Source organism: Cydia splendana, chromosome 19, assembly GCF_910591565.1.
Source record: "Cydia splendana chromosome 19, ilCydSple1.2, whole genome shotgun sequence".
NCBI classification, from domain to species: Eukaryota; Metazoa; Arthropoda; class Insecta; order Lepidoptera; family Tortricidae; genus Cydia; species Cydia splendana.
This window is the reverse complement of record NC_085978.1, coordinates 2394970-2628613: the sequence shown is the minus strand read 5'-3', so window position 1 is coordinate 2628613 and position 233644 is coordinate 2394970. Positions and strand designations below refer to the sequence as shown.

Here is a 233644-nt window from a genome sequence, read left to right as displayed (position 1 = left end):
TAAAAGTGATCAAGTACATAGATACTCTGTCCTTGACCGAGGGTTATTTGATGGTCGATAATGACGATAATACAATCTGAGTAGAGGATCTGGTTGACGTAACTGGTGACCGAAGAGCTGGCGGCTACCTCGCAGTCTCGCACAACGTATCAGCATTGCGATACAGCGAGGAAATGTCGCCAGCATCCTTGGTACAATGCCTCAAGGGCCTATTTTAGATTTAAGCTAGTTATTTATTGTGTATATACATACCTTGTTTGTAAATAAATGATTTTAATCTGGGAATTATTTATTGTTATGACGTATGTAAATGTGGAAAACGTTCACGACTGGTTATTCCTTTTTCTTTTTTCCCGTTTATAATTGCTTTTCTATTAGATAAGGATTAGCAAGTGTCACCTTGTGTTGACCCCTAGTGCGTGTTCGCATTATACATCTTACTCGTTGCTAGAACGTGTCGGGTCCGGGCCGAGGAAAGATTACTCTGGGGGAAAATTTTAATTGACAAATTTTAGAAATTCTCGTAGCCTAAAATCCAGCTCGCTTTGCTCGCCGAACCTCATTAAACCTGTACCTAACAATCCAATTGAACATGTATTCATTCAAAAAATAAACTCGCTGAATCAGATGAAGAACACGGTATTTGACAGCATACCTACAGATTTAAGGATGACTCACGCTAGACCGGGCCGGAGCTTCCGGCGCCTCGTTTTCTATTTGCACCACGTGATCACCGATCAGCCCTCATAGAAAATGACGTGACGGACGCCTCGTCACAGCGTGGATAGGTATACCTAACCAGTCCCAATAAAAAATATACATATATTAGGCTCTAGTCTGTTCCTGTCCGTGTATGACCCTCTTCCAGCAGGAAGACGTCGTATCGGACGCCCCAAGAATCGCTGATGTGACATGGTGGAGGCGGATCTGCGCGAACTTCGAGTCAACAATTGGCGAGAGGTCTCACCGAGAAAAGTGGCGCTGTCTTTTGTCGGAGGCCAAGTCTCATTTTGGGTCGCTGAGCCAACGGAGTGAGTGTGTATGAGTGTGAGTGTATGGTCTAAGAGGTAGCCACGGCAATAGGTATGCAATTTATAGAGCAACGAAATCTCTCTAGTTAGTATGCCATACTATCATTATTAATTAATCCGGGCGCCTGGCAGCTGTCTAGCGATGGGTGTGAGAGTGGATGGGCAACAAAGTGGTTGTAAAATCAATTGAAGGTGTGCAATTTATAGAGCTCTGTGTTTGGTGTGATATAATATGGCACACTAACTAGAAGGATTTCGTTGCTCTATAAATTGCATACCTATATATTGCCGTGGCTAGCTCTCCGGCTAGTATGACTTACATAAAACATTCAGTATGACAATGGACACAAACCGAGAAGCTCAATCTACTATAAAACCAGCACGACTTGCATACAGTGATCATTCTGACCAGTGATCTTAAGTACTTACTACGGAGTTCGGACAGGATAGACAGACAGTCAAACAAGATGAAATATACCTGTGTTCTCCTGTGTGCTCTTCTGGCGGTCTGCGTTAGCGGGAAACAACTTGATCTTGCTGATATCATAAAAAGTAAGTTAACTCATTTACCACATCTTAATACTAAGATAAATCGTATAACTATATTTTTAATACAGTTGCTCACAAAGTGCTACTTTACGTAGCTGTTTAGCGTGCGGAAAGTTGGTTATGTCGAACTAGTGCTTTTTACTTTTCCAATTTTTTTAAATTTATACTTGTTCCAATTCACGACTACTTATTGATGAGTGTTAATATTAGTTTCCTTTAAACGTCGTAATCAGCATAAAAACCTATTGTTAATGTAAGAATATGAAAAATATACATATTTCATATTTTAATACTTACCTCTTCATCATTATAACACGTTTATTTTTTAATATTGAATATTGAAAATTCCGTTCTTAATAAGGTGTCTGAATGGAACGGAATAGCTGCCAAACGCCCATAGATATAATATACTTAAAGATGACGTCTAAGCGAGCTGTCACTGTTACCACTTTTGTTTAGTGTACGATTAACAATGTTTTACTTATTTTTTCGCAACTGTATTAAAAAACGTCGTTCGATACACGTGCGGAAATGTCATTCTTCACTCGTCCCGAGTCTTCCCACTCGCCTGCGGCTCGTGGCAAGATATCTCGGTACTCGTGAAGTAATGACCTACCTTCCGCACTAGCATCGAAATGTACTATTACGAGCAATTCCTTTATATACGAGCAATTCTTGTAAGGTTTACTCGGCTAATTCCGAATGTCGAAAACTGTCGGATAATTCCGAAATTCAGATGAAAATCACCCTTAATTCCATCATAATAAAAGTCTCTTTTCGGAATTATCCGACAGTTTTCGACATTCGGAATTAGCCGAGTAAACCTTACCTATGTATTTATTTATAAGCGTACCTACTGGTAAGCTAAGTGTAGGTACACACACACACACACACACACGCACACAAACACATCACACACACGCACACAAACACATCACACACACACACACACACACACACACACACACACACACACACACACACACACACACACACACTACGGCTCCCATGAGCCGTGGAAAAATGCCGGGACAACGCGAGGAAGATGATGATGGCGCCAACATAGCTTTTTTACCAGTCTCTAGTTTACTTTTTTATGAGATGACAACCTATGCTGAGGCCATATACACCGTGTTTTTTTTTATTTCCGTTAATTTCAAGGGTGCATTCCTGAGCTTTAATCAAGTAACTTTCTCAAAGACACCGATATTCTAATTAACTCCATTTCGGAGATAATCAATAATTTATTTTTTTCCTACAAGGCCTCTACAAGCGTGTACACTTGCCTTAGGACCGGTTTACATATTGATTAGTGTTTAGAAATGACATTGATATGTCACAGATTTCTATTGTTTGGTTGAGTTAAATGTAATGCCCGTGTTACAATAACGCTATATGCTAGATTTAATTACTTTTTAACCTTAAAATGTTTTTTTAAATATATTTTTAAGAAAATTAACTATGCCATTTAGTTCTCTTAAACGTACTTAACCATACCCCGAAGTTAACGGAATTCAATAAAAACACGGTGTATATATAAAAACCTTTAACAGATGCCAACCCCATTATCAGTGACGATTGTAGAGCAGGGATGTTGCGGATGCAGATTTTTTGATATTTAAAGGCTCACATTCGCTGATGCGGATGTCAAGATTAAGTAGGTACCTACTTAAAAAAAATCAAATACATATAAAATTTTTAGTAATTGTTATTTAAAAAATAACGAATCGTTTAGTATTGACCAAGAATATTGTGCGTTATAAACAGTAACTTGGCCGACTTTTCTGGATCTAGACGATTTCGTTATTTACAGGTACCGTAAAACGGGGTGAGTAGGTTTCGCGGGGAGAGGTGGGTTATGAATGGGGAGAGAAGGTTTGAGAGGGGGGTGAGAAGGGATTTTAAGGCTACTGCTACAAAAATAATGTATTTCAATTTAAAATGGAGCGATATGTAATACGCATAATAAAAAAAATCGATCCAACAATCTTCCAAAATCACCTTTGTATGAAAACCCCTCTCACCCCAAATACGAGGCACTACGGGGTGAGGTGGGTTTTCCTCTTTATCGTCAAAGTTATGAAATGGAACTACCCAAAATAAATAAAAACTAAAATACAAACGTCCGGAACAATTATTATATACACCATTCCAGTTTTCATATGTAAAAATAAAATGTTATCGAGGTTTGAATTTCAGTTTTGACCCTACTAACCCCATTTTACGGTAATGAAGAAATTACCTAACACTTACGCCGCCGCTAAGACGTTTCTGTAGTTCTGTACCGACTTGTTCGACATCCGCTTAAGCTCCGCATCGATTTTATGCGGATGCGGATTTTGAAAATAATGGTCGCGGTCGCGGATGCGAATATTCGCAACATCCCTGTGTAGAGCTCTTTACTCTTTTTCGTGGTCGCAACATGTGCAACTTGTAATCTTATTATTAGTGTTTGTACGTACTAAAATCAGCCATATTTTCAGAGGAATGTCCTGCAGGCGAGAGCTCCGTGTACCACTGCCCGCGCATGGAAGAGCCCGACTGCCACACCCCCTACCCGCACGCCTTCAGAGACCTGGCGATACATCCTTGCTTCGAGGCTGACTGCTTCTGCGAGCTGCCGACGGTCAGGGACCGGGGCACTGGCAAGTGTGTGCATCTTTACCAGTGCCCGAAGAATGAGAGGCAGTAGCTCATTGTTACATTTGATATGTACAAATAAAGAAAGTTAGACCTAGTTTGTATTTTTTAACCGCCATTACCCAAGTTTGACTGTTAGAAAAATTAAGAGTATAGGTAGGTAGAATACAGGCTGGCAAAAAAGAGTAGAAATTAAAAAGTGGCAACACTGTAGTGTCATCCCTTTCAAATCAATTTATATAAGAGAACGGGACGACACTAGTGTTGCCACTTTTTAATTTCTACTCTTTTTTGCCATGCTGTACCTAAGTATAATTAACTATTTTGGCTTAACAATCCAAAGAGAATCTAGGCCTCCGAAACGAACCTACCTACCTACCTAGAGTACCTATAAAGAAAGAAAACAGTAAACATGCTAATTACTCATCTACAATGTTTTAATTGACAAAGGACCATATTTTACGAATCCCACTTCAATTGGAGCTTTTTCAATAATTTAGATACGTTTGAAAAGCAGTCTTATTTGTTAGGAAGATTTGTCATGTAGAAATAAAGCAACCTACCTTATATGCTTGTATTGTTCGCCCTACAACTTAAATTTGATCGCTGATAGAAATATGAAACGGATAAGATATGAAACAGGAAAAAAATTAGAATAAACGCTAATTATTTATCTAGAAATTTTGTTGACACAAAATTAGTTTCATATTTTACGAATCTCGCTTGGAGCTTCTTCAATGATTTAGATAGTACCTAGTCCTTGGTTAGGACATAGTTTTAGATAGAACATTCTAGATCCCCCTCTCTACGTCACGGATCTTACTATGAGTTGCCGACGCTCAGAGACCGGAGCACCGGCCAGTCCGTGCAGCGCCCGAGTCCGAAGGATACGTTACACAACTTCCACAGTAGTTTGTTAGTTCCCAATCCAATGTAAGTAGACTTAGACGATGGGTTCGTCCACACATGTCGACGCGGAATCGGCAAAATCCGATAGGAAAAACCTTTATGCCCGCGCAATAAGAGCAATAACAGAAACACAAATAAAATTTTCAACCATTTATTTCTTAAAATAACAACAATACAAATTAGTTTTTCTATTTACACAATGAGTTTTAATAAGTATTTGAATTAATTTGAAGTGGAGTTCCAATAAATAACTCTTACAAATGTGTCAGCACCTCAAATAATTTCAACTACATCTACATCTGAGACAACAAATAATATATGATCACAATATAGGCATTTATATACATTATACACATTATATACTTTTCTTCACATACTAGTAATTACTCCGTTCAAAGCTAGTTGATTTTTACTGTCACAATAAAAATATATTTGTACAAAAACTAGACATATTTATTTATCGTCTCAATATAATATATCTACAGTAGTTATGAGACTTCCCGCCTCCAAAAACATCTACACATTCACACGTCAGGCGCTCAATTAAAATAATTAAAAAATAAATTCACTGTCAAATGAAAATGCATTTATTTGTCATCGACATACGGCCAGATTCAGCATTTTATCCGCTCTTAACCTTTTGAACGCCACAGACGGCAATTGACGTCAACGCAAAATCGTGATAACGACGCCAAAGACGACATCTGACGTTGATCGTTTTTTGATGAAAATCTACTGAAAAACACCCCACTTTTAGGTTGGCATTATTTATTCACAAAACTAAATTTTACCCCCGTGGCGTCAGTAGCACGGCAAATGGATGCGCCGTTTGGCGTTCAAAAGGTTAAACACTGTTTTTATGTATAAGGTAAAAGTCCTAGCAAAGAGAATTTGAAATAGAGGCGGATTGTCAAAGTAAATTATGTAGCCACAGTAAATTTACTGCCATCTTTCGACAGAAGATTAAAACTGTTAGAACGCCATTTGACTTTGATCCTTATTCCACTGATACGTTCAATATTTAAATTAACGCCATCTACTCGACACTAGGCCAAAGGTATGGTGCAATCTTTTGCACCATTCAGCCTACGCTCGAGTAGATGGCGTTAATTTAAATATTTAACAAATTAACACATATCACTCATATCAGTGAAAGAATAAGGATCAAAGTCAAATGGCGTTCTAACTAGTAAATGTACTGTGGCTACATAATTTACCATGACAGTAACTCTCTCTATACACTCTATTCTCTTTGGTCCTAGTGAACGATACGCTAACGCCCAATAGATGACACCCTGCTTTCACCTTTATTAGTAAGAGCGAGATGCACTGCCATGTAAAATACTGTCCTAAATATGTTAGTCTTGAAACTTATTATTATGGCAACTCGCAACAGCGCCTGAAATTTATTGCACTTGTACAAAACAATTTAAATGTATATAATATATATTTATATGCTTACATTATGTTTGTAACAATTTCGTTCTGAAATGCAACTTTTTTTCTCTGGCAGCTTCGGACATTTGTAATAATTGAGTTCACTGGCAAACGTTACGATATTATTTATTACAAATGAAAATATACAAGTCAATATACCTATAGTCAACTCAATTCTGTTTTGGTTAAAAAATAGAGATTTGCTTAAGGCACTCAATATATAAAATTATTATAAACAGCTTCAGGTATCACAATTATGCTACCATATAACATAACATATTCATTTAATGACTACCTATTATTCGGGCTGATAGTTTCTAAAAATAAATTAAAAATTTTTGTCACAATGTATTTTCTAAAATATATATTATCTTGATTGTATAAGTATACAAGGGTTTGTCAAGAAATATACCTATATCGGATTTAACACTTTTTAAAGATTTTTTTAGAAATTGTACTATAAGTGTAAGTTTCTTTTTCTATGACAAATTGACACATAATGGGATTTAAACTGTTGTGAAACATACTAACATTGAATAATTTTACGGTACACGATACCTGGCCGTCGTGAACGCTGCTCGCACTGTTAGTGCTTGAGAAAGGAGACCTACGCTCTCCGAAACATGTCGCACGAGTGACTTAAAACAAGTGAGTCTAAACCGTAAAATTATTCAATGACACAATATGCTCAGAAAAAGCTCCTAATCTCCGACTCTGCACAGATTTTGCTACGAAAAAGTGTGACAATGTCACCATAAACGTAAGTTCTATGAAAATATGGCGTTTATTATGGTACATTCACACTTCGTCGTTACAGAGTTCAGAGGAAAATATAGACAGAATAATTTACACATACAGTTTTTTTTTATCAATTGAAGTTTCACATCAATTAAATTATTTGAGCATAGATTTATTGTGGCACCAAATAAAGCGTCATTAAAATGAGTATAGCCTCCTAGGGCCCAGCCATACAAATGTAAAATGTAAAATTTGCCACAGAAATTTGAACCTACATGATAGGAAAAAGAGTTGATTTTGCGTTGTTCAAAAACTGAACGAAACAAAGCAAAAGCAACTCTGTTCCAATCGAATATGATTTAAATTTCATTGAACTGAATAAGATGTTAGTTTTAATAATTGTAAATTTAATTTAATCTAATGTTATTTATGAATGTTAATAGTAATTTCAAATTTAAATTGTATTTTAATTATGTGTAAGTTGTTTGTTAATTTTAATATTTTATCTTTAATTTAATTGTAATTTTAATTTTATTTCATTTAAAATATGGACTGTCAACTGTCTGAAATAAATTATTTTTATTTTTTATTTATTTATAAGTACTATAGGTAACCCGTACCTTGGGCCTTAGGAGGATAGAATAGTAAACCACCCTACCACCAAACTCATTCAATCATAATTCGTTTAAATATATATAAATCAAAGACTTATTCATTGTAGAACAGTAAGTCTAAGATAAACAGCGTAAGTAGATGGCGCTTTACGGCGCCATATTTTATGGTAACTTGGCTAACTCTTTTGACAACCAGAGGTACCCCGTACGGATCCGTAAAGCGACATCTATGTCAGCAGTCAATTTCGAAGATTTTTTTAGACTTAACTCTTCTACAATAAATAAGTTTTTGGTATAAAATAAAACCTACGTACTCCTCAATATCAACTACTTATTTGCGAATAGTTCAACCATTGATTCATTTTTTTCTTCAAATCTATAGAAATATAGAAAAAGCATTCGGAAATAGAATTGTATATTAACCGTTTTACAGGCATAGTACGATTTATCGACCACATACGCGCCACTTGTATTTCAACTTTAGCATTCCGATTTAAGATTCAAATTAGATTGCACTTTCGGGAAATTTGACTTGTCTTCAAATGAATCATCAAAGCTGGATTAATTGGAATATATTTGGATTTTTCGGGAAAACCTTGAGATTGGTGCGGCCTGGAAAAGGGTTAAATCCATCACAGCGGGTCATAAAGGCATATAAAAAATGATATACTGGGTGATTTAGACAGCGAAATTAATATTTAGGCTATACATATAAAGTATATAAACAAATTTTACTATAAGGACAGAAAACATTGGCAGAAATGTATAAAACAGGCCATATGGTTTTCCACTTTGGATATGGTCCCATAGTAAAAGTTATCCAGCTATATAATCATCTCGGAAAGTGATGATAAACGAACAATAACAACCTGGGGCCGATTGCATAACAAACTACAACTAATATTACAAGCGGAACTCCTTATTTAATAAGTGAAATTAGAAAAGGAATTCCGCTTGTAATATTAGTTGTAGTTTGTTATGCAATCGGCCCCTGTATGTATAATATAGAATAAAGTAATTATAGAATATTATACATGTATAAAATGCTATTAGAGAGAATCAGAGGGAGTTATGCTCTGATGCAAACTTTAGAACTGAAAATGAGAACGCACATACGCGTTTCTGGCAGTAACTTATTTTAATTTGACCGCTGTGTCGGTGGGCATGAGATGTAAATGCTGTTTTAATATTAAGACAACATGGACATAATTAGGAAAAAGGATCCAACCCACGAAATCTGTTAACCCATTGAACGCCACAACGTGCGCGTCGCGTCATTGTAAACCTATTGGGTTGTAGCCGCACACGCTAATGAAATCTTTGCCCATTGGCGGTCAAGGGGTTAATACAAGTTTAACTTTCTGTCAAAAACATGAGGACAAGTTTTATGGTGCCCCCTTTTTGTTAACTATGTCCAAATATCAATCAATCATATGGTATAGTATTTCACTTATGTTGCTTAGGGTGTTTTCCCTGATTAAAAACATTTCCTCAAATATTAACTGGAAGATACCCTTAATAAGGATAAGTTTACCTTAGTACATAAATACAAAAATATATCCCATTCAAATGATTTGAATAAAAAATTAGTCCTTCTTTCCTTGTACAAAATGCTTGTTCAATGCATTAAAAAAATTATGTCAAAAATATCTAATGGGTTTGTTTCTTAGGATATTTCGGATTTTTTAAATGGATTTACAGTTTTTCTATTTCTTCATACAACATCTTTAGATTCTAAACGTAATGGTCAGGTTGCAAGTAGGATTTCTAATATTTTACATACTAATCGTGGCGGTTTTTCGTACAGAAACTACAGTTTGTTTCAAACTGATTCGCTTAAAAGGTCTTTGGTGGTATTCCATCTGTCCAATTTCCTAGTCCAATGTGTATTTGCGTCTCACATTTTGCTTAGTGACAAAGTGAGACGTAATGCACATTGGACCTAGAAATTGGACAGTTGGAATACCATCCTTAGAAATAAATCTCGGTAATACCTAATTAAAAGTGACTTTAAATTATCAATATGTGACGTCCCACGGCAAAAGGTACCTTATGGCGGCTGGCGCTTACGTCGCATAGCGCCGCAATAATATTGGAGCGACGTTAATAATAGCGTAAGCGCCAACCGCCATAAGGTACCTTTACCCGTGGGACGTCACATATTATTTTGATCAATTTTTTGAGAAAAATTCAAATATGCCTACATTCGCGTCGTGCATCGAAAAAAATGTTAGTTAATTGAGTAACAATGGATTTTTAATCTTATTATAACGCTCACATAGTCCATTTACACATATATTTGAGACCTTTAGGGGCAGCCACAGACAAGACATCCTCCAGACTGAGCATAGTAGCTCTACCCCCTCTGCCACGCATACGGTAGTTTTACTCCATTTTCGAGTCGAAAGTGTCTTTGTGCGACGTCCGTGTCTTTGAACGGACCAATCACGACACGGGACCTCGCTTACCTCGTCCCCCGCACCCCCGTATTTTTGGCAGCATCGGCTTCATGAAATAATTGCTCTAAACTCCGTCTAGAGGATTCCTAGTCTATGGGGGCAGCACAGGAGCCCATTGATACAAAGTATCAATGTCAAGTTTATATATTCAATGTACCGAGTTGAAATTATGATCAGTCATTGAAGCTATAAAAACATCAGACTTCTAAGTTGATGTAAAATAAAAGAAACGGCCGTTATTATGCCTTATGCCACTAGTGCCTACGCCAATTCTCGAGATTAGTTGACAACCATGAGCCGTGGCAAAATGCCGGGATAACGCGAGGAAGATGATGGCAGTTTATGCCGCAAACATAGTAGACTCGCTCTATTAAACTCGCTGCAGAGTTAGCTTAGACTGATTTTAAAAGTGATCAAGTACATAGATACTCTGTCCTTGACCGAGGGTTATTTGATGGTCGATAATGACGATAATACAATCTGAGTAGAGTATCTGGTTGACGTAACTGGTGACCGAAGAGCTGGCGGCTACCTCGCAGTCTCGCACAACGTATCAGCATTGCGATACAGCGAGGAAATGTCGCCAGCATCCTTGGTACAATGCCTCAAGGGCCTATTTTAGATTTAAGCTAGTTATTTATTGTGTATATACATACCTTGTTTGTAAATAAATTATTTTAATCTGGGAATTATTTATTGTTATGACGTATGTAAATGTGGAAAACGTTCACGACTGGTTATTCCTTTTTGCTTTAACTCCCGTTTATAATTGCTTCTCTATTAGATAAGGATTAGCAAGTGTCACCTTGTGTTGACCCCTAGTGCGTGTTCGCATTATACATCTTACTCGTTGCTAGAACGTGTCGGGTCCGGGCCGAGGAAAGATTACTCTGGGGGAAAATTTTAAAATAAAATTTTTCGCCGAACCTCATTAAACCTGTACCTAACAATCCAACTGAACATGTATTCATTCAAAAAATAAACTCGCTGAATCAGATGAAGAACACGGTATTTGACAGCATACCTACAGATTTAAGGATGACTCACGCTAGACCGGGCCGGAGCTTCCGGCGCCTCGTTTTCTATTTGCACCACGTGATCACCGATCAGCCCTCATAGAAAATGACGTGACGGACGCCTCGTCACAGCGTGGATAGGTATACCTAACCAGTCCCAATAAAAAATATACATATATTAGGCTCTAGTCTGTTCCTGTCCGTGTATGACCCTCTTCCAGCAGGAAGACGTCGTATCGGACGCCCCAAGAATCGCTGATGTGACATGTGGTGGAGGCGGATCTGCGCGAACTTCGAGTCAACAATTGGCGAGAGGTCTCACCGAGAAAAGTGGCGCAGTCTTTTTGTCGGAGGCCAAGTCTCATTTTGGGTCGCTGAGCCAACGGAGTGAGTGTGTATGAGTGTGAGTGTATGGTCTAAGAGGTAGCCACGGCAATAGGTATGCAATTTATAGAGCAACGAAATCTCTCTAGTTACTTAGTTAGTATGCCATACTATCATTATTAATTAATCCGGGCGCCTGGCAGCTGTCTAGCGATGGGTGTGAGAGTGGATGGGCAACAAAGTGGTTGTAAAATCAATTGAAGGTGTGCAATTTATAGAGCTCTGTGTTTGGTGTGATATAATATGGCACACTAACTAGAAGGATTTCGTTGCTCTATAAATTGCATACCTATATATTGCCGTGGCTAGCTCTCCGGCTAGTATGACTTACATAAAACATTCAGTATGACAATGGACACAAACCGAGAAGCTCAATCTACTATAAAACCAGCACGACTTGCATACAGTGATCATTCTGACCAGTGATCTTAAGTACTTACTACGGAGTTCGGACAGGATAGATAGACAGTCAAACAAGATGAAATATACCTGTGTTCTCCTGTGTGCTCTTCTGGCGGTCTGCGTTAGCGGGAAACAACTTGATCTTGCTGATATCATAAAAAGTAAGTTAACTCATTTACCACATCTTAATACTAAGATAAATCGTATGACTATATTTACGAGCAATTCCTTTATATACGAGCAATTCTTGTACCTATGTATTTATTTATTTATAAGCGTACCTACTGGTAAGCTAAGTGTAGGTACACACACACACACACACACACACGCACACAAACACATCACACACACACACACGCGCGCGCGCACGCGCACACACACACACACACACACACACACACACACACACACACACACACACACACACACTACGGCTCCCATGAGCCGTGGAAAAATGCCGGGACAACGCGAGGAAGATGATGTGGCGCCAACATAGCTTTTTTACCAGTCTCTAGTTTACTTTACTTTATGCTGAGGCCATATACACCGTGTTTTTTTTTATTTCCGTTAATTTCAAGGGTACATTCCTGAGCTTAAATCAAGTAACTTTCTCAAAGACACCGATATTCTAATTAACTCCATTTCGGAGATAATCAATAATTTATTTTTTTCCTACAAGGCGTGTACACTTGCCTTAGGGCCGGTTTACATATTGATTAGTGTTTAGAAATGACATTGATATGTCGATTTCTATTATTTGGTTGAGTTAAATGTAATGCCCGTGTTACAATAACGCTATATGCTAGATTTAATTACTTTTTAACCTTAAAATGTTTTATTAAATATATTTTTTTTGAAACTCAACTATGCCATTTAGTTCTCTTAAACGTACTTAACCATACCCCGAAGTTAACGGAATTCAATAAAAACACGGTGTATATATAAAAACCTTTAACAGATGCCAACCCCATTATCAGTGACGATTGTGGAGCAGGGATGTTGCGGATTCAGATTTTTTGACATCCGCGGATGCGGATGCGGATATTTAAAGGCTCACATTCGCTGATGCGGATGTCAAGATTAAGTAGGTACCTACTTAAAAAAAATCAAATACATATAAAATTTTTAGTAATTAATTGTTATTTAAAAAATAACGAATCGATTAGTATTGAGCAAGAATATTGTGCGTTATAAACAGTAACTTAATTGGCCGACTTTTCTGGATCTAGACGATTTCGTTATTTATAGGTACCGTAAAACGGGGTGAGTAGGTTTCGCGGGGAGAGGTGGGTTATAAATGGGGAGAGAATGTTTGAGAGGGAGGTGAGAAGGGATTTTAAGGCTACTGCTACAAAAATAATGTATTCCAATTTAAAATGGAGCTATATGTAATACGCATAATAAAAAAAATCGATCCAACAATCTTCCAAAATCACCTTTGTATGAAAACCCCTCTCACCCCAAATACGAGGCACTACGGGGTGAGGTGGGTTTTCCTCTTTATCGTCAAAGTTATGAAATGGAACTACCCAAAATAAATAAAAACTAAAATACAAACGTCCGGAACAATTATTATATACACCATTCCAGTTTTCATATGTAAAAATAAAATGTTATCGAGGTTTGAATTTCAGTTTTGACCCTACTAACCCCATTTTACGGTAATGAAGAAATTACCTAACACTTACGCCGCCGCTAAGACGTTTCTGTAGTTCTGTACCGACTTGTTCGACATCCGCTTAAGCTCCGCATCGATTTTATGCGGATGCGGATTTTGAAAATAATGGTCGCGGTCGCGGATGCGAATATTCGCAACATCCCTGTGTAGAGCTCTTTACTCTTTTTCGTGGTCGCAACATGTGCAACTTGTAATCTTATTATTAGTGTTTGTACGTACTAAAATCAGCCATATTTTCAGAGGAATGTCCTGCAGGCGAGAGCTCCGTGTACCACTGCCCGCGCATGGAAGAGCCCGACTGCCACACCCCCTACCCGCACGCCTTCAGAGACCTGGCGATACATCCTTGCTTCGAGGCTGACTGCTTCTGCGAGCTGCCGACGGTCAGGGACCGCGGCACTGGCAAGTGTGTGCATCTTTACCAGTGCCCGAAGAATGAGAGGCAGTAGCTCATTGTTACATTTGATATGTACAAATAAAGAAAGTTAGACCTAGTTTGTATTTTTTAACCGCCATTACCCAAGTTTGACTGTTAGAAAAATTAAGAGTATAGGTAGGTAGAATACAGGCTGGCAAAAAAGAGTAGAAATTAAAAAGTGGCAACACTGTAGTGTCATCCCTTTCAAATCAATTTATATAAGAGAACGGGACGACACTAGTGTTGCCACTTTTTAATTTCTACTCTTTTTTGCCATGCTGTACCTAAGTATAATTAACTATTTTGGCTTAACAATCCAAAGAGAATCTAGGCCTCCGAAACGAACCTACCTACCTACCTAGAGTACCTATAAAGAAAGAAAACAGTAAACATGCTAATTACTCATCTACAATGTTTTAATTGACAAAGGACCATATTTTACGAATCCCACTTCAATTGGAGCTTTATCAATAATTTAGATACGTTTGAAAAGCAGTCTTATTTGTTAGGAAGATTTGTCATGTAGAAATAAAGCAACCTACCTTATATGCTTGTATTGTTCGCCCTACAACTTAAATTTGATCGCTGATAGAAATATGAAACGGATAAGATATGAAACAGGAAAAAAATTAGAATAAACGCTAATTATTTATCTAGAAATTTTGTTGACACAAAATTAGTTTCATATTTTACGAATCTCGCTTGGAGCTTCTTCAACGATTTAGATAGTACCTAGTCCTTGGTTAGGACATAGTTTTAGATAGAACATTCTAGATCCCCCCCTCTACGTCACGGATCTTACTATGAGTTGCCGACGCTCAGAGACCGGAGCACCGGCCAGTCCGTGCAGCGCCCGAGTCCGAAGGATACGTTACACAACTTCCACAGTAGTTTGTTAGTTCCCAATCCAATGTAAGTAGACTTAGACGATAAGGGTTCGTCCACACATGTCGACGCGGAATCGGCAAAATCCGATAGGAAAAAGCTTTATGCCCGCGCAATAAGAGCGAAAATGTCGTCGTTCGGCTCGGCTCGCGACGGCTGATAACCGGTAACTATTAATACATGTTAAAACTAACACTAGATCAATAACAGAAACACAACTAAAAATTTCAACCATTTATTTCTTAAAATAACAACAATACAAATTAGTTTTTCTATTTACACAATGAGTTTTAATAAGTATTTGAATTAATTTGAAGTGGAGTTCCAATAAATAACTCTTACAAATGTGTCAGCACCTCAAATAATTTCAACTACATCTACATCTGAGACAACAAATAATATATGATCACAATATAGGCATTTATATACATTATACACATTATACACATTATATACTTTTCTTCACATACTAGTAATTACTCCGTTCAAAGCTAGTTGATTTTTACTGTCACAATAAAAATATATTTGTACAAAAACTAGACATATTTATTTATCGTCTCAATATAATATATCTACAGTAGTTATGAGACTTCTCGCCTCCAAAAACATCTACACATTCACACGTCAGGCGCTCAATTAAAATAATTAAAAAATAAATTCACTGTCAAATGAAAATGCATTTATTTGTCATCGACATGAAATAAATATACGGCCAGATTCAGCATTTTATCCGCTCTTAACCTTTTGAACGCCACTGACGGCAATTGACGTCAACGCAAAATCGTGACGACGACGCCAAAGACGGCATTTGACGTTGATCGTTTTTTGATGAAAATCTACTGAAAAACACCCCACTTTTAGGTTGGCATTATTTATTCACAAAACTAAATTTTACCCCCGTGGCGTCAGTAGCACGGCAAATGGATGCGCCGTTTGGCGTTCAAAAGGTTAAACACTGTTTTTATACATAAGGTAAAAGTCCTAGCAAAGAGAATTTGAAATAGAGGCGGATTGTCAAAGTAAATTATGTAGCCACAGTAATTTTACTGCCATCTTTCGACAGAAGATTAAAACTGTTAGAACGCCATTTGACTTTGATCCTTATTCCACTGATACGTTAAATATTTAAATTAACGCCATCTACTCGACACTAGGCCAAAGGTATGGTGCAATCTTTTCGACCGATGCATGGCACCATTCAGCCTACGCTCGAGTAGATGGCGTTAATTTAAATATTTAACAAATTAACACATATCACTCATATCAGTGAAAGAATAAGGATCAAAGTCAAATGGCGTTCTAACTAGTAAATGTACTGTGGCTACATAATTTACCATGACAGTAACTCTCTCTATACACTCTATTCTCTTTGGTCCTAGTGAACGATACGCTAACGCCCAATAGATGACACCCTTCTTTCACCTTTATTAGTAAGAGCGAGATGCACTGCCATGTAAAATACTGTCCTAAATATGTTAGTCTTGAAACTTATTATTATGGCAACTCGCAACAGCGCCTGAAATTTATTGCACTTGTACAAAACAATTTAAATGTATATAATATATATTTATATGCTTACATTATGTTTGTAACAATTTCATTCTGAAATGCAACTTTTTTTCTCTGGCAGCTTCGGACATTTGTAATAATTGAGTTCACTGGCAAACGTTACGATATTATTTATTACAAATGAAAATATACAAGTCAATATACCTATAGTCAACTCAATTCTGTTTTGGTTAAAAAATAGAGATTTGCTTAAGGCACTCAATATATAAAATTATTATAAACAGCTTCAGGTATCACAATTATGCTACCATATAACATAACATATTCATTTAATGACTACCTATTATTCGGGCTGATAGTTTCTAAAAATAAATTTAAATTTTTTGTCACAATGTATTTTCTAAAATATATATTATCTTGATTGTATAAGTATACAAGGGTTTGTCAAGAAATATACCTATATCGGATTTAACACTTTTTAAAGATTTTTTAGAAATTGTACTATAAGTGTAAGTTTCTTTTTCTATGACAAATTGAGACAATATGGGATTTAAACTGTTGTGAAACATACTAACATTGAATAATTTTACGGTACACGATACCTGGCCGTCGTGAACGCTGCTCGCACTGTTAGTGCTTGAGAAAGGAGACCTACGCTCTCCGAAACATGTCGCACGAGTGACTTAAAACAAGTGAGTCTAAACCGTAAAATTATTCAATGACACAATATGCTCAGAAAAAGCTCCTAATCTCCGACTCTGCACAGACTTTGCTACGAAAAAGTGTGACAATGTCACCATAAACGTAAGTTCTATGAAAATATGGCGTTTATTATGGTACATTCACACTTCGTCGTTACAGAGTTCAGAGTAAAATATAGACAGAATAATTTACACATACAGTTTTTTTTTATCAATTGAAGTTTCACATCAATTAAATTATTTGAGCATAGATTTATTGTGGCACCAAATAAAGCGTCATTAAAATGAGTATAGCCTCCTAGGGCCCAGCCATACAAATGTAAAATGTAAAATTTGCCACAGAAATTTGAACCTACATGATAGGAAATAGAGTTGATTTTGCGTTGTTCAAAAACTGAACGAAACAAAGCAAAAGCAACTCTGTTCCAATCGAATATGATTTAAATTTCATTGAACTGAATAAGTACTATAGGTAACCCGTACCTTGGGCCTTAGGAGGATAGAATAGTAAACCACCCTACCACCAAACTCATTCAATCATAATTCGTTTAAATATATATAAAACAAAGACTTATTCATTGTAGAACAGTAAGTCTAAGATAAACAGCGTAAGTAGATGGCGCTTTACGGCGCCATATTTTATGGTAACTTGGCTAACTCTTTTGACAACCAGAGGTACCCCGTACGGATCCGTAAAGCGACATCTATGTCAGCAGTCAATTTCGAAGATTTTTTTAGACTTAACTCTTCTACAATAAATAAGTTTTTGGTATAAAATAAAACCTACGTACTCCTCAATATCAACTACTTATTTGCGAATAGTTCAACCATTGATTCATTTTTTTCTTCAAATCTAATAGAAAAAGCATTCGGAAATAGAATTGTATATTAACCGTTTTCCAGGCATAGTACGATTTATCGACCACATACGCGCCACTTGTATTTCAACTTTAGCATTCCGATTTAAGATTCAAATTAGATTGCACTTTCGGGAAATTTGACTTGTCTTCCAATGAATCATCAAAGCTGGATTAATTGGAATATATTTGGATTTTTCGGGAAAACCTTGAGATTGGTGCGGCCTGGAAAAGGGTTAAATCCATCACAGCGGGTCATAAAGGCATATAAAAAATGATATACTGGGTGATTTAGACAGCGAAATTAATATTTAGGCTATACATATAAAGTATATAAACAAATTTTACTATAAGGACAGAAAACATTGGCAGAAATGTATAAAACAGGCCATATGGTTTTCCACTTTGGATATGGTCCCATAGTAAAAGTTATCCAGCTATATAATCATCTCGGAAAGTGATGATAAACGAACAATAACAACCTGTATGTATAATATAGAATAAAGTAATTATAGAATATTATACATGTATAAAATGCTATAAGAGAGAATCAGAGGGAGTTATGCTCTGATGCAAACTTTAGAACTGAAAATGAGAACGCACATACGCGTTTCTGGCAGTAACTTATTTTAATTTGACCGCTGTGTCGGTGGGCATGAGATGTAAATGCTGTTTTAATATTAAGACAACATGGACATAATTAGGAAAAAGGATCCAACCCACGAAATCTGTTAACCCATTGAACGCCACAACGTGCGCGTCGCGTCATTGTAAACCTATTGGGTTGTAGCCACACACGCTAATGAAATCTTTGCCCATTGGCGGTCAAGGGGTTAATACAAGTTTAACTTTCTGTCAAAAACATGAGGACAAGTTTTATGGTGCCCCCTTTTTGTTAACTATGTCCAAATATCAATCAATCATATGGTATAGTATTTCACTTATGTTGCTTAGGGTGTTTTCCCTGATTAAAAACATTTCCTCAAATATTAACTGGAAGATACCCTTAATAAGGATAAGTTTACCTTAGTACATAAATACAAAAATATATCCCATTCAAATGATTTGAATAAAAAATTAGTCCTTCTTTCCTTGTACAAAATGCTTGTTCAATGCATTAAAAAAATTATGTCAAAAATATCTAATGGGTTTGTTTCTTAGGATATTTCGGATTTTTTAAATGGATTTACAGTTTTTCTATTTATTCATATAACATCTTTAGATTCTAAACGTAATGGTCAGGTTGCAAGTAGGATTTCTAATATTTTACATACTAATCGTGGCGGTTTTTCGTACAGAAACTACAGTTTGTTTCAAACTGATTCGCTTAAAAGGTCTTTGGTGGTATTCCATCTGTCCAATTTCCTAGTCCAATGTGTATTTGCGTCTCACATTTTGCTTAGTGACAAAGTGAGACGTAATGCACATTGGACCTAGAAATTGGACAGTTGGAATACCATCCTTAGAAATAAATCTCGGTAATACCTAATTAAAAGTGACTTTAAATTATCAATATTATTTTGATCCATTTTTTGAGAAAAATTCAAATATGCCTACATTCGCGTCGTGCATCGAAAAAAATGTTAGTTAATTGAGTAACAATGGATTTTTAATCTTATTATAACGCTGACATAGTCCATTTACACATATATTTGAGACCTTTAGGGGCAGCCACAGACAAGACATCCTCCAGACTGAGCATAGTAGCTCTACCCCCTCTGCCACGCATACGGTAGTTTTACTCCATTTTCGAGTCGAAAGTGTCTTTGTGTGACGTCCGTGTCTTTGAACGGACCAATCACGGCACGGGACCTCGCTCACCTCGTCCCCCGCACCCCCGTATTTTTGGCAGCATCGGCTTCATGAAATAATTGCTCTAAACTCCGTCTAGAGGATTCCTAGTCTATGGGGGCAGCACAGGAGCCCATTGATACAAAGTATCAATGTCAAGTTTATGCTTCCGATTTAGGCCACAAGATGGCTCGTAAAACGCCCAAGAGAGTGCTTGAACTGTATAGCCTCCTACGTCCCGATAAAGAGAATTTGAAATAGAGGAATATTGTCAAAGTAAATTACATAGTACATTTACTGCCATCTTTCGACACAAATGATTAACAGCTTTAGAACGCCATTTGACTTTGATCCTTATTTTTCACTGATATGTGTTAAATTTGTTAAATGTCAAAAAGAATCGCCATCTACTCGAGAGACAAAAGGTATCATTTGTGTCGAAAGATGGCAGTAAATTTACTGACTACATAATTTACTTTGACATATTCCTCTAGTCTAAATTCTCTTTGCTCGGAGCGATGCTGAGCCGAACGGAGCCGAGAATGCCCAAAAGGATCAGTTCCGCCCCCCTGTTGAAGTTTAAGTTTCCGATTCATACAAGCTAGACTACTTCAGCAAATCCTTTTGAAACCCTAAATGCGCCATTCTCAACCACAATGGTACATATTGTCGGTTGTCAATAAGGCGCTATTTTGCTTTCAATAAGTCGCCATGGTGGCTCCAATAAGTCGCCATGGTGGCTCCAATAAGTCGCCATGGTAGCTCCAATAAGTCGCCATTGCGGCGCCAATAAGTCGCCATTTTGTTATTTATAATTTGAAATCAACCTTATCGACAACCAACAATGTGGTACATTTAGGTTGAAAACGTCACAAATTATCTCTTAGCTACATACTCACAATTGATCAGACCCTTCAACGCAGTATTAGTATGCGCCAAGCTACATCCAAACCTGTTCGTGCCGTTCAAGATATCATTAGTGGTAGTATTATTACAGGAGAGCTGTAGGCCGGGGGTCTTGGTGGTGGCGAGGGGTTGGGGGGTGTCGTCGAAGAGGTGGAGGGCTTCGATGTCCTCGCGCTTGAAGATGAGGGTGTCGCCGTAGAGCGGGTAGGAGCCCCATACGACGAGGGTCGTGATGATTTTGGGGCCGATGCCGCCAATCGCCTGGGAAAAAGAAAATTACGGTTACAATTTTGCTTAGAGTGGTTTTAATTTTTAAGTGGGTAAGTCATTGGATTTGACATTAACCCCTTACTTACTTAATATTTTAAATTATTATAGGAAATTATCGGCAGATAAATAAAAATAAATTACAGATAAGGGGCTATTCATAAATTACGTCATTTCAAATTAGGGGGGGGGGGTCTGGACATCGGATGACGGTAGCATGAAGTAGGAGGAAATGGGGTCATTTGAAGCATGATTTTTGGATGATTATAGGGGGGGGGGGGTCCAAAATCGTCAAAAATCGATGACGTAATTTATGGACAGCCCCTAACGAAATAATCAAAATAAACCCACGGATTTAGCAACAGAAGTTGCTAAGCGGGCGAAGTGTTCAAAATTACCTTGGCACGCTCTTATTCTTTTAATAATAAAGTCGCGTCAAGATCATTTTGAACACCTCGCCCGCTTAGCAACTTCTGCTGCTGACTGTACTTTATGCTGCGTTAATTTTGATGGGAATATCTATTTACAGCAGTTTATTTTATGGAGGCAAACGAGTAGACGAATTGCCTGATGGAAAGCAATTACCGTCGCTCATGGACACCCACCCGCAACACCAGAGGGGTAGGTGCCGACCTTTAAGATGACAGTACGGTTTTTCTCTTCGTAATTTGTCAATAACTGGCCACTGTTGAATAACAGGCCACCCTAAACTAAATTGAATTCTATTCACCTACAAACAGAATTCATTTTAGTCTAAGGTGGCTAGTTATTGAAGGGTGGCCAGTTATTGAAAACTTATACTAAAATGAATTCTTTGTATAGGTGAATAGAATTCATTTTTGGTTTGGGATGGCTAGTTACTGGCGCATTACCCTACCACTGGCAGGAAGTATTAGAAGCTTACCATCTTAGAAGTGGGTATGTGCGCGACACCGGCGACGATGGCGTTGGGTGGGGTCCCGACGGGCATGTGGAAGGCCATGGAGCAAGCTAGAGTGGCTGGGATCATGAGGTAGCGAGGGTCCATCTTCAATGTGCGTGCCTGTAACGAAAATAAACAATATTTAATGTTTTCTAAATAAATTAAAAAAATATATACATATTAGAGTCGGACCAAGCTAACTCTGCTTGCCATTTGCAGTGACAAATTGTAGCAATGACATCATTAATGTTAAACTTCTATGAAAATGTGACGTTTAAAATGACACTCCCTCACTTTGATCTATGACTCTAGAACTGTGATTAACATTTTTATATGTGTATCGGTCTTTATAATGAGTTTTATTGAGATCACAATCAATGGCGACTTATTAGAGCCACAATGGCGACTTATTGAAGTCTCCATGGCGACTTATTGACAATAAAATGGAGACTTATTGGCGCCGCAATGGCGACTTATTGGAGCCACCATGATTATTTATAGGAGTCCAATGGCAACTTAATGGCGTTACAATTGCGACTATCTGGCGAGGCAATGGCAACTTATTGAAGCTACAATGGCTACTTATTAGCGCTGCAACGGCGACATATTGGCGTCACAATTGCAACTTATTGGCGCTACAATGGCAACGTATTGGAACCACAATGGCGACTTATTAGCACCACAATGGCGAGGCCTTCCCGACTCACCATATTGGCCAGCACCGGTAGGATGAGGTTGGCGATGGCGACGTTGCTGGTGAACTCCGTGATGAACTGCGTGACCAGCACCACGACCAGCAGCACCACGTACGGCGGCAGGCCCTGCAGCCCGCTCAGCGAGCTTCCGATCATGGCCGACAGCCCGGTCGCCTTGCTGCCTTCCGCGAGGGCGAAACCGCCACCTGGGGGGCAAAAAGTAAGTACATATTAAAACCGTTTTGACCCTCTGAGGATTCAATAACCCACTATAGTTGACTATAGGATAATAAAAAATATCAAAACAGGTTAAGTTTCTTCTTGTTGCGGTGTCACCTAATATGTATATGTATAGAAGTATAGATGATCTAAGTAGAGATGACTAGTAGCTAACAATTTAACAGAGGTTTTCACTAAAGGTTGGTATTCCACCTGTCCAATTTCTTTATACAATGTGTACTTTGTCTCACATTTTGCTTAATGAGAGAGTGAAACGCAATGACATTGGACAAATATATTGGACAGATGGAGTACCACCCTAAGACTCTTGCTTGTTCTATTTTTTATATAGGTGTCACAGTCAATTTTGAATCAGTTTTAGCAGTTATTTGAGTTTGATTATGAGAAAGTATGTTACCCAGCAAGAACAGGAGACCCCATGGGATCTTCTCCTTAAGGATGTTCCACGTCACCACGCCGGGGGACGGCTTGGACTTGGCCAGCTCCTCGTCTGAAAATAATAATAATAATATAAAATTTGTTATTAATATTGGACACGGGGTATGGTATATATCATAGATGTTATGGTATATACTCGTATCATAGAAGTGAGGTATACAGTTAGGGTATATTATTCACGGAGTAATAATCCATAATAATGTCGATACCTAATAATTTCGGTACCTTTGCTTAACCCCAGGATAGGGATCCATATACAGCTGCCGAGCAAAAGGTACAGTCCCCCCCTCCCCCCACCCCCGCCTCTGCATAATCGGTATAGTTTTTTATAAAATTAAAATATATATATACCACATATTTGGGCACTTGGGTGACTTGGGGTGTAAATATCTATTTAATATCTGACTGTACACGTGACTTACATGACGCGGAGGAGGAGAAGAACTTGAGGAAGTCCATAGACATGGGCAGGATGAACATGAGGACCACGATGAACATGGACGTCACACCGTCTTTCACTTTCCTGTAACACACACATTAAACTATTATTACTAACGTACCGGCACCGGCGGTAGAACCGGCACAGAGAACCAGTATTTTGAGCTATGAGTTGCTGCCGTTTTGGCATCAAACCATAGAAGCGGAGCGTGAATCTCGCGACATAAACGCGTAAACGCCATGAATTTTGCAGCGCTTACGACGTTTTGGTCGCGTGGTACAGGTGCGTGCGACAATTACATTGTTTGATATATCGTCTCTATAGTAATAAAAACCTATGAACACATATTCTACGTATATTTAACATTTACAATAATTTGTGACCATTTTGTATCTTTGGACCATTGGAATGAAGGAATTCAAATACACAAGTATTTGAATTCCTTCATTCTTTACCCAAAAATGTCAAAATTTACATACTTGGCTTGGTATATTATAACCTGGAAAGCGAGACAGACTCAGGGATAACCTCACCGGGATCCGAACCCCGTTTACTCCTCCTAATTCTGAAAAGCAGTCTAGTGTAGTAGTATTATGTTTAACATAATACCAGGCGTGGCTCACTCCGCGATTTCGTCGCTTTGCTACAGGTAGCTAAAAGTACATCCGTTCCACACCAATTTTGGTGGCTAGCCATAAGCCGCGCGTCGCTGTCGCCACCTAGCGGCCATATCTGTCCTGATCGTAACAGACGCGTTTTGTTAGAGAGTGAGTCTTCTGTGCCTAGTACTAATATTTATTCTGTGATAATACTTACATGGTGGTAAGCAGGTCGGCCCACCCAGGCATGAAGCCGGGCTTCCTGAAGATGTACATAAACACTGCCAGGATGAACAGACCGCCTGAGACCTGAGATCAACATTACTTCATTTCACACACTGTTAAGAGAAATCTAAGGCAAATTTGTAGTTTTTATACTGAAAAGGGATTACGCAAAACTCTGGGTAGGGGGCGCCACTAGCACAAACTTTCAAACCGACATGATTTATCTATGTCATATTTTTATTCGTAACAAATAATCTGTGAAAACTTGTCAAAAAACTGTTTTTAGGCGAAGTGTAGATAGGTATATAAGTTACTCTATGGTTTACGGTTTGTGCTAGTACTGCCTCTGGCGGCAGAGCATTGCAGTATTACTCCCTATTATGATTTTTCTACTTTTTTTGTTTACAAGGGCATGATTAGAACCATAAGTATTGAATTAACATATTAAACTTGAACAGATAAAAATTACATTTTGTATGTTAACGTAGGAGAAAAAAATATGCTCCCTATGTGTCCCTGATTTTTGTATGGGAGTAAACTTTTTTTCTCCTGCGTTACCGTACATAATGTAACTTCTATCTGATCAAGTTTTGATGTGTTCATTCAATACTTATGGATCTAATCATGCCGCTGTGAAAAGTAAAAAAATCAACATGATTTTTGAGAAATCTTTCTTTTTTTTGCTAGGGACTCTAGGGACACGAAATCAAGTGTTCTAAAAGTTGATTCACCCAAAGATAGGCGTATGTACCTTTTCGTGGAAGGTGGCGGGTCCGAGGCTCTTGTATTTCTCGTTGATGACCTTCATGGTGGTTTTGGAGCCCGAGGCCAGCTGCACCTTCTTGGCGGCTTCGCTGTTTGGCCTGGAACATTATCATATGGTGTCAAAAGTTATTTCAAAAACTCTTTTAATGTTTTAAACACTTTACATACTTATCGCCTGTATCTTTAGGCATTTAAAAAAGAGTAAACAAAATCTACCCTCAAATGGCTTCTTAAGCGTGGCAGCGTGGGGGTTGATGGTGGTACTGACCTGAACATGCCCATGAAGGTGACCTGCAGGGAGACCCAGACTAAGAACTGCATCAGTATCATGGGCGGCGTGCTGTACGCCATGAAGTAGAAGAAGTTCACTGCATGGTGGATCTCAGGGAACTCACTGAAAGAGAAACATACAATATAATTCCGTACACGGCGAAATGTCGGGAAAAAATGGAAGAAATTTGAACTTTATGTAATTAGATTTAAAGTTTAAATTTCTTCAATAAAATATCTCGAGTTATCAACTTCTTCCCGCCGTGTACGGAATTATAACATCTGTTTTTACACAAAATAAATCATGTTCGTCTTGGTGTCACATTAAACCGTCACATTCCTCACTCTAATATTATCAGATTATCACTACACCTTAAAAAACAAAGTCCCCCCGCCGCGTGTGTCTGTCTGTATGTTCGCGACAAACTCAAAAACTACTGAACGGATTTTCGTGCGGTTTTCACCCATCGATAGAGTGATTCTTGAGGAAGGTTTAGGTGTATAATTTGGTAAGGTTTTGTGTAACTCGTGCGAAGTCGGGGTGGGTCGCTACTCGCTAGTAATACATATCTGGGAACAATCTTATACAGATACCTATCTCTTATACTTGGTAACAACTAACCTAATGTTACCGTGTTGCTTCACAAAAGTTAACTGCGGTGTGGAGGTGTGGATGCACCTTAAGCATATCTTGTTCCATACGTGAGATTAAAATCGTTGAACAATGTTATCCTGAATCAAAGTAACAGTCGACTATTGTAGGAGCCTACAAGCTACGGTCCTCAAGACCTTACTTTTGGCGTGCGGAGACGTTTTGAGACCCATAAACTACTGTATAAAATCTTACCTATCGAATATCCCTTTGAAGGCAGAGTTGGTAGCTGTGCCGACCAGAGTACCGCAGCCTCCCAGGGTCGAAGCGTAAGCTATGCTCAGGTAATAGCAGATTGTGATGTCACTCGGGATCGGGGCTCTGAAAAGAAATATATCAGATCAGCCCTATGTTATCTCATCATAACATAATATTACATTGTCACTGGTCCTTCATCTGTTTACATAATTGGTTCTTATTTAGCTGGAAGCTAAAAAGTTTCTAATTTGGCTTCAAACTGTTCCAAGATTAGAGCATTTGAGTATGAACTGCGCGGGCACAGCAGCGTAAATGTCAAGAAGTTTCGATTTACACAAGATGATACGAGACAACGCACAAGGGAGCCTGTGCTGTGTGTGTAACTTGTAGGGGCAGTATCTGCCTGCTTCTTGGCGTGAGGTGTCAATGTCATGTTTAAGTTTTCGATTAAGGTCACAAGGTGGCAGACCCTTTAAAGCACATGGTCCCTACACTATCGAAAAAAACCGGCCAAGTGCGAGTCGGACTCGCCCACGAAGGGTTCCGTACCATTACGCAAAAAGCGGCAAAAAAAAACACGTTTGTTGTATAGGAGCCCCATTTAAATATTTATCTTATTTTATTTTTAGTATTTGTTGTTGTTGAAATATATCACGGTTAATGAGTTACAGCCTGGTGACAAACAGCGGACGAACAGCGGAGTCCTAGTAATAGGGTCCCGTTTTTGCCCTTTGGGAACGGAACCTTAAAAAATACAAATAAAAGCTTGTAAAAGACTCACTCTTCATCAGTCTTCTCATCCTTCGCCTTAACCTCCTTTCCGTTCTCCGGTCTCTTCCTATTAACGTACACATCCCCCAGACCCTGGGACTCCAGGACCTCAAGGATGGCCTCCACGATGGGCACCATCATGGTGGTGGCGGCCGCGTTCGACACCCACATCGAGATGAACATGGTCACGAACGTTAGACCGAAGTTTAGTCTGAAATAAAGGTATTAGTGTAAATATTAACGTAATTAATAAAGTTTTCTGTCGAGACCTCAAGATGGCAGCACCTTTAACGCGTACCGTCCCTGTACGACGCTATTTTAACGATGTAACGTAAAGCGTTCTAAGCGGGTTCTCTGTTCATAGTGGCTTTTCGCTACATACGGGTTTTCCCATGTTATCGGCTACGGCACTGAATGTGTTAACGTAAGACGGCGAACAGCACCATCTACTTCAGCTGTTTCTGTGCTTTACGCTTCTATATATTCCTTTGTCTATAAACTCACCTTCTATGAGAGCATCCAACAACTTGCACAGTCCACAACGCAACTCTCCTGGGTAACTTCGAATGCTATACCCCGGCGGCGATCATCAGACCACCCATGAACATCATGTTTGTCTCCTTCATGTACGCTGCACACCGGCAGCGATCATCAGACCACCCATGAACATCATGTTTGTCTCCTTCATGTACGCTGCACACCGGCAGCGATCATCAGACCACCCATGAACATCATGTTTGTCTCCTTCATGTACGCTGCACACCGGCAGCGATCATCAGACCACCCATGAACATCATGTTTGTCTCCTTCATGTACGCTGCACACCGGCAGCGATCATCAGACCACCCATGAACATCATGTTTGTCTCCTTCATGTACGCTGCACACCGGCAGCGATCATCAGACCACCCATGAACATCATGTTTGTCTCCTTCATGTACACTGCACACCGGCAGCGATCATCAGACCACGCATGAACATCATGTTTGTCTCCTTCATGTACGCTGCACACCGGCAGCGATCATCAGACCACCCATGAACATCATGTTTGTCTCCTTCATGTACGCTGCACACCGGCAGCGATCATCAGACCACCCATGAACATCATGTTTGTCTCCTTCATGTACGCTGCACAGGTCTTGTCGGAGTCCAGGATACCCATGGTCGAGAACAAGACTATGGGCAGCATGGATGCCACGGGACTATAGACTTACCTTCTATGGGAGCATCCAACAACTTGCACAGTCCACAACGCAACTCTCCTGGGCAACTTCGAATGCTGTACCCTGGCAGCGATCATCAGACCACCCATGAACATCATGTTTGTCTCCTTCATGTACGCTGCACAGGTCTTGTCAGAGTCCAGAATACCCATGGTCGGGAACAGGACTATGGGCAGCATGGATGTCACGAGGACTATAGACATACCTTCTATGGGAACATCCAACAACTTGCACAGTCCACAACGCAACTCTCCTGGGTAACTTCGAATGCTGTACGCCGGCGGCGATCATCAGACCACCCATGAACATCATGTTTGTCTCCTTCATGTACGCTGCACAGGTCTTGTCGGAGTCCAGGATACCCATGGTTGGGAACAGGACTATGGGCAGCATGGATGTAACTGGGAGGGGGAGGAGTTCCAAGACCCAGTAGGTTGCCATTATGAGGACGACGTACATGCATTTGAAGGCCTGAAATGAGAAATAGGAGTTTACAGGTTTTTTACTTTTTTTTTCATAATTGTTTATAGAAATATTTTACTTTATCAGAATGGTAAAAAAACCGGCCAAGTGCGAGTCGGACTCGCGCACGAAGGGTACCGTACCATTACGCAATAAACGGCAAAAAAATCGTGTTTGTTGTATGGGAACTCCGCTTAACTATTTATTATATTCTGTTTTTAGTATTTGTTGTTATAGCGGCAACAGAAATACCTCATCTGTGAACATTTCAACTGCCTAGCTATCACGGTTCATGAGATACAGCCTGGTGACAGACAGACAACGGAGTCTTAGTATAGGGTCCCGTTTTTACCCTTTAGGTACGGAACCCTAAAAATGAAGGTGATGTTAAACTGCTCGTCGAAATAGATGGCGCTGCAAGGCGTCATACAATTCACGGTAACAAGAATTTGAAAAATCATAACATACGGGATCGTATAGCGCCATCTGCTTGCGGCTATGCACTACTTGACATTCATAAGTGCATTGTACAATGCACCATCAGATCTAACCCTTAAATGCATGATTTAAAAAAAAGTAATAAAAAAAATGACATTTTGGATACCTGCATATTGAGCCAAGGGCCATCAAAATATACGATGTAGATCTACATCATAATGCATTTAAGAGTTAAGGTGCTCAAAAAACCTAAACACGCACTCTAGCACCTTAACAATAGAGGCGTGTTCAGATATTTGTGAGAACCTTGGCCGCTCCGATATGGGGTATTATCTATGAAAAGGGACCTTGATGTCGATGGCGTAGACGCCGCACAGCGTCGCGCGGCATTGTATTTATATCGGAGTATCGTTAATAATGGCGTAAGCGCCACCGATTATAGGTCCCTTTTCATAGATAACGTCACGTATATCTGATGGCGACTGTACTATGGGGCTATTCATAAATTACGTCATTTCAAATTAGGGGGGGGGGGTCTGGACATCGGATGATGGTAGCATAACGTAGGAGAAAACGGGGTCATTCGAAGCATGATTTTTGAATGATTTTAGGGGGCTGGGGTTCGAAAATCGTCAAAAATCGATGTCGTAATTTATGGACAGCCCAGCCCCTATGCCTAAATTGAAAAATAAAGAGTTTCACTTTCACTTTTCACTTACCGGCTCATTATTCCTAATGGGTATCGGCAACAGAAGAATAGGTGTCAGCACGATCAACAGAGACTTCCAATAGATAGACAAGAACAGCTGTATCCTCTGTTTCAACGTCGCGCTGGATCTTGGTCTGGAAAAGAAGTAGGTGGTGCCGCTGGAAAAGAAAACAATATTATAACACCTGCCGCATGCTGTTAACACTGAAAAAGTGCTGGTGAGGTAATTAAATGCTATATAATACCGATAATATAAGATCATTTAAATTACAACTTTAAAAAAAAAAAAAGTTTTTTTATTAGCCTATAGAAGTGTCCCACTGCTGGGCAAAGGCCTCCCCTCTTTCCCGCCATTTGGTCCTATCCGATACACACTCCCGCCACTCTTTACAAAATGTGTCACGGTCGTCCCGCCGTCAAAAAATTGACTGGGAAAAAATTACATTAAAACTATAACTATAACATGTTTAGTGAAACATTAAAACGTATTTTAGACAGCTGTATACCAATAAAAAAAGTTAAAATATCAACCAAACCGCGAAAAAAATGGCTCACGAAAGGCATCAAAATATCGTGTAAAAACAAAAGACTATCCCGGATCCTCGCAACATACACCGAAAATCCTATACTTACAAAACATTATAAACACTACGAATAAACATTAAAAATAGCCAAGTACTTATAAAAAACACCAATTTATAAATGAAATAAAACAATCCGAAAACGTTACGAAATCTATGTGGCGAATTATTAGAGAGCGTACAAACAAAAATGAAATAAGATATAATCGCAATATCGAGTTGTCGATCCATAATAAACTAACGTCAGACCCGAAACAGGTTGCAAATGCGTTCAACAGTTTGTATCGGTGGGGAAGGCTGGTGGGGATACAGGGGGGGCTACCGCGAAAACCGAAATTCGCAAATTGCGGGGATCTTTCTCTTTTACTCCAATGAAGGCTTAATTAGAGTGACAGAGAAAGATGAACGCAAATTGCGAACTTCGATTTTCGCGGTTATAGCCAAGGCACAGCCCCGCCGCGCGGCCGGCCTGTGCTCAACCCGACCTTTAAAGCCTCCTCCACACTCGTGCGCGAATCACGGCGCGAAGCCGCCAACGCGAGTGTGGAGTCGATTTTCGCAGACAGCGAAATCGACTCCACACTCGCATTCGCGGCTTCGCCCGCGATTCACGCGCATAGTCTGGAGGGGCTTTATACCATGTACTTATCTGCGCCCGGTGGAGTTAAAACAAACAAATTACATAATAAAATCTCTAAAAAATAAACATAGCTTCGGAATCGATCAACTATGAACTATGCTTTGATAAAAAAAATGTGCTGACGAGCTTACTATCCCTTACTACATGCTCATTAACCAATCGTTCGCTGAGGGGACATTCCCGGACCTTTTAAAGACCGCCTTAATAAAACCTATGTACAAAAAGAAAGGAGACCGAACTAACCCTAGTAACTATCGACCCATTTCACTACTCCCAACAGTCCAAACATCATCAAAGATATTCGAAACAGCTGCACTGCAATAGCTGGTTTGTTAGTGTACACCGTTGTATGGGGACCTTGCACTTTGTGACTATGCGCTGAAACTTGGCACAGTTGATTCTTAGCTGGTCATGAGCAGATACAGACCGGGAGCCGTCGAGAGCTACCTCTCATTTAGTGGGGGGGAGAGGGGGAAGTTCGACGCTGCCGCGCTTCACTTGGAGCTATTACATTTCTCTAAAACTATACCTATTAGGGCATGCGATATATCATTTTCGGATAAATTAAGGACGAGGAATCTATTTTTAGAACAAAAACAATACACTTTCTAACAAAAAAAGAAGAATAAAGTAGAAAAGACTAAAAAACGTATTTTTAATTTTTTTATAATTACTAATTTTTTTTTAAAGTGTAGCAGGAATCCGAAAACAAGAAATATAATCGTAAAGCTACACTTATTACGTTTATAAAAATATATAGTTTATTAGGTATACAAATCTATTGATAAATGGGAGATAAAAAATAATAAAGCGTGGGTCAGAGTGATCTCATATTAAGGTGGGAAAGTTACTTATAATTTGTTCTACAATCGTTTATTTTTTTTAGTTTTTCATAAACACAAAGTATCGAATATCGATTACAAAACCGGTAGTATAAATTACGTCAAATCTGACGTGCAACACGTACAGAATTCCATTCCTCAAGGGAGTGTCGTCGGGTGTTTGCTATTTTTGATTTATACATATTTATTTGTATAAACGACCTCCCCTCCCAAAAATAATAAATCAAAATTGTGTACTATTTGCTGACAATATCTCTGTGCTAACGTCATGTCTAAATGACCAAAATCTTTACGAAAACCTCAAAAACATATTGACAAATATAACTCACTGGATGAACGATCATAACTTAGAAATAAAATTTTCAAAGACTAAGTTAATGCAATTTAGGCACTACCAAAAAACCCCGTTACGAATAGACTTCTCATACAATAATATAGTGAAATGATCAGAGTGCCAACATAAGTATTAAACGGTGTGCTTAGTTTTTAAATAATAATTAGTGAAAAGTTTTAAGTTAAACTTATGTGTATTTAAAAAAATAACTACCAAAAACTGAAATGTCAAATGTGTTTATTTTTATTGTGTACTAAGATCATGCAGTGCATCTTATACGTATCACTACAACAAAACTTTTTTGGTTGTAATATATGTACAGTACTGTACATACATATTTGTCAAATGTACCTACATTTTATTTTGTTTTTAGTATTCTTTGTTAAGCGGCAACAGAAATACATCATCTGTGAAAATTTCAACAAGCTATCACGGTTCATGAGTTACAGCCTCCTTGTGACAGACAGACAGACAGAAGGACGGACGGACAGCAGAATCTTGGTAATAGGGTCCCGTTTTTACCCTTTGGGTACGGAACCCTAAAAAGACAATGTGTCAATGCCACTTACATGTATTGAAATCGTAAAACTGCATGCATAAAAGAAAACAAATATTATGAGAGCATGCTGCAGTGGATGTTAGATAAAGAGATGATACTCACCATCAGTGGTGCCTTTCATGAGTTCTTGCAAATATATTATTTTTATAGGTCTGTTAGTAATTGGCAGGTTTACAATATTTTACACAACAATAATGCTTTGCCACCCTAGGCTTCAAAATAATTTATTAATTAAATAATTAGCTGGCCCAAAAGAGTAGGAAAAAGTTAAAATATAGGCACTTGTAATGTAAATTATATCCTTACTAAGAATATTTAAAACAAATGTTTCTACTATGTCACTGAATATATAGGTACCTACATAATAATGCCTTAAAAAGTACAAAATTAATGCCACTTTTACTACAGAATACTGATAGCTCAAATAAAGTTAAAAGTTCCCTATAAAAAATATCTCAAATTTAACTTGGATTATAGGTAATTTTTAAGTGAGTTTTACTTACCGAATTTCATCATTGATGCCGTTTTCCACGTGGTTCGTGGTGTCTCCTGCGTTACCGTTGGACATTTTTGCGGCTTTAGTTATCCGATGGTAAATATTAGTTCAGAAAACACGTAGAAATATCTTCGATTACATTCCCACAAACATCTGAAAGTAAAGAAAAAAAAAAGTGATAAATAGTATACGACCAGTTAAGTAGACCAAACCTATAGTGAATTTTAATTACATTTAGACAAATTCTCCAAATTTGTGCGAACAAGCAATAACTTGTCGCGGAAATTCAAATAAAACGTATCTAAGGTAATCACACACTTCATATTCATGCATGGTATAATTTTTATCTGTCAAAAATGACAAAATAAATAAAACACATTAAAAATAAGCTTGCAATGTTGGCAATATGCAAAGCGTTTCGTGTATTGTGAGGGCGCATAATCGTGCAGCAATACTTCTAAAATACATGTAATATAAAATAAATAACATTTTTGTCATGTGCAAAAACGAAACGCTACGATAGTTGCTGTTCATAAAGTTAGCTATGAATTTTATTTTATTAACAAAACGTACATGATTTTGAGTTATATTATGGGCATCCGAGAGATGGGCAATGTACATAAATAAAAACAAAATTTTAATTATAACGTGTAATAAGAATAAATTATTTCTGTATTTAAATTTTACAAATGCGAATTGAAACAGAAAGAGCAATAGCGATCCCCATAAACACTCACGCAGTAGTGCCACAACTTTACACGCAATCGTTAATGTCAAATACTCAAATGTAATTGACAATTGAGGAAAATAGAAAAAAATGAAATGGATAATGAAAACAATATAGTTACTTGTTATTAACGGAGCTTTAAATACAGTAGAGTATAAAAAATAGTGTTTTATTAAGTGTGAATGCTATGGGGAAACAAATGAAGTCCGACGCGGACGGTAAGTCTGTCTTACTTAACATAATTATTTTCATTTTGTTATCACTTTGCATCAATGCCGGTTTATCTACGTGTAGCAATTTTAGCAGATAGACCAACAGCTACAGGTGACCGAGCGGTTATTTTACACAGATTTTCTTCGGTACAAAATTGTCTATTTCTAGGTTATGTTCGTCCGGTACAAGCCCTACGGGCGTACTACGTTCTGCACACATTCTTGAATAACAAATAGAACGCCTGCTGGAACCCGTTCACAGGCGCAACAATAAACACCCATGAACCGGTCGCAGCAGGCATTGGGACTATTGTAGAAAAAGTGAATAGTATACCGGTCTATATTATTATCAAGTTATTATTAGACTTGAAAGGTTAGTGCTAACATAACAAATCTTAATAAATGTCTATCTACAGAGGTCATTCAACTTTTAAATCTATAACCTTAAGGCTTATTCTCTTTGTAATCTTCAAGCTGCCCAAAGTAATCACTTTTAAAGGTCTTAGACCACTAAAGATAACATTTGTGGCTCTTCAATATTACTATAACTCTAGAATTCTACCATGATTGACACTTATAATCTAATTTTACGGTTTCACTCACATGCTTTTAGTCTTTTAAATTCAATTATTGACTCTTCTTAAATGTTTGCCGCTCCTTGTTCTATGTTATTACAGATGCATAATTATGTTCCATCATATTTTCACGGAAATGTACAAACGTGTCTTGCTATTTCAGTCAGTATTGGTACAAAATGTACTGACATTGACTGAAATAGCATTACAAACAATTATGCACTACATCTGTACAATATACTACCATCGGTATATTGATGGGATGGGGTTATTTAAATATCAACTTTATTCTGTTTTTATTAAGGTAGAAAATCTATGTATTAAAATAATCTCTCAATGTCAAACTAGGAGCAATTTACTTGTATTCCGAGTCCTGAAAAGATCATCATCATCAATGTTACATGTGGATCACAATTATTTTATTTGATTCTTGTACCCAATTAACAAGCAAGATATTTGAAATACTTTTAAAACCCTTCTTTTCATTACAAATTCAATAAAAAACATAAAATGTAGTATAATTAACAAAAATAAATGTATTGAAAGCAAAATCTGTTCAGAGGTTTTGATGTTATGATGGAATTCAAACATGCTTTATTACATACAGAAACTGATAAAAATTATAGCCCTTCCCATAGTTGAGCATTCCGAGCAGACTTCTGGTACATATATCATAGCAAACATGATTGTTCAAGCCAGCATAAATGTGTATAATTTTAATGTGTTCTTGTGTTTGTAAATGTTCAACTCATGGCATACATATCTATACATTTTTCAACTTTAACTCAATGTAATAACGTAAACAAAAGAATTCTAGGTAGGTATAAGTTGACCATTCATGATCCGTAAAAGGACTTAAGTTCTTAAAAACGTTTAAACATAGTGTCATTTTAATGTTAAGACAGTATAGCAATCAGGACTGGTTACTTAGCATACAATGGAGTGGATGTGACGCAAAATAACAAGAGTTGTTTAGGGAAATGGGTATCATACTTAAGGCCGAGCCACACCGGCTGCGTGTGCAGCACGCTGCGTGGCGTGCGCTGCGTGACGTGCGCAGCACCCCTGTCACACCGGGTGACGCGCACGTCACGCAACGCACGCCACGCAGTGTGCTGCACACGCCACGCAGGCGCACGCTGCAGCTCAGTCATGCGTGCAGGAAAATAAAATACGCCTGCGACAGTACCTACATCATGTTATTATAACTCCCGTTGCAAATGGAAGCAGCTCAACTAATGCCGCCATTGCAATTAGAGGAAAAAAATGTCTCATATTTGAATCGAGATAATTGAGAGTACATAATATTATTCACCAACGCACAGTAGTTCACAATACAACAACCTTGTTTTCCAATAGTATCGTTAATACCTAACATCGATTTGTTCCCACAGGCCAAATTATTTTTTTATAAGACGTATTTTTTGTAATCTTTGTGCTATGTTGTAAATATACATTCGTATTGACGAACGATTTTAATTAGTTTTTCTTTTATCACTGAATCCATATTAAAAACCAGCACGCGCACCGGCTGAGTTGTAAATAAATACAAGCGAGCTGCGCGTGTACACGCACAGCACCTATGCAGCACCGAGCTGTGCGTGTCCGAACCTGCTCGGTTCGCCCTCTCATAGGGAACGCAGTTAAACACAACGTCATCACTGCACGCAACGAAGCGACGTTGCCGCTCCGCTGCGTGGACGCGTGCACGCAGCACGCAGCCGGTTTGTCTCGTCGGAGCTGCGTTGCGTGCAAGTCACGCGTACGCGCACGTCACGCACACGTCACGCAAGCGGTGTGTCCTCTCGTATGAGTTTTCGTATTATACAACGCATCGGGACGCGTACGTGCACGTGCACGTCTACGCACACGCATCCGGTGTGGCTTGGCCTTTAACCCTTTGAACGCAACGCTTAGGGGACGTCCAGAAATCATGTGATTGTTCAGAGGGGGGGTGGGGGTAAGAAACATATAACGATGGGGGGGGGGGGGTCAGAGATGATATCACGTGTAAGTTTTTTTTTTCAAAGCGGGAAAGACAAAAACAACAATACTCAAAAATTAGATTAGGTCTAATAATCCGCTCTATTTTATATGCGTATTTACCCAATAAAAAACAATCATAAATTAAATCGAAAATCGTACTGTAGTTCCTAAAAACACGGATGTAGTGCATAATTATTTTCCATCGTATTTTCACGGAAAAACGTGTCTTGCTATTTCAGTCAGTTTCAGACTCTCAGTATAAAAGTACTTACTGAGGTTGACTGATGGCAAATACGAACGTTACCGAAAAAAAATACGATGGAAAACAATTATGCATTGCATCTGTATCTTCGCCATCTCTCAGGATTCTGAATTTCGCTCATATTTAAAATAAAACTAATAGCTAGAACAACTTAAAGGAAAACACGGATGTCTAAAAATCTAAATAATATCTGAATTATTTAAATAATTGTAATATAATATATTATATTACATTATAATAGTATGTATAGCAAACAGTTGAAGTTTGCATAATTAACACGGCTTTTAATTTATTTAAATAAGTGTATGTGTGTGCTATGATTTTGCAAATAATTCTGTACTTCTATATCTTTTTAACGCACAGGCTGCCGTCTTTCGGAGAAGACCATTTTAGCGGGGTTGTAGGGAGCGTGCGTGAAATGTAGGGGGCAGCACAGAAGCCCCTGTTTATTGGCGCAAAGTGTAAATGTCAAGTTTATACATCCAATGTAGCCCACAAGATGGCAGAACCTACAATGCACTAAAAAACGTACGTGAACTGTAGGACAGCACTTGCTTTGGTGTGAAGTGTCAATGTAACTGCATATTACGAAAACAACTCTATTAAAAAAATTAAGTTGACCATACATTAAAACAAAAAACCACTATAAAAATAATTTTACGGTTTAGACTCAGTTGTATTAAGTCACTCGCGCGACATGATGCGAGTGAGTTAATCCAAGTGAGTCTAAACCGTAAAATTATTCAATGTTAGTATCTCTCACAACAGTTTAAATTCGATAAATGAGACCATTTTTTCTCATCGCTCGCACAAAGGAATACTACTAGTCTTAGTAATAGGGTCCCGTTTTTAGGGTTCCGTACCCAAAGGGTAAAACGGGACCCTATTACTAAGACTCCGCTGTCCGTCCGTCCGTCCGTCTGTCACCAGACTGTCTCTCGTGATCTGTGATAGCTGAAATTTTCACAGATGATGTATTTCTGTTGCCGCTATAACAACAAATACTAAAAACAGAATAAAATAAAGATTTAAGTGGGGCTCCCATACAACAAACGTGATTTTTGTCCGAAGTTAAGCAACGTCGGGCGGGGTCAGTACTTGGATGGGTGACCGTTTTTATAGATAATGGTACGGAACCCAACCCTTCGTGTGCGAGTCCGACTCGCACTTGGCCGGTTTTTTTACCCTTTGGGTACGGAACCCTAAAAAGTTATGCCGTAAAAACATGGAGGTGATATATTGGCCGGTACTGTAATTCCACTGCCCCCCAAAACTTCAGGCCTTCCTTGGCAACCAGACACTAGAAAAGCATACATCAACCGAAGTCCAAGGTGACTTGAGGAGGAGCGTGTTACGTAACTCTGGGACGTATTTATAGTTATGGAGGAGGCGCGGCTTGACGTCACTGAAACTTTTCAACGATTTACGTCAAACAATTCTGTAAACAACTGTTTTGGGAATGGGAGGTGGGATATGGAGTAGGTAAATCAATTCAATCAATTGTCGCGGGAGTCCGCTGGATGCGGGTGGCGCGAGACCGGTCATTGTGGCACTCTTTGGGGGAGGCCTATGTCCAGCAGTGGACGTCCTCTGGCTGATATGATGATGATGATGATGATGAAATCTATTGTGGGTAGAGTTAGACCAAGCTAAGTTGGCTGCGATTTTGATAACCCAAACTGCGCAAGTGTTATTTGAGACGAAAGTGGAGGACCCGCGCGAAATCGCACTTTCATACAAACGTAGTCCTCATTTTCCTCTCTGGATATTAACATAAATGAAAATGTTTTGACGCAATTCGTTGTATACTATGTAAGGGGACGTTTGATTTTTTTCGGATAAACGTCATAGTTTCATATAAGTTTGACGTTTAAAATAAGTGCAAGGGTTCTTGCACAGTCTGGGCTACCAACGCTGCCAACTTAGTTTGGCTTAAGAGCCAACGGGAGTGGTCATTTCTCCATACAAACGTACTCCTCGTTCACCTCCGTGGTTTTTGAAGCTAGAGCAATGATTTTTTCAACACAGATTAATATTGTCAATATCTGTGTCGGACCGTTTTGCTTTTTTTGATAATTTTGTTTTTTAAGGCGCTAGAGCCTTTCAAATATGGCCAAAATGGCCTAATTAACTATGCCGCAATGAGAGGCGTGGCATTCAAAACTGATATCAATTAGCCAAAAAAGCAAAACGGTCCGACACAGATAATTTCATAATCATTTAGATTTCCAAATTTGGGTACGATTGGTTAAGTTTTGGAGGAGGAAACAGAGGACTACAAAACCTCGATTTTTGAGATTTTTACGCAGGATTTTTCGCCTTGTCCTTATCGCACTACTTTTAGGTGCCGCTTCCGTTAGCGAGACGGGTATATTTACCTAAAATATTTAAAACTCAGCTCCTGTTTCGTTTTAAGACATTGCTAAAATAACAAGAAAGCTTGTACTATGTTACTCTTGTAAAATCCGCTATGGGTCAAGATGTATAGAAAAGAAGACCTTATGTAATAGAGTTTTCAACTCTACTTTTGCATTACATCATCGAAACATATTTAATTTTTATAAAAAAACCGGACAAGTGCGAGTCGGACTCTCCCACCGAGGGTTCCGTACCCAAAGGGTAAAACGGGACCCTATTACTAAGACTCCGCTGTCCGTCCGTCCGTCTGTCACCAGGCTGTATCTCATGAACCGTGATAGTCAGATAGTTGAAATTTTCACAGATGATGTATTTCTGTTGCCGCTATAACAACAAATACTAAACTGTACGGAACCCTCGGTGGGCGAGTCCGACTCGCACTTGCCAGGTTTTTTTAGTATTTGTTGTTATAGTGGCAACAGAAATACATCATCTGTGAATATTTCAACTGTCTAGCTATCACGGTTCATGAGATCCAGCCTGGTGACAGACAGACGGACAGACAGACAGTGGAGTCTTAGTAATAGGGTTCCGTTTTCACCCTTTGGGTACGGAACCCTAAAAAAGTACCTTTTCAGCGTAGATTTCCTTAATCTTTCTATTTTCATTCAAACTTTGTAATAGGCAAGACGTATTATGTAAGATGGCGTAGATGCAATACGGATCCCTAGTTAATTGTGTATACAATGACGCACATGCAGGGTACAAAGTTTTGTTTAGACACCAGGCAAGAGGCTTTATTTAGTATTGTAAGTGGGTAACTTTGCCATATTTACTCAGTTTCTAAGGTTTACTTTAATATATTTATACAGGTTCTTCTCACTACACATAAAATAAAGTCCCCCGCCCAGTGTTGTGAATAATGCTTATTTTTAGGCTTAAAGGCTCGAGCCCTCAAGACTCGTAAGTCTTGAAGACTCGACTATATTTGAGAATTGTATTTATTTATTTTACGCATATGGATGTAAGAAATCGTCTTTGCCGCCTTTCAGGCGTTAAGCCTCGAGAGTCTTAAAGGTTCGAGTCTAGCCTCGAAATGAGCGTTATTCACAACATTACCCCCGACGCGTCTCTCTGTTTGTGTGTATGTATGTTCGCGATAAACTCAAAAACTACTGAACGAATTTTCATGCGCTTTTCAACTATCGATAGTGATTCTTGAGGAAGATTTAAGTGTATAATTTACTAACCCGTGCGAAGCCGGGGCGGGTCGCTAGTAAATTTATAACATGGCAAGACACACATTCACGGAGGAAGATGGCCAATTCATGTTTAGGCCCACAATTTACACATTTTAAACCCCGACAGTATAAGAGGATTGTTATTGTATCACTCCAACAGACGAACGGATTTGATGTGCTATGTTTTTTAATCGAAAATTACCCTACACTCCATGGTTAGAGGCGGCACAGCTTTATCGCGTATCTTTACTTAAAAAATAGTAGTAATGTAGATCTAGCCTTATGAACCAATTTTGCATGTATAACTGGCGAAAATTTATAGTTTATGATGGTTCATTATTTTGTAAGTGGGTAGTTTTTGCACAGTGTAGTTTTTCCTCAGTCACCCGTTGGCCACGAACGCTGTAAAGGGTTCGAAACGTCGGGATGTAGTATGAATTCAATATACGCGATATAATCCGTTTCAATAGTTTTATTTCATGTTTGTTACAATAACGACATGAAAAGTATACTCCATTTACAATGCCTCAGAACGTTCCTTGTTCATTGTCCTATGTCCATTGAATGCAAGAACATTTTTCATTCATTCACCTGGAACGGACTGAAATTATGAAATATTGCAACCATTAAAAAATTTGCTGAATACAAAAAAAATCTTAACCATATCGGTATCAGTGACTCAAGGCCGCAGCTAACATAGTTTTACAAAAAAAATAACTACGGTACTGCGCAAATAACCACATCAGCTGATATAATCGTAAGTCAGAGACTTATTTATCATTTGCAATTGGCAAATTCTCGGACTCAATACATTTCTTACTAGTTCTACGGTGTTCTGAGGGCAAATGTAAGTTTGTAAAGTTTAGTTACTCATTTAGCACGCTTCATTTGTTCGGTATTGTTATAAAACGCCGTGAAAATTCGGTGATTCTAGACCTTTTGTTAAGAACAGAAGAGTTGACGTAAATTTTTCGGTCATAGTTCTACGATTACTATGCCCATGTCTTGTTGTTTATTTTACGGTGTTGTGAATGAATGACTAGGGAACGTAGTTTTTAAAGAGTATATTTACTTTAAAGGGATGTTTACATACGCTAAATGTTGTAATTTATACAACAATAGTATTGCCTTACTAATCCACGCAATAGTAACATGGTAGTCAAAGAGTGATAACTAGGGACGCAGTCTCCATCTCGCGAGATCTCGAGAAAATGTTTCAGAATTGATACATTTCTAACTACAGAGTATAATAAATTCAGTCGATCGACCAAATACCGCAATGTATGTAACGAAAATCGCATGCAAGTTCTTGAACCTTCTAAGGGTCGGTTGCAGCAAACCGCCTGTCACCGTTAAACTGTTCGCTAAATTTTATTGTATGGGAATTAGACATGAGTAGTTCGCGAATGAAAGATTCAAATGAAGTACTTCACTAGATGTTACTCTTTCATTCACTAGTTCAGCTCAGATTCATTTAGTTCTTTACTTCAGCAGTTCAGTTTAAAAACCTTTTCATTTACTTGATCATTCACTTAGAGAGTGACAAGGACACCATGTTAAACCTTCGATTCATAAATTAATTTACTTGAGTGATTCATATTGAATGAAATTATCTATTAAATTCTTCATTCAACTTAATATATCCGCGAATGAGAGAAATGAACCCAATAATTTTGATATATATGGATCTGTTGAGCTACTGAACTACACTGAACTAGTGAACTAAAAGAGTGAAATACTTCACGGCGTACGAAAGATGCATATCAATCTTTTCTTTTCAGTGACACATTTTGCGCATGTCTAATGGGAATTTTCATAGTTCTCTGCTGAATGATGTTGATCAGTCTGTCAAGTGTGGTTGGTGCAAAATGGAACTTCGATTTCAGAGAATTTTTCGACGCGATTGCAAAACTTTACCAGTACGGATATGATGGTCGTTCTTGTCTACGTGATGCGTGATAAAACGGTGTCCGTCACTTTCTATCCCACGGTCTTAAAAAATGACAGTTATTTTATCACGTGGATAAAGATGGATAAAGCCATCCATAATACGCCGGCTGTTGTCGTGATCGATAAATTTAATAAATATGATAAACGTGTAACGAAACTTCAGTGCTAAGTATTAAATCACGATTCCTCAGTTTGAATCTGGTTGTACATAATAAGGTGAAAATTGTGTTTATATTTAGAATCAATAACATTTGACTGCATAAGGAGCATCTGAGTCTAAGTCCAGACTGCCACATTTACAATTTCTTTAAATGTGACGTTCCATGGAAAAAGGTACCTTATGGCGGCCGGCGCTTACGTCGCATGGCGCCGCAATAATATTGGAGCGGTGTTAATAATAGCGTAAGCGCCAACCCCCATAAGGTACCTTTACCCGTGGGACGTCACAAATGTTTTACATTGCCTTCTAAGTGACTTTGGTAACTAGATAAGTTTACTTCATACCTAATAAAATAAATTATGTTCAAATATTTTGCTTTTTAATACAGATTTCAATTAATTATGTAAATTTTTGGTTATTGTACGGATCAAAAAACTAGACTAGACTTAAACGTCTTCCACAGACTTTGGAGTCATAGTCTGTTTATTTTAGTACATTTTGTCAACGGTACTACAGATATTATCGCACACACTATTAAAAAAAAAAAACAAAGCGCCACAAAACAAAGGCCATGTCACTCATCACTCACTTTTTTCTTTTTTTTCTAGTACAAAAATAGAACTGTATGGGATGATGTTGGCCATCACCTTGGGTACAAGTAAGACATTTCTATTTCAAATAATGATTTATTTTGGCTTCCACGTTGGAGTTTAGCCAAAGTTTAAATATTGAGAAATTGTGTATTTTTGTTTTTTTTTTCTTATGTTGTGTCCTGTCACTATTTGTATCTAGACTATCTAATTTGAACAAAAGCTCTCCGAAACCTATCTATAAAGTTTGCATCGATTTACAAAAATCGGATTTATAATCGTATTTTTTCTATGTATAATCAACCATCGATTATTGCAACTTTGGTAGCAAGTTACATTTAAATATTATAGGACATTTTCATTAATAAGAAAATAAAAAATGACCTATAATATTTAAATGTATAAGTTGCTACCAAAGTACGTGAAGTAAAGTGAGTGAACTGCCTGCTTATTGACATTTGGTGTGATTGTCAAGTTCAAGTTTTCGATTCTTACTAGGCGTCAGACCCTACTACCATGCGATGCGTTGCTAGGCGGCAAACTCTCCATCGGTGAGGGTACTCTGGCGTATAAGATAAGCCATGGCCACCGGAAGGAGGCATGGTAGAATCCCAGGCATCCCATGGCTCCTTCAAAACGGTATTAAGAATTCAAGACTGGTTACGCCGGAGTGGCTTTTAGTGGGTATACCTCCTCTCCCTCTCTCAGTAGGAGAGGATGGTAGCAGGAGGGAGTCCCACATATCCCCCATGGCTTCCCAGGCCGGAGGAATGCATAACGCATTTTACCACTTTGTCAACAAAAAAAAGGCGGCAAACTCTACTGCCATGCGCATTGGTATATTAGTTATAATGTTTCATTGACGTTTTCTTTACAACATTGTACTCATAAACTAATTTTAAAGCACGTATCAGTAAGCCATTTTATGTTAACTCGGGCAGCGGTTATTCATTAATGAAACTGCATATTTCCTGTCACTTATCATTGGATGGAACAAAGCAATGTTTATCCTCCATCCGAGCCAAGCCTCCGGGTCAGTTAGGTCTAACAACGTCGACACTATTTACTAGAGATGCCACGAATATTCGGCAACTATTCGGTATTCGGCCACTTTGCCGAATATTCGGTATTCGGCCGAATGTTGCCTACTATTCGGCCTAATATCGAATATCTGTTGCACCTACCTTAAAAGAAAAATTACACAAAAAAACCGGCCAAGTGCGAGTCGGACTCGCACACGAAGGGTTCCGTACCATTATCTATAAAATTAAAAACGGTCACCCATCCAAGTTCTGACCCCGCCCGACGTTGCTTAACTTCGGTCAAAAATCATGTTTGTTGTATGGGAGCCCCACTTAAATCTTTATTTTATTCTGATTTTAGTATTTGTTGTTATAGCGGCAACAGAAATACATCATCTGTGAAAATTTCAACTGTCTAGCTATCACGGTTCGTGAGATACAGCCTGTTGACAGACGGACGGACGGACAGACGGACGGACGGGCGGACGGACGGACGGACAGCGGAGTCTTAGTAATAGGGTCCCGTTTTACCCTTTGGGTACGGAACCCTAAAAATAACCAAACCTAGGTTAGTTAAATACGAGGGCATTTTTTTGAGCATTTGTTGATTACATAATATTTTGTTTTTATCATGGGTCTGACTTGATTGACTTTAATACATTCATTAATTCTGTTCAACATAAAAATATATCTTAGCAAACGTTGTGTGGTGTTGGCCAACAGTTTTCATAATAATCGTGACTCAAAATGTTCGCATGTCATGCCGAATATTCGGTATTCGGCCAAATTCACTATTCGGGGCATCTCTACTATTTACGTAAGCACATATTAACAATTAGCCATTGGCCATACGTAGACCTTATCGTCCATGTAATAAGGTTTACGTTCAACTAACTATGTGGTAGTGACGTGTTTCCCGTTATCATGGGTTTCAATGTCATGTGTACGTCCGGAAATGTGCAATTAAACGCGGTTCAGGAATGTTAAGGTCCATTTTGTGGGCTATAAATATATGTTGTCTATTATTCATTCAGTTTACGTAATAAAAAAATCATATATGTTCATGTGTGTTCACGGAAACGTACGAACGTGTCTTGCTATTTCAGTCAGTCTCGGTACTAAAAGTACTGACGTTGACTGAAGTAGCAAGACAAATACGAACGTTTCCGAGACAATACGATGGAAAACAATTATGCACTAGATCTGTATGTGTTTACATGTGTTTGATATTTATGTTACTTATTTCTAACTTAGAAAGAGTTCAGTGTAATCAGTAAGGCTAGAAATGAGGTTAGAGGAAAATATTTAATAGTTTCGTCTTGCCTCAAAAGTATCGTTATTTATAGAATGGGGAGTTAAATATCAGAATGGAAACTGTACAGTATACAACGTATATACATACGTAGAGACTAGGGGAGACAGGGGTTGGAGGTAACAGTAAGAATTAACAAGTTAATTCTAGTCCTGATCACCGGGCAAGAATAAAATAAAATTCGGACTTTCCCAAATGCAAAAGCTTAAAACAGCAACGTCTTTGGTGAAATCTATTGGCGTTTTGAAGTCAATTCTAGCTGTTAAATCTACCTCCCCCTTTAGTTAAATATATAAATAAGTATTTTATTGCCTAATTTACCTTCTCTACTCTTTGTCGACATTTACATCTTCTCATCAAATCACCGATTCTTGTTTGAGAAGTTCCGAGTTCATGTTTACCTTGGCTATGATTGGAATCCGAAAATAGATATCTGCGATCGTTACTATTTTCTTCGCGCCCGTATTTTCCTTTCCGATGTCCGTCTACTGAAGCTTTATTTATGCTTGTTTATGTCTATACAAACATATACAATATTATGATCTCGTAAACGCTATAAGGAGTTTCCAAGTGAGAATAAAACATAATTACCTATATCATCGTAAGTACTATATAAAAGTGAATGTATTCAGTGAAATTGGAATCAATAGTGGAGAAAATACAATTGAATTTGTTTGGTTAAAAAGTGGATCGCAATCAAATTCAAATAAAACAAATAATATTCTTTACCGATTGAAACAAGTCACATTTCCATACATAGTGCCCTTTTTTCATTACTCTTTACTTTATTGCACACTTCTATATAAGAATAAATACTAGAGATGCACCGGATATTCGGTTCCTATCCGGTATCCGGCCTATCCGGCCATAATTTCAATATCCAGCCGGATACCGGATAGTGTCTCACTATCCGGCCGGATACCGGATAGTAATATTGCTTGATTTCGGAGTAAACAAATTCGATTTAAGAAACAGTCACGGTCATAATCGTACTTGTTTATTATTTTAAAACAATTTAAACATTCCACTGACTTACACGCGCACTCATTTCGAACCTAAAATTGAGTCCGAGCGAACGTTCATTAGGAAACTGGTCAAACCCTCAAACCTGCACAATGCGCACCTGAAAAACCGAAATGTAGGTATAGATCCGCCGGCCGGATACCGGATATTCGGCCGATGGTCAGGCTGAATATCCGGTATCCGGTATCCGGCCAAACAACTATCCGTTGCATCTCTAATAAATACAGAAAATACATCAATGCAAGTACTCATTAGTGTAGCTGACAAGCATTATTGTTGCATTACATAGTAAATACATACGGTTATTAGCAGCAGAAGTAAAGTGTGTTTAAAATTATCTGCACTCGCTCTTATTCGTTTAAAAATATTAAAATTTGTTATAAGATTCAGACAATTTTGAACACCCCACTCTATTAGCTAGTTCTGTACAGCGAGCCACAAAAGCGCACAGCACATTCACTTCTAAATGAATTCCATTAACAACGGTATGCACTTTTGCAGCTGTGTGTAGGTCTTAATTCATATGTCGATACTTGGAGCAATTGGTGCAAGTGGCTGGCTTTCTACTCAATTGAAATCATTTACTCTCATCAATTAGCAATACGTTGATTTGAGCTTATTGACGCGTCGTCAGTTTTTTTTTTCAGTTAACTATGTACCACTCTGTTTTATTTGTTGTTTGTACTTGTTTTGTATTTGCACTATCGTCTATTATTCCATGACAGAAACATCGGAAATCCATTATTCCAGTGAAATTTAAAATATTTCCTGAAGTGAACAGCAATATATTCATGGATGCTTTGTCTACTCGAAATTAGGTCAAATGCTGATGCAACGCAATGCAATGCACGTCTTTTATATCACGTTGGTGGCGACTGCTGCTGGCTAGCCTGCTCCCCTTTTATAAAGGTTAAAGCTACAAGTTACAATTTAAAAACGATTTTACTATAGCAACATTAATCAAAACGTCTTTGCTATTGGCCAAGCTCCTGTCAAACGCCATATTTGAAGCTTTGTAAAGGATGTACTGATGATAAGCGTAGTGTTTGTGTTACCGTCCTTAAATGATTGCAGTTAACTTTTCTGGAGCAACACTGTGCAATAATAAGTAAACTAGGTAAGCTATAATAAATATATGTAAATTATTAAGAACAGGTCTCTCACGTATTTTAAGTCGAAAAACGCTCGACATGTTTCACTCCGTACCGCGGAGTGTCATCAGAAAACAGAGAGAGGGAGGAGAGGTGTGTCTGATGACATTAGGTACGAAGTGAAACATGTCGAGCGTTTTTCGACTTAAAATACGTGAGAGACCTGTTCTTAATATATTTAATATGTCTGTGTCACGGAAGTTTTGTTATTAAACTAGGTAAGCTACCTAATGTTACCGTGTTGCACAGTGTTGCTACACAAAAGTTAACTGCGGTGTAGATGCACCATAACCTCTACATTTCTCCTAAAACAAACTACATTATTATGTTATGAAAGCCTCGCCCTACAGCTAGATTGACAGCCATAATTTCTTTTGCCCTTCTTTCAAAGCTCTATCTCTATAATATCGGCAGTTAACATTGGCGCTTGTCTTAGTCCAGAAATAAACGCACTGAATCAAGGTTTCGCGTTCTCAGCGAGAAAAGCTCATACATTACTGTTTACAACACTTTTCAATGAGTTATTATGAGAAGTATCGATATGTTATGCCTAATTCTTTTCTGTCTGTTGCGTCATGTTTTGCTGTCTTTTTAGTCTGTCACGTGAAGAGCTAAATACATCCGAGCTAGAAATTCAACTGCGGCTATAGTGTGATTATATATAATTTTCTTCTTCTAGTCCTGAGCCTAATTTCTATGGAGTTTTTGTGTCATTACCGGTTTTAAATCCGCCGTCTTCATATTTTGGAAACGATCCCCATGCAAGTACACCATACTTTTAATCAGAGTTAAGTTAGTTTAAAATTTTCCTTACAAAGTACCTATTTTAATTGCTCTTTCGTCTTTTTATAATACCTTCTTCTCTTCCTATCCATGTGATATTGATATCAGTCCTAATTTCGATCGCTATCGAAGACGTAGTCTTCTCACGTTATGTATTGTCTATTCCAACGTCTTAGTGCGTTTCGCGTGCTCAGCACAGGATGTACGGATTTTTAATTTATTAATAACTAATTTACGCAGTAAATACCAGTTTATGTGTCAAGGGCAGTGAAATTAGACACAATTTACATATGACATTCACGCTTCTGAATTTCCGACGCAAAAAGTTTATGTCACACAAACTGGGTTACGCGTCGCAGCTGTAAAAAAAAACTATTAATATTCGATTCAATGTCGTCTCCTTGACTGCCAATGACGGGTACTTATAACTGGATTCACATAGGCCTAGTGAACCAACGTAAGGGTGGCCTCTGGTCACGTTTACTTAGTAAGAAGCTTGAAGCCAAGAAATACTGGCTACGAGGTAGCTTAGTGAATTATGTGGTCAGACAAATACGAGTAAACATACGCTGAAACGTGGTAGAACGAGATATAAATAGCGACTCTTGAGTTTCCGTGTTATGGCAATAAAGATAGGAATCTTGTATGGAATATTCATTGATTGCAAATATGTTAGGCCGCTTGAGTCAACAAAACAATGTGTAGGTAATGTTTTATTATTGTCTATAGCTCGCAAGCTTGAACACTTGAGTTGTGATAAAGACTCAGTGGCGGATTTGTCCTAACGCCCAGCAGGCCCGGGCCTAGGGCGGCAAGATATTAGGGGCGGCAAATTGTGTAAAAAAATTCGCTGATGATAACAAGAAATAACTCAAAATGTAGTCAATATGATGGGTGCTGAGAAAGGGGCGGCTACATGGCTTGGGGCCTAGGGCGGGGCGGCAAAGACCGCAAATCCGACACTGTAAAGACTCATGATTGTAGTAGAGATGTAAAGTCTAACTCCCCTTATTTATAGAACTCTACAAGCCTCGGTTAATTTTTGTTTTGTCCCTTTCTTACAAATACATAAGTCAAGATGTCAGATTAAGACAAACAATTATTGATTGTGCGTTTATGACTAACACCATTATACTTTAGACGTCTAATGTCGAAGACGTTCTATGAATATTTAATTACAATACAATAATTATGGCCGTTTGTATTAGCAATGTGTAATGTGTCTTTGATCTCTGATCACAACAAGTGTTGGTTTAGACCGTAAGTTAGAAGTAGTAGCTGTAGATGGAAATTTTAGCACATTGTCATATAAACAGGGTGACGCAACACAAAAGACAAAACCGTGCCGTCAAAATATTTTTGAGCTTTTAAGATTTGGATTGATATATGTACTTACTTTAGTCCGTAAGGTACGTATCTATTACGGTACGTATCTATTAAGGTACGTATCTATCTAGTACGGGCCTTAGTTGTCTCAAAAATAATGATACATATTTGATTTAATAATATCTAATTTTCCGTGACAATCGTGACATTAAATTTTAAAGCATTACTAGATTACTATACAAGGAACGATCGAAGTCCCTCCCTAGTCCTTTTTAAGAATCCCAAAAGGACTTATGATTTAGAAGTCTACTCTCTTTTTTACTGGTGGTACATTTAGCCCCGTCTCACCCTACTTCTGAAAAGTAGTTTCAGACAGTATTACGTAAGTTGTTTAAATAATACACGCGACACTGAGTTCAACACACTTTCCTCTACTTTTTTATATTCCTCGTAAACTGACGTTGTATTCACATTGAAATTATATATGTCGTAGTCAGATCGTATAATCCGCCGTATTACATTACGGCTAGCCGTTATCAAAAACAGGGGCGTTTTGAAATGCGGCGATTCGACGATTAGCCGGATTGTCATTGCGATACGTTCTTCAATAAGGCGGCCAACGTTTAGCCGCATCGTACTACTATTTTAGATTGTAGAGTGACCAGTTCTTTCGGTCACCCACGTAACCGGAGTTTGACAATGTTTGCAATTTAATTTATTTTTACCATGGTCCCACCGCACTACATGTGTTTCTTTTCCAAAACATTTCCTTCACAACTTAAATAGACGGAGCCCCGCAAGCGGGGCTCCTATTTCTGGGCGGTTTGCCCTTCGGGCATCTGAAGCTACCTAACGAACCTAACCTACTTACCTACCTACGCTTTTTTCCCCAAAGTGTAATGTTTTCACGGACGTCTCACTAAATCAATAGGTAGGTAGGTTAGGTTCGTTAGGTAGCTTCAGATGCCCGAAGGGCAAACCGCTCAGAAATAGGAGCCCCGCGAAGCGGGGCTCCGTCTAGTTAAGTTGCGAAAGAAATGTTTTTTGAAAAGAAACAGTCCGACGAACTCCATTTTTGATGGACACCCCAGCGTTTGTCAGGCAGCGCCACGGGTGTTAAAAATGGGAACTAAAAACTGTCAAAGCGGCGGCTAATGACTCGCTGTATTACATTACGGCTAGCCGTGTTGAAGAACGTATGGCGCCGAATACATTCCGGCGGATTCTCATTCAGCCGCATTCAATTCGGCTAATCGTTAAACCGCCGCATTTCAAAACGCCCCTGTTTTTGAAAACGGCTAGCCGTAATGTAATACGGCGGATTATACGATCCGACTGCGACATATACAACTTGTATGCTAATTGTTGGACTTTGGATTATGTTAAACTGCATTGGGTTTCTTTGTGGGGCTTATAGCCTGTAGTTTTTAACAATTGTGGATAACCACGTAATAATACATTATTACAGAGGCCAGGAATTTAGAGATTTCCGGCCAAGTTAAAGACTATGGGCCAGTTGCACCAACCACAATTAACAGACTGATCAACGTCACGCAGCAGAAATCTATGAAACTTCCCATACAAATAAAATTTAGCGAACGCTTTAACGGTGACAGACGGTTTGGTGCCACCAGCTTATACCTTCCATTCTTCTCCATGTCCACATTTCAAAAGCGCTCAATCTGTCTCTATCACGCTGGGTTAATGTCCACGTCTCGCTTCCATATAACGCTATACTCCAGACGTAGGATTTCCTTTTATATTAAATATAATATCTGGGAGACATATAAAAACTCAAAAATGCGCGTTTTCCCAGAGATAAGACCTAGCTTGCTCGTTTAAAGGTATAATATAGTTTTGTGGGTACTGCTACAAGACCGAGTTTTCTTCTTCGACCACTTCGAACCAACACTACTCGTATCCACCTCACCGCTGAACACCTACTACAATCGTACATCACTACATCTTACAAAACAAAGTCCTCCGCCATATCTGTCTGTTCGCGATAAACTCAATAACTACTGAACGGATTTTCGTGCAGTTTTCACACATCAATTGAGTGATTCTTGAAGAAGGTATATAATTTGTTAAGGTTTATCCGTGCGAAGCCGGGGCGGGTCGCTAGTTTATTTATAATCTTGAAATCTGCTCGGCGTTTTATCAACAGCTTAGATTATTATTACTGCACTCAAAGAAAGCGGAAATTATCAAACAAGGCCCGTATCATAATTGAATTGTCTACTTTGTCTAGTCTATCAGACTTCCTTATCGTTGTCACATAGTCCAGTAACATTTGCGGCCGGTCGACCTTGCAGACTTAGCACTTTTCTTCCGGCTTGCAATTTATTGGCAATTTTGTGAAGTTGATGCCTTTATTGGGCGAAGGGAGTGTTTTTTCAAGACAAGTTGGGAAATCAGTAGGACAACAATATTAGAATACCTACTGATTTATACAGGAGTTGATTGGTTTATTAGAAAACACAATTTCCCTAACGGACGATGCAGTCTTAATAAGGGGAGAAATGCGAACGTATTAATTTTAGAGTCAGCAATCAGTCGCAAATAGACTACAGCCAAATAGGCCGAATATATTGCAATGCAACATCTTTAGTACCCTAGAATGAAGATGATGTGTTACGATATATTTGGATCTAGCCGTATATAGATAAAGGATATGAAATGAAATACGCTAAGCATACGACCGAAGAAAACTTCTAAGAACTCACGTGAGTCCCAAGATATTGTATTGTCTGTTCCCAGTATTACCGTAAGAAGATGCTATTACAGACGAGACTTACAAGCATTTATTGTAATTTGAGAAAAAGGTTAATTTGGACCTTGGCGTCTCATAAAGACTGGTTTTGTGGGGTTATTCCCATTTTTCCCAACCATTACCCCCCAATTTGAAGAAATGGGATAAATAGGTACATCTGTTACCAATGTGGACTGAGAGACGAATTAATTCCCACTAGTAACTTAAAAGTTGTTCATAAAATATTCGGACATCTTAAAAAATCTGGAGGCAACGGGGAAGGACTGGAAGGAGTATAATTCCCTGTTAATCTGTGTTCGGGGAAGGAGTATAATTCCCTGTTAATGTGTTATTGTATAATTAGTGAAAACAAAACAAAAATCCGAATTTCGTGCTTCTCACGACAAATCCCAAGAACAAGTTATATTAGCGCGAAAAGTTGTCGCAAATGTGTCTATATACTCGGATTATTACTCCGTTTTATTGCCAATAGTGCCAGCTATATTCCTTGTACCCTACATTTGCCATCGAAGTGACGCCAGGGTTATATTGGATTTATATTCTTACTGCATCCTTGCAAGCGCTGGTGGCCTAGCGGTAAGAGCATGCGACTTTCAATCCGGAGATCGCAGGTTCAAACCCCGGCTCGTACCAATGAGTTTTTCGGAACTTATGTACGAAATATCAGTTGATATTTACCAGTCGCTTTTCGGTGAAGGACCACATCGTGAGGAAACCGGACTGATCCCAATAAGGCCTAGTTTCCCCTCTGGATTGGAAACAGATGGCAGTCGCTTCCGTAAAAACTAGTGCCTACGTCAATTCTTGGGATTAGTTGCCAAGCGGACCCCAGGCTCCCATCAGCCGTGGCAAAATACCGGGATAACGCGAGGAAGAAGAAGACTGCATCCTTGCAAGAGTGAGAGAAATTTTAGGAAAACGGTCGTCATTTTGGTTGGAAGCATGTTTGTCAAAACACTATCCTCTTAACTTTCTTCAAAAACTCCTTCCTCGTAAAACTTTAAATTCGGAACTTTCTGTTATGTCTAGGTATAGTTCAAAACTCGTATTGAATTTGTACTAGTACAAGAACGTGGGGTCTATTACAGAACTCCTCAGGAGCTGAAAGCGTCTACACCGTGTTTTTTTTTTTTTTTCCGTTAATTTCAAGGGTGCATACCTGAGCTTAAATCAAGTAACTTTCCCAAAGACAACGATATTCTAATTAACTCCATTTCGAAGATAATCAATATTTTATTTTTTCCTATAAGGCATCTACAAGCTTGTACACTTGCCTTAAGGCCGGTTTACATATTGATTAGTGTTTAGAATGAGTTCATACATTTGCTACTAAACTTAAGTAAAATCTCGGTCGATCGATGTTCGAATTGACATTGATATGTCACAGATTTCAATTGTTTGGTTTAGTTAAATGTAATGCCCGTGTTACAACAACGCTATATGCTACATTTAATTACTTTTTAATATTAATTTTTCTGAAAAAAAAAAGCAAAAAAAATTTTTTTTTTTCAAAATTATCTATGCCATTTAGTTTTCTTAAACGTACTTAACCATACCCCGAAGTTAACAGAATTCAATAAAAACACGGTGTATACTTCGCACAAACATTCGATTTGTTCGAAGTTACATATTTAGTTTTGTTAACACAGTATATTTGAGAACATCTATAAAGCGGAAATACTATTGTACAAATGTACAGCTGGGCTGCTACAGATTTTAAACATGGGGGCCACTTTTGGGGGTATGAGAAAGTTGAAAAATAAAGTTTTTCAAACTATATCGTGTTATATATCAAATAAAAGAGCTCATCTTGAGAATTTCAATTTTTTTTTTTATTTTAAAATACATAGGTTAGAAGTTATTTAAGAAAATAGCCAAAAAATTACCACTCCCCCGCCGCTCATATTTGAGCACAGACGTAACAGATTTGAGCGAGATGAAGAGATAACATTTCGCTGTTTCCTACCTCGCCATGTGGTCTTAGAACATACCTACCATAGTACCCACCCAGGTCCTAAAATTTCTGCATTAAAAAATACACAAATAACCTATAACATAAGCCTTATCGTCCTTAAAAGTTATGTCGCACATTTTTGTAAACGTTTTTACCTATAAAATCTGCATACAACATAACCTATTCAAACACACATTCTTGAAACATTACAATATCCCACTGCACTTTGCTTTGCACTTGCTCGAGCGGTTGTGCAATCGCGCGCTAGGTCTTCGCAAATTGCAGCCGCTATGCAATTACGTGCATTTGCTGCACTAGGTAGAAAAACACCAAGCTATAAATGGCTAGGTCAAATAGCCTAGTTTTTTATAGAAATTTTAAACAGTTCTACAGTAGTCGTCAAATCAAACTTAAGGAAATACATTGGAAAAACAAGATCAAGTATTTTCGATTTCAATTATTAAAAGTAAAAGCGAATATGATTTACTAACATTTCAGTTCAATATTGTTCTAGCTACCTAAGTCAGGCGTGGCTTACTCCGCGATTTCGTCGCTTTGCTACAGGCCCCAATTTCACATCGGTGACAGGTGCGACGAATTGTAAAATCACTGTTGCTGACGTCACAGGCATCCATGGGCTACGATTACCACTTACCATCGGGCGGGCCGTACTCCTGTTTGCCACCATCATTGTATTATTTAAAAAAACTTTATTATATCGGATAAAAACAGATATTTCTCTTGCGAGGTTTCTGACAATTGTCAAAGATTTAGAAGAATTGTAGGTAATTATTGACAGGTAATGAGTTATATGTCGGAATTTCGTGACAATTGTAGTGTTTCTTGTGACAATTGTCAGAAACCTCGCAGGAGAAATATCTGTTTTTATCCGATATAACAAAGTTTTTTTTAATAATACAATGATGGTGGCAAACAGGAATACGGCCCGCCCGATGGTAAGCGGTAACCGTAGCCCATGGATGCCTGTGACGTCAGCAACAGTGATTTTACAATTCGTCGCACCTGTCACGTTGGTGAAACAGGGGCCAGGTAGCTAAAAGTACATCCGTTCCACCCCAATTTTGGGGAAAGCCATAAGCCGCGCGTGGCGCTGTCGCCACCTAGCGGCCATATCTGTGCTGATCGTAACAGAACAGACGCGTTTTGTTAGAGAGTGAGTCTTCTGTACCTAGTACTATTATTTATTCTGTGCCTAGGTATGTGTTTTTTTAAATACGCTTATTTTATACGTTTATACATATATGTCAAACATCAAACATCAAACATCAACATTTATTCAGCAAATAGGCCACAAGGGCACTTTTACACGTCATCATTGAATTTACATACATGCAAAAATAGTAACATCAACAATTTTATAAAATAAAACTAAGAATTCAATCTAACGTATTACAATTACTAAGAGATGTATATGGTCTCTTAATGTCGAATTACATAAAAAATACAGATACAAAACACAAAAAAAAATCTATAATATTTAGAGGTGTAAATGTCTCTAGGTGTCAGAACTATAAGATTATATAGTTTATCAAGTTATCCTTAGAGATGTATAGGGTCTCCAAGAGTCAATATCCTGTATAATGTTTTTATTGATATCTATAGAATATTTAATAGGCTTGCACCATCGCCCACACTGTTAACTGTACATCGGTGGACCTTAGGCCTTTTATAATAAGGTCCGCCGATGTACAGTTATGAGTGTTACTGTTTGTATAAATATTTATTAGAAATTAAATGGTATGTAGGCATACAATGTATTATTAATATATATTCTAGAGAAGATCTCCGCATTTCTATATTTCTAATCAATTCCTATGTTTATTGTGGTATGGACTATGATCGTTTGACCTTGCCAGATACTCTAGCAGTGACGTGACGGAATAATTGCAGAATGTTTTACATATAATGATATCCTTCCCGTCGATTCTTGAATGACCAGTGGCCTTATACTTTAATAGGGAGTATTACTGCAATGTTCTGCCGCCAGAGTGCATAACTAATGATTTGTTTAGTAAACCATAGAGTAACTTATACTTACATACTAGGCCTTAAACAGTTTTTTGACAAGTTTTCACCATGACATTGATGCATCAAGGCGGTTTGTTTACAGGCCTACCGCAAAACGCGAAAATCGAAATGGCTTTATCTGCCTCTCTATCGATCGAATAGGCAAGAGTGATAAGAGAGGCAGAAACCGAACTTTCGATTGTCGTGTTTGGTGGTGGTGGCTTACCGTGAAACCTGACGCCCTCTACGCAGAGTTTTGCGCATTATAAAATCAGAATCCTCTCAATGCATATATCCGATCATCCGATGGTATACCTATCTAAACTCACATTATTATATTTTAGTTTTCTCTCGGCCGAGGTTACACAGATCTAAAATAAAAGTGAAACAGATTTACTCGTTCACACATGCTTGTGATCTTGAAAATAGTTATCTAACATGTCACTTCGTCCAAACGTGAATTTAAACTGTCGCGGCGTTTATAATAAAAGAAATAGAATAACTAACATAATGCTCTAGCCAACATCGTTGAAGGCATGTTTCAATCAAAAAATAAACTTAATCAAAATCGAGACCACCAGCTTACGGATAATCCGATAAACCTTATTATTTTCCTTCTCACAGATTACCAATTCGCCGGACGATATCAGCCTGTCAGTTGTTCGGAACTGTCACCTTTTGCGTTTAACTGACAGGCCGATATCGTCCGGCGGACTAGTAATCAGTGGGAGTGGGAGTTAAGACAGCTTCACAACTATAATTTAATAAATTGCCAATGAGGACCAAATGATAAAAAATGTACGTGTTTGGATGGGTCTACCATTCCTCAAACTATCTTTGGAATGGCAGCTAACGTTCACGAGGCTTCATTGTATATCTCGCTTAAGTTCTCCTCCTCCACATTCAGATAATAGACTAAAGACTAACTTTATGCGTTGTGAGTTAACAAAAACTATTGTTGTGGCTGAAACTTTATGCCCTTTATGGCATTATACTCTCATACTTACAAAATCGCGGTGTCAATGTGAGAATCGCGTTATTATACTCATAATTATGTATCTTTACATAGATGCTTATATACAGAGTTTAATATACAAATGCTTCGAGTCAACACGATTTATGTACTAGTTTATGTGTAGGTCATAAAATAAATAGGTATTAGCACTCAATATTCATGACAATGTTACAGCTTTTCGTTTCATTCATTTGTTGCATGTAAATAAAATTGATTACTATACGCTTCGTTAAAGCCAACCTATTGTTGAACGTATTGCTCTACTCTACTTTATTTGTACACTAGCGACCCGCCCCGGCTTCGCACGGGTAAACCTCAACAAATTATACACCAAAACCTTCCTCAAGAATCTCTATTGATAGGTGAAAACCGCATGAAAATCCGTTCAGTAGTTATTGAGTTTATAGGGTACTTGCCGTTGACCTAGAACTATGAAATTTTCCAAGTATGTAATATCGTCTTACACTACAAGTACAGGGAAAAATCTGAAAACCATAAATTTATGAAAAAAAAAGTTAAATTTGTACGGAACCCTCGGTGGGCGAGTCCGACTCGCACTTGTCCAGGTTTTTTATTCTTATAGGTATTCTTGTTATGTAGTTTTCCTCATAAACCACTTAATTTTCCTTGTCATCATTAAAGTACTTAAAGGAAAACGCAGTCACGTACGCTGCAGCGGGGAAAGTGCAGTGACTTGACATAGATAAAAGCATTAAAAGCCTAGAAAATGGCGCGCGTTGCTAAAATGCGAACTTAGTAATACACTCCTCCTTTATTTATTTAGTTAATTTTATAAGTATTAGATATTTCCCCGCTATCATATTAATTACCGACATTGATTCCCTCCCTACATATTTACATACTATAAGTAGGTATAATTATAGCCTATTTATTAAGTACAAGTAAAATATTGAACTACTGGATTTGAAGTTGTATGGGTCCGCCATTTTGAAATAGACCCAGAAACTTACAGAATTTCCCGAGAATGTGTTAAAAATGCTATCTGTAGTGGAGAACAGTAAGACTTGACATTAGAAAGCATTTTTGCCCAACAAACGCACACGCTTCGCTCGCGCTTAGTGCTCGCTCAGGCAATAAATCGATATTCAAGTTGGATGAATTCTCAAAATTTGTGAATAAAATGTTTTTTATTTTTCAAAGAATTAAATTTAAAACTAGGACAGCAACCATTTCGATATAAATACTAGACTATATTTAACATACAGATTAATTTGCATATCCATTAAACGAGGATTCAGGACTTCGCTCCCAATTTCTTTGTCCCTGTATTTCACTGATTCAGGGCTTGGAACACTTCCAAGCTTTGTATGTTTACATGACAAAGGGAAATAATTAATACATTGAAATCACTTGAATTTAAATTCTAAGGAGATGTCATAAAGCTTAGTTTAGAATGTTTTGTCAATGTACAAAATATACATCGTAAAAGGAAATTAGTACTGAATGGAAAACGATTGAATTTGAGTTCTAGGGAGCGATATTAAGGTTTAGTTTAGAATGTGTTGGTGTGAAACTCTAAATTTTCATCGAATAAAGGTACAGTCACCTGCAATAATATGTTACTCTTCGACGACCGCAAAAATATATGACACGCTCTTATAGCTCTACAAATAAGATCGTGTCAGATATTTTTGCGGCCTTCGTTGTGTAACATATTATTGCAGGTGACTGTACATGTTGTGGTTTTCATTATCTTGGAGTAGTCTTTGTTTATGATTTCATATATTTATGCATCAGCCGATCCACTTTGTTGTTGTCGCTTTAGAAACTTGTGTACTGTGTACTTGTGTACAGTCGCCATCAGATATATAGGAGCGGCCAAGGTGTTCACAATATCTGAACACGCGCTCTAACGCCCTGACAATAGAGGCGTGTTCCGATATTTGTGAGCACCTTGGCCGCTCCGATATATCTGATGGCGACTGTACTGAGTAGTAGTAGATGTAGTCCATAATTATTTTCCATCGTATTTTGAACGTATCTTGCCATTTCAGTCAGTCCCGGTACAAAAAGTACTGAGGTTCACTGAAGTAGCATGACAAATACGAACGTTTCCGTGAAAATACGATGGAAAACAATTATGCACTACATCTTCTATGTCTTTACAAATCTTGTTCCTCCCTTACGCTGATACTTTTATTTTCCAAAACAACCTAAATATACCTAAATATTGAGGAAAATAGGCTTTGTCATTAATAAATAGGTACAACACACCTTTGTTGTTATTATATTTTACATAATTGCGGTTATGTGATCACGCTATACCTACTCACGTTACAAGTGTTGTAACTCAAGCAATCAATTTGATGACACAGCATCATTCAAGTCTATAATTCTCGATTTTTTAAGGTTCCGTACCCAAAGGGTAAAAACGGGACCCTATTACTAAGACTCCGCTGTCCATCTGTCTGTCACCAGGCTGTAACTCATGAACCGTGATAGCTAGACAGTTGAAATTTTCACAAGATGATGTATTTCTGTTGCCGGCTGCCGCTATAACAACAAATACTAAAAACAAAATGAAATAAATATTTAAGTGGGGCTCCCATACAACTAACGTGATTTTTTTGCCGTTTTTTGCGTAATGGTACGGAACCCTTCGTGCGCGAGTCTGACTCGCACTTGGCCGGTTTTTCCACCTTGCGAGAACGCAATTGCAATACGTTAGTTTGAATTGGTAGTTGCAGTTAGTTGTATTTTATAAAATTGTTGATGTATTGTTATTATTTTTGCTTATATGTAAAATGTAAATTCAATGTTGACGTGTAAAAGTGCCCTTGTGGCCTATTTGCTGAATAAATGTTGAAGTTGAAGCAACTTAATATGCTAGCCGGTCTGATGGCAACTGTAGGTACCTACAACTCTGTCAACACTATTACCAGTATTACCTGACCATTACTAGACCTTAATGTCTTCACAATAAGGTTTAATTAAACACAGTCAATTAAAGTGGTACAGTCACCAGCAATAAATGTTACACTTTGAAAGCTGCAAAAATATGTGACACGCTCTTATGGCTCTACAAATAAGTTCGTGTCAGATATTTTTGCGGCCTTCATTGTGAACATATTATTGCAGGTGACTGTACGTTACAATGCGATACAATTGGCTTAATACAGACACACCCATCGACGCAACCCGCTCAATGCCTACGTTTATCTTTATGTGCGACAATTGCTTGTCATCTTACTAATGTGATGTGATATGTGATAATACTGATAATTTACGAGTAGCGAAGCGGTTACGGCCAGGGGCTTCTAACTAAGGCCCGTGGAAAAGCCGCGATAGAGACAGGAGCCAAAAACCTAAATTATGGACGGAATTTATCGTTGGTGCAAAAGTTTGCAGGCCCTTGGTCGTATTATAAACGCATAAAAATGAAAAATAAATAAATAATAATAATAAATAAATAATATATAATAAATGTTGTATGGGAGCCCCACTTAAATATTTATTTTATTTTGTTTTTAGTATTTGTTGTTATAGCAACGCAGAAATACATAATCTGTGAAAATTTCAACTGTCTAGCTATCACGGTTCATGAGTTACCGCCTGGTGACAGACAGACGGACGGACAGCGGAGTCTTAGTAATAGGGTCCCGTTTTTACCCTTTGGGTACGGAACTCTAAAAATTATACCTAAATGTTACTTTATTTTAATTTCTGACACAAAGCAGTTTACGCAAACTTTTAAGTATTTGGTTTGGGATTTAAAAAACAGGGTTTACAGGCGTTTATAAAACGCCCTCCAGGGACGATCAGGCACCTTCTGACCGAGGAGAGGTGGACTAGCTATCACATTTTAAGCTTACTGATCACTGTCGACGCGAACTTTTTGTTTAGGTTAAATTTAATTAAAATTTGCTTGCATGCTGAATACAAGGTTTGTTTGTAATAATTAAAGACCTTATGTTACTGTATTCTGACAAATAAAGAATTATGATTATGCAAAACCCTCGCTCGCACAAAACCGGGTCATCGCTTGCTAATCGTCGGCAGTAAGGCAGATGCCTAGACTAAAGAACGTAGTGTTGATAAAAGTACGATGCATTTAAGTATGACGCTACTTTCCATTGTTCCAAGTTTATTATATCAACAGTAGGTACAACGGCCGTCTTGATTGTCCTCAAGAATACTGCTGAGCAATTAGCTTAATTACTTTTTTATACTAATTAGATAGTTAATTGCTGAGTATCTGATCGTAATGAGAAAAACAAATGAGGATAACAGAGGATTTTATTAACCTTCTGCCTTGGGCAGGCGTGGCTCACTCCGCGATTTCGTTGCTTTGCTACAGGTAGCTAAAAGTACATCCGTTCGGCCCCAATTTTGGGGTTTGCCATAAGCCGCGCGTGGCGCTGTCGCCACCTAGCGGCCATATCTGTGCTGATCGTAACAGACGCGTTTTGTTAGAGAGTGAGTCTTCTGTACCTAGTACTATTATTTATTCTGTGCCTTGGGCTGCATTAGAAAATTGTTTGTTTACTTAACAAGTACATATAATCCATACTAATACATCATCATCAGGCATTTAACATCTTGACAGAGGATTTATGCAGCGTCTGTAAGCGAGGAACAACGTCTCTTGTGGCTGTATAAGCCAATGTGGGGCCGGCATTTGCGACCGCATTTGTGGCAGCTGAGGCAGGGAGCCATGTCGACATCATGAGATGGATTTTACGCGATTTCGGGCAAGGTCCTGGAACCATGCGTTGTCATGGATTTCGCGACCTTTCGCGATGGTCCCCCTCCATCCATCGCGATCTGACGCGAGCTCCTCCTACTCGTAAGTTTCCCTATCGATATCAAAAGCGACCAGACGAAGTTGGGGGCAAAAGCTAGTCAATCAATAATGGAACTTTTCTAACAACGCAATCCCCGTTTTATAGATTGCTGAAAGGAAACTGATATCTAATCTGCACAACCATGTATAATGCTCGCGTAGTCATAACATTGCATCGCTTTTGTTCAAACATTGACCGACCAGTTCGTTTACTTTTGTATAGGTAAACCAGAACTTTGGGAGTATTGTCAAGAGGGCGCTCGTTTTGAATTTTATATAGCAACAATTTGTATAGTGGGGACAATGGAAATTGGCAGATGATTTTTGTTTTATTCCGACAACTTTAATAAGTGCGAAGTTTGATGTTTGGATATTTCTTCGGTTTTTACGCTATAAAATTCGTGAATTTTACGACGTATGACACATAAATCAAAATCATCCAAATCTATTTTCTTTTTTGTTTTCTTTTTTTTTAGGTTTGGTCGTTTAATTCCGCCCTTACGCCCTTCGCTAGCAATCCGTGGTACCGATGCATGCGATACACCTAATACACAAATCAAATTATTACAAGACATCAACCAAATCGTGACGACCTGACTATAGTGACATTTGTCCATAAGTTTGAAACTTACCCGTCAATTCAGGTGGTAATTTTGTTATGTTTTCTAATGGAAAAATTTCTCTCCCGCACGTTTTTTTTTTTCAATAAATAACTACATATATACACTGTTTACAACTTTTTCTCTGTAAAATCTAAAACTTTCGGCATGATTATTGCAGTCTAATAATAATTCACACGAAACTAGACAAAGCAATGTTTACATTGTCAATATTGACAACTATCATAGAGGGTAGATGTTGTCTATTATTAAAGTTGTTGCCATTGCTAGAAATTAGTACCAACAAATTTCCGTAACATGGCGCACCCTCAATAGATCCTGGTTCACCTATACGTTTAACCTACCAGAATACTTTATGCTGATTTGTTTATTTTTTGTATTATGAACGTTTTATCAAGTATGGCACTGAGAGCTACCACTCCGACCATGCTAAGTTTTCTTGCCAAATGTTAATATGATATGAAATATGATGCGCTCTTATGAAATTAAACACATGTAGTGCATAATTATTTTTAATCATTTTTTCACGGAAACATACGAACGTGTCTTGCTGTTTCAGTCAGTCTCGGTACAGAAAGTACTGAGGTTGACTGAAGTAGCATGACAAATACGAACGTTTCCGAGAAAATACGATGGAAAACAATTATGCACTGATCTGTGCTCGTACATTGTCGCTGCTAAGTCGGTACGAACGTACGAGTTTAAAAAGTAGCCGATGTTGCCATACCTATAACTTAGATTTATAACAAAAAGTTTTCCGTGATGTAGAGCAATGTATGTATAACCAATATAACGCTGATACAAGTTATTACCTTGTAACATGTTTTAACACCACATTTAACACTCAAAACCGATGTGTAAATTTGTGTTGTTAACGCCTGCGCACTGTAGTTTATCAACCTGAGTATTTCAATCCAATAAGAATGGTTTTGTCTGGTTTTAATATATAGAGTGTCTTTGTTATGATCATTAAGAAAACGTCCATTCACCGTTTCCTTTTTGGGGTTGTTCCCATTATATAACAAAATTTACCTGTAGGTATATTGAGACTAGCTGAACCAACTGTGTCAATTCCTCTCCCTTTTTCCCAATGGATAAGCCTAAAGAGGATTCATTTTCGTATCTTTAAACCGGTTGCAGTTATAACTATTTGACAATGTTTTTGACAATTTCGATAAAAGCTTATATGAAAAATTTATTCTGTATCGCATTCACTGCCAGGGGGCGTGGCCTAGGAACAAACTTGTATGACGGTGGACGCACATGTGCGTCGGGGGCAGTGAATGTGGTATGGGATGACAGCTGCCGCCGCCATAATTAACATTGATCTTAGGGTCTACTATGGATATCGAAAATTGAAATCTCATTATCTCCCTTTCTATGGCTTTGCATATTCGAGAGATAGAGATAAATTGAACGATATTTAAATTTCCATATTGGCGGCATGCCCTCACTTTGTTTGGCGCCCAAACAATTCTTAGATAGGAGGGGAGGAATATTTCGTAATTGCCTTTAGGGTTCCGTACCCAAAGGGTAAAAAAGGGACCCTATTACTATGACTCCGCTGTCCGTCTGTTTGTCTGTCACCATCAGTGAACCGTGATCCTAGGCAGTTGAAATTTTCTTTCACAGATGATGTATTTCAATTGCCGCTATAACAACAAATACTAAAAACAGAATATAATAAATATTTAAGCGGGGCTCCCATACAACAAACGTGATTTTTTTTGCCGTATTTTGCATAAATGGTACGGAACCCTTCGCGCGCGAGTCCGACTCGCACTTGGCCGGTTTTTTCTCTGTTGGAACATAGTGTATTCAGCACATAAATAACTCAAAGGTTACATGAGTAACGTAAACAAAACCAGGAAGCGACCACGCAAGTGACAATTGACGTACGAAACTGAAAGTCATCGGCCGCGCGTTAATTGTATGGAAAACAATTCGGGAGTTTAACAAACCAATCAAGTATATCAACAATTCAATATTTATGCCATTTTTTACCGTATTCCTTTGAGATAAAGTCCTATATCTATAGTTCGTAATGTTCTGGCGTCAGATTTTACCTAACGTTATTTGACGTCTACTTTATGCTACTACGAGAATAGTAAAATCAAACGCTGCACGCGAATACGTAGTATTCTCTCTATCACACTTAACTACAACGGGAAGGTGTGACAGAGAGGACACTACGAATTCGCATGCACCGAGCGTTTGATTTTACTATGTTTTAATATGACGTGACATAATAGGAGCCTAGGCTTATTTGGATTGGTTGAGGTAATGTGACATGTATCATTAAAGGAGTGTTGAGTTGACAACTTGACACTATATACATAGGTTCTGGTATTTGTTACTAAGCAGATTGAAATCTTCTCAAGACAAGACAGTCGCCACACCCAGCTAGGAACATGCCTGCTCCGGACTAGCCAGCATACCAGGGGGACGAAATTTTGTGGAGTGATACTTAATCAGCCGGCTACGCAGCCTAAAGCCAATATTGGAAGGTAGTTATCATTTAAATATTTTCTCAATGGTAAGGACTCTAAATTGCTAATATCAGTATTTTTTTTTAAATTCCAAACTGTATAAATTGGTAACTGGTACGCTTATACTTCAGGTGTTGCTCCAAGTTAGGCCTTAAATGGGATGCTGGCTTTAAATTTATACAATGCAAACGAAGTTAGAGACTAAATAACGCTGAATAGAATACAAATGTGAACAGGTTTATCTGTAATATTCAACAGATATTTTTAGTCAGTTTACCATAATTATTGCATCCATCCATATTGTATGCGTTGTTTACGTCAGCATTGAATGCTCGTAGTTTGATCACTTTGATCTAATGATGTGACGTTTGAGATAGTTTTGTACTTGTTTACAACAGAAATCATTGTGGCTTGACACTGCCTTCGTTATACCATCGTCAACAATGTTAACTATCAATTCGTAAACCTTTACGGCTACCACCAGTTTTGACATTGACATAACGCTCACGTTTACGTAACTTACTTTCTATGCATCTCGCTCGTACTCGCATATGCGAGCAATAGTGGAAGCGAGATGTACAGAAAGTAAATTACGTAGACGTGAGCGTTATGTCAATGTTAAAACTGATGGTAGAGGCTCTTATTGCAAAGTTATAAGTATGCTGTTAATTGTGGTAGTAGTAATAGTAATTCGCCATCCTCCAGGAAGACATACTTAATTTGTTCAATCGCTCTCAATATTTATTAGGCGGAGCATTCCACGGGCTGTCCCGTACAAACACATTTTATTTCAAATACAAATGCATTGCATTGCATGCATAGGTAATTTTCTGTGTTGCGACTTTTTTTTTTGGCATTTAAAGCAGGCGATTATTTTTCTGAGCATATTTTTGACCATTTGTCATAGAAAAGGAAACTCTTATACCTGCAAATCTTCACAACAATCGCGTTTGTACGGGACAAACGGTAGACAATTTCATGGAATGCTCCAGGCTCATTTATATATTCATTATTCAATTTTTGAAAAGTTTCAAAGGCTCTTTGGTTTTGTGCAATGGCCCTAAGAATAAAACATCTAGAGCTGCACCAATTTAAAAAGCATTTGTATATGAAATATTTTCTTTCTGCTCGTAAAGAGACCTCCACCTTACAGAAAACCGCAGCCAAATAACACTAGCTAGACCCTAAGTACTCATAGTGTTGTGTTCCTGTCGGTGAGTAAGGTTGCCAGAGCTCAACTAGGGTGCGGGTCTGCGGGGTGTTAGGGTCGGCAACGCGCATGTAACACCTCTCTGGAGTCTGAAGCTTCGGAGACTGCTTACCATCAGGCGGGCCGTATGCTTGTTTGCCACCGACATAATAAATAAATAGGAAACGACTGACTTGACATGTATGTCGATACTGGCCGTCTAATAGTCATAGAAGTAGATATGTGCCTATCTATTACGCCGTTAGTACATCCGACACATTTATTGGTCTATTGTCCATATGATAGGTCTCGTCAACCGCTATAATGTTACAAGGCTTAATGGAAATGCATCCATAGATCACATAGATATAAAAAGTTGTTACGAGAAACGTTGCCGGCGTTTAAATGAACAAGTTATCTCATTTTCAATCTCCAGACCACATTTGTGTGTGGATAGTTGCTTTTAGATGTGAAATTCTAAAAAATATTGGGTAAAATGGTAAATAGATGAAAATATACATTTATGTTAACGCCACAACATAGTACATGAAAAAAAGAAAGGCATGCAGACATAAAAAACATTTGGACGCTAAATCAGCATAATGCCGCGGCAAACCGTGGCGCTGGTTTTCTGTGGGGACCTGACTTAATCTAAAGTTGATGGCGACACGTACGCCAACGATAGAGTCCCTTTCAAACTCTCCACTGACGTTGAAGTGACAAAATGGAAGTCACTGCATAATTAGTGTCTCATAGTGTTGTGTTCCTGCCGGTGAGTAAGGTTGCCAGAGCTCAACGAGGGGCGGAGTAGGGTTGAAAAAACCCGGAAACATTCCCGATTTTTTCTAAAAGCCATGTTTTTTTAAGTATTAGTCGGAAAAAAACAATGTCACTTAGTTTCGGAAATAAACGGATAATAACTCACTTTGAAAAGAACTTGTGAATTTTTCGATTTAAATTTAATCCATAGTTCAGGTAACTACTTACACCTGCTTAGTCGTGTGTTTTGTTATCTAAATGCTGGCTGGCGATCGTTTGTGAAAATGTCTATTGACTTTGATGCTAGTTTAAAAAAGTTTCATTTCTTTCCCAAAAAAACTGAAAAATACGGAAAAAAACAAAAATTTCAAGACGTCCTGAAAAAAACGATTTGATTTTTTCGAGAATTTTCAACCCTAGCGCGGAGTGCTAGGGTCTGCAACGCGCACGTAACACCTCTGGAGTTGCAGGCGTCCATAGGCTACGGAGACTGCTCGCCATCAGGTAGGCCGTATGCTTGTTTGCCACCGACGTAGTATAAAAAAAAATAAACAGCTTGGTCCGACTCCACCATCGTTTCTTCTCTTCATCTTTAATCAATTATTTGTTAATTAAAACACGTATTTTTTGCTTAGATTAATGGGGATTTTAGTCTAATCTGAGACCATGGCACGACAGTTTAGCTAAGCTTTGCAAATAGCTCGTATTCAAGGTTGTTACTTCTTATCTTGACTCCAATTCTTTGGCGTCTCCGGTTACGTTAAATGAAGACAGCCCGACTATAGATTTAGCTATATTGTGGAGGTTGTTCCAGTTACGTCTATGTGTAGTATATAGACTTATTGGAATTTGGACGAATGATCTTTGGTGTCGTGCAGCGGACGACTTTCGGCTGAGACGATGATCTTTGATGATAATATTTCACGATTATTTACAGATTTTTTTGGATACAAAACCTTAGTGAATCAAATATTTGGACTCTTCGTTTTACTTTATCAACTTTGTGATAAAATAAAATAACTTTTATGAAACTGAACGGTTTATTTATTGGCAACATAAAAATAATGCGTTTAGTGATTGTATTCCCATGTATCTCATGTAGAGTCTATGCGGAAAATGAAGAGTCGTGAAATTTATGGGACCCAATACATTCTACGACTCTTCTCTTTCCGCACAGAATCGAAATCACGATACGTCATACAAAAAATTCTTTTCACCACACCAACTGGTAAAGGCTCTCTTGATTGTTCAAAAAATGATAGCAAAGTTGCATTTTATTCACATGTGAGGCAAAGTAATCAAATGCAAATTTTGCGTTGTTTTCTTATGTTTGCTGGTAGAATTGTCTTTTATATGATAATTTTGAGTGAGAATTTAATAACATTCATTTGGATTTGATTTTGTTTGATATCTTACAGTTAATATTTTCTTCGGGTTGGTGTGGTGAAAAAATCTTTTTTTTGCTATTGTGTAAAAATTAATTCGAATTAAAGAAGGGCTAAATAAATTAATCATAGTTCAGATACCTTAACTATGTTCCGAAGCACACCTAAACCAGTTGTTATGGTACTTATGGTGTGAGGTGTGAGTACACAAATGATTTGTTATGGTGTTTTTCCTTATGTTTTACAACGTAATGTTTTAATACTGTAAATCCACGTGTTTCAAGCCCTTGAAATGCTAGTTGCTAGACCAACTAGACATATCCATAAAGGTTTTACGATATGCACTCTTATAGGTTAACAGCTTAAAGGTATGTATACATTATTCTGTTCCAATGCTGTTAAATTATTTATGTTTATAAAGCGGACACCTGTTTAAATTTAATACAGTTTTATATTTGATAATAAATTGTGTAGCCATTACGTATAAAACGATTTTATTTGCGCGCGCATAATTCACCATGAAAATATTTGATATTTCGTTTAATCTTTGTCAAATCACGGGAACTTTGGTATCCGCAACTCCTAAAGTATATTTATAAATCCAAAATCGTTACGCGTATTTAATTGTCAGAATTTTAAATTAAACTTACCGATATTGTCGAATATTCCTTTGTTGGATTGAAGATCACAGAACACAGCACAGAATAAATATAAAAGTTTCAAAATTCGAACACTGGATGGCGGGAATTTTCGCACGCGCGTTCTGCGCGCGCCGCGGCCGTCGACTGACCGGCCAGTCGCTCCTCAGTTCCTCTGGTTCCCACATAGGCGCGTTGTCTCTGGCTTTTTTATTTTTTATTTTTATTTAGTGAAGTGAACCCAACACGTGATGGCAACAGGTTTGTTTTTATAATAGTGTGCATTCGGCGTGGGTATTATCGGTCAAATGTGATATAAGTGTGGCGATGTGATGATTGTACATACTTACTTATAAGTTACAGGTTAGGTTTATAATTAACTGCATAATAATAGGACTTGATCGTCAAGTTCGTGATAACTTGAGAGCAATGTCGCGGAAGGTTATGGGTTCAATTCCGGCGCCAATTATTTTTTACTGACCTACATAGAGGACGATTTTGGTTAAAATAGGTAATTTGATTGCGATTTGCGACTCTACAAAAAATGACATAAATTGTAAAATGCATATTTTTATGTAGCGTGTGATTTTTTAATTCCTCTCATCTCAACTAACATACCTAATTTATAGATGGTCAAGCAAATCTTGCCAGTAGAAAAAGGTGCGAAATTCAAATTTTCTATGAAGCGATATCCCTTCGCTCCTACATTTTTCAAATTTGCCGCCTTTTTCTACTGACAAGATCTGCTTGACCAAGTATATGTCATGTACTTGGTTGCAAACAAAGATCAGAGAAAGAGAGATAGATCTCTCTGTTTACCATTTTTATAAATCAACTAGCGACGCGCCCCGACTTCGCACGGGTTACACACAACCTTAATAAATTCTACTCTTAAACCTTCCTCAAGAATCACTCTATTGATAGGTGGAAACCGCATCAAAATTCTTTCAATAGTTTTTGAGTTTATCGCGAACAAACATACACACAAACAGACAGACGCGGCGGGAGACATTGTTTTATAAGGTGTAGTGATTAGCGTTTTTACTTCGTATTTGCGTTATATATGGGTTAGTCACTTTCGTTTTCAACATTAAAGTATGAGCTGCAATTTCAACACGAATATTTGGCCAAATAATGGTGTTGCTGGGCATCAATACAACGAACCCACAGCAATAACCTAATTTAGGCATCAAATCAAACAAAACAAGATGAACGTGTTTCACGCGTGCCGCAGTCGCGTGGCCGATTAATTAAGGAAATGAATACACCTATTAAGAGCGCTATTACATTTCGGCGTTGAGCGAGTTTAGGTATTTTACGCGCTGCGGCTGGCGGTGCGAGCTCAGGCCGCGTAGCCAAGATGCCGATCGCTTACGCTCCGTAGCGATCGAAACGCAACTGTCACTGTCGCACTAATATGGAAGAGTGATAGAGAGACGTAGTGCTTTTCGTTTTCGAAGCGATAGCGATTGTAACCTTGGCTAGGCCGGCAGTACGCCGATCCCTTCTACCACACTCGCACTACAATGATGGATTAAACATTCTTGATCCTTCGCGAAGCATATAGAAATCAACCATAACAACACTAACTGTACTTAACTTTTAAAGTTCTAAAACTGTTATTTGGTAAGTACGAAATTACTAAATGCAGTGCAAATGTACATAGGGGCTGTTCATAAATTACGTCATCTATTTTTGACGATTTTTGACCCCCCCCACTCCTCAAATCATCCAAAAATCAAGCTTCGGATGAATCTGTTTCCTCCTACGTCATGTTACCATCATCCGATGTCCAGACCCCCCCCCCCCCCCCCCTCTCCCATTTGAAACGACGTAATTTATGAATAGCCCCATACTCGTACTTATGAAGGTATATTACTCGAAAGAAATTATAGGTACCTACTCGCTTATTTACATGTTTCGTCATTGCATTTGGTACCTATAGGTTGTAAAGTTTGTATCAACGAGGGTTTAAAAACGAACTGGTACTGAGGATCTGATGATGATTAAGGTGGTCACGGATACCAATCAACCATGTAGTAACATGATTAGGCTCGTTTGATTCGTCTCAACAAGATCTTTGACACTGAAGATACACAGGGTCTGATGATGGAGCTGGAAGGTGGCCACGGGTACCAGTCTATCATGTAACTAAACAACTTCGTGTTTGGGCTCGTTTGATTCGTCTCAACAAGATCTTTGACACAAGACAGTACTCAGGGTCTGATGATGGAGCTGGAAGGTACCATTACCAATCAACGATGCAACTAAACCACATCGTGTTTAGGATCGTTTGATTCGTCTCAACAAGATCTTTGACACTAGGTGATACTCAGAGTCTGATGATGGAGCTGGAAGGTGGTCACCGGTACCAATCAACCATGCAACTAAACCACTTCGTGTTTAGGCTCGTTTTATTCGTTTCAACAAGATCTTTGACACAAGATAGTACTCAGGGTCTGATGTTGGAGCCGGAAGGTGGTCACCGGTACCAATCAACCATGCAACTAAACCATTTCGTGTTTAGGCACGTTTTATTCATCTCAACAAGATCTTTGACACAAGGTAGTACTCAGGGTCTGATGATGGAGCGCGAAGGTGGCGACGGGTACCTGTCAATCATCATCAGCTCCATCATCAGACCCTGAGTAGTATCTTGTCTCAAACATCTTATTGCGAGGAATCAAACGAGCCCAAACACGAAGTGGTTCAGTTACATGGTAGACTGGTACCCGTGGCCACAGTCCAGCTCCATCATCAGACCCTGAGTACTAACTTGTGTCAAAGATCTTGTTGCGACGAATCGAACGAAGCCAAACACGAAGTGGTTTAGTTGCATGGTTGATTGGTACCGGTGACCACCTTCCGGATCCATCATCAGACCCTCAGTACTACCTTGTGTCAAAGATCTTGTTGCGACAAATCAAACGAGCCCAAACACGAAGTGGTTCAGTTACATGGTAGACTGGTACCCGTGGGCACAGTCCAGCTCCATCATCAGACCCTGAGTACTAACTTGTGTCAAAGATTTTGTTGCGACGAATCGAACGAAGCCAAACACGAAGTGGTTTAGTTGCATGGTTGATTGGTACCGGTCACCACCTTCCGGATCCATCATCAGACCCTCAGTACTACCTTGTGTCAAAGATCTTGTTGCGACAAATCAAACGAGCCCAAACACGAAGTGGTTCAGTTACATGGTAGACTGGTACCCGTGGCCACCTTCCAGCTCCATCATCAGATCTTGAGTACTATCTTGTGTCTAAGGTCTTGTTGAGACGAATCAAACGAGCCTAAACACGAAGTGGTTTAGTTGCATGGTTGATTGGTACCGGTGACCACCTTCCGGCTCCAACATCAGACCCTGAGTACTATCTTGTGTCAAAGATCTTATAGAAACGAATAAAACGAGCCTAAACACGAAGTGGTTTAGTGGCATGGTTGATTGGTACCGGTGACCACCTGCCGGCTCCATCATCAGACCCTGAGTACTATCTTGTGTCAAAGATCTTGTTGAGACGAATCAAACGAGCCTAAACACGAAGTGGTTTAGTTGCATGGTTGATTGGTACCGGTGACCACCTTCCGGCTCCATCATCAGACCCTGAGTACTATCTTGTGTCAAAGATCTTATAGAAACGAATAAAACGAGCCTAAACACGAAGTGGTTTAGTGGCATGGTTGATTGGTACCGGTGACCACCTGCCGGCTCCATCATCAGACCCTGAGTACTATCTTGTGTCAAAGATCTTGTTGAGACGAATCAAACGAGCCTAAACACGAAGTGGTTTAGTGGCATGGTTGATTGGTACCGGTGACCACCTGCCGGCTCCATCATCAGACCCTGAGTATTATCTTGTGCCAAAGATCTTGTTGAGACGAATCAAACGAGCCCAAACACGAAGTGGTTTAGTTGCATGGTTGATTGGTACCGGTGACCACCTTCCGGCTCCATCATCAGATCCTGAGTACTATCTTAAGTCAAAGATCTTGTTGAGACGAATAAAACGAGCCTAAACACGAAGTGGTTTAGTTGCATTGTTGATTGGTACTGGTGACCACCTTCCGGCTCCATCATCAGACCCTGAGTACTATCTTAAGTCAAAGATCTTGTTGAGCCGAATCAAACGAGCCCAAACACGAAGTGGTTTAGTTGCTTGGTTGATTGGTACCGGTGACCACCTTCCGGCTCCATCATCAGACCCTGAGTACTATCTTGTGTCAAAGATCTTGTTGAGATGAATAAAACGAGCCTAAACACGAAGTGGTTTAGTTGCATGGTTGATTGGTACCGGTGACCACCTTCCGGCTCCATCATCAGACCCTGAGTACTATCTTGAGTCAAATAAATACATATAGAATGTCAGGTCGTTTCAAATATTTTTAATCCTGTCCGGTAGTTTATTAAACTGTACCATTATAAATTATAATACTATAAAAACAGTGCTAGGATCAAAGTCTCTCGTTGCGGTTTACACGCACACAGTATAGCGTTTTACACGGCGCCCGCCGCACACAATGATAAAAAACCTCGTCGTCGCCGTTGAAAATGTGCGGAGCCGACCGACACACGTCCTGCCTCTACAAGCTCTGCCGCGGCACTGAGCTGGCGCAGCGCGCGTCATCGGTAATATAGAGTAGTTTTCAAAAAATTGCCAAAAAATTATAGTAGAATTTCATAAACACTAATGTATACCAACAGTATAAGCAAACGTTGCAGATTGCTTGAGTATGAAAATGACTTCGATATTAAGTAGATTTTCGTAGGAATTGACACTTGTTTCGGAGAGAAAATCGAGTTCGTTTTACTTTGATTTTCTCTTTCTCAAAGGTATGTAGGAAAAATATAGTTTGATATGCCTAAAGTACAGGGTATTAGTAATACAAAATAGCCAGGTTTAGCAGAGTAAAATTCTCAACATTTCCAAATAAGCGCTCGCCATTCAGTGCTTCACGGGGTTTTTCGGAAACGACCATCAGAAAAAAAATCATTACTAATTTAATAAGTCCTTTTTCTAATATTTACAACGATATTTATAAAGATAAGAAGACGCTTTTACTGGAACAAGTACTCATTGTTTCTAATAATGAGCGCAAAGTCCTGAATTTCGTCGACTAGTATCATCAATTTTGCATTATTTCGACTTTTCTTGTAAGAGCGCTCTTAAATACATATAGTTTTCAACATCGTTTAGCCGATTCCGGCACAGAGGGGCTACCGCGAAAACCGAAATTCGCAAATTGCGGGGATCTTTCTCTTTTACTCCAATGAAGGCGTAATTAGAGTGACAGAGAAAAATGCCCGCAATTTGCGAACTTCGATTTTCGCGGTTAAACCCCAGATCTTGAGCTTGACAGTTGGCACGTGTAACGTTATCTATATAAATCCTTTAAACGAACAATTTTATTCTTGTTTATTTATGTATTTCGGGGTCTCGGAAACGGCTCTAACGATTTCGATGAAATTTGCTATATGGGGGTTTTCGGGGGCGATAAATCGATCTATATATAGCTAGGTCTTATCTCTGGGAAAACGCGCATTTTTGAGTTTTTATATGTTTTCCGAGCTAAGCTCGGTCTCCCAGATATTCTATATCTAACGGAGTATAACAATATTTGAATGTCTTATGTGACCAAACTAATTCAGGTTCTGATTTTTTTTAATTCAACTGGTGTTTGATTTTTGAACGAATGAACCAACTAGTCTCCGTCCGCAACCTCGTCCGAGTCGAAAAGTCGAAATCATTTAAAAACTAAAACCCATTTTCACCCGGTTAGGAGTAGAATTTCAAGAAACGCTTTCATAGTGGAGCTCTACAGCTATAAAGAATATATCCAAAATGTTCATCCATTTATGATGATGAATCATCATATCATCATCAACATTGATCGTCATTGATGATATGTTGTTCCAAAATTCAAGGTATATAGATGTATTTATCTTTAACTTAGGTTACAAGAGCTTTTGAAGATTTTTTATAGAATATGTCTTTTCGCGATTTGTGGTTAGACACATAGGCTGTTCAGTATAACCATCATTTTTGCCATTTCAGGGGCCTATTGCGTAATAAAATACAAGCTAATACTGTTAGTGATTTTGTATGTTAAATCACTATAGTATTAGCTTGTAATTTATTATGCAATAGGCCCCTGATCATACCTACCCAAGCCCAACCAAAAGAGTCTTGAAGGAACTGTCATCGGGACAGACATTAGACCTATCTTTATGCCATACCGCTGGAGAGACGAAGTGCAAAAGGAGCATTCCACGGACTGTCCCATACAAACGCATTGTTTTTCAGCATTTAAAGCAGGCGATTAGTTTTCTGTGCATATTTTTGACTATTTGTCATAGAAAAGGAAACTCTTATACCTGCAAATCTTCAGAAAATTCGCATTTGTACGGGACAAATGGTAGACAATTTCATGGAATATAACACTTTAAACTCTCGCGTTTTGTACACATATTTAATTACAGAAACGGGTCTACCGCGATATAATTTCATTGTTTTTACCTTTAATTCCGACGTTTCAGCTGAGTTGCACCAGCTGTGGTCACGGAAAGACTGACGTCCCAACAAATGTCAACGGAGATATTAATAAAACACCACTAAACTACCCGAAATTAGTTTATAAAAATGTTCGGGGTAGACAAAGAAATTGCAGCTACCCGTTAAAGTTTAATGTTTATTGTCCACGGCACGACACGCAACACTCACAGTATCCGTACACTGGTCCGAAGATATATCCGCTGGTTTCAACATTTCGGGTAGTTTAGTGGTGTTTTATTAATATCTCCGTTGACATTTGTTGGGACGTCAGTCTTTCCGTGACCACAGCTGGTGCAACTCAGCTGAAACGTCGGAATTAAAGGTAAAAACAATGAAATTATATCGCGGTAGACCCGTTTGTGTAATTAAATATGTAATTTCATGGAATGCTCCAAAAATACCTTAGCGAATTCGGCGCCGTCGACTGGACAGAAACGGCTTCGGACAGAGTAGCATGGTGGTCTTTGCTGTCGGAGGCCAAGATCCACTTCGGGTCGGGCCACAGCATTAGTAAGTAAGGTTATGACATACTCGGAAGTCGGAAGCTATTGTATATATCGTAAGCACGCCTACTTTATGCAGTCTTTTAAGATAACAACCAGTTTGTAAGGTTATTTGTCTAGAAATCTAGAACTACAGGAACCGTTCTAGTGTTCAAGGTGTCTCACATATGGCCTAGGTTATAAACACAATTAATTTTCCTGGGTCAGTGTCAAAGTAACCCTATACATTAATCGTCAGCTGCCTATTAAATTACCAAGATTACCATTATAACGCACACTTCATACGTTTATTTTTTATAATGTTTTTATAATTTCTGGGGGGAAATTAAAGGCCCAAGTACATATCGGACCTTCGGACTATTTATATTAGGCAATTAGGCAATAACTCAGAGACGGTTGAACCGATTATTTTTACGGTTCCGCGTAACCCAAATTGTAAAAACGAGACCCTATTACTAAGACTTCGCTACGTCTACGTCTGTCTGTCTGTCACCAGGCTGTATCTCATGAACCGTGATAGCTAGGCAGTTGAAATTTTCATAGATGATGTATTTCTGTTGCCGCTATAACAACAAATACTAAAAACAGAATAAAATCAATATTAAGTGCTGCTCCCATACAACAAACGTTTTTGCCATTTTTTGCGTAATGGTACGGAACCCTTCGTGCGCGAGTCCGACTCGCACTTGGCCGGTTTTTTTTATTTATTGAAGTTTTTTTGGACCCACGGTATATAGTTAGGGCCTCAGCAAAAATCGAAAGGGCCTTGAAAGTTACGAGACCCCATATTGTTTCGAGAACGTGTGCACTGAGAGAAAAAACTAACAAAAACACACTTAGAATTACAAAAATAAAACTTAATCCGGGGACAAGGAGAGTCAACTAATAGGAACAAATTGACTTTTGCAATTTCCATTTAGTAGGAAATACAACTTCTATATTTGTAATTTGAAGTATGCTAGAGTAATTTCAGAAATTTGGTTTTGTTATTCCGAGAGGTGCTTTAGCAATATCGGAGGTGATGACGTCATGGGTGAAAACTAACCGTTTTGTAATTCTAAGCGTGCTTTAGCAATATCGGAGACGATGACGTCATAGGTTTTACTAAACTGTACTGCGATTCCAAGCTAGCTGTTGTTATTCTAGAGATAATGACGTCACAGGCAAAAACTAAACTGTTTGCAATTCCTCCGCCCCTAGCAAACGGGCGCCGCGAGAGCATGTCGCGCGCGTGGTAGCTACCCGTCTCTATTTCTGTCTGTATGAATAAAAAAGCATTTGGTAGTATATCTCTGTACTAAAGAGGCACTATAAAAGCCTGTCGAGATATTCTACCCATTCCTTTCTTATTCATACAGTCAGAAAGAGACTAGTAGTTATTACGCGCGCAACATGCTCTCGCGGCGCACCTGTGCTAGGGAGGTTGGAATTGCAAACAGTTTAGATTTACCTTTGATGTCATTATCACTAGAATAACAACAGCTAGCTCGAAGTTGCAGAACAATATATTCCTGTAGACCCCAACTACACAGTAGGTTGCGGGTTAATATGTCCATGGCCCACAATATATCCTAAATTTATTATTTAACTTAAGTATGTTTTAAACAAAGAAGACACGAGACACGCCCGCCCGACATCCGACACAATACTAACTCTAACCAAATGAACGTAGCAAGTAGCTGTGTTGGTATTACAAAACTCGTTTAGTGATTGGTACAACAATGAACATAAACACAACAAGTCTATCTACTAAATACCAGTAAACTTTGTAATGTCGCTATAGTAACAACTGAATTGTTATTTTAAATGGGGTAATGTTATTCCCGCGAACTCGTTTTTTAGATATTACAAAACTATGTAAGTGAGACATTTACTAAAATCATAACTTGAAATCACAGATGCTTTTTTCCAAAAATCACAAACTTTACTAGTAAAAATCGGAGAATTTTAGTAGTAATAAAAATGGATTGTAACAAATACTGAACTTTGTTTAATGCTCCATTTACTAAAGTCTGTTTGCTGAAATTAGATTTATAGGCCAAGAAAGGTACGCTCGGCTAGTATGGCGGAATGGAAATAATTAGTAATAGCTGATTTTTTCGGTGTATGGGACAGATAATAAATCTAGTGATTACGTCGACACATAATCCAAATAAATATATTACATTTAGGTATTTAAAAAAAATGTAAAAATATAAAAAATCACAGAAAGTTTGTAAAAAATATTAATAACATTTTTTAAATTTATACTCATAGAGAAATATTTGCTTTATGACATTAAGCATGAATCACACAAAAAATAATTCTGTATCCTACATTTAAAGTAAGTAACCTACGGTTATTATTAAATTCAGTATATTTCCGTCCTCAAAAATGGTAATAGGCTATTTTTTCTCTCATTATTTCCAAATTACAATAAGTACAAGCGTTGCAATTTAATCGTACACTAAATAATACCGTATGGGAGGTTTTATGGGGTTGTGCATTAATTGCCTGGTTAAAAATGGTAATAGATCAATATCATATGGGATTTTTATTATGAGTTCTCTTTCGTCGAATGCTGTTAAAATCGGCTTGAAATATGATTCGTAACACAAAAAACCATCAAAAACGTTATCGTTGCTTTAAAGTTGCCGCGCACGAGCCAGCGAGCTAACGCGATTGCATGGAGCGGGGCGACGGAACGATGAAACTTCCATCGCCCGGAGCGCGAATATTTAAAAAAGTATTTACTTAGTATATTTACTATTTACTCGGTCAAAACATATGTACCAGTGAACGTAAAAAATATGGGAGACTAGATTCGAACTAATTATCAGCTTTAATCTGGGCAAGAGTGCTGTAAATAAGAAAGTAAATTTTACGTAATTGCAGGCTTTCCGTCTTTGCGTGCGCGTTAAATTTAATACAATAATAGGCCAATTATATAGGGCTATTATACTGACACACACCCAATTTGATAGCAGAAAAAGACGCGAAATTAAAATTTTCTTAGGGAAATCAAATCTTCGCGCCTATAAGTTTAAACTTTAGGTTTCAATAGCGGTCATTTAAGTACCGCCCCTCACCACTAAAATGTAATTATCAAAAACGACAGTTGCTAATGTTCCCCAAAGTAAGCATTTCTAGTTAATGCTGCAATACAGTGGTACCGGGCACCTTGCGACGCAAGGCCGAGCAGGAATCGCAAACCTTAAAATATTTGCACTAATTAATTGAGTTAGGATTTTGTTAGTACTCTTTAATTGAATAGCAAAAAATATAAGTTATGCATTAGAAATACCGTTTTTATTCGATTTTTAATTAAGTAATTATTGTTAAACTTATTTTTACCGTGTGGTGTCGGTTAAAATTTCACTAGTAACATCATTTGGCGATTAGGGCAATAAAAGTCGACACCACAACCAACAAATTAACAAACAACAATAACCAACAAATTAACAAACAACAAAAATTTGCAGTAATATTCCAAAACTCGACTGAACGCAAGCGCACCGAACCGTGTCGCTCCCCTGACGCGACTCAGTGTCATAAAACGTAAGGCCGTGGTATTAACGACAGCGGATAGCTGAGCGGCGAGCGGTGACTGCAGGCGGCAATAAGGTGTTCAGTTAATGTTTTTATAATTTGAAATGACTTCGTTTCCATGTAGAAATAACCAAACAGACTTTAGAAGCATTTAATATTTTATTTGTGGCCGTATAAATTATGTTTTATTGGTAAATTAACTACAATTATTCATATTTGTGGATAAAACAATATACATACTATAATTAATACTAAATTAACATTAAATAAATACATTATTTATGACATAAAAATACAATGCGCGTATTTAACTACTTAGCACTGTTTAATTACGATACTTGCAAGCAAGTAGTAAAGTATATGGCTCCATCCTATCCTGTACCACGATATACAAGCGATAACATTTTTGCGACAGTTTTGTATAGATAATGGATTTGTCGCTAGAAAATTACGATATCGAGATAAAAGTCAGGTCTCTGAGCGCTATTGAAACCTCAGATGCTTTTTACTTATACATGTTTTAAATTTGCCGCGCTTTTTCTAGTCAAGCTGAATGTGTTTCACTATAGAATAGTAATCGAATTGGTTCAGATTTAACGTTTAATGCATATAAATAACATAATTAGTAAATAACATAATTTTGGACTAAGTACATTATACATACCTACATGACATCAGGCTATGGTTTGGCGCACCGTGACCCTGAACGGCGCGGTAATGTGTTACGGCTGTTAAGTGAAGTCCAGACGGGATGATCAAATCGACCGATTTGATCAGAAATGAAATTGGGGTCAATCTCCAAATTAAGCAACAATTAAACAACTGTACCGATATTTGGAACCTCAGAATAATATACCCGGCCGGATACAGGATAGTAACTTTGCTTGATTTCAGAGTAAACAAATTGGATTTAAGAAACAGTCACGGTCATATTGTACATTACTCGTTTATTATTTCAAAACAATTTAAACATCCACTCACTTGCACGCGTAGGTACCTACTCATTTCGAACATAGAAATGAGTCCGCGCCAATGTTCACCACGAAACAGGTTAAAACCTGCACAATGCGCACCTAAAAACCGAAATGTAGGTATTGTTAAATTTAGTTTGTAGTTAAATAGTTTTTTGGTGTAAGTGTATGAACCAAGGTCTGAAATAAATGATTTTTTATTTTTTTTATTGTTCCGCCGGCCGAAGATTCGGCGGTCGGATACCGAATATTTGGCCGACGGTCGGGCCGAATATCCGGTATCCGACCAAACAACTATCCATTGCATTTCTAATTGAGAGTGGCAACACTATCGTAGGTCGTATTGCCCTTTTCTAGCATATACGTCCCTCGCTCCTACACTCCCACCACACAGGCAGGTTGCTTTGTCAGTTATACAAGGCAAATTTTCAAGTCATTGGCATGCTGTTTTTCCATCTGGAAGGTCGTGAAGCTAAACTGCTGGTGAGTTTTTGAATTTGTACCTCAGTTTAGCTGACTATATTGAAATAGTTATTTATTTTACAAGGGGGCAAAGTTGTTGTTTAACCGCTCGTGCTAATATTGATACTTGAGCAAGTAAAACATTCGAAACATGGAATCTTGAGCGTTGCGAGGGTTTCAAAGCACGAGGGTTAAACAAAATTTGCCCCAAGTGAAACACAAAATGTTTCACCACACCAACCCGAAGCAAATATTAAATGTAAAAATATCATACAAAATCAAATACAAATGAATTTTATTAAATATTTATGATTTAAAAGTCAATTCTACCAGCAAACATAAGAAAACAACTCAAAATTTGCATTTGATTCCTTTGCCTCACTTGTGAATAAAATGAAACTTTGCTCTCAGTTTTTGAAGTGCAAAGTAAGCCTTTCCGAGCTGGTGTGAAATAAATAATTAAACATTTCACGCCACTGTTCGGAAATGTGGCAATAGATGGTCTAAAACCAAGCTGGAAAGTAGGCAATAGCTGTAGCACCTGAACCACCACTACTACAATGTTTCATTATTATCATCATCTGTCATTGGTGACAGTTCGCTACAGCAATGAGTATAATTTAAAACATAAAAATCAATAAAAGGTCTTTTTTGGCGCAACTTTTTCCTTCAAAAATAAATTTAGGTTATTTATAGGACCAATTTCTTGTTTAAAAAAAAAACGAAATGTCAAACTATTCATTCATTCAGTCAGTTCATTCGATTCACGCTTAAGGCGTTTTTTACTTTTGTAGCTGTTTGTGGTTTTTTTAGCAAAAACGCTTCTAAGTTTAGAGTCGGTTTGAAGCAAACAACATAAAAACGCCTCTTAAATGTGATAAAAAAGAAAAAAGGCGGGATCGGAAAATTCTCACTGAATTGGATAGTACTATAAAATATAAGAAACACGTATCTACGCTCGCTATAAAAATGAGTTCTTCTAGTGAAGAAAATGATATTCTTACGCTGACGCCTACCGAAATTCAAGAGACAGCACAGGCTGTGGCTAGTAATTTGCTACCAGAGAAATCGCGGGCTAGTACTTATAGTTATCCAAATGTTTCCTTATTTCCTCGCAGTAGTCGTGAAAAGCACTATGTAATGCCTCGGCCGGAAACGCTAAAGATGGAGTCGTATTATTCGAGGGCCTCCACCAACGTGTCGGCCCTCAAACTCACTCGTCCATCTTTTAGCGGTTTTCCGTCCTCTCCTACAATGTACTATAGTTGTCCGTTAAATTATCTAGCAAATAAAAACGATCCGGAATAGTGATGTGAAAGTGCAAGAGGATATTAGAAAGAGAGATGCCTAAGAGTAGCATACCATAATGAATACATGTGTCTTAGCTGTATATTGTATTGTTATAAATAATGTTAAAAATGCTTTATGTTGTTAATGTGTTCCAAATTGTGCTGCTTTGGCATTAGCTGTAAGGTGCAATTTGTTATTTGAATTAATAAATAAATACAATAAATGTTAATTTTACAAAATGTACCTATCAAATTGTATACTTTACTAAATATCTCTCTCCTCACAGGTGTTACAATAAAGGGTGTACGTACTACATTATTAATTAAACACTCATAATATAATTATATTACATACACATAATAAGTATATCATAGGATATGTATAATCACATTGGTTTGGCGTCTTCCCACCACCAGGCGATAACAAACATGTTTCAATATTATTCTTAGGTTCCGAATATCGGTACAGCTGTTTAATGACAGCATTTACACAAAAATAAAACGCTAATTAAATAACTTATCATATTCGGAACTACAGATGCAACGGATAGTTGTTTGGCCGCATACAGGATACGGGATGTACGGCCTGACCATAGGCCGAATATTCAGTATTCAGCCGCCGAATATTCGGCCGGCGGAAATATTCAGGTTTTTCAGGTGCGCATTGTGGAAGTTTTGGCCTGTTTCGTAATGAACTTTCGCGCGGTATATAGGTCTATCACTAGGTACGAAATTAGTGCGCGAGCTAGTGAATGGAACGTTTAAATTGTTTTAAAATAATAATCGAGTACGATTATATTCCGATATCAAGCATAGTTATTTAGTACCCTTATTTTAGTATCCGGTATCCGTCCGGATATTAAAATAAGGGCGAGATAGGATACCGGATAGTAACCGAATATCCGGTGCATCTCTATTCGGAACCTAAATTTTTAATCCTGCATGGTGCAAATATGTATAATATTGAGACAATGACTTGAAAATTTGTCTTGTATAACTGACAAAGCAACCTGCCTGTGTGGTAGAGGAGTGTGGGGTAGAGAGGGAGGTATATGCTAGAAAAAGACAATACGACCTAGGGGCTGTCCATACATGACGTCATCTATTTTTGACGATTTTTGTCCCCCCCCCCCCCCATAAAATCATCAAAAAATCATGCTTCGAATGACACCGTGTCCACCTGCGTCATGCTACCATCATCCGATGTCCAGACCCCCCCCCCCCCCAAATTTGAAATGACTTAAATTTATGAATAGCCCCCTACGACAGTGTTGCCACTCTCAATATTATTTATTCTTAGGTTCCGAATATGGTAAGTTATTTAATTAGCGTTTTATTTTTGTGTAAAACGCTGTCATTTTAAAGCCGTACTTTTCGCCTTATTGCAAAGGAGTAAGGTGCAAAAGTGTAAACATATATTTCACGTCGACTCTTATTATACTATGTTATACTTATTATGGAACTTACTATGTTATACTTATTATGGAACGTAAACTATGAATTGAAAGAGCACGAAATAGTCAATATAATACGTTTGTTGAAAAAAAAAGTCTACAGACGCTTAGGCGCGAAGGGTTATTGTCTCATAGAAAATTTGAATTTCGCGCCTTTTTCTACTGACAAAGTTGTTGGATAGACGTTAATATCAAATTAAAGAGTGGGCCTACACACTTCGCTGTGACAGAATGTGAAAGTGTCACCAAAACTGTCAAATGACTACGATAATAAGTATTCCTTTTATAATGCCACTCCACACTATGCCATTCTGAAATTAAATAAGAACGATAGATAGTCATGCGCAATTTTTATTTTTGTAGTGGGTCATAATTGACGTATATAATTACGAATATAATTTGAACATCAACCAATAATATTGGAAATGATATCAGTTATTTTTAATCAGCTATCATTCACGCGCGCGTTCATTTTGCTCAGACTTGGCCGCACAAATATTTGGTGCGAGCGAGACGCCCGCGCACGTTCGAATTGGCCTGTCACTTGTAGCAACTTGTAGGTAAGTACATACTTACCTACATACTATCCACGCGTCCTTGGCACGAACTCCCGCCACCGCCCGCATTGAAACTGTCCCCGCGCGCCGCAAGGAAATGTAATCCTTAGCATTAGCGCAAAGAGTTCAAATTTGGTAGTTTCATTTAGCGAATTTGATAAAATGCACATATTTATTACATTGACCATATTTTTGTGTGATTATGTATTGAATATCACTTTGAACGTTATCAGAACAAAGTCTGCAAGAAATTATATCTATAACCATTTTTTCTAGCATGTTTAAGGCGTAAATATATATACAAGTGATACAAATCATATTGATGTCGGATTCTCGGATAAATAGCTTAATGAGGTAGTTTTATGGTAATTCAATCAAAGACCTAATTATTACTTTTTTTTTATATCAAGTTACGACGTATATCCGTGAGGCCCCGCCATTTATTGAATTAGTTATTTTCCGTGTTAATATTTTGACTGATTCCATTGTCGACTCATTATAAATATTATTTTCGTCACGTTTACGAACTAAAAATACTATTACTATTTTTAACAAACAAGAACGGCTCTTTTTTTTAACTATTTTTTTTTACCTACTTCCGGACAGAAAGTTTTTTGGATTCGAAAATAAAGTATCTTAAAATGATCTAAAGAACAGGAATAAAAAAAAAATTGCCTATTACTAATTAATGTTTAACGTAAGCGTATCTTTACTGGAGTATTAGTATTACTGAGCTGTTTGTAGAAATAAATAAATTTTACAGAAATAGTGAAACTTCCATGATTACTACTAAAACTTCATTTTTTCCCCCAGTACAGAACTGTTTATTAATTCCTGGTGGTGATTTTTCTCTCAGTGTGATACTTAGGTATTTACCCCACTTTAAGTAAAATTCGTATGGGTTTTAAGACTTAGTTTTAGTATTTTTTATGGGTCCTTTGAACTAAAAGACCTTTTATTCTAAAGGTTTAATTTTTTTTTTACCCAAACGTAATAGTTTCAAAGATACAAATGTTGTGTATTGTTTATGTACAGTCAAGTGTACAAATATGGGTGCATATAACTTACTCAAAAATATGTCCCATAGTTCTTAATTCGCTGACATAAGAGCTATGGGACATATGTATTTTGACGTGATAACGTCTTATAAATCGATGAACACCGGTAGCATGCACGAAAAAGTGTCACGTTGTGGACAGTTATCCATGGTATCGTTGTGGACAAATCGCCATGGTAACGTTACGTACACTGAGAGAAAAATCATCACCAGGAATTAATAAACAGTTCTGTACTGGGGGAAAAAATGAAGTTTTAGTAGTAATCATGGAAGATTCACTATTTCTGTAAAATTTATTTATTTCTTCAAACAGCTCAGTAATACTAAATCTAATTTCAGCAAACAGACTTTAGTAAATGGAGCATTAAACAAAGTTCAGTATTTGTTACAATCCATTTTTATTACTACTAAAATTCTCCGATTTTTACTAGTAAAGTTTGTGATTTTTGGAAAAAAGCATCTGTGATTTCAAGTTATGATTTTAGTAAATGTCTCACTTACATAGTTTTGTAATATCTAAAAAACGAGTTCGCGGGAATAACATTACCCCATTTAAAATAACAATTCAGTTGTTACTATAGCGACATTACAAAGTTTACTGGTATTTAGTAGATAGACTTGTTGTGTTTATGTTCATTGTTGTACCAATCACTAAACGAGTTTTGTAATACCAACACAGCGAAACGAATGTTAGTGATTTTAGTAAAATTTACTACTTGCTACGTTCATTTTGTTAGAGTTAGTATTGTGTCGGATGTCGGGCGGGCGTGTCTCGTGTCTTCTTTGTTTAAAACATACTTAAGTTAAATAATCAATTTAGGATATATTGTGGGCCATGGACATATTAACCCGCGACCTACTGTGTAGTTGGGGTCTACACTTCTACAGGAATATATTGTTCTGCAACTTCGAGCTAGCTGTTGTTATTCTAGTGATAATGACATCATAGATAAATCTAAAGTGTTTGCAATTCCAACCTCCCTAGCACAGGTGCGCCGCGAGAGCATGTTGCGCGCGTAATAACTACTAGTCTCTTTCTGACTGTATGAATAAGAAAGGAATGGGTAGAATATCTCGACAGGCTTTTATAGTGCCTCTTTAGTACATAGATATACTACCAAATGCTTTTTTATTCATACAGGCAGAAATAGAGACGGGTAGCTACCACGCGCGCGACATGCTCTCGCGGCGCCCGTTTGCTAGGGGCGGAGGAATTGCAAACTAGTTTTTGCCTGTGACGTCATTATCTCTAGAATAACAACAGCTAGCTTGGAATCGCAGTACAGTTTAGTAAAACCTATGACGTCATCGTCTCCGATATTGCCAAAGCACGCTTAGAATTACAAAACGGTTAGTTTTCACCCATGACGTCATCACCTCCGATATTGCTAAAGCACCTCTCGGAATAACAAAACCAAATTTCTGAAATTACTCTACCATACTTCAAATTACAAATATAGAAGTTGTATTTCCTACTAAATGGAAATTGCAAAAGTCAATTTGTTCCTATTAGTTGACTCTCCTTGTCCCCGGATTAAGTTTTATTTTTGTAATTCTAAGTGTGTTTTTGTTAGTTTTTTGTCTCAGTGTAATGTAATTTCATAACTTAATTTTCTTACAACACGATAATATTTCTTACGACTTTACAGACAACCATTTTTAGGGTTCCGTACCTAAAAGGTAAAACGGGACCCTATTACTAAGACTTCGCTGTCCGTCCGTCCGTCCGTCCGTCTGTCTGTCACCAGGCTGTATCTCACGAACCGTGATAGCTAGACAGTTGAAATTTTCACAGATGATGTATTTCTGTTGCCGCTATAACAACAAATACTAAAAACAGAATAAAATAAAGATTTAAATGGGGCTCCCATACGACAAACGTGATTTTTGACCAAAGTTAAGCAACGTCGGGCGTGGTCAGTACTTGGATGGGTGACCGTTTTTTTTTTGCATTTTTTTCCGTTTTTTTTTTCATTATGGTACGGAACCCTTCGTGCGCGAGTCCGACTCGCACTTGCCCGGTTTTTTTAGTATGATATGTGCACCCATATTTTTACACTTGACTATACTCGTACTCTTTCGGAACCAATAACTTTTTGTTTATTATAATTTATATATTTCTTTTGTTTTATTTGCCAACTTCATTTTATTATGAAACCTTATCGGGAAAGTTATTAAATTCGTAGAGTAGGTACTTCTGTTATCAAAAAGCTATAAAAATCACGTGATAACGATTTCGTGGCAATTAAAACAAACTATAACATGGAATTATCTGACAGATAACACCTCCACAACAGTAGAAAAGGGGGTTGCGAAAGTATTTTCGTACCAAGTTGTCAAGGAGAAAGCGTTTTTTTTTTATCGAAGGGTAATAAAGGTTGAGAAACACTGGTCTTCATAAACAGTCGATGATAAAAGGTTGTATATTATCGAACGAGCGAGCGAAGCGAACGAAGTTCTTACATTCGACTTGGGACACGCGGCTGGCTAGGGGCACGTCCCGGCATTTCGATGTTTTTAAGCTGAACTATCAGAGGATAGTTTGATACTCAAGAACTTAAGTAAATTTGTTCTAATTTAAATGAAATTGGGTAAACGCGTAGTTGAGGGCATTATATTTTAGTCATTAAATTATGGGCAGGCTCGATCAAGGGGTTATTGAGCTAGAAGAGCTTAGAAGGCTAAAAAGCTATTTGTGAGGGGTCTGGTCATCTTTTTGCAAGAAAGTATGGTCGAGTTTGGTATCAAATGAAAGTGCTCGGCTTGCACTTTTATAATATCATTTTTAAATTTACCATTTTGAAATAATTAGCAAGATAAAAATAAACATAATATAGGTATTTGACATTTGACAGGAAATATTTCGGCTTACCACAGATACTGTAGTATTAGTTAAGGGCTCCACAGACCTTGTAATATATCCACGCGATTTTTGATCCATTGCCGCATTTTGCCGCCTATAGTGGGACATAAAATAGTAGAAATAAAATAAAATGGAACTCTAAAATTTCCATACTATAGTCGGTCAAACAAGTTTGTCAGTAGAAAGAGGCACGATATTCAAATTTTCTATGGGAGATAACCCTTCGCGCCTACATTTTTTAGCCGCTTTTTTCTACTGACGGAAATGGCTTGACAGACTATAAATTGTTGCCATGTGTAAGCATTTTACGTCAAAAATGTGACAGCTACGTAGAAAGTGGCGCCCTCATTTATTAACCGACTTCCAAATCTCAAAAGGAGGAGATTCGATTGTGTCTTTTTAAATGTTTTTTACTCCATATCTCCGTCATTACTGGACCGATTCTGAAAATTATTTGTTTGATTGTATGTATATGCATACAGATGGTCCCGTTTTTGTCAAAACCCAGTTCTGATGATGGGATCCATGAGGAATCGAGGGAACTCCTCAAATTTTAAAGGCATACATATAGTGAGTTATGTGTTTTCATCAGAAAATCAAGCATTTTCATTTAAAACTGTCGCATTTGATGAAGTGGAACTGCTGTTGATGATCAGAACAGAACTCTTCAACGACGCATAGTTCACGTTTGGTGATTTGTCCTCTTCGTTATGTTTGTTAAGCAAGTTAAGTTTTTAAGCCACATTTTTGTCAAGCTCGAGGTCTGATGATGGTATCCATGAGGAATCGAGGGAACTCCTCAAATCTTAAAGGCATGCGTATAGAAATTTGTGTATTTTCATCAAAAAATCAAGAATTTACATTAAAAACTGTCGCATTTGATGAAGTGGAACTGCTGATGATGATGATCAGAACAGAACTCTTCAATGGCGTTTGGCGATTTCGAATTTCGATTTTGACGGAGCTGGCCCTGGAGCCAGACCTGACCCGGATCCGGGCTCTTATCTGGACCTGAGCCCGGACCTGGACCCGGACTTGGACCTGGAACAAGACCTAGACCTGGACCTCGACCTGGACCCGGAACTGGGCCCGGACCCGGACTCGGACCTTGACCCGGAAAACCACTGATACCTAAGCTAAATAAACCACTATGATTACCTACCATAAAATGTAGGTATAAAGTATAATGATGCCAAACTTACTAGCCCCTCCCGTTCAAACCCCCGTACACCGCACCGCACGCGCCGTTAAGTGGGTTAGGTTAGGTTTGAACTGCGATCCTCACAGAACCGAAAAAAAGTGGGTTAGGTTAGGTTAGAACTGCGAGCCTTACAGAAACGAAATGCTACTAGAAAAGTGGTTTTGGTTAGGTTCGAACTGCAATCCTCACAGAACCGAACTGCTATCAGAGAAGTGGGTTCGTGAGGCTAAAACTGCGACCCTTACAGAAACGAAATGCTACCTACTAGAAAAGTGGGTGGTTTCACCTCCTTTTCTACGTAGTGCACCATCTATGTACAATAATCTTTCACCGGCCCCCATAGAAGTCGTTTTTTTTTAATTATTTTATACTATTTTATGTCGAACTATACGAGTAAGTAGGTGCAACAAAGTCAATCGCTCTATATAATTTTTGGCAAACTGCGAGTTCTCAGTTCGGGGCGAACTACTAGTTTATTTAGTTTTCAATTACTCTTTTCTGCCAACTGTACCAAAGCTGTGACACTTGGTATGCGATAGCGCGGCGGTCACGGCCAAGGCGCACGAGCACTTATTGTTAAAAGGGCGTATGTCGCAGTGCAGTTGTAACCGGACTATAGAATTACTTACGTAAACTACTGACGCTTTATGTAATTGTATATTTATAAAAAAAACAAGAATAATCTTCAACAATACATTTGATTAAACTAAAAAATTAAGCCGTTCCACTTCACACAGTGCATTTTGAGAGCAAATGCCTAAATGACTCCCATCCCATCATTACCTATACCTAATGAGTAATGACAATGATAACCTTAGAAATAAAAAAATATATTTTTTCTAGTCGAAACATAGTTACATACAATTTAAGTGTTTTTATAACTAAAAAATACCGGACCGAATAATATGTATAGTACTTAAATAAATAAATTTAATAATGGAGATCGAGGCACCTTATATTAGCGACGGCAACATAACTTATTGAACTAAAAAATCAATCGTCACTGTTAAGCCCTAGTTCCCAAATACAAATGACACTGGCTATATCTAGAACTAGGTAAAAGTGATAGAAATATCCGTCTATATGGTTACATTCAGCAGCAGAAGTTGCTAAGCGGGCCAGGTGTTCAAAATGATCTTGAGGCGACTTTATTGTTAAGAGAATAAGAGCGTATCAAGGTAATCTTAGCAACTTCTGCTGCTGACTTATCTATCCTCCAGAGACCCAGAAGCAATTGTTTTGTTTTTGAAATTGGAACCCTTAGTTACACAATAAAAGTTCAAAATAGATTTTGGAATATGTACAAAAAATTGTACGCAGGGACTTAGGAGGCTGTGGTTATGTTTGAAATGCCACTGTTTATTTTCATCGCCATTACGAAGATAAGAATAAATTAATAAAAAAAAACTTATCAAGGACAACTGCGTCAGCGCAGAATTCAATGCCAAAGGCATCTACAATAAATCTGGACCTTATGTTAACAGGTTAAGAGTGGTTTTCCTTTGGCAGCGGTTGTGTTGTCGAGTTGTCGTCTTACTTCCGCGTTTGACTTTAAATATTCTGCAATGATGATTTGTTATTAAATTGGAAAACATTAACGAATAATTAACCAATTGAGTTGAAACTTGGTACACACATGTAAATTTGTGACCCGAAGACGGACATGTAACGTAAACAAATGAGTTTTAAACATGGGGGCCACTTTTAGGGGGTAGGTAAATGAGAAAATTAAAATATAAAGTTTTTCAAACTATATTTCGTGTTACATATAAAATTAAAGAGCTCATTGTGAAAATCTCAAATATGTTTTTTTTTATAATTTTAGGATAAACAGTTTAGAAGTTATTCAAGAAAATAGTGAAATGATCAGTTTATTGTAGAACCGCACACAGTTACCCTTAAAAGAGTTTTTGATCTTTTGCAGACGTGATGCAGGCACTGCCAGTTTGTCCTTGTTTCTGGTATTAATTTTATTATGTATGTCATAATTCCTTTTGAAGTTATCTATATGTTTATGGACATATACAATATTTTTATAAATGTATTGGGAGTATACGGTCAATATATTAATCTCCTTGAACTTATTTCTAAGCGAATCCCTAGCACTCATTTTATAGATCGAACGTATGGCGCGCTTTTGCAGAACAAAAATGGCATTGACATTAGCAGCACTACCCCAAAGCAAGATGCCGTATGACATGATGCTATGAAAGTAGGCAAAGTAAACCAATCTAGCTGTCTTTTCATCTGTTAGGTGGCGTATTTTACATACTGCAAACGCTGCAGAACTGAGCTTGTTTGCGAGAATATTTATGTGGGAACCCCATTGCAGCTTGGCATCCAATGTTAAACCCAGGAACACTGCATTGCTGGTTGGTTCTAGTTCCTGATCTTTGATGGTGACAGCCGTTTGTGTAGTTTTGACATTGGTAGTTACGAACCTTATATATTTAGTTTTCTTCCCATTCAACAATAGGTTATTGACGCTGAACCATTGTACTACATTTGATATAGCACTGTTTACGTGAACGTTGGCATCTTCGTGTCGTTTGACCTTAAAGATGAGGGAAGTATCGTCAGCAAACAGTACTATATCATGGTGATCCTTCACTAAATACGGTAAATCATTTATATAAATGAGAAACAGGAAGGGCCCCAATATGGAGCCCTGGGGTACGCCCATCGAAACCAGTGACCCAGGGGACCGTTTTCCATTCACGTCCACTCTTTGGATTCTCCCATCTAAATAGGATTTTAACAAATTCAGCGCTTTTCCTCTAACTCCGTAGAAATAAAGTTTCCTAACGAGTGTTTCGTGACTAACGCAGTCGAACGCCTTAGATAAGTCACAAAAAATGCCAATGGCATCATGTGACTCCTCCCAGGCATCGAAAATATTTTTAACTAATCCTATTCCAGCGTCAATTGTCGAACATTAACACTAAATATACATTTAACTATTTTCAATCTAAAATAAAATAATTATTGCACGTACCTATTTGCTTTTTACGGGCGGCGCGCGGGCGTCAAGAAGCTTGGGTGCTTGGGTGCCACTGTGGACCCAAAGTATGTCTGAAAACTGTTGGTTCTTAACTTAATTATTGTCAACACCTTTCTAGACAGTAATACAATAAATCGTATCTTATCTTCTATTATTATTTGTCTTTTATTTTTTAACAATGTTACTTGTCTTCGTTTATAAATTGAAGATGATTAAAAATCACACTACCTAATAGGTATTATAAATGCGAAGGTTTGTGAGTGTGTGTGTTTATTACTTCTTCACGCTCAAGTGGTTGGATCGATTTTGATAAAATTTGGTATGGAGGTAGCTGACACCCTGGATTAACACACAGGCTACTTCTTAACTGCGGATAACACCGCGGTGCGCAGCTAGTATAATATTAAAAAGAAGAAAGACATAGGTGAAGAGAGAAAAATACATTATAGATAACTTAAAAATAAATAAAAGAATGGTGACCGCCCTGGCCCGCAAGATTTTATACGGATTGAGCGAAGAATCTCTTAGGGCGACCGTCTGAGTCCTCTGTGGTTCTGCTTAGCTCTGAATCCCCTCAGGGCCCTGCTGAAGGATTTGGGACTAGGTTGCCAGCTTCGGAGAGAGGGTGAAGTCATTTCTCACCTTCTGTATACATGGATGACCCCAAATTATTTGTATATGTATGTTCGCGATAAACTCAAAAAGTACTGAACGGATTTTTATGTGGTTTTTACCTATGGATAGATTGATTCTTGAGGAAGGTTTAGGTATATAATTTGTTAAGGTTTTGTGTAAATTGGTTGAACTACCCGTGCGAAGCCGGGCCGGGGTCTAGTTTATCTAATTCCGTACACGGCGGGAAGAAGTTGATAAATGGCGAGAAAAAATTGAAGAAATTTGAACTTTATGTAATTTTATTTTAAGTTCAAATTTCTTCAATAAAATATCTCGACTTCTTCCCGCCGTGTATGGCTATATTAGTATGTATATCGTAGCCTAGTACCCATAGTACAAGCTTTTCTTAGTTTGGAGTTAGGTTGATCTGTGTAAGACTGTCCCCAAATATTTATTTATTTTTATGATTGTAAGAAATTATGAAAAATTTAACCCTCTCACTTTGAAATAAAGTTCAAAAACAGGTGGGAAATATATTGCCTCTGCCTTATGAAGGCTTAAGATTTAGTACCGAAAAACTGCTCATAGACGGTTTTATCAGCTTAAGATACCATAATTAAGCTTAGCTTAAATTCTGTTGCAATTGTTTGACGTACTGAAATAAATAATCCACTTCAAACAATGAGATTTTACCCATTTTATAGTCCTGCAGTCGAAGCGAAACAAATATTATTAACCTACATTGTTTTTATGGTTATTTTCCATATTTTAATAGGCTTTTTTTTATATTACAACAATACAACAAATCCGTTAAGATAAAATAATATGTATTGTTCAAGTTAGAAACTTATACTTGAGCGTTTCTTTTATTTTTTTCAATTTTTATATATTGTGACCTTTTTTTGCCATCTTTGTGATTATTTCTAGTCAGGATCACGAGCCCTTTTCATCCTTATACTTAGGAAAAAAAAAGTGTCCTAAAATTTCCATATACCTATTTTTCAAACTTTTTTTTTTGTTACCGCCATACAAACTATATGGGGAAATGGTAACACAATAGGAAAAAACTCTGGGACATTTTTTTTATCCCGTCAGGATCGAAAGAGCTCGTGATTCTGAGTAGAAATAACACAAAAGTGGCAAAAAAGGTCACAAACTCACAATACATATATAAAATGGCAAAAAAATAAAAGAAACGCTCACTTACACTTAGATACTTAGTAGGTACCTAAAAATCATCATCATCATCATATCATCCAGAGGACGTCCACTGCTGGACATAGGCCTCCCCCAAAGAGTGCCACAATGTCATGTTCTATTCTAGGGTGGTATTCCACCTATCCAATTTCTTTGTCCAATGTGTATTGCGTCTCACATTTTGCTTAATGAAAGAGAGCAAGCTTTTATCGACCACCATACTTTTCTAATAGTCATCTATAGTAATTTTTGACTCGAGGGTCGTGGTCTCGCCTCGCCTCCGTTTAATTTTCGCGGACTGTACTGTATAAAATTTAGCGTGTTGTAATCTTCTTCAACGAAGCAAGGAGCTATTTCGTCACATTAGCATTGGTTTGCAATCCATCTAGGAGAAGGATCATCATCATCATCATATCAGCCGAAAGACGTCCACTGCTGGACATAGGCCTCCCCCAGAAACCGGATCTTTGCCGGAGATTCTTATCACCCCTGACTCCGCCAGTGCTCGGACCGCTACCATAGCCAGAGCACCAGGAGTCGCCGGAAACTCGGGGCCGCGGTTTGGTTATGCTTATCACAAAGCAAGAAGAATACTCCAAAAATTAAAACCCGGAATGGAGTTACTGTAAGGCGCGAGTAGGGTCCAACCTGAAATAAGCGGCAGATTCCTGCAGCCGACCTGTCTCCACACGTATTGGTTCGCCTTTCCTGTGGGATAAGACAGTGAAGCCGAGAGGGTAACGCAGGCGGTGGGCATCCCTGCGTTTCCTTAACTCCGTCCCAGGCGGTGTAATGTCTTACACCATAAATCGTCTCCAATAGACACAAAGGCCAATAAATGAATGTAATCTTAGACAAATAGACTATAAATAGGTACCTATCTAAGCCAGCTTCAACTTAAGTTAATAAAGTTGGTCACAATAATTACGTAGGGAATGACATCACACTATTATGCAAAATGGTATCGCGCAAACTCTTGTAAGAAATGTGTGCTATGCCTAAAAATAGCACGTGTATAGGTGGTATAAAAACCGGCCAAGTGCGAGTCGGACTAGTGCACGAAAGGTTCCGTACCATAACGCAAAAAACGGAAAAAAAATCACGTTTGTTTTATGACAGCCCTATTTAAATATTTATTTTATTCTGTTTTTAGTAAGTATTTGTTGTTATAGCGGCAATAGATAGAAACACATTATGGGTGAAAATTTCAACTGTCTTATTAGCTATCACGGTTCATGAGTTACAGCCTGGTGACTGGTGGCCTATCTTACAGCCTTACAGTTCATGTTAAGATATTTTTGAGCACTTTGTCCACTCCAATATATCGACGGCGACTGTATCTTCTGTCAATATTCTATACTTTCGCATTACGTACATTCAGCTTATACCTATTTCGTTCCGGAGGTCATAGTTAATCTATAACGACAGTCGTAAACTTTGAAGGTTCTGCCGGCCTAGCCAAGGTTACAATCGCTATCGCTTCGACAACGAAAAGCTTTACATCTCTCTATCACTCTTCCATATAAGTGCGACAGTGACAGTTGCGTTTCGATCGCTACGGAGCGTAAGCGATTGACATCTTGGCTACGCGGCCTGACCTTATTTCCTTCACATCTAACCTATAATTTCCCTTATCACTTATCGTAATGTCTGATCATAGTATATAAAATTATTATGACAACTTCCATACATGAAAGGACTTATAGACCGACCGCTTAAATGAGTCCTCGCCTGCGCGGCAGGCGTACAGCGCCCGCACCTTCACCTCACCTCACCCTTAGTCGTCCTACCCCGTCGCCCCCGTACCGCGCAGGCGAGGACTCATTTAAGTGGTCGGTCTATCTAGACGTCGGATTGTTTTCCAATAAATTACGTCGTTATAAGTGAAACAAGTAATAAGTGGCACCTTGTTCAATGTAAGTGGGTCGTTCATATCGTGACAAACACCTATTGTAATTATGAATAATGAATAAATTAATTAAACACTAGCGACCCGTCCCGGCTTCGCACGGGTATATAGTTCAACCAATTAACACAAAACCTTAACAAATCATTAAACCTTCCTCAAGAATCACTCTATCGATAGGTGAAAGCCGCATTAAAATCCGTTCAGCAGTTTTTGAGTTTATCGCGAACATACAAACACACAAACAGACGCGGCGGGGGACTTTGTTTTATAAGGTGTAGTGAACTAGTGATAAGGGTGGAACCTGTATATAGGTAATAGGTATTAGATTCGCGATAGCGATAGATGAGCGAGTTTTTTTTTTCTTTGCGCTTGAGTGTTTAGTTTTGAAATATGTTGGTACTTGGAAGTATTAACAGCTAGCGATCAACGAACAATATATGCATGCATGCATTCATCTTATGGTTTGTATGCATCTTATAGAGTTATACAGTACTGGACAAAAAGAATCATACACTCACACGAAAAGTATACTTTCTTATACAACTTATTTTGTGAACTTCGCCTCGTGTTGGTATATATAGAAAACTTATAGTACAGGTAATGAGCTATGTTAGTATTAAAACATATTTCAGTTATTATCATAATCTTGTCATCTAGAGCGTGATTACTTTGACTTTGTAATTTTAGTCTAGACAAAATAAATATGACGAACGCTTTATGAGAGATAATTCAGATAATAAAAGAAAGTAGCTTTATTGATAAAAACAAAGAAATAAACAAACAATAAAACTTTAGAACCTACAGATAAAAAAGATCGCCGTCAACGGGCAAGGTGCCCAGAAGGCTGGCCGTATTTCCCCGCTATATGGCGATACTAATACGCTGGGCGAAATAGTGGCCAGCCCTCTGGTCACCAGAAGCCTCTATTAGGCGCGCCGACAAGTTACAGTCGACGCGCACTTGGCCGCCATGGCCCCAAAGTTTCGACACCAAACGCCGCAAATATGTAGTTGCTTCCCAGAGCGGCATAGTAGGTGCCATGTCATGCTCACAAATGGTAATAGGTTCCGTAACAGTAACTAAAAAGTAAATTTCTAAAAATATAATCTTCGCCATGTTTTGTGGCTCTGATTCTTTAATCCACAAACCCAGCGGGAACTGACCTTTTTTCTACTTCATTATATCTACATTCTACATCTCTTCGGTGAAGGAAAACATTCTAAGGAATCGTGGCCTAATTTTCCTTTGATTTAGCACGTCCAGGGGCCTTACCATGATGTCCTTATTGCGATTCTGTTTAGGACCTAAACTGAATTGCTAAGGGACGGAGTTATGCGACTTATATAGCTCCGTCCTTTAGCAATTCAGTTTGGGTCCTAAACAGAATCGCAATAAAGACATCATGGTAAGGCCCCAGATGACAGTCGCTTAAAGACGAACGCGTGACAAAATCCCGACACAGCGCGAGGAAGATGATAACATGCATAGTGCCATAGCCTACACTGTTGACTGTACATTGGTGGACCTTATGCTTTTTGTAATAAGGTCCACCGTTGTACAGTTATGAGTCTTACCGTTTGTAGGTGCATATAATGATGGTATGCCGCACAGCAATGTCGTGTCATGAATAGGGTCGGGAGTCAAGTGAGCACACGAGTGTGAATTGAGATCAATTTACCCGTCCGTTTACGTACTAGAGACAAAGTTCAAGTCCTTTAGCTGCTTTGTTACTGCACACCGTTGTATGGGGACCTTGCACTTTGAGACTATGTGCTGAAACTTGGCACAGTTGATTCTTAGCTGGTCTTGAGCAGATACAGACCGGGAGCCGTCGAGAGCCACCTCTCATTTAGTGAGGGGGGAGGGGGAAAGTTCTACGCTGCCGCGCTTCACTTGGAGCAACATTTCTCTAAAACTATACCTATTAGGGAATGTAATATATCATTTTCGGATAAATTAAGGATGAGGAATCTAGTTTTGGAACAAAAACAATGCACTTTCTAACAAAAAAAAGCATAAAGTAGAAAAGACTAAAAAACGTATTTTTGATTTTTTCATAATTACCAATTTTTTTTAAAGTGTAGCAGGAATCTGAAAACAAAAAATACAGTCGTAAAGCTACACTTATTACGTTTAAGAAAATATATAGTTTAATATACAAAACTGTTGATAAATGGGAGATAAAAAATAATATTAAGCGTGGGTCAGAGTGATCTCAATACAAAATAGTAAGTTCATTTTTTAGGAGATCTTGCAATCGCGGCGGGTCATTGATAATGGTAAAACATAATTTAAAAAGTAAGGAGCGTAAAGACATTGTTGACATGTCTGTGGAACGCCTTATAGAACTTTCTTGTGTTGAATTGGAACAATTTATAATTATATGCGTGTACAGGCCCCCATCGGCAGACTATAACTTATTCGAATCAGTCATAGATGAAGTACTTAGTAGTGTTTTTGGAAGTCATAAAAATATAATTGTATGTGGTGATTTCAATATTAATTTGCTAGAAAATTCGTCATTATGTGGAAGGTTACTAAATACTTTCAAATCCTTCAATTTAGTCAATTTATTTTGTGAGCCCACTCGAGTCACAGCAACCAGTGCTACATGTATAGATAACATCTTTAGTAATAATGACGCGATTAGTAAATCTGTTATTAACAACCTATGTTCTGACCACTGTGGACTAAAAGCTTCTTTCAGCGGGAAAACTGAAGAAATTCCTCAAGACACTTTGTGCAGGCCGATTTCCGAAAGTCGCCTAGGTTTATTCAATCGTAATATTACTAAACAATTATGTTGTCTTTCATGTACCCAGGAAAACCCTGACTGTTTGAGTTCCGAGTTGTTTAATTGTATTAAAAAGGAATTTGATGCCTGTTTCATTCAGAAAAAGGTGCAAGGCAAGGCCAAGACTAAATTTAGCGACTGGGCTACACCGGATATTCACGAGAAAAGACGCCGGCTCTACGACTTATATGATTTAAAGGCAACTGATAAAAGACCGGAATTTCTGGAGTACGTCAAGAATTATTCTAAATCTTTTAAGATGTTGTGTGTCGCCGCTAAAGTCGATTATTTGTCGAAAAAGATCCTAAATTCCAGCGATAAAGTCAAAACTGTATGGCAAGTTATCAGCAATGAAACTGGAAAACGTAAACTGAAGGATCCGCACTACAACCTACGAATTGCTGACACTTTAGTAAGTTCCGACCGTCAAGTGGCAGATCATTTTGAGCGGTTTTTCTCGAATATCCCGGTAGAAACAACAAGATCCCTTAATTCATCGCCAGACGTCGCTGAAGAAATTTTGAAGACAAATGTGGCAGAATGTACAGAAATCTTCAAATTTTCGTATGTCTCTCCGAATATAGTTCTTAAGACTTTTAGGTCTTTAAATTTAAAGAAAACAGAAGATCTTTGGGGCCTGTCTGTCAAAGTATTAGATTCCATTATTGAGTCAATTACACCATACTTAGCTGAGATTTTCAACAGATGCATTGATGCTGGAATTTTTCCAGATATTATGAAACATAGCAAAATTATCCCTCTGTTTAAATCAGGAACAAGAACAGATCCCACGAACTTTAGACCGATTTCAATACTACCGGCATTAAGCAAAGTGTTCGAGAAACTTATTCTGAATCAACTATTGTCACATTTCAACAGAAACAAACTGCTTGATAGCAATCAATTTGGTTTCACCAAAGGTCGATCAACTACTGACGCCGGTGCGGTACTTCTAAAACACATCTTTGATGCCTGGGAAAAAGCTCAAGATGCTGTTGGAATTTTCTGTGATCTGTCAAAGGCATTTGATTGCGTTGATCACGAAAATTTAAAGAGAAAATTAAGCCGCTATGGGATAAAAGCTAGTGCCCTTGACCTGGTCTCATCGTACCTTTCGGATAGAACTCAGCGAGTAGTTATTAATGGAACTCAATCGGCGGGGTCCCCGGTAGCCCTCGGAGTGCCTCAAGGTTCAATTCTTGGTCCCTTCCTGTTTTTGGTATACATTAATGACTTACCAAAAGTTGTGCAAGATAGACATGATATAGTGTTATTTGCAGATGACACTTCCCTTATATTTAAAGTGGACAGAAAGGAAAATAGCTTCGAGAGCATTAATGACGCGCTATCTACCATAGTAAACTGGTTTACGGCAAACAATTTGCTTTTGAACGCCAAGAAAACCAAATGCATCAAGTTTACGCTACCTAACGTCAAGCAGGTAAATAACAGCAAGATTAAAATAAAAGGTGATACGCTGGAATTTGAGGATCGAACTGTTTTCCTGGGAGTCACTCTAGACTCCAAACTGCAATGGCATGCACATATAGGCACTCTAGCCGGAAAACTTAGTTCAGCAGCCTATGCAGTGAGGAGAATCAAACAGCTAACAAACGTAGAGACGGCCAGGCTGGTATACTTTAGTTACTTCCATAGTGTTATGTCATATGGAATTCTGTTGTGGGGAAAAGCGGCAGATATTCAGACAATATTTGTGCTGCAAAAACGAGCTGTACGTTCCATCTATGGACTGGGCGCTCGAGTATCCCTAAGAGAGAAATTCAAAGAAGTTAACATTCTTACCGTTGCATCTCAATACATACTAGAGAATATTATGTATGTTCGGAAAAACATCCACGAATTCAAGGTTAACAGTGATATCCATAACTATAACACTAGAAACAAACATAAGCTTGCCGTGCCCGCCCACCGCCTCCGTAAGGTTAGTACGTCTTTCGTCGGGAACTGTACACGTTTTTATAACAAAGTCCCCACTGATGTAGTGAATTTACCACTTCACAAATTTAAGTCGCACATTAAGCGCTCCTTGTTAAGTAAGGCGTACTACACTGTAAATGATTTTATAAACGATAGAGATGCCTTTAAGCAGGTAGCTTGATTTCATTAGTATAATAAGAGCTAAATAAATATTGTTTTTTTTTTTTTTACATTGTGAATTAAATATGCTAGTGTCCAGTAGAATTGACACATGAGACAATGATGTTCTCGCTTGATTAAATTGTTTAATTTAATTTTAGTTTTGGACACTTGGAGACCTTATACATCTCTAAGTATTTATTTATATATTTTATTTTTGATTGTACATACCTATATTTTTAATGTTTCTGACACTTAGAGACCTTTACATCTCTAAGTCAACTTAGGCTAGTAATTATGTGAAGCTATACTGTCTTTTTATGTAACATACGAGCACAAAATGCCGTGTCTTACAGCTACTCGTACATGTTATTACTATTTTAATATTATTATAGGCCGGTAGCTTGAACATGTCATGCTCGCTTAAAAGTTTTTGCTTACGGTGGCGTCGTTGATCGGGTCGCCACTTTCCCGAATGAAGGTTGAGGGAGGCGATGGCTGAGATACGCGTCATACTCGTGAACGGGTGCTGTTTGTGGAGACTGGTCTGTTTAAGCTAACACAAGCTATTATACTTAGTAACTTTATTTTTATTAATTAATTACAGTGAGACGCCTCATTCTGCTCTCGTATGTTTCTTTTCTCTTAATGAATGTATTAATTATACAGGATATTGACTCTTGGAGACCCTATACATCTCTAAGGATAACTTGATAAACTATATAATCTTATAGTTCTGACACCTAGAGACATTTACACCTCTAAATATTATAGTTTTTTTTTTTTGTATTTTGTATCTGTATTTTTTATGTAATTCGACATTAAGAGACCATATACATCTCTTAGTAATTGTAATACGTTAGATTGAATTCTTAGTTTTATTTTATAAAATTGTTGATGTTATTATTTTTGCATGTATGTAAATTCAATGATGACGTGTAAAAGTGCCCTTGTGGCCTATTTGCTGAATAAATGTTGATGTTTGATGTTTGATGTTATGAATGTGGGAAAGTTACTTATAATTTGTTCTACAATCGTTTATTTTTCTTGTTTTTCGTAAATAACTCGTAAACGGTAGCCCACAGCAAAAAAATATCTTTTACGTAAATAATCTGTTTCAGATTTCTTATAAAATAAGTACTACTGTTTTTCGGTACCATCAATATTAAAAAAAATATTGAAGGGAGAAAATAAATACTTAGGTCCCCTTTTTTAGTCATTCGTAAATAACTCGTAAACGAAGGCCAATAGCAAAAAAATTTTTAGTACATGAATAATTTACATAAAATTTCCTACAAAAAAGGTCATTCGAACTTTTTCGCTAGGATCAATATTAAAAACGATATTAAAGAGAGAAAATAAATTCTAAGGTCCCCTTTTTAAATATTGATCCTAGCGAAAAAGTTTGAATAACCTTTTTTGTAGGAAATTTTATGCTAATTATTCTTGTGTTAAAATATTTTTTGCTATTGGACATCCTTTACGAGTTATTTACGAATGACTAAAAAAGAGGACCTTAGTATTTATTTTCTCCCTTCAATATTTTTTTTAATATTGACCTTAGCGAAAAAAAGGAGCACTTATTTTATAAGAAATCTGAAACAGATTATTTACGTAAAAGATATTTTTTGCTGTGGGCTACCGTTTACGAGTTATTTACGAAAAACTAAAAAATAAACGATTGTAGAACAAATTATAAGTAACTTTCCCACATTCATAATATTTTGTATTGAGATCACTCTGGTCCACGCTTAATATTATTTTTTATCTCCCATTTATCAAGAGTTTTGTATAATAAACTATATATTTTCTTAAACGTAATAAGTGTAGCTTTGCGACTGTATTTTTTGTTTTCAGATTCCTGCTACACTTAAAAAAAAATTGGTAATTATGAAAAAATCAAAAATACGTTTTTTAGTCTTTTCTACTTTATGCTTTTTTTTTGTTAGAAAGTGCATTGTTTTGGTTCCAAAACTAGATTCCTCATCCTTAATTAAACCGAAAATGATATATCACATGCCCTAATAGGTACAGTTTTAGAGAAATGTTGCTCCAAGTGAAGCGCGGCGGCGTCGAACTTCCCCCCCTCCCCCCCACTAAATAAGACGTGGCTCTCGAGGTCTCCCGGTCTGTATCTGCTCATGACCAGCTAAGGATCAACTGTGCCAAGTTTCAGCGCATAGTCACAAAGTGCAAGGTGTCGTGCAGTAACAAACTAGCTACTTTTACAACGTATGAATTCATAGGTACATACTTACACCTATATTGCTGTTAAGGAAATTCTTTGTAACCTTTATGTGTGTGCTTATAAACATAATGTGGGTACTTCGAGATATGCATGAGATGGAATAAATCAGTCATACGCCATCAGCTGTTTAATTTGGATCCCTGTCCCATACTACAATAACCAAAATAACCGTTTTCACACAGCTGTTTAACCCTAAGTCCCTGCGTACAATTTTTGGTACATATTCCAAAATCTCTTTTGAACTTTTATTGTGTAACTAAGGGTTCCAATTTCAAAAACAAAACAATTGCTTCTGGGTCTCAGGAGGTTAAAATATGTATTTACTGTCATTTTATGGCCTTCGGTTTCGAATTCTTCCGGTTCCGAGAGCAAAAGCACGAATTACTAAGTATGAAAAATTTCCCTCGTTCGCTCCAGGATCCTATCACCACTATCATCAGATACTAATTTAAGTTTAATGGAATTTGAGAACCTACCCTTTTGAAGTCAAAGCCCACGCGATGCAAGTGTTATTTATACGTCATAATATCATAGAAGGTTGACGTTTAAAATAACACTTGCACTGAGTGGGCTATCAAAATCGTTGTAGACTTTTCTTGGTCTAACTCTATTTCAGTTCTGAATTTTTTGGTATGATTCTTATTCACTTATTTACTCCAAAGTATATCTTAATATTTCATGAGATTTGTGCTATTTAAATTTAAAGATTTAATAAAACGGTTTTGGCCTGCGCGGTTGTGCAAGGAAACCTCTCTATAGTGTCTTAATATCCTTACCTGCGCCTGGCAACTCTTTATTAGTGAAATTTAGAGTGGGTAGAAAGCCAGCAAAAGGGGTTTTTTAAATCAACACTTCGTATGGGGTTTTATTTTATTTATAAGGCACACTACAGACGACATTTAATACATGATTCCAATAAAAGTGGTAGGCTTTATATAGAAATGCCATCCAAAATAAGTGAGCACAGCAAGAACAATAAATAACAACGAGCAAAAACTATCCTAAAATTATAAAAAAAAACCGGGCAAGTGCGAGTCGGATTCGCGCACGAAGGGTTCCGTACCATAATGCAAAAAACGGCAAAAAAAAAAAAAGGTCACCCATCCAAGTACTGACCCCGCCCGACGTTGCTTAACTTCGGTCAAAAATCACGTTTGTTTTATGGGAGCCCCACTTAAATCTTTATTTTATTCTGTTTTTAGTATTTGTTGTTATAGCGGCAACAGAAATACATCATCTGTGAAAATTTTAACTGTCTAGCTATCACGGTTCGTGAGATACAGCCTGGTGACAGACGGACGGACGGACGGTCAGCGGAGTCTTAGTAATAGGGTCCCGTTTTACCCTTTGGGTACGGAACCCTAAAAAAACAACAGGTTGCACTCCGCGAGTGCGGGCAGAAGTGAAAACTCAATGACATTGTAACAGTTTTTCGATCAGGTCACGTGTCCGTCTTACGAATTTTCAATCTGTCGAATCTGTCGGTCACGTGACCAGTCGCGAGTTTATCATTTTTTCCCCACCTCAAAAAGTGCACAGCGCCGCTAAAGAAGTTTTCACTTAAAAAAAAAGTCAAAATATCTTAAAAACATACTAAATTTTAAAATTACATAAATGATCGTAACATGTTAAATTGCTTACTATTGTTGTTGTGTAGTATGGTGGCCTGTAGGTGGGAGGTTTCGTCTATGTACCTATAGAATATATATATTATATACATCGCCTTTCATCGAAAGGTTGGGAATATGACACACTGCTTAAACAATGGATAAAGACGAAAGCGATCTGTAAACATTCATTGTATCAGTTAATCCAGTTTCTACTTGCTATGTGTAACTAATGTAACTATGTACTTGCCATCCATGTTTGAGTATAACAGTGGAGTTCCTTTGAATGAATCATGGATAAGTATTTCTAAATATGTGACGTCCCACGGGTAAAGGTACCTTATGGGGGTTGGCGCTTACGCTATTATTAACACCGCTCCAATATTATTGCGGCGCCATGCGACGTAAGCGCCGGCCGCCATAAGGTACCCTTTTCCATGGAACGTCACATATGAACTCACCTGACATTCATTCATTATTTTAAAATTATAGGTTCAGTCCAGTGGGACTATTTCGCCAGTATCAAGGTAGGAGCTAAATACGACGACTAAAATTGTACGATTAGTACAAGACAGTGTACGGTGATTTTATTAGCTCTTGTAAGGCGATAACACATAAACAGAAATTCTGATAGAAACGTTATTCACTACACCTTATAAAACAAAGTCCCCGCCGCGTCTGTCTGATTGTATGTTCGCAATAAACTCTAAAACTACTGAACGGATTTCCATTCGGTTTTCACTTATCAATAGATTGAATCTTGAGGGAGGTTTAGGTGTATAATTTGTTAACACGTGCGAAGCCGGGGCGGGTCGATAGTAAATTATAAGACAGTTCTGGCTTTCCATCACAGAAGGGTCCTCACGCTTCGAGTGCCATAAGGATGTTTCCATCTGAAATTCCAACAGAACTTCTGACAGAAACGTCCTTATTGCAGATGAAACATAAGGACAAAGGTCAACCCAACTATTAGGTTTGAACCATTGGACTTATATCTAAGGACGGGCCTTACGAGCAATAAGAATGGGGCCAGTACGGTTACCATAAGTTTGTCACTGACATAAACGCCGTCGAGAACGTAATTTACTTTCTATACATCTCGCTCGCACTCGCATATTAGTGCAAACGGGATGGATAGAAAGTAAATTACGTTCTCGACGGCGTTTATGTCAGTGACAAACTGATGGTAACCGTACAGTACAGCGGTGTCACGCACACGAATTCGAGCCAATCGTGCAGTCTAACGCCACAACGCGATTGGTTGATGAGTTCGCGTCATGCGCACGTTTGGTCGCAACTGGTTCCGATAGACTGCACGATTGGCTCGAAATCCTGAGTGACACCGCTGAATTAGTACCATTCTTAGTGCCCGTAAGGCCCGTCCTTAGATGTAGGTATGTCAATGGTTTGAACATGGTTTATTAAGGCATAAAAACAAAACTGTTCACTTAAGTGTACACACATAAATAACGCACTTTTTTTTTTGACGGAGTGGGAATGCGTTTACGCACGGTGTGTGGGACTCGCCGCTCCTTTCCCCTCTCTTGGCAATAGAGGGGGAAAATCTGGCCCTACCCACTAAACCCACTCCGGCGTACATAAATAACGCACTTTACATAAATGTGTCATGAAGAAGAATAATATTATTAAAATGAAAAATTTATTCAATTTCAGAGTCGAGTCGGATGTGGGCGAGCGCGTCCTTCGTGGGCGTACTCATCGTCATCGGCCTGCCGCTCTGGTGGAAGACCACGGAGGTGTACAGGTAATGCGACACGTCACATGTTCCTCCTTAACCCAGCCAATCTCAGTGTACTCCGCGAAGCCCTAGGGCTCCGCAAAGTCTCTGTGAGGGCTCCGCGGGAAAAGACGAAAAAATATCAATAACCACCTCTTCTATGCCTTCAATAGTGATTAGTGACGAACGAAAATTTTTTATTTGGGGTTTGTCAATTATTTCGCTTACAAATAGTGTTCCGTCACTAAAAAATGTGAGAACCGCTGTAATAATCTAAGTAGTCGGTTGTGAACCTGCCTGCTGAACTGACATTCGGAACTCCGTAAGCGCGATGTCAAAATAAAATAAAAAACAAAATAGTTTATTGATACAGTGAAACTTATGATTAAACAAGGTTAGGTAAACTTATTCTAGTTAAACACTGCTAAAGTTGTTACAAGATATGAAAATTGCCCGTGACATCTGCACTAGGCAATGCATGCCTGTCTCGCAGGATGGCATTTTTAGGGTTCCGTACCCAAAGGGTAAAACGGGACCCTATTACTAAGACTTCGCTGTCCGTCCGTCCGTCCGTCTGTCACCAGGCTGTATCTCACGAACCGTGATAGCTAGACAGTTGAAATTTTCACAGATGATGTATTTCTGTTGCCTCTATAACAACAAATACTAAAAACAGAATAAAATAAAGATTTAAATGGGGCTCCCATACAACAAACGTGATTTTTGACCAAAGTTAAGCAACGTCGGGAGTGGTCAGTACTTGGATGGGTGACCGTTTTTTTTTTGCTTTTTTTTCGTTTTTTTTTTTGCATTATGGTACTGAACCCTTCGTGCGCGAGTCCGACTCGCACTTGCCCGGTTTTTCCTAGTTTGCCAGTTTTTATTGATTACATTAGGCGCTAAAGAATTCACTACTATCAGCTAAATTAACAAAATGCATGCTACACTACAATCTACTACTAATTATAACCGATGTAGAAGTATGAGTGTTTCATACTAGTTGAATAAATAATGCTAATAACAAATAATGAACTTACTATATCGAAAGCTCCTCAGTTGGTTGACTAGTTCTATCATCATCTCCTCACATGTCCAATCCAGATACCAGAAGATCAAACTCACACGCGCACCGCGTGATATGACCTGATAATATACATTATATTATAATATACATTATTTATATTATAAAATTAGCAACGAGGTAGTACTCTCAAGAACGCGTTGCTGCAGCTTAACTGCTATGTTAAAGCAGAGAAGACTTCGTTGGCTCGGTCACATACATCGCATGGACCCTGGGAGACTACCACGCCAAGTAATGCTGGGTCAGATAGCGGACGTAAAAAGACCTGTAGGGCGCCCAACTCTACGGTTTAAGGACTCATGTAAGCGTGACATGGACAGTTTTGGCATTCGGACCGAGGGCTGGGAGAAACGCGCCGAAATGAGACCGGAGTGGCGTCATGACATTCAAGTCGGAACTTCTAAGCATGACGATGACTGGCTGGAGAACCTTAAGCGGAAAAGTCTTCGTCGTGCTCTACCACCGCCTGCGGACTCGCGTTTTGTGTGCGATCGATGTGGCAAGAAATGCCGCGCTGCTATAGGACTTTATAGCCATCAACGGCGATGCGGGACCCCATAAACACACAAGCGCCGCAACAAACATCTACAAAAGATGATGTGGCCAATGATGATGACACAACCAAAATAGGCAAAATATATCCACACCCCGCTCCATACATCATCTATTTTAACTAGAGGTCTTGTTATTTGGTCGAGTTGTACTGAAATACGCCGATACCATGGTTTATAAGTTAGGGGGCTGATTACCAGTCCGCCTGCAGTCTCTGGCCTTATCCGGCGGCCTACCGTCCTAGGCCAATAACGTCCACACACATATAAGCGATTAGTGCCTGCCGGCAATGGCCTGTTGCCATCTCTGCGACTGCAGACTAGCAGTTGAGAGTCGTCAGTTTTCCGCCGTACGGCCACCCGCCGGCAACGGTGTGATATAAGTTTACAGGGCCCTATAAATGGACAGTTCGCCGAACGATATCAGCTTGTCAGTTAATCGCAACAGGCCTCACATTAAAGGGGCCCACAGATTACTAGTTCGCCGGACGATATCAGCCTGTCAGTTGTTCGGAGCTGTCAAATTTTGCTTTTGACCGACAGTTCTATTTCAGACCACGGACTGTGCGGCCGATATCTGTCGCCGCTGACCGGAATCATCAAGCGACCACGCACTATCGGTTCGTGCTAGCCGTCAGGCCGAAACTTGAACGAGAACTGTTAGTGTGTGGCCTTGTGCGATGAACTAACAGGCTGATATCGTCCGGCGGACTGGTAATCGATCCCTTTACACACGCAAAACCATGGGGTTATCGGCATGGCCGCCATGGCTATCGCTGTTTATGGGAAATGTCATGATAAGTACGCTAATATTATGTAAATATGCGTTGATAATTCTGGAACACATAAAGTATGCTGGAATTGTGTGTGTTGATAAAGCACGCTATTTCTAACAAGTGATGTCAAATATTTATAAAAGTTTTGTCTTATTTCTAATTGTACCTAAATACTCCAGCCTAAAGTTCGTTTTTAGGGTTTCGTAGTCACCTAGAAACCCTTATACATAGTTTCGCCATGTCTGTCTGTCTGTCTGTCCGAGGCTTTGCTCCGTGATCGTTAGTGCTAGAAATCTGCAATTTGGCATGGATAATAACGGTAAAATAAAAAATATAAACAAAAATTCATACAAAAAGTTTATCTTTTTAATTTTTTTTTGCTTTGACCCAATAGTGTGGGGTATCGTTGGATAGGTCTTTCAAAACGAATAAGGGTCTCCTAAAACCATTTTTTGATATAGTTAATATTTTCGGAAATATGTGCTCCGAAAGAAAAAAAATGTGCCCCCCCCCCCCCTTAACTTTTGAACCACGGGTCCAAAAAAAAATAAAATTGTGAAACAAGAACTTAATAAATACTTTCAATGAAAACTATAGCGAACATGATCGGTCTTACTGAGGGAAGTAGTGTCATAAGGTGCAAATTTTGGTATCGGATTAATTCACTTAGCACAGATGTAATATACGTAAAGCTAAGCTATTTGAGCCCGGTAGACATCCGCCACCCCCTGGCAGGTAGGCAGGGGGGCAGTCAAAGTAATTTGTAATGGATCAACTCCTTTTTAACCACGTTAAAAGATGAATTTTTAAAAACGCTGAAATTACTTTTCTTGTATTCTAGTAATATGCACATATAAAAAGTTTCAAGCCCCACACTCGAAAAATTTTTTGATCTCCATACAAATTTTCAACCTCTATTTCGCCACCTTAGGGGATGAATTTTCAAAAACGCTGAAATTAGTTTTCTTGTATTTTAATAGTATATCTTTTAACGAAGTTTGAAATTCCTAGCTTAAAATAAAACATGAACCCCATACAAACTTTCATCCCCTTTTTAACCCCCTTAGGGGTTGAATTTTTCAAAATCTCTTCTTATCTCTTGTACACATTATAAATGTAACCTGGTGTGCAAATTTCAACTTTCTAGCATTTCTAGTTTCGGCTGATAATAGCAATAGTTGAATAAAAAAATAGCACGCCGGTTTTGATTTATTCGTCAATATTTTTATTTTTTTTCTATTAAACTGTACATCAAAGGTCTCAAAAATGAATTCCTCATGCCCGCTTTATCTGGAATTGATACCAAACTCGAGGTGGTAGGTAAATAGAAGCCGATATGCGGCGTGTAACTTTGGATGCCCCCCTGCCTACCCACCAGGGGGTGGCGGATGGCTACCGGGCTGGATTGGTTTAGCTTTACGTATACTACATCTGTGCCAAGTGAATTCATCCGATACCAAAATTTTCACGTCCCATACATTTGGTGACACTACTTCCGTCACTATCTAGACGTTTTTGAGTTATTGCAAAAAATCTTCTTTAAATAATCACGATTATTTAGCAGTAGCGCTAGTGTGCACGTTGATGGGCTCTTAAACATATCACTTTTTACAAGCTTCACAGATACACAATGACCCATGAGAAATGAGAAATATAAACGTATGTACAGTCGCCATCAGATATATCGGAGCGGCCAAGGTGTTCACAATATCTGAACACGCGCTCTAACGCCCTGACAATAGAGGCGTGTTCCGATATTTGTGAGCACCTTGGCCGCTCCGACATATCTGATGGCGACTGTACAGTTGAGATATCTATCCTTTATATAATATTTAATTAATCAAGTTACCTCTGAAGCTTATCTAAATCCTACAATTTTCTTATCTAAAGGGCTCTTCAACTATAAACTAGCAAATCTAATATTTACATAACCTTCAATTGCGTATAATTACTTAATTTAATATACATATTTATATTTAGATACGGCGTGCATATAAAAATTGGTGTCTTTAGGTTATCGTTATGATAGCTATGTTCTCACGATTGACACTTTAATTTGGCGATGGGACGGCTAAGGTCAACGTGATAGGACACGTGACATTTGGATGCCATTTTTTACGGTTCCGTAGTCAACTAGGAACCCTTATAGTTTCGCCGTGTCCGTCTGTCTGTCCGAGGCTTTGCTCCGTGATCGTTTGTGCTAGGAAGCTGCAATTTGGCATGGATATATAAATCAATAAATCCGACAAAATCTCGTTTTTAGGGTTCCGTACCCAAAGGGTAAAACGGGACCCTATTACTAAGACTTCGCTGTCCGTCCGTCCGTCCGTCCGTCCGTCCGTCCGTCCGTCCGTCTGTCACCAGGCTGTATCTCACGAACCGTGATAGCTAGACAGTTGAAATTTTCACAGATGATGTATTTCTGTTGCCGCTATAACAACAAATACTAAAAACAGAATAAAATAAAGATTTAAATGGGGCTCCCATACAACAAACGTGATTTTTGACCAAAGTTAAGCAACGTCGGGAGTGGTCAGTACTTGGATGGGTGACCGTTTTTTTTTTCATTATGGTACGGCGCGTGCGCGAGTCCGACTCGCACTTGCCCGGTTTTTAGGGTACCTACTACCTACCCACACGTAAAGTGGGGGTGTGATCTTTTTTTTTCGCTTCAACCCTACGGTGTGGGGTATCGTTGGATAGGTCTTTCAAAACGAATAAGAATCTTCACCAAACATTTTTTGATAAAGTGAATATTTTCGGAAATAATAGCTCCGAAAGAAAAAAATTGTGAAAAAGGAGGGGGTCCTTTAACTTTTGAACCATGGGTCCAATAAATATGAATTAAATCGTAAATAAAAACTCAATAAATACTTTCAATGAAAACTGTAGCGTACATAATCGGTCTAACCGTTTTTAAGTTATTACAAAAAGTATTCTCTTCTTATTGTTAGTAAAATACGTACAAAGCGCTGCGAAAGTAAAACCTTTTTTTGTAATGTACATGATACTTACTAATAGCCCCCGTTTAGCCTATTCTGACAGAATGGAAACTATGAAAGCCTACACTGAGCATGGCCCGACATGCTCTTGGCCGATTTTGTTTCAATGGAATTGTGAAACTCATTAATTGAACTCGTTTTTGATATTTTCAGGGTAGCGCTACCATACGACAAGATCGCCGCTTTCGATTCGCTGTCTCACACCATCGCTACCGAGGTGACAGTGATGGCGAATGACGACGCCATCGCGTCGCAGATAGCGGGGCTCATTGAGAAATCCTTCGAAGATTCGAGTATGGGCGGTATTCCATCTGTCCAATATATTGGTCCAATATCCAATGTTTATTTTTTGGATTTTTTAGTTGGTTCGATTCCCAGGCGAAAAAATCTTTGAATGCAGTTTTGTGTCTTTTTAAAAGTAAAAGAATGTTTTCATTTTTAATAAGCAGAAACGTCTGCGATCGATGCTATTAAGCGTTGAAGTGTTGTGTGCTGTGTGTTGTAGTTAAGTGATGCGTTTAAGAAGTGTAACACTCTTACGGTAGATGTCTCTAGGGTCCCTTGACCCATAATATATGGTGGAAAGATTTGCTGGCTATGGATGAGGTCTTGGCGGCTCAGATGGCAGAGCGCTGAAGTATCGATCCAGAGGCCGTGAGTTCAAGTCTCACCCAAGACAGTAATTTTTCCATACTTAAATTTATTCTAAGCTTAAAAGAATGTTTCCTTTAAGTAAAATGAGCTAACATAAGGTTTTTTTTAAAGCACGTTCTCTCCAGGGCCCATTTTTTTCCACAAACTTCAAACTTCAACATTTATTCAGCAAATAGGCCACAAGGGCACTTTTACACGTCAACATTGAATTTACATACAAGCAAATATAATGATAATACATCAATCAACAATTATAAAATACAACTGCAACTACCAATTCAAACTAACATATTACACACTGTATATTGTTAGTTTTCATAATTTGTAATTTGATTATCATTGTTGACATTTTATAATTATACGTTTGCATGCTAAATTATTGACGATCATATTGTAAATTCACATAGATTAGCGTAAGAATAATTTATACTGTAATTTATCATTATGAAATAAAGAAACTAAACTAAACTATATATCTCTTTCCAGCCACATTAAAAGTCAAAGTGACCAAGACCATTATTTCGGACTCTCTGCGCAATACGCTGGAATCCGTCGCCGACGAACCAGAAGCGATAGAAGAGGTAGCGGCCAGCGTCAGCGTGTCAAAACCTAACACGCTATATGTGGTACAGAGGTCGCCGCTGTTTCAAAATGTCTGGCTTAGTGGGGAGCGTGTCATGTTCTTCAGGGACTCTAAAGGTATAATAAATGATCCCGTCTCTTTCTAGCCTTTAAAAACTCTCTTTTTAGCATTGAATAGAAGAGGTAGCGGCCAGCGTCAGCGTGTCGAAACCTAACACGCTGTATACAGTACAGTACAGTATATACAGAGGACGCCGCTGGTCCAAAATGTCTGGCTTAGTGGGGAGCGTGTTATGTTCTTCAGGGACTCTCAAGGTATTCCCGTCTCTTTCTATAATAAGATGCGATAGAAGACAGAAGAGGTAGCGGCCAGCGTCAGCATGTCGAAACCTAACACGCTATATGTGGTACAGAGGTCGCCGCTGTTTCAAAATGTCTGGCTTAGTGGGGAGCGTGTCATGTTCTTCAGGGACTCTAAAGGTATTCCCATCTCTTTCTATAATAAGATGCGATAGAAGACAGAAGAGGTAGCGGCCAGCGTCAGCCTGTCGAAACCTAGCACTATATGTGGTACAGAGGACGCCGCTGTTCCAAATTGTCTGGCTTAGTGGGGAGCGCGTCATGTTCTTCAGGGACTCTAAAGGTATGATAGATGATTCCCTCTCATTCTAGCCTTTAAAATCTCTCTTTTTAGCATTGAATAGAAGAGGTAGCGGCCAGCGTCAGCGTGTCGAAACCTAACACGCTATATGTGGTACAGAGGACGCCGCTGTTTCAAATGTCTGGCTTAGTAGGGAGCGCGTCATGTTCTTCAGGGACTCTCAAGGTATTCCCGTCTCTTTCTATAATAAGATGCGATAGAAGACAGAAGAGGTAGCGGCCAGCGTCAGCGTGTCGAAACCTAACAAGCTATATGTGGTACAGAGGACGCCGCTGTTTCAAAATGTCTGGCTTAGTGGGGAGCGTGTTATGTTCTTCACAGATTCTAAAGGTATGATAAATGATCCCGTCTCATTCTAGCCTTTAAAATCTCTTTTTAGCATTGAATTTAAGAGGTAGCGGCCAGCGTCAGCGCGTGGAAACCTAATAATCCAGTAACTTTGTCGAATTTTGTAACCTGGCCCTTTTGCGTCAAATCCGGTAGTTCTGATTATTTGCAGACTTGTTTATGATGTTGGCCCAATGAATAATCCAAGTTTGTGACTTCGAGCGCCGAACGCAACTTTGTCAAAAATCGAATAAACCGCAATTTTTTTTAGATTTGGGCGATTATAACCCTAAAGTACTAGTTTTTGGTAGTAACTTCCTAGGGCGTTTTTAAAGTAGACTAAATTTGCTACAATAAGACACTAGAATTGTCTCTGTATATCTAATATTTTCCGAGATAAAGCCTTTCAAAATTTTATAATTTTACATCAGTTCTTAGGTGTAATATAAGGGTTAGGCAGGTAATTTATATGGAATTAATCACCGCCACGTACTACAAAATATTAATTTTCCTTAAAAAAAAAATATTTTTTCAAAATAGGCACTCATACATTTTTTTATGGAAAATAAATATTTTGTAGTACGTGGCGGTGATTAATTCCATATAAATTACCTGCCTAACCCGGTGTACTGACGTAAAATTATAAAATTTTGAAAGGGTTTATCTCGGAAAATATTAGATGTACAGAGACAATTCTAGTGTCTTATTGTGGCAAATTTAGTCTACTTTAAAAATGCCCTAGGAAGTTACTATCAAAAACTAGTACTTCAGGGTAATAATCGCCCAAATCTAAAAAAAATTGCGGTTTATTAGATTTTTGACAAAGTTGCGTTCGGCACTCGAGGTCACAAACTTGGATTATTCATTGGGCCAACATCATAAACAAGCCCGCAAAAAATCAGTACTACCGGATTTGACGCAAACGCAAAATGTATAATTTTACTGTATTATAACACGCTATATGTGGTACAGAGGACGCCGCTGTTCCAAAAGTGCCACTACACTTTGTCGATGCGAGGCCTGTGCTGAGTTAGCTTTCGGCCCGGCCACGACTTTACGCGGCGGTGGGAGCGGCGAGCGGATAGGTGTGAACGAAAGGTCGAATCGCTGTGTCTCGCTCCAGCCTATGGCCTCCGTTCGTCGCTGCCGTCGTGGCCAGGCCTTTAGAGTCTTCCCCCTTATTCATAAAACCTTTCAAGCCTGAATTAGTTAAATTATGTTTTATCCCTTTCTTACAAATAGATTCAGAGACAGATAAAGACAACGATTCACAGCTTATTTAGATTTACGTGATTTAGGATTTAGACGACAGTAGACATCTAGTCATTCACAATATATTTCATGTTTTTTGTTCCAGCGGGCCCAACCGTCGTCCAAGCCCTCAAAAGCTGGGTATACCAGACCTCAGTACTCCAAGGCGCTGTATCAGACTCGGACGAAGCGCGACGCACTCGTTTCCCGCCCGGTGGAGGATACCACGTCACTCTGTCCGTGGCCGTACCTTCGCCAAAGACCAAGCTTCGATTCCCCGCTAGAGACGCCATGGAAGGTAACTCTAGTCTATAGTATACAGCGGGCCCAACCATCGTCCAAGCCCTCAAAAGCTGGGTATACCAGACCTCAGTACTCCAAGGCGCAGTATCAGACTCGGACGAAGCGCGACGCACTCGTTTCCCGCCCGGTGGAGGCTACCACGTCACTCTTTCCGTAGCCGTGCCTTCGCCGAAGACCAAGCTTCGATTCCCCGCCAGAGACGCCATGGAAGGTAACTCTAGTCTATAGTATACAGCGGGCCCAACCATCGTCCAAGCCCTCAAAAGCTGGGTATATCAGACCTCAGGACTTCAAGGCGCAGTATAAGACTCGGACGAAGCGCGACGCACTCGTTTCCCACCCGGTGGAGGCTACCACGTCACTCTGTCCGTGGCCGTACCTTCGCCAAAGACCAAGCTTCGATTCCCCGCTAGAGACGCTATGGAAGGTAACACTAGTCCATAGTATACAGCGGGCCCAACCGTCGTCCAAGCCCTCAAAAGCTGGGTATACCAGACCTCAGTACTCCAAGGCGCAGTATCAGACTCGGACGAAGCGCGACGCACTCGTTTCCCGCCCGGTGGAGGCTACCACGTCACTCTTTCCGTAGCCGTGCCTTCGCCGAAGACCAAGCTTCGATTCCCCGCCAGAGACGCCATGGAAGGTAACTCTAGTCTATAGTATACAGCGGGCCCAACCATCGTCCAAGCCCTCAAAAGCTGGGTATATCAGACCTCAGGACTTCAAGGCGCAGTATAAAGAAAATAAAACGACTAAAAGTACATAAAATAACCCTTATACAAGAAAAATATTAGAGACTAGCTGTGCCCGCGGCTCCGCCCGCGTGGAATTCGGTATGTGTCAGTAAGCGGCTAATTTCTAATCCTAATTTCTCTCCCTCTCCCCTGGAGGCGGAACTTGAAGTAAAGTTGACAGATGGATATGCTAGCGGACTGTAGTCCAGATAAAATATTTTACAGTTAGGTACCACTAAATAAAACTACACTCCAAAATAAATATTTTTTTTCGCCCTTATTAAAATTTTACACGTGATTTTAACGACAGAGTAGGTGTATATCGGACGATACAGTAAGGTATACGCACGCGAGCGAAAGCGAAGCGGCCTGCCTGGCTAGAGCGTGCCTGGCAGCCCGCGATAGAAACCGCCAAAAAGGGCCTCGCCCTGATATGGCCTCCCCACGCCCCCCAAGGGGGAGTGTGAGATGATCCTGCGCGCACCAACTAACCCCTCAGGATCACATTACCCTCAGCTAGCATTCAACCGTAAACTGAGGGTAGTTTTCTGGAATGCGCAATCGCTGACCAGCAAGGAAGCCCTGCTCCGTCACTTCCTCAGAGAGCAGAATGTGGACATATTGCTGGTCAGCGAAACGTTCGCCAAGAGAGACCTCAAGATGGGGGGCTACGTAGTATACCAGCGGAACGAAACAAACCAGCAGGGATACCCGTTCCGCGGAGTCGCCGTGATGGTCCGCAGAACCATCATCCACCAGCCTGTCGACTTCGTGCCTTATGACTCCTTCACAGCGCTCGGAGTCGACATTAGGGTGGCCGATGGAGACCTCCGGCTCTACACCGTCTACAAACCCCCACAGCACCCGACCAGCCGCCTAAGAGCAGATCTCCGTGCACTGTTCCAGTCCTCAGGGCCGACCATCCTGGCAGGGGACTGGAACGCAAAGCACACTGCCTGGAACTCCTCAAAAATAAACGCTGCCGGCAGAACGCTGTACAGCGTGATAATGGACGCAAACTACGATGTCACAGGACCAGGGGAGCCTACACGACACTCAGATGGCCAAGGGACCTGCGACATCATAGACTTCGCAGTCCATAACGACTGCAATGCCACACTGAACATGGAAGTACTGCCAGACCTTCCGTCGGACCACCGACCAGTACTTATGACCATAAAAGCGGCCCCATATTCCGTCCCGAGGAGGAAGTCGAGGCGGAAGACCAACTGGGGGGCCTTCACAGAAGCACTGCAGAACCCTCAAACCGGACCAGTCTCCACCGCCGAGGAAGTTGAAGCCGCAGCCAAAGCCATCACCGACAACATACAGCTGGCGCTAGAATCCTCCTCGCACACCATCCCCGAGGGCGAGAGGTACAAGCCCCTCCCCGCGGAGATCCAGGCACTTATCCTGCGGAAACGCCAGCTGAGAAGGAGATGGCAACAAACTCGCTGCCCCACCCTGAAGACCGAGCTCAACAACCTAGTGGAGAAGGTGAAGATTGAGCTGCGGAACAACGCAGCAGCTGATTGGGAGACCCATATTGCCAGCATAGACGAAGACATGCCCTCCATTCACCGGCTGTGCAGGCAATTGGGAACAACCAAAGAGGCAGTAAGGCCACTCGTGGACGAGAGGGGAGCGCTCCACTACAAGGCCGAAGAGAGGGCAGAACTGTTCGCGGACTTCCTGGAGCGAACGTTCCAACCGAACCCTGCTACAAATGCGGACCACGCGAGGGAGGTGGAGGAGCAACTGACAGGGTACTTAGAGCAACCGCCGAATGCAGAGGAGGACCCGGTCTTCTTCTCACCCGGCCAAGTTAGACGCGCAACCAGAAGAACCAACCCGAAGAAGGCCCCGGGCGCCGATTCGATCCCGAACATGGCGCTTCGTCACCTGCCGCAGCACACCATCGTGGCGGTGACACGCCTGTTCAATGGGATCATGCGCTCGGGCCACTTTCCGAAGACCTGGAAACTTGGCCGGGTCATCATGCTGCCGAAACCGGGGAAGGACAGAAGAAGGCCGGAGAGTTACCGGCCGATCACTCTGCTCAGTACCCTGTCTAAAGTCTTCGAGAGGCTCCTGCTAGGAAGACTGCAGCCACACATCGTGCCGAGGCCGGAGCAATTCGGATTTCGGTCAGAACACTCTACAACTCTGCAGCTGACAAGAGTCCTCTCCTTTATGGGCGAGAGGATGAATCAGAAGGAGCATATCGTCGCGGTGTTCCTGGATATGGAGAAGGCGTTTGACAGAGTCTGGCATGAGGGCCTGCTAGCTAAGCTGTCAACGTCTTCGGCCCCACGTCGAGTAGTACGCGTCATCAGCTCCTTCCTCACGGATAGAAGCTTCCAAGTGGCAGTTGAGGACGCCCTATCCTCAGCACGCCCGATCCTCGCGGGAGTTCCACAAGGAAGCTGCCTCTCACCATCTTGCTACGCCTGGTTCACTGATGACATCCCGGTGGTCGGCGACGTCAAGCTGGGCCTGTTCGCGGACGACGCGGCGTACTACGCGTCGTCCATCTCACCGACCCACGCCGCACGCAAGATCCAGCGCCAGCTTGACGCCCTACCCGAGTGGCTGACCAAATGGAGGCTCTCAGTGAACGTCGGCAAGACCCAAGCGCTCCTCACGGGAGCAGCACATCATCCACCACCACTGAAGCTCCTAGGCGAGGAGATCCAGTGGCAGCACACAGCAAAATACCTAGGGGTCACCATAGACAGGGGCCTCACTATGAAGCAGCACACCGAGGAGGTAGTGAGGCGAGCGAAAACTGCGCGCACCCTACTTCGTCCAGTGCTCCACAGCAGCCTCCCCATTCGCACGAAGCTGGGGATCTACAAGACATACATCCGATCGAGGCTGACGTACGCGGCTCCTGCCTGGTATGCCAGGACGGCGGAGTCAAACAGGCGGAGACTCAGAGCGCAGGAGACGCTCAGCCTCAGAGCGATCGTTAGAGCCCCACGCGGAGTGCGAAACGCAACGCTCTACAGGGACATGAAGCACCCGAGCCTGGACGAATTCATCGGACAACTTGCGCGCAGGATGTTCGATCGTGCCGACTCATCGCAACACCCACTGCTGCAGGGGATCGCCCCCCTCCACGCCCGCCCTCCTGAGGCCCGCCGTGCACGAGCCCAACCGCGCGAGCTCGTGCCACCAACACCAGACCCCTAGGAACCACAAAGCCGCAGATTGGCCAACACGACCACTAAGCCATGATGGCCAACAGAAGAAGAAAGAAGAAGAAGGAAGTGAGAGAAAACCCGACAACCTAAACGTCGGCACAACAGACCGGGCTGTCGCTACAGCCCGCGATAGATACCGCCAAAAAGGGCCTCGCCCTGACATGGCCTCCCCACGCCCCCCAAGGGGGAGTGTGAGATGATCCTGTGCACCAACTAACGCGTTCGGTCTCTCGATCGTGATTGGCCTATATTCTTTGGTAAAAATGCACAAGTTTAGACGTATTTGCCAGCGTTTTTGTCTTTCATTTTGGTATAAATCTAGGTTTCCTACTTTAAGCTAAATCGTTCGGCTATATAACTATATGTTTTTAGATGGGTCTAATTACGTTCTATATGCTGGTAATAGTTTAAACTAGTGCATGATTACGGTCTAGCTACAAGGTCTAAATTCAATGAGCCAAAGTTCGCCAGAATGACTTTTGTTATGCACATTTTCTTGTCCTACGGTTCGAGGAGAAAAGTGTGTGTCTAGATTTTACCTAGATCAAAACCGTTACCATTTTCCACAATGTTTGTCATACGTACTTCTAGCCGCAGTTCTAAGCCTGAAGTAGGTATGAGTACCAAAGTTTTTCCCCAATTATTTTGGGGAAAAATACCATTTGTATACCTATCTACACACACACTCTTACGTTCTACTCTCGACCAATTACAGAACGCCGTGGCATGACTCGACCACGTAAATATAAATTGAATGTAGGCAAATTTGGGCTCATTCTTATTATGGCTGGGATAGAGGTAGGTTCTAGTACTTATTATAAATTAATGGTTCAGTTAGGTCTTAAATAACATTACAACTTAGGCATAATACATTGTCTACCTAGATCTTAGGCTACCTACGGTGATCAAGATCTTTATTGTTAGCTGTTACAACTTAAGTATCGGATTTAAAACTTAGGATCATCTATGAGATAAATATGGTCGGTTGTGGTCCGCGGGTCGGCTGTCGCCCACATATAGAATGCTTGTTAATATAATGAATTGGTTTCAGATTACATCGGCACGTTTGTGGACGAGCTCAGCGAGCTTCACAACTTCACACTCAAGTCTCAGTGGCTGTATCTACTCGACTTCGATTTCCAGGCTAAAGAGGTAATTAAATTAATTGTAGGCTATGTGCGAAATGCTTGGTGGGAAGCTGAAAGTGGTGATCCTGTCAAGCTGAAAGTCCTTAACGTAACAAAAATATGAATATTCATGGAATATCTTTTATCACTTTTTGACATATGTTAAATGTCAAATACCTAAACTGTTCCATAGCTGCCAGATGAGCGCCAGTTTTACTAGTATTTTCTACCTTCACCTGACCCAGTGTCGGCTTGATTGATATTAAATCACGCACCTGCAAAACAATCCGCCATTAGAGTATTGATTGTTAGTTTAGTTTTTGACATGAAAATGAAATATGATAAATTCGCGTAGTTCTAAATTGCCTAAAAATACGGTATTTCCAATACACACTCAAAATTCCAGCATATCGGAGTCTATTTTCGAAATTACCGACGTTCGAAAATGATCTGAAATTACCAGAACACACCACATTGAAATAACTTGACAACCACAAATTTAATTTATTCGCTTTTTAGCGATAAGACCGCCTGTTGTTTAACCTTTTCTTACTGTATTATCTGGGCTATAATCGAAGTTCGCAAATTGCGGGCATTTTTCTCTGTCACTCTAATTACGCCTTCATTGGAGTAAAAGAGAAAGATCCCCGCAATTTGCGAATTTCGGTTTTCGCGGTAGCCCCTCTGTATTGTTTTCTGTAATGAGGTGTGCAATAAAGTGTATTTGTATTGTATTGTATTCTAGGTAAAAGATACAAGCGATTACGGCCGCCATTTTGCCGTTCACAAAGACCGTCTCCACCTTCTCCTGACCAGACTCGAGGAGCGCGCCGCCACACACGTCTCGGAGCTGCCAACCATCAACCTAGTACTGTACGCTGTTCCATGCGAGAGGGCGCCACTTGTTATATATGACGGTGGTAAGATTTTCATCTCTTTACGGTTATCCACAGACGACATCCTCCAGACTGAGCATAGTAGCGCTACCCCCTCTGCCACAAATATACGGTAGTTTTGCTCCATTTTCGGGTCAAAGTGTCTTTGTGTGACGCCCGTGTCTTTGAACGGACCAATCACGGCACGGGACCTCGCTCACCTCGTCCCCCGTACCCCTGTATTTTTGGCAGCATCGGTTTCATTAAATAATTGCTCTAAACTCCGTCTAGAGGATTCCTAGTCTATGCGTTTATCTTATCTTATTGTTTTCGGGGGCCCTTGCGGATACACTCCAACCCAAAGGGATCTTATGTGCAATTACCCCCTAGGAAAGATCCGTCAACTACTCAAGAGCTTTTCCCACCATATCCATGTGCCGGAATCCGGCATGGAGCTCATGGGTAGCGTTTTAAAGTCCTGGTTCCAGATATCCTGCTCCAAAGTCCTTCATTTTTTGTCTGGCGAGGGCGTGATATTCACACATTAGGTGTTTTACTGTCTCTTCCTCTTCGCCACACATACGACAATCGGTGTTGTCAGAGTGTCCCATCTTGGCCAGAATCTCTTTACGTTTACGATTACGTCAAATGTCCTGGTTCTATGGCCCGGGGCGGCGGGCTGCGGGAGGAGGGGAGGGGAGGAAGGCGTGACAACTTGTCACGGTCGCCATGTACGGAGGGCGTTGTCACATCTTACAATAGGTACTATTAGGCAAAGCTCTGCGTAGGTGGCACCACTAGCACATACAGTAAACAAACCTCATTGACATCATCAATGACACATCATGCGTCACTAGGTCAATCATATGGCCTACCGTGAAACACGACAATCAAAAGTTCGGTTTCTGCCTCGCTATCCCTCTTGCTTATTCGATCGATAGAGAGGCAGATAAAGAAATTTCGATGTTCGTGTCACCTGTAAACAAACCGCCTTGGTGCATCAAAATCATAGTGAAAACTTGTCAAAAACTGTTTAAGGCGTAGTATGTATAAGTTACTCTATGGTTTACTAAACAAATTAGTGCTGCACTCTGGCGGCAGAACATTGCAGTAATACTCCCTATACGCGGCGTATCAGTGTTGGCCGAAAGTTAATGCGAATTGAAAATGTTGGCCATTAACCATTATAAATTGAACCTTAAACTGTAATCGTCCGTTACGGTTTAAGGTTCAATTTATAGTGGTTAATGGCCAACATTTTCAATTCGCATTAACTTTCGGCCAACACTGCGGCGTATGATAAAATGATTACATGAGGTGATTGTATCGATATAGCGCGCCGGCCCCAGCTGCAGCAGTGACAATTTGTATGGCAGATAAGGGTCGTAATAAAATATTTTACTTTACGCTCTATAGTCTATGGCATCAGCAACTTTGTGCCGCTTACTGGCAACTTAAACTTTAATTTTACGAGCATGAGAAGAGAAAAGAATAACTCATTTGTTAACCAATTACAGACACCCGCGTCCCCACCCCCGTCCAGGCCTTCATGTCTCCCAAATGGGGGGGAGTGGTGCTGGCCAACCCCAGGCCGGAAGAATGCAGGGGGGAGGGGGAAGTGGAGCCCAACGTGCAGCGCGTCATGGGCGCGTTTGTAGCTCAGCTGAGACCACTACTCGGGATACCAGATATGGTAAGTTCACATCTCCCCTGATATGTGGCAGCCCACTGGCTTTTGCACCGCCGGCGGAACGGGACGTGTAGGTATCTATTTGAAGTCATGTTTGATAAACTCGTCCTCTTTGTAAACGCTTCATAATGTAACTGTTTAGTTTGTGGGTATGTTAAAACAATGACTAACGTTACCAAAATGGGGGGGAGTGGTGCTGGCCAACCCCAGGCCGGAAGAATGCAGGGGGAGGGGGAAGTGGAGCCCAACGTCCAGCGCGTCATGGGCGCGTTTGTAGCTCAGCTGAGACCACTACTCGGGATACCGGATATGGTAAGTTCACATTTCCCCTGATGTGTGGCAGCCCACTGGTTTTTGTACCGCCGGCGGAACGGGACGTGTAGGTACATATTTGAAGTCGCGCGGGAGGGTTCTATAGACCTGGTTAAACCGATGTTTGATAAACTCGTGCTCTATGTAAACGCTTCATAATGTAACTGTTTAGTTTGTGATTAGGTTTGAACCATGACTAACGTTACCAAAAGGAGCATTCCATGAAATTGTCTACCGTTGTCCCGTACAAAGCGAGTTTTCTGAAGATTTGCAGGTATAGGAGTTTCTTTTTCTGTAACAATTGGTCAAAAATATGACCCGAAAAATAATCGTGGGCTTTAAACACCGAAACAAAAGTTCTAATATCGAAATAAAATGCGTTTATACGGGACAGCCCGTGGAATGCTCCAAAATAGTGGGGGAGTGGTGCTAGCCATGAATAGAAATAAGACATTAATAATGATGACATTACCACACTTTATTATTTAAAATTCCACGCAGAGCTTGGTCCGACTCTAATACAAAATGTATTATTTCCAGGTTCACATCCCGGATGCTCAACTGGACCCCTTGAGGTCAGTGACCCCGCGGCGTTGGGAGGTAGATGCATTGCTGCGTCTGCGGGTTTTGGAACAGATCACCTCCGCGGAGAACACTTTACAGTCATTAGCGCAGTTGTTAGGTGAGTGAGAGTATTGAACAATTCCTACCCACATTCCGAATGCTCAACTGGACCCACTGCCGTCAGTGACCCCGCGCCGTTGGGAGGTAGATGCATTGCTGCGTCTGCGGGTTTTGGAACAGATCACTTCGGCAGAAAACACTTTACAGTAATTAGCGCAGTTGTTAGGTGAGTGAGACTATTGAACAATTCCTACCTACATTTGGTATGGATACAATAAAAATGTCACTTTAATTAATAAATAATTTCGGATGCTCAACTGGACCCACTGCGGTCAGTGACCCCGCGCCGTTGGGAAGTGGACGCCATGCTGTGTAGTATTTAGGTAAGGATAATGATTGATCAGATTAGCTAAATTAAATGAAAAAATATATACAGGGTGGAAAGGCACGACGATCCTTCCCGGAAGTATTAGGTCGTTTAAGTGATACAGAGACTATTGGTAATGGTAAGAATCGTTAATTGAGTAAAAAATAAAAATTGCAAAAATACTACTTTTTAACTGTGGTGATAACCCTATAGCATGTGCACATGACGGCTAGATTAAGGATCTCCGTCGGGAAAGCTCGGGACTTTACACTTTTTTCCGATCGTTGACAGTATCGCAATGATGTATGAATGACGCATAAATGTCAAATAAATCAAATGCATGCAAAAATATTACAAACAATTTTATTACTTTCTTAGATAATTACTTTTTTCCAATATTTAATACTATCTTCTTTTCACATACGGTGTTCAAATGTACCTCCGTGTATTACAACGCCGCCGCAGCCCGTACCCGAGTATGTCGATGCACATGCGGTATAGTGTATGCTCTTCGTCATTTATCCTCCGCAGAAAGCACCAATTAGCCTTTGTCTCATTTCGTCCGCAGTTTCACATTCCGTTTGGTTTGGTACACCATATCTTTTACACAGCCCCACAAATTTAAATAGCCACGAGCATCTAACATTTTTATTTGAAGAATATGACATTCAATAAGTATAGTTCAATGAAAATTTAATTTCAAACATCAGACGTCTTGTCTATTTCCTACCACGCAAGAAGGTTTGTTAGTTTGGTATTGAAGAAGTATTTATTCTTGATTTATTCTTAGTATTTCATTTTTGCAAGTTCATTTGGTGCAACTAACACAACCTACATGTAATTTTTTATTATTTTAAATAGTTTCCAATTATTCGAAAATAATTTTGTGAAACGTGTTAAGAAACTAAAACCTTTTTATCAGTCAAGGAAACCAGAGATATTTATTATGAAAGAGGTTGTTGTTGTTGTTATTATCATAACTACTTTATTTACAACTGAATAAATTCACATTCTATGTTCAAAGTGGCCTCCGTGCATAATAATGCAGGCTGCAGCCCGTGCGCGAGTATGTCGGTGTACCTTTGCTAATATTCGCTCTCGAACGTTTCTACGGCGCAGGCTGGCGAAAGCAATGGTTAACCTTTGCCTCATTTCTTCGGCGTTGTCACACTCCGTTTTCACTACACTATATCCTTGATAGTCCCCCAAAGAAAAAAGTCTAGAGGCGTCAGATCCGGAGATCGTGGTGGCCAACGATGCGGTCCGAACCGGCCGATCCATCTATCTCCGAATTCGTCGTTCAGGGCTAGCCGCACTTCGTTAACAGAATGGGCCGGTGCACCATCTTGCTGGAACCATACTTCTCTACGCTCGGCCACTGGTAAATCGTCAAGGTAATTCTGCAACTCCGTATTCAACAGTTCCAAGTATCCAGCTCTGTTCAAAGTTGGAGGCAAAAAAACAGGTCCAATCAGTGTATCCCCGTGTATTGCAGCCCAGACGTTAACGGACCACCGATATTGGTGACCCGAATGTCGGTATTCGAACGGATTTTCTACTGCATACATATGTTCATTTCGCCTATTCCACATGCCGTTACGGGAAAACAAACTTTCATCGCTCCAAATAATGCGGCGGATGAACAGGCGATCTTCCTCCAGTTTATTTAAAAGCCAACGGCAGTATGCTGCTCGTACAGGGCAGTCCCTGGGCAGCAGAGCTTGAACTCGCTGAATGCTGTAAGGGTGAAGACGTGCACGTTTCAAGATTTTGAGTACTGCGGTATGAGTTAGGCGGAAATGTCGGGCTGCCTGCCTCGAACTAGCCCTTGGATTTTGCTCGAAATACCGCAGCACTCGCTCTTCAAGTCTTGGTGCAATGTGAACTACACCTCCTCCCCGTTGGTCGTTTTGGCCCGTTCGTGGTACTATGGGCTCATTATTTGCCACGCGATCAATGGCCCGTAAAATTGACATACGGCTAGTTGGGTGTGGTGGAGGATATCTTTGTCTGTAGCGTCGTAACGTCTCGGCGGCATTATAATTACACTCCCCGTATAACATAAGCAAATTTAGGTAATCGCGGGCTCCCAAGGGCATTTTGGAACTAGGTTTTATCGCGTAATTTGCAATTTGTGGCACATTTAATTTCAAACATCAGACGGTCTGTCTATTTCCTACCACGCAAGAAGGTTTGTTAGTTAGGTATTTAAGAAGTATTTATTCTTGATTTATTCTTAGTATTTAATTTTTGCAAGTTCATTTGGTGCAACTAACACAACCTACTTGTTATTTTTAATTATTTTAGATAGTTTCCAATTATTCGAAAATAATTTTGTGAAACGTGTTAAGAAACTAAAACCTTTTTATCAGTCAAGGAAACCAGAGATATTTATAAGACGATTGCGTACTTTTGAGTGGTTGTCAATGTCACCATTTGAACTGTCGTTGTAAACAATGTTGTGGTTAGTATTATTAATATTAAGGAATAACATAACTATTTCATTCAAGTATTGAACAAGTGGAACCACTAAGAAAGCGAAAATCCTGCAATGATTCTTACCGTGCTGTAAGCAGACCTAAAAATGGTTAGATGGCAACAAATTAGCATAATTTCCTGTCGAATACTGATTGTTTACAAGTAAGTTCAATGACCCTGTCACCTGTTAGGGTTAGAACAAAGTAGTTTTTTGCGTGGATGTTTAAAAGGTCATAATTTAGAAACGGTTGCCCATATTAACATAGTTTCTATGGAGAAAATATAGAGCTTAGGCTAAACTATCTCCCATTTCCGGAAAGGATCGTCGTGCCTTTCCACCCTGTATAAACAACCTCAATACCGAAATTGAATACCGGTTAATTTGTATGAAATATATACCGGTATTCGGTCTCTGCTTTTAGGTGGATTAGCCAAAACGAAATACTATACCTACCACTATAGGTACTATAAGTGTTACTTACTTATAGGGTTCTTCAGGAACAACCTTCAATGTGCTTAGCTTATTTAAATCTCATTCAAAATACACATGTGTGTACTAAGAATATAAATTAACCCTTTTCCAGGCATGGTACAATTTATCGACCATATACGCGCCAATAGAATTTCAACCTTAGCAATCCGATTTAAGGTACTAATTAGATTGTTTTTTCCGGAAATGTGACTTGTCTTCAAAATAATCCTCAAAGATGGATTAATTGGAACATATTTGGATTTTTTGGGAAGACACTGTAGATTAGTGCGGCCTAGAAAACGGTTAATAAAATTATTCTATACTCTTTAGCAGCTGGTTGCTGCTGTCGTGGCTGGAGGGGCGGCTGAAACATTCGTATTTGTCATGCCACTTCGGTCAACTCCAGTACTTTTTGTACCGAGACTGACTGAAATAGCAAGACACGTTCGTACGTTTCCGTGAAAATACGATGGAAAATAATTATGCACTACATCTGTATGTGATTGCTTCCAGGTGAAATCTCCAACATCGTGATCAACGACGAAGTGGGCGCGTCCATCAACGCGGCCGTCGACGGCATCGGCCTCGCGCGCGACCAGCTGGCCGCCGGGCAACTAGTGGAGGCCTACAAGAGCTCCCGGGGGGCCCACAGAGCCGCCGAGACCGCCTTTATGGAGCCTAGTCTACTGGCGTTGCTGTACTTCCCTGATGATCAGAAGTAAGTCTATCACAAACGTGGGATTTCTCTAAAGAATATGCGTCCATCAAAGCAGTTGACGGTATGAGGCTAGCCCGCGAACAACTAGCTACCGGAGACCTCTTGGAGGCCTATAAGAGCTCCCGAGGGGCCCACAGAGCCCCCGAGACCGCCGGCCGCCGCCTTTATGGAGCCTAGTTTACTAAGCGTTGTTATACTATCCGACTCGCACTTGACCGACGTTTCATTATAAAATCTGGCACAGCGACTTTGCCAGTAGAAAAAGGCGGCAAATTATAAAAAAGTAGGCGCGAAGGGTTGAAGTCCCATAAAAAATTTTAATTTTGCGTTTATTTCTACTGACAAGTTGTGTGTTTCAGTATAATAACGTAACTTTACTTTTCAGATACGCCATCTACATCCCTCTATTCCTGCCCATAATGTTCCCCGTGGTGCTGTCTCTCAAGACTCTGCTGCTGTGGCTGAGGGGCAAGCCTCTGCACAAGGAGAAGGCTGATTAATGTTACCAAAGTATTGTGATGTAATGTAGGGTCATTGCGCTAGTTTCCGTCCGGCTCTATACTCTGTATCTTTAGGTACTTAAATAAAAGTAAAAATTTTCGGGTAGTTATAACATTTGTTGATTAACCAACCAAATACAAAACCACCTGGATCTGCATAGAAGGTAGGATCGTATAGAAGTGGTATACGCGTGCCTCCGAGAGGGACAAATTTGAAATTGAAATTGAAATTGAAAATCTTTATTTCAGGTCTGTCGACCCATATTCTGTTAGTATACACGGTGCTTAAAGTATGTTAGTTGAGTACATAAATTGTAAAATCAATAAATTAAATTAAAATTAAATTACATTAAAAATAATAAAACAATTAAAATCTAAATCAATTAAAATACATAAAAAATATAAAATAAAAACACAAATCATTCTACTTAACATATTGCCATACTGATTTGACTTGCCCAACCCAGTAATTTTGAATTGGACAGTCGAATCTGTCTGCAATCAATTTCAGAATGCTGTTGTGGCTATTTCTTACCCGATTCAAGATGGATGCAATTTTTTTGCGCATGATTGCATAGAAGTCATCCGTTCGGGCCTCAGCAAACATGCCTGAAGCACTGCACCACCTAGGTAGCCCCAACAGCATTCTGAAGGCATTATTATACTGCACTCTTAGGGCATTATAAGCTCGTCTAGTATACTTGACCCACAGGCCGCTCGAGTAAAATGATTGGCTGTAGGCTTTAAATAGCGCAATTTTTACCTCTGTAGAGCACTTCGCGAACCTGCGGGCGAGCATATTACTCCTCACTGATAATGCCCTACGCTCTCTTTCTATGTCTTGGTCATCACAGAGATCCTCAGTAAGTATGTGACCAAGATACTTAAAACTTTGCACAACTTGCAGCACAACCCCTCCAAGAGTAACGGGAGGTACAAAATATGGCTTAATTTTACCTGCTTTAAAGACCATCACCTCACTCTTGGAGGAGTTATACCTCAAGCCGTGCGAGTGCGCATAGTCTTCGCACCTGCCTACTAACTGCCTCAGCGCCCCGATCGACGGGCTCAGCAGCACCATGTCATCGGCATAGCTCACATTGTTGACACATAAGTCTTCAATATGGCATCCTGCATGCATGCTGCTGAGACCGCCTATCAGGTCTGTAGGGTATGCTTGTAACTAAGATTAGGGTAGTTTTAAGTTCTTATCAATAAACAGTTAGCTTCCGACTGCAGACTTTCATTGACGTTGTATTGGCGACGACTCGGGAATTTAACCGTTTTAGATAGCAAATATTTTAAAATCAGTGATAAATATCGATACGCGGAGTCAAAATGCCGATCGGTAAAGTGGAACCTTTCGATTTACAGTCGAAGCAGTGGTTAAATTATATACGCCGCGTAAAGCAATTTATATTACTCAACGAAATCAAAACAGAATTGAAAGTGGCAACGTTAATAACATTAGTCGGTGAACCCACATATAATTTAATGTGTGATCTGTGCGCGCCTGCTAATCCGGAGGACAAAACGTTTGCGGAGTTGGAACAATTAATGACAAATCATCTTGAGCCCAAGCGGTCGGTTATCGCCGAACGCCATGTTTTTAGATTACGTAGACAACGAGTGGGCGAATCGTTATCGGATTATTTACAAAATTTAAAACATTTAGCTGTAACCTGTGTTTTTGGTACTACATTAGAGGAAAACTTAAGAGATCAGTTTGTGTCCGGATTGGCGAGTGATGATATGAGATCGCGGTTATTCGCGGAAACCAATATCACATACAAAAAGGCGGTGGAGCTAGCTCTGGCGTTAGAGGCGGCTGAGAAACATGCGGAGGCGAGTGCTAGTGGTGTGCGCGGGGGCATGAGTGCGAGTGCAGGCGGTGCGAGTGGCAGCGGCGCGAGCGCGAGCACCGGCGGCGCGCCCGCTGGCGGGCTCGGCGGCGGCGGCGCGGCGGGCGAGGGCCTGCACGCCGTGCGGGGAGCGCGGCCCGGCGCGCCCGCGACGGCGGCGTCGGCGGCAGCGGCGGCGGCTTGTTGGCGATGTGGTAAACAACACCGACCAGATAAGTGCCGTTTTAAACAATATAATTGTGATAAGTGTCAACGTAAAGGACACCTGAAAAGTATGTGTAAGTTGCCTGATAATAAGGGGCAAAATAGGAGACATTTTTTTATGGAGGAGGAGTCGGAGGAGTCCGATAGTGATTTTTATCACATCCGGGTGTGCGCGGAAGGAGAAAAACCATTTTTTGTAGACGTTACAATTGACAGTTCGGTGATTAAGTTTGAAGTGGACACTGGTGCTCGAATTTCTGCCATCAATGAAGTGGATTATTTACGTTATTTCCCGGATTATCCTTTGTTTAATGATGATATTAAACTTAATGCATATGCAGGCTCGGTGATCAAATCGGTGGGCTATATTGTATTAACTGCATCTATAAATAATGTTACGGAAAGAGATTTAAAGTTGTATGTTATTAAAAATGGTAGCCGCCCAATACTAGGTAGATCGTGGATTCGTCGTTTCAATATTAAGTACTTTGACATACACAATATTGAGACAGACGAGGATAATGTTGTTCAGAATCGATTTGTCAACGAGTTAACTCGAGAATTTCCACAAGTGTTTACAGATGGTTTAGGAAAGTGTAAAAAGTCCATTCGATTACAACTCGCAGATAATGAACCGGTTTTCATACGCGCTCGGCCCGTGCCGCTCGCGCTGCGCGCGGCCGTCGAGAGGGAGATCGCGCGAATGGAGCAGGAAGGTTCTATATACCCGGTAGATCAGTCAGACTATGGTACTCCTATAGTACCCGTGATTAAACCATCGGGAGAAATTAGGATCTGTGGGGATTATAAAACCACCATCAACCCAAAACTCAAAAGGGACTATTATCCCCTCCCCCGTATTGATGAGTTGTTCGCAGCTTTAAGCGGGGGACAAGAATATTCAAAAATAGATCTGACTAGAGCCTATATGCAGGTACCGTTGGAAGAAAAATCTCAGGCGGCGACGGCAATATCTACTCATATTGGAACGTATGTTTATAAAAGAACTCCGTACGGGTTGAGTTGCGTGCCTGAAAAATTCCAGAAAATTATGGAAGAAACGTTGCGAGGTTTACCAAATACGGTAGTGTTTTTAGATGATATTTGTGTTACAGGCAAGGATAGAGAGACACATATTAAAAATCTGCGAGCGGTAATCGAAAGACTGGCCGAAATGGGTCTAACTGTAAAAATTGATAAATGTAAATTCTTACAAAAAAGTGTTTCATATCTTGGATTTGTGATCGACCGACACGGGTTGCATCCCGATGAGTCAAAAATAGTAGCTATTTCAAATGCGCCGCGACCGGGCAATGTTACTCAATTAAAAGCGTTTTTGGGACTGGTTAACTATTATGGTAAATTTTTGCCTAATTTAAGCACTCTATTACATCCTCTATACAATTTATTAAAAAAAGAGGTCACGTGGGAGTGGAATGAAAGTTGTGAAATTTCGTTTAACAAAATAAAATCATTATTAAGTAGCGACAAAGTTTTAACACATTATGACCCAAAGTTGCCCTTAATTTTATCGGTAGACAGTAGTGCTTATGGCATTGGGGCGATTTTAACACACAAGTTTGCCGACGGTACCGAAATGCCAATCAGCTGTGCTTCGAGAACGCTGACAGATGCCGAAAAAAATTATAGTCAGCTAGACAAAGAAGCACTAGCAATTTTTTATGGAGTACAAAAACATCACCAATATTTATTTGGTAGGCAATTCATACTGAAAACGGACCATAAGCCTTTGACTTATATTTTTGGGCCAAAAGGGGGTATTCCTCAAACGGCAGCAAGCAGGCTGCAGCGATGGGCGGCAAAGTTGGCTGCATATGAATTTCAAATTGAGTACGTCACTTCAAAAAATAACGTGACCGCAGACGCACTCTCGCGCTTGCCGTTACAGGGTAAGTCACAGAGGGTAAGGGAGGAAGACGATTGTCACTATTTATTTTTTACGGATGAGACTTTACCGATAAGTTTTAAAGAAGTAGCAATAGAAACGAAGAAAGATTCGATACTTAGTAAAGTGGTAGGTTTTATTTTGTTCGGTTGGCCAGAACGATGTGACGATGAACAGGTGAAACCATTTTATTTTAGAAGAGCAGACTTAAATTTACAACATGGGTGCATTGTTTATAAATATAGAATAGTTATTCCACCGAAATACCAAAAAAAATTGTTGTCGGAAATTCATGAAGGCCATTTAGGAGTAGTTAAAATGAAATCGATCGCGCGTAATTATGTTTACTGGCCATCCATTGATAAAGATATCGAAACAATAGCCAAGGAATGTGACGCGTGTTGCAGTGTGCGCGACGCCCCCCCGCGGGCCAGCCTACACCCCTGGGAGTTCCCCGACACGGTGTGGCAGCGTTTGCATGCGGATTTCGCACAATTTAATGGAAAGTATTATATTGTGTTAGTAGACGCGCATTCTAAGTGGTTGGAGGCGGAAGAGATCCGTAGTACGTCAGCAAAAGATACAATAACGTTCCTAAGATCCCTTTTTGCGAGATTTGGTCTTCCACGACAATTAGTGACTGACAATGGACCCCCGTTCCAAAGCGAAGATTTTAAACAATATTGCGCAAACAACTTGATTAAACATACCACCTCCGCCCCGTACAGACCACAAACCAATGGGGCGGCAGAAAACACTGTAAAGTCAGTAAAAAAGGCTTTAAAAAAGGCATTGTACAGGGGACAAGATCTTGTAACAGGTCTACATAAGTTTCTTTTTCAATACAGAAACTGTGAACACGCGAGTACTGGCGTATCGCCCGCAGTCGCGTTACTCGGTCGACGCCTGCGCAACCGGCTCGACGCACTGCGACCCGAGACCGCTGAGGTCGTGCGCAGGGCACAGCAACGGCAGGTGGAGGCAGCCGGCGGTCGCGATAGGGAATTTCAGTTAGGAGACGCAGTACTGGCAAGGGATTATTCGACTCGCGGAGGCAAATGGACTCCGGGTAACATTGGGGAAAGAACGGGACCGGTGTCCTACAAAATAAATTTAGGCGGGGGGACTAGCTGTCGTAGACACGCGGACCAAATAATACCCGTGCGCCGCACAAGGTTTTCCTTAGCAGGCCCTAGTTCATCGTCCGAAGGACACACGGAAAGCACGGGCGCTAATTCTCCGTCACCGCCAAAGGAGCCCGTAAGTTCAGCAAAGGAAGGGTCAGCAGATGAAAGCGAGTTTGATTCTGCTTCGGAAGGATCCGAAGGATGCTCGGCAGACCCACCCAAAACCCAAAGTCTAATACCTTCCGCAGAAGGCAGCGAACGCGCTAAAAGGGCATTTAGAAGGGAGAAAAGATTACGGGGGGTGGAATAGAGTAAAAAAAAAAAAAAAAAAAAATGTATATAGTTAGTAACAAATAGATTAAAATAATAGTAGGCCTAAGTTTTTATTAATAGTTGTTAACCAGTGCCGACGCCGCGCCGATGAGAAAATAAAATGTGTGCATTGCATAGATTGCTTAGGTATTTATTACCTTTTGTAATGTTGTAGTATTAATTTATTATTAAGTTGTACCTTTTTATGTATGAAATATTGGTACTATGTTTCTATTATATAAACATAGTATCAACTCCAACTCCCATTTGTTGTATACCTATATAAGTAGTATTGAGTACTTGTATTGCCAAGGTGAAGGGTTTTCTTATTACAAAGCTATTATTTAGCAGGACTTAAATGGGTCTAAAGCAGAGGGTCAATTATTTATATATAAGGGGGAAGAAATGTAGGGTATGCTTGTAACTAAGATTAGGGTAGTTTTAAGTTCTTATCAATAAACAGTTAGCTTCCGACTGCAGACTTTCATTGACGTTGTAAGGTCGTTCATATACCAATTAAATAGGGTTGGAGAAGTCAATCCCCCCTGCCTAACTCCACATTCAAGCCTGTATTCCTCAGACAGAGCCCCCGCCCACTTAACCTGATTTGCTTGGTTATTGTACCAATATTTTAAGATGCTGATACAATTTGCTTGTACACCTGCTTCCTCTAGCTTTTTCCATAACATACGCAAATGCGACACTGTGATTGGTCGAATTTATTTGTTACCCACCATTATCCATACTAAAAAAAGGTGGGGAACAAAAAATATGTGTGACTGATAAGGACAAACAATAATAGCGCTTTCTCTGCTACTCCTTCTGAAAGATACGTAAGACTATCCCGTTCTGTCAGTTATCCCCAACACTCATGCCCAATCCAGTTTAATACTAGATTTATGTGGATCTGTCACTGAACGACCTGACTTTAACCTACATTATTTGATCATGTAATGTTTTCATCTACCCTCAACTGGCTTAAAAAGCCATTAGAGGGTAGATTTTGTTTACTCTCTTTTAAATACCTAAAGATACAGAGTATAATACACACGTACGTCCACTACACGTATACGTCCACTTGACGAAATTGGAATATAATCCTTCATTGGTGCACAAATTTGGACTTATTGCAATCCTTAATATCTAAACAATTTATCTACATATAAATTATATTTCGCAAGTAGCAAATTATAAATGAAATGTATTATTTGCAAATCCGTTAAGTGGACGGAAACTGACACCGGACGGTAAACTGACGCAGTTACCCTACCATCGCCCACTCAGTTAACTGTCTATCGGTATACCTTATTACAAAGGGCATACGGTCCACCTATGGACAGTTAAGAGTTGCTGTTTGTAAATTATTTAATGCATTTAGTGAATAAATGGGAGTTTGTAATAGATTTGGGTTTTCAATCTCTTTCAAGTGAAATAACAAAGTGTCGAGTGTTCCTTGACAATAAGTAAAATTTAATTACGTAAGTGAAATCATTCAGAGTTCAGGAAAACTCTGCAACGATTTTGATAGCATACGCAGTGAAAGTGTTATTTATACGACATAATTTCATAGAAGTTTGACGTTTAAAATAACATTTGCACTGCGCGTGCTATCAAAATCTTTGCAGACTTTTCTTGGTCTAACCCTATGTCTGTAGTGCATCGCATAATAATTACAACTAGCCCAAAGACGTTAAATAGGTACTCGCTATTTGTTTAGATCCATTTTAGATTCTGGTATTCATCGGTAGTAACATTTCACGATAAAACACTGTTTAAATACAAATGATTGATTTTGTAGATGACAATACGGAAATCCAAGTATTTTTATAAGAGTCATAAAATCTGAGGATCATGAAACATCATCAGAACGGGACGTAAATCTGGTAGTATATGTATACATTTAAAAATAAAAATCCAAATAGATTAGAAAATGGCAGAGTTCTGCAACAAACACAAATTGAATGAAATTGAAAAGAAGTCTTGAAATATTAAAGTAGGTTTGCGACTTGCGTTAACCGCTAGATATACCTTTCCACATTCATATTATTTATATTTATGATAAACATATACTAACCTTTGCATAGTTCCATAAACTTACGTAAGCAGGGAAATGGAAACCACGTGTTGATTCACATTATAATATATTAATATGTAATACTGAGTACCCGTCACAATCAAAATGTATTCTAACTTCGTGCAGTTACATGTGTTATGTGAATGCTTAATATACGAACCATATGGTACTTAGGGCTGATTTAGACGGCGCGCGAACTCGCATGCGATTTTAGTTACATTGCGGACTGTTGGTTACGTCCAATTCAACCGACCGATCAAAACCCGCAATGTAATGAAACTCGCATGCGAGTTCTCGCATCGTCTAAATGAGCAAGCGGCAAACATTTAGAGCTACAACTTTAGCAGAAGATTTGACTTCGAAGAACTTGAGTTCCATGCAGTTTTCAGTTGTTTTGAGGTTTCTATGTACCTATAGTCGACGTCAAATATAAACATAGGTATTAACATTTTTCAATTCCATTCATAAAGTGGGTAGGTATGCACTTTGCAACTCACTGGAGCTGACTTTTAGGAAGTTATATTACTATGGCCCTCCGATGAACAGCTGCCAGGCGTCCGTATTTACAAGGATAGCTAAACTAACTGGCAGTGGCGGATTTGCCAAGTAGGCCCGGGCCTATTAGGGCGGCAAGATATTAGGGGCGGCAAAAAGTGACAAAAATTCACTGATGATAACAAGAAACGTAAAATTGTACCGGAGTTACAAACACGTGTAACAGAGGCCTATAGGCTATAAGTCTCCCATTCCATTCTAAATATCTGATTCTATTTTGAATATTTACTTTGACCAAAACGAAATTGCATTTGTTTAGGCAAGTTTTAATGTATGGGCGGCTAGATATATAGAAAATGATATACTTTAATAGTACATTGTGCAACCATATTACGCCCCGAGTTACACACAATGTTTTTCATCACACTTGCGATACAAAAATTAAGTGTAAAGACAAAAAACTGTTATTTATGGCACTAGAAACTTCATAACTCCCTAGGGAGAACGCTAAATATTTTTCATCACACTCGCTCAGTAAATGTGGAATTGCACGCAGGTTTAGCGGGAGTTATAGAAAAAGCGTTCTCCCTAGGGAGTTATGAAGTTTCTTGTGCCATAATTAACAGTTTTTTGTCTTTATACTTAATTTTTGTATCGCAAGTGTGATGAAAAACATTGTGTGTAACTCGGGGCGTAATAATATTGCAAACTCGAGTCTATAAATCGCTCCGGCAAGCCGTCGCGATTTAACTTACTCTCGTTTGCAATATTCAACTTACGCCCCATGTTGCACAATGTAATACTAATAAATCATAAACAAAATGCGCAATAGCCAAAATCGGTGCTCCAGATGTATGCCGCTAGGTTTATCTTAATACAGTATTAATAATCCTTTGGATATTATAATACTTAATAGTGTTATAGATGCTATAGTATAGTAGGTAAGTATTCCATCGTCGGAGATTATCCGATGAGGCTCAGGTTGAAAATGTTATTGCTTTATATTATTAATTATATTCTGATTACATCAATAGTACCACGTTTATTTCTCCTCAAAGCCAAGAGGTATTGGTCTCTGGTTGACGCCTTTCGTTTGGTTGACTATACAGAGATTTTTTTTAATAGCTCCGTAAAGGCAACCACCAAATCCCTTGCTGCCAGCAGATCTTGTACCAGCATTCATCGGATGTTTTCAAAATCACTCTACTAGACTTAGAGTGAAGTAAACATGGTATTAAAGCTCGTTATTTAACAATAAATCTTATATCTATATGAATAAGTTACAAAATGGAGTGTGATGCGATGGTAGTGATGGTCTTATGGTACATGTGTCGATATGTATCAACAATTCAGTCTATATACGCTGTCATGACTTATTTTGATCTCATTATTCTATGTATATTATTCGAAAACGGTTATTATAATACGTATTTTATATAGGTAATCGTAAACTTTTAATGTAGATTATTGAAGTTTTTCATTAAAGTGCATTTACAGTTTTACACGTTTACTAGAATTACTTTGAAACCCCATCTAATTAAACATATTTATTAAATATAAATGGGATTTTTAACCTATTTTTTAGTTTTTTTGTCCAAATACTTTAGTAATAGTTCGATTGGCCAATCTGTCCATTTCAACTGCCATTTTAGTACAAAACCAGACTGCTAAAGCATGACTTGCGTTGTCGCGTGCGACTCCACATGTGCGCAGCTTCACGTATGGAGAATTGGAGACGCGCGCGACAACGTAAGTCAGCGAAGCTGTCAGTCACACTTGGGTAGATTGGCCAAACGAACTGGCACTTTGTTATTGGGAATATGAGAACAGATTTAAAATGTAGAGTAGACTATGTTTTCATTTATCCATACCATTACTGACACAATCAAAAGCATATACTTCAGTCCAGCAATTCAAGAAACGAATTCAAATCAACCGCTACTACGACACGGAAAGATTAAATTCGTTTACGACTCGACCCAGTCGGTCTCAGTGATCATCGCGACATTCTCCCCTTTACCCGGCAAATATTCGAACTCCCACAGCGAATTCCCAAGGACCAACGTCTCACCCTCACTCAATTCGAAGTTCAGAGTGAAACAGTCATCCTCGCAAGGCGCTCTAGGTTTCAACTGCAGCCAAGACTTTCCCTTCAGTTGTGACATTATGATCAACCCAACATCAAGTTCCAAGTACTTGTACCTATGCGTGTCGTAGCTCTTAGAGAGCAGAAGCCAGTTGAAATGGGAAGGAGGGATGTGAGGGGAAAGGAAATAAGGCCTAGGAGCAAGGATGCGAAAAGATTTAACAGCCCTGATATCGCAGTTCTGAAAATGGACGAACCAGCTAGGGATGTTAGTATTGGTGATTCTGGAGACTATCTCCTCTAAATCCATGGGTTGTCGGCCAATTCTGACGTTGGTCAAGACCCGGCAAGGTACGGAGTCTCGGAGACGTTCATCTCCGCTGATGAGGTTGGTCAAGTTGAGTTCGGTTCGAGAGACGGACCAATCGTAGTGGGCGTCTGTGACGATCACAGGGGCGCCGCGGAGGAGGTGGTGGTTGAACACCTCGTTGTAGTTGGTGTCGGATACGCGGACGATCGATCCTGGAAAATTAAAATTGTATGTTAGTACTTGGTGGTTAGTTGTTGGTAAATTCTGAGAGGAAAGTTAATAATCGGGTTGCTTTTAAACTTTATCAATTATCTGCCTAGTATCATTATCGGATCAGATAGCAAGATTTACTTAGACAAGTTCTGTAAGATACGCAGAACATGAAGATGACCATGTGTTTCCAAATAATTACGAGTGTGTCCTTACTCAAAGTTTATCCATAAATATCGCGGTTACTTTGAGTAAACTTATTTTGAGATATTTGATAGAAGTATTTAATTTGTTAAAATGAATAAAGCCAGATTTATCCACTTACGTATAATTTTAGAGTCAATATACCTATAAGCCAGTTAAAATGCAAATGGCGCTATGTTTTGTAATACTTAAAACGTTGGATAGGTCCATTTGTATGTTGTCATACATTCCAGGTTCCAGGCACAAAATGTCTAATAATACTACAAATGTGTAAGTACAGAAGTGGAGAAGTGGGATAAAGTTTGCATAGGGCCAAAATAATTAGCATTATAAAATGTATAAATGTATGACCAGTGGGTAGATAGATAGCATTGAGCGTACTATTACTTCGAAGTTTTCTGTAATAAATAATATAATTACAGCCACGACAGTTAGGTAACGTTGAACACTTAAGCAGAAACAATAGGCCCTTCCCCTGAAGAGGTAACACGGGAAGAGCTTACTAGGTCAGGTACAAGGCTAAATTAGGTCAAGTGCCTTAATTGCTCCCATCCTATTTTAAGGCCACAGGTTACTCACTGACAGCTTCGCAGGCGATGCAGTCCGCGGTAGACGCCAGGTTGTCCAGATTATGCGGCTGCGAGCGGTCCACCACACACTTGTTGTAGTACAATGGCGTCCAGTCCCAGAACGGTAGGACCTTGATCATCACGATCCGCGCCACGGCCGACGCGTGCCATTGAAAAGTTTCCGTCTGGCTTACGGTATACCCGATGGCCATTACCATCACCAGAAACATAAAAACCCTCGTCCATCTTCTGATAGACGCCTTCCGCACTGCGTTCGTCAGTGGCCGGCAAATTAAATCCATTTCCTCGTCAGTCATACCCGCTTCTTTGCAGTACTCGTAAAAAGAACGCACTTCTGAGTTAATTAACTCGAATTTCTCGCGCTGGGACATTTTTGTCCCGTTTTTGAGACTCATTTTGAGCGTGACCTATAAATCCGCCCACGACGATCAATATAAACTTGCGACGCGTTTATCGATGGATGGAAATTCGCGCGCGCGCGAACGTAGCCGTTTTTTTGCTATGTTGCAAACTTGATTTGTTGAAGTCAATGACATTGCAGGAATGGCAAATATTTCTGTAAAATATGGGAGTACGACTATGCGAGTTACTTTCCAAGATTGAACTTCGAAACAATACGACTGGAAAGGTAAGTACATTTCATAATTAATTGATTTATCACGTAACATCACTGAAAAATTTATTTGCTTGTTGTTGTTCCGTTCGGATACACGTATTCTGAATAAATGTATAAAACCACTTTATGTACTGTTTATTTTTTTTAGTAAAGCTCTATTAACTACATTATTTTAATGTTTAATTTAGCTACATAAGACTGATTCACGATTATTAACACATTTTATGAAGGATTTCAAAATCAATTTGATGTCCAGTTGTTTATGGAGTTTTCCCCTTTTATATGGCAACACCAAAAGTCAAATACCTTTCATCCTCCATATTGGATGTGCTATAAGTGGAAGTCATTCAAACGTTGACCTTATAATTTATTTCTTACTAGCGTGTGATAATATTTATCTTTTAAAATATCTTAAATTTAAGATATATTTTAAGTGATTGTTGCGTGGTAAAACGTAATCATAAGAGTGTGATTTTGGGTTTTTGCAATTCGTTTGATATACGTCACAGCGCCATGTTGTATTCCTGCGCTGATTGCAGGCACGAGAAATCTGCCAACCCGTTTATTTTTCGGGATTAGTTCCCGATAATAAATCGAACCGCGATTTTGTACTCAAATATATTTTAATTTATATTTGTTGGCAAATGTAAACCAACATTAGTGAATTCGATGAATCCTTGTTGCCTCCTTTCGAGCGCTAACTCCTAGTTTCAACTGCAGTTTTGTGCATCCGCGAAAGTTGAAAGGACTGTGTTGTAAAAGAAGTGATATTAATTAGCCAAAATTCCGGTCCCTACGCGCAGACGAGAAGGTGCCTACCCGCCGGGGCAGTCGGGCGAAGGAGATATGAACAACAAACGCAAAAATCGCCAAGGGCCGCCGAGGTAACTATAGTTTTACGTTCAGTTCGAACGAGTTGACATGTCTTTGTTGTTCGCTCGTATCGCCGTTCTCACATTGCGAATTTGGTGTTTTGATCATGTCAGATTGACAGTTTTTGGGTTACGGAGTACGTAGAGCTGGTGGTAAACACGGTGGTGAAGTGTTTTGTATCGTGGGGAGTCGGCGTGTCGTGAGGCGTGCCAGTCGGGCGGCCGCGCGCCGTGCCGACCGAGTCGTGTCGGACGCCGCTAGTCTAGATGTTTGCCCTACTTTACCGTGTACTCTTGATTAATATAGACGCGTGCGATCAGCTGATCCCTGAGCCTGGGATAATAATTTCGCTAATTAATCACGTTTTATATGCAGAATACGCGTTAGCGAATCTCGTGTGAATACATTGTGCGTTTAAAAACCCATCTTAACTAAGTGGAAGTGTTGTATCTGGATATTTTTGGAGTACTTCCTGAGGTGTAACTAGTATGTATTATACTCATTAACCCCTTTCACTATTGTTTGGGCCCGTGAGAGCTAAATGATGATATTTGGCAAACTGCCAAAGATGTTAATTAGATCACTTTCTTATCTCTAGTTTGGGCTGGTCAGATTTAAACTTTGGAGTGTTTTAAAGGTTTATTTTTGTTTTGTCGGAGGGTGTGATTGACATGTCTGCTTGTCAAGATCTGTCTTAGGTAACTATTTTAGCTTTGGCTTTTCTTTGTTTCTGTATTTGTATTTAAATCACACTGACCCCTTGATTGTCTGAAGCATTATACTTGTTATGATTATAATGTGTCTAATGTAGACTTTTAAATTTCTATCCACTCGGAGACAGGGATGAATTTGCTAAATTTGAGTGTCACAAGTTGGAAATAATATTTTTCGGAATTATTTTTATAACAGTCAAACAAATGCTGTAAAATTCAACAACAATTACCGAAAAAAAAATTAAAAAGGTTTCTAATTACTAATCAGTATACTGAGTATATTTATATTTATATAAAGTTGAATACTTCTTCTTTTTAAGATTTTCTCAATAAATTATTCTATTCTTATTCTATATTCTTTATAAAAAGGTATTGTATGAGCTCACAATGGCTAAGTATGCCACATGCCAGTTTCCTTTTTTTAATTTTTATTATACCCCACCCCCACAGGGGTTTTCTTCTAAATATTTAGGTACAACCTTTGTCAGGAAAATCCCTAGGAACCAGCTTTAGTACAACTAAAAACCAAATTTCACTCAAAAATCTGGGGTTTTTGGTCGCTTAGTTCGGCATTGTCAACTTATAGTACAAACAGCGACACTCTTAACTGTCCATCGGTGGACTTTATGCCTTTTGTGATAAGGTTTAGGAACTGTCAGTTAACAGTGTAGGTGATGATATTATGGCAGCCCTGGACTAAGACTAAGGCTGCCTTTCCATTGAGGTGGAGGTAACAGGAGAGGTGCAGGAATCAACCAGTAACATAGGTTGCCTTCTCCACTCTGCTGGATTACAACTTTTGCTGGATTGTTATTTAATTAAACATTATTGCACAGTAAAAATTGTACAAAAGGTGCACTTAATGCCAGAAGGCATTTTCTACCAGTTAACCCTCGGGCCAAACAGAGATCTAGCAGCAGTAATAGGTTAAACCAATAAGTAACTAGATTAGTAATTGGTTACCAGTAGCAGTAGTAAAACACTTTATTGTACAAAAAGAAACAAAAAACATGAAAGAACACACATCATTAGTACAAAGGCGAACTTATCCCTTTCAGGGATCTCTTCCAGTTAACCTTAATAACAGCAGTACTGTTATTAGTTAGCAGTGCTATTGGTTGTTTTCCGCATATCTCTTCACATCTCTGACTCAGTGCAAAGGCAGCGTAATGTCTCTACTGTAGGTATGTTTTTTGCTAGTCATTTTAATATTAACTTTTGCACAACACTACTAGATTCATTTGCACCATGTGTTGTATGCAAATTTATTCAATTAAAATTTACAAGTGACAAGCTTTGAGACACCAGTAGGAGTAGGTGCATTAGTACCGTTGTCACTAACGCACTAAACAGCTGTGCATCATAAATCATTAAAGCTAGATTATTGCACATAAAATTACTTGTTAGATTTTGACTTTTAAACACTATTCTGCCCGTGACTTCATCTACATGGAAGGATGATGATGATTGATAAAAACTACCCTACTAAATAAATAAATGAATATTGGGGACATCTTATACAGCCATCTTAACCTAGCCCCAAACTAAGCATAGATTGTACTATGGGTGACGATATAAACCTACTTATATAGATAAATACATACTTATATGTTACATAGAAAACACCCATGACTCAGGAACAAATATCTGTGTTCATCACACAAATAAATGCCCTTACCGGGATTCGAACCCAGGGCCATCGGCTTCGCAGGCAGGGTCAATACCCAATATCAAGGTCTAAATTCACAGTTAAGTGTGTGAAGAGGTAAAAAAAAAAGTTACTTTCACATTTATAATAATAGTAGGGATAATAATGCTTAACTTTAAAAAAGATAACTTTTTTTTGATTTTCAAATAATAAACTGACACCTCTAGATAACGAACTACTAATGAATAAAATAACTTAATGGTTGTAGGTTTTATTGGCATGCAGAGTTAGTTCAATCCAGCTCTAGCGGGTTATATTGCTAGAGAAATGTCAAATGTAGATTCTGGAATTCATTATTTTACAATAGTCTATTGAGGGTCATGACCCTGTTATCACCCCTCTAAATTCTCCGTAATCATTCATTTATCAGTTTAGGATGATAAGGCTTTCATGCAATTAGTATAACATTATTATATTAGCTAATTGACAATGCTGTAAATACAGAATATTATTTTAAGGTCATTAACCCATGCATTAATTGGTTAAGTCCCGTTTATTTTTAAATAATTAATAAATAAGTGAAAGGTTATATTAGTTACTGCTAGTATTAATATTTAGGTATGTTGTGGTACATGAACAATGTTTAAACAGACCAAGTGACATTCTGTATAAAATAAACTTTTTTAGGGTTCCATAGCCAAAATAGAAAAAAAAACCTTATAGTTTCCTCATATCCATATCACAGCCATGTTACTCGAAAACTATAAGCTATATTTTAATAAAATCTGATCAGCTACTTGGTTTAGAAATAGTTATTTATTCACTGCCCCCAACGCACATGTGCGTTCACCGTCATACAAGTTTGTTCCTAGGCCACGCCCCCTGGCAGTGAATGCGTTAAACTTTTGACATCGCACGAAAAGTGCTATTTTACGCACTATTGCGGGAAAATAGGACCATATGTACTGTAAAGATTTTTTTATTATTTAGGAGCGTACTCTATTCATTAAACTAAAATTGAAAAATCACAGAAATCATCCTTTTACACCAAGGACCGGGCAGAATCCAGTATTTTATAATATAATACATATAATATAACCATGTTCCTATTCCCAAAGCAGACCTGTTTGCCGTTATCAGTGACGATAAAATCAGCCTGATAACGGCCTCCCATCTATCATTTGGGACGTGAACTGTTTGCTTTGCTTGCTCAACAGTTCACTTGGCTATGTTTTTTGTTATTAAGTTTAAACCGCGTTTTTTACATGCACTTGACGTAAAATTTATGACTGCTTATAAGCAGACATCGTAAATTTTATAGCATTTTTTTTGCAGCGGAGCGGTGTTAACGGAATTGGTATAAACAATTTCAACCCTAATGATTACGTTAATATGAACATTAACTTACCATTTCAGTTGGAATTATCTATACCAATTCCGTTAACACCACTCCGCTGCATCAAAAATGCTATAACATTTACGATCTGCTTATAAGTGTAGGTGTACTTAGTAGTGCAATGTGTTTACCAATAGGTACTTAGGGCAGTATCCGGATATTTTTTATATAATCTAATAACTTGGATATTTTCGTTATTGGGATCTATCGAAGCGTACTGACCGTAATGATGCTTTACAATAATCGCCTGTTGAACCTCGGCTTTCAGCTAAATGTTTTTATCGATTTATTGCAAATCTAGACTGTATTATATTCACACTAAGAGCCACTTGCACCATCCCACTAACCCGGGGTTAACCGGTCAAACCTGGAGCTACCATGGTTACCTGTACAATTTGACACTGGGTTAACAGTTTCATCATCATCAGCATATCAGCCCTTTATCGCCCACTGCCGAGCATAGGCCTCGCTTCTAGTACCCCGGTCCTGAGCTAATCTCATCCAGAAGTGACCCGCAATTTTCCGGATGTCGTCCACCCAACGAGCCAACGGACGCCAGGCGTTTCTTTCATCTGAAAGCGGCCACCATTCTGTTAACATTTTAGTCCACCTGCCATCACTCTGCCTAGCAACATATCCCGCCCAATTCCATTCTAGTTTGGTAATGACGATCGTTAACGTTTGATTAACGATTTAACCCAGGGTTAGTGGGATGGTGCAAGTGGCGTTAAATGTTATTTTACTGTCACACAGTTTAGACTTTATGGATAACTTTCAATGAAAATGATGCATGGTGTGAATGAATGTCGTTGAACTTACATCCATTGTTATTGGCACGAGTGAGCCTTCATAATGCCTTCATAGATATTGCCAATAATAAGAGATGATTATTTTTGGACATTGAGGCAATGTCCTGAAATAAGATGATTGATGTTTTTTATTTATTGTCTGGAACCAGAAAGACAACATACTCAAAAATATGTCCCATATTAGTTCTTAATTCGCTGACATAAGAGCTATAGGCAATGACCTTTTATTTATGTAGACGTGTGTGGTGTCACCTATGGGTGACGCCAACCTGTCAAGTTGTCAAAATTGTTGGATCAAATTTTAGTTTTGTCAACTATGAACGTCACGACTAACTAAATATAGGTTCCGGAACCTATATTTAATGGCTCACGATCGTGCGCCTGGTACCATATCTACCTCAATTTACTTACATCTATGGCTATAGGACATATTTTTGAAATGATTTGTGCATCCATATTTTTACACGTGACTGTACTTTATTTATTCTATATTCTTTATTGCACAAAAGAAAAACCTTACATTTCAAAAGGCGTACTGAATGCCATAAGGTAATCTTTACTAGTCAACTTTAAAGCTAAGCAGAGAGATTGTTTGTACATTAAAATGGTGGCAAACAAGCATGTGTAAAATCTAGTGGTAAGCGTTTGCTGCTTTGCTTTAGTTTGCTGTAGCCTATGGACACTTTAAAAGGTGTTTAACCTGTTCGGTTAAATATGTCAGACCCAAGCCTCAAAACTACATACTTTCCTATGTAGCTAACATCACAACTGTTCGTCTTCGTGTAAAAAACTCTTGACTGAAAATTGACAGACTTTAGTTGATATAAACTATTAAACTAAATACACCCAACAAATCTCATAAGTTACAAAAAAACCGGCCAAGTGCGAGTCGGACTCGCGCATGAAGGGTTCTTTCAAGGGAAGACAGGGTGTCTTTCTCTTTCATAAGATAATCTCCAAATATAGAGATTGTAACTGAGTTCTGACTGTACCTCTAACATTGAACTGTAATAAACAGATTTTTTTGATGTATTCGGGCTCGCACATGGCCAGTTTTCATTGTAGGACAAAGGCATAAGATTGGCATCAACAGACAGTGAGTCAGCTAAGGTCAGCAAATCACGGTGTTATAGCGACGATGCATGCACGTGCATACATTTACTGCCTACTAATGTAGTGATGGTATCGCATAGGTATTTCCTAGAAAAGTACTTAGGTAACCTAGTACGTTATTAGGGTTCCGTACCCAAAGGGTAAAAACGGACCCTATCACTAAGACTCCGCTGCCCGTCCGTCTGTGTCTTTCACCAGGCTCAGTCCGACTCGCACTTGGCCGGTTTATTATTGTTCTTTTCCAACGTTGACTTCAGTAATCAAGACTTGCAAATCGTTCAAAGGCTTAATTGACCGTGGCGTTTAATGACACCGTTTCGAAATTCATAAAGGCGTTAATGCGTGTCGTCTCGGAATTCCGGGAACTCGTTACTGCGACCTTGACATTTTTGCCAGTTGACGAGGGAGCGAAGGAGAAAGGACATTATTATTCGCGAATTAGTAATGGCCTAATGTGTATTCATGAACTTTGTATCCTCCTGACAAATACATATCCACATGAATTATATATTTGTCAATATAATATGTCATAAAAAATGTCTTATTACATTCGCAACTTAGTGTAGTGATGCCAAATTGCCCAGCTTGCTTAAAGGTGCTAAATTTAGCAAATTTTGAAGCCGTCTAGCACTACAAAATCTGCAATGTGGCCACTTTATTGATACAATATCGCACAAAAAAAATATCCCTTTTCATTTCTAAATTTTAGCACTAGTAACTTTTTTTAATCCATAAAGGCGGTAATGCGTGTCGTCTCGGAATTCCGGGAACTCGACACTGCGACCTTGACATTCCTTGCCAGATGACGAGGGAGCGAAGGAGAAAGGACATTCATATTCGCGAATTTGTAATGGCCTCATGGGACACATTTGCAAGTTAGTGTAGTGATGCCAAATTGCCCAACTTAGGTGCTAAATTTAGCAAATTTTGAAGCCTTCGAACAATGTCTGCAATGTGGCGATTTTTTGGATACAATATCGCACATAAAAAAGTCATCCCTTTTCTTTTATAAATGTTAGCACCTTAGTAACTTTTTTTGTCGCCAGTTGTGCCGGCTTGACGAGGAAACGAAGGAGGAAGGACGTTCGCATTCGCGACATGGTGATGATGATGATGCCCATTTGATAACTTGGGTGTTAAATTTAGCAAGTCTCGACAGGGCTCGAAACCGGCTTTTTTGTAAAACCCGAAATAGCCCAATATTTTAAATTATTCTATGCTCTTTACGTACGACTGAATCACGTATTTAGTTAACAACTTCGTATTATTAGATTGTCTCATTAAAAATTAAATAATTAAAAAGAACGTAATAATACCGGTATTTTTTGTATGAAGGAAAAACCGGTTCCGAGCCTTGGTCTTGATGACGTCTAGCATCTAAATTTGCCATATGGCAACTCTTGACATAGGGACGTATGTGAAAAACCCCGGGGAATCACTGATATGTTCGGAATAACCCGTGATACTACAGATATATCGGGTGGAACAGAACGAAGGACTTTTACGCAAACGGGAAATTGTTTAGGCTGCATACTTAATTTTTCACTTATTAATCACGTTAATATTTCCAACCGTTTTTGAGATACACTTTGTTAATCTTAGTGCAAAAATCTGTATGTTTCAACCCTAGCAAGTAGATCCTTTGAATGACATGTGTCAATTTAATATGTAAATAACTTTGTGGGTTGTCACTGGTATAAAAATATTTCCACTTTGTTTTACTTTTTAATCGAGTTTTACGATTATAATAACTCGATTCTAGATCACTTAGATAACACTATCCTTTCAGCTCAGTCCCTAGAAATCTTCCACCCTGTATGTTTATCTGTATGCACTTTTACATTGCCGTAACTAAATGTTTGTTGGACTTCGGAGAAAAATACATTTGTAGGTACTTTGTCGTGTTGTGCGTCGTTTATATGGGCCCTGCCATAACGGTAGCCAAGTGATTTTATTGTGTACTCGTTAACTTTATAGCCCGTTGGTCTAGCTGTTACGCCATCATTTTCGTTTATGATTACTATTGAATATCTGTGCCATCGTCTGTACTTTTAATTTGACTTAGTTAAGCAAAAAAGATCCATTTTCATAAATAAAAATAAATAACAATAAATTGTGAAAGAAATTGACAGATTTTTGTGGGTTAGAACTTTTTAAATGCCGAGATACGCTAGGAAGACATGACATTGATAATAGAGTTAGACCAAGAAAAGTCTGCAGCGATTTTTATAGCCCACGCAGTGCACGTGTTATTTTAAACGTCAAACTTCTATGGTATTAGGACGTATAAATAACACTTGCATTGCGTGGGCTGTCAAAATCGCTGCAGACTTTTCTTGGTCTAACTCTAGATCCGCATGCCTAAGTTACTTGACAAAAATTGCAACATTGATTCAATTAACACTTTGACTATTATTCGATTGAGCTGAAACTTCACTTACCTACATTATGTAAATTGGGTGACAATGCAATATTATGGTAATCGAGCTGATCTGACGATGGACACAAGAGGTGGCCATAGGAACTCTGTAATAAAACAAACGAAACCTAATTGTGTTTGGGTTTGTTAGAATTGTCTCGTAGATCGTAGAGTACATAGGGCCCCGTGCATGAACTATAGGGGGCAGCATAGGAGCCATCAGATTTTTGGGGCGAGGCGTAAATGTGTCGTTTATGCTTCCGAATCTTCCGATGTAGCCCACAAGATGGCAGAACCTACTATGCACAAGGAAACGTACCGACTAGAACGGTAGATGGTAGCACTTGGTTTGGCAATGTACATGTGCACATATGTTTCCGATTCAGGCCACAAGATGGCAGACCCTCCAACGCGTACGGTCCCTATTGAAAGAAAAGTACAGTCAGCGATAAAAGCTTTTGACAAATATACTTATTGTAATCGGGCCCTGAAAGCTAAGATTATGATGGCTGGATGAGTCACAGCATTTTACTTATTGCTCTATAATAGCTAAGCATCCGCGAACAGCGAGCTAACAATGATAGACGGACAAGCGGCTGTGACTCAGAACCCGCTTTAGTTGGGAAAACCTCGTGTTCTCTTTAAGTACTAATACAGTATTTCTAGGAATTCTAATGTGTATGGAATTTTATGCCCTGAATGCCAGCTTTTAAGCCAAATCTCATGAAAAGCTATGATGGCGCCATCTATGCAAACCATTGACAGTTGCCAACCCCATTAACTATAATTGCATGCAATTTGTTGCAAGGTCTGAAGAAGCCTTAAGGTGGTAATTGTTAAGTTGGTTAAAGAGCCGCCAGCACCCACAAAAAAGTCTGATTTTTAAAATCAACATCACTTGAATTTAGAGATGGGTCGCGGGTATTTACCCAATTTACCCACCCAGGTAAATTTACCCGGTAAATACCCATCTACCCGGTATTTACCCGTATCTACCCAAATGGACGGGTAGATTCATTTCTTGTTGCACATGTCGATTTGTGTTAAAGTGGAGATATAAACCGAGTTAATGGCTGTAATTATTGTGTGTCATTTAAAATGAAATGGTTTAGTTGCAGTTGAAGTTGTAACTAAGGAATTTTTAGTACAATTTTGATAAATATTAAAAAACGGCCGTCATAAGAGTATTTTTTTTAGACTTGAGTAAATTATCGTACTTATTCGTTGATAATACACATTCCAACTTCAGTCGGCGGGGGGTGCGGTTGGGGGGAGGGGGGCAAAAGTGAACTTTTTCATATTTCTTGGAATCTGTCTTTAATATCGAAAAGTGTTGTATGTACAAACTAAAGTAGACATAATTTTCTACAAAAAAGGTTACATACATTTTTGTCCTAAAACTAACTGTATTTGACTTATAAGCTTCTCAAGCTGGGATACTGCACAATATTTTTTATTATCATTCATTAGTATTCTTTATTTTCATCTTTCCAATGTATATTAAAAGCATTTTAAAACATTTCCGGAAGCCGGGGAATGATTTTACACGATTTTCATAATTGGACTGATGTGTTAAAATCGAACTTCACCTCATAGCAACCTTTTCGTAATTAGTTTGAACATACATTTTATGTAACATTATATATAAAAAAATACTTAAATTAATCTTATTTATACTCACATACAGGGTTGGGCAGTATTTCAATTACATGTATTTGAAATACGTATTTGAAATACATTTTTGTATTTGTATTTCAAATACTACCTGGAAAAGTATTTTGTATTTGGTATTTCAAATACTGCACTCACATGTATTTTGTATTTTGTATTTCAAATACTTCAAGCATCAAAATACATTTCTACAAAATAAATTTTATTAAATTCTATAATCCTAAAATGGAACGTTTATTTAAATATAATGTACGACTTGTACGAGGGCAAATACAATGCGCGAGCTATTCTGCGCGGAACTTTTCTTCAACAGCCAGGGTATAGGGTCATTGCAGTAGTTTCCGTCCATGCTCTAGTTTTAGACTACTTGACGGATTAGCAAATAATATATTTCATTTTTAATTTACTATTTGCGAAATATAATTTTGATATCATCATCATCATCAGCCTACTCTCGTCCACTGCTGGACATAGGCCTCTCCTATTGCACGCCATTGAGCACGATTTGCGGCAACTCTGAACCAGCTCTTGCCAGCCGCCTTGCGAAGGTCATCGCTCCTTCTAGTCTGAGGGCGTCCTACGCTACGTTTGCCGATGCGCGGTCTCCACCCGAGAACTCGTCTACCCCAACGGTTATCGGTTCTACGGCTAATATGATCGGCCCACTGCCACTTCAGCTTGCTAATCCGGTGGGCTATGTCGACGACTTTTTAGTTCTCTGACGGATAACTTCATTTCGAATACGATCCCTCAGAGAGACTCCGAGCATAGCCCTTTCCATAGCTCGCTGAGCGACTTTGAATTTATGGACCAGTCCTGGTCTGGTCCATAATTTTGATATGTAGACAGATATATATATTGTTTCGACATTAAGGATTGAAATCAGTCCAAATTTGTGCAGCAATGTAGGTTGATATTCAAATTTCGTCAAGTGGACGAAAACTAGCGCAATGACCCTATAAGTTTTTAGGAAAGGATATTCGTTAAAAAAACTAAATGATTAAACAAAAAAATTGAAAGGTATTTTGTATTTGAAATACATTATTTTAAACACTGTAATTTGTATTTTGTATTTCAAATACCCGTCACCAAAGTAATTTGTATTTGGTATTTCAAATACTTTTAAAAATGTATTTTGTAATTTGTATTTGAAATACGTGGAAGCCAGTATTTTGCCCAACCCTGCTCACATACCATTAAACACATCAAATTTAGAAGAAAAACGAAAATACCCGCGTACCCGCGGGTAGGTAAATATCGGGTATTTACCGGGCAAATACCCGCTCTCGGGTATTTACCCGGGTAGTTACCCATCTCTACTTGAATTACTTAAAGCAAACTAACGTCAAGCAAAAAGTGTAGGAATTACAAACCTTAGTCGTATAAAAAACTTAACTATCTGTTTCCAGACGTTCCAGATGCGAAGATTGAATCCATCATTATTCTAATTACTAAGCGTAGCTATCTATACTGATGGCTATACTACATTACGTTGTAATAGCATGTTTTACGTACCTTACGCTTGTAATGATGGTATACGGCATGGCTGTGACGCCAGACTTCAATTATTATTTTCGATTATATTTTATGTCGGCATTAACAATTAAGTCGTTTTCCGTATTGAGGTGTGCAATGAAGAGTATTTGACGTGACTGATATCTGCGGTCGCGTTCCCATAATTAATTAGCGAGTTGTCTTATAACTGGGGAGACACTCCTCCTTTCGGGTAAACTCGGCTCCGTTCGACTCAGTCTTGCTCCGAGCAATTATTAGGGTTGGCACCACTTGACGTCCTTTTGCGTGCACGACCACAGATAAGATAATGACTTGCATTTTGACAACCCTAAATAGCCGAAAGGGATAGCATGATTCGTCCCTGAATCGCTGTCAAACTTCGGTTTTGTAGGAAGTGTCCTTTCTGTACGGTAGTAATATTATTTATTAAGTGCTTATACACTCCATCTTGTAGTTAAGGGGCTACCCGAGGTTTTCATCGATTTTTTACAAGTTTTGAACCGTATCTCCTTTTTTTGCAATACAGATAGAATTATAAGACAAACGGTTATCGATTCTTCAATTTTTTATCTCTGGTTTTGTCTACCGGATTTTGAAAGAAATGAATACTATTTTTTTATGAATTTTTTAAACATTGTCAAAAAGAACACATTTTTCGTATCTAGTTTGCTGTGACATATTTTGGTTCGTCTTTCACGTCTCGAAAAACGTGTCTTGGGTTTTAATGTTAAACTAATTAACACAAAAGTTATGGCCTGAAAACCAGTTTTTTAGCCTAAAATATATACTATATACTATATTGCTTAAAGCCGTTAGATATTCAAATCGAAGGTCATTGGCGTGGGGTAGTCCCTTGTCGATAAAACTTGAGATGTCCAACGGTACATTGTTGTAGAATTGGACACAACAGGATGTAATCGCACGGGGTGCATCTATTTACTTCTGCGATCACTTCATTATGCTTACTGAGTGGAAATTAATTCATTACAAACCGCGGTGGCCATGTAGGCTAATGGTATCTTTGTATGTTTCTATTGGTCATAATTACTGTTACAGTGGGATTAGGGGGAAAGTGGACGACCGCTTCTCGATTACAAACGTAGTCCCCATTTTTCTCTTTGAATATTAACTAGAGATGCAACGGATAGTTGTTTGGCCGGATACCGGATATTCGGCCTGCCCATCGGCCTGGTATCCGGCCGCCGAATATTCGGCCGGTGGAACTATACCTGCATTTCGGTTTTTCAAGTGCGCATTGTGCCGATTTTGTCCTGTTTCGTAGTGAACGTTCGCGCGGACTCATTTCTGGGTTCGAAATGAGTGCGCGTGCATGACTATGGAATGTTTAATTTGATTTAAAGTAATAACGAGTAAGATTATGACCATGACTGTTTCTTAAATCCAATTTTGTTTACTCCGAAATCAAGCAATGTTACTATCCGGTATCCGGCCGGATATAAGGTCACTATCCGGTATCCGCCCGATATTAAAATAATGGCCGGATACCGGATAGTAACCGAATATCCGGTGCATCTCTAATATTAACATTATCACTACACCTTATAAAACAAAGTTCCCCGCCGCGTCTGTCTGTGTGTTTGTATTTTCTCGAAAAACTCAAAAACTACTGAAGGAATTTTCATGCGGATTTCACCAATCGATAGAGTGATTCTTGAGGAAGGTTTGTGTATAATTTGTTAACTCGTGCGAAGCCGCGGAAGGGCGTTAGGAGAAAATATGTATATGATCATTTGATCAATCATAAGATGGTCGCGATTTCTTCGTCAGTCATCGCCGCCGGCACTTTCTATTTCTACGAAGTGTGTAGACTGTGTAGGTGCTATAATTATACAACTGCAATCTTCATATTCGCCTAAGTGTTACGGTCAATAATGTCAATATCAAGGATTTTACAGTTTTACTTTCGTTTTAAGCTTATTCTAGTTCCTACTAATATCTAATACCTTTCAACGAGCAATTCTTGTCTATTTATAAATACAATATCTGGGAGACCAAGCTTTGCTCGGAAAACATATAAAAACTCAAAAACGCGCGTTTTCGCAGAGATAAGACCTAGCTAGATCGATTTATCGCCCCCAAAAACCCCCATATAGTAAATTTCGTCGAAATCGTTAGAGCCGTTTCCGAGATCTATATGGGGGTTTTTGGGGGCGATAAATCGATCTAGCTAGGCCTTATCTCTGGGAAAACGCGCGTTTTTGAGTTTTTATATGTTTTCCGAGCAAAGCTCGGTATCCCAGATATTTGTTACTTATTAGCGCTAAAGTTTCTGAGCATAAGAATACTTGAATACATCAGTATCCAAAGGAAAAATGTAAAAACTTTGAGTTAACTAAATAGTTTGACACTTCAAGTGGCGATAAAAATAAATTATTGCCTTCACACAAGAAAGTTTCTTGTTTAGTCTCAAGTATTTCCACTTTAACATTGGCCCTTAACCATAACGCTTAAACTTCTCACGAATTAGCACCTTAAACACGAAAGAATAGAGTCTAAAGGGTCTTGTCAACTCGCTGAAAACCATTGTTTGAATTTTATATGAATATGTATATGTTTTGAGCCTATTAGGTCAAGGTATAAGCACAATGAGGCGTATATTGGACCCCATGTGTGCGTAAATAATTTTAAATGAATTCATGTTACAGATTGTTGGCTATGTGTGTGACTGCAGTGACGGCCTGACGGCTATGGGACACATAAGTTGATAGATGCCACATATGTAGTATGAAAATATCATCCGAGTTTTGACATTTTTGCGTTGATCGCTTTTAGTTCTCCCACAGACAACATATCATACAGGCAGCAGCAATAGTTGCTAAGCGGGCGAGGTGTTCAAAATAATCTAGACGCGACTTTATTGTTAAGAGAATAAGAGCGCGTCAAGGTAATTATGAACACCTCGCCCGCTTAGCAACTTCTGCTGCTGTACATAGTGAGATCAACCATTTTATCCAAGTTTATTCCAGCGGTTAAAATTATGTAATTAATAATAGGTATGAGTTGTAGTTTATACAAGGGGTCATCCATTAATTACATCACACGTTTAGGGGGAGGGAGGGGGTCAAGAAAATGTGACATGTTGTGACAAGGGGGAGGGGGGACTCACAAAATTTGTGACGTCACTTTAACTTATTTACTTAAATTATTTAATTCGCTGTACAATTAAATAACAAGTTTGGAACGATAATCGTTTTTATTCGTTTAATTTTCTATCCTAATCAATTTCGGGTTATAAAATTACTAATATTATTTTTCCAAAAATATTTTCATAAAATATTAATAATACTTACTTACTTAATTCGATTTGCCGATTACGTTGAAAAAATGTGACGTCACACCAGGGGGGAGGGGTTTGCCAAATGTGACCAAGTGTGACAAGGAGGGGGCGAGGGGTCAAAAAACCTAGAAATTCGTGTGACGTAATTAATGGATGACCCCCAACATATTTTATACACATGTGATGTACGGCAGTAGTTTACTGTTTTGCATTTATAATTAATATCAGACATCTTGAAGATATGTATAATTAATAATACATATCATAAAATCTATAATTTTTTTTTTGTTGGTAACATACCCAACTCAGGATTAATTTTTTTCCCGATTTTGTAGTATGTATTGTAAAGAGCAACGTTTTAGCAAAGACATATGTAACGTCGTATAAGACGAATAAAGTCTAAGGAAAAAACGTGCCTCGGAATTCAAGTATAAGTCATTCTCGAATAGATGCCGCACACACCTTTAGCCTATCCTCGGCTAGATGGCGTGCCGACACCGTTTCATATTTAACAATTTTAACACCTAGATATCAGTGAATGAACATGGATCAAAATGATATAAAAATAATAAAATCATTTATCAATATATATACATTTTTTGATAACTTTATACGTTTTCATTTTGAGTTTTAGTCGTGTGTCGATAGATGGCAGTAAATTTACAGTGACTACAAAATTTACAATGACAGGACCTCTATACTATCTATTCTTTTTGGTTTTAGTAAATGCCTATTATGCAAGCAGTTTAATTATACGCGCCAAAAACCTTGACGTGATATCCGCGATCATATTTATTTATATCAACAATTAGACAAACTATGGAATTTAAGTGCTAGGCCAAGAGTTTCCTAATTTGCTAAATAAATATTATTCATCTCTATTTAATACAGTATAGAACAGTGTCTTGAAGAACGTGAATACCATCTGTTTTGCATACCTATATCGCAACTAAATTCGATGATGCGGTCCGTTTAGGGAACATACCCATACTACGTGAGCAATTTTTTACCTACCTCCCTTCTATCGGTGACCGCCCGTAGTAAAGTCTGTGCGGAAAGAGAAGAGTCGTAGAATGTATTGGGTCCCATAAATTTCACGATTTCTCTTTCCGGACAGACTCTATATGCCAAGTAGTATTGCTACAAGATATAAACCCTTTACGCTTACGCCTTTAAGTTCGCCTTTGGCGTACAATTCCTAGGGATGGGAGATAGAAAAGTGACCAGTTACCTCTAGCTCCCTAATTCAATTCAACTCTTTGTACTTCTTGTATTCCCTACCAATACTGTTCTGATGATAGACTTGTTGTCGCAGGTCGCCGCGAGGTCGCGTGGTGGCCGAGGGCGTGTATAACAACGCCCACTTCATGCACGCAGCCACCTCCCACGTCGGCGACATCGTGCAGGTCCTCACACAGTCGGGCAGCCTCTGGGAGGGCGTGTTCAAGACTTTCAGTGCGCAGTTTGAGGTAAGAGCCAGCTCTTGCAGATGAAACACTTTCAATCACCCCTCGCATCATAATACAGGTCCTCGCACAGTCGGGCAGCCTCTGGGAGGGCGTGTTCAACAGTGTTCAAAAAAACGTGTGACTTTCAGCGCGCAGTTTGAGGTAAGAGCCGGCTCTTGCAGATGAAACACTTTCAATCACCCCTCGCATCATAATACAGGTCCTCACACAGTCGGGCAGCCTCTGGGAGGGCGTGTTCAAGACTTTCAGCGCGCAGTTTGAGGTAAGAGCCTGCTCTTGCAGATGAAACACTTTCAATCACCCCTCGCATCATAATACAGGTCCGCACACAGTTGGGAAGTCTCTGGATAGGCTTGCTTAAGACTTTCAGCGCGCAGTTTCACAGAGTTTAGCTAACATGTCCTGTAGATGTTTTCGGGAGTGATTCTGAACAGGAAACATTCTACATCAACATCCTTTATGCCTCTATCTAGGTTGCCTATGGAAGGGCGTGTTCAAAACTTTCAGCGCGCAGTTTGAAGTGGGAGCCCATTGCTGGACAGCATAAGGCCTCACAAATAGGAACAACCTATAAACCTTCAGCACGAGATACTAGACCTTCATATGACAATAAGCTGATGACTATATATAAAATATAAAATATGATATAAAAAGCGACCACTAGGGTTGGAGGGTATAATATAACAAATAGTTCATGCAAGGCAAAACCTATTACGGCTCATGGCTCGTAACTACCGGGTCCAATAGTGAACCTCCCGTCCCGTGATCGTAGGATCGTAGCGAAGTGCATTTCAGTCATGAAGTTACAAGTTCTTTGATGCATCGGCTATTATTGCCTTTCTTACGTGGTCCAATTATGTATTTGATGTAACTGAAAGATAGATTTTAAAACACCAAACAGTGTGGCACGATTTTATTATTCACATTTTTGTGGCTTACGATATGGAAATAAAATTGAAGAGTGTATACATTCACTTCAAACAGAAAAAAAGCCGCAGGAACACAGGCAGACGCAAGTAAATTTTTTAACGTTTTCAATGTTAAAATTAAACGGCTGAAGAGTAATTATTGCATTTAACTGTGACGTTTTCAACCAAAAGGTCGGTTCGGTTGTCGATTGTCGATAAGGTCGATTTCAAATTTAAGCTATTATGGAAATAGCGCCTTGTTGAAAACCGACAATAAGTACCGTTTTCGTTGAAAAGGCACAAATTCTGGTCAAAAAACCCCCGGACAGACGCATAAAACCCCTACCAGGGTCAAAACCAAAGGTCACAAACTGCCCGTTGCAGCTACGCGCGCTAAATATAGAAACACACGGATACTATGGCGCATGGCAAATGCAGGACGTTGCGAATGCCCTGGACGACCTAGCCTAGCCTAGACATCGATCGCGGTGCAGTTTGTAAACAAATGGCGTACCTATATCCTAGATCATAATGTCTATTGTGTTGCAACTGTTTTTTCTTGGTATTTAGTGTTTACACGTGTGGCGAACTTGAAATAATCGTTACATAGTTTGGTGGGTGAAAAGAGATGTTTTGTTATGTCCATGTAGGATAAGAGGAAAAAAAATATTTTTGTTCAAATTTCTAATCATCATTTTAGGCAAGCGCTTTATCCCCATTCACTTGGGGTCGGCGCCGCATGTCATTTTCTTCCATACCTCTCTCTCGCCCGTCATCTCATCATTCACTTGCGTTCGTTTCATAATTTTCATATCATCTCTCACACAGTCCATCCACCTTTTCCTCGGTTTTCCTCTCCCGTTAATTCCCTCCACCCACATTCATATTCGTAATACCTTTCTCGTCACATGACTTTCATCCTTCCGCATCACATGCCCGTACCACGCTAGGCGATTCGCTCTTACTTTTTCTACTACTTACTTGTTCAAATTTCTAATTAAAAAAAGTAATTGAGGTTTTTTTAAAGCAGTCGATGAACGAGATGACAATTAGGGTAAAGCTAGTAGCAATGGACGTAGGTTCTTTCCGGTTCTATCGAGTATCGATCATACCGTGAAGAATATAAAAATACACACTATTATTTTGGTGCGTGCCAAATCGACGTCTGGAAGTAGGTATTTAGCTGCTTACGTATTGTCTTTTTTGTAATGTACTGTAAAAGGCACGTTTCGGGTTGTCAGTCGGGTCGGGAGTCAATGATCGAGATTAGAGATACATTCACTCGAAAAACGTTGCCCTCTCATGGTAATGTCCTACTAATCTTACAGATGTTGCTAAAATGTATGCTAATGTTACTTTAATGTATGAAAAAAAGTTGCCAAATGGCAGGTTTAAAGCTTTAGTTTCTGTTTACGTAGTATATTAGTCAGCATCAAAAGTAAGGTACAGATGTAGTGCATAATTATTTTCCATTGTTTATTCACGGAAACGTACGAACGTGTCTTGCTATTTCAGTCAGTCTCGGTACTAAAAGTAATAGCATGACAAATACGGACGTTTCCGAGAAAATACGATACAAAACAAAAAAAAAAAAACCGGGCAAGTGCGAGTCGGACTCGCGCACGAAGGGTTCCGTACCATAATGCAAAAAAAAAAAAAAAACGGTCACCCATCCAAATACTGACCACTCCCGACGTTGCTTAACTTTGGTCAAAAATCACGTTTGTTGTATGGGAGCCCCATTTAAATCTTTATTTTATTCTGTTTTTAGTATTTGTTGTTATAGCGGCAACAGAAATACATCATCTGTGAAAATTTCAACTGTCTAGCTATCACGGTTCGTGAGATACAGCCTGGTGACAGACGGACGGACGGACGGACAGCGAAGTCTTAGTAATAGGGTCCCGTTTTACCCTTTGGGTACGGAACCCTAAAAACAATTATGCACTACGTAAGTATAGTATGAAACCGAACCTAGATTCTGCCACCCTGGTATACTCTTATTACTCTTCCAAGCAGAGACATAATATATTAATCCCAGTTCGCATTCAAAAGTAACTGCCACAGAATAATTGTTATACATATCGAGACATATCTCCTTTTGTTAAGTTTATGGATAATGTAAAGTATCTATACTTTTGACGCGTAGTTTGATTCGTCACTTTTGATGCTGAATATATGTATACAAAAGTTGCCAAATTTAGCACCCCAAGTTACGGTGTTGGCTACACTACACTGTTGTAGTGTAGGTGCACTTGGCCGCCGAAACGCGCGTTTCGGGTTATCTGTCGGGCCGCGAATTTAGGTCGAATCAATGATCGCACACAGCGTAACGTATTCCTTGCTCCATTCTACTTTAATGCAGCATGTTTGAAAGTTGCTAAATTGTTTGCTAATGGCGCTCTAACGTATGGAGGAATAGTTGCTAAATGGCAATATTTGGTAGATAAAAGTAGCTACGTGGCATGTTTTATAGGAAAAAGGCTATTGATAAAAAAAAAGTTGCCAATTGGCAAGTATTAGTAGGGAATATGTCCCCAAGTGGCACATTTTGGTGCGAAAGGGCTACAAAAATTGCCAAATGTGTCTGTCGCGTCGCGAATGTAGGTCGAATCAATGATCGCACAGCGTACCGTCTTCCGCGCTCCATTCTACTTGATGCAGAATGCGGATGTTTCCGATTTCGTGCAACATTGCTACAATTGTTTATGTTTGGGACGAAACTCGCAGCGGTATACACCTGTATCTCCCATGAGTGGTACATTAGTTAGTACATACCACTACACAGTACATTAGTAAAACTTTATATAAGTTACATGGTAGTTTATGTCTCTACAATAATAGTACATTATTGTCGAGGTTCGGAAGTAGCTACTTGCAGGCTGAGGATTCGTTTTAAACGGACGACCTTGGGAGTCCGTTTAATTGAATCCGAAGCCAGCAAGTAGCCTTCCAGCCGAGTCATATATAGTGCTTTTCTCAAAAATGGTGCAAGAAATATAAATATCATAGAAATATTTTACAAAAGCAACGTTCTTACGTATATATTTTCACAGAAAAAAGTAGAAACAATTGAAAAAATTAGCTTTGCCGCCTTTTTATTTTTTTAATAAAAAAATAGAAGTGTATTTTTCTGCCGAAAATACGCCAACCTATTTGAGACAGCTAAATAGTCGCGGTACTAATCATCTGTTTGGCTGTTTAATGGGCCTGTGCCTTCATTTGATATGGCCATTTCAACTTTTAAAAAGTTTGGAACTCGACAAATAATGGAATTTGTATGCAACATTGCAGTCCCAAAATCGAGACTGCAATGTTTTTAACTTTTTAATTTTTGACTGACCATAAACTACGCGCTTCGCGACGTATTTTTTAAACGGCAAAGTCGACTTTGCCGTCCATTTTTGAGAAAAATTTACTTAACTGTTGTAGGTAGGACCATGAAATTTAATACATACATTTAAGTATTCAAGTATTGCCGAACTTTATTAACCCTTAACGGGTATATACCTATAGTTCGTTTTTTTTAGCATTAGAAATAAGGTAAACAGTCTTGATGTGTCTTTATATTGAAAAACACATGTTAAAAATAAGTTATGGCAAATATGTAACAATTATGAATCTAATACTATCATTTATATTCTTCTGCTTTCATAAGTCATAGTTACTGATTTTTAAAAAGCGTTTTACAATTAAAAGACATGCCAAGATCGCTTACCTTCTTTGAAGTTCTTTCTAATGCTAAAAAAAACGAACTATAGTGTCAGAAATTAAAATTCACGATTGGACCTTATAACTTAAACTTAAATATTTAATTACACAAACGGGTCTACCGCGATATAATTTCATTGTTTTTACCTTTAATTCCGACGTTTCAGCTGAGTTGCACCAGCTGTGGTCACGGAAAGACTGACGTCCCAACAAATGTCAACGGAGATATTAATAAAACACCACTAAACTACCCGAAATTAGTTTATAAAAATGTTCGGGGTAGACAAAGAAATTGCAGCTACCCGTTAAAGTTTAATGTTTATTGTCCACGGCACGACACGCAACACTCACAGTATCCGTACACTGGTCCGAAGATATATCCGCTGGTTTCAACATTTGAATCACTGGTCCCCAAGTAGACGATAATTTGTACCCGTCCTCACGATTGAAATTTTTAGGGTGTTTTTTAATTTCAATCGTCGTCGTTTTTAAATTTGTCTACCCCGAACATTTTTATAAACTAATTTCGGGTAGTTTAGTGGTGTTTTATTAATATCTCCGTTGACATTTGTTGGGACGTCAGTCTTTCCGTGACCACAGCTGGTGCAACTCAGCTGAAACGTCGGAATTAAAGGTAAAAACAATGAAATTATATCGCGGTAGACCCGTTTGTGTAATTAAATATGTGTACAAAACGCGAGAGTTTAAAGTGTTAAACTTAAACTTAAATTCATAATCATTGTGCGAAATATATTATCCTATCCCCAAAGTGAAAACTGTAAAAATGAAGTAGGTACAGTCACCAGCAATAATATGTTACTCTTCGAAGGCCGCAAAAATATGTAACACGCTCTTATGGCTCTACAAATAAGATCGTGTCAGATATTTTTGCGGCCTTCATTGTGTAACATATTATTGCAGGTGACTGTAGTATATGGTGATATTAGGTCAGTTCAATAAGACTTAGTTCCAAACCAAATGCAAGGCAACAAAAGCTCCTGGGTTTCAGGAGGATAAAATGACTACAAAACATTTAACACTAAAGTCTGTTCGGAAAGATAAGAGTCGTGGAATGATTGGGCCCCATACATTCCACGACTCTTTCCGCACAGACTCTACAGCGTATTGGAACTCAACACAATTTCCAAAATATATAAGTAAGTAAGTAAATACACTTTATTGCACCACAAAGAAAAAATACAAAAACAGATTTACAGTGTAAATAAAGGTAGCAACAGGCGGTCTTATCGCTGTAAGCGATCTCTTCCAGACAACCTTGGGGTAGCAGGATATAAAGAATAGAAAACTTTTAAAACTTTTAAAACTTATATACCAATCCAAAAAGGAACCAACTACTAATTACCAGCTAAAATGATCCCATTAAAAATGATACGACTTCCGCCCGCGTACCTCTTTATATCATTTTAAATGTTTAACATTATCTACATCCATACTTGTACATAGTGAAATGAGTCTTATGTACAAATGTATAGGGTACATATTTAGATGAAATGTAACGGGAAGTGAGTTGACTATATCGACAGATAGCATAGCTTAAATATTTTAAGCTAGAGCGTTTACAAATGTTGAAAAGATCGACTATGGTCACGTTTGCTTCTGGGCAAAGGCTGAAATGTATTTGAGATCCCTGTATTTCCTGTAAGTAATGTGTTAGTAGAAATACTTTTATTCTATAAAAAGAAAATCTAAGTTATTTATTAAATTTCAGCCTAACTTTTCAACAAGGAAAAAGTAAAATGCTGAATCTGATTGTTTAATTGAGTCGCTTAACTTCAAATTCGGGTAAATCCATCTGTCAGATTATGCGATTTTAGTATTAAGAAAAGGCAATAGGGTAGATATTTGCTGAGAGGGTCGAATGGATTTACCCGAGTTTGAAGTTAAGCGACACAATTATACATGTTAATGTCTTTGTCTTGCTATCAGTGTCATTTCCTATAAAGTAATTGTATGTTGTTGTTGTGTGTATGAAACTATGTCTAAAACTATGTTCCCTTGGGCTCGGGTTATATTTTCGTCCCTTTTGCGGTGGAAACGGCGGGCTGCTGGGGTGCTGACGCGAAACAATTTGTGCGTGACATAGGCCGTCGATTCAGGCAAAAGGGAGAGGATCCCCGCTCCGAATCGTTTCTGGTGCAGAGGCTGTCCATAGCCATCCAGCGGGGTAATGCCGTGAGTGTTATGGGCACATTTGCACCGGAAGCGATAAAGAACGGGTTTGACGGATAGTTACTTTCGTAATTATTTAAGATGTTCCTATGTATTGTTTCAAAAAATAAATAAGTTATTGTGATAAAAAAAAAACTATGTTATTTGTTAATAAGAAGTGTTTATGACTCTCTTGCGTTGTATCTTGAGCTGCCCGTGTCACAAAGCATGGAATTATAAATCATTAGATTCTCTGTAAACTACTAAATTGTTACGGTACTTTTTATACCTAGTCAGAATTTCCTACGTACCTATATCAAAATGTACCTACTTTAAGGCTTGTCCTGTATGATATGTATTAGGCGTGTCATTAATTACCTAACTAGGTAAATCTCGATCAATAATTTGATACTAACGACTACAAAAAGAGAATAAATTTGTACATAAATGGCCCGCCTGTGTGTATCTGAGGCAACAGGAAATCTTAAATGTGTACAGCCGCCGTCAGATATATCGGAGCGGCCAATGCGCTCACAAATATCTGAACACGCCTCTGTTGTCAGGGCGTTAGAGTGCGTGTTCAGATATTGTGAACACCTTGGCCGCTCCGATATATCTGATGGGCTGATGGCGGCTGTACGCAACGATAGCTAGTGAAAGTGCCATATGGAGCAAGGACGTTGTCGAAGAGAATATAAATAACTTGAGATAATTTCTTCATATCTATACTCGGCGATAGCAGTTAGCGTCTGTGAATCTGTTAGCTAGCCGTAACTAAATTTAGCTTAATTAATTATTAATAACGATGACACAACACAATTAAACGGTTATGATAAAATTACTTAAACTTTCACGATTTATACACATTATTAAATTGTACAACGCGACTTAATCGCGTATTTAAGTTTTAAGATTTACCTCCGACGTTTCGAGGACGGCGTTGTCCCCGTGGTCTCGGAGAAGACTGGCTAAAGTTGACATCAACATCTTCTACAACAACAATTGTACAATTTAATAATGATAAAATTAGTTTTTTCTCAATAATTTCATTTTTGATACAAGCTAATTATCGCTGACTGTGCTTTTCTTTCGACAGGCAATTAATACTCAAACAATATTAGGTTGCGTTGTTTTATCAGAGTTCCTATACCCACCCCCTCAGTCCATCATCAGATCTGCTCTATAGTGCCATAATGCCCATAATATAACATTATCTGTCACGCAACTTACATTGTGATGTTTTTGTTTAATCGAATAAGCGCCACTTACACCATTCCACTAACCCGGTGTTAACCGGTTAAATCTGGAGTTACCATGGTTACCAGTACAATTTGACACTGGGTTAGCGGTTAAACCGCATAACTCCGGGTTAGTAGGATGGTGCAAGTGCGCCTAATGGGATGTGGGACTAATTTAGCTTGCATACATCCAAGTTTGAATTTGGAATTTATTGCGTCAGAATACGGTAAACAAATGAACAAAAATTGTAATAGGTACCTACATTGCCTAAAATACATACATTTATCGAGTGCCTTGGCTGTATTATTCTGCGGTAACAGGAAATCTGCTGCAGTGGGCGGTCTGTGCGATACGCTGTGGTAGTGAAAGTGCCACATTGCTGGACAAGGACGTATTATATAACTGGTGTTTCCCGCTGATGCACTTCTATTGCATTCAATGTAGTGCAACGGACTTGAGAGTTGCATAAACGTCTGAGGGACCGTCTTGCGATTAAGTTTTTGTGTAAATTAAATACTGTTTGTATGCTTATGCTTTTTTTTTTGACATTTAGATTTTATTCTAGAAATTCTAGACTAGTATTTTTTTATACAATCTTTTTAATGTTTGACGATCCTTTTGTGAAATTCTTAGTGTTAAATTTGATATGTATAATAATCCAATTTTATTATGGAATAATATTAACATCAATAAATTGCTCTGATAATTAGATTAAGATTAATTACGATTCATAAGAGCTTGTTGCTAGGCCTACATGAATAAAGTATATTTTTGATTGATTGATTGATAATTATAGGCCAATCAAATTAGATACAAAAAAAATTGAGGCGTTGCTAAGCGTTTTCAGGAATTAATTCCCAGCAAGCTAGAAATCATTTAAATACCTTCATTAAGTCCTAAATGCGTATAATCTGAGTTTGCTCCATCCCAAGAGGTGTGGATACATTTTGGGAGCCGTGGGAGATACATTTTACCTTGGACTGACAAAACCACTCGAAGTAGAAGGAACCCACCATCAAAATCAATGTCACTACCAGCAAGGTGGCTGCAATTTTTCCGTCGAACGTACCGTTTTTGAACCACAAGCAAAAAACTGAAAAAGAGCAAAATTTTTTCCACAACTCCTGGAACGGAGCAAACTCGGATTACACTAATTTAGAACCAAATGAAGGTATTAAGATGATTTCCAGCTTGCTGGGAATTAATTCCTGGAAAATATCTAATTTGATTGGCCTATTAAAACTACATAGAAATGTTTAAAAAGTATAATTCGGACAATTCGTATTCCTTATTGCAAAGATATAAGAATCACTATTGGTCAATTAATAATATTGCTGTTAGTAGTAGATTGTATAAAGTCAGAGTCGCGGGCGCATCTACTTCAAAATCACAGAAAATGTAACAATGTCATGCCCGATAAAAAATACCATTAGAATGCACATATATTTTCATTAATTCGCTTCCGTCTGAAGTACCTACGAATGTTACCTAATAGCAAAGACATATGTAACTCCGTATAAGATGAATAAAGTCTAAGGAACAAAACGTGCCTCGGAATTCAAGAAAAAGTCATTCTCGGATAGATGGCGCACACACCTTTAGCCTATGCTTGGCTAGATGGCGTTGACGACACCGTTTCATATTTAACAATTTTAACACATAGGCATCAGTGAAAGAACATGGGTCGAATTGATATAAAAATAATAAAATCATTTATCCATATATTTAATTTTTTTTGATAGTTGTATACATTTTCATTTTGAGTTTTAATCGTGTGTCGATAGATGGCAGTAAATTTACTGTGACTACAAATTTTATTATAACAGGACCCCTCTTTACTATCTATTCTCTTTGCTAATAGCAGGCGTGGCTCACTCCGCGATTTCGTCGCTTTGTTACAGGTAGCTAAAAGTACATCCGTTCCACACCGATTTTGTTGACTAGCCATAAGCCGCGCGTGGCGCTGTCGCCACCTAGCGGCCATATCTGTCCTGATCGTAACAGACGCGTTTTGTTAGAGAGTGAGTCTTCTGTACCTAGTACTATTATTTATTCTGTGCCTTTACTGAAAGTGTTCAGTCGAATATCTCGTTAAAAGGTCGGGGTTCACGCTGTATACTGATACAGCGTGGTGTCGGTAACTTGACACACTAGGGAATTTCAATAAGTATGAGTTTTACCAAATATCGTTCAATGAATCATAGATAGATTTACCGATATGGCGTAGGAAAGTAGAAAAATGTTTTCACCTATCAATAGAGTGATTCTTGAGGAAGGTTTAGGTCTATAATATAATTGGTTAAGGTTTTGTGTAACCCGTGCGAAGCCGGGTCGGGTCGCTAGTCCTGCATAAAAACAAAGATTAACTCTATAGTCTGTATCTTTAGGTATTTAAATAAATGTTAACGAACTATTTGTACATTTTCGGGTACTTATAACATTTATTATTGAACCAACCAAATACAAAATCGCTCGGATCAGTCACTGAACGACCTGACTTTAACCTTGACATTATTTGATCATGTAATGTTTTCATCAACCCTCAACTGGCTTAAGTAGCCATTTGAGGGTAGATTTTGTTTACTTTATTTTATTTTATTTATTTATATGAATGAGCCTAGAGTGTCGCACTGCTGGGCAAAGGCCTCCCTCCTCCCTTTCCACGTATCCCGGTCTTGACCCGTCTCCCAACTAGGGTTGCCAGACATACTATAATATATAGTATTTTACTATATTTGGCCTCCGTATACTTTATGAAATACGAAACACATAAAGTATGCTAAAATTTAATACTTAATTTTAAACTGAAACTGGAACAAGCAAAAAATATGTATGAAATAAAGAAATACTTATTTTTTTCTGTGTATACTTTATTTTTTGATCCCTTAAATCGCCAAATACTATATATGTCCAAAAAAAATCTGGCAACCCTACTCCCAACAGTTCCTGTCAAAGGCGTCGAGGTCATCTCGCCAACGCCGTCGAGGTTTGCCGCGACCTCGGGTTCGGTTTTGTGGGGCCCAATTAGTCGTTGATTTAGCCCACAGATCATCTGGCATACGGCGACTGTTTAAGGCCTAGTATGTATAAGTTACTCTATGGTTTACTAAACAAATTAGTTGTGCACTCTGGCGGCAGAACATTGCAGTAATACTCCCTATTAACAGTATGAAGTCCCAAAGCGGCTAGCGGCTGTAAACATTTCGGCGTCCCACAATAATGATCGGAAACAATAACAGAGGTAAAACAATGCGCGTGCGTCTCACTGCGCTTGTTTACTTTTACCGCTAATAACAAATTATGGCGTGATCAACAGTGATTGCTCTAAGTCGCTCAAAGTAATACTTTATTTCTTTTCCCTGTCCTTATCCCACGTTATGTGAAGTCGGTACAACATGTTTTTCTCTTTTCGATTCTCCTCTGACTTTCGTCGCCTCAGCACCCACTCCTTTCTTTCATATCCTCTTTCACACAATCCATCCATCGTTTTTAGTTATTGATTGTAATAGAGAGGAAAAGTGTAATTTTTGGCATTTGTGTTTGTTAGAGACAAAATTTAACAAAGGTTTGCTATATGCTATATATATTTTATTGCAGGTTGTATTAGAAGTGGCTCACCGCGTCGATCAAGAGGGCGTGGTAGCGGTCGACTCAGTGGTCGAGAAGCTGATCTTCAAGCCCCAGGATGTGGTGTCCATTCGGGCCAAGGACTCGGACCTGGAGTACGCCACCACAGACGTGTTCCAGACTGATGGGGCCATCTCTAGCAAGTTTAATGGTGAGTCTTGAGCTGATCAACCCTCAGGGCGTGGTAGCCGTCTACTCATTGGTCGAGAAGTTGATCTTCAAGCCCCAGGATGTGGTGTCCATCCGGGCCAAGGACTCGGACCTGGAGTACGCCACCACAGTCGTGTTCCAGACTGATGGGGCCATCCCTAGCAAGTTTAATGGTGAGTCTTGAGCTGATCAACCCTTAGGGCGTGGTAGCGGTCGACTCAGTGGTCGAGAAGCTGATCTTCAAGCCCCAGGATGTGGTGTCCATCCGGGCCAATGACTCGGACCTGGAGTACGCCACCACAGACGTGTTCCAGGCTGATATGGCCATCTCTAGCAAGTTTAATGGTGAGTCTTAAGGTCGAGCTGATCCAAGATTGAAGACTCAAAATATGCTTTGTTCAAGTTGGCCTAGCTAGTAACAAGCTCGATAGCAGGTAGCCAATGTAGATATTGTTGTGAAGGTCCCTGAAGGAAGCATGTGTCCAGCAGTGGACGTCTTTCGGCTGATATGATGATGGCTATAATTTTTTTATTACTTCTTAAACCATTTGACATTTCCTTTCTAGTCGATTCGATTTCGAACCGTAATTCTTATTGTAGAGATGCGTTTTTGTTTTAACACATTCATTGCCACTAAGTGCTACGGGTTACGCTCGTAGCGCGTAGCCACGTCTTTTGCCGTATGGAGCGCGTAGTCGCTACGAACAGTGTACCCGACAGTCGGGTTCTTGGCGCTGAATGTGTTAAGTATGATGGCCAGTATGTTGCCGCTATAGGCTTAGACTTAAAACCGTTAAACTTCCAACCTAACAACCATCCCCTCAGACGGCTTTAACCCGATACTCAGTAATTCTCTCAGGCAACGGGCGCTCCGAGGAGCGGCAGCTGGAGCCCTGGGACTGCGACGGCGACGCCGGGGACTCGCCCTCCGTCAACGGCACGGCGAGGCTGGGCGAGCTCGAGCTCGACCACCGGGCCAACGGCTGGGACGCCAATGACATGTTTAGGTCAGTGCCACCAGTGGGGAGACACTCCTAACTTCGGGCAAACTCGGCTCCGTTCGGCTCAGCATTGCTCCGAGCAATTAGGGTTGGCACCACGTGACGTCCTTTTGCGTGCACGTTCACACATAAGATAATGACTTGAATTTTGACAGCCCTAAATAGCCGAAAGGGATAGTGCCATACATTAGAAAGGGATAGCATGATTCGTCCCTGAATCGCTGTCAAACTTGAGTTTATTTATTCTGTGGTGCCAGTAATAGGTAACCTACAAAAATCTCAGAGTAATTGAAGGGATGTTTACAAAAACAACATAACTGACTACACTGGTTGACACCTGAAACGATTAACAATGTTCTTAAAAAAGTGTCAACCGCTCTAAGCAGTTATGTTGTTTTTGTAAACATCCCTTCAATTGTCCGATTCACTTTATTTTACAAGCTGTTATTTACTTGCTGCCGTTGTCTGTCTGTTATTAAATCTTGCAAGCTAAATTTGACCCACTTCCCGGTTTCCAGTGAAGCTGAAAATGTGCATACAGGGTAATTCGCCAGGAACTGGCTACCGGTCAATAATTGGCCACCCTAAACTAAAAATGAATTCTATTCACCTATAAACAGAATTCATTTTAGTATAAGGTTTCAATAACTGGCCAGCCTTCAATAACTACTATAACTATAGTTGAATTATCGAGAAGATGGAATTGCATTTGTAGTGGTTGTATGCTGATAGTACAAGAAAATAGAAAATTCAAATATAGAATGCCTGTAAACAAACAATACTACTACATATGCAATTCCACGCTCTCGATGATTCAACTATACCCACCTTATACTAAAATGAATACTGTTTATATGTGAATAGAATTCATTTTTAGTTTAGGAGTTAGGGCAGGGAATTACCCATATGTAAGTTGGGTGATAATGTAAAAATACTATCGAGCTGATCTGATGATGGAGACAGGAGGTGGCCATAGGTACTCTGTGATAAAACAACGCAACCTAATTGTGTTTGGGGTTTTTAGAATTGTCTCGATAAGTATTAGTTGGCAGTGGGAAGAAAAGTACAGTCATCGATAAAAGCTGGTATCAAAAATGAAATTTTTGGCAAAAAGCTTTTTTACATTGGCTTCAAGCTTATTTGCTCAGAGGACAACGAGGTGCACCCAAGCTATTGGGCCGTCCATCGAAGCTGGAGTCCGACCATTATATTTATTTACTAATATAACTCACGGTTTAGGGGTCCAGGCACATGCTCTGGTCGAGGTTCGCGTTAACAGACTGTCTTTTCACAACTACCTCACTTTGTACACAAATGTCAACACCTACCCTCATTGTCTATACATAACATTTAGTAAACAAAGAGTACAGTAATTAATGCTGACAGTGTTCTACTAAACTAAATTTAAAGCTAAGAACCCACGTAGCGGCGTGGCACCGCTGCGCCGCGCGGTACGGCGGTGGCGCGGTGCGATAGCTTGTATCTCGGTGTAGGCAATCCGCCTGTGCAGTGCACACACGACGCCGCGCCTCCGCCGTACCGCGCGGTGCAGCGGCGCCGTGTGTCCGGTCGAGGCAAATCACCTACACCGCGATACAAAACTGCACGACGCGCCTCGCGCGCAACTTCAGCGGTGCCTCGCCGCTACGTCGGTTCTTCGCCTTAGTAGTTTGATTGTGAAGTCAAGTTTCAGAGCCCCACGGACTGATTCTCGACACAAAAGGCAACGAAGTTGATGTTGAGTCCTTCGCTTTCGCCTTTTATTTCGCTAATTATGACTAATCTTCCTTTATGTTTTCTGTTTAGAAAAAACGAGGAGGTGTACGGGGTACATAGTACGTACGACCACTCGCTGGCCGGCTACACGCTGCCGCTACAGAGAAAAGACACACAAGACTACAGGTAAGTTATGTTTTAACACATTCAGTGCCGAAAACCCGAGATCGGGTATTTTATGATTTCGTTCCCAGGCCGGACGACCCGATAGTCGGGATCGTGGTACTACTGCTTTATATGACGAAATTGTTGTGGCCTAGCGCGGACGTCTTGTTTGGCTGGGTGGCAATGAATGTGTTAAACCATCTTGCTAAACTAAATTTAACCTAACCCTAACTAGCTTAATTTCGTAATCTATTTTTGTGGAGGTGAAAAAAAATTAAAAAAATATTGATATAGCTTTCCCCTTGACTAGCTTTTAAAGCCTCCTTTGGAGCCCCTGGGTGCATAGCCAACGTGCAATCGTTAACACTCCGTAGCTAACGAAACGCAACTGTCACTGTCGCACTAGCGGGGAAGAGTGATAGAGAGAGTGATGACTACGATACGCTGCGGAGTGTTAACTATTCTCACGTTGGCTACGCGCCCTGATGCCCCGTTGATCGTGAATTACTGGTTTAATTCAAAGATGTGCGATGCTTAAGGGTGGTATTCCATCTGTCCAATGTGTATTGCCTCTCACATTTTGCTACAATGAGAGAGTAAGACGCAATGACATCGGACAAAGAAATTGGACAGGTGAAATACCACCCTAAGATGCAACTTAGGGTGGTATTTCACCTGTGCAATTTCTATAGTCCAAGTTCAACACACAGTAAAACCTTATTCATCAAAATTTCCTCATTAGTTTTGATACTATTATTAACTGGATGCTGTTTAGCAAAAATGTGTCAACCCACATTAATTTATTAAATAAAATGTCTACTTTCAAGCGAATGAATGAATTCTGATTATAGGTGAATAGAATTCATTTGGTGGCCAATACTATAACATAACAGTGGCCAGTTACTGGTGAATTACCCTACGCACGCTCCTTAGATCCGTCCCGCCCTCAATGCGCGACGCTTGAGTCATAAGTGTGCTATATCACAGTACCTCCAATCTGAGACCCACATGTGTGCTGTCTATACATTCACACTGGTCTCGGGATGGGGAACATTGACATTTTGAACACCAACCGAAATTATTAATTAATTTATTCCAACCTAAAGATCGGATGACTTGAGATTTCAACTTGCAAATTACTCGTACATTTTTGTGTATTTAAACATACATATAAAATTCATCAACATGTTTTTTTTTTAGTTAATTATTTTTGACATGGCCCATGAATTAGTAGCAATAAGTTAGTCGACCTCAATAGGGGGTATTACTGCAATGTTCTGCCGCCAGAGTTCAGCACTAGCGCCTATAGTAAACCATAGAGTAACTTATATACTGTGCCTTAGACTGTTTTTCACAGACAATAAAATATGACATTGATGCATCAAGGCGGTTTATTTACAAAGGGCGCACCGGGAAACGCGAAAATCGATATTTAGTTATCTGCCTCTTTATCGCTCGAATATGCAAGAGTGATGGAGAGATTAGATAACGAAATTTAGATTTTCTTGTTTTGCGGTAGACCCTCAGATTGTGATGGATTGTGGTAGTGGCGCCCCCTGCGCAGAGTTTCGCGTAATATTCCCTATTGACGGTCAACCTATTTTATTTCTGGGCTATTTTGTACTTTGTCAAAGTAGCAATCGATACGAGCCCCGCTGGGAATCTCATATCATTATCACTGTGACAAGGTAACAAGAAGTCAAATTGGTTGACTAAGCGCCACTTGCACCATCCCACTAACCCAGGGTTAGCCGGTTTAATTTAACCAAGTGTCAAATTGTACTGGTAACCATGGTAACTCCAGGTTTAACCGGTTAACCACGGGTTAGTGAATGGTGCAAGTGGCCCTAAGTGTTTTTTAAGATTTTAACTTGTAAAAAGGCAATTTTTTTCATAATTTTACATCAGTAGCCCTTAATGACGCATCGTCGTTATTTTATCATTATTAACAACTAATCTCATTTTACAGAGACGCAGAAGCCAAAGCGGAAGAGATAGCCGCTGAAATAGAAAGCGCAGCTACATACAAAGCTCGTATAGAATTAGAAAACGGAGACGAAGAGGAGAGATACGCGGCCGTAGTGCGGCCAGCGGCCGCGGACGGCGGCAAATACGTTATACCTAATAAGAGGAAGGGAGTTCAGCAGGTATGTGGCGCTATAGTCGACAGAGGCGGAGTATATGGCATAGTGTAGTACGTCGAAGTGTAGCTAGCGGCCGCGGACGACGGCGGCCAATACGTTATACCTAATAAGAGGAAGGGAGTTCAGCAGGTACGTGGCACTTTAGTTGACAGAGGTGGAGTACATGGCATAGTGTAGTACGTCGTAGTACGCCGTAGTATGGTTAGCGGCCGCGGACGGCGGTAAATACGTCATATCTAATAAGAGGAAGGGAGTTTAACAGGTATGTGGCGCTATAGTCGACAGAGGTGGAGTATATGGCATAGTGTAGGAGGTCGAAGTACGGCCGTGGACGGCGGGAAATACGTCATACCTAATAAGAGGAAGAGCGTTCAGTAGGTATGTGGCATTATAATCGACAGGGGCGGAGTATATGGCATAGTGTAGTACGTCGTAGTACGGTCAGCGGCCGCGGAAGGCGGGAAATACGTTATATTTAACAAGAGGAAGGGAGTTCGGTAGGAATTTTGTTGTTTCTATTAGTATTTTATTTATTTATGTAAAGTTTTATTAATCATATCGCCATTGCAGTGTTATATGAAGTGTCTACTGAATGTATAATTTTTTCACATCACCTAATCGGAAAATGGATTTTTCTTCCCTGCTAGGAGGGATCAAAGTGGCACTTTTCTGTTCAACGACTTTTCATTGCCAGCATAAAATATTAATATAATTAACTATGAACATCGTATGTACAGTCTGGCAAAAAAGAGTAGAATTTAAAAAGTGGCAACACTGTAGTGTCAACACTAAGATTTTTTTATTTTCCTCATAGTTGATGTGAAAAGCAGTATGTGTCACACGGTATCAAAATTATTTCGTCTCGGGCGTTAACACTCGAATCCCTCATTACGCTCAGGATTCAATGTACGCCCTTGACGGAAATATATCATTTTGATCCCTTGTAACACAATAGTACATTATTGTCGAGGCTCGGAAGTAGCTACTTGCAGGCTGAGGATTCGTTTTAAACGGACGACCTTGGGAGTCCGTTTAATTGAATCCGAAGCCAGCAAGTAGCCTTCCAGCCGAGTCATATATAGTGCTTTTCTCAAAAATGGTGCAAGAAATATAAATATCATAGAAATATTTTACAAAAGCAACTTTCTTACGTATATATTTTCACAGAAAAAAGTAGAAACAATTGAAAAAATTAGCTTTGCCGCCTTTTTATTTTTTTAATAAAAAAAATAGAAGTGTATTTTTCTGCCGAAAATACGCCAACCTATTTGAGACAGCTAAATAGTCGCGGTACTAATCATCTGTTTGGCTGTTTAATGGGCCTGTGCCTTCATTTGATATGGCCATTTCAACTTTTGAAAAGTTTGGAACTCGACAAATAATGGAATTTGTATGCAACATTGCAGTCCCAAAATCGAGACTGCAATGTTTTTAACTTTTTAATTTTTGACTGACCATAAACTACGCGCTTCGCAACCTATTTTTTAAACGGCAAAGTCGACTTTGCCGTCCATTTTTGAGAAAACTACTATAGTTACCATCTTTCAGGCGGGCAAGCTAACAGGCAAGCCGTCGGCGGCGACCAACAACGGCGGCGGGGCGGCCGTGAAGCCGGGCGGGGGTGGAGGCGCGGGCGGGGGCGGGGGGTACCCCGCGGCGCCGGCGCCGCAGCCCAAGGACAAGGACGCCGCGCGCCCGCCCCGGCACCACCTCACCCCCGAGGAGCGCCGCCCCGCGGACGACCCGGTAATATTACATACGGGATTCACACGCTGCCCCGATGTCATGTCTAGACACCCCCTGCTTACAACGATAGAGCGGTGGAGAAGGCGGGCAGGGCCGGATACCACGCAGCGCTCGCGGACTAGAAGCGACGACCTATCGACAACTCGACAATATAAACTAGACTTTCGATTTTGACGTTGCGGATCCAAACGCCGCTGTGGTGAGCGGGGAGTTTTATACCTGCGTAGCGTAGCCTCGTTCACCGCATAGGCCACATCAATATCATAACTTGACTAGGGGCCATACGTTAACTGATGAGAACAGTACAGGAGCGATTTGTTTACGATAACAGAGGACGGTGAAGACATGTGACGGTCGCGTCCGATGTTAAACACTAAAGATAATCATAGGAGACTAAAGACAGTACGAGAGTGAGCATCAAATCTAAGCCTGCAGATCATAGACGACCTCAACTAGTAGACGGAGCACATAAGTCAATCGAGGTCACCACACATATATTCTCCCGTACAAATTTAGTATGGCAGAGCGAACGCTTTCAGTTGCACCCACAGTTAAGACCACTACTTGAGAATTTTAAAAATATTTATATTTATTAAACTTTAGAGGTGTTCTTGGGTTATTATATTATAAAACAGCGTAGAATACAACTCTATTATGCTGCTGGATTCGTAGCATATGACAAGTAAAATTTTACATATGTGTGGTGACCTCGTGCTCTTTGTAAAATATTGCGGTATCTGTGTAATCTGTGCTACAGATACAAGCCAGCTACCATATTTATAAATTGACTTATTTCACTCTAAAATATGGATGTCGCTTTCTTTTTTTAGCCTGCAGCCGTGGTAGGGCCAACGACGGGCGGCAAGAGCTACGCCGCGCAAGCCGGCGGCTACCACGCGCCGCCGCCCTTTCCGCCACACCAACACCAGTGAGTATAGGCTGGATGACAAGTTTTCATTTATGATATCAATCAATCAGGTTTGTTTTTAGGATCTAATGACTATATGGGACCCATTGCATTAAAGCAATACAAAAGAAATAATAGTCAAAGACCGACTGTCGTACTTCACTCGCGAAACGCCCCTAACAAAACAATAAGTGAACGTGACGTCAAGGTCACTGAGTGTCCATTTTGAAGTATGAACAAAACAAGAAAATTGCGTTTTTGTCGGTGAAATATTGCGTTTATGTATACAGTTGCAATACAATCTTTTTTTGGATAAAATGTGAGGAATCGAATGGTATCCTTACTTATTTCGTTTTTGGAAGTTAAAAAAAAACTTAAATTTTGAAACGTTCAGGTGCTGTATTTTTGTATTATTTCCATATTTATTTTTTAATATCCACAATCTATATGCGACGTACACGGTCAAAAGTGCATGGATAGATGTCGACCGTAATGCCTTAATATTACGGTTGAAACATCTCGATGCACTTTTGGACGCCAGTGTACATGGTGGCGAAAATATTGGTGATAACTACGTTCAGCGTTGGAAAAACAATACTTTCATGGGATTGCATCTTCTGATTATTTGAAAATTGTCAGGCTTTACGGAAGCGTCGGCCACCATAACATACTTTTACCCGTACGGGACATTTGGTTATGTAATTTGGAGACTTGTCTAGACCTTTGCATTTTTTTAAGACATGTAATTTGGCACGCAGATAGATTATAATCTGGGGAACAATATCTCGGAGTTAAACAGTAAGGGTGGGTTGGGATCGGTTGATTGGCAGTTTAACGATGTTACCGTAAATCCCAACCGGAAGCTAGTATGGTATGATTCTAATTAGCCTATGTGTGTGTCCCACTGCCGGCCAAAGGCCTCCTCTCTCCCTTTCCAGTCCTCCCTGTGCTGAGCAAGATCCCGCCAATCCCGCTGGAATGCATCCAGGTCGTCCCGCCATCGTCTTCTCGGTCTGCCTCTGCCACGACTACCCTGGGGATGCCAGCTAGTGGCTATTTTGGCCCATCTGTCATCATGCATCCGGCAGACATGTCCAGCCCAGTCCCACTTTAGCCTGGCGGTCTTCACCCCATGGTATGATTGAGTAAGATTAATGTATTTATTTATTTGCAGGGCCGTACCTGGTGGCGGCGGCTCAGGCGCAGCGCCGGCCGCCAAGCTCAACGGCGAGCCGCGCGCGCCGCACCAGCCGCACGTCGCGCATGCGCCGCACGCTCCACACCCAAGAGCGACCTTCCCACCGCACCACCACCACGTGAGTACTCTACTCTACCCATAGTCTGAACTAGAGATGCGCAAAACGCTTCACTGAGTTGAAAAGATTGATATCATATCTTTCGCTCCCGGTGATAGGTATCACTCATTTCGTTCATTTCGCTCAGTGGATCTGTAAGCTATATTGGTCACGAGTGAGTAGAGAGAGATAGATGTCAATCAATCAGATGACATAAATGCGACCAAGATGGCGTGATACGATCCCGCCATGTTTTCCCGACACCCTCCGAATTTTTCCGAATTCCTATTCGCATCGTCTCACTCGCTCGTCACGCTCAGCCGGCTCATTCGAGTCATGAGTGGGAAAGACCGAGCAAGGAACACTGAGATAGATGAGTTACTGAGCGAAATGAGCAAGTTGAATCTGCACTGAGTTGAAGAGTGAGTGAGTTCAGTTAAATGATACAGTTCATTTAAATCCCTCACTCGTGAACGACACATGTCTAGCCTGAACTCAATGTCGCGTCACCCGCCGCATCAGCCGCACGCCGCGCATGCGACGCATGCCCTACAGTCCCTACACCCGAGACCCATCCACCGCACCACCATCACACTATACCACATTTTTTTAGCTTTAGAAAAAAGGTAAACAACCTTGACGAGTTTGTTTACAATCGTATTACTCGTATACTAAAAGAAGTAATCGAAAATGAAAACTTGAACTATTTTCGGCATTCGTAGTCTTAGATCGTAACTTTTGAATCACACGTAAGTTTTTTCCTAAAATAAAATAACTATATGTAATAAATATATTACTATATGTAAAATATAGATTAGGTTTAAAATCATATCATTTATTATTCGCAGAACCCCGTACCACCGGCCGAGGGGCCACGGCCACGCCACGTGCCCGAACCACGACGGCAGGACGAGGTGCAGGTAAGAACTGTTGACAAAAAAAACGGCCAAGTGCGAGTCGGACTCGCCCACCGAGGGTTCAGTACTTTTTAGTATTAGTTGTTATAGCGGCAACAGGAATACATCATCTGTGAAAATTTTAACTGTCTAGCTATCACGGTTCATGATATACAACCTGGTGACAGACCGACGGACGGACAGCGGAGTCTTAGTAATAGGGTCCCGTTTTACCCTTTGGGTACGGAACCCTAAAAACTTACCGCATCGTAGCATCGCGTAATACCAATTTATTTGTCGAAATAGTAGCGTCTTTTTTTTTTATTTGGGACAAATAACAGTAACACACAAAGTTTAGGCACAGAAATAGAGTACAAAAATTAATAAAGTGTGAGACAACATCGTCCACATATTACTAGATTACCTATTGATAAATCTACAATATAATTATAGTGCTAACAATTATCACCGATAAAATAAGGTTTTATCCTTATTAATCTAAAACGCCGCATAGTTTTATGTTTTTTATTATATAGTGTAGTAAATGAAGCAAGTTGTTGTATGGAGACCCATGCATTAATTTCTCAGTCGATGAAATTTTGCTTGGGTATTGTATATTATGAGCCGAAACTAACATATAAATATCCAAAAAAAAAACACTCCTAAGTGAGGTATTTATACGTAAAAATACAAATCTGTTTATATATTGAACTGAGTAATTCCTCCGTCCAAAATTATTTTACCAAAAAAGTTATGTAATACTAGAAAAAAATCTAAAACTTTTGTCAAACATGAGAATTTTTTTTATGATAATTCCTTTTTTTGTCGCTCATTTTCATCGGAAAATTGCTCTGTCATTTTTTTCTTCTTATATGATCTTAGAATATAATTTGGAGTAGTGGGTAAGAAAAAAAAATGCATACCCAAGTTTATGTATTTTAGAACTATTAAAAACTGAGAGTGGAAAATTTCTCAGCCTGATTTCTTTTTAAATATGTACTAAGTAGTCACGTATACACTTAAATCCAAAATATCCAAAAGAAATATCATCCCTTGTACACCCCGCTCCCTACACACTGCTCCCGATATGTTTAGTTTTTAATACGCTCGTTATTTTTTGGATGTTTTTATAGTTGAATAGAAAGACAACTGCGAACTTAATTCAGTAAATAAAATGGATAGACAAATTTTCAACAGCGAGTAAAAAGGCAATTTCTGAAAATATTACAGTTACATGGTAATTTTTTTAGATTTTCATTTTGTAGGTATAAAACTGTAATAAAATGGCATTCCAGTGAAAAAATTTGACGAAGCATTTTTCCGGTCCAAGACACGCCAAAAAATTATATTTTATTAATATTGGTATTTCTGCTGGGATATTTTTTTGATATTTCATATATTGTTGCAATACGTTACATGAATATGTCCGGTGAAGAAAGTTTGAACGGTGCATTTTTCCATAAAAAGATATTAACGATTTAAGACTTTCGGTATTTACTTTAATTCTATTATTATTATTCTTTGGAAATTGATACAATACTTTTTATTTATTGATACTTTATCATACTGTAAAGTTTTTTCTGGCTGAGGAATTACTGCGGGGTCCACTACCTTTATTTACTACACTATATACGTATGATATCGCAATGATTAAGGGCCAGTTGCACCAACCACATTTGACAGACTGATCATCGTCAGCCGGCGCGCCCCGGCGCTTTACTATAAAGCTTTCCATACATAAAAATTTAGCGAACTGTATAACGATACGAACAGTTTGGTGCAACCGACCCTAAGTCACACTTTTTGACAACTACGGTTAATATCGTACTAACCGTTTGAATACTGTGTGTTGTTTCAGGAGTTGCGCAAGTTCGGCGCGGAGTTCAAACTGGTGACGTCACCCGCGCCGCCCGCCGCGCTGCCGCCGCCCGTGCCGCAACCGGTAACGACAATATTTTATAACCGGATTCTTTTGTTTTTTAAAAAAACTGTATCCCCGAGTTTGATAGCAAAGCTGTATGCTACAATACTCTGTATCTTTAGGTATTTAACACATTCGACACCGCGTACCCGACTCTCGGGCACTCGTAAACTTTACTCAGATGCCGGCATACCCGCTAGTCGGGCAAGAGCTATAAACCTACACGCGACGCCGAAGTGCCCGACAGGCGGGCAAGCATTGCATCTTCACTACCTCAGGGCTGCCACTGCCACTAACAGAAAAAATTGTAAGTCTTCTGATTATTATGTGGTCGAAAAGTTGGTACTTACAGTTGATTATTATATTTTATTACTTCACTTTGTATTTTTATTTACTTTACCTAATGCGATTACAAAATAAAAATTCTTATTAGTTGGTTACGTGAAATTGCATACACGGGTATGTATCAATAGGAGTAAATCGTACAACCTAATTTGTGTTTACGAATATTTAGTAAGTATAGGTATATGTACATCTATTTCATGAGTACTCATAGGATGATTTTTGTGAAACAAAATTCGGAGAAAAATAAACCAAGAAATTCAACTAAGTACCTAACAACATTCTAACTTCTAAGCGGCAGTTCTCAGAAAAAGACAATAGGTCAGTCATCATAAAACAGCACTGCACTGCAACTGCGTGGAAGCAAAACGTAACAAGTAGCTTTGAATAGTTACGATAATTAGTACGTTCGTACACATACAATAAAGTCGCAACTTCTTTGACAAAAGAATGTAGTTACTGTGATCATACACTTAACCCTGGAGATGTTGTTTACCATCCCTTATCTATTTGAAGTTTGCGACCCGGGTTTTTTTTCAACCCGGTCTCGGTGTAAAATTGCAATCGGAGCCATTCCGTAATGGTTTGTGATGTGCTTCGGACGTTGTTGTGTTGTGTTAATTTTCATTTTGACGACTCGGCTTGTTTTTTGGACAACTGTGATTTCTGCTTTCTTACTGGACTTTGTGGTTTAGCCTGTTGATGATTTGGCTTTGTGTGATTTTATTCATTTCCTACTGCCCCACTGAATGCATTGTGATAATTGATAAAACGGGGAGCCTAAACAGATGAGAGAGATTAATTTTATCCACGTACTTATACGAAAGTTACTTGGCACAGCCCTGAGCGTCCGCCGCTTGCCCGACTAGCGGGTTCGCGGCGTGCGGCATTGAGTTGCACGTCGTTGCCCGACTAGCGAGTACTGTCGGTTTCTGGGGTATTGTTTGAAATTTTGCCTGGTTGCGAAAGTGTTAAATAAAAGTAAACAAATAATTTGTACATTTTCGGGTAGTCATAACATTTATTGGTTAACCAACCAAATACAAAATCGCCTGGATCTGTTACTGAACGACCTGACTTTAACATACATTATTTGATAGTGTAATGTTTTCATCTACCCTCAACTGGTTTAAGGAGTCATTTGAGGGTAGATTTTGTTTACTTTTATTTAAATACCTAAAGATACATACTATAGATACTTAATATTTTTTTAATAAACTGTGTCATAATGTTTTGACTTTTTGAGGTAATCAATCAAACTGCTGTCAAATTCAATGTGAGATTTTTCTTAGAATCTTACATCTCGTAACCTGTTGAATGTTGAATTTGACTCACGAATATACGTTTGTTATGTCCAGAGTGTCCCGCCGCCGGCGCCGACCACGCCGGAGGTGTCCGCCAACGCCGGCGCCGTGTCGGAGCCGCACGCCAAGCGGCCCAGCCTGCCCAAGCACGAACCACTCCCACACCACAAGGTAAATATACTCAATTGAGCCCAATCAAAACTCATCATCATATCAGCCTTTTATCGCCCACTGCTGACCATAGGGCTCTCTTCGAGTACGCCACTTATCCCGGTCCTGAGCCAATCTCATCCAGAAGTGACCTGCAGTCTTCTGAATGCCGTCTACCCAACGAGTCGGACGCCAGGCACCCCTTTCGTCTGCCACCATTCCGATAACATTTTTGTCCTCCTGTCATCACTCTGCCTGGCAACATGTCCCGCCCAGCTCCATTTATATTTGGTAATGACGTATCCGACGTCTTGCACCTTGGTGCGGCGTCGGATCTCGTCATTCCTCACTCGGTCTTGAAGTTTGCCGAGCATGGCGCGTTCCATGGCTATCTGTGCCCCTCGGATTTTATGCACAACCTCCTTAGTGTGTGAATGAAAACTAACAATTATTTTCTAGACAAGCGCCTATTTTCTACAAGTGTGTGCTATCAAGTTGTATTTCTTACATGCTACAAATCATATAAGATAGTTGTAATAAGTTTGTAAACGTAACTAATTAAAGTCAGACGTACTTGTAACCTGCAAAGCATTCGTATCATTAGGTTATGAATGATAATTTGACTGACTTAAGAGGGTTACTGATCTCTAATAATATGTATGGAAAGTATGTTGAAAAACGTCGTATGAAGCGCGTGTGCATTGGCTTTTTTATTGCTTACAATTTCGCCTCGTGTGTAATGACCAACGTAGCACACTTGTATCACAATGTACTATTATAGCACTTATATTGTTATCATTCCAGCCCCCGGTAGCCCCGGCGGAGCCGCCCCCCTCCCCCGGCGCGCCCCCCCCGGGCTCGCCGGCCGACGCGGGCTGCGCGGCCGCCGCCGCCATAGACCGCGTGGCCGTCAGCGCGGCGACGCTGAAGAAGTCCACGCTGAACCCCAACGCGAAGGAGTTCAACCCCGCCGCGAAGAGCTTCGCTTCGAGAAGCCCTACTACGCCCAACCCCAGCAGGTCAGTAGTGTTCTTTCTCAGTATAATGTTTGATTCAAGCCATAATTACTACAGAACGTGAGGTAACACTAGAAAGTTACGCTTAACCTTAACGCGAAGGAGTTCAACCCCGCCGCGAAAAGCTTCGCTTCGAAAAGCCCTACAATACCCAAATCCAGAGCCGGTATGTTATTATAATTGTAAATAGTAGGTTATTTATTTATCTAATACCAGGTGTAGCTGCAACGGAACGTCTATAGTATAAACAACATTATTTGCGGTATTTGACGTCTGTCACTCACAACAGCAATACTACGTAAAATGTCTTGCACATCGAAATCACAAAGGAAAACAACTGCACTGCGAACGTTTACGTTCTACGTCTTTTTTTTTTAATTTTAGGGTTGGCCGGACACCACCGTTATGAATCGGTAGTCGTCTAAGTAAATCGATATGAATTTTTCATTTTTCTTTTAATAAAAATAAGGAAAAGGTGGATAATTAACTAAGTAAACATGGATATATTTATCGTCACCTAACAGACAACAAATTTGACAAAGAAATAACATAAATAAACTTTAAAATAGATCCCTAGTTAGTTTAGATTTTGACGATGGGTGCGACCTACTCGGTCGGCGTATTAAATGCATTTACCTTGCGGGAAAACCATATTATTCTAGCTTTATTTAAATCTCAAATAAAAATTCACTATACGTCACAATTCGATACCTCAGTCTACGTGCCATCCAATCGTAATCGCTTGCTGTGACAATCGATTTGCGTTAGTTACATCTCTATATACGTCAGTCATAATGTGTCAAATACCGCAAATAATGTTGTTTATACTATAGTGTCGTTATGGCGACGTTGAACAAGTACAAACTAAACCCCAATGCAAAGAGCTTCGCTTTGAGTAACCTTAACCTTGCTGCACCAATCTGAAGCCAATAGAAACGCAAGATTGTGATTTAAAATGGCCGCTGTCAAGGGTTAGAGTGATACGCATAATTTTTGATATAGTGTTGCGAGGCTTAATAAATTTTTCCCTGTGTGTCAGTATATAAATGGTATATATTTCCTTGCAGGCCGCACACGCCGGGCACGCCGGTGGGCTCGCTGGGCGTGGGCGTGGGCGGCGTGGGCGTGGTGGGCGCCGGCGTGTCCTACGTGCCCGCGCCGCACCCCCCTCCGCACATGGTACGTAGCTCTGCGGGTTCACACAGAACGACCTGTCTCCAATTACGAATCGAAAACAACTCCAACGTATTGGGAATCTTTTTTTAAATCAGTTCTAACCTTTTGAATGCCAAACGGCGCATCCATTTGCCGTGCCACTGACGCCACGGGGGTAAAATTTAGTTTTGTGAATGAATAATGCCAACCTAAAAGTGGGTTGTTTTGATTTTCATCAAAAAACGATCGACGTCAAATGCCGTCTTTGGCGTCGTTGCCACGATTTTGCGTTGACGTCAATTGCCGTCTGTGGCGTTCAAAAGGTTAAGAGGAACGAAGCGTCCCGGCCGCTCGTACGTTTACCTCGAGTGAGTCAATTTATGTCGCGAGGTCTCATCTTTAAATCACCTTATGAGTTCACGTAGCATAGACACAAATATAAGACATGATTGTCAGAAATTATGCAAAATTGGACCCTGTATATAGACGGAAACGGTTGAGAATAGTTGTAACAGTAGATTGTTGTTCAGGTTGCGGCTGTGCCGGCCTACGCGATGGTGGCGGCGGCCGCGGCGGCGGCGCAGCAACCGCCGGCCTACCTGCAGCACCCGCACCCGGTAAGCTCACATAACCTAACCCATTGATAATCCAATAATTCTGACTATAATCTGTATCTTTAGGTACTTACATAAAAGTAAACAAATTATTTGTACATTTTCGGGTAGTTGTAACATTTATTGATTAACCACCCAAATACAAAACCACCTGGATATGTCACTGAACGACCTGACTTTAACCTACATTATTTGATCATGTAATGTTTTCATCTACCCTCAACTGGCTTAAGAAGCCATTTGAGGCTAGATTTTGTTTACTCTTTTTTAAATACCTAAACATACAGACTATAGTCTGCGCCAAAGTGATGGAATTTTTATTGGTTATCTAGTCATGAATTATTGACTGCATAGGACTGATTACTTTTACTCAGATTCGAAATGACATTTCCCAAATGTTTAAGTCCACGAAAATGTCTACCTATTAAGCTTAGAATAAAATTAAAAGTGGAAAAAGATAAATAATATAATTTAAATTTATTATATGCTTAACAGTATCGTTCGCAGACGTTTCTGCTTGTTAAAAATTTAATATCTACCTACTGTCCCGAGTGTCCTGTACACGAATTATCTGGACATTATTTTTCTGTAACAAAAGGACTAAAAAGCTCCGAAAATAACCATCGCTTTATACTGCAAAAAAGCGAGCATTATTACAACAGCACTGTGACTGACAGTCTTTGAACCTTATGTGTTTGTGATAAGGTATACAAGTGTAGTCCCAGTAATAGTAACGAGCACATAGTAACGCACGTGCGTGGGCAGATGGAGATGAGTTGCGAGTGCCGGCAGTACGCGCCGCCGATCCTCGTGGTGGACAAGCGGGACCGCGCAGACGCGGTGAGCGCGGGGACATACGGGAACCAATAGGAGAACTACACTCGATAGATCTGTATGGCCAACAGCAGAAGCAATTATTTTCCGTATTTTTCAGTTATTTTTTTTGGGAAAGAAATGAAACTTTTAAACTAACGACAGCGTCAAACTCAATAGACATTTTCACAAACGATCGTCAGCCAGCATTTAGATAACACACGACTAAGTAGGTGTAGTATGGATTAAATATAAATGAAAAAATTCACAAGTTCTTTTCAAAATGCGTTAATTTCCGTTTTATTTCCGATTTTTTTTGTTTTTTTCGGAAAAATATATTAAACTAAGTGACATTGTTTTTTTTTTCGAATAAAAATTAAAAAAACATGGCTTGTAGAAAAAAACGGGAATTTTTCCGGGCTTTTTCAACCCTATCCTGGGCGCATAACTCGCAATGGTTAAGTTAGATAACGCCTCCAACGCAGCAGCAGTTGTCTTTCAGAGAGCTTCATTATGTAGATATGTAGGATCATTCCTCCGTTCACCGACGGAGCGGCAGCTGATTTTCACGAGGCTTCATTGTGTATCTGCCTTACTAAACCACTTTACGAGTGATTGCTCGGGAAGAACTTGTTCATAAAAATCTGTTGCTGGCTTACGGTCTAAGGGTGGTATTCCACCTGTCCAATGTGTATTTTGTCTCACATTTTGCTTAATGCGAGAGTGAGACGCAATGCACATTGGACCAAGATATTGGCCAGATGGAATACCACCCTAAGCGGGCTGAAAAATTGTGGTTGTAATATTATATAAATTTTACTTAAAATGCTATTCTCCTATTGGCCTCGTATGTTATCCCGAACAGCGTGCGTTTGAAGTGCACTTGTGTACGTAACCGTGTGCAGTGGCTTATGACATAACACAGAACGAGTGGTCTTGGACATAGACAAATATAGTAACCATAGAGCGCTCACTCCATACATCAGTTTTGGTACTAAAACGACTATTATTTTCGCAGTCAACATCTAGCATCGAGTAGCGGAGTTATCAGTACCGCTACTTTATTCTATGTAGATGTCAACAATTTACAACTAATATTACAAGCAGAAGGAGTTGATAATAGAGTTCCGGTTAATCCGGTTATAATATTAGCTGAAAATTGTTGAGCATTAGACTTTTCGGTCGTCGCAACATCTATTGTCACTAAGCAGTACTGATAATTCCGCTACTCGATTCTAAATTACGACTACGAAAATAATAGTCGTTTTTGTACCAAAACTGATGTATGGAGTGAGCACTCTATGTACTTTTTTCTCTATGACTTGGAGTAGTATAACTCCTCAGATTTAGCGCGTGCCTTAAGGGGCCCACTCATTAACAGTCCGCCGGACGGTATCGGCCTGTCAGTTGTTCGGAACTGTCAAAATTTTGTTCTAACTGACAGGCCGATACCGTCCGGCGGACTGTTAATCAGTGGGCCCCTTAAGGTTGGTATTCCATCTGTCCAATGTGTATTTGCGTCTCACATTTTGCTTAGTGAGAGAGTGGACAGGTGGAATACCAACCTTACTAACCAGTAAGTCGTTTGAGTGAACAAATGTTTGAGGCAAGAAAATATGATTATGGATTACTTCAATCGTTGTCGACTCTTCAGAGCTATAACTGCGAAAATCGAAGTTCGCAAACGTATTTTTCATCTGTTTGCAGAGATTGTTTTATGAAAATTCGTGGTGTCTTGTCACATTTCACGTGTGTTTTCTAGAATTCACACTGGTGAATGCACCATAATATAACTAATTAACAAAAAGAATGAAAATCTGTTAACCAAGGATACAAAGATAGGGACATTATTGATAAAAGCAAATAGATATACATAGATATGTTAGATATTTATAACATAATTTATCGTCAGGTGACAACCAAATCTCACTAATTACCATCACAAGTTCATAGTCAAATAGTCATACATAGTGAACCGTATTAATACCAAAATAAGGTTGATTTTTGTTTGATTATTTTTTAGTAATTAGTGAGCTTTGGTTGTCACCAGGCGATAAATTACAATTGAATCCAACACAAAAATTATTATTCTCTTCGTTTATCTACTGATCTATTTTAAGAGCGAGCCGTTATCAAGCTGCCGTTAATTTCGCTCGGTCGGGAGAAGTCAGGATGGCCGAGCGGTCTAAGGCGCTGCGTTCAGGTCGCAGTCCACTTCTGTGGGCGTGGGTTCGAATCCCACTTCTGACATAACTTTTTGCTTTTTTTGCGTACCGACCATATTGCGTCATTTTGTCCATTTTGATGCATCTTTTAAGGATAACAATTTCCTTGTTCAAGGATAATAATCACAGTTATAATGATATTTTCAGTTTTAAATTTAAACAGTTAATTAGAAAATGTGTTTTATTAAAAAAAAAATAGTCTTCAATACTTTCAATAAAAAAATATTAACATTAGGTAATATTTACGTCTTTGCCTCACTTTTAGCTTTATTTTGATGTCACTAATCCGTTTGCCGTGTTTTTTTGCTAATATCTGTCGTTTGATAGTATTAAGAAATAAGTTTTAATTTTAACTAACAAGGACTTTATTTCGTTACTATGGAAAGAGCCACATCACATAAGTCGATAAAAAGTTATTTTTAATAATCTTAACGGTCATGCCAAGTGTGACAGTAGGTACGTATTATAGTGTGTGCGGAAAGAGAAGAGTCGTGGAATGTATGGGGTCCAATACATTCCACGACTCTTCTCTTTCCGCACAGACTCTATAGTTCGTTTTTTTAGCATTAGAAAAAGACTACGCGATCTTGACGTATCTTTTAATTGAAAAACGCTTTTTTTTAATCAGTAACTATTACTTATGAAAGCAAAATAATGCAAATAATCGTATATGATTCATAATTGTTACATATTTGCCGTGACTTATTTCTTAAAAGTGTTTTTCAATAAAAAGACACGTCAAGATTGTTTACCTTTTTTCTAATGCTAAAAAAACGAACTATAACGACCTATCTTTTTCCTTGGAAAGGGGGAGGGAGGGGTCTAAAAACAAATCTAAATGTTGTGTGATGTAACTAATGGATGACCCCTAATGTCTGACGTCATTTGATCTTCACAAACCTACCGGATTTATCAGAATCTTGTCATAGTCATACTAACACGTGAATTGATACGCTGTGATAAGTCCCCACGCGTCTGCAGAGCAAAGGTCGCTTTAGTTTTACTGCACGATGTCTGTCAAATCTTTAGATTCATTACATTATAAACTGAGATGTGATATACTAAAATAAAGTGACCTCCTACAGTGCTGCTGCGCTTAGCATAAGAGCAGTAACTCATTTTGGAATGTCATTCAATTGTATACTTTGTACTTGTACCGATATCTTCTACAATTGAAAGAGATTTCAAAAAGACTTACTGCTCTTAGAGCCAACGGGAGTGGTCATTTCTCCATACAAACGTACTCCTCGTTTACCTCCGTGGTTTTTGAAGCTAGAGCAATGATTTTTTCAACACAGATTAATATTGTCAATATCTGTGTCGGACCGTTTTGCTTTTTTTGATATTTTTGTTTTTTAAGGCGCTAGAGCTCTTCAAAAATGGCCAAAATGGCCTAATTGACTATGCCGCAATGAGAAGCGTGGCATTCAAAACTGATATCAATTAGCCCACAGACCAACCCCTATAGACCGAGCTTATAGGACGACTCGCGGTCACCGCCCGTATGGTGTATAGGTCAAATATAAGATTGTTCGCGCGCCGCTCCGATCAGTTGCGCCCAACGTAACGACCTGTTAGCAGTGTGCACGAGTCTAAGAAAATAAATCGTAAACTATTGAATTCATTGGGAAATCATGGGATATTGCAGCGTAAAATGGTGTGGCAAGTCATCTAAGACATCTACTTACGAAACAGATGGAATAACATCCCACAGGAAAGTCAAATTCATTATTTCATTGAATAATGTTTCTTGTCCGCGGGGTTCATTTTATACTGGTCAGTAAGCAGAGGCGAAGTATGTCCGTCCCTTTTCGTCAACTTGAAAATGCAATGCGCTATCCCTTTCCCTTTCGACTAGTGATGTGACGATGATGGTTTTTCAGTTGCGGAAACTTCGTGCTTCGTCATACCGTATTGTACCATTTTAGACATAATATATAGGTAATATGTTGTGTAAGTTTTTTAGAATCCTCTAGGCCAGCGGAGCAGTCAGGCCGCATGTCACGAGATGGACCTGATGATGAACTTCAAAGAAGTGCGAGGGCACTCGGTGTTGGTTTGTGATAGACATATGTTGTATGGGTTTTTTAGAATCCTCTAGGTGAGCAGTTAGCTCTCATGTCACGAGATGGACCTGATGATGAACTCCAAAGAAGTGCGAGGGAACTCGGTGTTGGTTTGTGATAGACATATGTTGTATGAGTTTTTTAGAATCCTCTAGGTGAGCAGTTAGGTCTCATGTCACGAGATGGACCTGATGATGAACTTCAAACAAGTGCGAGGGAACTCGGTGTTGGTTTGTGATAGACATATGTTGTATGGGTTTTTTAGAATCCTGTAGGTGAGCAGTTAGGTCTCATGTCTCGAGATGGACCTGATGATGAACTTCAAATAAGTGCGAGAGAACTCGGAGTTGATTTGTAATAGGCATATGTTATTGGTCCATTTGAATATGTTTTCAATACAACCTTCTATTACCTTAATAAAACGGACAAAAGAAAATAATTGTATGAGATTTCGGCGACACTTTTTTCTCGTATCAAAAGAGATTGCGATTCTGAGTGGAAATAATATAAAAATTCTAAACTTTAAAATTCATGTTCTGGGTACTTTAAGCAGAAATGCCCTAATATGTTAAGTAAAAATTTCAGGTACATTGTTAAATTACTTAATGAAATATTAAATTACTCAATATAATTATTAAGTAAGTTTACTCTAAGTATACTAAATTGGTAACAATTTTACCACAATAAATTTCGGTATCACTGGTAGCAGTACCCACTACCTGTAATGAACATGTCCCATCCCTACGCTTGCACGTGTCAGCGCGCCATGTTTGAAACGACCAATCGCAACGCCGTGAGCACCCCTCCCGCACCTCACAGTTTGGTGATTTGCGTCGGGAACAAAATGGCCAATATTAGGTTTCTAGAGGCGGTGTTCTGTGCAATTAGCCAAAAAAGCAAAACGGTCCGACACAGATAATTTCATAATCATTTAGATTTCCAAATTTGGTTACGATTGGTTAAGTTTTGGAGGAGGAAACAGAGGAGTACGAAATTTAAATTTTTATTATTTTTCTTGAGAGAAATTAAAATTTAAAGAAAAATTCATATTTTCTATAAAAATGGGTTTAATAAATAGTACATAATATAATTATTACTTAAATATATTACATTTGCAATCGCTATTGCAACTTACACACAGCTAAATAATTAACAATTTGGAAAATGATAATCTTTTAATAGCATTACACAGTATTACCGAAACAATTTTTTCTACTTACATTTAATTGTTAAGTTTAGAACTCACAAGATGGAAAAGATCATTAATTAACTTTACAAAACAGCTCTCACTACTGAGCCCATACATCTACTTGTCATGACAATCCATTGATGATTCTTTATTTCTGATAATCAACAAGATAAAATCATAGAAAAAATAATAATAGGACTCACAAAGTGCACCACTATCGTAGTTATAGTCAGACAACTGAATAGGCTTCATTCCTACTAGTCAAATCAGCTTCTTTTTTAGAACTGTCGAACGATTTGCTAATATGGAATTTATATGAAAACGAATGTAGTGACGTCACGGTAAACTCGGCTACTTTTTATATTTCAATCCGATTTATTAAATAGAAATTGTGTTTAAAAATAGCTGCTATCTGTGTTTTTCTAATAATTATCTGGTGCTAAATTTCGTGCACGGGTTGAAATAATTTATTTTAAGTACAGGAAACATCCCTATTAGTTAGCTCGTTTTGTGGTTATCTGAATTGGGTACTTTCCTGTACTTAAAATAAATTATTTCACACCGTGCACGAGATAAAGCACCAGATCATTATTAGAAAAACACAGATAGCAGTTATTTTTAAACTCAATTTCTATTTAATAAATCGGATGGAAGTATAAAAAGTAGGTGAGTTGACTGTGACGTCACTACACACGTTTTCCTATAAATTCCATATTAGCAAATCGTTTTTACCAGTTCTAAAAAAGAAGCTGATTTGACTAGTAGGAAAGTAGCCAATTGTTAAAACTTTACCTTTAACTATCTTCATCATTGCATAATGTACGAGGCACTGTACACACAGCAACACTCTTAACTGTCCATAGGTGGGCCTTATGCCTTTTGTAATAAGGTTTACCCATGGACAGTTAACACTGTGGGGTGGATGATGGCACGCCATCTAGTGCCATCATAATCCAACCTGCGATCACCATCCTATCTATCGTATTAGTAGTTTTATACATCACATCACAAAAGATAACTCAAATAGCTTCCTCCGGCTTCAGATTGACTAGTTCCTCAGACATCTTCCACAGCCTCATGGCATCCTCCTCATCCGTGGCCTTGAACGACATCTTACTCTCCTCACAGTCCATGAAGTACTTCCCCGTCATGAAATCACAGTCGTCAGAAATAGCCAGAAAAATACTCGTCTGCGCACCTTCCCACGGACTCTTGAAGAACGTAAAGAGCACCATACTTCTCAACTTCTCCAAGAACTTTGCATTCTTATAAAACGATGTATTAACCTGTCCTGGGTTCAAACTATTCACCGCTACATCGGTATCTTCCAATCTTCTAGCTAATTCATTGCTGAATAAAACGTTACATAATTTACTGTTGGCGTAGATCCTGTAGAAACTATACCTTCCTTCTTCATTTATATCCTCTATCGTCCCAAATCTGTGGAAGTATGATGATACGTTGACGATCCTGCTCGGAGCACCCTTTTTCAACCACGGCACGAGAAGAATCGTCAGCAGAAACGGCCCGAAATGGTTCACCTGCATATCTCTCACTATACCATCGGCAGTTTTCTTTCCACCCATACCGCTAGCACCGGCGTTGTTGATCAAAACGTCCAATTTAGCTTCTTTCTGTTTAAACTCATCCACGAACTTTCTTATAGAAGCTAGCGAGCTTAAATCCAAATATTCATATCTAACTAAATTATTCTTGGATACTTTCTTTATGGAAGCTTCAGCACGCTTCCCTTTGACGTCATCCCTACACGCTAATATCACCTTAGCCCCTCTCTTGGCTATCTCCATAGCCGTCTGGAACCCTATACCACTGTTCGCACCAGTAACTATCACCACTTTCCCCGTCATCACAGTGTCAGAGTAACATATTCCTGAAGACAATCTATTGTAGATCTTGAGAAACACGAAGAATACACCAAGATAAAAGTACCACATGTTGAACGACCAACCACCGGTCACGGAGTTTGGTGAGTGACTGTGGAGTGTGGTGCTATCTGGGTGCAAAAGTCAGGCGTAATCGTGCTACTGATACTTGGGTTTTGATACGACTTTACTTGGTATTTTAGGTATGTAATGTTACTGATTTATTCAATAGCACAGTACCGTTTTTGCACGAATGCATAAATAAGTAAATTCTTCAATATCGCGAAAGGTTCATAAATCTTCATATAGATTTTAAAAGATGTATTATATGCTGTCAATATTATCGTTCTGTTTAAGATATACACAGACTATCATAATTACATACATTATCTGAATTGCGGCGTGCATATGTAAATTCATATGAACGAAATTAATAAATGCATTGTATTAAAACCGTTTATTGATTTCACTATGTTGGTTAGTGTACCCGTTGCTGCTTTATATGACCTAAAAGTAATTTAAAACTACGTTTTCCTTTTTTGAAACAAAGTAGTTTTAGTTATTCTATCCCTCCAAACTTATCCTTCTCAATGATCAATATTTCATAATTCCTTTCAAACAAAATAATAACACAAACACACACGGATATAGTATTTAAAACTTTCGCGTTTTGAACACATATTAACTCGCATTTATAGACGGGTCTATCGTGGATTTATTTTATTATCTTTATTTACCGACGTTTCCTACGTACGACCAGTGAAACCTGTGTCGAAACGTCGGTAAATAAAGGTAATAAAATAAATTCGCGATAGACCCGTCTATAAATGTGAGTTAATACACACACGGATGTTATAATCTAATCATAGTGTAAATAATCAGGTCAGCATGTGCGTTATCTGTATTAGCGATGTTATTCGCGACCTTAAACTCAGTCGATAGTAGTCAATTGTATAACTCTATCAATCAATCAATTATAGACCTTAGTACGTTGTTCTAAGACTCAATGTAGGTACAATGTACACACGTGGGTCCGCGAGGTACCTTGTGCAATGTCAAAGTCTTATCGTGGTCCTATCTGATTTGATTTATCGGTGGAAATTGCATGTCTAATTAACACATTCAACACCAAGAACCCGACTGTCGGGTACACTGTTCGTAGCGACTACGCGCTACATACGACGAAACCGTGGCTACGCGCTACGAGCGTAACCCGTAGCACTTAGTGGTATTGAATGTGTTAATGTCATTTATAAATTATCATCTTTGCATTGTATGATTTAGATCTTTCAATTATCTTGTATGCAACAATTAGGTATCAAACGTTACAGATAATTTAGGTACAGTATGTACTAGAGAGTGGATACATTACCACACAAGTTCGATAATTATCATACATTTAATATTTAAAACACTCACGTTTGAACACGTATTAACTTACATTTATAGACGGGTCTATCGCGAATTTATTTTAGTACCTTTATTAACCGACGTTTCCACACAGGTTTCACTGGTCGTGGTCGCGGCTAACTGATGTCCCAGCAAAATGTCAAAACAGAGATTTGTGCAACTACCCGATTATTATTTTGTATAAATTCGCGATAGACCCGTTTATAAATGTGAGTTAATATGTATCATACATTTCAGCACAAGTTCGATTATTATAAAGAAAAACGCACGTGGTTTAATATCTAGGATCATGAGCCCAAAAACGGTTTAATAAGTTCCACGTTACGAGCTGTTGTATTAAAAAATAAGTACTATAAGATGTGCAAACGGATAAAAATGTACAGGCTGGCTAAAAAATAAGTGCATTTCCGATGCCAGGGAGATTTTAGGATTATACTGAGCAACTTTTACTATGCGACCAACCTCGAAATCTAAAAAAAAATTTGGCTGTTTCATACATTTTGGCCGGTGTATTTTCTATGGGAGGGTACATTTTTTTTTCGCGATATCGGGGTTGGCCCCATAGTAAAAGTTGCTCAGTGTAATCCCAAAACCTCCCTAGCAACGGTAATGCACTTATTTTTTAGCCACCTTGTATAGGTACTTGTGTCGTCATCACAACACGTTGTAAGGTTGACGAATTATAAAGTGAGCCGATCTCTCGAACAATTTTGATTGAACAAGATCGGCTCACTTTATATTTCGTCAACTTTACTAGGTACTTAGTGTGTATGATGTGTATCATACTAAATGAGGAGGGTTACATGCGCTCATGTAAATAGATGAATGTTGTATTGTTTTAAGAATTATTTTAAAAATTGCGCCTGTCTTGAGCAGATCAAGGTGGAACAATTATTAACCTAATTAAGACCTGTAACTAACCGTTTTTCTGCAAATAAATGAATCTGAATATGAACATTGTCACAAGCCTGTAACTATATGCTACGTCTGGTAGAAATGCTAAAGACATGGTACTTGCAGTTGGCGTACGGAGCGATGGGGGGCGGGGCGGCGGTGGCAGGCGGCGCGGGGCAACACGGCCCCCTGCCCGCGCAGCAGCAGAGGAACTTCCGGAAAGGTACGTACTCACCACTAATACTAACCCCACTTTGACTTGTATATTAACCCTTAAATGCATAGTGTTGCCAAATGTCTACAAAGCATTAGACAGCTCACAGATTTAAAAAAAAAGGCTTACGGTCTTGAACCCACCTTTATACCAAACGTCAAGTAGTAGGGTGATGACTTAAGGGTTAAATTTACGCAATATTTTTAATTTATAAAAATTACATTCGTTTTAAGACGAAAAGTCGGAAAGCTTGGAAAAATCCAAAAGTTGATAATTTTTAGTATGTGATTTTGAACGGGTTTTTCGGGGTTTGTAATTATTTTATATTTAAAAACTTTATCATAGGTATATCACAAATAGTGTACCTTTCTAATGGTAGTAAAAAAAATCATATATCTATTACTGAAAATTACATATTTACATAAATATGATTTAGCCAATTCAACTTCTAACACTGATTTCGCAGTGAAAATCGAAGTTATATTTTTTTTACTATTTTTCCTAGAATCGGCAAACAATTATGTGATACATATATTAATTTCGGGCAAAAAGAAAAAAACATGCATTTAAGGGTTAAGAATTAAAACATTAGAATAAATACTGCATATTGTGTATTATAACGAAATGTTATTTAATTGGGTACCGTTACTGTTAGATACCTATTCTTTTGATACCTTTATTTTAGGTTACCGGTCTTTTGCGGTATTTTTCAGTCCCTGGTTCAGCGGTGTGCTGTGTAGGGGACAGAACATGAGCTACGTGTTTATTGACGCAAAGCGTTATATAATGTTGGCAAGGGGTCAAACCCTTCAACGCGAACGCGAACTGAGTTTTAAATATTTTAGGTAAATATACCCGTCTCGCTAACGGAAGCGGCACCTAAAAGTAGTGCGATAAGGACAAGGCGAAAAATCCTGGTTTCGTACTCCTCTGTTTCCTCCTCCAAAACTTAACCAATCGTAACCAAATTTGGAAATCTAAATGATTATGAAATTATCTGTGTCGGACCGTTTTGCTTTTTTGGCTAATTGATATCAGTTTTGAATGCCACGCCTCTCATTGCGGTATAGTCAATTAGGCCATTTTGGCCATTTTTGAAGGGCTCTAGCGCCTTAAAAAACAAAAATATCAAAAAAAGCAAAACGGTCCGACACAGATATTGACAATATGAATCTGTGTTGAAAAAATCATTGCTCTAGCTTCAAAAACCACGGAGGTAAACGAGGAGTACGTTTGTATGGAGAAATGACCACTCCCGTTGGCTCTTAAGATTTCTATTTAGGCTACTAGATGGCAGACCTTTCTACGTGCACGGTTCATTTTATTTTTCTTTCCCAGTTGGTGTGGGCAGCGGCGTGGGCGTGGCGGCGGCGACCGGGCAGCCGCTGCTGACGCCGGCGCCCATGCAGCCGTTCGTGCCGGCCGTGTACCCGCCCCCGCACCACCAGCAGCAACCCGCGCTCCATTATCAACATATGGTTGGTACACTTGCAGCTTTCATTCCTCAACCTGAAGTACTTTTTAAGATTCGCATGGTTGCTTAGGGCCAGGACAGTAAGGAATGATTAAATGATGAAACTGTGATATCGAAAATTGGGAAAAGTAAACTATGTTGTCGATCTCATTGTGAATTGATATATTACGCTGGCAGATCGAATAAAACTGGTTATCATTGTTGTACATATTACATAATAGGGAATATTACGCAAAACTCTGTATAGAGGGCGTCACTAGGTCAATCACATGGCCTACCGTGAAACACGACAATCGAAAGTTCGGTTTCTGCCTCTCTATTACTCTTGCCTATTCGATCGTTAGAGAAGCAGATAAAGAAATTTAGATTTTTGCGTTTCGCGGTAGGCCACCTGTAAACAAACCGCCTAAGCATCAATGTCATAATGAAAACTTGTAAAAAAACTGTTGTACAAAAAACAAAGGCCTAGTATGTATAAGTTACTCTATGGTTTACTAAACAAATTAGTGCTGCACTCTGGCGGCAGAACATTGCAGTAATACTCCCTATTGTAATAAACGCTTAATAGATCGTCAATACTAACATATTGTGTTTGTTGCAGCCGAACTTCCAAGTGCGCATGTACCACGGCGGCGGCGTGTCGTCCATGCCCACCATGGGGTCCATGGGGTCGATGGGGTCCATGAGCATGCCGGAGTACGCGCCGCCCGCGCCGTCCCCCGCCGCCGCGTCGCCCGCGCTGTACCCGCCGCCCTCCCCCGCGCACACGCCGCACTCGCACCAGCACCAGCACTCGCACCAGCACACACACACGCACCCCATGCAGCCGCATCCGCATCCCCATCCGCATCCACATCCGCATCCGCACCATCACTACCAGCAGCCGCCTTTCCAGGTCAGTATACTCATTTATTATGTTTCACTTAAGTGTATCCTCTTACCTCCGTATTCATAAAACTTTACGGGCCTGATATAGTTAAATTATGTGTTATCCCTTTCTTACAAATACATAAATCAATAGGACAGATAAAGTCAAACGATTCATAGCTAACTCAGGCCACTAACGTGTTTATGAATAACCTCATTACATAGTGATTGTTAAAAGGCGGTCCCTAGAAGTGCCTAAAGTGAACTGCGAATGCCTTTGTTGATTTTGTCCGTCATAAAACTCATAAATATTAACTTACAAACAGTGATCCCTGGCCAAAAAATAATTTTGTGCAATGGTTCCTTATCACTAAAAGGTTAAAAACCACTGCTCTAAGTTATCACAAAAGACTAGTAAGTTTTATTCCAATAAAGTTTGCAAAACTTTGAAGAAAAAAGTCAGTTATATAAAAACTACTGCTTTTTACCAGAAAGAAGAAATCACATCGTATATCTATTTGTTAAAATAAAAGGCTCAGTGAAAGGATTTTTTTCCATTTTAGACTTGGAGCAGTTTGAGACTACCGTTTTATTCGTCGCGGTCGTTGCGGCGTATTTCACTACTACTCTAACAAAATTTTGGTGGTAACTACTGGGAAAAATAATTCCCAGTAGTTACCACCAAACCGAGTTGGTGGTAACTACTGGGATTTTTTTTTCCAGAGTTTACCAGTGGTTTTACCAGTTCATCTGACCTTTCCTTTTAGTACGAAATTGGTAGAAAAGGCAATATCATTGGATATTAAATTGGCCAATCTTTTAGTAATGTAAAATATAACAAATATAAATATAGATGGTCCCGCAGGTGCTGTGCCCACTGATGGGCCCCGGGGGCGGGCAGCACCACCACCACCACCACGTGGCCTATCTCAACCACGCGCCGCCCACCGCCTCGCCGCCGCAGCCACACCCGCACCAGCTGCAGGTATATCATTAATTATTTTTTATTATAGGACATTCTTACACAGATTGACCAAGTCCCACAGTAAGCTCAAGAAGGCTTGTGTTGTGGGTACTCAGACAACGAATCGATATACATATATAATATATAAATACTTAAATACATAGAAAACAACCATGACTCAATAACAAATATCTGTGTCATCACACAAATAAATGCCCTTACTGGGATTCGAATCCATCGGCTTCACAGGCAGGGTCACTACCCAGTAGGCCACATCGCTCGTCAATAGGGTTAATTTATTGTGGGTATGCGCTTCGGACTTTGTAAATCGTTTTAACAATGCTGTTCGCCGAATCAATCAGTAAGCCAATAAGTAAACTTTTCAATCTCGTGCCTTACTTAGGCCACTCAGCAAGCATTGTGGCCTAAACGCGGTACTCAACTCCAAAGCTCTTTATTATATCTCAATAGTATAAAATATTAATTTAATCAGAATGTTGTCATCGGCCACCATACACATGAATTGGTCAAAAGGTGGCTCCATAAAGCTTGCTTTGTCTCGCGAGGAAATTGTCGGGCGGAGCCGCTCGCTGCGTAACAGACGGACAGACAGACGCACGAGTGATCCTATAAGGGTTCCTTTTAAGGTATGGAACCCTAAAAATGTGTTCCGCCTGAGGTTATCGTAACGTCTTCACAAACAGGGCTGCTTTTTCGTTTTATGGGTTCACATAAGTTTCGTTACACATATTAGTGAGCTTTTCTTGAATTTCTTGAATTACATATTCGTAGTTTTTTTCTATTATGTCGTTAACAAGTTTGTTATATTGATTTTTTGTTGTCTTAGCTGCTGCCGGGCGGAGGCGGCGTGGGCGTGGGCGGGGTGGGCGGCGCCAGCACGCCGGGCCTGCACGCGCACCCGTGAGCCCGCCGGGGCCCCCGCGCCGCCACGCCCACCACCGCCGCCCCACACACGCGCCCGCCGTGCTAGGTGCACTACACACCAGTGTCTACAAGTGTACACGAGTGTTACAGTGCGCCCCCCGACTCTATACAGAGATGCTTAGGTTCCAGATAGTGTTTAGTGGCAAAAGACGAGGCTTGAAGATGCGGGAGAAAACGTACAGTTTTCCTTTAGATTGTGTCTCGTGCGACAAAGTGGTGCATCGATTTCCACATGGATCGTCGAGATGGAGCCGATCGGGAAGGTATAATGGTTTTTGTCTTGCGACGTTGCTGCGCGGTGACGAATGTGTTTAGTGGCAACGCATTCGTTTCCGTGGACTTAGAGGATCGATCGAGCCTTTGATTGTTTGCCTCTGAATGTTTTATGACAGTTCTTTATAAAAATAATTGTATTGTAGTGCATAATTGTTTTCCTTCGTATTTTCTCGCCAACGTTGGTATTTGTCATGCCACTTCAGTCAAGTCCTCAGTACTTTTTGTACCGAGACTGACTGAAATGGCAAGACACGTTCGTGCGTTTCGTTAAAAATAAGAAAGAAAATAATTATGCACTACATCTGTAATAAAGCTCGTGATGATATTTGTTATTTAAACAGATACTTTTCTATTAAAAACAATATTGCTAATATGTACATATATTCTATTTTACTAACTAATCATGATTTTGTGTTGTGTGAAATGAAAGCATTCTCGACAGCTTTCTACAAATAATATACAATAATTTTATAAAACTTTTGTCGTCATTTTAATTGAATTTCCAAAGCAAAATGTTGTTGTTTATATTTATATCAAAATACTTCACGAGCTTTAATATCTTTCTAGTTAGCTCCGTAATTAAAATATTAGTCCATGAGCAATGCTATTCTAATATTTTACCAACGGAATATAAAAAAAACTGTAATAACGAAACATGTTTTTATGAACCTAAGGTCTGTATAGATAAACGTATAGTGTGGGTAAACTTTTAAAATACTTTTACTCTGCACCAAAAATTATGAATCGAAATATGCATGATTATAATAATCAGTTGATTCGTACAATTTGTTGTAATTATTTACCCATGAGCTTCGGTTTATGTACTAATTAAATTATAAGATTTGTACCATGTATACTTTTAAAAAGTTTGCCCATACATTTAAAAAACTAAATACACTGGCAGCTTGTATATAAAACAATTTAAAACTTAATTTGCCTAAATATTTGTTTTGCAAATGGCAATACAGTCACTGCAATAATTAATATTAATTCGCAAATATCCACGGATATTCACAACTGGCAACACTGATAGCAAGTATGTTAACACAATGCCTTGTTCGAAGCGAACAGCATAAGCTCTTGTTTTCCTAGGATAGCGGTGCCGTCATATAGCGGCCGTAATATTACGGACGCGTGACGTCACTAGAACGTTATCTATGTAAAAAAAAATGGCGCGGTTTCCTAGAAGGCGGCCGCTATATGACGGCACCGCTGTCCTAGGAAACCAGAGCTTTAGGGGATGTATTTTTTTAAGAATTGCGTATCAGTGTTGCCATGCCAGTGTGCTAATTACCTAGTATAGACGGTTCGCTTAGCACGGCGGGAAAAATGTATCAATGTAACTCCTTCGTTTGTAAGTATACGGCCTGGCTACAACGAACTATACAAGCCAGTTGTAAAATAGGTAGTTAATTTCCTTTGGCCGCCGCCGATCCGGTCGATGGGCGGCGGCCAATTCAAACTCGAATCGTCGGCGACGGTTTGGCGTTTAACAATATTTATTTAGTGCTATGTTAGTTCTTCGTATGTTCTGTTGCGTGAATCGTGTCAATTATGGCGGCGGACGGTCGCGGGCTGCATGTCACAGTCAGGAACAGATATAGTGCATTGTTTTCCATCGTATTTTCTCGGAAATGTTTGTATTTGTCATGCTACTTCAGTCAACCTCAGTACTTTTTGTACCGAGACTGACTGAAATAGCAAGATACGTTCGTACGTTTCCGTGAAAATACGATGGAAAATAATTATGCACTACATCTGTATAGATGTCTGATCATCTGCATAGAACTTTGTATGATCACATATCTCTACAGCTGACTGTACATCGGGGAATTATTATTTATGTGTTGTATTGATATACAATGGTGTATGACCATGTCACGGTTATTTAAGGGCGTGGCTCTTTCATATTTCAGTTGAGCTCAAAATTAGTGAAAATATCATTATGAAGGACAGAATGAGTTGAAAAGTTCTTCATTCTGAAAGAGAAATGACATTGAAACATTAGTAACTTTACATGTACTAAATTGTCGCCTAATTAGTGATTGGCGTTTTAAATGAGCCATAAATTATATTATAGTACTTTAACTTATGGTTGAGGTCTAGCTCCGGAAAATAGGAGTTAAAGACCCGGGAACAATAACATAGGTCCTGGGACCTTGATATTTGTCAATTTTTATAATATAACAAGTGTTATGTCACTACATCCCAGATTCAATAAGAATATATTGATCTTTTATTGAGGTAAAACTAATCGAAATACCTAAAGACAGACGTTTCTGTCACGAAAGTGCGTGTAATTCTTGCTATGTCACCTAAACTATGAATATATAAAAGGTGTCATTAGATTCATCTCAATTGTATGACGTTGAGTGAAAGACATTTTTTTTAAATAACAATTACAGCATTGGAAACGGGCTACTTTTAACGGAAATTTGCTCACATAGTGACCCGTTTTGAGTGTAGATTAGTAGTTGTATAGTGTAAGCAGCCGCGACCGTCGCTCCGCCTGTGGACTTTGTTTTTGATACTTTTATAGTGCTGTTTGAGTGCGCGCGCAGTAGGCTGTAACTGTACATAAAGTAGGTGGCGTCGGACACTAGTAGGTGAAGTGAGACTCGATACCTGCATAAATATTTGAAAATGGTTTACCTTTTATATGATGAATTAATAATTCTACGGTTAAAAAAATAAAATAATAGACTAATAGATATTATTTCAAAATCAATAAAAAAATTACTTTCGCTGTAGGTTTCTTTGAAATGAATATTCGAAGAAACAAGATTTATTATATAAAGTTTTTTGGTAAAACAACGGTACACTGTTTAAAATAGGCTACTAAAATGCTGGCAGGCCAGATTTTAATCAGTCAGGATTATCCGTTTAATGTTATTATTCAGTTGCTTATTGTGAATTGTCAGTTGCCTGCAAATAGTATGCCAAAACAATAATTTTGAATTACATGTCCCGTTCACTTCGCCTACCAATGTCTAAACAGATGCGTTTCCATCGATATTTTATTATATACAAACATTATCTACCTACACAACTAAAATATAGCTGTCTCAAACTATTTCCAAAATTGTACCACATGTCCACGTGAATTTTTCAAAAATGGTTACAGTATCGTCAGAAACGCATCAACGCCAGTAAAATTGGTCATTCCCACTAGTTACCACCAAGTTGTTACCAGTGGTAACTACTGGGATTTTTTTGCCACCTTTTACCAGTGGTAACTACTGGGAAAACTTCTTCCCTGTAATTACCACCAAACCGAACTAAACTGAGTTGGTGGTAGTAAAAGGTGGGAAAAAAATCCCTGTAGTTACCACTGGTAACAACTTGGTGGTAACTAGTAGGAATAACCTTTAAAATTCTCAATTCAAATAATTTCTACTATTAGTGGATACAGATTCCATCTTGTTAAAGGAATTTAAGCGGTGGATTCGCGGTAGGATGACAATAAAACAAACGCATAGATTTAGGTTAGCGCCGGGCAATGCTGACAACTTCATGTAAATAAATACAACGCGGTTAATAAATCATATACAACTGAATTTATTTATCTATCTTTAAAATTTGAAATCTCTTTTGCTTGTTTTGGTTAATAATGTAAAAATAAACTCGATAACTCGATTTAAAAATTTACCTATTTCTAGCGGATTTTAAGTTTTTAACCCTTTCCCAGGCCGTACCAATATACAGAGTTTTCATTAAAAACAAATTAATATATTCCAATTAATCCAGCTTTGATGATTCATTTAAAGATGAGCTGCTTTTCTCGAAAGTCAAATCTAATTTGAACCTTGAATCGACCGATTGCTACGGCTGAAGCGTACATACGCTCCAATAGAATTTGCTCTTAGTACGATTTATCGACCACATGGTCGATAAATCGTACTAAGCCTGGAGACGGGTTAAATAGTTTAAATACCCAAGCCTTGAAAGCAATAACTAGAAAAAAGAGATATTTTGCTCCTAGAGATCATTAATATTTTTTAATGATTAATTTCACTATTAAGAAAACTCAGTTCACGCTGGCGTGTACTGTTTTTTTTTTTCTTGTAAAAACTGAGCTTAAATTTCGTCACATTGCCCAATAGTAAAACCAATCCTTCACTATTGTAATATATATCTCGATTCTATATATTTACCGCGACCTAACAATATAGATATTTACAAATGAACCACGAATGAAGTCCACAATACTGTACATATGTATATAAAGAATATATTGAGGGGATCCTCTCCCTGTGATTGCGTATTGTAATCTGAGGGCCTAGTGGACCCGTCCTGGTTGGAGCTTATTACTGGCTTAGTGAAAAGAAAGTAAATATATCAATCACTATTTAATTTAAAATATAGTTACCTATCGCGAAATAACTCTTCCGTGTGAAAAAGTTAACTCTTTACCAAGCTGACAGTTCAAAAATGATAATCGAATGTCAGTCTTACTGATCGAAAATAGAACACATGTTTGAAGTGGCGTATGTGGGAAATATATATCCCTTAGCCTGGTAAGTCTGGTGAAAATCATTCAAAATTGTTATGACTAACTTGCCTAAGGGTACAAGATGTAGTGCATAATTGTATTCCATCGTATTTTCTCGGAAACGTCCGTATTTGTCATGCTACTTCAGTCAACCTCAGTACTTATTGTACCGAGCCTGACTAAAATAGGAAGACACGTTCGTAAGTTTCCGTGAAAATACGATGGAAAACACTTATGCACTACATCTGTATTATAATTACATTTATTTGTCATTCTATAATCATAATTAATATTTTGCAATTTACTTGAGAATATCAGTGTCCGGAATAAATTATTTTTCACTAAGTCGCAAGTTTAGGAAGGTAGCTCGAGAACACGGTACGGGTCATTTATTATTGTTTTTTTTTTTCCACATTTTGTTTTGATTAAAAGTTTTATTGTCGCGTGAGCGTCTGTAAGTTTGTTGCTATGAGAGTAAGATATGAGAAATTCTATGTGCGTATGTTATTGTTAAGCGCCATGTAAAATTATATAAAACTATATATCATAATTTGCCGCGTTGACAGCGCGGATTTGTTTTTCTTTTGTCTAGTAATAGAACTTGGGAATTATTTGTAATGCCGTGTATTTTGTTCGATACGATTGTTCCTTTGTGTGATGTGTATAAGTACACTACACAGATTCCTTTGGCGTTCGCCGGGTCGAGACGTCTCTCTCGCACACTCAAGTTGGAAAGAGACGAATTTTCAACCCGAGTTAACCCTTTGCGTGCGATGTCGTACTGCCAAGCGAAAACGCTACCGTTTGACATCGCGCACTCTCGATAGCATTTAGTTGATATATCGATATATATATGTAAATGTCACGTCGAAATCGAAGCATCCGTTTGGCCGATAATTTGATCATTGTGCCTTGACATGTCACGGGTCACGGATCGATTCGAGTGTACAGACAAAAAGCTAAGCGTACACGTACATGTACGTACACGTTATACGCGAAGATCGGAGCAGCTTTTGTAAATTTGGCAATTTAATGTTGCCGATGTAAATAGGCCGCCTGGATTGTGGGCGGCCGTTATTTATATACCTCTATATACACTTTATATATAGATGTATAAAATTGCCTTATAAGTGTGTGTGCTCGATCGCGAGGCGGGACCGCGGGTGGAGAGCGAGCGAGGGGCTTAATACCCCACTTTTTCTATAAATACAGTGTACTAGAAACACTCGCTACGCTCCACCTCAGGTTCGGCCTTCGAATGTTTGTTACCAACGTGTAGATGGTCTCGCGGCGTGCTCAGTCTATCGTCAATTATTGAACTGTTAAAATTGTTTACTACAGTCAAAAATAATGTCAGAATTGTCTTCTTTTTATGTAGACTTTTTTTTATTAAAGCACCCTCTTTGTGGTAAAGTGTCATTAGGTCCGAGAAAGATTACATAATAACTGATATATATTTTTATCTGTAGAAAAGTTAACGCAGACAAAACGCGTCTCCTTCTAATTACTTTTGCTGAAAGAGACGGCTGTTGGCCTTGCAAATAGCTAGAATGAGATGGAAGTAACCTGACTTTAGTGAGACTATAAGCAATCGATCGATTTATGACAGTGTTAAATATATTTTCCTTTTACGTCGCGGTACTGAATTGCTCAATATTGTGTCTAGATCTCTAGACCCGGCAAATGCGTTGTTATCTTTTCAAATTAATGAAACTATAGTTTGATTCCCAAATCCCAGACTTATTCTCTTTTTTTATTGTTTATAAAATAATCGTTAAATTTAAATTATGCCATAAATAATTCAGTAGTATTTAAACCGCCACACTTATAATCGATTGTATAGTAGCGTAGTTTGCAACTAGAACAATACAAAGTCAATTTTAACAAGTTATCTACAACAACAACCAATTTCAAAGATGAATCGATGTTATGCCAAACTACGTTGTATAATTGAAATTATTTGAGGCAAAACTGTCATAATATGAGAACTTGAATGGTATAGTCGGAGTAACGAAAATAGTATTTTTGACAGTTATAAATAGACCCTAATTAATACATATGAACCTAAGGCTATCAGTTAACCCCTTATAAGGCATGAGAGTGTCAGAAATTATGCAAAACTATGCAAATAAAATTAAAATGAAGTTCCAAATCATGTGGGAAATATATTCCCACAGGATTAAACGGTAGGTTTTAGCATCATTTATATTAAAAGGTCAATTCTTAACTGTCGAAAACCAAATTACTCCGCCTATATTTCTAAATCGAAAATTGATGATCCTTTCAAATAATTTCAAGTATAGTCTCACTAGCACGCCGCTCGCCCCCCTAGCGTGATACAGTTTATCGAGTACAATAAACTAAACAGTACCATGCTAGGGGTCGTGATTGTATAATTATGTATAAAGACTGAAAGGAGTGGAGAGCTAAGTATGTAAATTGGTTTTTATAAAACGCCTAATTGATTTGTAAGCTTAAAGCGAAGCTGGGACGAAGGCGTGAAGCACTCTGTGCCAAACTCGATGGCAGGATGGTTTTTTTAAATAACTCGTAATTGTTCACCACGAACATCTGTGGCCGCAATTATTTTTCAATAAAAAAGTAAAAAAAACGTGTTTTGAACACAACATTCACGTGTTTTATTTCATTTATTTGTAATTACAATTCTTAAGATTAGGGGAATAAATAAATTGCTTATATGGTAAAGCTTAAAAATACTAGAGTTGGATAAAATGTTATTACCAGCAGTTACCATCATACAGGTGATTAACACGTTGACTGCCCACCATACTACACCTACAGTACAGTATTGCTCCCACGCCCAATAGGAATTTAAGTAAGCTTTTGATCCCACGTCATGGTAGCCAACGTGTTATAATGAATGGGGCTACCCCACGCCAATGACCTTCGATCTGAATCCCTTAGTTTTCTAATGTTTTTTGTAGCTTATCATATTAACAGCAGCGGCTTTAAGCAATATAGTATCCCACATTTACTTCAAAGTTTTTTAACGAAATATTTGGCATCAAAGTTGAACAATTTTAAGCTAAAAAACTGGTTTTCTGGCCATAACTCTTATGTTAATTAGTTTAAAATTAAAACCCTAGACACGTTTTTCGAGACGTCAAAGACGAACCTAAATATGTAGATTTCGTACATGTGAGATCCTTCACAGCAAACTAGATACGAAAAAAGTGTTTTTTTAGACAATGTTTTAAAAAATCATAAAAATATAAGTATTCATTTCACTCAAAATCCGGTAGACAAAAACGGAGATATAAGATTGAAGAACCGATAACCGTTTATCTTATAATTCTATCTGTAGTGCAAAAAAAGGAGATACAATTCAAAACTTGTCAAAAATCGATGAAAAATCTCGGGTAGCCCCTTAACGTAATAGTACAAGTGCTACCAAATATATCACGGCGGCCAGAGTACTCATAAATATCGGAACAACTGGCCATCATCCCGATATATCTGATTTCGATATTGACAGTTGAGACTAGTTGTATCAATAAGTTAATGGTAACTATTGGGAATAACATGAATAAACATATGCCTCGTTTGCATGTCATGCTTCATTTTTGAGGCGGAAATATGTGACAAGGAAACAACTGCCAACGCATATTAGCATAATTATCGAAGACCTCAAGATTTGGTAGTTCACCAATTCAACGCTTAAGTACGATTCCCACCGAACGGGTGGAGTCGGAAACTCGGAACGCATTTTACATTTGTACGGCCGCAAGCCGGTCGGCTCCTCGCGGATGCGGCCGGCTCCGGACGGACTCCATCGCTTCTGTCATAGACAATACCGTCTTTACCATAAGGGCACATGGGGCCCGTGCCCAGGGCTCCCATCGTCAGAGGGCCCCGAAGGACAGACAGTAACAGTATATTTGACTACCCATAATAAAAAGATCATAGTAGAAACATGTTAGTAACCCTTTACCAGGCTGACATTTCAAAAACGACAATCGATTGTCAGTCTTACTCATGGAAAATACAACACATGTTTGAATTGCCGTATGTGGGAAATTATATCCCATAGCCTGGTAAAGGGTTAATTCGCTTCCTTTACTTTACAAAAGGGCCCCAAATTCTTATGTGGCCAAGGGCCCCAGCATAGTTTAAGACGGCCCTGCGTATAGGTACAGTCACCTGCAATGATATGTTACTCTTCGAAGGCCGCAAAAATATGTGACACGCTCTTGTGGCTCTACAAATAAGATCCTGTCAGATATTTTTGTGGCCTTCGTTGTGTAACATATTATTGCAGGTGATTGTACATTGAAAATGCACTCCCCCGCGGCCCGATTCCAGCCGGTCGGTGGGAATCTTACATTATTCGTGCTGCAGATTAAATTGTATAAATATTTACAACACACAAGTACTCATCCCAGCCTGGCAAGCATTCGGTTACTCTAAACATTCCTAATATGCCTCGTATGTATCCTATGCACGCCCTGCATCGCGGCCTTCACCTCTTCGAAATACGACGCCGAATTATGAATAGTCGTCCCACCAAGCACCACCCTAACTCCCGGGTACGCTTGGTTGATCTGATGAACGCACAACGATTCCTCATAGGTGGCGCCACCGACGATGAATACTATGATGTCCTGGGGCCGACGGCCGTAGGCCTCGTCCCCGCCGAGGGTCGGGTACAGATTTTCACGCAGCTTGCCCTTGATGAGGTCTTCAAGGGTGTCTTTGAGGAGGGGTGTATGCTGGGTGTAGATGTTTTCGACGCCGCTGAGGCCCTGGTGACAAAAACTGTTAGTAAGTATTTAATGTCGAAGGTATCTAGAAAAAAAAATGGTAAATGTCCTGTAAATAATATGAAATAATAGATACTGTTTTATTTCTAAAAACTAAAAGAAACCCTATGCGGTATAGGGCTTGCCACCTTATAGGCTAAATCGAAAACTTAAACTTAGCATCGACAATTCACGCTAAAAGGGAAGCGTTCCCCCAACAGTTTGGCAATTTTGTAGCCGTAAAAATGTCTAAGCAGCCCCCTACAGTTAACGCTTACCTATAGCACAGTAGCAAAGAGAATTTGAAATAGAGAGTTACTGACATGGTAAATTATGGAGCTACAGTAATTTACTGCCATCTTTTGGCATAAGATTAAAACTGTTAGAAAGCCATTTGACTTTGATCATTCTTTCGCTGATATGTGTTAACTTGTTAAATATTAATATTAACGCCATCTACTAAAGCGTAGGCGGTTATGGCGCCATCGCTCGAAAACATTGTACCATACCTTTGGCCTAGTGTCGAGTAGATGGCGTTAATATTGAACAAGTTAACACATATCGGTGAAGGAATAAGGATCAAAATCAAATGGCGTTCTAACAGTGTTAATCTTCTGTCAAAAGATGGCAGTAAATTTACAGTGGCTACATAATTCTATGTATGCTAGTTTTAAGGTATTTATGGGCCAATAGTTGCCTGAAAATAAATAATTTCATTTTTTTTTCATAATTTACTTTGCCAATCCGCCTCTATACACTCTATTCTTTTTGACAGTAGTAATGTTACCTTGAATAGCCTCTTAGTGATTTTGACAGCATCCTGCAGCCCGAAGAGGTCGCTCTGCCTCGCATGCGCGCCGCCGTGCTCCAACACCAGCAGTACATTTTTGACAAGTGGCTCAGGGCAGCCCCGCGCCTTCAGGGCTTCGACGAGGGTCCCGAGGGCGTTGGAGGCGTGCTTCTCGTAGCGGAGGGCGTATAGAGCTACGAGCTTCGCTGCGTCGTGGTGGCGGACCGAGTCGTTGGCTAGTAGGGCCTTTAGGCGCTGTTGAAAAAGGTTAATTGAGTTAAAATATTACAATACTGTGGGATCTGCAGTAACATATAATTATAAGTACAACAAATAGTCTTTAGGGCCGCTGTGCCCCGAAGCCTTTTGGCACAGACATAAGCTGAGCCACTTTCCATTTCAATTAGTTTGTAAGCATTATCGTGTACTTTTATTATGTACCTATGTTCAAACTTCTTGAATAAACGTCTTTTATTATTATTTTTAAATAAATTCTAATGTTAGTAATGATACATCAGACTTTCAGATTTTTTTATGATTTATGAGAAAGTAAATTCAGCAACATCATAAAGCTGTATCGCCTGTATCTTCCCCTGAGTTGTACAATAAAGAGTATTCTATATATATCCACAGGTAAAAATGGAATATTGCTCACTTTGCTTCTATATAACTGAGTTGTTGAAAAACGTGTGGAAGGAAATGTTAATAGCACCGCTTTTCGCAGAAGTCAATTAAATACCTATAGGTACAAAGATTTTTAGGATGTTCTAGTTCCCAATTTTGTTGTAGGTAAACCTTGTTTAGTATCCCTACTAAAAATTAATAAAATTATGGTTTCTGAATAAACAATAAATAAATAAGACCGCCTGGCCACCATCGACGATAGCTCCCCCACCACCGTCACGTGCCTCGTCACTGTGCCGGACGTTGTATCGTTACCTGTAGATGTTTGGCGTGGTCGCTCTGGCAGGCCAGCTCGGAGACGGCCAGCAGAGACCGCTGGGCCACCATCGACGATAGCTCGCCCACCACCGTCACGTGCCTCTTCACTGTGCCGGACGTTGTATCGTTAGTATCGTTACCTGTAGATGTTTGGCGTGGTCGCTCTGGCAGGCCAGCTCGGAGACGGCCAGCAGAGACCGCTGGGCCACCATCGACGATAGCTCGCCACCACCGTCACGTGCCTCGTCACTGTGCCGGACGTTGTATCGTTACCTGTAGATGTTTGGCGTGGTCGCTCTGGCAGGCCAGTTCGGAGACGGCCAGCAGAGACCGCTGGGCCACCATCGACGATAGCTCGCCACCACCGTCACGTGCCTCGTCACTGTGCCCGACGTTGTATCGTTACCTGTAGATGTTTGGCGTGGTCGCTCTGGCAGGCCAGCTCGGAGACGGCCAGCAGAGACCGCTGGGCCACCATCGACGATAGCTCGCCACCACCGTCACGTGCCTCGTCACTGTGCCGGACGTTGTATCGTTACCTGTAGATGTTTGGCGTGGTCGCTCTGGCAGGCCAGTTCGGAGACGGCCAGCAGAGACCGCTGGGCCACCATCGACGATAGCTCGCCACCACCGTCACGTGCCTCGTCACTGTGCCCGACGTTGTATCGTTACCTGTAGATGTTTGGCGTGGTCGCTCTGGCAGGCCAGCTCGGAGACGGCCAGCAGAGACCGCTTGGCCACCATCGACGATAGCTCGCCCACCACCGTCACGTGCCTCGTCACTGTGCCCGACGTTGTATCGTTACCTGTAGATGTTTGGCGTGGTCGCTCTGGCAGGCCAGTCGGAGACGGCCAGCAGAGACCGCTGGGCCACCATCGACGATAGCTCGCCACCACCGTCACGTGCCTCGTCACTGTGCCCGACGTTGTATCGTTACCTGTAGATGTTTGGCGTGGTCGCTCTGGCAGGCCAGCTCGGAGACGGCCAGCAGAGACCGCTGGGCCACCATCGACGATAGCTCGCCCACCACCGTCACGTGCCTCGTCACTGTGCCGGACGTTGTATCGTTACCTGTAGATGTTTGGCGTGGTCGCTCTGGCAGGCCAGTCGGAGACGGCCAGCAGAGACCGCTGGGCCACCATCGACGATAGCTCGCCCACCACCGTCACGTGCCTCGTCACTGTGCCGGACGTTGTATCGTTACCTGTAGATGTTTGGCGTGGTCGCTCTGGCAGGCCAGCTCTTGTTCCAACTCGGAGACGGCCAGCAGAGACCGCTTGGCCACCATCGACGATAGCTCGCCCACCACCGTTACGTGCTTTGTTACTGTGCCGGACATTTTCTGTAACAGGAACGTGCATTACATGTTAGTTGGTCCTTTCTAGAGATGCCCTGAATAGTGATTTTGGCCGAATACCGAATATTCGGCCCCTTTGTAACCATCAAATGCTCTAAAAATGTCGACCCATGCCACCGAGCCCTGGTGACCGAGCGGTACAGGCATCTGTCGCGTAAATAGAGGCCGCTGGTTCGATTCCTGCCCCGGGCACTGAAGGCCTCGGTAATTTTTTCCTTTGTATCTGACATTTACTTCGTTTAAAATAAGATTCTTAACCTTCCAGAAATCCTTTACAATTAATGTTACCCCTTACCTTGAAGAGCGGGTAAGCCTCCACAAAGCTCTTCATGTCAGCGATACTCTCAACTTTCTCGTGGCTCTTGGCTTTCTTCTGAAACTCCTCCATTAGAGACTTCATCGTCTGCCCGATCTCACCGAAGTTGGAGTACAGGTTCTGAAAATATGTAAAAACAGCAAATTATATTTTAAAACCCCCTTATTCATTAAACTTTACGGGACTGATTTAGTTAAATTATGTTTTATCCCTTTCTATAGATAGATAAGTCAAAATGAAAGATAAAGACAAACGATTATTAGCTAATTGAAGTTTGTAGCGTTTATGAATAAGGGGGTAAGTAAGTAAGGGTGGTATTCCATCTGTCCTGTGGAGTTGTGACGTCACGTTTGGCGCAGAACTCGTCGGGGTTGTGACGTACCTTGTCGTAGAACTCGTCTCTGGAGTTGTGACGTCACGTTTGGCGCAGAACTCGTCGGGGTTGTGACGTACCTTGTCGTAGAACTCATCTCTGGAGTTGTGACGTCACGTTTGGCGCAGAACTCGTCGGGTTTGTGACGTATCTTGTCGTAGAACTCGTCTCTGGAGTTGTAACGTCACGTTTGGCACAGAACTCGTCGTGGTTGTGACGTCACTTGTCGTAGACCTCGTCTCTGGAGTTGTGACGTTACGTTTGACGCAGAACTCATCAGGCTGTGACGTACCTTGGCGTAGAACTAATCTCTGGAGTTGTGACATCACGTTTGGCTCAGAACTCGTTGGGTTTGTGACGTGCCTTGTCGAAGAACTCGTCTCGAGTTGTGACGTCACGTTTGGCTAAGAAATCGTCCGGTTGGTGACGTACCTTGTCATAGAACTCGTCTCTGGAGTTGTGACGTCACGTTTGGCGCAGAACTCGTCGGGTTTGTGACGTACCTTGGCGTAGAACTCGTCTCTGTAGTTGTGACGTCACGTTTGGCGCATAACTCGTCGGGTTTGTGACGTACCTTGGCGTAGAACTCATCTCTGGAGTTGTGACGTCACGTTTGGCTCAGAACTCGTCGGGTTGCTGACGTATCTTGTCATAGAACTCGTCTCTGGAGTTGTGGCGTCACGTTTGGCACAGAACTCGTCGTTGTTGTGACGTCACTTGTCGTAGAACTCGTCTCTGGAGTTGTGACGTCACGTTTGGCGCAGAACTCATCGGGGTTGTGACGTAAGGTCGTAGAACTCATCTCTGGAGTTGAGACATCACGTTTGGCGCAGAACTCGTCGTGGTTGTGACGTCACTTATCGTAGAACTCGTTTCTGGACGTCACGTTTGGCTCAGAACTTGTCGGGTTTGTGACGTACCTTGTCGTAGAACTCGTCTATGGACTTGTGACGTCACGTTTGGCGCAGAACTCGTCGAGTTTGTGACATACCTTGGCGTAGAACTCGTCTCTCGAGTTGTGACATCCCGTTTGGCGCAGAACTCGTCGAGTTGTGACGTACCTTGGCATAGAACTCGTCTCTGGATTTGTGACGTCACGTTTGGTGCAGGTCGTTGTGACGTACCTTGGCGTAGAACTCGTCCTGCTCAGCGGACAGCACCACCTCCTTGAAGTCCTTGTGCACGTCGGGTAAGTGTGAGAGGCTCACGCGGTGGTTGTGCAGCGTCAGGAGTTCGTGCACCATCGCTTGGTACGTCCACTGCGAACAATATTGGGATGGATTAACTTTTTGCTGTCAGAGCGCTTTCCTGGATTTATTTAAGGTTAAGGACTGGGAATATTACGCAACTCTGCGTAGGGGGCGCCACTAACACTATCCATCACAATCTGGGGGTCTACCGCGAACCAAGAAAATCGTAATTTCGCTATCTAACCTCTCTATCACTCTTGCAAATTCGAGCGATAAAGAGGCAGATAACAAAATTTAGATTTTCGCGTTTCCCGGTAGGCCCTTGTTAACAAACCGCCTTGATTCATCAATGTCATATTTTATTACAAGCTTTTATTTAGTTTCACCTGACCGTTGTCTGTCTGTCTGTCTGTCTGTCTGTCTGTGTGTAATCAAATCTTGCAAGTTAAATTTGATTCACTTCCCGGTTTCCGATTGAGCTGACATTTTGCATACATACGTAAGTCGGGTGACAATGCAATATTATGGTGTCATCGAGCTGATCTGAAGATGGAGACCGGAGGTGGCCATAGGAACTCTGTGATAAAACAACGAAACCTAATTGTGTTTGGGGTTTTTAGAATTGTTTCGATGAGTATTAGTTGCCTGTGGAAAAAAAAGTATAGTCGGCGATAAAAGCTTGTACCAAAAATGAAATTTTTGCCAAAAACTTTTATCATTGTCTGTGTAAACTTGTCAAAAAATAGTTTAAGGCACAGTATGTATAAGTTACTTTATGGTTTACTAGCTGGCTTAGTGCTGCACTCTGGCGGCAAAACATTGCAGTATTACCCCTACTACAATTAAGATTCCAATATCTTAATAAAATCTAACTACCTATAGCAGCTATCAGTCAGAACTTATTTAGCTTAGTAAGGTGGTGATTTCTCTCTGTTATAGAGCAGGTAAGTCACTCAGTCACATGTCGTTATTTAGCAACTGCCAGTGCCTATAAGGGACCATAATAGTTAATTTCGAACATAATATTCTTAACACATTCATTGCGACCCAGCCAAACAAGACGTCCGCGCCAGGCCACAACAATTTCGTCAAAGCAATACCACGATCACGACTATCAGGTCGTCCGGCCTGGGAACGAAATCATAAAATACCCGATAGTCGGGTTTTTGGCCCGGCCTGGGAAGCATCTCACCTGGCTTAGTAGTGGTGTGACAGGATCATCCCTCCTGTCAATAATAAGCAGCTGCGGCGTGGGCAGGTCGCCATTGATGGGCACGTTGTTGTCCACGAGCGCGGCCTCGCGCCGCAGCAGGTCGCGCACGCGCTCCGCCAGGCGCGCGCAGGGCTCCGCGGCCGCCTCGTAGCGCACCGCGCAGCGCCGCTTGAGGGACAGCAGGACGGCGAGGAGGCCTTGCGCGCAGCGCTGCAGGTGCGTCTGGTTCCAGGATCGACCTGGGACAATGGATTTACGTTTAAGATAGATTTTTAACAGCTTTATTAAAGAAAAAATAAAAATTAAATAAATTACTTGGTAGGTAAGTTTTAACAGTATGGTTAAGTTAAGACAAATTATCTCAGAGATTTCTCAAAAAAGTGAACCATTTTATTTATGATAAACAAATTTGAGGGACATTTTCATACATATATGTTGACATTTTTATACATATGAAAGCCGTTACTATATGTATCGAATGTCTGTTTTTAACTCTTTTTTATTAGAAAGCATCTGCTTGTATTCTATTCTATTCTATTCTATTCTATTCTTGTTTTACAAAGGTTACAAGCCCACTTACCATGCAAGCACCCGACGATATTGAAGGAGAAGAGATGGCGGTCAACAGCAAGGTAGTCGGCAAACACTTCTTGCACCTCTCTCACTGCCTCCTGCTCGTCACACTCTGCCAAAGTCTTGATGTCTGCCTTCGAGATCACATTGCTGAAATCTGGAAACAAACTTCATTTTAATTTATTTATTGCGTCTTATAAATCTTATAATGTACAATATCAACTTGAAACTTAGGTATGTTATGTCCAGAGCAATTTTTAAACTATAATATAAATAAAAATGCTCAGGGTTTTTCTGCGAGATCGAATGAGGAATGAGGATATCCGGAAGAGAACCAAGGTTGCTGACATAGCTCAGAGAGTGGCCAGACTAAAATGGCAGTGGGCGGGACACATTGCTCGTTGGACCGATGGCCGATGGGGCAGAAAGGTTCTTGAGTGGCGACCACGAACCAGAAAACGCAGCAGGAAAAGACCCACAACAAGATGGTCCGACTATCTGGTTAACGTCGTAGGGAGCCGATGGATGAGAGCGGCGCAAGGTCGGTCGTTGTGGAGATCCCTGGGGGAGGTCTATGTCCAGCAGTGGACGTCTTTCGGCTGATATGATGATGATGATAAATAAAAAAGGATCTTCACAATCACACGTACATGCAAACAGACAGAGAGACTGAAATCCTATAACATTGTGTTCTCTACTTATCTATAAGTGGAATCTGTCCTGGCTGTTGTGTTAACTTCATTTGTTAAACTGTATGTATATTTCCTTTTATATGCTGTTTATTGCCCTTTGCAATAAATAAATAAAAGTTCCTTTATTTCTTTTCCTTTAATAGTTTATCTATTTATTTATTTATATGCGCCTAGAGTGTCCCACTACTGGGCAAAGGCCTCCCTCCTCCCTTTCCACGTATCCCCGTCTTGACTCTCTCTCCTTTGATAGTACTAAATTTTATTAAATCTCATCTATATTCAGATTTATATAAATTTAAAAAATTTACAATTCAATTCATGCATTGTACACAGCAAAATTCAAGGCAAAAGAATTGTAATATCACTTACATATAAAATAGACACCATACTTCGGGTACCGCAGCTCTCTAGAAAGCAGTGCTATGTTCTCCGACGTGGGCCGCAGGAAGGCAATACACTTCATGTGCTTGAGGTTATCCCACTTGGAGTGGCTGTCGATCCTCTCGAACAGATACACCTCCTTCTGAAGGATCTCGGACTGGCTGAACACCATGCTCACTATACTTGTCTGCAGGAAAATGATTTATTTGAACATGTCAGATGTAGTAGCAGCATGTGACTGCTTTTATTTGGACCTAATGCATGCTACCACACAAGCAATCTTTCGCTAGCCACGCAGGGTTGATGTGACTAATTATAGCAAGTATGTTTATAAAATTAACTCATAGTTACAGGAGATGTGTTTACTAGAAACTGGACAAGTGCGAGTCGGACTCGCCCACCAGGGGTTCCGTACAAATTTCACTTGTTTTAATTTCATTTGTTGTTATAGTGGCAACAGAAATACATCATCTGTGAAAATTTCAACTGTCTAGCTATCACGGTTCATGAGATACAGCCTGGTGACAGACAGACAGACGGAGTCTTAGTAATACGATCCCATTTTTACCCTTTGGGTATGGAACCCTAAAAATGGAGCTCTTCAAAAAAGAGAGTACAGACATACCTATATATATTTTTAAATGGTCGGCAGTGTGCATTTGACCACCTGGATTTGCACGTTTCTATAGATAAGGGCTTGTGCACAAATCACGCGAGGTTCGATAGGGGTCACGAAAAAATCACGATAGATCACGTTGGGGGAGGGGGGTTTAAGGAAACCTCACGTGTATTTTTCTACAGTGAACGAAACTAAGAAAAAAACCGGGCAAGTGTAAGTCGGACTCGCGCACGAAGGGTACCGTACCATGAAGCAAAAAAAAAAACGGAAAAAAATGCAAAAAGAAAACGGTCACCCATCCAAGTACTGACCACGCCTGACGTTGTTTAACTTTGGTCAAAAATCACGTTTGCTGTATGGGAGCCCCACTTAAATCTTTATTTTATTCTGTTTTTAGTATTTGTTGTTATAGCGGCAACAGAAATACATCATCTGTGAAAATTTCAACTGTCTAGCTATCACGGTTCGTGAGATACAGCCTGGTGACAGACAGACGGACAGACGGACGGACGGACGGATAGCGAAGTCTTAGTAATAGGGTCCCGTTTTACCCTTTGGATACGGAACCCTAAAAACTTACCACATGAGTAGATACTTTTTCTCGGTTTCGTTAACGCATTCACTGCCAGGGGGCGTGGCCTAGGAACAAACTTATATGACGGTGAACGCACATGTGGGTTGGGGGCAGTGAATGTGTTAAACATAAATTTTCACTCTTCACTTCAAAATAGCGAGTCTATTTAACGAAAATAGAAAAATAAACAAGATTTTCGATATACAATATTATATATCTTAAAATTTGGTTGAATGAAAAAATTTCAAAAAAATACACGTAAGGTTGTGTGGGGGGAGGGGGGGTCAAAAAGTAGCCGAAAACACCTCGCGTGATTTGTGCACAACCCCTAATCATGGTAAAACACTGAGTTTAGAGTCTTAACTTTAACCGCAATGGTAATGTTTTAGCAAATACCTATGAAATGAGTTAATTTCCAATAAGATTTGTATTGATATAGTTGGTTACCTCAGAGGTGAAACTTCAGTCAAATAATTACTTCCTTAGGTTTGTTATTTATTGCAAAGCACTATTTATAATATGCATTAAACATGAAAATAAAATTATAAGTAAATATTTACAGTTTCTTTATCCATAAGAATAACTTTCATTCCTGGCCCACTTTCCTCCGTCATCTTCGTTATATACATCTTGACTGCTTGTATCACGTTCATTTTGATATTTTTTCTTGTAACAAGTGATGCAGAAAAAATGTTTTCCTTTATTTAATTGGATTAATTGAACTAAATATGAGAAATGTTTTGGTGACACCCCCTGCTGTCAGTGTCAATTTGATAATTGCGTTTAGTATCTTCACTGTATCTATCAGTACGGTCAGTGCAATTACGTTTAGTTACTAGACTGAATTGTAAATTGTTAAATGGTTTGCAATTTTTATACTTAAATTAAACTTTACGAAAACTCAAAAGGGGAGAATATAAAAAGCGTATACGATTGTGCTTGTTTATGTTATAACTTAGATTTTTTTACCGGTTTTCCATTCGGCAATGATTTACGATATCATGACGTGACGTGCCACTGACGTTACGTCACGTCACTAGTTATCTTCGAAAGGTCGGCAGGGTCAGTGGAAGTGATCGGCGAATATTTTAATTTTTCAATAAAATTCTGACACTTCCCTTTTAATACTCACGCGAAGATGTTCTCCCGCGCCCTGAAGCCTGTTGGCACACTCGCCGTTCAAAATGGAGCCAAGAGCTTCTCCACATCCCCTCAGGTATATAACTTCTACCCATTTCGTTAAGATTTTGTAATTTCCAATGTAATATTTATTCAATGCGGTGTTTTAAACTCATTCTCTTTCCTTCCTCCTCCACCTACCTTCAAAAGTGTCTGTATATTTGACAAAAATGCGATATTTCAGAGGAATTTCAAAGTTGTGGTGGCGGGTGCGGCTGGTGGCATTGGCCAGCCCCTGGCCCTGCTGATCAAACAGAACCCGCTGGTGACCCAGCTGGCGCTATACGACCTGGCGCCGGTCACGCCCGGCGTGGCCGTGGACCTGTCCCATATGAACACCGTGGCCAAGGTCACTGGTCACAAGGGCCCTGAGGAACTGCCTGCCGCCATCAAAGGTACATTTGAATTTAGAATATAATTACCGACGCCCAACCGAAATCTACGAGTGGTGATAGCATGTTACATAACAACTTTTATAACCTATTTTTTTATATTTGATACCAAATTAAATGACAATTCTCAATGGTTTTTGACCTTGTTGACCTTGTGTACTTCTAAATAGCATAATGTCTTAAAATGATTCCTATTTGAATACAATTTTATGCTTGAGTTGTCCTAAATGTAGTGACCTTGGCATTGTTGGTGGAAAATAACAGGTTATTTTTGTTAATCTGTATTTTGTAACATGTTGGATCATCCATAACACTTGACTATAATTTTATGTAATAATAATGTTTTCAGATTCCAAATACAAAGAGTGTTTATTTGATACTGAAAGCTATGATTTAATAACTACAGTAATTTTGTTGATCAAGCATTGACCTATTTAATTAAAATCTTACAATAACCTAAAACTACTATTTGTGATTGATATTTACTGAGATATGTGTATGTGTGTGTGTGTATGTATGGTGTGTGACGTATGAGAACTATGAAGGTATGTGGGTTGAGTTTAAATTAAATCAAACTAGTATTGGAATGTGAAATCATGTTTTCAAAGACATTACAATGATAATAATGAGGACACAAATAAAGTAAATAAACCTCTTGAGATCATTTATGACACTAAATTCCAACTGATTTTCTTATAGAAGTATTTCTAAGTGCCTATGCCAAGGGTAACCAGACAAAACGTCTGCGGAGAAAGGCTAGCAGAAAGAGTGCTTCATCATTTCAAAGTCACAATTTCATGTTGCCGATAGACAAGACAAATAAAGCTGCTATTAAGTCTGTACCTCTGAACTAGAGTGAAAAATCCTTGAATGATTCCGTTATTGCTTAGATCCTTAGAATTATGTTGTATGTTTTTTAACAAAAATAATAATTGAATAATATCTACTAACTTAGAATTCATCTTCTGTATTATTTATTATTTGTGAGGTAGAATCTTATGATCAATTGACAAAAACTTAAATGCAAAACTCTTTCCAGGCGCCGACCTGGTCGTGATCCCCGCCGGCGTGCCCCGCAAACCTGGCATGACCCGCGACGACCTCTTCAACACCAACGCGTCCATCGTGCGTGACCTGGCGCAGGTGGTCGCTGAACAGTCCCCCAAGGCCATCATGGCTATCATCACCAACCCCGTCAACTCCATGGTGCCTATTGCCTCCGAAGTACTGAAGAAGGTGAGTTTGTTAATGCATAAAATGCTATAATTGTATGTGATTTGGCCCAAGTAGTCACCAAACAGTCCCCTAAGGCCATCATAGCTATCATCACCAACCCCGTCAACTCCATGGTGCCTATTGCCTCTGAAGTACTGAAGAAGGTAATTCTTATATAGTGGTTAGTGAGCTGTAGACATCGCAAATCGACAAAAAATTCTGGTTTATATTATTATCGAATCCGGTCGCCAAATTTCACAGAAACTGGCTGACATAATGTAACCTGTAGACAGCCGACATACAAAAGGATTTTTACCCAAACTAAATTGGAGGTCTTCACACTCGCTCGGCTAATAAACCATGAATTACTTCAGACACATTTATAGAAACTAGCTCTTTTATCAGTAGATAAAGCTGTCTTTGTTTTGTAATGAACTTGACCTCATTCCACAGTTTCAGATGTAGTGCATAATTGTTTTCCTTCGTATTTTCTCGGAAACGTTCGTAATTTGTCATGCTACTTCAATCAACCTCAGTACTTTTTGTACCGTGACTGACTGAAATAGCAAAACACGTGCAATGGCGGATTTGCAGTCTTTGCCGCCCTAGACCCCAGGCCCTATAGCCGCCCCTTTCGCAGCACCCATCAATTGACTAAATTTTAAGTTATTTCTTGTTATCATCAGCGAATTTTTTGTCACAATTTGCCGCCCTAGACCCGGGCCTACTGGACCTTAGGGCAAATCCGCCACTGGACACGTACGTACGTTTCCGTGAAAATACGAAGGAAAATAATTATGCACTACATTTGTATATTTAATTCTATGTTGCTAGAACAAGATGATGCAAAAAGCTCATTAAATAAATTCAGGCTCAATTCAAATAAATAAAAACAATGACGGTTAAGAAACAATAAATGGTAAATAACTGTATGTTATGTACCTACAGATAACAATAACGTCAATTCGGGTCATAGTGTTATTTGTTTCTACATTACAGCTGCAATCTGATAAGACAATGGAAAGGGCATACTAATTATAGGTTAATTGAAAATAGTTAAAGTAATTTTCAAACTAAAATGAACACTTTTTGATATAACACTATATAACATGTATATTATATTATTTTGCCTACCCAATAAATTTATTCAATAACTAGCCCGCCCCGGCTTCGCACGGGTTAACAAATTATACACCTAAACCTTCCTCAAGATTCTCAAGAATCACTCTATTGATAGGTGAAAACCGCATGAAAATCCGTTCAGTAGTTTTTGAGTTTATCGCGAACATACAAACAGACAGACGCGGCGGGGGACTTTGTTTTAATAAGGTGTCCCTCTTTGCATCGGTTTCCTCGTCACTGAGGGTCGTGGCCACTTCTAGGGAACAGCTTCTCTTTGACAATTTGCCGCCACCTCTCTCTGTTTGCATCAAGGGCTGAGCGAATTTGATCTGTCCACCGCATTGGGCTCCTGCATCTCGGCTTATAAGGTGTAGTGAAGCACTGCAATAAAATACTAAAATATAAAATGTTCGTAATTGAATACAATCAGAATGTTAATTTTTAATCCACTTGTTGACTGGTAAACAATTCTTGAGGCATTAAGTCCACTATTCGTTTTTATGCGCAATAAAGTTTCAATAAATAAATCAGGTAAACAGTGCTATTAGTGTTCCGTACAAAACTTTGTTTTTCTTGTAATTTGTTCCTTGACAATGTTATAAGGTGTAAGAGTGTTATAATTTATAATGTTATTAGGAGTTTGAAATCTAGGCACACATAACTGTTTTTTGAATGCTAAGAAATGATTTGTGTTTACGCATCAAATAACGTATATACGCTATATAGATAGGTATATAATATACCTATCTTCTCTTATCACAAGTTAGATAAGTATATTAAGTATCCACGCTGAGACCGCATGCGACTTTCCTCGCGCTATTTTGATCTTGTCACGCTGCAAACAGCATGCTAATGAAATTGTACACATGCAATAATTATGTGATGTAATAAGTGTGTTTACTATAACCGCTCATACGATAACACTACGGTATTTGATATTTATCAATGGCCTGATTTTATGAAGTTTATTTAATCGTATGGCATCATATTATATTTACAGATACAGAGAAATCATAAATCTAACTCCAGAGAATTAATCCACTTGATAGCTTCGTCGTTCAGTTTTATCAGGTCTTCCGGGGGGCCTCCAGTATACCGAGTAGATGGGCACTCTTGGAAAATATGTCGGATACTCTGTTCCTCGGCACCACAGTGACAGGCAGGAGACTCCACCCAGCCGCAACGGTACTTATATAGGGCACAGCGACCGTGGCCGGTGCGCAATCTATTGAGGTTACACCATGTCCGCCTCGGCAGATCAAACCCATCTATTTTCTTACCCGGGATAATCCCCGATCCAAACTTTCCAACCATTGTAGTAGTCCATAGTTGCGTCCACTCCCGGTTAGCGTTGTAGTCTCCTTGTGAAAGAGTTGACGCTATACTGTAGGGGGGGTTCCTGGACTTCAGGCGACTATTTACCGGGTGCGTGAATTCGCTGTGTATTGGTAAGTTTGGATTTTCCCTAATTTTGCGAGACTCTTTCATAAGCGCATCTTTCCTTCGCAGATCAGGTGGCAGGATCCCACAAAGAACTGGTAGCCAGTGGCATGGGGTAGATCGCAGTGTGCCGGATATGAGTCGCATAGTTTTATTTAGCTCCGTGTCGACTTTGTTGGTGTGAACACTGCCCATCCAGACCGGCGCGCAATACTCAGCCGAGGAATACACCAGCGATAAGGCAGATGTACGCAGAGTGTTGGCATTTGCACCCCAGGATGTTCCAGTTAATTTGTGAATTATATTGTTGCGCGTTTGCAGTTTGCGTCCAGTACACGTGAGATGTTCTTTGAAGGTTAGAGAGCGGTCAAGGATGACACCGAGATATTTTGGGGTAGAATTGTGTCTCAGGGTCGAACCGTTGAGGGAAACTTTGAGCTCGCGGTTTGCCAGTTGGTTGTGTAGGTGGAAACAGCATGTTTCGGTCTTATTTGTGCTAGGTGTGAGGCGCCATGCTTTGAAATACCTTGCTAGTGTAACCATGTCCTGCGTTAATGTCCGCTCCAGGTTATTAAAAGTCTTATTCTGCGTGACAAGGCAAATATCGTCGGCGTATATAAATTTGCGAGCCAGGGTGGGAGGCAGGTCGTGGATGTACAGATTGAATAAGGTAGGGGCTAGTACAGAGCCCTGTGGCAGCCCGTTGTTCAGCTTCTTCACGTTGCTGACCTTGGAACCCAGGTGAATGCGGAACCGTCGTTGAGAAAGCATGCTTGATATAAGTTGAACGATTTCCAAGTTGGGAACTGCCACTAAAAGTTTGTAGAGCAGTCCCTCTCTCCATACCGTATCGTACGCTGCCGTTAGGTCGATGAAGACTGCCCCAGATTTAAGTCCATTTTGGTATCCCGTCTCTATATGAGTGGTTAATGCTAGGACTTGATCTGTACAGCTGCGCCCGCATCTGAAACCCGCTTGCTCCACTGGAATAAGTTTGTCTATGAGCGGCGATATTCGTTTCAGCAAGACTCTTTCCAGAAGTTTATAAACATTACACAGTAGAGCTATAGGGCGATAGTTAGAGGGATCATCGTCATTCTTTCCTGGCTTTAGTAAAGCGATCACTTTGGATTCTGTGAATAACCTAGGCAGTTTATTGGACTTCAGAATTTCGGAGAAAAATAAAGATAACCACTTTATAGCATGTGAGCCAAGATTTATGAGAAATTCGTTGTAAATTTCATCGACTCCTGCTGCTTTTCCAGGCTGAAGACCTTTGATAGCTACTTTTACTTCCTCCGCTGTGAAGGGTTTTGACAGGTCGGGGTAAGATTTATGGTCGGCCTTCAGCTGATGCCACTTTTTCTTCACCTTTTTTGTCTCCAACTTGTCTCCTTTTGCTCTGGACACAGAGACTAACCGGTTTGCTATCTGATTTGGATGGATTGCAGGTAGGGAACGCGACGATGACAGTCTCCCAGAAAGCTTGTTTAACACCCTCCATGCTTTACGACTTGAACGCCTGAAGTCCATGGATTGGACAGTATTCCTCCATTTGTTGGAGCGGTTTTCATCCAGGGTGACTAGAAGTTCAGTGCCGATCGAGCTATCCCCAGTTTTTTGGTAGTCATTGTAGAGCTGTTCACTAAGTTCATTCCATCCAGGGACATACTCCCTTCTGAAACCCCTACACACGTGGGCCTTAGCAGAAGACAGAATCAATCCCACGAAACGTGTGTAGTTATGTGCTATCGGAGGAATGAAACGGACACCTGCGTCCACTTTTGCTGCATATTTAGGCCAGTCTGCACGGTTAAAGTTCCAACGTGGGAGTGGCATTGATTTAGTGAGTGGAATCTTTAGCCCTACTTCCAGTATTATAGGTCTATGTTGGCTGTTGGGGAAGTCCCGAAGGACGAGCCGGTCTGTTGGAAGGGGTGTACCTGAGGGGTATTTAGTGACAAAGGTCAGATCCGGGTTGTAGTCTTTTTTCCAGCGAGCTGAGTGAAAAGTGCCCCTGTCCTTGGCATTGAAAACCAAAAAGAGATTGCTTGATTCAGCCCATTCTGCCAGGGCTAGCCCATTTGTATCACTCGTTGCGTACCGCCACGATGTATGGTGACTGTTAAAATCTCCGGTATAAATGCATGGGTGTGGGAAGGTGGGCATCCCATTACCGGCCCAGGTAGCAAGAGGGGGTTTGTAGATGTTAGCAATCCTTAAGTCTTCAAACTGGGTGACGATTATAAAGTTATTTTCCGAATCATCGGCGTATATAACGCTCAACACTTTCAGGTCGGATCGAACATAAGTGGCAATGCCATACTTTCTGTGGTTCAGTGCTTTAATGAGCGTAAAACCTGGTATTAGTCCTCTGATTTGGATGTCCTGATCGTCTTTTGTGTGGGTTTCTTGGAGGTTTATGATGTCAATCTTATGATCTACAGCAAGTTTTGACATATATTCACACTTGGCTTTACTTATACCTTCTATGTTTAACTGGCAGATACGGACTGAAGGTCCGAGATCTCTGGTCTGAGGGTTCTTAAAATACTCCTTTCCGATCATTATGTACTGATTCGCATCTGGTAAGCATCTAAATTCTCTGCATCTAGTGATAGGCTACGAGACTCATTGAGAGCAGTGTAGCAGCCAAGGTTGATTACTCTTTAGCACCACCCGGGAGACACGTGCAAGGCAACACAGGGTAATCTTCTTGCGGACGCGAGTAATCTTCGTCTCCCTTTGATGTAATAAGTGTGATTTTATGAAGTACATACTAGCGACTCGCCCCGGCTTCGCATGGGTTAACAAATTATACACCTAAACCTTCCTCAAGAATCACTCTATTGATAGGTGAAAATCGCATGCAAATCTGTTCAGTAGTTTTTGACTTTATCGCGAACAAACACACAAACAGACAGACGCGGCGGGGGACTTGTTTTATAATGTGTACTTGTGTAGTGATATAGCTGGGTTTTACGAGCGATTACTTTGACAAAATTAACATTAAATACCTCTATTTCCACTTTTATTACATCTCTTATTAGTCTTACACGTAGTCGCGATATTAGAAAGGCCTTTTACTTCGTGGACTTCTCTATCCCCCTTATTCCCTGACTTGAAACCCGTTCTGCGCCATGCCGGGTCCAAAGGTCCCCATCAAAATAGCTGTCCTAAATCGGTCATTTGTGTCGCTTAACTTTAAACTCGGGTAAATCCATTCGACCCTCTCAGAAAATAACTACCCTATTACCTTTTCTTAATACCCAAATCGCATAATTTTGTGTCGAAACGTCGGTAAATAAAGGTAATAAAATAAGTCTATAATATTAGTTAATATGTGTTTAAAACGCGAAAGTTTTAAATATTATATCGCATAATTTGCCAGATGGATTTACCCGAGTTTGAAGTTAAGCGACTCATTTGTTATTTTTGCAAGCGTTGCAGACAGATAGTGTGCACTGAATCATATCCAATTGCGGTCATTATGCACTCAAGTGTCAGCCGGGCAGATATGCTATTGTCTTGTTGACATACCTAGACGTTTGTGGTCCATGAACACGAAATATGTTCCATTGTTTAAAGCTATTAATTGTATTTTAATATGGATAGAACACTTAAACAGTTATATTTTAAGGGTACTAAAATAATAAATAATTTTGATTCAACGTTCAAATCGCCCGATTAAGCTGATATTTATCTTTACCTACCCACTTCTATAAATTGATATTGATCAATGCAATGTTATGGCACTATCAATCTGATCTGGTAATGGAGATCGAAGTTAGCCATAGAACGAAAAACCCGTCTAAAGTTTTAAGTGTGCCACTTTTTGGCATAAATCGAATACTTGACAGTTTACTACAAGAAGCAGGTGCTGCCGCCTACAGTTCATGCGGCCTAGCGCGTTGGAGGCAATCTTGTGTTAATCAGAACCTTAATGAGTCATAAACTTATTTCTGTCCCCAGGCCGGCTGCTACGACCCCAACCGCGTGCTCGGCGTGACGACCCTCGACGTGGTCCGCGCGGCCGCCTTCATCGGCGAGATCAACGGCGTCGACCCCCAGTCCGTCCAGATCCCCGTCATCGGAGGACACTCCGGAGTCACCATCATCCCGCTCCTCAGCCAGAGCAAGCCGGCTGTCAAGCTGACTGACCAGGGCAAGATTGAGGCCTTGACCAAGAGGATACAGGAGGCTGGTACTGAGGTAAGACTCAGATAGTCATCGGAGGACACTCCGGAGTCACCATCATCCCGCTCCTCAGCCAGAGCAAGCCCGCTGTCAAGCTGACTGACCAGGGCAAGATTGAGGCCTTGACCAAGAGGATACAGGAGGCTGGTACTGAGGTAAGACTCAGATAGTCATCGGAGGACACTCCGGAGTCACCATCATCCCCCTCCTCAGCCAGAGCAAGCCCGCTGTCAAGCTGACTGACCAGGGCAAGATTGAGGCCTTGACCAAGAGGATACAGGAGGCTGGTACTGAGGTAAGACTCAGATAGTCATCGGAGGACACTCCGGAGTCACCATCATCCCGCTCCTCAGCCAGAGCAAGCCCGCTGTCAAGCTGACTGACCAGGGCAAGATTGAGGCCTTGACCAAGAGGATACAGGAGGCTGGTACTGAGGTAAGATTTATAGTCATCAGAGGCCAACCTGAAGTCACCATCATTAAGAGATAGGAATTTAATATGGTACCATAGTGCATTGTACTATTACTTTTGTAACTAAAAAATCGAAGAAGGACTAAAGAAAGCCCAAAAAATCGGTGTATGCCTATAGATTCTTCATGTGCACAAAATTAATAAGAGTGTAGTAAAGATAGTCAATGACGCTTATGGTGTGATTGCAGGTGGTGAAGGCGAAGGCCGGCGGCGGCTCCGCGACGCTCTCCATGGCGTACGCCGGTGCGCGCCTCGCCAACGCTGTTCTGCGCGGTCTTAACGTAAGTATACATACACAACTATTCTTTGGAACATTCCACGGAATTGTTTACAGTGTCTCATGTAAACATTAATATCCGGGAGACATATAAAACTCAAAAATGCGCATTTTTCCAGAGATAATAATTTCTATAAAATTTGCTATATGGGGGGCTTCGGGGGCGAAAAATTGATCTAGCTAGCTAGATCTTATCACAGGGAAAACGCGCATTTTTGAGTTTTTATGTGTTTTCCGAGCAAAGCTCAGTCTCCCAGATATTTTCTTACTAATTAACATTTTATTTTTTAAATCCAGGGCGAGTCCAACGTCGTAGAATGCGCGTACATCAAGTCGGACCTGACCGAGGCGTCGTACTTCGCCAACCCCCTGGTGTTCGGCAAGGGCGGCGTCGCCAAGAACCTCGGCTACGGCTCTCTCAACGCCTACGAGCAGCAACTGCTCAAGGAGGCCATCCCTGAGCTCAAGAAAAACATCGTCACCGGCGAGAAATTCGTCAACAAGTAGATGGGCAAACTTGTGAAAATGTCATTGTAACGCGGTTAAGTTTTTGAACTCTAGCCGCACTGATAAGACCAAATGGTTCGCAAAACTCTTTAACCTTTTACCAGACTAAGGGATTTATATTTCCCACATACGGCACATCAAACATGTGTTCTATTTTAGATCAGTAAGACTTACATTCGATTGTCATTTTAGAACAGCCTGGTAAAGGGTTAAATCGATAATTATAAAGGAGATAAGGGATTGCGGAATTTAGCCAACGAAATGCAATTTTGATTCGTCTAAAGATCCTAAATACAATGCCTTTTAAAAGGCCTCTGGGTGGCTAGAGAATTACCTACTGCTATGATATGTAAATGCTTATGATAGTGAGATCAACACGGTACGGTACCTATAATTTTATAGCTGTAATATTATTGGAAACGGGTTAAATTTTCTTAACCTTTTTACCAAAATATATGTCGTAGAATTTTAACCGGTTACAATGATATTTGTCATTAAATTAAGTAGAAGGCCAGGCGCGGAGAATCGATTTAAGTTTAAGTTTATTGTGTAAGTGTCGAACGTTAACTGTTACATAAATATTTATTTATTTATTTAAATAATTTTTGTCAAGTTTTTACAAAAAACTTTTTTTAATTATTTTTTATCTGGCATAGTTAAAAACTGATATTTATACACCATAATACAGTATTGAATCATCTTAGCATCCGGTCTGGCCCATTGGTAGCGTGGTAAATAACTAAACCCCATATATACACTTAGTATTTCATCTGCATTTCGAGCAAAGTTATTTCGATACCTTCAGACTTAAAATAATTTTTATAGTGTCTCATAGTATCGAAATATTCAACCAAGTATTGTGGTCGAGGTATTACGTAGCACCTATTGCCAAAGTTACCATGTTTGAGTGAGGACGAGTGTTTGTAAATATATTGAGTGTCCGAATGTGGTAATAAATGTTACTACACTTTTTATAATGTTTTATTTACCAAATATATTATTCTCTAGAGTTCATTGCCTGCTAATTTTCTCAGTCGATATGGAGACAACGCGTTGGAGGGTCTGCCATCTTGTGGCCTGAATTGAATCGGAAACAAACTATACATTGACACTTCACGCCAAAGCAAGTGCTGCCCTCTACAGTTCACCTACGTTTTCTTGTGCACTGTATGTTCTGCCATCTTGTGGGCAACATTGGAAGCTTCCTTTTTTACACTTCGCGCCAATAAACAGGGGGATCCTGTGCTGCCCCCTACAGTTCATGCACAACTTTTGATGACAAATAGGAAAAGATGGTCAGAAATTACATTTTACAAGTCTACACCGGCAACTAGGGTTGCCAGATCGAAAGGCGCTATTATCGGGAAACAATATCAATTTTTCGGGATTTTGGGACTTAAGTCGGGAAAAAAAATACATTCAAATTAAAGTAATTGTATTAAAAACAACGATATTTTATATTATTGGCACTACGTCACCTCGCTCGCTCGACGACAGTTCGGAACTTGAAATTATTGTTTTATAACGTGAAGCTGTTTTTCGGGACAATTTTCACTTTGTCGGGAATCGGGAATCCCGCAAAAATCCCGACCATCTGGCAACACTGAAATATTTGACAACAGGCCCACCAATGATGAGGGGTCTCTTACTAATGTTACCAGTAAATAATTAGAAAATGTATCGTTAGCAGTGTGGTATTGGCCATCAGTAAAAATAACAAGAACATTTCACTGACTCTTCACAAGTCCACAGATCATATCGTACATCCTCAGATGCGACTGTTTCTCGAAGAACTCTATGTATATCTCCATCATCAGCAGCACCAGATACGCCGAGAACACAGTAACTCCTGTCCATGAGCGCCCCTTGGGATTGCTGTAGCTAAAGCGGGCGCTTCTTTCCATGGTGATATCACTTATACCACAGTCTTACTGTTAATTTTAGTCCAAGAACTTACTGGTGATGGACAAACACCACTCTTTTCCTAGTCGTACTACACTACTGAAATATCTCACTAATGCGAAACGCACAATTTGCTAAAGTGACACTAGAAACGGTTTAAGGATCTCGGCATTGACATTTAACTGATTTAGAATTAATGTAATATTTTTTTGAATTCAGATTATAAACAAACTACTTATTAGCTGCTATTACGCATCTCAAACGTCTGTTGACATAGAAGTTTAGTTAGTATTTGTCAGCTAGCCAAGATGTTTATTTATAGAACGAAGACAACTATTAAATACTCCTGGCCGACTGAATAAACTTTGTTTTTTTAGATGGGGTATACCAGTCTACAGAA

The 233644-nt window shown here is 39.5% G+C and overlaps 8 protein-coding genes, 1 long non-coding RNA gene and 1 other non-coding gene across 10 annotated transcripts; 6 read left to right on the top strand and 4 right to left on the bottom strand.

The window, feature by feature from the left end:
- Window positions 1-12203: 12203 nt before the first annotated feature.
- On the top strand, window positions 12204-14345 carry LOC134799750 (uncharacterized). The gene is made up of 2 exons (XM_063772160.1): window positions 12204-12340; window positions 14098-14345. Exons 1-2 carry the CDS (start codon window positions 12256-12258, stop codon window positions 14304-14306), a joined length of 294 nt encoding a protein of 97 aa, XP_063628230.1. The 5' UTR covers window positions 12204-12255; the 3' UTR covers window positions 14307-14345.
- Window positions 14346-15381: 1036 nt separating this feature from the next.
- Window positions 15382-70185, bottom strand: LOC134799930 (protein I'm not dead yet). The gene is made up of 14 exons (XM_063772368.1): window positions 70033-70185; window positions 33696-33841; window positions 30247-30394; window positions 28833-29098; window positions 27416-27616; window positions 26632-26757; window positions 25783-25908; window positions 25501-25612; window positions 24742-24833; window positions 23909-24009; window positions 23446-23538; window positions 22821-23014; window positions 22096-22233; window positions 15382-21185 (listed from the first exon to the last, which is right to left on the bottom strand). Exons 2-14 carry the CDS (start codon window positions 33758-33760, stop codon window positions 20895-20897), a joined length of 1953 nt encoding a protein of 650 aa, XP_063628438.1. The 5' UTR covers window positions 33761-33841; window positions 70033-70185; the 3' UTR covers window positions 15382-20894.
- Window positions 34475-136765, top strand: LOC134799934 (GPI transamidase component PIG-S). Its single transcript, XM_063772371.1, has 12 exons — window positions 34475-34633; window positions 107599-107689; window positions 113226-113365; window positions 114213-114425; window positions 116654-116845; window positions 121842-121942; window positions 122663-122837; window positions 124310-124485; window positions 125335-125476; window positions 129249-129453; window positions 129839-129968; window positions 136712-136765. The coding sequence occupies exons 1-11, from the start codon at window positions 34603-34605 to the stop codon at window positions 129951-129953; spliced, it is 1581 nt and encodes a 526-aa protein (XP_063628441.1). The 5' UTR covers window positions 34475-34602; the 3' UTR covers window positions 129954-129968; window positions 136712-136765.
- On the top strand, window positions 67194-68549 carry LOC134799939 (uncharacterized). The gene is made up of 2 exons (XR_010145481.1): window positions 67194-67292; window positions 68418-68549. It is a non-coding gene; the product is annotated as an uncharacterized LOC134799939 (long non-coding RNA).
- A 3026-nt stretch (window positions 136766-139791) lies between the features above and the next one.
- Window positions 139792-141792, bottom strand: LOC134799841 (uncharacterized). Its single transcript, XM_063772241.1, has 2 exons — window positions 141323-141792; window positions 139792-140541 (listed from the first exon to the last, which is right to left on the bottom strand). The coding sequence occupies exons 1-2, from the start codon at window positions 141726-141728 to the stop codon at window positions 139901-139903; spliced, it is 1047 nt and encodes a 348-aa protein (XP_063628311.1). The 5' UTR covers window positions 141729-141792; the 3' UTR covers window positions 139792-139900.
- A 483-nt stretch (window positions 141793-142275) lies between these two features.
- On the top strand, window positions 142276-202032 carry LOC134800354 (ataxin-2-like protein). The gene is made up of 20 exons (XM_063772854.1): window positions 142276-142833; window positions 158720-158873; window positions 170498-170678; window positions 171537-171684; window positions 173485-173580; window positions 175529-175706; window positions 177252-177449; window positions 178280-178377; window positions 179531-179672; window positions 180500-180571; window positions 182406-182489; window positions 184169-184285; window positions 185069-185283; window positions 186348-186459; window positions 186966-187052; window positions 197656-197752; window positions 199082-199221; window positions 199819-200112; window positions 200950-201069; window positions 201896-202032. The coding sequence occupies exons 1-20, from the start codon at window positions 142796-142798 to the stop codon at window positions 201971-201973; spliced, it is 2649 nt and encodes an 882-aa protein (XP_063628924.1). The 5' UTR covers window positions 142276-142795; the 3' UTR covers window positions 201974-202032.
- On the top strand, window positions 190029-190112 carry Trnal-cag (transfer RNA leucine (anticodon CAG)). The gene has a single exon. It is a non-coding gene; the product is annotated as a tRNA-Leu (tRNA).
- On the bottom strand, window positions 193177-195340 carry LOC134799901 (retinol dehydrogenase 12-like). Its single transcript, XM_063772335.1, has one exon. The coding sequence runs from the start codon at window positions 195295-195297 to the stop codon at window positions 194362-194364; it is 936 nt and encodes a 311-aa protein (XP_063628405.1). The 5' UTR covers window positions 195298-195340; the 3' UTR covers window positions 193177-194361.
- Window positions 202033-209234: 7202 nt separating the features above from the next.
- Window positions 209235-221282, bottom strand: LOC134799875 (vacuolar protein sorting-associated protein 45). The gene is made up of 9 exons (XM_063772294.1): window positions 221103-221282; window positions 219338-219536; window positions 218284-218433; window positions 217683-217942; window positions 216425-216559; window positions 214907-215047; window positions 214459-214596; window positions 212309-212566; window positions 209235-211524 (listed from the first exon to the last, which is right to left on the bottom strand). Exons 1-9 carry the CDS (start codon window positions 221193-221195, stop codon window positions 211186-211188), a joined length of 1713 nt encoding a protein of 570 aa, XP_063628364.1. The 5' UTR covers window positions 221196-221282; the 3' UTR covers window positions 209235-211185.
- A 286-nt stretch (window positions 221283-221568) lies between these two features.
- Window positions 221569-232313, top strand: LOC134799896 (malate dehydrogenase, mitochondrial). The gene is made up of 6 exons (XM_063772331.1): window positions 221569-221758; window positions 221906-222116; window positions 223153-223349; window positions 229863-230102; window positions 230747-230839; window positions 231133-232313. Exons 1-6 carry the CDS (start codon window positions 221681-221683, stop codon window positions 231340-231342), a joined length of 1029 nt encoding a protein of 342 aa, XP_063628401.1. The 5' UTR covers window positions 221569-221680; the 3' UTR covers window positions 231343-232313.
- Window positions 232314-233644: the final 1331 nt, after the last annotated feature.

Excerpts from the sequence above, each read along its gene's own strand:
- LOC134799750 (XM_063772160.1), top strand. The coding sequence starts at position 12,256 with ATGAAATATACCTGTGTTCTCCTGTGTGCTCTTCTGGCGGTCTGCGTT. Across the intron at positions 12,341-14,097 it reads TCTTGCTGATATCATAAAAA|AGGAATGTCCTGCAGGCGAG; the intron begins GTAAGTTAACTC and ends CCATATTTTCAG.
- LOC134799930 (XM_063772368.1), bottom strand. The coding sequence starts at position 33,760 with ATGTCCAACGGTAACGCAGGAGACACCACGAACCACGTGGAAAACGGC. Across the intron at positions 29,099-30,246 it reads CCATTAGGAATAATGAGCCG|GCCTTCAAATGCATGTACGT; the intron begins GTAAGTGAAAAG and ends TTCTCATTTCAG. Across the intron at positions 25,909-26,631 it reads TTCAAAGGGATATTCGATAG|TGAGTTCCCTGAGATCCACC; the intron begins GTAAGATTTTAT and ends TTTCTCTTTCAG.
- LOC134799934 (XM_063772371.1), top strand. The coding sequence starts at position 34,603 with ATGGGGAAACAAATGAAGTCCGACGCGGACG. Across the intron at positions 122,838-124,309 it reads ACTTGTTATATATGACGGTG|ACACCCGCGTCCCCACCCCC; the intron begins GTAAGATTTTCA and ends AACCAATTACAG. Across the intron at positions 124,486-125,334 it reads TACTCGGGATACCAGATATG|GTTCACATCCCGGATGCTCA; the intron begins GTAAGTTCACAT and ends TATTATTTCCAG.
- LOC134799841 (XM_063772241.1), bottom strand. The coding sequence starts at position 141,728 with ATGAGTCTCAAAAACGGGACAAAAATGTCCCAGCGCGAGAAATTCGAG. Across the intron at positions 140,542-141,322 it reads CATCGCCTGCGAAGCTGTCA|GATCGATCGTCCGCGTATCC; the intron begins GTGAGTAACCTG and ends TTAATTTTCCAG.
- LOC134800354 (XM_063772854.1), top strand. The coding sequence starts at position 142,796 with ATGAACAACAAACGCAAAAATCGCCAAGGGCCGCCGAG. Across the intron at positions 158,874-170,497 it reads CTTTCAGTGCGCAGTTTGAG|GTTGTATTAGAAGTGGCTCA; the intron begins GTAAGAGCCAGC and ends ATTTTATTGCAG. Across the intron at positions 178,378-179,530 it reads TTTCCGCCACACCAACACCA|GGCCGTACCTGGTGGCGGCG; the intron begins GTGAGTATAGGC and ends ATTTATTTGCAG.
- LOC134799901 (XM_063772335.1), bottom strand. The coding sequence starts at position 195,297 with ATGTGGTACTTTTATCTTGGTGTATTCTTCGTGTTTCTCAAGATCTAC.
- LOC134799875 (XM_063772294.1), bottom strand. The coding sequence starts at position 221,195 with ATGAACGTGATACAAGCAGTCAAGATGTATATAACGAAGATGACGGAG. Across the intron at positions 218,434-219,337 it reads GTATGGTGTCTATTTTATAT|ATTTCAGCAATGTGATCTCG; the intron begins GTAAGTGATATT and ends GTTTGTTTCCAG. Across the intron at positions 215,048-216,424 it reads AGGACGAGTTCTACGCCAAG|AACCTGTACTCCAACTTCGG; the intron begins GTACGTCACAAC and ends ACATATTTTCAG.
- LOC134799896 (XM_063772331.1), top strand. The coding sequence starts at position 221,681 with ATGTTCTCCCGCGCCCTGAAGCCTGTTGGCACACTCGCCGTTCAAAAT. Across the intron at positions 230,103-230,746 it reads TACAGGAGGCTGGTACTGAG|GTGGTGAAGGCGAAGGCCGG; the intron begins GTAAGACTCAGA and ends GTGTGATTGCAG. Across the intron at positions 230,840-231,132 it reads CTGTTCTGCGCGGTCTTAAC|GGCGAGTCCAACGTCGTAGA; the intron begins GTAAGTATACAT and ends TTTTAAATCCAG.